This window comes from Betta splendens, chromosome 5 (genome assembly GCF_900634795.4).
Source record: "Betta splendens chromosome 5, fBetSpl5.4, whole genome shotgun sequence".
Taxonomy (NCBI): Eukaryota; Metazoa; Chordata; class Actinopteri; order Anabantiformes; family Osphronemidae; genus Betta; species Betta splendens.
In genome coordinates, this window is record NC_040885.2 from 14,988,576 (window position 1) to 15,240,272 (window position 251,697).

At 45.8% G+C, this 251,697-nt stretch overlaps 6 protein-coding genes and 1 long non-coding RNA gene across 19 annotated transcripts; 4 read left to right on the forward strand and 3 right to left on the reverse strand.

The window, feature by feature from the left end:
• Positions 1-7,518: 7,518 nt before the first annotated feature.
• cbfa2t2 (CBFA2/RUNX1 partner transcriptional co-repressor 2) lies at positions 7,519-21,829 on the forward strand. 2 transcript variants are annotated; one of them, XM_029151272.2, is made up of 11 exons: positions 7,519-7,976; positions 14,079-14,237; positions 14,334-14,575; positions 14,658-14,747; positions 16,173-16,357; positions 16,547-16,800; positions 18,161-18,246; positions 18,445-18,634; positions 19,603-19,671; positions 19,850-20,040; positions 20,320-21,829. In XM_029151272.2, the coding sequence occupies exons 2-11, from the start codon at positions 14,105-14,107 to the stop codon at positions 20,644-20,646; spliced, it is 1,767 nt and encodes a 588-aa protein (XP_029007105.1). In that variant the 5' UTR covers positions 7,519-7,976; positions 14,079-14,104; the 3' UTR covers positions 20,647-21,829. The 2 variants fall into 2 exon arrangements, with proteins under 2 accessions (XP_029007105.1, XP_029007104.1); XM_029151271.2 differs by lacking the exon at positions 7,519-7,976 and adding an exon at positions 11,477-12,099.
• A 3,659-nt stretch (positions 21,830-25,488) lies between these two features.
• On the reverse strand, positions 25,489-43,244 carry necab3 (N-terminal EF-hand calcium binding protein 3). The gene is made up of 13 exons (XM_029151011.3): positions 42,716-43,244; positions 40,806-40,830; positions 37,518-37,626; positions 36,663-36,688; positions 35,902-35,999; positions 34,778-34,914; positions 32,468-32,589; positions 32,121-32,200; positions 31,285-31,338; positions 29,192-29,304; positions 28,851-28,928; positions 28,300-28,391; positions 25,489-26,306 (listed from the first exon to the last, which is right to left on the reverse strand). Exons 1-13 carry the CDS (start codon positions 42,848-42,850, stop codon positions 26,278-26,280), a joined length of 1,098 nt encoding a protein of 365 aa, XP_029006844.1. The 5' UTR covers positions 42,851-43,244; the 3' UTR covers positions 25,489-26,277.
• Positions 43,245-43,524: 280 nt separating this feature from the next.
• rbck1 (RanBP-type and C3HC4-type zinc finger containing 1) lies at positions 43,525-47,456 on the forward strand. Of its 3 annotated transcripts, none has more exons than XM_029151007.3 (13): positions 43,529-43,791; positions 43,872-43,913; positions 44,216-44,360; positions 44,433-44,529; positions 44,624-44,822; positions 44,937-45,070; positions 45,217-45,390; positions 45,464-45,624; positions 45,707-45,803; positions 45,885-46,064; positions 46,145-46,243; positions 46,556-46,699; positions 46,787-47,456. In XM_029151007.3, exons 2-13 carry the CDS (start codon positions 43,880-43,882, stop codon positions 46,865-46,867), a joined length of 1,545 nt encoding a protein of 514 aa, XP_029006840.1. In that variant the 5' UTR covers positions 43,529-43,791; positions 43,872-43,879; the 3' UTR covers positions 46,868-47,456. The 3 variants fall into 3 exon arrangements, with proteins under 3 accessions (XP_055365284.1, XP_029006840.1, XP_029006841.1); XM_029151008.3 differs by having other exon boundaries at positions 43,529-43,784; XM_055509309.1 differs by lacking the exon at positions 43,872-43,913 and having other exon boundaries at positions 43,525-43,825.
• A 138-nt stretch (positions 47,457-47,594) lies between these two features.
• On the reverse strand, positions 47,595-52,557 carry tbc1d20 (TBC1 domain family, member 20). Its single transcript, XM_029151010.3, has 8 exons — positions 52,133-52,557; positions 51,712-51,897; positions 51,442-51,522; positions 50,614-50,800; positions 50,382-50,483; positions 49,957-50,098; positions 49,394-49,572; positions 47,595-49,263 (listed from the first exon to the last, which is right to left on the reverse strand). Exons 1-8 carry the CDS (start codon positions 52,182-52,184, stop codon positions 49,002-49,004), a joined length of 1,191 nt encoding a protein of 396 aa, XP_029006843.1. The 5' UTR covers positions 52,185-52,557; the 3' UTR covers positions 47,595-49,001.
• Positions 52,558-52,924: 367 nt separating this feature from the next.
• znfx1 (zinc finger, NFX1-type containing 1) lies at positions 52,925-64,842 on the forward strand. Its single transcript, XM_029150998.3, has 19 exons — positions 52,925-53,083; positions 53,622-53,706; positions 53,817-54,694; positions 55,455-55,689; positions 55,768-56,120; positions 56,238-56,417; positions 56,629-56,735; positions 57,059-57,291; positions 57,377-57,508; positions 57,603-57,772; positions 57,885-58,025; positions 58,151-58,277; positions 58,359-58,582; positions 58,885-59,024; positions 59,434-59,566; positions 59,741-59,908; positions 61,353-61,463; positions 61,577-61,672; positions 61,893-64,842. The coding sequence occupies exons 2-19, from the start codon at positions 53,667-53,669 to the stop codon at positions 64,329-64,331; spliced, it is 5,907 nt and encodes a 1,968-aa protein (XP_029006831.1). The 5' UTR covers positions 52,925-53,083; positions 53,622-53,666; the 3' UTR covers positions 64,332-64,842.
• A 130-nt stretch (positions 64,843-64,972) lies between these two features.
• LOC114855667 (uncharacterized) lies at positions 64,973-70,114 on the reverse strand. Its single transcript, XR_003785960.3, has 3 exons — positions 69,972-70,114; positions 66,898-66,994; positions 64,973-66,414 (listed from the first exon to the last, which is right to left on the reverse strand). It is a non-coding gene; the product is annotated as an uncharacterized LOC114855667 (long non-coding RNA).
• Positions 70,115-70,126: 12 nt separating this feature from the next.
• On the forward strand, positions 70,127-229,521 carry LOC114855663 (cadherin-22-like). 10 transcript variants are annotated; one of them, XM_029151002.3, is made up of 18 exons: positions 70,128-70,266; positions 101,006-101,111; positions 117,411-117,606; positions 119,457-119,732; positions 123,866-123,950; positions 148,995-149,111; positions 177,287-178,388; positions 185,491-185,785; positions 197,810-197,929; positions 200,247-200,414; positions 201,529-201,710; positions 202,491-202,747; positions 204,810-204,946; positions 211,742-211,863; positions 220,459-220,576; positions 223,138-223,287; positions 223,379-223,480; positions 227,716-229,521. In XM_029151002.3, exons 7-18 carry the CDS (start codon positions 178,158-178,160, stop codon positions 228,246-228,248), a joined length of 2,415 nt encoding a protein of 804 aa, XP_029006835.1. In that variant the 5' UTR covers positions 70,128-70,266; positions 101,006-101,111; positions 117,411-117,606; positions 119,457-119,732; positions 123,866-123,950; positions 148,995-149,111; positions 177,287-178,157; the 3' UTR covers positions 228,249-229,521. The 10 variants fall into 10 exon arrangements, with proteins under 10 accessions (XP_029006833.1, XP_029006835.1, XP_029006837.1 ...); XM_029151004.3 differs by lacking the exon at positions 123,866-123,950; XM_029151000.3 differs by lacking the exons at positions 101,006-101,111; positions 123,866-123,950 and having other exon boundaries at positions 70,127-70,266.
• Positions 229,522-251,697: the final 22,176 nt, after the last annotated feature.

Below are 251,697 nucleotides of genomic sequence, written 5' to 3' on the forward strand. Positions count from 1 at the left end.
GGATCGATGACCCCTAATTGTAATGAGACGTTTACTGCCCCGATGACAGGAAATGAAAACATAGCATTCCTGCGCCCGATTATCAAGTTCCCCTGCGCTGAGTCCCGACCCGCCGCAAACGGCATCATCCGTCCCTTCAAACAGATCGGATTTGTCGTGTATTGTGTTTCACGAGACGTCTGGGCTCTGTGTCCTCCTGTCTGTTTCCCATTCGGCACACTCGCTTCAGACTCTGTGGCAACCTGAAGCAGCGCTTGAAGAGACGAGAGCGAGGGGAGTGACTAAACAGTTAAAGGGGGGGGGGGGGGGGGGGGAGTAAACGGAGGAGAGTAGAAAGGGATTAACTGTCAGGGAGAATGTGAGGCTAATTGAAGCCAGTTTAGCACAGCTGTTTCTTGTTGCCGCGAGGCACTGCGCGAGCATCGGCTCCAGATGTGATCCTGCGCCGAGGCTGCGCGTCGTCCGGATCCGCGGGACCGGCAGCGGTGCGTTACGGGAGGTGATTGGTCCGCGCTCACCTGCCACCTGATCGACCGTTGCTACGGAGAGCTAGCCCGGCTAGCTCCTGGTTAGCCCGGTTAGCTCACCTTTAGCCCCCTGTTAGCTCCCGGTTAGCCCGGTTTAGCCCCCGGTGATACCGGTTAGCCCCCGGCTAGCCCGGTTAGCCCCGGTTAGCCCCCGGTGAGACCGGTTAGCCCCCGGCTAGCTCCCGGTTAGCCCCGGTTAGCCCCCTGCTGCAGGCCTCGCCGGTCAACGCAGGCCGCCGCCGCCGCATTCAGGTGTCAGCGGGCAGCGGAAACATCGCTCTGACACATTTGACTGTTCCAGAAAAGCGGCGGCTCGCGGGGTTCGAGCGCGGTTTTGCATATGTGTCATATGGCTTTTGAAACATTCCGTCCAAAGGGATTAAACCCTCCTTTGTGCTTTCTTCTGTTGTGTTTTATTTAAATCATCATGATATTAAAAAAAAAAACTACATGTGTCCCGTCTTTGGGGATCGTGGGATACGGGACCCGTGATGTTGTGCCGGCGTTTATTCGCTTTAGCCTTAAATACAAAGACATTGGACGGCCACAAAAGGGCCCAGTCACAGGTTAACGCAGAGAATGAGAGTGAAAGGAACATTATGCTCTTCTAATAGCCTCTCATGCCTTTCAGTCCTCCACCTTCCATCGTTTTCCAAAGGGGACTTAGCATTGGTTCCACCTTTTCTCCACGCTTTCCAGGGTTCCTCCGTCGCTTCTTCTCACCTCCCGCTCCCGACCCTCCTGCCTCCCCCCTTTGTCTCCTCTCGTTCCGACCCTCCCTATTCAACACTGCGTCTCCATTTATTTCACCTTATCTCCTTCCCCACGTCCTCATCTGCAGCTGCAGATGCAGAGAACAGCTGACGTCCAGCTGCACGCGCTCCCATTGAAGACTCAGGATGTGGACGGGCCCGTTTCATGAAACGGGATTATTATTTATGCACGTTTGGGCGACGCATGTTTAAGTTTAACAGTGATCAGCTGTAATGTGTAAAGCACATGCAACAGATAAATCCAGCAAGGTGTCCGACCCCGACAATCACAGCCTCGCGTCCTGACAAGCCGTGGAGGATGATGTGTGGCCTTGGCCCAGTCGCGCTTTATCAGACACATGCAGCGAGTCTGACAGGAACGCAGCCTGAGCCACTTCCACTCCTCCGCCCACATGTCACTACGAGTTTTATGACTTTTGTCAGGTCCACCTCATGTGTCCGGTCTCTGACTTGGCTGCTGCTGGGCATTGTTCTGTCAGCGAGCGGGACACGCACAGATAACCTCGCTCCTGCTCCCGGGGTGTGTGTGTGTGTGTGTGTGTGGGGGGGGGGGGTCCTAGCAGAGGCGTCATATATCTGCACAGCAACAACCCAACAGGTGCCATGTTGACGCGGATTTATTGTGCAAAAACTAAGCAGAACTAACTTATATTTGGGTTTGGTTGGTCTTGAAATTTAGCAAACAGCGTGTCTCTGTATTACAAATGAAGGATTGTGCTGCAACACTGACAAGTACTCCCCGAGGCCTAACCTTGGGAAATGCCAACACACGGATGTGTGTGTGTGTGTGTGTGTGTGTGTGTGTGTGTGTGTGTGTGTGTGTGTGTGTGTGTGTGTGTCTGTGTGTGTGTCTGTGTGTGTGCACGTGCATGCTATAGTTTAACTTGGATTTCTAGGGTTCAATTAAAGCTGGGGGAGGAAAACTCTTGCATTGGCTCACACACGCACGCACACACACACACACACACACACACTCGTGAGCCTGGAGGCTGTATCTCTGCCCGGCCAGGTGTTCCCGGCTCCGTTGCCAGATGAACCACCTGCAGATCACAGGTGTGGCCATCGCCAGGGAAGAGAACAACACAGCTGCTCCTGCAGCCTCTGGGAGAAAAAAAGAAAAGAGGTGGGAAGTTTATACGGAAGCAACGGCTGCAAGGAAGCTTCACACACCCATCAGGCGAAAACACAGCAACTATAAGTGACAGATTTTTTAATTTTGCATATGGGCTTCAGCACATTTCTTTACTATTAACTAAAACAGGCTTTTCTTTCTCAGTGTGCAGGACACACAGCTTCATTTCATGATAAACTGATTATTTCTTTCATCATTTTAATCTTTGAAACCTACATTAGAACACAGAGTTATGACAGACGATGCGTCTTAGATGCTTGTGGACCCTGTTGCATTGAAGCTGATGCCGTCCTGTGTCTGCGTGTGGGCTCGTCCACCTCTGATCAAGCGCAGCCTTTTAACACGACTTCTCCCAAACCTAGAATTGTTTATGGGAACGGGCCGTGTTTATGTGCAGACGACCGGGTGAGGCCTGCGACGCCGTGGACGAGTGGCCCCGACGGTCGAATCTGGTGCATGAGTTAAACGCGAGCGCGGTTGCCGGGTTCCGCTGAAGGGGAGTCGCTGGTGAGAAGCGCTTGGCGTCGCGCTGCACACTTGGCTTCAACGCGTGGAAACTTCAGGAAGACGCTGCCAAGCGAGCGTGTGACCCACCGCTCATAAATTTCAGCAGCCGCTCTCTTATTCACACACGCACGCACACACACACACACACACACACACACGCCTCGCATGCACCCCGTGTCCTTTTGCCTGTCTTGTATTTACGCACATAAGTTTGCACCCGAAAAGCAGCCGTGTGTCTCCCCTCTGTGTGTCGAGTGTAACAGGAGATCTGAGGGTTTTTCCGTGGGTGAGTAGGCGGGTCAGGCCTTACTTAAACTAATGGCTCCCAGCAGTGTTGAATAGCCAGACACACTGGAGCCGAGGGCTGAGGTTTTGGAATGCCACTGCCGGCTCAATGCCTGCCTTTCATCGGCACCGAGTGAGGCAGAGAAAGAGACAGAGAGAGTATGAGAGAGAGAGAAAATAAGAAAGGGGGGGGCGAGAGGAGAGAGAGAGGCAAATACGGGACCCATTTGTTATGGGTGATATGAGGATGGCTGAAAAGAGGCGGGGGGGACAATAGACCTGGAATGGGAGGACGGGAGGGGGTCATGGGCCGGGGGGAAAGGCGTGTTTGTACTGGTGGGATGTCAGGAGGGGGTAAAGTACCAGTCAGTGGCTGTTGTGTGTCAGAGCACCAGGGGAGCCTCCGCACCAGCCACACATTTCTTTTTAACATCGTAGGCCATTTTCACCAAGCACCGAGTGAGGGTGGCCTCCATTTACCAGTGAAGCCTAGGAAGGACACACTGGTGCAGTAATACCAGCACCAGTAGCGTTGTTGGGGCACAGCGGTCACCAGTCTCCACTGGGAAGCGAGCGTGCGACTGGTCAGTGCAACTTTTAACACAATGAGTTCTAGATTCAAACTGATTTCCATTGTGTTGATCCACCTGCTCATTAAAATTATTATTTTTTTAATTTAAATTTAAAAAAGTGTCTTTAACATAAGTAACTCAAATAATACAGCAAGCAACAATCGAAGACGTCTGAGATTTCTCTTCAGGAGCCTCTAAAACGGGCCTCTGCAAACAGAGACACACATCCTGACACAACACCTATAATTTGTTGTTCTGGGCCACAGACTAAGTGATAACAGAGAGAAGCACAGAATTAGAAACTTTGGTCTCGTTCATCAGGAATGTTTGTGAACTGGTTTATCCATCGGGCCACACTGCTCACCAGAACCGATCTGGTGGTCTGCCAACTGACATTTAACTAAAATTGGAAGCAGAAGAATAGAAGCTGTTATTTGTGTTTCTTTGGTACTTAAGGACTAGAAGATGGATGATGCTGCGGAAACCTCATCCTTCTCCCTCACCATCCGCCGCCCAGGACCCATGCACGCGTCTGCTTTGTGTGCGGGTCGTTTATCTGACCCAGCAGACAGAGAGAAAATAGCCTTCAGTTTATTCTTGATTACTACCGAGAAGCGTCTTATGTGATCTGTGTGTTGTTTAGGTTTTTTTTTTCTCCAGGCGGACGCGAAACTGGAAAATGGTCGCGTTCCTATTAGATAAATGGAGAAGATGTAATGGAAAATGTGGCCTTGTGAGATCAGTCAGGGAAATCTAAGGCTGCATCACATTAGGCAGCATCAGGAGTCGGAACAGTGATGAGATGGACAGAAGGAGGAGGAGGAGGAGGGTATGCTGGTAAAGAGAGGGGGCGATGGTGGGAAAACTGTAGCAACAAGACCAAGAACTAAGTGAGGGAGACATTTTTATCACAGAGGAACGATGGAGCAATTGGAGAAAAGATAGAGAAGGAGACACAAGAATCGATGTTTCTCGATTGGACATTGTTGGTTTTTACCATCATCACGTCCTCACAGCATCCTTTGATCACCCACATTCTGCAGGTTCTCAGAGTCAGAGAGAGACCCCCGTTCGACCAGGAGATCTTTGCTTCTCTACACGTCGGCGGTGCTCCGGTTCTGGCCCGGGTTGCTCGCCGTCGGGCCACAGATCCAGACCCAGTGTGAAAACAGGGCACCGGTGCTGCATGGAGCCCTGGCGCTGGGAAAGGAATGCCAGGCAGCCCGCCGGTGTTTTCCTAATGAAGATCCCTGTCGTGGTTCCACACTGATCTCCCATCACTCAGAGAACGCTCTCTCAGACTCAGAGCGGAGGCTGGGAACGAAGCGCTCCCGCCATGTGTGAGCTGCACTTCCTTATGAAAACAAATGCGATTCCAGTGGCACAGTGAGCGATGGAGCCTCCCGTTTTCCCAGCAGTGTTGATGAGGCCCGGTGCCCCAGGGACCTCGTTTCCCATTTCTCTTGGAAACCTGTTGATTAAAGTGTCACGCGTTGATTGGGAGCTTCTTAGAAAGACGCCACTATTGTTTCTGTGCCTTTTACATTTTTTATTATGGGTGTAAAAGGCCAGCTGCTAAATTAGCCTTTTAGTGAATCAGTGTCCTACAATCAGATGCATTATTCTCTACTTGCGTGTACCATTCACTGTCATGGTAATTAGATGCTAGAAAGCACTGATTTTACTGGAAACACACATGCAACCTGTGATTCTGGAACATGAAGTGAGTTACAGTATCAATTACAAAATCACACAAATTTATTACCCATTTGAAAGATATGTTGTAGATTCAGTTTGTCTGGAACGTTTATCTTTTTTTGACTCTGACACGAGAAACTGTGGTTTTCAATATGTTAAAATGTGATTTTAGTGAGAGTGTCTCGTTTACAGTCGCTGATTCCCTCGTCCCGCTTCCTCTCGTCTTCATCCCTCCTCCTCCCGTGCTCTTCTTGTTCTGAAAAAAAAAGAAGATGTTTACTTTTGCTAAAAGAGGAAGTTTGGCGAAGGAGCGTGTGAACAGAAACAGATGCCGCAAACCCTCTGGTTCTGTCGTTCCCTCTCACTTCATATCTCGCACACATGCACACAATGGCAAACAGCTGCACGGGCCGAGCGGCTGCAGAGAGGAAGCCGCGCTCCGGCTGCGTACCGACTCGCAGGCGCATTAATCACTTCGCCTCTAATCCCCCTGAAACAAATTCAATTGTCTTTTCTTTGGAGCAGAGCCGCGTTTGATGCTCTGACATGTTGGATGACAGCGTTGTGCCGTTTGTCAAATATTGGGATAAATTGCAAGAATTACATTTAATTTAATCCCAGACTCTAAATGAGCGAGTGAGCCAATCGGTGGGCTGGGACTCTCCTCCTGTGGAGAGACTTAGAGTCCGGCCCACGGAGGCCCGGCCGAACGCTGGGCTCCGTCCGGGTCCGAGCAGCAGACTCTACTGAGCGCGCTCACACGGCGCCACCTGCCCGTCGTCACACCTGAGCGTGGAGCTGCCTTGGCTCCATCCGTGCTGTCAGCTGCAGCTCCCCGGCAGCATGTGCGCGGCAGTATGCGGCTTCAGAGGCTCCCTCGCTCTCCTCACCCGCCTCCCTCCCTCCCTCGCTCGCTCGCTGCCACCTGGTCCTGCCTCTGAGCCTGCTGGCTGACCAGATGCACCCTGAATAGAGCAGGCGTACGCGGCGAGAGGATGGCAGGAAAGAGGTTATTTTGGGCGATTACTCAAATGCAGTTTTGACGACCCCCGGCGATGTAATAACCCCCAATAAACCCTCACAAAGGCACAAACAAACAGCATTAATCCACGTTAGGCTGGATTTACCTGTGCTTCACAGGAGCAGAGGAGTCAGAGTAGTAGCCTAGCGCTGCTCTCCCTCTCCATAGGCGCTGCCTATGAACTGTGCTGCTCACACCTTGGTCGCGTTCTCCTAATTATCAGTCGTCTAATTCAGAACAGATTAAGTTCCAGTTTACTTGAGGCAAACGTAGGAGTGAGCCAGCACTGGGGATAATGGCCCGGAGTAAATAAAGCGTGCCGACTGCCCAGTCGCAGCCAGGCTGCATTATCCTAACCCGCATTGTCTCTTTAGCACCACTTGTGCGCGAGCCTGGGCGTAAATCAGACAGCGATTTAAGTTTAACTCAGTGTGGATGGAGCGCGGTGGGTAAGAGAGCAGAAGAGGCGAGGAGAATAACTCATTCATGCTCCTCAAGTGTTCCCCAATGGGCGGGCTGGCGAGCCGGCGCCGGAGCGGCCGCGTTAAGGAGCTGAGACAAAAGAGGGCATCCGTGAAAAGCTGGGAGGGGGTGGTTGGTATAAAAACATTTTAAATGGAGATTCCCACTTGTTTTGAAGGAGCTGGGGAGAGGGGTTGGGAAAAGACCCCCCCCCCCCCCCCCCTCAGCCTGACACACATGCATGCAGATGCACACACGTTTTTCTCTCTTGGCATGGCCCCTTGTTTAGCCTTTAGGTGCCAAAGCAATTAGTTATGTTAATTGCAGAGTCTATTGATGGTGAATGCAGGTTGAATAGAGCCAGTCCGTAGTAGATTGGCTAGGATCCAGGAGGGAGGGGTGGGGGGGGGGGGGGGGGGGGCGTCGGGGGGGAAGGGGGACTGTGACGTCAGCAGCAGCTCTGGGCCCATGAAAACAGACGCGAGGACAGTGTGTGGGAAAAGAGAGGCGGAGCCAGAGCCGAAAAGAGAGACGGAGAGGGTGGGAGGCTCAGAGCTGGAGAGAGCGGGCGTGAGAGAGGACGCACATTCGCTGGGAGAAAGGGAGAGCTTAGGAAAATACACGCAACAGCAGAGGAGGACAGAGCAATAGGAGACAGAAGGAGAGAGAGAGCGAGCGAGAGCGAGAGCGAGAGAGAGAGAGGGCTTCATGAACGGAATACAAGCAGCAAAGACAGGAAAAGAAAGTAGGAGAGCGTGTGTGGTGCAGCGTTGCCCTGGTCTGCTCAGCGTTCTGCCTCCATCTGGGCGCCATCTGTGTCTCTGGCTCTGGCCTTCGCCACACTGGAGCTCACATATGTGGGAATGCAAACACATGCCTGACATATGAAGGCGTGGAGTCGCGGTGGAGACAAAAAGGAACGGATACGAGAGCAGAGCGCCGCCGCCGCCGCCGCCGGCCTCCTCAGAGTAGCCGAGAGTGGACTCTGCTAGAGTGGAGGTAAGGCAGCGCGTGTGTGTGTGTGTGTGCGTGTGTGTGTGTACGTGGCTGTGATTCCACAGAACTCTTATTTATCTCCACGTGCACAGCGCATGTGCGTGCGCTCGCTCGCTCCTAAGTCCCAGAGCTGCTGGGTACTGTGCAGATGGTGCCTCATCCTCTCCTCTTTATCTCTTCATCCTCGCCTAATGAGGCGGGGGGGGGGGGTTACCTGTGCACAGACAAACCGCAGATGTGGAGGATTCAACAGGACGCGCGGCAGATGTGCACCCGCCGCTGCCGTTGGCCGTTTCCCGGGCGCGAGAGTGAAACTCTGAGTGGAATTCTGCACGTGTGACGCGTTCACGTGAACTAAAGCTGCAACAATTCCCAGTCTCGCGCTCAGAAACGTCTCAGTAGCTCCTCCATCTTCCAGCCGGCCACTCGGCCCCACGTTCGCCTCTGGCTGCGTCGTCTCCATCTTGGACCAGGCGTTCTTTGCTTTGGAACGCCGGTCCCAAATGCCCCCCCCCCGTGACGGCGACTCCGGTTACAGGATCCGCCTCCAGGCAGGGACCTGGCCAGTGTCACACGGAGCCAGGCCACGGGGAGATAGGAGCCGCTGCTGCACAGCCTCAGCCCCCCCTCCCCCTCCCCCCGACACCCGGCGCTGCTCTGCGTCGGCGCCGTCACAGGCGTCCCGCTGACGTGCACTTCCTCTTCGCCTACAGGAAGCAGACGGTCGCGGACCCGGAGCCGGAGAGGGAGATCCCGAGACCCGGGCGCCTAATTAATTAAGGGTCGTCCCGTGCGAGAGCGCGTCCCGCGCGGACGCAGGTCACCGGCGCTGAGCGCAGGAGTCGGAGGTCTCGTGACCCCCCGGTGACCCCGGGAGACGCACACATTGACCCGAGGCCGGGCGTTTACTTACTGGGCGAGCGAGCGTGAGCGAAGGAGCTGCGATCACCTGCGTCTTTGAAGACGCCGAGGCTCCGATTTCCTCTTCCCTTCATCTTCTTTTGCAGAACGGCGGAACATAAGCTCGCGTTGCCGCTCACCCGCTGCTTCACAGCGCCGGCGCCGGCCCGCGCGGTCGCCGGCGCGCCTCGTCCTCCTCGCGTTCAGCACAGCTGGCCTCGTCGTTCGTTATCGGCCGCTCTGAGCGGCTGCTGAGCTCCGGGCGTCAACGGTCCCGTGAGCTCACGGACTGGGAGAAGCCCAACCTGAACACGTGTAGGTAAATACGACTGTAACAGAGTGCAGGAACTGGGGGTCGGAGCTCCGGCGCCCGGTCCGGGTCAGGGACCGCTGTGTGAATGTCTTTAGCAGAGCTGAGTTGATAGCAGCATCTGGTTGGAGCGGAGCCCAGGCCTCTTGGCTGCTGAGGCCTCTGACACCTGGGCTGAAACACGCCGGCTCAGCGCTCGCCTCGTTTTCCCATGTCTTCGGCTTGAGGTTTGCTTTTATGGACTCCTGTAACTCTGACGTAGGGAGTGTTTTGTCCGTCTGCGGTTTAGGTTCATCCAGCCTTAAGCCTCCACGCACAGCGATATAGATCTCCACCGGGTGCCAACTGTGCAATCGCTTCGAAACAGGCAGGAATCAGAGGATCGTCGGAGAAGTGAACTAAGAAGCAGGTGATTGTTTTCACTCGGTGGTTTAGACTGGAGGCTGCCGATGATTGATGGGCAGGCAAACCAATTAGTCACGGAGAGGTGAGAGGGCTGCAACCAGAGAGGCAGATAATCTCCTGGTCTCGAGAAGGGTGTGTGTGTGTGTGCGTGCGTGTGTGTGCCTGTGCGTGTGCGTGTGTGTGTGAGCGTCGCGGCTTTTCGGGTTTTAAATCCCCTGGCTGACAGATTCGAACCGTCCCCATTATGTCACAGCTGGGACTCGTGCGCACGCACGAGCGCGCGCGCCTCGAGCCGCTTCCCAGGTGCGGGCGCGTTTCTCTCGGAGCTGCGTCCGACGGCCAGTCGCAGACCCGGCACCTGGTAAACGAGGCCAGCGCGCACGCGACCCAGCTGTGCGCGACGCGCATTTACGCCCGACGCGGACCCGCGTGCGCGCGCGCGCGCGCCGTCGGGAGGTTCGCTCGGGTTCCCGTCGTCTACGTTACGGCCGCGGCGGACCGCTCCCCGCGGCCTGACCTCATGTACACGTGGACACGGTCTGTTGTGGGCGTCCAGCCTCTGCCAGAGCCCCCCCCCCCGCGCGCAGCATCACACCGCCGTGCCTCGTTTTACTGTTCATTCTTACTTTTATGGGCGATGTCTGTCTGCTCCGTTCTGCCTCTGAGTACATTTCCATCCCGCGCGCTGCTTTTTTCATTATGTGGCACAACGGCCGTGTTTTTGCGATTATCCCGCTGAGTGACGAGGGTTGCTCCTCTTCTCACTTGGGGAGCACATCTGCACTTCGTCCAGCGCTGCCTCCGTCTCTCCACCTTAATCTCTCTGTATACATATGTACACATATTTCTGCTCCCCCCCTCACTGTCAACCTTGCCACCCCCCTCCCGAGCAGAATGAGGAGCAGAGTGTTGACATTGGGCTTTGTCCAAATATGTAGTCTACGGGTCTGGAAGGTGGTAATGACAGCCAAGAATAACAGCCTGGCTCGGAGTTTGACAAGAGAGCTTGTCTTTCCGATGAAACCAAATGAAAACAGTGTTTTCTGTCCTTGTTGTTCGCTCCCATCCTCCATCCTCCTGTCCTCGCTCGCATCCCGTCTTCTCAAGTTTGTAGGTTAACGTTGCCTCCACTTTATCTAATTTGAAACCGGTTCACTGTGAAATAACAGAGAGAGTAACACATCTGTTTCAGGCTGTTATCAGTCCCAGGAGGGCAGTAATATGAATGGAGCTCATTGAAAGTAGCAGCTACGACATGTGTCTCCTGCTTTGCAGAAATGCGACCCCCGCCCTGAAAACGCTGTCATGTTCTGAACCGAGTCCTTGAAGCCGTTATCTGGCCACGGGGTCGGGCCGAGCTCCCGGGGCTCAGAGAGACCCGTCGGCTGTGGCGTTATCTGCTGGGGAGGCGCGTGCGCCGGCCTCGGTGCGCGGCGCGCCTGCGTGCGGGGGTGGAGGTCAGGAGGGAGCGCCGGGTGGAGGAACAGATGTGCGCTGTATTGTGGTGGTGTGCATGGACGGCCGGGGACCAGGTGCAGCCTTTGTCTCCTTTGCATTTAAGTCCACTCGCTCGCATTCAGTCGCCTCGTGCCTCCCCCTCCCCTCCTCCCGACGCCCCCCCCCCCCCCCCCCCCCCCCCCCCCCCTCCTTCCTCCTCTCCTTGGAGGGAGGGCAGAGATCTGTGTGTGTGTGTGTGTGTGTGTGTGTGTGTGTGTGGGTGGAGGAGGGGCTGACTTGGCTTAGAACCCCCCTCCCCCCCATCCTCCCTCACAGGTGACTGTTGGAGGTCCCAGCTGGCCAGCTCTTGGCCGATTAGATCCATATGGCACAGGAGGAGGAGGAGGAGGAGGAGGAGGAGGAGGGAGACGTGCCCATCAGTTGCCTGGGTGCTAAAGGGACGCTTAACTTATCCGGAGGTTCAGGACGCGTTGTCTGCTGAAGCATTGAGATCATTATTAATACGGCCCGCCCTGCTTTCGGCCTGTAGCTCTTCTTCTCTGCCCGCGGCGTTGCACAGGCTGCGAGCCGCCACCGGCCGCGCCTGCGCCGCGTCTCCTCTCACCTCATCTGCGCAGTGACAGGACACTGATATCAACGCGGCGTGGGAGCGCGGCGGCCCCGCGTCGCACGGAGGCCGCGCAGCTGCCGGAGAGAGAGAGAGGGGGGAGAGAGAGAGAGAGAGAGAGAGAGCGCTTCACCAGGCTTAACGTAAACACATTCACCCACGCGTCACACGCGCTGCGGCTCATTCGCCCGTTGTTCCCGCTTTCCCGTATCTCTTTCATTGTGCATCACCTGTGGAGGCGGGAGGCAATTAAAGGCCAGGGGATGTTTTAATGCAGACGAGCGACACCTGTGCTGAGCAAACAGGGAACACCTGGCTGGCAACAGCCGTCGTCGTCACCACAGATGCACTTTACCTATGACAACGGCCGTGGAAGGCAAATACGCCGGCACACGCCATGGATTCGCTTCCCATAAATCGCCATCGCCCCGGGAGGAGGCAGAAAGGTACGCTGGGAGTTTGGGGTTATTGTGGTTTCATCAGACGCGTCAGGTTGCTCGGCGCGTCGCCTGCGCATGGGGACATTTTCATTTCCTGCTGATGTGCGTCCCCTCGTTCCGTTCGAGCGGTGACAGGTGGCATCTGGAGCGCAGACACACGGCGCACATCCTCCTCTGAGGCGGCACTCACCTGGGTTAACGTTAGACCGCGTCGTCCTCCCCCGGCGGGGGACTCAGGTGCTGGAGGGCCAGATGAAGTCATCCGGCTGCGTCTCGCCGTCTAATTGATCCTCTGCGGGCCGGCGGCGCGGCACGCGCGCACGCACGCACGCCCACCTGATGTCTCCTGTTCGCTTCACCTCCAAACAGAGCGAGCAGCGTCTGGAGGAGGCGAGGGCGCAGCTGCAGCCTCGTTTCCCAGTTCAGGGTGAAACGGATGCACAGAGGATTTTACTGAAACGAATGTTGAGTTTGAATTGATTTAATGGGGGATTAGTGAGACTGTTCAATAACAGCAGTAACACTGACTTCATCAAGTTAAATCAGCAACTTTCTAATGTACAGCGTCTGTGCTGCTTGTTTATATCCTCACTGTTCTGCGGCCTGTCAGTCAAACACAATGGGCCGTCCTTAACGAGGTCGACGGCCGGTTCGGTCGTGAAGCTGCTTTTCGCTGCCAGTAAAGAGCCGTTGTCGTTTGTTGTCACGTCAACGAAGGGACTGCGGACGTATAATTTCACGCAGCTCGCGGAGCCCGGCCGCGCCGCGCGCCCCTGTATGACCTTGTTTACGCGCTAACAGTGTTGACACCGAGGCCATATGTCCCGCTGGTTGTGTTATTGAGACGTCAGGCTAATTTCCTGGGCACACGGACGGAGAGCGTGGAGCCGTGGAGCCGTGAGCCTGCGCTTCCTGGGGGGCGCTGGCAGGACGAGCGTGTGGCGGCGAGGCGCTCCAAATGCCTGCGTAGGCCCCTTCTTCCTGCCCCCCCCCCCGCGTTGGCGAACAGGTGGAGCGATGGCAGGCAGAAGGAAGCGGAGGGTGAAGAAAACAGAACATTTAGGAAGCGGAAGAGGAAAAAAGACAAGCTAACATGTTAAAATTTCTGTATGTCTGCACAGAATCTTAAATATTTTCTAATCATTCACTGATCACAATTTTACTTGAGTTCCTCTGAGGGGCCCGAACTTCCCAACCGGAGCCTTTATAAACTGAGCCCCTGTGACTCAAGGCCGCGCAGAGTTCATAGCTGTGAAAACGATATAAAGGCGGCCATTGAGGGAAACGCTCTAAAACCACATTTTAAAAAGCTGCTCTCGCTGACCCATGACCTTTGAGCCCACGCTCGTCTATTAATCGGCCATTCTCGCACCGGAGGAAAGTCTGATCCACTCTAAATGGAGACGAGACGCGGCCTTCATGGGTTTCCAGGACACAAAGGCGGCTTCTGATCCCACATCTCCTCACTTCTACGCCCCCCACCCCCGAATTCACTTTCTTCAAACCCCTTGTCTGGTGGTCTCATTCAGAGGCAATAGCATATTGAGAAGTTGCATTTAACATTCAAAAGCTTCTGCGATCTTGTTAGTAAAGCGTGAAATAGCCCCGTCCCCTCGCTCTTTGTCCCCCACCACATTTTTATTGGGTAGCTCAATGAGGGGGCTTTCTTCTGCCTCACAATGGGCTTCTTCAGCATTTCTTCTGTTATTGATCTGAATGGTTGAGGGTGAAGGCCTAAACCTTAGACATCTGGCTCTTTGATGGGGGTGGGGCTCCCTGGCACTGTGAGTTGTACCATTTAGAGCGGGTCGGAGGTTGGGCATTTGTGTCTATACAACCAGAGCGTTTGCATTTATTTACATCAGCAAACTGAAGAAAAGTTGAGGGTCTTTCTTTTTTTTTTTTTTTTTTTTTTAACATGTTTTGTCTTCAGGCAAACTGAGCAGTAGGCGTTGACCTCCTTCTCCCCGTGTGTGTTTGTGCAGACGGTAGAGAGAAGAAGAGCCCTGCCATGCCCGGTTCTCCTGTGGATGCTAAGACTCATTCCAGATCAGCCCCCAGCAGCAGCGCCAGCTCCACTATGCCTCCCCTGCCCTCCGTCAACCCCAGCGGCCCCCGTCCGGCCTCTTTCTCCACCACAGCATGTGAGCTCCCATCCAAACTCCAAACGCCTTCCTCACGTAATGATCCAGAACCGTCATATTAAGCTCTCCCACCTCTATCTCGCTCCATCCCGCCAGTGACCAATGGGAATCACCATTCCCCGCCGACCCTGAACGCAGTGCCGTCTCCGCCGCAGAGGTACAGCAACGGCCCTTCATCGTCCTCCTCCTCGTCGCTGGCCAACCAGCAGCTGCCGGCCACCTGCGGGGCCCGACAGCTGAGCAAGCTCAAGCGCTTCCTGACCACGCTGCAGCAGTTTGGCAACGACATCTCCCCCGAGATCGGGGACAGCGTCCGCAGCCTCGTCCTGGCCCTCGTGGTGAGTTCAAGCGCACTCCACCTCCTCCTGTTGGCTTTAGACTGCGCTTGTTGCATGGGATTCATTGGCTTTTGTCTTGTAGAACTCCACCGTCACCATAGAGGAGTTCCACTCGCGGCTTCAGGAGGCCACCAACTTCCCACTGCGGCCCTTTGTGATTCCTTTCCTCAAGGTAAAGGTCTTGGATCGCTTCCTCCCCGTATTTTTCTTTCCCCTCTGATGTAAAGTGTGTGAGTTTATGCCCTATGTTTAGCCTGTGGCCTGTCAGAATCATCAAACCCTGCTGAAGTCATCACCCTCGCTCGCGTCTCTTGGCCCTGGCTGTCAGACATGACACATTGTTGACCGCACAATAACCAGCGATAACTGTAGGTCCTTGACATCACCGTAACTTTAATTGAGGTTGATCTGAATAATCTGCGGGCCGTCGCATTACGGCTTTCGAGTCGGTTGGTGGAAAAGTCATAGACTCATTATACTTTATTGCAGCTTTTCCAGCGTCGGATGCATCGCGCTATAAATAGGCGCCTGTGGATGTTCTGAGCGAATAAACGGCTTCTCAGCACTTCAAAGTAACTGTTGGGATTTGCATGTTGACTTGACAAGCAACAGATGAGGGTGTGTGTTTAACGGCCTCCCGAGCCGTTTTGTAACCAGGGGAGCCTGCGAAGATCGACTTTTTAGGAGCGCCCCTCGGTGGAGCGCCGCATAAATCTTCAGCCGCTGCAACTTCAAGCACTTGAATGCGGCTCATTTTCCACACTTACCTCTTACTCACCTTTGGAGTCCTTCCATGTGTCTGAGAGTGCTGAGACAAGAAACCTCTGTTCCCCTGCCGCCAGTAATTTATTGCCAAGGGGTGGGGTCCTCACAACTTAATTCCAACTCCTTGGGAGCAGAAAGAGGGAGAGAGCGAAAAAGAAATAGACAGATGGGACAAAGTCAGAGGTGGTGAAAGTTGCAAACAGAGAGAGGCTGAGGTAGAGAGAGGGAAACGCTGGGACTCGGAAGTGTGAAACATGCCTATAAAGTATTCCCTTCCCTTTTTTTATGGGCTGCAGTGCACCATATGGAGCTGCTGTCCCGTTAAAAGAGCGTTCAGCTGCCAGGACGCTGCCAGTCCAGCATCCGCCCCACTGAACCTCACTGACGCACGGCACATGTGTCCGCTAGCTGGGCCCCAGGGAGAGAGGCCTTAGAGCAGGACGGGAGACGTACGGAGGCATCGGAGCGTCCGAGTAGAGCCCTAAACGGGACCATGAAGACGGTTTCATTTGGGTTTGCAGAATGTGCTCAACGGTGGAGGAAAAGGTCAGAGTCACAAAACGGCAACGGCTATTTAGCCTGTTCCTCGAGAAGAGGGAGTGAGGAAGTGGCGTAATTGCAAACACACCGAAGTCTGGTTCCAATTAGGGAAATACAGGGAACAAAAGCAAGATGGAGACATGACAAAGACCCATACGTGTTCAAAACACAGAGAGAAAAAAGACGTCTGTGTATCATTTGTCTTCAGCCTCTGTATCATCTGCATATTTGTGCTATGACCTGAGAGGCAGCTTCGGGAGCAGCTGATGTTTACTCGGCCCGTTCTTCACAGGCGAACCTTCCGCTGCTGCAGAGGGAGCTGCTCCACTGCGCGAGGGCGGCCAAGCAGACCCCGGCCCAGTACCTGTCGCAGCACGAGCACCTCCTGCTCAGCACCACCCTGGCCTCGTCCCCGGACTCCTCTGAGCTGCTGATGGAGCCTCCGGAGGCCGGGACCAAGAGGCACAGCCCGAGCAGGTGAGCCGAGCGCCTCGCCGCCGCTAGCGTCCGCTGCTAGCATCCGCTGCTAGCATCCGCTGTTAGCATCCGCTGCTAGCGTCCGCTGCTAGCATCCACTGCTAGCGTCCGCCGCCAGCGTCCGCTGCTAGCATGCTAAAGCTATGCGTTGGCGGAACCGTGCGTAAATCCAGTCCATTTGACTCGCAGGGCCAAGGAGAACGGGTTCCACGAGCGCCCGCCCGCGGCCATGGAGCCCGCTGCCAAGCGGATCTGCACCATCAGCCCGGCTCCCAGGCACAGCCCGGCCCACCCGCTGCCCCTCAGCGCCCAGCTCCACCCGACGCCTCCGCCCCTGCAGCACTACGCCCTGGACGACATCGCAGCGCCGCACATCCTGCACCGCGAGCACAGCCAGCGCATGCTGGAGATCCGCGAGCTCAAGGACCGGCCCAGAGTCCCCGGTACGCGGCGCAGACCCGTCCTCAGGCTTATGGAGCTGTTTACAGGGCTGCTTTTTAAATTTGGTCCAACAAGCAGCAGACATGTCAAATGTAATAGTACAATAACAGCCACGTGCACGCTTCACATTCTGTGCATGGTAACGGGTGGTCTGTGTGTTTGTGCGTCTCTGGAGTCCACGTGTGTGTATACACAGCACCATGCTGTCCAGGGACATCTGGTCTGGATCTCCTCCGCGTTCGGGACACAGTGGAAACAGCAGTAGCTCAAACGCCCTCGCGCACTCGCGCAGACGCACACCTTGATATGTTCATGGTGGAGGTGCTGTGTTTACGAGGCCTAAGTCCCTTGTCTGACAGCCTCCCGCCCGCCTGCCGCCACTTAACTCAAGACACACACACGCACACACACACAGATAAACACATCAGCCCACACACTCATGGCTTTGAACACTGATGAGAAGCAGGAGTAGAGAGGAGGTCGAGGGGAAGGCGTATGAGGGAACCATTATTCTCTCCAGCAGGCCTAGCGTGCATGTGGCGTCTTGTTCGTTGTTTCTTACTAGGTCTTAAGAGATTGTGTGTGTGTGTGTGTGTGTGTGTGTGTGTGTGTGTGTGTGTGTGTGTGTGTGTGTGTGTGTGTGTGTGTGTGTGTGTGTGTGTGTGTGTGTGTGTGTGTGTGTGTGAGTTGGCCTGTGTGTGTCAGCGGATATTCATCAAGATTGCAAGCCTTTCTGTGCAATCTATTATTACTGTTAAATGAACAATTGGCTAATGCTTAAGTCATAGTGTTTTGTAATGACCTAATTAAAAATCTGATCGTTTTGTGTATGTGTGTGCGTGTGTGTGTGTGTGTGTGTGTGTGTGTGTGTGTGTGTGCAACGGCCCTCAGTGAGTGTCAGAGCGGCTGGTTGTGTTTAGAAGTGGAGCCACTCCACTCAGTCTGAGTGTCTCCCTACTGGAATGCTGTGAGCTCCAGGAGGGGAGGTGCTAGGAGTGTGTGTGTGTGCGCGCGTGTGTGTGTGTGCGCGCGTGTGTGCGTGTGTGTGTGGTTGACAGCTGACTTCCAGATGTGTTCAGGCTCTCTGGGTGCTGGCAGTCTGTTTTGCATCACGCTCTTCCCCTTCTTCTCCTTCACCCCATCTCTCGCGCTCATTAATCCCCCGCTCCGTCATTACCCTGCAAACCCGGTCTTGATCTGCAGCGCCGCTCCGAAATATACAGCTTTTCATTTGGGCCTCGCAGCACAAGCAGTGATCTACACACACCTTTCACTCACTTACTGTCACTTGTGTATTCTATTCCATTAGGAAGAATGTTAATCACAGTGGCCTGTGGTCTGTCTGGTGTGTCTTTTAATCAGGCACTAACGGGGGCTACCGCGAGGAGCCAGTGGACCACAGACTGACAGACAGAGAGTGGGCTGATGAATGGAGGCATCTGGACCATGTAAGTCTGCTGACAGGAACCACTGTTGCCAACGGGTTGTGATTGAGGGAGAATTTAACATTTAATTGGTTTTGGTTTGTTTCTTTACAATGAATTCACGTGTTGATTGGAAGCAATTAAAACCGCTGTCTTGACTTTTTTCTTTAATATTGCTCATTCAGACGTGCACCTTACTATGGTAACGCGTTGTGTCTTCAGGTGCTGAACTGCATTGTGGACATGGTGGAAAAGACGCGGCGGTCGGTGAGCGTGCTGAGGCGCTGCCAGGAGTCGGATCGCGAGGAGCTCAACTACTGGAGACGGCGTTCGAGCGAGCAGGAGGACCCGCGCAAAGGCGGCTCGGCCGTCACCCCCTTCTCCAAGACCCACAGCCCCCACTCTGAGTCAGGTGGGGTTTAATTATTTTTACCTGGAACACTTAAAAAAGCAGATTGATTATGACTCCCACCATCTAGTGGCAGTTGGAGGAACTGCGCTCGAGTCACATGTCGCTGGGTTAGCGAGTCCTTTTACAGTTAGTCCCTCAGTCTGCTGTGTACTGGCAGTGCGCTCTCTGAGCGCCAGCCTCGACGTCCCCCTGCTGGTCCATAGTCACAGACAGGTGCCAGCACCGGCCTCGGCCATATCGGCCACAGACGGGCCGTCCTGCCGTCCTGCAGCCTCACAAACCCAGAGCTGGCTGACTCGGCACAGCACCATCTGGGCCCCCAGGCGGGCAGCCTGCCTGCCTGGGCTTGGGCTGAAGAAGACTGCAGGGGGGGGGGGTGATGGTATATGTAGGTTCGGTGGAAGAGAAGCTAATGTAAATGAAGGGAAGATGAAAGGAGGCGTTGGTGAGTCAGTCATATAAGAGCGGCGCTGGGAGGATGTGAGCCAGGCGGCCGTTGGTCGAGAGAGAGAGAGAGAGAGAGAGAGAGAGAGAGAGAGAGAGAGAGAGAGAGAGAGAGAGAGAGAGAGAGAGAGAGAGAGAGAGAGAGAGAGAGAGCACGAGCACCATTCGAGGGAACAGACAGAATGTTGACACAGCTTGCTGGTCTGCATTTCCCTCCAAGCCAAACACATTCCTTTCTAAAGCTGTCAGATCTCAGATCAGTCCAAGACTCTGATAAACAACAATTACTCTGGTTGTGTGGCCTAGATATGCAGACTTGTTTGCACTGATGTGAAAATGCAGAAAAGACGAGATGACAAAGATGATCTCACTGGCCACGTTTTGTTGTAAGCACCTGTTACCTTTAATGAAGCTGTCAGTCACAAAGTCTTTTATGATTTAAACCATTATTTCAACAATTAATCATCTTAATATCTTTCTAAGCCCTGGCAGGCGCTAATCCCTTCTGTCTCTGCTTCCCGCAGACTCCCAGCGAGACTTCGCTCCACGGCCAGGCTCAGCATACGTTACAGATGAGATCTGGAGGAAAGCTGGTGAGAACCTCGCAAAATAGGAATTAGCTGAATAAGAAGGTGCTCAGTTCTGCTGGACGCCGCGATAATCACAATTAAACTTATGTCACCGAGATGTGAGAACACAGAATAAAGGCTAGAGTGCAGAGTTTGGACACGATGAGCTGAAACGTAGACGCTTGTGTGGCTCCATGTGCAGAAGAAGCTGTGAACGAGGTGAAGCGCCAGGCCATGGACGAGGTCCAGAAGGCCGTGGCGGAGGCCGAGCAGAAGGCCTTCGAGATGATCGCCGCCGAGAGGGCCAAGATGGAGAAGACGCTGGCGGAGGCGAAGAGGAAGGCGCAGGAGGACGCGATCATGGTGATCAACGAGCAGGAGGACTCCAGCGAGGTGAGCAGCGCTCTGTGGTCTATTCAGCTCCATTTAGGTTGAAAATATACACTAAAAACACGAGCTCAGCTCTTTAACGAATAAGAAACTAGGTTCAAACACTTTCTGGAAGCAGGTTCTCTCTGACTTTGATAAAAGGTGCCTGAGTTGTCATCAGCTTGTTTTCACTGCCCCCTAGAGGCCAAAGCCAGTAATTGCAGCGTGAATGTTCTCACACTGGGAATGTGTCGCCCCGTTAAATCGACACTAACGCAGGCGCTGTCTCTGTCCTCCTCGCAGTGCTGCTGGAACTGCGGCCGCAAGGCCAGCGAGACGTGCAGCGGCTGCAACGCCGCCCGCTACTGCGGCTCCTTCTGCCAGCACAAAGACTGGGAGAGGCATCACCTCATCTGCAGCCCGGGACTTCAGGCTCAGCCCAAGTCGGGCAACAGGGCGGCCGCCATGGCGACGGCGGCGGCCGGCGTGGCCCCCGCGGGCCTGGCGGGCGTCAAGGCCCCCGACGGCGTGCCGTCGGCCTCCAGTCCCGGCGGGGAGAAGGCTCCGGCCGCGTCCCGCTCCTCCACGCCCTCCACGCCCGCCTCGGCCTCAGAGACCAACGGACACTAGGACGCTGGGACGCCGCCGTGTCACCCACACTTCCTTTATCGGGGAGGAATCCAAGGGAACTATTTGTGGGTTAAGTTGGGATAACAGACTTTCCATTGCAATACTTGGCAGATACAAAGGGACAGATTATGGATGACTGTTTGAGTGATATGGCAACTGGGACTTTGGCTTTGGCAGAGAACAGAAGGACTCGTCTCGAACGCGTTCATTGGATGAACAGATCTCCCCAACAGATGGAAACGCGTTTGTCTTCATCCAAACTCCCCGATTCTTGGATCTGAGAGAGATTTGGGGGGAGAAAAGAACTACAGACTGATCTCGGCTCATCTCGGGTGGACGCAATGAAAGGCCGAGGAGGCGCCTCCCCCTCACTCTGGTGTGTAGGCTGGTCCCAGATCTGTACAGCGCTCCTGTATACATGAATATTCCCCTCTTGTGCGAGTGCGTGTGTCAAGCGGTCGTGCCAGTCGTGTCGGTGGATAACGTATCGTTTCCCCTTTTTGTCAGAGCAATATTAAAGAGACATTCAGTGTTCAGCTGTTTGTAGCTGTGTCTGCATCACCAAAGTTCTCCGTCACTAAAGAGAGAGACGTCGTCGAAGCCTGTAAATGTCCTTGTGAACATATGAATATACACTAACCCCTCACATGACATATGTACTTTTATACTGAGTTTAACTAAGACTGAGCGTCCGGCAGAGAAGAGTGGTGCTGGTTGGATCCATCGATCGGACCCAGGAAGGCTCAGTTTGGGCCTCTTCCAAACCCAGAGGCTCCAGGTTTTCCAACACTGCGTTGAGTTCAGTGAAAAAAAGGAATAACTTGTATTACAGCAGTTCAACGAGCAGGCGTGAAAAGCGCCTTGTTGCCGTGGAGCAGGTTTGGAGCCGCGGAGAATCTCAGGAGCTAAACTCTGTCCGTATGTACAAATCACCCTGGTCTGTGCTTCTCACGTCACCGTTAGAATGAAATCAGATGTCGAGCGTGGATTTGTTCCGCTGTCGCAGCCGCTCCCGGTTCGTTCGACAATGTTCTTGTTTTTGTTCAATGTAAGATGACTAAAATGAGAGAATGCCTTTATTCTGTGAGCCACGAGTTTCCCTTTGTTTCTTTAAATACATTCTTTTGTTATAAGGGGTTAGGAAGTCATGACATAAGGTATGAAATAAAGAAATGGAATTACAGCCAGCGTCGGTTTGTTTCTCAGTGAGATGAAGCTAAATTGCACTTTTAAATTATAAATCAGAGCTGGGAAGCAGCATAGCGTTAAATAGAACATTAGATCATGAGATCAACAAAAGTTTAAAATCATTTACATGAATAATACACATTTATACCCGACTCAGATTCTATGTGTAGTGTGAGGAATCCTTCTAACTATTCCATGTGTAGGAGGTCGTGGTTCAAGCCACACTCACTGTGGCGTCTGGACCCTCTTTGTTTTCTTAACGTTGTAAATCATTCAGCAGCTCACTATTAAAAATGCAGAAAGCATCTTTGAAATCAGGTATGAAGTAATGAGGAGGCTCCTGAGTTTGACTCCACCATGTATAATGTATGGAGTTCTGCCTTCCACCTGAAATTAGTTTTCCATTTATTACAAACAATGGAGGTGAATGACTTCTACTGTTCTGTCAATATTTAGTTTTACGTCACAAAAATGAAAGCGAGGCAAATGATCATCTAACCACTAGGTGGCAGTACAACGTAGGTTTTAGAAAGGAAACGGTCTCCTTTAAAAAATTCAAACAGTGTGACTTGTTGCAATACAGAAATAACTTGTCATCACTGCATCCGCAGTCACAGCCTTGAATGTCTTAAAAACAAAACCACTTCACACCACGAGCCAAAAAGCATCTTCCTGCATCATGATGCTGTTATTCAATCCATTATGACTAAATGTGCTGTTGGACTAAATGCATTGTAACAGCTCTTCCCTGCTACACACATTCAGGCTGCTTTGCTCTATAGGCACTTATCTACTAGTCGCTGATCATTAGCTGATCTAAAAATGAACACATGACTCATCTGTCGCCTGCGTGTAAACGCATGCGTGAGCGTGTGCGCTGATGTTTGCTGAAGGTAACGCTCGGACGTGTCCGGTCCGTGATGGAAGCGGAGGCGTGGGAGGAGGAGCCTCGGCCGCAGCGTGAACTCCAGGTGGCCCGACTCCTCCTGCTGGACCACACTCTGAAGCCAGCATCTGACAGTCCACATTATTACCATTTATTATTTATTACTCACCATGCTGTGTTGTGGGAACCTATACCTCATAATATTTGTGCTCTCATCTCAAGCTGGGATCCAGCTTTTGTTTCTGACTGTGGATGCAGCCTTTAATTATGCGCCTGGTTTCTGGCCCAGTTTCTTGCCGGTGACCGCTTCGTTGTAGTCGCTTTAAATTCTGCCCTTGTTTCCGCGGCTCCTTTGCATCCGCAGCGTAGAGCGATGCAGAAAAGGCATTTGTCTTTTCCCTCACACCGCCGACTTTCATGACTCACTTTAACAACAAACACTGAAAAACAATATGGTTCCCGACGTGCTCATTAGCAGCTTCGTATCGTCTGTGCGACTTCTAATATGAGACATGAATCATACGTCCCCACGCGGAGGAGACTACATCTAGTTGTGCATTTATTTATGGCATAGCAACAGTAAACTGAATGTGAGCAACCTGACGTTGTCCCATCACGACTGAATATGAGGAGCAGCAACAGGGAACTGGTGATCAATGGAGTCATCTCATTTAAAACCATCTTCATCTTCTGGGGAACATGAACATCCGCATGGAACAGCATCACAGACGGAGCTGAAGGTAATCAAATCTGGCCTTCACAGCCTCCAAGGCGTCGAGGACAGTGAGTCAGTCTGTCGCAGGTCCGACACCTTCTGAACACGCCGTCGCCCACACGCGTGTGTTTCCACAGTGACAGACATGAAGACACTGAGTCGTGCGTTCCCACCTTTGGCCCCTGTGTTTGAAGAGAAGCGCGTAAATCATTTAAACCAGCTACGAGTTGAAAGTGAAGGAGGTCAAGGTGGGAAAACGGATTTAACAGCACACGCGGCTGCTGCTGCTCCTCTGTCGGGCCTCGCGTGTGCTTCACGTGACGCGGGTGAGCCTTTCTGTAGGATGTGACGCCGCCACCTTGTTCCTACGCTCTCTGCCATCCTGCATGCACAGAGGTGCATGCAGGATGGCGGACGCCTTCTGCACAATAAAGCAGCCAAGGCAGAGGAGGCGGCAGAGGGGAGGACTAGAAGAGGACAACAGATGCCTGCTGCTCACCTCAGCCCTGACCTGCAGCTCCGTGCAGCGATAAGCTGCTCCCGCACCATCAGAGCCAAGGTCAGCGGCCTGGAGGGTAGAACAGGGCTGCATCACACACACGCACATACGCACGCACGGACGCACGCAGGTACGCACATACACACACACACACACACGCATGCACACACACACATGCATGCACGCAGGTACGCACATACACACACACACGCACACACACACACACACACATGCATGCACGCAGGTACGCACACACACACACAAACACACATCAAGGTTTGGTCCTTGATGTTGGCCTCACTATTCCACTCCACAGCATATTTGACAATCAGTAAATGCATAATAGGCAAAATCACTCCACACATGCACCAAATCTGTCCACCTACTGGTTCATTTATTAAAATATATTTAAAAAGTATTCTTCTCCTGTTCAGTGATTGATGCTTCGCTTTTCTGGGACGTCTGCTCTATTGCAGCGACTAATATATTCCATCGTAGTTCCCTCGCAGAACTGGAACAGAGGCTGGGTGAGTGGGTCTGCACTGCCTCACTGTACCATAAATCAGGCAGAGCACTGTATGCACGCGTGGAGAGCATTTATAGCAGCAGCAGAACACTGTATGTGTGCTTCAGTGTGAGCTGCAGACGGGCTGAATATATTTAGTTACACATCCTTTGTTGGATCAGGTGCAATTCTCTGATTTGATTTGATTGGATTTGATTTTATTTGATGTAAGAAAGAAATATGATTAACTTTGTTCCTCTACGCCGTCTGTTATTAGAATTTTTTCCTTCTGGAATGTCCAAATATTCAGCTTCACACTGCATCAGGCTTTTTAAAATCATTTTCTATCCACTCGTCTTCAGTGCGAGTAACAGCCGTGACTTTTGCCCCTTGACATTTCACAGAGCACATGAGGAAAAGGCCGCTACGCGTCTATTCCCCGTTAACAGGGAGGACTTCAGTTTGCCCCCATCAATCATTTAATCAAATATTAGTGCCAACAATCAGTGCAGGAGCACGTGAACGCGTGTGCATTTGCTAATTTGTCTGAATTGTGCTGCTGCGGTCAGACACTGGCTGCGCTGAGGACGAGTCGTTGCTATTCAGGGCTCGTGAATGATTCTCTCTGCACAAAGAGGAGGCATAAACAGGGATTTGATGGGTTATGTATGTATATACCCTCCCCACGTCCAATTAAAATGCTGCTTTTGCCTTCGCAACATTTGTGCAGCCGCCTTTTCACTGAGACGTGAGCCTGAATTTGAATGACCGCTGTTTTCTTCCAACACGAGAAGACTCGGACTCTGGAACGACAAGGCGACCGCTTCCAAAGTCTGGAAGTAAAAGTGCTGCAGTGGAGCCGGTACTTACAGGGGTGAAATCACAGCTCACAAAAGATCCCAGTGATCCCAGTTTGCGGGCTTAATACCTCCTTTATTCTGCCATTAGGCTTGGTTTTCTTTTATAATGCTGATTATAGATGGTTTATTCATCCTGTGAGGAGAAACCAATTTGCAAAACACCATTGGAATAAAGTGCAGTCGTTCATCTCAAGCTTAAACCTTTTTATTAAAGCTGCTTGTCAGTTTGTTTTCAATTATTGGTCATTGCCCAAACAAAGCACAACAGATCCATATGTACAGAAGCATAAAGTACCAGGAGCAAAATAAATACATGATCACATTTAATATATATATAACTTCTCTCTCTCCTCTCACACTCGGAGCAGTGGTACGATGGCGTGCGCACTTTTAAAGTTTGAGGCAGAGAAATGGGAAATAACTGGCCACTGAATATCACGCCACAGACAGATGTTTCTGCAATAAGAGCTTGGTCGGCATTCTGTGCACATCACAGTAATCTACAGAGAAAGCAGTGCTGCAGTATCATACAGCCTATATACAGGGTGCGTTCAAATGCATGCATGTCCAGGCTGCAGTGACCCCTCGGTGACCTCACAGCGCGTGACGACTCATAGTCACGTTCCTCCATCTGCGTTTGCTCCAGTCGCCGCCCGCACAGTCCGCGGCTTCGCTCGTCGTCCGTCACCGGGATGTCAAATACGTGGAAACAACACACACACACTTTGAGAACAACCAGGCTGTTGCATGGCAGCGACTCGGGCGCTCTGGGACGATAGAGCGGCTGTAGGGCGCAGCGAACCCTCGCAAGCGGCACAATAACGAGCAGTCACACACAGAGGAAGGTTGAAGACGATGCTGGATGACGCCACAGATCCCGTCCCCCGTCGCTCCCAAACACATACAGTAGAAGCGTGTGTGTGTGTGTGTGTGTGTGTGTGTGTGTGTGTGTCTTTGCCCGTGTGTTGGACCTGGCCGTTAGTTGTTACTCATAATCCACCAGGAAGCTGAGGAAACACAGGCAGAACGAGAGTTAGCCACACGGAGCTCAGGGCGCTTTATGCTGAAAGGACACATTCAGCCACGCTTTCAGATTCGACTGTGTCCGTGACTGGATAATAATCAGGAGGAAAGCAGCTTGTCCAGTAATAACCAGTGGCACTATAATAGGAACAAGAGCAGTGGCCGGTGCTGGGCAGCCTGATATTTATTTCTCCCCATCGCTGATTAGCCGTCTTCGCCTCTGACGTGCACCTGGTGAACTGTGCACCTCTGGCGCTCCAATCAGCCCACCGCGGCCTCGCTCGCATCCTTCACAGCCCGCCGCACTCAGGCTCGGGGCACAGTAACCTACTAATGATGCCGTACTTTGAGAAAACAGGGAAGGTCTCGCTGTAAACAGACAAGGTGTTCTCTGAGAAGCCGCTTTTCTCAGAATACTGCATGAAGAAAGAGGCTGGAACTAATGAAAACTCAGCATGCAGGGAGGCAGAGGTCCTTCGCCATGGTTACCGGGCGCCGTCTCTCCTCACTTGTTGTGGGTAATCAAAGTTGGTCCGACAAATTTCATTTTCTCAGCTATGATTTCACGTGAACTTCAGTCCACTTCACCTAAATTAACAGCGACGTGCGTGTTGTGATTTCCACTTCAGAGACCTATTTTACTTTTGTCTTGGATTCATTATATTCACCCACACACAGACACCAACTAACAGTGAATTTGTGCAAGTCTCTGTGACGCACTTGTCGCCTAGGTCCAACTCTGACACTGTTTTCCATTAACAGATATTTTTTTTCAGCTTGTTTACACCAGCTTTTAAGAGTGACCCATATCTGATTCCTGTGGTAACTATTTCCTTCATTATTTGACCGGCAGGAACACGTGGACGTAAACAGCTGTGTACGGTAACCTAGCAACAACCAACTCCACACCTGCTTAAATCGCCATTTGTACTGGACGCACCGAGGCTGAAATGACAATAAGCGCCACAGTCAAGACCTGACAGCGTCCTGGCAGAGTTGTGTAGCGGTGATTCACGCCAATCTGCCATGTGTTGATGGTGGACGACACGAGGACGAGAAAACGAGGTGCGTGCGTCAGATGTTCAGTCATGTTGCCAAGAATAGTTTTGCTTATTTTCCACATGCAAATGGGTATGAGAAAAATCTAATATCCAGCGTTTCCAATAGTTTCCTTTGATCATACTTGTGTGTCAAAGTGTTTGGAATAAAATATTTGTTTTATTCTAATATTTGAATCGTCTAGTATTTACTCATGCCTGGTAATTTTTTACCACTTTAACTGTGAAAACAGTTTCTAACTTACAAATGCAAGCTGTTGTCGAGACGTCCAGTGGATGAAAGTCTGTACTGTAGCACATCTGAGCATGCGACACATACAGGTAGACGCTAATGCGTTTAGGAGCTGAATGCGATGCAGGGAGCGGCTAATCGATTAGCCGCTTTCACTCGTCATCTGGCCAGTTGCACAGCAGGAGAGCGCAATGAGAGGAGGCAATGATTCACACAGCTGCAAATACTGGGAACGCTCCGAATAACTTAATGGCAGCATTTGACTTCAGTACAGAAATAACTTGTGCACCGCAGACCTGCTTTGGCAGGAAGCGTATCGATGAGCTGAGAATCTGGACAGTGCATTCATCATTAGTGGCTGTGCTGGTGGTAGGATACATCGGGCTACTGTGCTCAAACTGACCGCATGGAACAAAACAATCTGTAGTGACGCCTGTTGCACTCACGGAAAAATATCAAGACATTTTCCCAGATGCACCTTGACAAGCGTGCCGGAGATTTCAAATGGCAGCCGCCTAAATAGTACAAAACATCCTGCCTCAAAGTAAATGTCACATCTGCTTCCTGCTGCAACCACGTTTCACAGACAGCCAGTAAATGCAAATTACAACTGAGGTTTTGTGTTTCTTTTCTCGTCAAGCAGAGTTTGCAGGATCAGTTAATGCACATACACGAGAATGCACTGACCTGGGATCAGCATGGTAGAAACCACCTCGGCGTCCTCCAACATGTCAATGACGCAGCGCTGGAAGTCTTTGCTGCCGTTTGACTGCAGGTAGCTACGAAGAGCGAAGGGAAAGAGAGAAATAGGTTAAAAGGTCAAAAAGCAAATGTAAAGCGATCTATAAATACAAAACAGGACGGTAAAATCTAATTTTACAACAAGCAAAATGAAGCTGCCCTTAGTTGTGATTCTATGGAAACAGAAAGGGCATTGGACATAGTGTATTGTGTATTTTAAGCCCAAAATCTATATTGTGCCATACAATACAACATAAAAAGCATAACAATCTGCATATTAATTAGCACTGGTGCGTTCTAAGCGTACAGTAAATATCATTAAAGATGCTGCAAGGAAGCATCTTGGTGTGTTTTCCTGTTTGTGTGCACAGAGAGCGGCCATCTGCTCGTTTTCACTGCTGGGGAACATTTCCATCAAAAAAAGTTGGGAGTGCCAAACGCTGTGCCAATAAGTGACACACACACACACACACACACACACACACACACACACTGACCTCATCCAGGAGATGCGGTCCTGCCAGAACTCATACATTATGTAACACGACTTTCCTGGGAGCTTCTGAACGGACACGCTGACAGGAGGAGAGAGCGGGGCGAGGGGAAGGAGGCAAAGTGAGACAGAAGACTTCAGACTTCAAACTTCAAACACGTGCATTCAACGTGTTGGAAATGGGCGGAAAAGCAGCGCAACAACAAGGCAATTAAAGAAAAAGAACGAGGTCGAGACTGGGTCACTGGGCGATGGGAAACTTCCTGCAAGAAGTTCGATCCAGCGTGATTGATGAGGACGCACGTGCGGCTCAGCGTTGATGAAAGCCGTGACGTCAGCACTCACTGCAGGTTGTCGGCCTGCGCCGAGGTGGCGTCCGTGTAGCTCCGCAGCACCTTCCGGAAGTTGTCCAGGCTCTCGTCGGTCACCGACATCTGCCGCTGCACGAGCAGGATGTTCTGTTGACAGAGGGGGGGGGGGCGCACTGAGCCACTGCCTGCGCGTGCGCGTGACCTCCTGAGATGCGTTAACGCCGTGGAGCTGGAGAAGTTGGATGGCTTCACATCTCTTCAGCAGCAGCAGCGACGTGCGACGCATGCATTAATAAACGCGATGCATCTGTGCGTTGCTCCCACTTAAGGTTCCTTCTTAGTACTTTACTGAGCGGAGGCAGCAACCAAGTTAGAAGCAGACGGTAATTGCAAAAAGCATGAAAGCGAATTCACGGACCTTTCCTGCATGACAATGAATGAAAACGTAACAAACTGAAGGGAGGCGGCGTAATAACGGCGTTGCCATGATACCTCGCGGCTTTATTTCCACGCAGCTCGTCACTTTCTTTACATAAAACAGCAACGGCAGCAGCTTGGAGGCTTTTTCCTTCACAACAAAATGTGCGCTGTTTTTTTATTTTTATTTTTTTATTCGAGTTGAGCGGTGAAAGAGTCAGAACGCCGCCTTTCCGCATCTCCACCAAATGTACCGTGAAGTTGTCTAATGAGCGCTCTCCATCATTAACCCCCCCCCCCCCTTTTTTTCCGGCTATAAATCAGCGGCGGAGCAAAATGGCAGCGATTCAACATCCGCGTCCGTGCGCGGCACCGCTCGACACAGCAGTGAGTCACCGCGAAGGGAAGTTGGGTTCACGCACTGTAGCTTGTGCTTCGACTCACCCGGCGATGAAATTTAACGATATGATGCCAATTTAACGGCTGTAAACTTTCTATGAAACCACTGTATTAAAAAAAATCCTATGTTTTACTGCAGACTGGAAACAAGGTTCCACCCGTTATGAACAGGAGAGCAGGCATTCATTTTGCTTTATTGTTATAAATACTTGCTACAACTGTCACCATGGTTACCAATTACTGTACAACTGGTCGTCCTGTTTGTGTGTTTTCACACGTTTTCTACCCATCAAGTAGATAATGAGCCACTAATTTGTTTTGTCCGTATGCGCGCACAACTAAAAGCTGCTGGAGTGTTTTGAACTCGCGAGGATGCACTGAACCTTGTCCGCTTTTGGCTTTAAGTCATGACGTGTGTCGATTTTCACAGCAGGAGTCTAATTCCTGGTACAGGTGCTCCTGGTGTCTGAGCAACGAACAGATGTGCTGCTTGACATTTAGAATGTGGACAGTGAAGAAACAGGATGGCGAAAAGAGAACTGTTGGCGAATTTTGGGCCGCGCACAAACATAAAGCGTTCGGAACCCGAGGTGACTCCGCCCCCCCCTCTTTCATCTTACCGCACCTCTGCGTTTTGGCCACGCCCACTCAACAGCCAATCAATTCCCCTCACCTGCGCCTTCCTGTCTGCTAAACACACGCGTTTGTTTGTACCTTTCATCCAGCATGGCGATAAGACCGAAAAGAAGTAAACATGAGTTGAGAACCGAAGCAGACTAGTAAAAGAAAAGACTCCGGTGGTGCAGAGACTGGTGAGTAAACCAAGCAGCGTTATCGACCTGTCTGTGAGGTGGACGCTACCTTTCAGGGACGGATTCAAGCTGTTAAATGAGCCCGGAGCCTTTTGCTGCGTTCAAGTGTGGTCGGACATTAAAGTGTTTAAGATAAGACGTACAAAACATGAAGTCTCTAGCTCCAAAAATGAATAAACTCCGCCTCTGGGCTATTTCCTTAGGTTATATGCACATAGAATAGGTTTGTTTTTAAATGCACTGCAATTTTAAGGTGACATTGTGCCACAAATAAGACATGCAAGGAAGTCAAACCATGTTAAAGGTAAACTAAGGTCACGCAGAGTCAACACTGTAAATACTATTCAAGTGCAAAGGTCTCTGTGTGTTAGTTGGTTGTTTAGTAATAAGTTTGTTTTGGACCTTGCATCACTGAAACAATCACTAACTGCTCACAGTGAGTGACAAAACCCTGTAAAAGGACAGTGGTGTAAAAGCGAACGGCTGCGCCTCCACTTACAGACTTGTATGTGCTGGCCAGCGTGTCCTCCTTCAGCGGCTCCAGCTTGGGTCCCTGAAACGAGACGCCAGCGTTACACGTTCCACCCCGACACTCAAACTGTACGTCACGTGAGACGTGTAAATATAGACACGCTGCAAAGCCTCGGGGCTGCAGTGTGTGTGATTTAATTATCACACAGACGGGAGACGAGGCAGACGCAGCGCGGCTGTGGACGGAAATGGAAGATGTGACCACGGATTCAAACGCGAATGAATGAATGGAGGAAATGGAGGACACACAATCAGGAATGAGGCGGCGTTCATATGAAAAAATACATATGAACGAGTTATTTGCCACACTTTTTTATTTTGTGTGTGATTATTGTAATAAAGTACATGAATCCTCCTTGTGCGTGTAGAAAGTGAATGTATGTGAGGAAGATTAAATGGAGTGAGGTGGATAAAAGGTCCGCGTGATGGCGGTGGCATGGAGGGGTGGAGATGGATATTGCACTCAGAACATCCTGCAGGTTATGAGTTTCTTTGATATTGCACTCTGAGTCCCTCTGGGTTGACAAAACCTAGAACCAGAGAGGGGAAAAAAGAATGCTTTGAGAGGCCGAACGGACGGGGCAGAATGAACATCAAACGGTGGGAATAGCGGGAGTTAATAAAGAGAAGAGAAGAGGCGGCGAGAGAGTGAGATGGAGCAGAAAGATGGTGCGGGAGAGCGTGAACGGAGCAGCGAGGCTGAGGGAGCGGGTCAGAGGAGCCTTCGCCGCTCGCCTCGAACTGAGCGGAACACCGGGACGACACCAGCGTGCAGGCATGAAAACGAGCAGGACCCTTTCGGACCTCGCACTCCAGTTTGTCCAGCAGCAGCTGCAGACGGTTGATTTGGGAGCACCAGGTCTCGCCGTCCTGCGGACTCACACCTGAGAGACAGGAAAACGTCACAGTTTAAAAGTAAAACATTCAGACTTTGATGGTTTAAGGAAAAATGTGAAGCTGAATGGGTCAGAACAATATATATTTATGTAACATACAGTGTAATGTAAAATGGAATTTAATTTAACTGAATTGTTATTTCCAGTTTGAGTATCACAAAAATAGACTTATGTGGCACACAGGGCTTTTATTTATTTTTTTTGTTGACCTCAATAGCCTCAAAAGCCAAACATCAGCGGTGACGTGTCTCCTACCGTTGGTCAGGACGCCGGAGCAGGGATCTGATGGAGACATGCACAAGTTGTTATGGATCCTGCGACCGCAGCGCCTGCCATTCCTCTGTAGCGCTGTCAGCTCGGGTTCCTTCACCTCCCTCCTGCCATGACAACAGCAGAGACCCAGGGAGACACACATCAGACAGAGAGACAGCAACTGTCAGGAGGGGAGGGGGGGGGGGGCATCGAAGATATGGCAGACAGAGAGTCACATGGGAAATGAAGGGGAGGATATGAGACTGAGGAGGAAAAGTCGATGGAGACAGATCTGGGAGGTGATGTTTTAAATCACTGATTAAAATCAGGACAGACACAAGTTGGCGTGAGACGAGATGTCCAGAATAGAGGTGAAAACACTCAGCGAAGGGGCCGACTGCACAGCGGAGCTGATTGACCCGCGGGCGCCGTCACACGGTCGACAGGCACACACACGCACACGCACGCACACGCGCAGCTCTGCGGGAGATGGAGGAGTGTTTGGTGTAAATGATGTCAAGGGCAGGACGTCAAAACCCTCCGCGTGCCTCAGAGAGCGTGAGACTGGAGACACATACTGATGAAGTGTGTGTGTGTGTGTGTGTGTGTGTGTGTGTGTGTGTGTGTGTGTGTGTGTGTGTGTGTGTGTGTGTGTGTCTAAAGGTCTGTGCATATTTGTTTTGGTCCTGTTAATGTTCTCGCCCCCTCCTTCTCTCTCGCTCTCTATTTCTCAGTCTGATTGTGTGTGTGTGTGTGTGTGTGTGTGTGTGTGTTTTTGATGCCTCTGTGTGCGTGTGTGTGTGTGTCTAAAGGCCGGTCCACGTTTGTTTTGGTCCTGTTAATGTGCTCGCCCCCTCCTCTCTCTCTTGTCAGTCCGATTGTTGTGTGTTATATTGTGTGTGTGTGTGTGTGTGTGTGTGTGTGTGTGTGTGTGTGTGTGTGTGTGTGTGTGTGTCGCGGTGGGAGAGCATTGCTTGGAGCTCCTCCTGCTGAGAACAGCCTGGAGCCCAAAGGCCACTGCAACCGTCGTCGAGCTGCTGAAGTGAAGCAAAGCAGGGAGGAATAAGCTGCTGCCTCTAATTTGGCCCCTCCCCACACTTAAACACTCCGAGTTTCTCTTCACTAAGTCTATTCCCAACAAAACAACTTGAAAGAGTTATTCGTGAGCAAAAGTCTCCACTTGGTGTCCTTCTTTTTTTAATCTACCTCAGACTTTCATTCACTTCCCTCTGCATTCATCTCCCTTCGCGCTCTGTTTCTGCGTGACTCACGCTCTCTGTGCGGCGTTTCAATGCCACCCTTCGTCGTCCTTTCTTCCTCACCTCCCTCTCCGCCTCCCTCGGTCCCCTCTCGGTAATTCACCTTGGCTATAATCGCTCCATTATTTCCAATAATATGTGCCGACGCGGCACCCGGAGGCTGCAAACTTGGCTTCAGACTGGGCTTCAGACTAATCGCAGCGGTGATGAAACGGGACCTTGGTGTTTGGAAAAACGTCAGATATGAAAGCGCTTGGAAATCTGTTGTCCTGCAGTGGGATAAATGTCATTAAATTAAATTGGGCGTATTTGATAAGCCGTGAATGAAAGCGTTGTTGTCAAAGCCTCTCCCGAGATCTGTGATGAGCCACAGTGCGAAGAGATGAACACGAGCCACAGCTTTTAAATCAAATCCCAAACTGGTGGCAGCGATTTCAAAGTGTTTTTGTTTTGCATTCGATGAAAGTGTTTAACAGATATATTGCATTTCAAACCGTCTGAGCGAGGTCTGTACGGTTCATGTTTACTGATTACTGATGATGACGGCCCGTTTGGTTAAAATCGCCACAGAGCGAGGTGTTAAACTGATTTACCGTCCAAAGAACCCATTTAACAGCGCATGGCTGGCTCGGGTTCACTGGACTTTGACCCCGACTTCCTTTCTCAGCCCGTTTCGCTGTGTTCTATTCTCTGCCGAGCTCATCACTTCCCCCACTGACGGCCCACAGGGGCGTCAGTGGGGGCAACAGAGAAGAGGGTTTGATTGGGCAGATCCTGCTCAGTCCTAATGCAGTCTAGGTGCAAATTAAGATATATAATTATGGATTCGAGACGTTTTATGAATGTGATGCAAAATACTGTAGATTCCATTTGATTGTGTTCTACTTAATCAGCCTGCTTGGCTGAGATAAGGCCAGGCTGTAAGTGCAACCAGAGAATTTGTTGGAAGGAGGCGTGAGCACAGCGGCGCGGTTCCGACAGGAGCGTGAGGCGGGAAGGGACGGGTTCCCGCTCACGGGTCGGGTTCCTACTCACGGGTCGGGTTCCTACTCACGGGTCGGGGCCGCTCTGCTCCTCCACGGCCTCCATGGCGCACTGCAGCGACCTCTGCAGAGACTGCAGCTGACTGGACGTCTCCCTCAGCATGAACCTGGTGACGAACTGGCCCAGCACACTGGAGCCCTGGTACTCCTGGGAGAGAGAGAGAGAGAGAGAGGGTGACACAGGGACGAACGAGGGGGGCTTAAAGACGGAGCGGCAAGGAAGTACAGCAGCTCAGGGACGAGACGGAAAAGGAAGCCCAATTCATTCTTTTAATACATCCATTATTCAGTGTTCCGTATTAAATTCCAAGGTGAAGAAGAAGAACTTCACTGGGAGACACAAATGTCCCCAACCAGCAACAATATGGTGCGTTTATGTAACACACTAATTAAGTGAGCGCGACAGCTCTTTGTCTAAAGTGGCCTCTGCTGAATTAACAGTCCACAGCACTTTGTGACACCCCACAGCTGCTAACTAGCGTTTACGGGGCCTCTGATGATTTGGCTGCTCTGACAGCCTTAACGAAGAGCCAGAACCTCCGAGCGCGTGGATCTAATCATGACAGGCTGTATAATTAATCTCCTCGTTAACCAAGCGCCGCGTGGCATTCGAAGGCTCGCGCCTTTTAAAACAGGCCTCAGGCCAGTTTGAAATGAGGATATGTAACCTTTGTGTTTGCATTATTTGCATTACACACACTGAGACTGATCGGATGAGTCGCTGGCTGCAGTAGGTGTTGAATGAGTAGATTGTTGGAGTTCAATCTACATTAGCTAGACTTCAAAGGGCAAAAAAAATGCCTCACAAGCCTCTCACATTCTGGCGCCGCTGTGACAGATGTTAATCTCCCTACAGAGTTTAACTGTTAACTCATCAGTTTTGGGCACAGCGTTGGCTCTGCCAGCGGATCCTTTGAGCCACCGCATCAGCACAATAGCTGTGTGTGTGTGTGTGTGTGTGTGTGTGTGTGTGTGTGTGTGTGTGTGTGTGTGTGTGTGTGTGTGTGTGTGTGTGTGTGTGTGTGTGTGTGTGTGTGTGTGTGTGTGTGTGTGTGTGTGCGTGTCCTTACCAAAATATGACTCACAACATCAATTTCAGAAGCCGTCATTAGGATTGGGCTGGCGGAGGCCTTACCTCTTTGGTTTTATCCATCGCTTTTAAAATGGCCACGTTGAGGCTCTCCAGAGCTGATAGGACGTTCAGATATGCCCCCAGGTGCTGAGAGAAATAATCTAACAGGAAAATAAAATAGAGAGCAGGCTGTCACACTAGCCGATGGGTAATTGGAGACGAACTCCTATTTGTTGCCCTGATTGATTCTAAAAAAGGAAGCCGGGTCCAAAACGTGAAGTAAATCTGACTGGGAAGCATTTATTTGCCGCATGCGTTAATGAAGCATAACATGACACAATAAATGGAAAACTGTTGTTGAGTCACTTTGAACTTCTTCTGATGCCGAATAGAAAAGATGCCGTTCCCGTTTCATAAATGATGCACCGGGTTTATTCTGGGTTCCACTGGTATTTACAGGTCGGCGCCCCATTTCGCTTTACTTTATTCAGGCCATCTGAGTCGCATGCATTTTTAAGACGGTGAAAATATAGGTCGATAAATCTGTGCCAGACTTCTGGCACACGGAATCGGAGTCGGCGCCGCATGTGGACGGTGCTGGTGTGAATAGCAACAAAGGAAAATTCACTTTCCTAATAATACTTGTAGTCCTCATATTAATGCCAGCAGACGACATGCAGGAGCCCTATCTGTCTATATGCACCACACAGGCAGCAGATGGATATCAGTCTCCTTCAGCAGCCAAAGCAGGAGCAGGCAGATAAGACAGCAAACACTGACGCCACCGCGGTGCATTAAAGCCGACATCACACACTTCCACTCACCTGACAGCTTGTCGGTGTCCAGATTACTGCAGGAGAGGAGACAGACAGGGAAAGGACTGCGTTATGGTGGAGACATGCACAGCTGAGGCGCTGCGTCATATCAGCGATTAGCTCGTCATTAAGTGCAGGAAACGCTGGCGTGTTTGTTCTGTTTGGGAGAATTAGCCCTCGGACGTTGGTGTCGTGTCATTCATTACGGTGATGACAGTGTGCGGACCTGGAGGTCGACGCAGCTGCGTTCAGACGACTCCGCTGTTGTGATTCATTAACGGCGCGTTGTGTACCCGTGGGCCGTGGCACAGTTTGACGCAGACTGAGCCGGCGGCATTTAACGGCAGCGGCCGCGGGAAATAATAGTGAACCCGCGCAACGAGCAGGCACGAGACGTGGATGTCATATAATTAGCAGCGAGGAAGGGGATCAACGAGAGCCAGACGGGCCTCTAGTCCTCGGTTCCGAAGCTTGGACTGTGGAACACAGGAACGTGGCAGAACATCTAAGAGCAGGACTGCGGCCAAAAAACAAGCGCACCGGTAAAACACTCTGTCTGCGAGGACACGTGTGAGGCGAAAGCAAGTCATTATTTCACCAGCGCTCAGAAAGTTACACTCACGTGCTGAGAAAATGTCAGGAGGATAAAGGCTGGAAAGCATCTGGCAGCTTCCACACACAATAAAGACAAATGGGCGAAAGGATGCTGTTACGCACTGGGTTTCCTCCGACTCTCTGCAGTGGCTCCAGCTGCTGCCGCGAGGCTGGTTTCTCTGATTGCAGTTGCACAGGAGTGTGTGGTGGAGAGTGTTTCAACAAATGAGCAAACGAGGATCTAAGCCCGCTGCAAACGGAGGCACCCACTTGTTCTGTCGGCCGTCTATGGAGAAGAAGAGCTCCTGCAGCTCCTCGGTGCTCAGGATCCCGTCGGCGAAGTACGCGTTGAACTCGTCGAACGACAGCTTGCCGTCATCTGAAACACAGGAAGCGTTGGAACGCGTTAAAGCGAGGCCGCGGGACCCCGGAGAGACCGTGACCTATTAGTGAGGTGGAAACACGGGGACAGCTCCATTAATTGTGCCCCAACACACGGTTTGAATTTACTGCACACAAATATGAAGTTGTCACTCTGTTTAATCAGTAGGAACACGTCCAATAGAGGCTGTCAGCGGACTGTAATTCCTCCCACTGGTTAACGGTGCGCACAGCTTGCCATGACGGATAATGCGCGGAAAAATCGATAGCAGGAGATGAATGTCCGCTGGCGTCTGTGAAGAAGTGCTGCTCGGTTACAGCACTTACACTACAGGTTACACAGATCAGTCAGCCGCGAGGAAGCGGCCCGCGTTTGAATCCTGACCGGCCGAGAGGACGTGACGTGTCGCGGGGAGTGAGTTATGATCAAAGTGATAACGCGGCGCCGCGGTGCGCGTGCGGACAGATGAGCGTGGCCGCGTGGAGGCGTGGCCGCGTGGAGGCGTCACCTCCGAAGCAACGAAGCAACCCGGCGGAACTCACTCCCACCGCCAGGCCTGGGCCGAACCCGACGGCTCAGAGACGGGGTGAACCGACACCAGTTTGATGCGCCGGTCGGTTCCGCTTGGCTGAAGGCTCGAGGGCGGGTGAGAGCCGTCTGTGGAGCTGGAGGCCGGTCGTCACCGCTCGTCGTTACATCTGAGCAGAACGTGTGAAGATAAAGACTTCGGGCCTAATTTCCCTCTTCTGCCGGTCGATCTCTTTTTAATCTTCCTCCAGCTCCTTCAGCTGCTCGTCTGCTTTATGCTCCGCCACAAAATCCAACGTAACAAGGCTTTGAAATCTCCTCAGAGATACAAGATAAAGGACAAATGGATCCACGCAAGAGATTTCAAACACTTAAAACTCGAGTTCCAGTTTTGTCCAACTGACTTGACTCAACACAGACATTCAGCAGTTACAGGTTTGGGTTGTAGTTTTACAAAGAAAATGCCATTCTTACGGCCACGTTCCTCTTTATAATGACCGATTTCATTAAAAGCAATTTTCACTTGATAGTTTAAAATGCTCCAACTCCATTTTGACCATCTGTAGTTTGTGCCTCTGAGGCTGCTGCTCCCTCCACACGTCTGCTTCCAGAGTGGTGCCAAGCTACAGTAGATGGGACTCGACCGTCCCTTTGATGGACGAATGAGTTCCTCCATTACAGTAGGTTTGGGTTCATCCAAGCACGACCACAACAAATACACTGATAACGAAAGCAGGGATGAGCTGAGCTGAACAGCTGACGAGCTCTGTGACGGCCCAGATCCAGTCTCCTACCGGAGAAAAGTCTGCGAAGAGTCAACAGAAGCAGCAGGACAACGACAGCTGTTCGCTGTGCACGCGTGACTGAACGCAAAGTCAGACTGGGAGCAGCTTAACCGCCATCTGTAACGCAGACATGAGCGGGAATGGAGCCGTAGGGGCCGCAAGAGTGGAGGTTGAGACCATGATATGATAGTATAACGTTAACATGCTCCACAACATGAAATATGAGAAAAACAGCCTGCATAGTATTGTATACGGCTCCATTATGATAGCGTGTTCACATCATGTGTCTGCCAACATCAGCTTACTGTGTAATGTATAATATATCATTTTGCATCAAACTGTAAAATGCACTGCTACAAACTCTCGGCGTGGCCCTAAAAAGCTCCACACTAAAACAGAGCATCCACAATTAAAAGCTCAATTTGTATAATTGCACATTTGCAGTGAGTTCCATCCATTAGCCCGTGTCCCGTTAGCTTTGAATAGAACACAATTAAAACAATGGAAGTCAAGGGGTCTCATTTTAGCACGCATTTATAAAACAGATTCCCAGCTCAGAGGTGCATCTTTGACTAATAGGAATAATAGCCCACATCCGACCATGCTCACAATCTATATATCAGCAATATGTTCACACCTGTGCTGGTGAACTCAACACATTCATCATGTTACAGCAGCAGTAGGAGGATGTGAATTAAATCTGCAGCTTGAGTCAAACGCACAGTGTAAAAGTTTCTCTCAAACACTGAGTGATGAATTTGCAGGAAACCTTTGCTCAGAAGCTGTGTGGCCTTTGACACCTTTTCTGGTTCATAGGAATTAGAAGAGTCCAAACGCTGCGTTCAGAGGCTCAGAGGTAAACAAGAGGCAAACGGGTCCCGTAAAGTGGGGCACAAAGTAGGCCGCGCTGGTTCCGTCCAAAGCTTGGTCCCACCGCATTCTCTCCAGTGGTTCAGAACGGCCCACGAATGCAGCGCCGCTTCAAACGCTACAGAGCGCGACGGTCGCGGCCCGCGCGGCGGCGGGAGGCGCCTGCGACGCGTTTGCCTCCTGCTTTTCCAAGCCGCTAATGGTCCGAAGAAGCCGGGTTCCTCCTGCACGCTGGAGACGACGCCGGGCGGGAACGCGCTTCATTCAAAGCTGAGCGGCAAAAGAAGAGCGGCGTCCGACCTCGTAGGAAGTCGGGCAATTACAGACGTTTCAGCAAACGCGCAAAAAGCAAAAAGGCGTGAAAATGAACATTTCAAAGAGCGCAAGCTGAGCTCAGCACATTTAGCCAATCGCGTTTGTCCTGTGGAGCTCGTGGTACAGGTCATTATCTGCTGGGCCCTCGCGGGTCTGACACCAGCACAGGGTCTGTTTGGAGGCGCCGTGACGACGGCTCCTCTGAATCCATGGCCTCCCATTAAGTTGGCTTAAAAGTCAACAAGCCTGCACCATTTCAGACTGAGAATCAGGACAAATGGCCCTGGTTGTGTTCATCCAGTCATTTCATGCTTTAAATGCAACAAATTACCAGAGCGTATTAATATGCAACAGCCACTAGTTTGACTGAATGTCATAAGTATTGTGTGCAGTTGTTATGACAGCTTCTGTCATCAATGCCTCATTGTGAGTACGGCCGTCTCGTTTTTTTGAGGCCGCTGACACATCAGTGGAAAACCGAACCAAAAACCCAAAGTGGAAAAAGGCCTAAGAGCGGTTCTCACGTTTCTCTAAGGTTCTGAGGTGTTAAAAGCCCAGAGCGTCTTCATGGGAATGGACCTTTGATAATATGATAATATGTGGAGCGACGCGAGGAAGCAACAGACAGCCACTGTGACAAATGATCCCTCAGCCGATGCATTCAGGCCGGTTACTCACCGTTTTTGTCCGCGCGGCGGAAAATCTGGAAAAAACAAAGGGAGGGGAAACAAAGAAGTATTATTGCTGTTTGTCAAAAACACAACAGCATGTTTAACGTCTGGGCTCATAAGCAGTGATTACAGCGGCAGCTTAAAGCCGCTTGAACAGGCGCGAACGTGGACACGCAGCGTGTTAATAACAACAGAGTCCGCGCCTCAGCTTCACTTCCTGTAGGTCAGCGAGTTCAAGGGCTGCGCTGTATTAAAGCTGCGGTCCTGAGTGATGACAGGAGCCACCGGTCGCTGTGATGAAGCAGCGTCGCCGCACTCCCAGTGGGTTCAGGGAGCGGAGACGGCCGCTGCGTCTGAGGCCTTTCTGAGCCGGGTCCTGGCCTTTGAAATGGACTCTGACTCTGGGAGTTATCGCCATCTCTGCCGTCTAATATTACTGGACACAAACCCTCGTCTGAGGTGTCTGCGCAGCAGGTTTTTCTCCATAAATACTCATGGTGTGAACATATTCATTATTATTTAAACGCTTTTTATATCGATTAATTTCTCTGTGTGCGCGTTTTAAAAATCGGTGTTGACTGCAATAATAAAGGTCACCCACCAGCATTATCGTTCCAACAGTGAGTTAGTATTGATCCGCTAAAGAACTTTCAGCCTGGAAAACGCCAAATACAGTATTTGTGCCAATCTGCCTGCTTTAGGCTGAGAGACAGCTGCGTCTGATTTCAATTCACGAATCAAATCTCTCTCTAATTAGGCAATCAACGTGGCAGCATTTCCGACGTACACATTGTTTCACACGCTGAACCGTGGAAGCACAAAAACGTCAAATGGATGAGTTGAAAAGAGGCGACGAGTGTGAGTTTTGATGAGGATGTTAATGGGAACCAAAACAACATGTTGGGCTGCTTCATGTTTCGAGGCCCCCTTTACCTCCTACACAGGCAGTTTGAGACAATTCAGACGTAATTATGCTTTTAAGAAGGGGAGAGGGAGAGCAGCTGTTAGTCTGCTTGTGTTGCATCAACACAGAAACTCAAGGCTGAAGATTATTGTGGAGCCACTCAGCTTCTGCACCATGCTCAGGGACAGAACGAGCACGGGTGCAGAGAGGTATCAGCAAAATGTGTTTTCATCTGGACGAAATAGATAGAACGAGCTCAGATTGGATGGATGGATGGATGGATGGATGGATGGATGGATGGATGGATGGATGGATGGATGGATGGATGGATGGATGGATGGATGGATGGATGGATGGATGGATTTGTATTGGATGGATGGATGGATGGACGGACGGACGGACGAATGGATGAATTTGTAATGGATGGATGGATGGATGGATGGATGGATGCATGGATGGGTGTGAGGGTTTGCTTGGTTTTGGGTGGGTGGATCGATGGATATTAACTGATTGCTGTTTGTAGGTTGTAGGTAAGTCCAGCAGCGGGTTCATGCCAAATGTTGAATAAAGCTTTGGAAAGGCCAAGTGTGTGTTTGTGTTTGTGGTGTGTGTGTGGGGGGGGGGGGGGGTGAAAAAAAAGAGAACCCCCATCAGTCCCTGAACCTGTCCGGCTGTGAGAGCTTAATTTATCATGCAGTGGCAGCAGCTGCAGCTCTTGGTACTTTCCTCTGACACACACACACACACACACACACACACACACACACACTGGCTGTGTGTGTCCGTGTGTCTCTGGGTGTGTGATAGGAGTATTCAAACTAATATTCTTTGTACCACTTTTTTCTACAACAAAAATGAACGCATTACATTAACATCCATTAACATCCTCCATAAATGCATGTAGTTTATAATTAATATCAAAAGCATTGCTCAGCGGAATATGGCAATAACACATATATTCAAATACACATATCTACACGCTGCGTCGTTGATAGATGAGTGGATCCACTTACATCATGAAAGATAGTGAGCCCTTGTCCGGCGCTGTGCAGCAGCTGCTGCTGCTGCTGCTGCTGCTGCTGAGCCCGCAGATGCTTCTGCTTGGCCGACTGCAGGCACATAGTGATCATCTCCGTGCACGCCAGCATCTTTGAGCGCGTCGTGAAGCACCTCGGTCGTGGCTTGGGGCTCGACGGCTGTCTGCTGAGGAGGCTGGAGCGGAGTGAGGAGGAGCGGCGCGGCTGCAGGTGAGAGAGATGTCAAGTGCGCGCGAGCGGGCGGGGACTCGGAGGCTGCTGCGCCGCCAGCCCCTCCTGCTGGAGCCGCTGGGACCGGCTCGGGGCGGACCCCGTGCCCATAAAACGCGTCCTGCCGCACAGCAGGGAGCCACGCGCACTTTGCTGAGTCCAGCGTTCACGGATATGAAACAATGTCACAGCAGGGATGCTTGTGCGGCCAACTTTTTGCGGCAGGAGTCCAGTTGTGGGCAGACACTGCCCTCTGGTGGACGCTGTGGGTCAGCGCCGGTGACGAATCAAATGAATCAAACTCACATATGTATTTTTAAGTCGTGTGCAGTTGAACTGATTGTTGAAGCGATGGCTTTGAGCTATGGCAGGTCTAACAAGTGACCTTAACTAGAGTGAGGAAAATAATCCATCAATTATTAGTATTATTGTTCTTCTTCTTCTTCTTCTTATTATTATTATTATTATTATTATTATTAGTGGTAGTAGTAGCAGTAGCGGTAGTAGTAGTGGTAGTAGTTTTGTCGTATTTTGCTATACTTCATGATCTCTCGGAAGTTGAGGGGCGGGTCACCAATCCCACAGCGACCCCTTTTTTTCTCTTCCTGGACTTGGCCCAGTTTCACTTTCCGTTCGACCTGACAGCTCCGAGAAGCGACGACTGGACGCGGCAGGATCAGAGGAGCAAAAACACGCCACCCAGCTTCTAGCGAACCACGTTTTTGTCGTTGTGCTCGGACCGAGGAGCACCTTATTCCCCTTGTCGGCACCACGTCGGCCGTAGAGGGAGCGCGCGCCGCATGCGTTCAGGACCGACTCGACGCGAGCCGAGGAGGTTGGACGTGAGCGCGGCTTCACAAACGGCTTCATCCGTCCGTAAGTGCGACCTGTGCGCGTGACAGTGCGTTACCTGTCGTTACAGGTGGAACTATGGAGTCTGCGCCGAGCGTCAATTTAAAAGAAGGTGAGTCGTTGGAAACAACCTAAGTTTCGGTTTTGATATTAAATTAGTAAATTCGCGGACTATTAAACTGCGTTGTTGTTGATGTGGACCATACGCGAGGCTTGTGTTGGGTCTTTAGTAATAACAACAATAACATTTACAGTCAGGCTCAAGTCCAATTAAACGTATGAGCGTCTCGTGACTCCTTGGAAGCGGTGCCTTTTCCACGCGTTACGCGCGCAGCCTGCGGCTGACGGCGGTAGCGGGGACGGTAAATCACGTGAGGGCGTTCGGTCTTAACCCTCCCCCGGCTCCTCCCGCAGCGGAGGAGCTCGCCCTGTCCCTGGGCCAAGCGCTGAGCCGCGGGAGCGGCGAGGAGGCGGCCGCGCTGTGCCAGCGGCTGGCGCAGCTGTGCGTCCCGGTGTCGGTGAGCGTCGGGAGCCAGGCCTACCCTGAGGACTCCATAAGGTGAGGAGGGGGGGAGGAGGGGGTGAGGGGGCGGCAGGTCAACAGGTGGGCTCAGCTGCTCTAACGCTGCAGGCTGCTGGTGGGAGTGGAGGACGCCCAGTCAGAGGACTACATCCCGGTGACGGTCGTGGTTTCTTCCAGCATGACCATCGCGCAGCTGAAGGACAAGGTAGTGACGTCATACCGCTCCACCGTCCATTCATTTTGCTCGGGTGGGAGAAAGCGTGAAAGCAGGCGTCCGACTGTTTCTCCGGCGTGCGCAGTTCAACCAGGACTTCGGGTTCCACCCGTCGCTGCAGCGCTGGGTCATCAGGAAGCGCCTGGCCCGGGACCAGGAGACGCTGTACAGCCACGGGGTCCGGCAGAACGGGGACTGGGTCTTCCTCTTCATCCGGTCGGCACAGACGGCTCAGCTCACGCGGCATCAGCACCACAAGGACCAGGAGGAGCAGCTGCTAGAGGGTGAGCGCCGGAGACGGACACACACACACACACACACACACACACACACACACACACACACACACACACACACACACACACCAAACGTTTTATTTTGTGACGCTCTATTCTTAGACATTGTGGATTCCATGGAAGTGAATCAGCTCTTGCCCAGAGGCGTGGGTGCAGGTGATGCTGAGACTCCTCCTCCTCCTCCTCTTCCCAAACGCCCGGCTGCTGCTAAACCTGCTGTGGCTCCCAAACCCCAGGTCAGACAGTAAACGCCTCACGCGCGAGCCCGTTCCCGGGCCGTAGCGACGCCGTAGCGACGCCGTAGCGACGCCGTAGCGACGCCGTAGCGACGCCGCAGCGACGCCGCACCGACGCCGCACCGACGCCGTGCCTGTGTTTGCAGCTGGGCTGGTCCTGCGCCATGTGCACCTACGTCAACAAGCCCACGCGACCCGGCTGCGAGATGTGCGGCTCGGAGCGGCCCGAGAGCTACGAGGTGCCCGACGTGTACCAGCCGGACCAGGAAGAGACGCAGCGGATGCAGCGGGAGAAGCTGGCCCTGCTGCAGTACGAGCAGGTGAGGGGTCGCGGCCCGCACGCGTGAACCCCCCCCCCCCCCCGGTTCTGACCGGCCAGTCCCTGTGATGCAGGCCCAGAAGGAGGAGCGAGAGAGGAACTACCTGTACCTGCTGGCGGCCGAGGAGCAGAGCCTCATCCCCAACGCCGCCCAGGCCGAGTGCCCCATCTGTATGAGCGGCGTGGAGCCGGGGGACGGCATCGTGCTCAGGGAGTGTCTGCACGTCTTCTGCAGGTCCGAACGGCTGATGAGCGCCCTGATCGCACGTCGACCGTGAGACCGGGAGCTCACGCACAGCTTTTGTGTCGTTGCTCAGGGACTGTCTGAAGGGGACCATCGTGAACAGCCAGGACGCCGAGGTCTCGTGTCCCGACGAATGTGACAGCAAACTCCTGGACCGGGAGATCCAAGCGGTGAGACGGGGAGACGATGGGGGGGGGGGTCTCCGCCCAAACCTCCACCCAAACGCCACCTTCCTCTCTCTCTCTCCACAGCTTCTCACGGAGGAGGAGCACCAGCGCTTCCTGGAGCGGCGGCTGAACATCGCCGAGAGCCGCTCGGAGCACAGCTTCCACTGCCAGACCCCCAACTGCCGAGGGTGGTGCATCTACGAGGACGAGGTCAACGAGTTCCGCTGTGAGCTCTGTGGCGAGACCAACTGCATCCTCTGCAGGGTAATAGCGCACTGGAGCGAGGGGGGGGGGGTCCCTCGCGTGTGATAGGACGGCTTCACCCTGTGCTCCTGTGGTTGCAGGCCATCCATAAGGACATGAACTGTAAGGACTACCAGGACGACCTGCGCCTCCGGGCCGAGAACGACCAGGCGGCTCAGAAGACGAAGCAAATGCTCGAGGTCGGTCCCTTCACTCGCGCTCACTGTCTGCTGTTCCATGTGTATGTGCTAAATGAATGACTCATCGGGAACCTTTGCATGTGCATCTCCTCGGCCTCTGAGTCACTGTTGTCGCTAAGGGGCATTTAAACAGAACAGTGGCGTCAATAGACTCTTATAATAGTTAATGTGAAACAATAGTAATAGTAATAGTTTTATTGTCGAGCTGAGATTTTGATGATTTTATATTTTCTAGTTTGTTCAATTATGAATGAGCTGCTGTTTTCTCCCATATGAATTAAAGTGCTCTGCTTTGACTGTACCCCCCCACAGAACATGCTTCAGAGCGGCGAGGCCATGAAGTGCCCGCGCTGCGACATCATCGTCCAGAAGAAGGACGGCTGCGACTGGCTCTGCTGCTTGATGTGCAAAACCGAAATCTGCTGGGTCACGAAGCAGGCGCGCTGGGGCCCGATGGTGGGTCGGACCCACGCACGGCAGCTGGAGCGGGAAAGCGAAGCCTCCCCTCGTGTTAATTAATACGTTGTTTCTCTCATCCTACAGGGCCGGGGCGACACGTCCGGTGGATGCAAGTGTCGGGTAAATCATCAGCCCTGTCATCCCAACTGCCAGAACTGCCACTGAGGCGAGCGCAGACAGATGTTTGGATACTGGACTCCAGCCACCGCCGTGTGTTCTGCTGACTCACGCCTCCTTTGAGCCTCGGGTGCCGTGGTTTCGCTGGTGGGACAGGGGTCAGTCGTCACCCGAGGGCGGAGGCGGCGGCAGGTAACTGGCTGTACACCAGCCGGCTGTCTTCTCTCATCATCTGGGACCTGCATGTAGAATATTACCCTCTTCCAATGAAGTATCAGAGAACCAAAACAACCAAAGGGCCGAAACAGAGACTTGGTCCAGGAGGTGCTTCTGCCGTCAATGCAGCAACTCCGATGTGACTATGTTGTTTTGGGAATCTTATGCGATAGGATTTCTGTCTGATGACTAATCAGACAAGTGTTTACACTTTATGAATGGGCTCATAAGTCAGCTGCACTTGATTGAACTTTCATGTATTAGATAGAAAATACCAAGCAAGTAAGATTGATGTTTTTATTCATAAATAATTGCATTAAGCAATGGATTAATATTTTCTTGGGTTTCAGCATTATTGAAAAATCTGTTTAAATAATTCTATTTTTCTTCAGGCTTTTCATTAAAGAAAATGCTACAACCAGTCTTTTGTCAGAACGTCATGACTACTGAGAGTAAAGATGACTCAGAGGTCAAAGTACAACTGAGGTCTATAGAGTCTGGCTGATTCAGATAAAGCACAACTGAGTGTTTGTTGATCCTTAGTCCAAATGAATACATGTAACGTTTTGACACCAGTTTATTAGATTGTACAATTTTACATATTTTTTGCAACAAAATAAACGTAAAAGGCAGATAAATCATTTAGTGCAATAAAAACAAATGAAGCCCAGTGAGTGCAGGTGCATGGTGCACTGAAACACTGCAGACCCTCACACTTACGCACCTCAACATCGCTGGACGTGATCCAGGCCGCCTTCACTTTGTTCAGTCTCTACATCTGTGTCCCGCTCAGTCAGTGGTTCACTGAAAAGGCAATAAATAGACCATAACAGGAATGGGATGCAAAGGTGTTGGGTTCCATTATGTACTATAGTAGCAACACATACTTAAGTCCTACAGTTGACATTCTCATCCTATATACTGCATGTACCGGTAACACAACTCTCAAGACACAGAAATCCAACCCTCTTGGAAGTTGAGACAAACCATTTGCTAGTTTTTGTTGACAGTGACCGGATCAATGGAAGGAGTTGGTCAACACTGTATACTGAACGTCATGCATTGATATGACACTAAAGTCTTGTCAAAAACAAAAATTGTGCATATTCATTTGGGGAAAAAATGCTATTAGTGCAAAATGTGAAGCCCAGTGGGCTAATCCCAACAAGAAATGCTCCCACAACACTTCATTTCTGTACCCTGTGAAATTCTGAACTGTGAACTCTGTAGTCTGGAGCCTATTCAGGCACAAACATGTGCAAAATTGAAGTGTATTTGAAAGATGAAACATGGTCAATATGAAGATAAACGCTACTGTTAAAAACCAATGTAATGAAAAGGGACACAGCAAACTAAAAAAATATAAAAATTGAAACTTTAAAGACTTCAAATAGTGCCAGGGTGACCTGACTAGGTCTCTTACAGCCACTTAGAAATCTATATATTAGGAAACAGTAAATATTACACAGAGTGTTTTAACAATTATCTATTTGGTCTCTATCCATGTATCAAATAGTAAATAACCCACACACACACACATTCATACAGACACTCAGCTTTCTTAGCCTTCAGCATAAATCTCTGTGAGCATAACTCAAAATCAGAATATTCTAATAGCAAATATAAATAAACTTAATAAATCACGCCATCATTAACAGTAATTAGAAATACACGCTCTTCATTTTACCAGGGTGGATTCTTCATTTCAGATCACCAGCACACAGTAGCAGTAGTTACACTGGCGCATGCTGTTCAGAATTCACTACGGCCCCTCCGCTGAGCCGTCACATGTCCTACATACACTAGTACGTGGTGAGAGCGGAGTGTTAGCCAGTACAGTTTACAGAGTACACTCCCGACAGTGTTACTGACTGCAGGGTTGGTGGGTCGGTTGTTGGAGAAGACCCACCAGCTAAATTCAGTGGAGAACAGTTGGGTGGGAGCGTAGAGGTCAGAGAGAAGCAGTTCAAGGAAAGATGTCCAGTTTGGGGGCCCATTCCAGGGCCGTGTTGACCACAGCAAGGGCTGCTGCCCCTAAAGCCACGGTCAGACCCATCACAGCCAGTCGAACAAACCGCCGCGCTACTGAGGGCTGAGCCACTGTCGAAGTTGTCGGCGGCGAAGTCTCCAACGCTGCCTGTTTTTGTCTGCGTCGGCGACGGAGAACGGAGTCTGGTCGCTGTTGAGTGGACGCAAGTTCAAAGTCTTTGAAGGTAGAGGCAGCCATGCTTAGGATGCAAAGAGACGAACGCAGAGAAAGAAGTCACGGAAAGCAGTTTTGTCATCAAAGAACAGCATGCGAATGTGTTAAACAGAACGTGAAAGGTACAGAGGCTGTAGAGATGAGGATGTAAGTACCTGTCATGTGAGGCAGCCTCTTTAGCCAGCTCAGAAGGAGGAAACTGTACAAAGAGGTCGCCAGCTCGGCTGATGAGCATTTCATACGGCAGATCCTGGGGGATCTGAGACAGCAGGTGATGAACCATGGCCATGTCACATTCACAGTCCAAAACCTCGTCCTCTCTGTACAGTACGATCTGCAACACACGTACAAAACACACAAAGGCTGCTGCTAAAATGGTTCAACTTGATCACCCACATGACAAATAAGATTAACGTGCGTGAGGAAATCAGATTAAACCAGCCAGTAAACCGAATCGCATATTTATACACCTGCGGGGTTCCAGAGTGTGAACATATTAAAGCTTATTATATTCAAGCTTCACTTGCTCTTTACACAAACCTAACTAAAGGTATGAAACACAGATAACAAGATAAGTCATCCAAGTAAAGATGACTCACACAAAACAGAAAGGATTGTTGTCTTTTGGAATTTAAACTGACTGAACGGGTTCAGTCAATTCTCTGTAAATGACAGCAGAGATTCTAGATAAAACCTAAAATGGATGTAGTTAACTCACCACTGCAGCAAAGTAAATAGGCATCAATGGATGACACGCCAAGAAGAAGTCATACAACCGGACAACATGTCGGAAGTCAGACAGGACGTGGCCGAACCAGGTGATCAGCCAACTGAGCGCAAACACTGTGCCAACCTCAGCCCTAAAACCACAGCATGACAGGAATCCTCAGACCAGAACAGAGCAGTGTTTCAAACATGATGTTCAGGTACAAGATGACACAAGCTCAGGCATGTTTAATCGGTTATACAGTCATCAAGCTGATATTAAATACAACAAAGTTTATTAATCCCCAAAGGGTAATTCAGGTTTAAGAGCTGGGTATGTCAGCATTGCATACTTTATATAAACCCATTTTTATTTAGTATGTGGTCAATATCTCATAACTCGTGTAGGTCACAGACTAAACCAAAAGACAGTCTTACTGCTGCATGAAGTCATGCACCTCAGGGTTGACTTTCTCAATAATTGGCATCAAATAGTTAAGAATGTGTTTTGTGTTGTCCATGGTGGGATCCATGAAGTCCCTGGGAAGAAGGACACAACTGTTAGAATGAGAGCATTACAACAGAGGTAGAGAGAATGAGAAAAAAGCAAATGCCTGATACATGTCACATGGATATGAATACTGCGTTACCTACAGTGCACGGTAAATACCTGAGGTGATGCGTGGAGAGCTTTTCCACAAGAGAAGTTGCAAGGCGCTCTCCGAGGACCAATAAGAAGGTGACGACGATGTCGTGGTAACCCTGGTAGTAGTGCAGCTGGGGATTACGTTTCAGGACTCTGAGGATGATGTCGATGAGCTCTTCTTGGAGGCCCTCTCTCTGCTCGTCTGGCATGCCTGGACAAAATGGATGCACTCATTATTAGAGCACTAGTGACCCTTTAACCTCTTACTGTGACCAGCCTAGTGGAGGATTAATTCTACACAGTTATTATTCAATTATTTTTTATCATTTTATTTTATTTTTAAACAGAAATTTGGGGCGCAGCGCCTTTATTTTCCTTGGTTTAAGAATCTAACCTTTAATACTAGTGAAATGAACTCAGATTTCAACATGCTGACTAGACAAAATGTCTGAAACCAAAGCGCACTGCTGGAAATTCAACCTGTGTGCCAAGCTGAGTAGGCAACAAGGCAGCATTTAACAAAACAGCTTCCACTGACCACTGATCAAGAGAATAAACTGAAACACCGTTGGTTAAAGCAAAATAACAATGTGCTTCGAAGTGGCTTCACATCTGCTGTGTTGTGTGTGTGTGTGTGTGTGTTTATACACGTTTTTCCTTTGACGTGGGGACCATAAACCATGTTTTTGCTATCAAGGTGAGGACACTGCGACAACGTGGGGACACTTGGCAGGTCCCCACCAGTCCAAAAGCTTTTTTGAGGGTCAAGATGTGATTTTAGGGCTGTGGTTAGAATTGAGTTTTGGTTCGGAAACACGAGTGTGTGTGTGATCATTTCTGGGTCCTACTCACCGGGTGGGAACCTCCTTAGTGAGCGCTGGACATCTAGCAGCACCTGGTTGTAGTCTTTGTTATTCTCACGCTCTACAGTTTCTGGACAAGACAGGTCACCATCAGCATGACTAGGAAGCAGGCAAAGACTGCAGGACAACGTGCACGTTTGGTCAAAGTTGAATTGGGGACAAGAAGAGGATGAGGGGAGGAGTGAGCGGGTGCTAAAACATAACTTGCATTATGCAGCGTGTTGCTCTGTTTGCATGTGCGGCCAAGACAGTACAGTACCTGGCTCCTGATCCAGCACATGAGGGGGGACGTTGAGCAGCTTAGGCCACACTTCACGGCGGATCTCATCTGTCAGCAGCCCCCCTTCACTGATCGCCATCCTCCTCAAAGCTGCCACATCAACTGGACTCACGCTTAGGGCCTGTGTGATCTCTGCCGTTTTTCTCCGCCGTCTGCTGTCCCAGTCTGAGACACACAGCAGAGCACGGTTAAAGGCTAGCTAGCCGGAGTGTCGGTTGCCCCCCCCCGACAGCTGCTTTTCACATACACACAGCATGATTAGGCAACTCTAGTAGACAATAATGCACATATATTAACATAACAGATTAGAATACACGAGTGGCTGTCGACACATCCACCACACTCGCTTTGACAGCCAGAATGGAGACGGTTAGCTTAGCAACGCGACACATTCAGTTACCTTGCCTCCCATTCACTGGTGACGAGGCGCCGGCACTTCTAGATGTATTCATAGTTCGTCTCTACTTCCTGGATCCTCCTTCTTAGATAACATTACTTGTCATCATCCTGTTGTTTGGCTAAACTGGAATTAGCCCTTCGCGCCTGCCAAGTGGACGCTAGCCGTGTAATTAGCAAGGCCAGCCTCACACAAACGGGTCCCGACAGTTAGCCGTTAGCTAAGGATCAAGCTGCGCGGTCGCCGTTCTGAAACCGCTCTTTCCAGTAACTCGGCCATCGCTGTTCACACGACCGACAACAAGAAAACGGGACTTAGCGGCAACGCGTTCACACCGACGACATGTTTACACTGTCTGAGGGGACCAATGGGATACATCGGCTTTCGCTAGCCTCCCTGCACAGACGGGACGATGACGTATGTCGAAGGGGGCGTGGTCTATGTGCCATCTGCGAGAGTAATAACGCACGTCGCAATTTTTGTCATTTTGCATATTTAGGAACAAATAAATTGTTCTGCATTTGATCAAGTAAAAACAACTCCCAAGTTTTATTTACGCACACAAATTCGAACACGCACAGAAATGACGTCATTAATGTGAAAAATGTCGTGCAAACTTGCCGCTCAAAAAAAAATGACTACAAAAAATGCTCAGACTTTGATGGATAATAAGAAATGTTACATGGTTTGGACGCTGGTATCAGGTCCTGCTCTCACGTGTAGGTAAACGAAACCGAAGAATCACAGACACTCGGGGCACTTTCTTCACGGAAAACGAAACGTAAATGATGGAGTATTTAAAGAGCCGCCTCCTGGAGAGAGCAGTCAGAGCAGCAAGAGGCTTGAGCTGAGACAACGTGAGCAAATAAATGAAATCAGTTGTGACAATGAATAATACCTCGTTGTTTTCTTTCATTTAGTTTCCTAATGAATGTTAGCTTGATTTGAGTCAAGGTAAGTTGCTTTCTTTCTGTTATTTTAGGAGTCGGGGGTGTGGGGCACCTGACTAAACAAAAAACCGTTTTAAATGTAAAATATATGGCAAGGAACAAGATAGACGTCAGACAGAAAATGAATGAATTATAAGAAAACATTGAATATAATTGTTGTAGGGCACAGAACACGAGTACACACTGTAAGAACGGATAAAAACACTGGGCGTTTACCAACACGCTGCGTAAGTACAACTGTGCGTATGCGCCCAAGGCTGCGTTTGGATCCCTCGTCCTTTTTCTAGTAAAAAGAAACCGACGGTCCCGCTTCAAACAGCCAGTAGAGCGGAGCACAACCCATTTACTAACAGAATAAATGCAATAATTTGATTTATATGCCGTCAGAGGATCATTTCTTATGTGACTCGAACTACTAGCGTGGTGCATATGTAATAACTGGTTTCGGTAGTGACACAGCACTTATTGGTTTGTACGTTACACTTTCCAGTATTTGGTTTTTGGGTAATTGTGTTGTTTTTTGTTTTACTTTCATCACACAGAAAACATCAATGTCACCCATTTAAGTTTTAACAGCATACAAAAGCATGGAAAAGCTGCCTTCAGAGAGAGGACAAACTATAAATGGTAATTATGTAGTTTAAAATATAAAAAATCCAAGAGCAACCAGCATATTCATATTATATTAGTTATATTACTCTTTCATATCTAATTTTACGAGGCTGTTCTTTCCCCAGATTCCGATACTGGCCAAAATGAGAATGCCCGTGGAGGCAGACAACGGCAAGGTGCACAGAGAAACGGACCAGAGGAACAAGAGGGCAGAAGAAGAGCAGAGCAAGCAAGAGAAGTGGCAGACGATGGAGGAAGAACAGGAGGTGAAGGGGTGTGGAGGGGAGACAGAGGAAGGGGAGGAAGAGCCAATACAGGAAGAGGAGGAGAAAGGAGTGGAGTAAGAGGAGGCAGAGGTGGGACTAACGGCAGAGGAGGTGGAGGTGGAGGTGAAGGGGTGCAAGGGAGAGGCCCACGGGAAGAAGCAGTCGCATGGAGAGGGGTTGTAGGAGGAGGAACTAGAGGCAGAAATGAAGGAAGAGGTGGTTGGTTAGCGAGAAACGGGGACCCCGGCACGGCTGAAAGAGGCAGAGGACGAATGGGTGGAAGGGGAGGAGGTCACAGTCTGGATAGAAGAGGGGGTGGCAGAGCAGACAGCACCGGAGACAGACGAGGCAGGAATGGATGGAGGTCACCGTCCGAGTGCAGAGGTGGTGCACCACAGGGCCCTCGCCTGGGCTACAAAGCACTGGAAGAACTCGCTCAAGAAGCGCCATCGATAGTGGCCATCAGTCTGTCCAGTCACCCCGCTCTACCAGGCCTCCTGAGCGAGTCACAGCTGAGGCAGGACCTCGTGGAACTCCTCTGTGTGGTGATGAGCAGAGCTTTCAAGTCAAGGGCGGAGAGGAGCACGCTGCAGCACCTGGCCAACATCATAAAGGAGTCTGAGTTCTTCCGCACCGCCCTGCTTCACTATGTGGGCAACATGGGGACGGAGTCCAACCCTCAGCGGAGGGCACGCTACCCACAGCAGCTGGAGAACATCCTGGCTATTCTCTCCAAGGTAAACACAGAGCACACTCATTAAAGGTAGTCAGCGCCTGCAGCTCGTGAGCATAAAAAAGCTCACAGGCCGCAGATCTATTCAAAACCTTGTGAAATTTGGTTACTTTATCAAGATAATAATTACTCACAACTGAAAAGGGAACATTTTGAGTTAATGTTTAAGAGGAAAACATATTTGTTGGAAAAATACTGCATTTAATCGTTGAAACATATTTTGCTGAAGCCTCGTTAGCTGCGCTATAGCCTTGAAGTTCTCTCCTTTCTGCTCTACAAGAAATAGGGAGTACCGGTGTGTAGCATCCTTATCTGATGAGCCCAATGCTTTGTGCAGAGAATATTTCCCACGTACTGTGTGACTATGCACCTCCCAGAATGCAATACATATTATGAGCTGAATCCTTGTCTTCTCTTCAGTGAGAGGAAGTTGCCTTTGCTGTAAACTGCTCACTCCTTGCAAGTAAAATCCTGAAGAAGGTCTCAACTGATTGTGTCTGCTTTATTTAAGATTTACAAAGGGAACTAACAATTTCCCTAACAATATTTAGTTGTAATTTATTATGTGATTAATTTTCAAACACTGTTGCATCATGTTTTTCTAGAGTAGCCACTTCAAACAACCGGGGAAAAAACACAGACGAAAGCAAATGCGGGAATCGCTCATAACCTCAGAAGTTACACATCAAGCGATGCATTTATGTGCAACTCTGTTGTAATTGCGATTTTCGAGAAATGAAGTCGTCCGCCTGTTTTCTCTGTAGGTGTTTAGCACCTTCCCTGCTAGCTCCGTTAAGTCGGTGGGTTTGCTGCTGACGCTGGTCCGAGCCTCCACCAACACCCTGAGGGCCTCAGGGCTGGACATCTCAGCCCAGGTGGAGCGGTCCATGGAGACGCTCCAGGACCAGGTCCAGCACCTGCAGGAGAGAGCCAGAGAAGGGACTCTGCGCTCAGACAAGGACACCTACGCGCTCCTGCAGGCAGCGGGTGCCAACCCGGGTAATGATGAGTCCAAGAATAACCGTTAGACACTTTTACAGGTTCACAGACATTAAGTAATCACTATTTCCAACCCAGGTGAGGAGGAGCAGCAGGATTTCAGGTCTATACCCATCTACCCAACTCCTGAGGAGTTCCAGCAGGACACCAGGCCCTTCCTTAGACCCAACCTCACCTCCCAGCGCTACACAAACACGCAACTCTACCTGGACACACACTTTCGTCTGCTGAGGGAGGACTTTGTGCGGCCACTTCGCGAGGGGATCCAGGAACTGCTGGACGCCCAGAAGGACGTGGGACGGAGCGATAAGCCGCTGAGGATGAGGCCTTTCAATGACATTTACATATATTTCAACACAAAAGTCATAGCACCTAACTGCACACGCAACGGCCTCGCCTACATCGTCCACTTTGACAAGAAGCCACTTAAGGTTTAAAGTCTAAATGATATTTAACCATGTACCCAGACACCTTCTTTTCCATATACCTGCACATGTTGGACGTTAATTCTAATAATTATTTTGCCGTTTTTTTCTTAATTCTTCTAGTTTGTGCGCTGGCAGAACTCCAAAAGACTGCTCTACGGTTCCCTGGTCCTCCTGTCCTGCGATAACTTTGCGAGCTTCCTGTTTGCCACCGTGTCGGATCGGGACCCCGCTGAGCTGCAGAAGGGGCAGGTCCAGCTCACCTTTACTCAGGAAAGCAGAGTGAGGCTGGCCAGAATCCAGGTGGGCGTTGAATTCTTAGCAAAAGCATTTATGAAGTCTACCAAGGACACTGAAGAGGCAGCACATCATGTGCGACTGAGAGGATGAAATATTTAAATTACTCATCGGTATTGTCCATTATGGTGACAGGAAGCCACGAACCAAGCACGTGTTGGTACGTGCTGTATACAGTAAGACAAGAGACAGGAACTAAACTAAGACTATTCCACAGCACGATCAGAAGTTCCTGATGGTAGAGAGCACAGCCTACTTCGAGGCTTATCACTACGTCCTGGAGGGACTACAGGAGCAGGAGGAGGACGACCTGCCTTTCCAGAGGTGGGTGTACAGTATGTGTTTGTGTGGTGACGAAAGGCAAGTGGAATTTGCTGTCGGGTTCACAAGGTCACAGTTGATACCGTCCCACGGCTCTTTCAAAGCGGGCTCGTAGATGATTCAAAGGGGCAGCAGTTGAAAGCAAGTTCAGCCATCATCAAAATCCTAATTGGCCTGAGTTAATTATGTTACCCGATGTTATCGTGGTGTTCCCAAAAAAGCTTTGATGCATGGGTTGAATTCTGCATTCTACTGTCCGTCTTTGGAGACCAATGTCTGGTTTCCTTGTGTGGTAGTTAACTTAAAGTCCTTTACACCTGCACTAGGTATATTGTGGAGTGCAACACCGACGTGCAGCCCCCAGCTTACCTAGGAGGACGTGCTGAGTACGACCTGGCGTCCATTGCTGAACCGAAGTGCGTGGTGCGGCCCTTTCACGCCCTCGATGACGCGGCCTGGCCGAGGATGGAGGAGCTGGGGCTGGACGAGTCCCAGATGAGGGCTCTGCAGCTGGCCCTCACCAAGGAGCTGGCCATCATACAGGGCCCCCCCGGCACTGGTACGTCACCCACAAGCTACTGGAAGTGCTCACTGTACAATACTCCAGTGATAATCGACCAGTTCATCTTCTGCTGTGTCCTCAGGGAAAACCTATGTAGGGCTTAAAATTGCTCAGGCTCTGCTGATGAATAAAGACCTTTGGATAGATGAGCTCGACAGGGCTCCCATGTTGGTTGTGTGCTACACTAATCATGCCCTGGATCAGTTCCTTGAGGGTAAGCTGTGACGTCGGCTCATAGTTCCGCACCGTGATGTCAGATTTCAGTGTCATGGGCAGTGATGTGCATCTTGTTTGCCTCTTTATCCAAGGCATTCACAGCTTCCTGGAAACGGGCATCGTGAGAGTGGGAGGCCGCAGCAACAGTGAGATCCTGAAGCCTTTCAATCTGAGGGAGCTGAGCCGCTCACATAACTACAGAGTCACACCTCGCAATCAACTGCGCCTCCCGCAGCGCTCTCTGCAGTCTGCATATGACCAGGTGAGCTCACCTGATGCGCCATCTTCATCTGGGTGACTCGTTTTAAGATCATATACCTTCATTTGTAAGCTTCATGTTGGGTCCTTTACATCCTTCTTCACCCTCTGACTAGATCTACAAGGAGCTGTGTGAGGAGGAGCAGAGGATGCAGTCTAAGAGCATGGAGCTGCAGTGTACATGGAAAGGCGTCCTGCGTGAGAACATCCTGACGAGGTTCATCTCTGACAGACACTGGACCAGTCTGCATCAGCCTGTGAGTCACACAACAACAAATAAAACTCCCCTCTGTTGGTAAAACAACAAATCTGAATATAATGCATATACCAAGACAGAGAAGGCTGCAGAGTATTTGGCTTTTCTGAATGAACTGATTTGCAGATGCAGCATGACTTTGACGTCTACAATGAGTGGCAGAAGAAGAAGCCGAGTGTGATGATGGAGTGGTTGGGTTTGGGTTCCACCGTTTCCCAGCAGAGGGAGACAGAGGACGCAAATGCACCCGAGGGTGAGGCCTTTGCTGAGATTGTGCTTCACCTTAGGGCCTGACAGCTGGTTACGCTTCACTGAGTTTCAAAATGTTTTACAGAAGACGACTCCTCGGACTCAGAGGTGGAAGACCTGATTGAAATAGCAGAGGAGGCAGATCTGATCCAGGCAGAGCGCATGATTGAGGACGGTTCCAGAGGTGAAGGAGGAGGCAGAAAGAAGGGAGGCGCGGAGGGGAGCATCAGAGCTGTAGAGGAACACATGCTGGCGATGACCCTGGATGCAGACGTGAAGCCCGCTGAGCAGAGCGCGGATGGATTTCAGGTGTGTTGCTCACTTTTCTGCCACCAACAGCCAATTAGTGGAATACTCTGAAAACGCTGACAACCATTTATCATGTGTTGCCTGTTTGCACCAGATGGAAGCAGCTGTAAAATCATCCATGTATCAAACTTCCCTACTATTACATTCACAGTCATTCAAAGTTTCTTCCGGTTTCTCCTGATTTTCTTGATACTCACCCACTAAGCTCCAGTCTACGGCTACTAGAATGTTATATCAATGCTGAGCATGAGATCTGCGAGAGAATAACCTGCTGCACTGACAAAATGTTCTCATTTACACAGATGCAAAAGAATCAGAAGAAGAAGATGAAGCGTAAAGTCAAAAATGAACTGAAAAAGAGCTCGGCCATGACTGAAGCAGAGGAAGGTTACGTCTACAGTGTCTGGACCCTCAGTCTGCCAGACAGATGGCAACTCTACCGGTACCGCTTCCTTTGTTTTCTTCACTGACTACAGTCTGTGCCAGGTTTTTAACCTCTTCTCAGCATCACCTAGTGCCCGTCTCACATTTCTGTCCTCCTTTACATCCTCCCTTCTCCTTCGTTCCACTCATCCCCCATGCAAACCTCAGTCTGGCACATATAGTCTATTCCCATTGTGCCTAATTAAGTAAAATAATCACTGTGAAGATGTACAGTATCCCAGAGGAGCCAACACGTAGCTTTACCATCACCGTGAAGGCAGGACTGTAAGAAAACATGTTTACTGAGTCTCAATTATCACTGGCACTGAAAAATAGGGTCATTTTTTACCAGTGTGCTGTATTTCCTACTTTTTTTTTCTTATTTTCTAGATTTTATAGATCGTTATTGACTCTTCGTTGTGCTGCAGGTTGTGGGTGGGACGATACAGAGACGAGTTACGCACAAAGATCCTGCAATGTGAAGACGCCTATCAGAATGCAGTGGACAGACTGGCTGATGTGAAACAAAGGGAAGACCTTTGTGTCCTTCAGGAAGCCACGGTACACTTTCACTCAAGTATTGGTATTAATTAGTCCCATTATCTTTTATATTAGACATTATTGCCACCCTAACCAGTGGAGGTTGATGGTCTTTACATCTACTGTACATTAAGTGAGGTTTTGCTGTGAACTGGTGCTGTAGCATTAACCTGCACTGAATTTCCCCTCCATAAGGTCATCGGCATGACGACCACCGGGGCAGCCAAGTTCCGGACGCTTCTGCAGGAAGTGCAGCCGCGGCTGGTGATCGTGGAGGAGGCCGCGGAGGTCCTCGAGGCTCACACCATCACCACGCTGAGCAAAGTGTGCCAACACCTCATCCTGATCGGCGACCACCAACAGGTACCGTGGGACCCAGACTGGGCTGCACGCTGTTGGAGCCGGCCTGACTCTCTGTTAGAAAACGCGCGTCTGCATATTTAGGTAACACGCTCAAAGAAACACTCACGAGGGATTCTGGGCGCTCGTGCAGCCGTTTGTATGTGCGTTGCCTTGAGGAAATGAATGCCGGTCAAAAGAACATCCCGTGGCAGCCTTTACGAAAGAAAAGGACGAGGCGCGATATCTGGATATCAGTAGACAGTGACAGCGACTTGTCAGGGCCTGCCAAGGACATATGGCTGAGCAGTCTGCAGCACAGACTCACAACTGTACACAATCTGCAGCACGACTTGATATTCTGTCCTGGCCTGTTCTCGCTGAGCTGTTTTTAGTTGTTTATTCATGACTGAACGCAGGCATTTGACTATACAAACAGCCCGACTTCCCTATAGATGCGCTAAAACCTTCGCAAGTATGAGAAAGGAATTGCAAACAGAGTCTGACTTGAAAATAGCTTTTGCTTTCTCTTTACATTGCTTCACCCAGTGGTGGAAATCAATGCCAGTTTTTATACCCCAGATACATCAGATTCATTTAAAACTAATTTACCTCTCCCTATAGTTCCCTTCACTTTTTTTATGCAAGTGGGTCCAATTTGTGTGCCAGACACCGGCAAACTAAATAAAGCATCTCCGATTTCAAAAACAGGATAACGTATCACGTTCTTGCAGAAATTGAAGTCAACCTGTTTATTAGTTTATAGTCATTTGATGAAATCTTTCTGACTCTTTTGGATTTTGCACAGGCCCAACTTTAATCTGTGCATGTAATGGAGGTGGATGGATCACACTTACCAAGTAAAATGGGCTTTGGCATTGTTGTGCCGTTCATTAATCACAGGTTTGGTGTTGAATTGAGCTCAACACAATGCTTCACATTTATTCTAGAAATTGTCTTGCCTCCCCCACACCCCTCCCACATACATGTGCAATCACACTCTGTCCTCTAGCTAAATGAGGTTTACACACACACACACACACACACACACACACACACACACACACACACACACACACACACACACACACACACACACACACACACACACACAGACACACACACACACTAACTGGCAAAACAACCAGAACCTTAGCAGGACAGCAAAGAAAAGTTTCATTATTTGCATGCTCTCTATATTCTCAGTCAGAATATGCTTTCATGTCCATAGGTTGTCCAGGAACTGTGTAACGTATTAATTAGCTTTTACATACCAGCAAATTGTCTAATCAATCAAAGCGTGTGACATTCAATCAATCAAAGGCAACAGTTGAAAATAACCAATTACAGGGTCACTTTCGTCTCCTCCTGAACATTTTCACAAAGTATACATCTCTTATAATGTTTTTTTTAAGATTTATTATTAAAGTGATTTATATGTTTAATACATATGTAATTTCTCTGATAGCTGCGTCCTAGTCCAAATGTATATGACCTGGCCAAGAACTTCAACCTGGAGATGTCCATGTTTGAGAGGCTGCTGAAGGTGGGACTTCCTTATGTCAGGCTCAACTACCAGGTTTGTGTTCATGTATATTCTATAGAATTCATAACAGAAGCCGCATGCGTTGTTTGTTTGTGTGTGTGCCTGTTTCTTGCCACTGTTTAAACGTGTGTTTGTTTGTTCTTCAGCATCGCATGAGGCCAGAAATTGCCTGTCTTCTGACCCCACACATCTACTCAGAGCTGCAGAATCATCCCTCCGTTCTGGACTTTGACAACATCAAGGTGTTGGTTGTATTCGCTCTTCTGCTGTGCCGCGTTCTTCTAGCGAAAGCTTGTTTTGTTTTTGCATTAATGAGAGATACCTGCCTAGTTTCTCTAGATGCTTAAATATATATCGAGTTTAAATACAGCACATACATGACTGAGATTACAACATTTAAAGCAATGCTAATAGCAAAAAAACAGAATAAGATCAGTATTGAAATGTTTTTTTTTATTACAGGGCCTTATTACCAACTTATTCTTTGTGGAGCACAATCATCTCGAAGAACAGATCAAAGATGGGAGAAGCCATCAGAACAAACATGAGGCCCTGTTTGTGGTTGCTCTTTGCCGCTATCTTCTCCTACAGGGCTACAAACCGCAGCAAATCACCATCCTCACCACCTATACGGGTCAGCTGTACTGCCTGCGCGGACTAATGCCTGCCAGCGAATTCTCAGGGGTTAAAGTGCACGTGGTGGATAAGTACCAGGGAGAAGAGAACGACATCGTCTTGTTGTCTCTGGTTCGCAGCAACGTGCAGGGGAAAGTGGGCTTCCTGAACATCCCCAACCGCGTCTGCGTAGCCTTGTCTCGTGCCAAGAAGGGCCTCTATTGCATTGGAAACAGCGCAATCCTGGGACACGTCAAACTGTGGAGCAACATCTTCCACACTTTGCGGGAGAAGAACCAGGTTGGACAGGCTCTAACGCTGTGCTGTCAGAACCACCCCGATCGCCTGGTAGAAGCGTTTTGTGCTGACGACTTCAAAAAAGCTCCAGAGGGCGGCTGCCAGGAGCCCTGCCAGTTCCGTTTGGACTGTGGCCACGTTTGCACCAGAGCCTGTCACCCCTACGACGCCGAGCACAAGGAGTTCAAATGCACCAAGACGTGCGACAAAGTGCTGTGTGACCTGGGGCACAAGTGCACCCTGGTGTGCCACAAGACGTGCCCAAAGCAATGTCCTGTGATGCTTCCGAAAGTCATCCCCAGGTGTCAGCACACGCAGATGGTCCCCTGTCACCAGGACCCACAGACCTTCTCGTGCCGGGAGCCCTGCCAGAAAACGCTCCCCTGTGGACATCCGTGCGACTCGCTCTGCGGGGGGCCGTGCACGCGGCGATGCATAGCGCTAGTCACGTTAGCGCTGAAGTGCGGCCACAGCCAGAGGGGGGCTTGCTTTTACCAGACAGGGACGGAGGAGCCTGAATGTCGCACGCCGTGCGCCCATCGGCTGAAGTGCGGCCACGGCTGCGCCGGCACCTGCGGCCGGTGTCATCAGGGCCGCTTCCACTCGCCGTGCGTCCGCCAGTGCGAGCGTCTCCTCATCTGCTCCCACGGGTGCAGGGAGCCCTGCACCGGCGACTGCCCGCCCTGCCAGAGGCCCTGCGAGAACTTCTGCATCCACAGTAAGTGCATGAAGCCGTGCGGGCAGCCCTGCGCGCCGTGCCGGGAGCCCTGCGCGTGGCAGTGTCCGCACCAGACCTGCAGCAAGCTGTGCCACGAGCCGTGCGACCGGCCGCCGTGCACGCAGCCCTGCGCCCGGACGCTGGCATGCAGCCACCCGTGCATAGGTCTGTGCGGAGACAAGTGTCCCAGCAAGTGTCGCGTCTGTGACCGCGAGGAGGTCACAGAGATCTTCTTCGGCACCGAGGACGAGCCTGACGCTCGCTTCATTCAGCTGGAGGACTGCGGACACATCATTGAATTCACAGCCATGGACAGGTACGTGGGAGAGGGCGATGCCGAGGAGGCCATAAAACTGAAGGAGTGTCCCAAGTGTCGAGCCCCGATCCGCAAGAACCTGCGCTACGGGTCCCACATCAACCGCAGTCTGGCTTCGATAGAGATGGTGAAAGCAAAGATAAATGGAAATCAGGCAGATATTGAAGAACAGAGGAGCGCTCTTGAGCAACAGTGGGAGAAAAACCTTGACTTTGACCTTAACTTTCAGTATGATAAACGAACCTATAAGGAAATCAGTGAGAATCTGAAGAAGAAACATCTTACTGCAAACGACCTGCGGATTCTGGAACACAGGATGGATTTTTTAGTAAGAGTTGAGAAGTTACGTCAGTTTGACAGAAGCCATTACTATGGGTGTGACTCTGAGTGTGACTTTGGGTTCACAAAGAGCATGGCCACGTTTGAGGACTGGATCAACAACCCCTACCTGAGATTCACAGAGCAGCAGGTGTTCGACCTGGAGAGGCAGATGGCCCGGCTCACCTGTCTGTGCCAGCTCCTCGCCCACGTCCGCTCAGCCGATAGGCGACAGAGCGAGGACATAAAACCTCAGCAAGACGCGCTGCGGAGCATCCTGGAAAAGTCGGGCCAGTTCACTGCCGAGGACGAACTCCTCGCGAAGCAAACCCTCAAGGAACTGGACGACAAGGTCCCGCTCAAAGGCCTGAGGATCAGCGAAGACGAGCGGAAGATGATTGTGTCGGCCATGAACATGCGTCCGGGACACTGGCACAAATGCCCCAACGGCCACATCTACATCATCACCGACTGCGGCGGAGCCATGGAGAGGCGGAAGTGCCCCGACTGCGACGCCACCATCGGCGGAAGCAATCACAGGTTGGATGAAGGGAATCAAGTGGCCTCGGAGATGGACGGAGCCACGCACCCGGCCTGGTCTGAAGCCAACAACATTCTGAACTTCGATGACCTGTAGAAGCCCCGTGTTCAGCAGGATGAGAGCTTAACGCAGGGCCGGTGGAGGCTCAGGGGGCTCACGCATGCACATCCACTATCCTTCCTTCATGTTTTTAGCATTAACTGCAGCTGTTTGACGTTTGCGAGGCTCCTTGCATAAAGTGTTAATCCCAAATCTTAACAACAGGTGGCAGTAAATCACTGTAAAATAGCATCCAGTGAAACAAACCCATTTTTGATCATGGCTGCAAAATCCTCGTCTAGTATTAAAGTGTATGGATCTATAAGCACATTCTAGTTTTATTTGATACATATATGCCTTTAAAGGTCACTTTTTCTGAAACTATTAACGAGTTTTTACTGAATGTATGTTTAGGGGCTTCTTATTGACTGATAGCATTAAGCTCAACACACGTGATCTGTACGTGCATCATCTACTGTATGCAAACACGATGTAACGGAACACAGCGACACTGTGTGATTCATGTATTACCTACAGCGACCAATGAAATAAAGACTGTGGCCTCGCGTTCCGAGTCGCCTCTCTCTCCAGCTCACTCCAGAACCTGTACCAGCAGAGTTAATCATTTGTGCGGCGCGTCCCTAACAGGCCAACGGCCAGCGTCGTCACAGAAACGCTCCCAAGAATAGCTGCGCTCGCCGTCCGCTACTGTACAGAACTCGCAGGCTTTGTATTTTGGCATCTTGTAACAGCTTGCATCACTTTATTACATGATGAATGTGTCCCTGTCGACAAAAAACGGCTCCAATGCAAACAGCGGGGTCTGCAGGGGAAAAAACCAACAACAAAAATGTGCTGTCAAGATAAGTGTTGGAATTGAGCAAACTTTAAAGGGGTGCCACTCTTTCAGTATTTATAGAATTCAAGCTCCTGGCTGAGAGCGAGCCGGGCGAAAGGATGCGCCACAGAAAAATGGTAATATCCTACAGGGTGGACCGTCTCATCTATCATGTCAGGTGGCCTAAAATATGTTATTGTCAGAGTTTCAGCTACTCTGCCCCTGCAATAAAAACCACCATGTTGCCCCCACCCTTCACTCCCTCCACATCCATACAATATGTGGTTTGATTACTGTCTCTAGCAGAGCTGATAAGACTGTGTGGGTGGAAATGCACTGAAAACAAGGAGGAGCTGACGAGCGGCACCGAACATCGATGTGCAAAGTGAAATCGCTGCAGAGATTGTACTGTAAACAGCTATTAAAAATAAAATCGCCTTAAAGGTGCCATCTGCAGCTCGCTGCAGAGGTTCGACGAACAGCGAGCAGATAACAGGAAGCAAACATAAGGACGCCTGATGGCAGGTGGAGAGGGAGGAATACAGTGGGTGTTAACTTAAGTGAACTGTTCAGAGGCTCTAAGCTTGAATCCAGCCTTCCAGAAGGACATAGTTATCTGGCGCTTTAATGTGTTAAATGTGCTGCACTGTTGAGTTTAAAAGAGAGAGAGAGACTGTTAGAAAGTGATCAAATTCAGTTTTTCTTCTTGGTTTTATGGGTTCACTGTGGATTCATTCCCACATTAAGGCAGACGACTTCAGCTCGTCTTATCACCACCTTTCATGTTAAAATCCAAATTCACAGACGAGCTCCAAGGCCACTGGCTTCGATGGGAATCAGAGACCCTGCAATCTTTGCAGTATTAGTTTGAACGTAAGAATGTGAGCATAATAAATAATAGGCAAAGCTCAGGCCAGACTAGTATTTCAACTATGCAGTAGTTTGTGCTAAATGAAAGTTTAGGAGAAACAGATTTGTTTATGAGATGCTCTTCTGTCCCTTCAGATTCTCTCTCTCATTCACACCTGTTTGCATTTAAAATGCAGGGAGCAAGAGATAAACTCTGTGTTCCATTACACTGTAAAAAAAATCAGCAACGTCCACATTCACGTAATGGACTGTTGGTTTTATGTTGGCTGTGAGGGTAATGGGTTTGTATTATCAGAAAATTGCTTATTAATTTTCCCTTGAGGCGTTCTCATCTGTGAAGCTGGTTGAGGTCCAGAGTTTCACCGCAACACGGATCCTGCACACGATGGAGCCCGGGTGCGACGCAACCGCTCTGCTCTTTCAGGCAAAGATCTGAAGCCGAGAAAGTCAAAGATTTGCTTTCAGTGTCGTGCGCTACCTTCAAGCCTCTTCGTGTGCAATGAACCATGTCTCTTGCTTAAATAATAAATGAGATGTTGTTTACATGATTGGGCTTCAGAGAAGTTCTTTTACTTTTTCACTGCAATGCATAATTGCGATACATTTCTGCATGTGAGTACAGATATAGAGGCAGTATTTTAATACTGGCGTGTGATGACACTTCTCTGGAGCCTAATAACTAATTTCATACAAAAAATCCACATTTAGACACATTAATTGTCATAATCTCCACTTGGAACCCCGTTTTGAAGCTGCTTCCATTCTTGTAAGTAAAAGCTTAACACAAAAAGTGACAGTCATCAAACTTTCATTGGCCTTAATTTCCGAATTTGTCAGCACATCAAGTGTGAGTTTCTGAGTGAGCGGCTCACTAAGCCTCTCCTTCCTCTAGTCGACAGCAGCAAGCTCACTTACCCTCACACGGCCTTTTATCCGAAGGCACGCTTCCCACTGATGCTCGGGGCTGTGTTAACATGCTGTTCACTTCCCACTGGATTTGACTGATCCTTATCTACTGGACCGGAGAGACAGAGAAAGCCACACAAAGTGACAGACAGAAGGATACTAATGCGCACACGCGTTCACACAGACAGTACAAGGGAGACACGAAGATAACTCCAAGAGTAAAGCAGCCACAGTCAATGGGAAGCAGGGTGAAGTCTGCTCAGCTGATTAAGCCTGCTGCAAAAAGTCCACCACTGGAAAAAGGAGAGGCCCAGAGACAGAAAGAGAAGATACGGGAGGAGAATAATCTCATTTTTATATGATGTGAATGGTCCGGTTTGACTGAGCCCGCTCTCTGCTGAATCAGTGAATGTGATAAGGAGAGAAATATACAGGCAGACAGGCAGGACGGGAAGAAATCAAGATACCAACAGTATAAAGTAAAAAGGTGAGGAAATGGGACCAGGGGTCAAAAAATGTGACGGGACTAAAAACTGAAAAGAATAAAAGTGAGTCTGATGGTCGAGATCCAGTGATGCTTTAAGGGAAAACATTTTCACAGTCCAGGGATCTTGAATTACACAGACAGCTTCCCAAAATCTGCATTCACTTAGCTGCTCTCTGTTGCTATTGCCTTGTCACCAGCCACTCCCTGGCATCCCAGCCTCCCTGCTAAGATCCTACAGCATCTCATTTCGCCTCCCCCCCAGCATTTCCACACTTCCCTCGTATTTCTCAGTCCCTCCTCTTGTGTAATCCTACTAAGAAAATGCCCCTCGTGTCCATTTCAATGAATTAACCACGCGTCCGTCTACTGCTCAGAATTCTGGCTCTGATTCGAACGTCCACATCTCTTACAGCACGTAGGGACGCAACTAATTTTAAGTAATGGGATTTATTCGACCCGCCCACCGCGCTTAATTTCTCCGAAAAAACATTCTTGCTATTACAATTTACAAAGCAGCTGCTGGATTTTGAGAAGCACAGGCTTACTCAGCAATACGCAGCGTTAAGCACAGGAGGAGATGGATGAGTTTCTAAAACGATCCTGCTGAGGGCGGTCTTTATTTAAATCTCATATATTTAATTTAAGTTAAATAAACCCAAATGTCCAGAGTAGATTGTGATTCATTTGATTCAATTTGAAATGTTAATATTGAACACATTACTATTAATATTAAAAATGAAAGATTTGTGTAACTATTTCTTACCTTTCAATCTAATGCAACATAATCAGGGAATGACAAGTACTTTGTAAAACTCGCTTAGAAGTGAGCTGGAAGCCAGGGAGAGGTTTAAAAGGTTTAGAGCCTGGTAATATGTCAGACACGCAACCTGTGGTTTTAATTGGTGCTTAATTGCAGTGTGGGCAGTACATTAATAACTTATTACCTTGGTCCTCTCCAGAGATGCTAGCCAGACAGCCTCTCATGGTGCATGTGTCATCACATCAAAACTTTGATTAAGGCTCTGGGAAAAGCGGGAACCCTGATCACATTTTTGTTCTGCTTCCAGCTTGATTTAAATGTAAATTCATTTTTATTTCAGCTCCTCCTCCATCCTGACAGAGCCCTGGTACCGTAGCAGGGTGGGAGTTTGGACGGAAGGAGGCCGATTCTGCCCAGGTAAGCGTATTTAGTTGGTGAGCATTTGATTCAAAACTAATTTGGAAAACTGTGTGAAAGCCAATTTGCTTTAATTGAGCTCTGCTCTTCTGAACACCTGCAACTAGATTAGTGTCTGACATTAAGTTGTTTTGCTGCACTGGGCCTCCAAGTGCTGCTCCTTCCGCTTCATAGCTTTGGATTTAGCTTAAAAACATTTAATACAAACCCATATGTGCAATGCAGAATATTCAGCCTGCTTGGACCAGTGTTTCATAAAGCACTAGTGAAATATGGAAGCGAAAGGGAAAATGATACCCAGGCTAATCCATTCTACTCTCCTGGGCCGGAGCGCTGTGACAAAGGTGGTTTATTATCATTACCATCAGTGTATGATTATCAATATGTATTAGGGCATCTCACCACTGAGCAAACCTCAACAGGCCACGACAGGACTAAAACAAACTACTTTCCCGCTTCATCGAGGAAAAACATTAAGCAAAGATGCACAACCCGCTGGCTCGGGCCCAGCTCGGCTGAACCTGCCAGCGCAGTTCAATGGCTATTTGTGTGGGAAGAATCCAGCACACACTCTGTCTTGGCCTCAGTCAGCTTTTTGTCTGTGTGTGTGTGTGTGTGTGTGGCTGTATGATTTGTGCACTGCCAAACTCATTGATCCTCTCCTGGTCGGATCTGCAGTAGTACAGCCGGTGAGCTGTCTGTGTTTTATTGGCCTTCATTAAAATGGTCATTACGCCTCTTTATGCCAGAATGAATCAAACGCAGAACTGATGGGACTTCAACGCGCACTTTTTTCAGCTCGAGCAAGAAGGCGGCGACAACTGGACACAAAGTCGAATGTTGCGACGATGTACAACTTCAAGGTCGAATATGTAAAAGTGTAGTATTTTGAGAACAATAATATATAAATTGAGACACCTAATGACTTAGGAATCATTCAGAGATGGTTAGAGCTGCTCCTTTCAGCTGGTGGAAACAACAATCTGCTTCCAACTGTGCGTCTGTTAGCATGGAGACGGCCTGCAGGGGGCGCTAACGGACCAGGCTGTCAGTAGGAGCGCTAGCGGCGTAGACGCTGACTCTGCTGGCAGTTGGCTACGCTTAAGGCTACACAATGGGCTGTTATGTTGGCTAAATACAGTAAAAGCGATAATAAAAACATAAAGGTATGTTGACCGCAGACAAAAGTTGTAATTTTAGATTTTAGCTAGCATGTCTGTGCTAGCTAGCTACAGCTCATGTAGCTAGCTAGCACAGACAGGTCATATAGTGTAGACCATAACAATGTTTTAATAGGCAGGAAAGATTTAGGTCCATGTACATGTATTTAACTTGTGCAGAAGACTAATAAAATGTTAACGTGTTATTTATGGATTAAAAGATAAGTAAATCTACACTGTATTTTAACATCGCTGCTACCTGTTCCATTCACAGTGATGAAGGCGAGAGCTCCCACACGGAACCAGCTGAAGAAACAAGCCCAAAGGCACTTACTGTACAAGTATAATAGACATATTTGGAAACACTGCCTTGAAGCCCCCGGAACACAAGCTAAGGGTTTGGACAGTTTCTAAGGTCGAGGAAAACATGCGGTTCCTAAATACAGCATCACCTGGGGCCGGTCTGCGGTTGATGGACGAGGTGGACTTCCTTCAGCTTCAGACTTCAACCAAGGTGGTGAAACTGGTGATGCACCCTCATTGCACATGTCCTGGTAAGACGTCATTTAATTGCTTATTAGTAAGTACCTACCACGGTTTTATTAAAAAATATTTATAGCTAACTAACCGAATATGACAAAACATTTACTATATGTGTTTATGTGAACTGTAGCTGTTTAGTGAGACAAGAGGTCTTGATATGATTATATGAGTCAGTGTTCAGTAATCCTTAGTGTGCCTGAACGCCCCCTCAGCAGGGAAGGACGGACCAGTGTCTTGGTCACACTTTAATGCTTCGCTGGGTTCCATGAAATGCTCATAGTGCCGTGTCGTCCCCATTCTGCTGGCTTATTATGACAAACATTACATATCAGATAACACTAAATCAAACGTTGCGTTTAACCGCAGTAATTGCACAGGAGCTGCACATGAGCATAATGCTGTTTGTTAATAATCCAAAGCGGCAGAGGTGTCATCCCCCCCCCACTGTGCGCTCGAGCTGCAACAGATAATGCCTCCTTTGCTTATGTGCACCAGAAACATTTGTCTGTGCAGTTCAAACCAACTCAAGTTAAAGTAGTAAGGTGCTGATGAAGCAGATCCGTTTACATTTTAAGGCATCTTAAAACTCAGCATTTTCCTTTGCCCTTTAATTGATTTAATAACTTTGTACGCTTTGCGGTTTCTGCACTCACATTTTTTTCTTTTATTTCTGTTGTAAACCATTGCATGATAAATGCTTTTTAAAAAGAGACCAGACGAGGGTGTCTGATAAATATGCACTTCACGGTTTGCCATTTGTGACTAATACAGTATAGGGCATCGTAAGAGTGACATGCTAACACCTGAGCATAGTTACACAGCAGTAGGGAGGAAGGGTGAAATAAAATGCATTCTATAAACGTATAATAGGAAAGACATTTAGGGAAGTTGAAGAGTTATACAATGACAAATTGTTGGATCCATTTCAGAGCATTTACACAGCAGCAAAGCCTCAGATAAAGGCTAAGATTTGTTTAAGCCCTGCCTTTACTTTCATACCTTAAAGTGGCAAAATAGTGTGAAGACGCCTAAAGCGGCATATTATTAAAGGCAATGGTTCTAGCATTTTCCAAAAGCTTGCTCGGTTTTCTTTTCCTTGGGAAAGTTGCAGCACTCTAAGCACTCAGAATGGAATTGGACAACTGTAAAAGCCCAGATGTCACATTGTGCCACAACAGCAACACAGGACCTGGGAAAGAAGCCATTCAAAAATATTTTGACAGTGACAGAACTGTTGAGAGAGACCAAGAATTCTGTTGATCAACGCTGATGTGTTCATGGGTGACATTTAATTCATTCTGCACAGACCGATAAATAAGCAAATTCATTGCTTAGTTTGGACTTTCTCATCCTCCCATTTTGATCAAGAAGAGAGAAACAGTTTAAAACATTTATCATATTTATTATTCATATGGTGCAAAATACAATAAACTGTGTCCAAAATATTTCTAAGTATAAAAGAAACATTATTACAATTATTTTGCATTTAACAAAAAGTGAATTCTCACAAGTCAAGTGAACCCAAATTCATAACAGCAGCTAGTCTTGCAAACACAGCATGTAATTATATCACTTTGTGATTCATATCAGTACAAATAGAGTAAAGAAGTGTTGCCCTCAAAAGGTCCGGTGGGTAGTCGGGCTGTTCTGACAGATGATTGGAAGGTTCCTGTGGTTGTTATGAGTATGCACAAGCGTGACCAGCACAGGCTTGGAGAAATGCAAACAACTCACCTGGAAAACAAGCAAACTGTGACAGCTGGTGAGAAATTGTGGCCTTTAGAAGATTTGCACAGTGTATTTCTTCTCTACACACATTTTGTGTCTTGCGTTTACTTTAATGTTTACTTGTATAACACAATTAAACTGCCTTGAGAATTTACACATGCTAAAAAATGTGTAATACTGCCGATACAAGCTTGGGGGACAAACAATTCAAGGCCGCAGCCAACCAACGATAAACACAAGCTCTGATTTTAACAGTGGTCTTTGTTCTTGATCATATACATCCTTGGAAGGAACATACCACTGGGCCGTGGTGGTGATTAGTACATTTTGCTTTCATACATTTCCTTCTTGCAATTACATTTGCTTGCCTAAGGCTGTATGAAAACTTTAATCTGGCTGCTGGCTGAACCAATCACAGTGAATTTTCCAGAAGAATTAGGGGCAGTGGCATCATCAGAGTTGTAGAAATAACTGAAAACGGCTGAAATGACTTCGTTGTGACCTGGTTGTGCTCGAGGTTAATTGTGATGTGCCAAGAAAAAAGGTAAAGGCTGTTTGACTCCAGAAGGAGCTGTAGATGAGGATGAAGTGCTTTGTGTACAACCTAGAAAGCGTTGCAATTTTCTTTAATCTTAATTTTTTACTCAAGAGGGAAAAGCCCTTTGTATCCTATGGTGCCGTTGAAACTGCTTTTACATCCTCACAAGAGTTTTAAATGTAAGGCTCCTCACAATTTTCTGTTGAGTAATTATCTGAAAAAATTGTGTAGCTACTGTAGCTTTTTTATATGAAAACAAAAAACTGTTAAAAGTAGATTTCCTAAACACAAACTGGAAATATTACAAAATGTTCTCCATGGATGCTAATGTTTTCTGTCACTGAGTGTCAGGCATGAGCTACATACAGTACAAAAGGTTACGAGCAGTGACTTGCTGCTGTCTTTCTATTGTGTTTTGGAAGTTACAGTATGTACATTAAAACACAAGATCAATAGTTTTAATACATAGCTTTAGGCATAGCATACTACATAGCTTTAATTAACAAAGCTGTTATGGAACATAACACAAACTATTAAACTATATAATACAAATAAGACTAAACTATTTAAAAATACTTTAACACAAATACACAAAAATACACATTAATAAGTGGATGCAACTGGAAAGCATGTGCTAGCATTGCTGTATAAACAGACCTGTCCTGTTTTAATCTCATTTAAACCGGCCATCTTGAAAAGCTCCACTGAGGTGTTTTCTCCTCAGTGCTCTGTCAGCTCCCGGGCAACTTTCTTTACTACTATAAACCACTATGCTCTTGCTTTTTCTCTTTGTGGCATTATATTTGAAGTGGGCCCTAATGCCAGCCATTTCAAAACAAGCCCCGCTGTTGCTGTTATGTTCTTCTCCCATCATATGTGGTCTGAGCTACAGCCATAGAGTTAACGTACGTACTGTATTATAGACAGGTTCATGTTGGTCTTGTCAGTGTTGCATCACTTGTGTGCTGCAACATTTGGAAGATTGCACTCATTTAACTAATGTCATTAACAAAAACATTGATCTGTCTATCTGGCATGTTTTTTTGCACCTGATGTCGTTTTCAATAAAAAAAAAATACAAAAAGTCTATTTATGTAACTAAGTCACGTCCACTATGACGTGAAATAATAAGACAGAGTATTATGCTGACCCAGCAAACGCCCACTGAGGCATTGAGGGGAAAAAAAAGTTGGGCAGTGCAACAGCTTTTAAAAAAATCCCGTGCCCAGTCTGAGAGGGGGAGTTTTCCATTTGACTTTTCATTTTCATTATCTGTCTGGCGAAAGTATAAATGCCAGGAGGATTAGAGAAATTACATGGGCTCTCGCCTTTCCTGGCCCGGTGCTTATCCTCCTCTCTGCTCATCTCTTTCTCCCCTTCTTTTTTCCGTCCTTACCTTTTTTAACTTGCTCTCTCTGTTTACCCACCAGCTTTCCCACTCCCGTGTCCGTTTCTCTCTTCTCTGCCTGTCTCTATTAATCTCTCAATGTCTTACTTGCCTTCTTCACCTCGCTCCCCTGTGACACACCCCCATTTCTATTCCTCCCATCCCTATCTTCATTTTTTAGCCATGGTGCTGCCTCTCTTCCTTTTTGTGTGTCACTCTCTCTCATCCCAATGGCACTCCCAATGCTGGATCAGCATGACTGGGCCTGGGCCCCATGGGTCCTGCTCACCGACCAGTTTTCAGCCAAGAGAAGTGTCTTAAGAAGCCCCCCCCTCCTAATCCTTAAGATCTATTACAGATAGCAGGCTGACACAGGCGACAGAGATTAGAGGGGGCAGATACTGACTGTATTGATTGGCCTTCTCATCTCGAGGCCAGCCCAGGAGCTTGCTCTTGTAATGGCACACTGTAATGAAATTCAGCCAGTATGTCAGAGCCAGCAGGTCTAAATGCATAAAGACTTGACTGAACCGAGGTAAACGGGTAATACTGTAGAGGTCAGGGGACAGAGCACAGGCAGGTGTGCCATTTTAATTGGAGGTTAGCAGCCCTGCTTCACCTGCCTAAACAGGTGCTGACCCACAGTGGCCTAGAATTACTAAGAGAAAAAAGACTCTGTATTTCAACCCGTGGGTGACGTTTTGTTTTCTTCAATCGCACTGCTTGCGTTTAACTTTGTGTTTATTAGGGAAATCACTTTTGGCAATCACACACAGACATGATTTTAGAGCCCAGAAACAAGAACTAGCTGGAACCCTTGCTTTGCAGAGGTGACGAGGCCAAATTAATTTTGTCTCCAGCTCGTAAAGATATGTGCCAACACAGCCAGGCATCTGAAGTGGCTCATTTAGGCGTGCACTTTAAAATTAGGATCAGTATGAAACACAAATTAAGCACAAGGTGTCAAGGGCTCCTGCCTACGCAACTACAAAGGCTAGAAATAATGATGATGACGATGTACAGTGTAATCAAACAGTCATAAAAAGTCTGATCAGTGGTCGACATTGCAGTGGTGACTCAAATGCCACTAATACTGTCACTTGTATTATATGCTATTTAAGCACAAGGATTTAAATTCTCTCCCATTAGTGGAACTCAAGTGAAAATTTGAACCCATTACCCTTAGGGGAGCTTGTCTGAAACAAGCTCACATCAACAGAGCTGTGTTTCATCGTGATTGCAGCACAATGAACAAACTATAGTCGAACACAGATTTGTTTTGATACATTCGAATTGAAAAAGAAACAAGAAAAACAAGGAATTTTAATAAACATTTTGTTTGACATACCAGGAAGTTATGTCTAAATCAGCATTGATATTCTACAACATTTTCATCTGAATGGTACATTGTAGCATTCTTCACTTGATTTGAGTTGCTGTTTTGTATTTGCCTTTGAAGGAGAAATGTAGACCAAAGCTGACAGTTCAATTCCTAAGAGAACAAATACAATTTTCCGTATTCAAATAGCTCACAATTGTCCCGTTTCCACCATCTGTCTGCCTTGTTTTATCACTTCTTCATCACTTGCTTTCTTCTTTGCATTGCATATCTCAGTTTCTATCAACACAGTGTACCTAGATTATGATAATGAAATTATTTTTCCTGATTTACTTTCAAACCATCAAATCAAAGTATTTTATGTTTTTGACACTGTCAGATATTGTTTTTTTTGTTTTAAAGTCTGCTAACATGTCATCCAGGAAAGATTCCCTTGTTCACACATGCTTTCCTTCGTCTTAGGCCTCCATGCTTGGAGAGAACAACAGCCTCCCTGTCCTCGGGGTTTAGCTTGATGCAATGGATTGTCAACAGCACGCTATCGCTACAAGGCCTCTGCTAATCACACTATTGATCCTGTATTTCCCCCCATTTGAAACTCTTTGCTTCGGTTGGCGGTATTAATGAGTAAAGTCCAAATTTCCGTTTCTTTTCTCGTTAGCAGAGGCACCTCGTGTCTCTGGGGAGGGGGCTGGGAAGTGTGCGCTTTCTTCACATCACAGCCTCGCTCGCTCGTTTGTATTCAGCTTCAACACACTCCACGGGAAAGTCTGCCATGTTGAGAGCAAACCCAAATGGCGAATGGCTGATTGACCTCCTTCTCTTTGAATGCTCCTCTGTGAAATCGTTGCGCTGTGCTCTGCGTTGTGTTTTTGTGCAAGTAAAGACTGTCACATCACAGGAATGGGGAGAAACCATAGAATGCGATCACTCAGAATATCAATAGGCTACGTAACGTCATGGGTATTGAGATGGCAGAGTAGGCTTTTGTACGTCTGGGCTGAAAACAACCCGCACCTTATTGTCACAGCAGCTAGCTGGTGATTACAACAACATCCCAAAGTAGTTAGTTTGTCTGTCATCTTGTCAGTGAATTAGATTAACTGTGACACACCTCCTCGACAATAATTATGCTTTACCACGACTCAGCAGTGCATGCCCTCCCTAGAAAAATCTGGCTGAATTTACGACATCACTCTGTGTGCGCACCCCGCAATAACGCAGATGGCGCGAGGCAGCTAATGGTGGGTTTTATTTTTCTCAGCACTTCGCATCGTATAATTGACCCTTTTACTGTAGATTTGTGAGGAGATGAGTTTGAAGTCCCAGAGTTATAATGTAATGTTTTGTACGCCTTTTAATCAGACAAGCAGCATTAAAGAGAGAGCGAAGGAGGAGAACTTGGAAGGAAACATATTGCAGGGAGAGATGCCAACTCACTTATTCTTGTTTACATATTGTCCTTGAGTGAATATAGGACTGAGGGCAGCCATTTTAGGATAAGAAGGGCATGAGGAGGAGGAGGTAGGGGAGAGCGAGCGGAACAAAATCAGAGAGGAAGCAGGATTAACATGGTGTCCAGATGTGAAGGGATGTATTTAGGAGAATGGAGATGTGAACATCCAGAATGTTGTGTATGTTGGGTGTGAAATGCTGATGTCACAATAAAGGCATTACAAGAAAAAGTCTATGGTTTTTATGAATTTTAAGATTTGTACAAGACAAATTTAAAGCCAGAGAAGGACAGTTACAGTAAGTGGAAAATAACTAATCTGTATCATGCTTTATAAAAATTTAGAATAAAGAAATGTGTGCCACAAAAAGAAAGAGATTTGACCTGTTTTAAAGCAGCTCATCAGATTTCTGCAGATTGACAGCGAGGCGGCGTGTTCACACCTGTTTTCCAAGGTCAGGGGAGTTTAGATCTTATTTTATGGATCTCTGCAAAGCCAACTGGAACAGCTCCTTCTGTTTTTTGACAGTTTGTTATTGACAGATTGGAATTCCGTGACATTTTCTCAGTACTTTATCCCAAGCCTTCAGCCGACATTTCATTCAGCTATTATTAGCTCCTGGAACACGGAGTGACCTCTGGGTGATGAGATCTTGTCATTGTACAGTCTCGCTCTGTAGGCATGTGCCGCTTACTTTTCATCGCGGTCCAAAGAGATAATACCACTCAACAATCTGCACTTCCCCTGATTTGCTCTCATCATTATCAAAAGTAGTGATTGTGCTCCCATTTGCTTCCTCCCGTTCTTGCGCGCTCCCTCTCATAAGAGGCGTTCTTTGCATTCAGCTATGGGCCATTAAAGTTGTCCCATGGCAATAAGCTTTTGTCTGTGTGACCAAACAGTTGATGCTTGATAAGCATAATCCTGGCCTGTGTTTGGTCCCCTGAATGGTGCTGTGTGGGCTGCGAGGCACTTCACAAAGCAGCTAGTGCTAAATTGCTCACTCTTGCTTGCCTTTTGTCTCTGGATTTGTGGAGCACTTTAAGCCGTTTTGCAGTTCTGAGGGCACTGGCCTCTGTGGGATGTAGTTTACAGACGGTCGTATTTTGCAGCTGTAGTATTTTGAATTGACCATTTCCTGTCGATTTTGTTAGATTGTATTTTTGGAAGTGATGTTTTGCTGCAGTTATCATTTAAAATTTTGATAACACAACAAAAGCAACAACAAAGAGCGTTGTCAACGTGTGAGTGCTTATTTAAACGTGAGCCTGCAGCTAAACTTTGTATGGCAAAAGATGAGTGGAGTCAGTGGAGTTTCAAAATGACAGATACTCACTCATTGTCTTGGCTGCTCCTTCCTTGTACAGTAAGGGTTGCAGACTCGCTGGAGCCTATCCCAGCTTACAATTAATTTAGACTCCACAATCATTCTAGTCTTTGGACTGGAGGAAACCAACGCCAACACGGGGAGAACATGCAAACTCCACAAGGAAACGTGCTGCCCATGAAAGTATCTAAAAGCCCAACTTTAGTTCCATCAATAATATAAATTTACCCTGGAATTGTTACTATGTTACCAATAAGACAATCATCATATTTTAACGTATAAGATTTCATTAGGATTCAAGGCGTAAACATGCACCTTTCTGTCATCTCTGTCGTCCCCTAGCAAGAGTATGGTCACACACGTCTAACTAGCTTTAGCCACAATCCCATTAATCGCATTAGCACTCAGAGGCGAAGCAGCCAAGTTGGATTAATTGGCTTGCACTATGCAAAGCAGGCACCATGTAACAGGAATTCAATACCAAGAAGGGCTGTTGAATGATTACAGAAACATTTCACTTGCAATTATCTTATTGTAAGTGTGCTACTACGCCTTTCTTTCATGTACAGTAGACGCTCTTCAGTTCCAGTGTGAGCCAGCTTTATGTTTGACAATGCTTGAAATACCGGTTTGTTTGTTTTTTTGCTCTGTGAGATGTCAATGGATGTCAACAGTCCCCACCATCACTCACTTCCCTATTTGTGTAGACCTGAACCCCGCTAATGCATCCCTCATGTCCCCTCTGGGTTCCCATACATCAGCCCTTGACCCACAAGAGAGGTTCAGAAAGGAGAGATCATTTATTATTTAAATGCATAAAGAGGTGGGGTAAGCCCACACGCCATGTTTTTATTCTGAACAGCACATCTAAAGTACAAGCAGGAGAAAACCTGACTCAATTCTACTGTGGAATATGAAACTCTGTGTGGGCTTTTTTTTGGTCAGAATATCATACTCTACAGTTGTTTTCAGGAACTATTGTACTTGGTAGAAAAATATCTTCGTTCTAAAATGGTAGCAATGTAAATGAATTAGAATTACTGGAAACATTTCTTCATTATAGTGCTACAGATGCTGCTGATGGTTTAAGGTCACGTGCCCTTGTGTGACACAGCACCACACTGTGACCAGGAAACACAATATGTTGTGTAATCAAGAAACTTCTGTTAAAAATCAAAGCACAGCTACACCCTGGACATTACACAAGTACCTTGTACAGTATATCTCACAAATGCCTGCAATCACTAAATGCAACGAATAATATACAGTATACAATAAATAACCAATGAGTTTCTTTTGACCAGTTTCATGTGCCTCACAACCAACCTTGGGTGTTTTAAAAGGTTGCACATTCATCAACGATGCTGGAACAACAAGAAAGGTCAGGTTTCTTTCTTTCTTTCTTTCTTTCTTTCTTTCTTTCTTTCTTTCTTTCTTTCTTTCTTTCTTTCTTTCTTTCTTTCTTTCTTTCTTTCTTTCTTTCTTTCTTTCTTTCTTTCTTTCTTTCTTTCTTTCTTTCTTTCTTTCTTTCTTTCTTTCTTTCTTTCTTTCTTTCTTTCTTTCTTTCTTTCTGTCTCTCTCTCTCTGTCTGTCTCTCTCTGTCTGTCTCTCTCTGTCTGTCTCTCTCTGTCTGTCTCTCTCTGTCTGTCTCTCTCTCTCTGTCTCTCTCTCTCTGTCTCTCTCTCTCTCTCTCGCTCTCTCTCTCTCTCTCTCAGTTTTTTTGAACCCATCAGACTCTTATTGGAAGACACATAACTGGGTACATATTGTATCATAGACAAACACCTGTCTTAAGCAGGAAATGGATAACAGATGTACTTGCCGAGTGAAAATGGATAACAGATGTATCATAGCATGCTTCCAAACAACATTAGGTTGCACACAGAAATAAGAAAACAAGTTATTGGCAGCACTCCATGAAAAAAAATGCAGAGAAAAAACCAAAAGCATTATTTGTATTTAAAACATTAAGATGTATTTATTTTTATTGCCGCAAAACCTGAGTTAAAACACAGATTTAGATCGAACTGGGGAAAAGCCAAATGGCAGTGAACACACCAGCCACATAGAGCAAATGAGATTATCACGTTCCAGTTAAAGCATGAACATTTATTCTGGGTTATGCAGACCAGTGTACATTTAACAAACAAACCTTAATAATTACTAAACTAAAACTAAGCTTGAACAGTGCGTGAAAGCCCTCTCCCGAAGAAACATGCCGGTGCATGATATTGCATGTACGGTACTGCAACTTAATCAACAGTGAAACATCTTTTATTCATTACACTGGCAATATAGCCTCACAGGTCTTAGGTGCCTGCTAGAGCAGCCCTGTAAGTCACTGGAAATGCAACTCACTGGATGCAACTCATATTTTCTGACTAATAATTGCATTGTCAGGCTCTCTGGTCCTCCTTATAGATACACAAGGACTTTAACCTCAAACTTACCAATGTGATTAGCATTATCCTTTCTCTCCAGAGGCTGTTGTCTTTAAGATGTTTCTGAAATAAAACCTCTTAAAATGTCCTGACAGCAGTGTCTTGGGGTGATAGGTCTCGGATGATTGCACTCAGGAGGGTTGCAAACTAAATCTGAAGCAGTCATTCAGACTCTCACATACAGTCATGCACACACTGGCTAAAACACAAATAGTGTCTTGTAAAGATGCATCCATATAAAGGATAATTAAAAGCTTTCTGTAGCTTCAGGGCATGCAGTAACTAGATTCACCCTTTTAACAACTGTAGGATCTTCTGTATGTATGTGTGTTTGTCAAACTCACAGAAAGGCAGACATTTATACAGTACAGATTACAAGTAGTTAAGTAATTAACACGCTTTTAGGTAAACTCATGTACATATTTCTATTAGTTACTATTGTTCTTTGCATGTAATCAGTGATACTGTGGCTGGGATGGTCTAGTTTACCATGAGAAGTACTTTTAAAGGGGCTGTATTTGCAGTTTTTTTAGCATTTGAACATGGGTAATGCAATAACTAGAACAAGCCACTGGAACATTACTTTGCTGGCCACTTGTCTTGGAGACCTTTAGTGTTTAACTCAACATTTCAACATTTTCAGCCTATCAGTGCATGAAGACTCGAACAAAGTGTTACAAAACATCTTCCACATAATGGAAGCTGCAATTCAGAATATATTTTTTAAAATGACTGGCTGCCATTACTCTCCCGCCGACCTTGGCATGGCACTGACATGCTTGGTACACTGAGCTAAATAGACCTGAACAGCCAGACTGCTTAACAACAGTTGGGTGCTTGCAAATCCAGCCACCTTTGGAGTTGCGTCCTGTAGGTTTTAAAGTCACTTGTAACATTAGAAATGTTTAGATTAATGAATTGTGCCTAGGCAGTATAATGCAGCTTTCTGCCAGAAAACGATGTGAAGCATTTGTTATTTGTGTAAGGCCTCACACGATACACGGCCCCGTCAATTAGATTAATAGCTATTTATGCCAGTTTTTCAATTCCACACCCTATCATTCAATGTGTTTCTGTTTAAGTGGAAATATTGTAAGATGGACTTAATGGACGTAATGGCTTTTGTTACAAATCTGAAGTCATATTTTAGATGTAAATGGGAAAGAGCAAGTAAAGCAGATGCCCTGTGAACAACTCCACTTCATATTCTCAGTCCACTCTCCCACAATTTCTATACTGATAGACATATGGAAAGCAAGGGTGTAGAACAAAGGGTAAATTCTTTAAAACTTGTTTGATCTCCTCTACATTTGATTTAGATTTGTGCTGCACAGTAGAGAAACAGTGAGAAAGACAGAGGAACATTGCCAATGGTGCATTTTGGAGGATGCAAATCTGATTTTGTGCAGGTGACACAAAACCAGCTTTTACATCTCCTGTAACTTTACAAAATCAGGGAGGCAGACCTGTCTGAACCTGTCTGATGCATTAGTATAGAGTAGTTGATAGTAGGAGGATAGTTCTTGTCTGTGTACCTCATGGGATGGAGCACGCCCCAAAAACACACTGCCGCATAGAACGTCTAAAAGTTAATTTTAATTTAAAAATGCTTTGTTGTTATCGCCCCCATAAAAAGAGGAAAATATAATTTCTTATTTGTTGGCAGTGTTCCTGCATACTGTAAGTTCTCCTCATCCATCACCTTGTTCTCTTTTACATAATGAGTACACACGCACACAGGCATCCACACAGTCTTTAGCACAGGTGGTCTGCGCCTCACCTTTTCAGGAGCCCACCTGACCCTCCCGTCTGCAGTGTCCCTTGAGCATCACAATTGAGTGAAACACGATAGAACTACAGTTCAAAACCTTATGTGCTCTGTTCAACCCCTCGGTGCCATCTGGCTGCCAGAAACTGTGTGGCACTGCATGGTGCCTGCAGATGTAGGGGGAATCTGTTTGCCTCCGATGCAGGTTGTTTAGTTTATATAAATGGCAGCCCGGCAGATGTTAATGCTATGCATGTACGCACACGGAGCGTAGTATAGGTAATGTTACTGTGTCTCCAGTGGTGTATTTTTCAAAAGGTGAAGGTCTTGTGTATGTGTGTGTGTGTGTGTGTTATGATTTATTGGTGAATGGCTGAGTGTTGTTGCTGAATCTGCAATTGTGCTACAGTGCCAGCATCTGATCTCCATAACATCATGTTGTTCTGTGGTAGTGATAGGGATAGAGGAGAGGAATGAGAGGAATACCAAAACTCGGACCAGAGGAATGTTTCTGTAGCTTAAGAATGATACGATGACTGCTTATGGCTCGGTGTGCCTGTGTGTACAAAGAGACAGCAGGAGGGAAAGCGTAAGCAGATGCTGTTGTCTGACCCTGACCTTGGTTAAACGCATTCTCTCTGGAGTTGCAGCAACAATATGTTTTTACTATAATTATAACTTCAATACTGCATTTGTGATGGTCTTTAGAAAAAGATGAAGGTTTTTTTTTTTAATTTTAATTAAACAAAATAAACCTTTTACTTGTACTCATCAAAAACTTGACGGCCATTTAAATCTGCAGTAATGTCGCTACCACTTTCATGACCTTTACTAGCTTAAATACTATCGCAAGATATTGTATGTCAAGGTTTTAATGCCTGAAATGTGAAACTTGTGTACATGGAGACTGGTCATATTTTCTTATAGAGTTCAGCCTGTCTGTCTAATACTGGATCTCTGTTTGGTTGTGAGGACAATGACCTCTGGTCCTTCCAACTAGGCCTTGCATACAGTACATCCCCAGACCCAACTTGGGGTGTTCAGCAGTTGTTCTCCCAAAGTTTGCCAGAAAGGTAAAATCTATGGTTCATAACTTACAACCAGCTCAGCTTTACTGACGACGTTGTCTATATTTCTGTTATTTCATTTGTGGCAATACTCTATCCATCTCTTTCTGCAGACGCTTGTCATTTGTCATCTTGATAACTGCTGTTAACTGCCCTACTAGCAGCAGCTATTCTAATTTTTGACCAGCCAAAAAGACTAAAAGTCACAACACGTTTTTATATCTGCACTGGCTCACAGCGACTGCCCACATCAGGTCCACAAACTCTGACACTCGCCTACTCAGCAGTCAACTCCACAGCACCTTCCCAAGGCCAAACCCTTCTCATTCTCCTTTATTTGCCAAAAAAACTGAACTTCAAACACCAAAAGTTCCCAGGAACAGCTTTATATCCTGGTTTAGTTTAGTATTGGATGAAGGTACATTTTTACATCTATCCTGACTACCCATGTTCTGCAGTAGTTAGCGTTTGTAAATAATTGTTTTAATTTGTCTGAGGATTTGCTTCTGTAAATGCAGGGTCAAATTTTCTGAGCTCTGATAAAAGATTTAATGGGCAGTTATGCTTTTACTCTGCATCATAGCCAAGGGCACAAGTAGAATTCACATGATGTTGCGTCTGCTGTAATCAATAGGCTGTAAACCAAGGATGGATGGTGAGCTGTTATGGCCATAAAACAAGGGGCCCGTTGTATTGACACAGCCATCCATACTTCTGTGATAACTCTCTGTTGACTGGAGAAAGAGATTTTTCTACCCTTTCTGCCTTTATTTGCGCTCCAGGCTTCAAAGGTATTTGAGTATTGTTGCTACTGACTTTCAAGAATCAGAAGGTTTCTTGAGTCTTTTTTTCAATTCTTTACTTGAAGGGCTTTTATGAATAGCTTTTACACAGCGTCGCTTGTAAAAGATGAATGCTGCTGTCTCTATAAGCAAAATGCAGCGGCATCGTCATGGGCTGTTTGATTTAATAACACTAGGTACACTGTAAGACATGTCACACAATGACTGGAATTATACTGCAGATTGTTGGCTGTACTGTACTGTACTGTACTGTACTGTACTGTACTGTACTGTACTGTAAAGTATATCTCAGCCTTGGGTGAATATGTGAATGAATGAGGAGTTTTCTACAATCAAAATAGTTTGGGATTAATGTGTAAAACTACAGATAATACATGTAAAGAAGTAGATACTCAAATCCCTGAAATATTAAATGACATGTAAGTAACAAGACATGTAGAAAATGAAATAACTTCATAGTTTTAACCTTGAATAAAAAGATGTTACTACCACAAGCGTCTTGCACACAGTTCTTTTGCCTTTCACTTCTCTCTCATCTTCTGATTCTATACTGCAAATGTGTGCCGCAATCATCTGAGGGGGAGTGATAGGTATTGATTTTTTATTAAGACTTTTGTAGCTTTTAAGATATTGCACAATTAGAGCATCAGCGTTGAGCCATTAAGCTGAGTGTTGCTTTACACCTACTGTGTTTTTATCATTTGGCATTTTGATGATAATGGAATAAATAATCTCAGGCTCTGTTTCAGTGCCTAAATAAGACTTTGCCTTCTCGTAATTTCAAACTCAGTCAGCAACTCGGACCAGTTGGTCTTTGTAGGAGTCGCATTTAGGTGTTAAAAAATAAAAATGGTTTCCTTTGCTATGGTTATAAACCATTAATGTTACCAACACATGATGGCTGAAAATGTTCCTAACCATTGATAAAAAGAAACCGGCCACCAGCACTAATGCTGACCTTTGCTTTTCCTGCCTGCTATTTTATTATTTGCAGCTATAGGTTTTCCCCGATGAGATAATGTTATTATTATTGCCCCTCTTAGTAAAATGTTGTTTATTCCATTAATTACCATTGCTTTTTTATACTCTGTTGCTGTGGGAGCTGTCCAATGCGTGCAGCCAAGCAGAGCCTCTAAAAGCCCTTCTGGAAGATACATAAAAGTATAAACCTCAGGCAACTCCTCCTGAGGGCCTCTTAATGGGCTGGTGTCTTTCAGGAAGAGTTAAAATGTAAATTATGGAGAATTTTACACTTCTAAATGACAGCCTGGGGAACAGTGAGAGGCAAACCCAGGGTGGGTCCCTATCTTGACAACATTGGTGCAATAATCTATTCCAGCAATTGCCAGTGGCCGGGATATGCCTATGGTATTGCAACATAAAAAGCCACTGGATTGCAATAAGGGAGATGCAAGAATTCAAGTACAGTATAAGTCCTGGTATGAAGGCGAAAACGATACTAATTCAGTCTCCAGAGCTTTTACAAAGCATCCACGACGTAGGGCAGTCATATTTCAAATCTTTACAATGACAGCTCCATAATGTCACAAGTGCCTTTATAGGCTTTAACAATGCTTAACACACAGTTAGATTACCTGACTGGCCAATAAATAAAATGGCAGACTTAGTTTAGACATTGCATTTCATGCGTCCCCCCGGGGACGCTTGGCATTTATCGAAGGATAGAGGAATTAAACAGGCAGCTGCTTTGACACTGTAAGGAGGAGGATTATTTGAGGAAAGTGTCTTATATAAAGCACTTTGACCAGATGTTATCTCTTGTGTTACTGAGTGCAATGTAAAATACACAGTACTATATATACAGTACAGCAGGGGCGGCCGACCCTGGTCCTCCAGAGCCACTGTCCTGCTGGTTTTCCAACTCTCCCTGCTGATTACCTTGATCAGGTGTCAGTTAGCAGCTGATTGACTGAACACACATGGTCAAGGTAATCATTATTATCCGGGACAGGGAGAGGTGGAAAACCAGCAGGACAGTGGCTCTGGAGGACCAGGGTTGGCGCCCCTGCAGTACAGCATATATATTATTGCTTAGTTTACCTGTTCTATGTTCCTTTTAAACTTGGGTTTAGGTTTGATTAATGAATGAAAGTGACTTCTTGGTCGAACCTTGTATTTCTAAGCAGTTAAAACTCACTGAAGTTGTTAAAAACTTCACTGTGTGAGTGTTACTTTAAGCGCTGTGAGGTGTGAAGTGCAGTGAGTAATAAGTCTTTTTCTCCTACATCTGTCCACATTTGTGTCTGAGACGAATGCCCTGACAGCTCATGGCCATGTGTTTTAGTCTTGTAACACCTTTGTGAATAAAAATGTAGTGAAGCAGAATTCACTGCTCGCTTTCTCTACTTATATTAATATAATGTCTACTTCTACTTATATACTTATATAAAAACATCTCAATAGTTCTCCTAATGGGAGTCATCAACTTGAAAAAAATAAATAAATGACATTTGAAGATCATGTGTGACATTTTTAGCTAATGTGGCTAATGTAAAGGAGCAGTGTGATTATGCAGATACTGCATGATTGGTTCAGAATAAAGGCTTGGAAATTCCCTTCGTTTTTCACCTTTAATCTTTGAGCAGTTCTGATCGATCCTCCGTGGGTGAAGGTAATGTGTAAGAAACCTATCCTTACTTTGATGAATTTTTCATTTCATGTCATCTTCTGATTGAACAACAACAACAACTACAACAACAAAAACAGTTCTTTAATGACCATCGTGAGGGTGGGAAGGAGAGATGGAGGCCTGGACAGAAGATTACAGGGGCGTAGCTGAAAACACACACACTTTGAACAGTGAGCCAGGAGTAGAGGAGAGGAAACCTCAAGGAGATTTCTAAAGCAAAATAAAAACAGCATAGCAGGCAAAGGCTTTTAAATTGACACTCAGGCCTTTTTTCGTCCAGCAGGAAAAGGCACTGTACTGTGATGGCCTTACAGTTTCACCTTTAAAGTAAACAGTATCACATAGCAGTATGACTACAGAGCAGATGTACTATGTGTGTCCTTCCAGAGAGCTAGAATTTTAAGTGTAAGTGGTTTGATTTAAAAGTTATCACTAAAACGCACATTGCTGCCAAGTGAAGGGGCATGAGGTCCACAGGAACATGCCAGGAATAATTTGCTGCTGCTCTTTTCTAAGCACATGAGCACACCAGTGCCAACACTGGGGAAGTTTTGGACTGTGTAATGATTGCATATCAAGCTAGTAAAGTAAAACACTCATTGACTGGCAGCTATTTTGTTTTGAATGCACACTGACTAGTAGGCAAATAAATCCCCCAGCACCTCATTTCTTCTCTTTTCTTTATTTAGATACTCCAACAATTAAAGTATCTTCCAAGTCATCCCTGACTAAGTCTTGTTTCACTTGGTTATTGATGCTGTTCCCATTAGCTTTAAGTTTAGTGATGGGGTGAAGTTACACAGAGCTGTGACACATTTGCAAAATGAGGTTCTCAGTAATTGTTCTGAACATTGTGTCCTCTACAGTACATCTACACAGCTCATTAGCCATGACCTTCTAATTACAGTTAAAGAGAGTCATAATATCAGACTAAGTGATTAGACTAATTATATTATTATTATTTTTTCCCATTTGGAGTAACTTATTCTTACTTGTCTTTCCAACCAGTCCTGCCCGGAAGGGGAAACCTATTTGTATCACTACAATCAGAATCAGAAAAGCTTTATTGCCAGGTCCTGTAGAGGGCACTTTACAGAACGAGGGATTTGACTTGGTGTTGGCAGGTGGTGCATCTCAGCATGAAAAAAAGTTTCTTAGGTATGATATGATAGTCATTAGTCTAACCATTGAAAATTATATACCAAATATTTTCCGTTGTAAGTGACTACAGGCAGAGAAGGTAATTTCTGCTTCAAGGATCCACCCAAATATATTCATTTTTTGTGGACTTAGAACCAAACAAACCTAACAAAATGTCTTTTTAAATGGCCACTTACAGTAAATGATGCTCTTTATCATTTTATTTAGTTTGCTAAAGGTACTTGGTAGTCGTCAATATTTGTTTAATATGTTCTCTTCATTTTTTTACTATTGACATGTGACACCTTTAGTGGAGGTGTACTTTAGCATTAGTCCCAAACTTTTGGATCAGTGTTTATATCATGTATTGCAGCATTTCCCCACAATATCAAGGTTAACTGTTACTTTAGTGGGATCTGACTTGCAGATCCTACCCATGTACCTCCTGTTTGCAAACAAAATGGTACTGTAATAATGGTAATATGATATAAATGATAATGGTTTGCGATAGCTTTTGAAAAGTACTAGATCATGTAAAGTTCGATACTGTAATAGTGTACTGTAACTAATGTTACTCTTCCCTTCATTATTTTTCTTAATAATCCTTAATTAGTGTTTTAAAGCAGCGTTATTAATATATCTTGAATGAATGAAAAACAAAGTCACTGATCTACCCATTATAGTTCTATCAATTAAAATGTAATTAATGAAAGAAAAGGACAAAAAATAAACAATTACATTTCAAAACACACTCTGGGGCCTGTGGCTGCACTATCCCATAACTTTCTATCAATGCGTCTACCATAAGAGCTAATGTTTATCTCCAGTGTATGCTGTAGTTTTGCAATATTGCTTCCAGCCATCTGTGTCATAACTGAGCAGAGCCCTGTAGCACTCCGTCAAGAAATGATGTGCTCCCACATGGAAGTGACATTGGTAGCTCTGACTTTAATGGAAACCACCTGCATTCTGTGCCGGTGCGTGTTTTATGTCGCGCCCCCCTCATATTTTCTTTTTTCCTCACGGGTCACTGAGGGGGCAACTCTCCCTTCGGTGAGTTCACATTTTCATCATTCTTTCATTAACATGCCGTAATCTCTCACTGTTTGGGTTTACGCGCACGAGGAATGTGCTTCTGGTTTATCGCAAAGTTCTACCATGAACCATGAACTTATATATAAATAGCAACACAATATGTACCTGTGTGCATTTTGCAGACTATAGAAATGATGTTACAACCTTTCATTCACAGGAGACTTTTGTTTCTGGCTTTCAATCTTCAGGGCATTGCCTCCTGACAGCAAATGATAAATCTGTACCAGGCTCAGGGAGGGGTGCTGTTAGAATGGCTCCCTTGTGTGTGACAAAGGTTACACTGATAACTAGAGAGTAACAGCAGGGTTGTTATCATTTACTGAAACATGCATGATAAAAAAGTCTATTGGTTTTAAAAAAAATTGTAAACAATTAAATTATTTATCAGGATTATAAAAAAATTTAAGAATGTGAGACCTTATATTTGGAAAAAGATAGAAGGAAACACACGCCTTAAAGCTTTTAATACAAAATAAAAGCTAAAAGTGAAAGTATTAGAATCTTGGGAAAAGAAGAATTTCCAGAAGGCTTTTCATGAAGTATTCAGATACTGCAAAACTGTAGCAGCGCTATGTATAAATTCACAATCACTGTAGCGGTACTGTTGATGTGCATTAAAATATTAAGCAGAAATTGCTTTAAGTTTGAGAGACAAGCAGGTTCCTCACACAAGTCCCCACATGGCTGTTATTCAATTATTAGTACTGAGACATTCATGTTTAAGCAGGATGTTGCTGTATTTGGGTGGAGCTGTTTTGTTGATCCATTTACATCAGTGCATTGTGTTTTGTCAAGGGATTTTTCCTTTCATGTGTTTCAAATGCTAACCTGCAAAACACATAATCTAATCATAACAGATATTGTGCCAATTACCTACTGTTTCCTCTTTGAATTGTGGGATAAAAACAGTAATTGACCAAGCGTGAAGCAGCCAGATAACGTAGATACCTTGAATATATTTTTGAAAACAGCAGCTGGTTTGCATTGGGTCAAAATAAGGAAAACAAACACAGCTGGATGACAGGAAAAATGAACTAATGTTGGTAAATATAGAGCTCAGAAGAGGAGGAAATGATGCTGAGGAGAGGTCACTAACCTGCTGGTCTTTGATTCCTTGCGTTTTTGAACTACTCAAATATAATTTCTGCCCAGTTTTGAAAGTCCTACTGCAAATGTTAGTTTTTTAGTCAAGTTAAGGTTATTTGGAAGTCATTGCAACTGACTTCTTTCATCTTTTTGAAATCCAGTTTACATGACTCAGCTTGCAAATAAATATGCACACTAAACATTTGGTGCTCCACATAGTGCAGTGCCTCATGTTCGATGCATGCCTTGTGTATTTTAAATCATTTACTACTAATGTTACACCAACAACACCTGGTTGTCATGCATTCATATTATTAACTAATAATTTTGGTGCTGTTCAAATATCTTTTTAATCTCACTTTATCTACGGATTTAATGCCCCAGCCAAGCAATAGCGTGCACTACAGTTAGGACTGAAATAATATTGTTAGTATTACCTTTAAGTATCCACATCCTTTGGGATAATATGCTCGGCCTAATAAGGGCCATAAAAGCTATAAAAGCAGAAGCAGACAGACAAACAAGGTTACCCTGTTGGGCAGCCATTAGAAACAGACATGCTTGCATTTCTCTCACATTTTAGTCCTCAGAGGGAGTAAATAGGCTGTACTGACAGTGTTTACCCACAGGCCACCCAGCGCTAATCAAGAGGTTAAAAACACAGAAGTAAATGAAAATGCCACAGATCTTGCACTGCATCAGTGCCTCGCCACTGCTGTTTTAAATAGATCAATTGCTTCAGCTCACATTGTCAGGCCCTTAATATCCTCCCCCTAGACTTGTGGTTTAGCTCTTTAGTCCCATAAAAACAGGCTTGATGGATGGCTTGGCTGCACTCTGACAGAGGCATGGGAATCCCTAAACTACTCCCCTGCTCCACAGGGAACCCCACCTGCCACTACCACCCATCCACCCACCTTCTGGAGCTACCTAGCAAGCTGTTGTTCAGCATTTTGCCAGCTCAGTTTCATTTTTATAAATTAAATCCCAAGCTCAGTATATTCAGGGTTCCTACATGGGTCAATCTGACTGAGGCACAATGTTTATCTTTTGCAGGTGAGCAGACTAGCCAGGGGGCATGAGGGAGAGCAACCTGGTTGCAGATAGAAGTGACAGACTGACTTTGGCAGGAAATTGTAGATATTAGCTGCAGGGTTTTAACCTTGGCATGAGATAGGCCTCAAAAATGGTAAGTTTAGATCAGTAGGGCCGAGAGGTTAGCAGTCAGTTAAGGTTAACAGTTCACCATTTTGTCATGTTTGTCTGGAGGCAAGTCCTTCTAACGGAGACGGAAAGCGGTAGCAAAAGAGACAGGGGGAGAGATACTTAGACATCAGGAAGAGAAAGCTTAAGAAAAAATCATTCTTGAATAATAGTTCTCATCATCAATGGCCTGGAGAGATATCGATCAGCCATCTGGTCTCCTCAAGTCAAAAGGTAATCAGCTTTTTATTCCATCTCCATCACTTCTTACATTCCAATGGGATAGCAAGAGCGTGAGGGAACTGGGGGAGGCGTAAATTTCATACAGAAAGCTTCATATCCTCCAGTGATCATACTAAACTGAGACATTTGTCTCTGTTGGTTCTGTCCTTCCTTGCTCGCTTTAACCACCAGGCCGTCCAGGAGCAGGTGGAACCTTTGTAATCCATGGTGTGAAAAATGATCAGCTGCAGAAGTGTTTGCTCATAGTTTTGGTTCGACATTCATCAGTGTACTATATGACACATTATTCTGCTCCCACCAGTCAGTGTGACATATTGAAACAATTGCACACCGGAAAATCTCTACAGACTTTGACTTTAAAGGAAACCACAAATATATCATTAATGATATTATATGTTGGTATGTCCTGACAAAATTGAGGTACAGTATATGACAGCAAATGGTGCCAGGATTAATTGAATTCTAAGTGTGATGTGTTGCTCTTAACCAAGGTCAGTAAGTGGTTCTATTTACCAACAACAGAGAAATGTACTTTATAAAAGTAGTTTGAATACAATGTATTTAAGGCCTGGTGCAAATAAGGCGGATTTTAAACTACAGACTTGTATTTGATGTAATCCCACATTCCTTGTTGTCCTGTGTAGGGTGTTTAAAGTTATTTTATTGACTGGCTTAATTTGTAGTCCAATTTCCAATGTGTAAAGGAAACCAAAAAGTCCCTCTAAAGCATTTGTGCCATTTCTCGCCTGTGGTACATAAATCAGCTGTGGGGTCAAGAGGAGCAAAATAACCCGCTGAGACTTGATGATTGCTTTACAAGATGTGTAAAAAGCAGCCTAAGGCAGAAGCCCACCTGGCTATGACTTCAGTGAGCATTCTGAATGCTACTGAATGTTAATGAAACCCGCTCAGATCTCCTTAGCTCGGTCGTCGCCCGCCTTATAAACAGTTCTTTTTAAACCTGCCCTTTGTGTGTTCTTGACCACTTTCAGATCTACTGCATCTTCTCTGAGACCCCCCCCTACTGTATGTACAGCATAACCACAATAATATTCACGTGTCACTCCTGCACTTCGAGTCCACCACAGGCTGCCAAAACAGTTCTAGTTACAGAAGGGAAGCTCTGTTTTGTGCAGACATGCAGTATGAGTTGTTGGATCTATTACACAGGTCTCTGCTGGTCTAAACTATGTCTAAGTGGGTACGTTTGTCACAGGTGGATTAAACCTACTTTTAAAACCATCCAAAGAAAATCACAGCAAACAAAATGCACGTGGATAGACTGACTGTTATACACAAAATAATATTTTTTTCATTTTATTGAAACTGAAATTTTCAAAGTAAAATGAACAAGAAGGGATAAAAACTTTTCAGTGTGCCTGTATTTCCAAACTGTCTAAACAAGCTCTATCTGTCATTTGCTGTTCAAGGTGTATAGAACTCATCAAAACGTGGGGCGTATTGATTATTTAAAAGCACCGCTGGATGAAATAGATGTGCCCGCAGTGAGAAGGAGCAGGGGGTGAGCAGCATAAAATAACCAATTATATCATTCTTCTCTCTCGCCTGCTGCTCTGGACTGGCAACCCAAATTATGGCTATTTAACACATTACACAAAAAGGTACCGGGCTCTGTGTAGAACCTAAAAGTGCATTCTGGTACATTTTGCTCATGAGTGTCCTTTTTCATTCTCCACAAAATTTGTCGCTTTTGAAAATGAATAGAAGGTCAGTGAACAGAACAATCCCAGAAATCCTTTTCCTGTTTGAGGTATTTTCTGAGCTGGAGACTTTGACTCTGAACTTTCCTGAAGTGTCTTGTGTTTTTTTACTCTAGAACTCTGGGTTATGTGATCTCCTAAAAGTCTTCGCCAGCACAAACTGGTGCAGCAGTGTCTGTGTTCTGCTTCCTGGACTGGTGCGAGCAGGGAGGAAGGTTAGGCATGTGCGGCTGCTGGACTATCAGGCAGCACACAGCAATGCCTTTCACAGCCTTGTGTGTTACTATTGGCATCACTACACAGGCACAGTACCGTCAGCAGACTTACACACAGACACACTACATGGCACAGCGCATGGTCACAGTGTAAAATCACTTTGTAGTCAGCGTGCAACACACCCTGGAGGCAAGTATGGGTGTGTATACGATGTGCTGTGTGCCCCTAGGCTCATTGGTGCTGAAGGGGAAGGTTAAGCTGTAGCCAGATGTTGCAAGACAGTGTTCCAGTGGAGTCCCCAGTGTGAGCAGTGAGGGTTAGGAAAAAGGGCTTTCATGATTGTTGCATGGTCAGATATACTGCATAAATGTTTATATTTATTTGTCTTAGCTCGTATACTTGTTTTCTTAACACAGGCAAACAAAGAAGTCATTAAGGCGAGTGTTTATCTTTTTGTAAAGATCAGTGGAACATGTGACATGCTGATTTGTTTCATAAAGATCTAAACAATAATACACAAGTAACACATAACCATCTTTTCATTTCTGTCCACAGTGATTATAAATAATTACTGTGGATTTCTTTGCTGTTGCACTGTTATATTTGTAGACATAGTTGAACAATGATGAATGTCAAGGATAATGAAAGCAAAGAAAGCGCCTAACGATGTGTTTATAGAATTTGTATAGGGTCGGTCTCCTGAATTACAAAGTCAAGTGGAAAGCTGCTAGGTAGAGAGTGGTAATGGTGGAGCTCATCTTGCTTTTTACCAACATGGGTTGTTTTATATCTTTAGTGTAGTTTCTATGCCTCCAGGCGGGATGATAAGTGGAACTTTGCCAGTGGGATCCACTGACCTTTCCACCTTTCCAGAGGATCTGAGGGAGAGCAGCCTAACTTCTGTGATAAAGGATGGCTTGGGATCAGGGAGGAAAGTTAGCAAGAAATGAGCTGCTACTGTGCTGTTGTTGCAAAGATAACGAGAATCTCTTGTGATTACGAAGTGTCAGATCAGAGGATTCCAAGAACCTGTGTTGGATTACAGCCTCTTTTCCTTGTTGAACTCGTGGGATATCCCTCTGGAATGTCGCCTAGGGAACGAGGATTATGCATACTGGGAATCATAAGGAATTATGGGCTTGGGCTCAGTAGTTCTGGCAAAATGCTTAGCAGAGATGGCTGCGGCGTCGCAAGACGGGATGTAAGAAGGTGCGGTGCAAATAACAGTGAACGCAGCGAGAGAGCGGAGCAGTGATATTTTTTACTGAACAGTGGTGTTTCTCATGCATTGCATTTGCAGCTTTTACACTTTCCAGTTCCAGGTAAAGTAACCAGTGGATCCAAGGCTTAAGTGGATAACAAAGATAAAGTCATGAGGTACAGGATGTTAGGTGTCTGTGCTGTTTGTTTGCCAGTAAATGAACAAAGAGAGTTTTTTTTACTATTAACAAAAACGGACCTTATCAGTGGTACTAATATTTGACATCAACATCAGATGCAGCTGTCAGTCCGCAGATGTCCTTCAGACAGTATATGTAGGTCAAGATTGGAACCTGTAGCCATCGTAACCATTAGCTCTTCTCTTAGCCCTTGATATTTCTCAAGCCAATAATGTTTTTCTCTGTTCCCCTCCTTAAGATTGCTGCATGTATTACTATGACCCTCCTTTCCTAGTCCATAACCACTGATGTCTCCTTTTAGTGTGTGTCTCTGTAACTACTCAGACTGCATTAACCTCATCCAGCTGCAAGCTGAGATATTCAGTCTGATGCGCTTTTATGGGCACAATTTTACCCTATTTTAAATTAAAGTGTTAGATTCACTGTGCAAGGACAATGTAATTTAAAAGTGCAAAATAAACTTTTAGCATCAAACAAACATATTTTCTTTAGGTGCTGGCATGATTTTTAAAAAACCATGCAAGTAATAGTCAGTAGTTCTATTATAACCCGGTCTAATCCAACTATTTACAATGGTACAGGTTAAGAAATCAAAGTACAGGAATGCAGTACCCTTATGGGGTACAAAAGTACAAACGTTCCCCATTCAGTATGGTACATAGACAGTGAATCAATGCTCATGATAGAGCTGTTTTGTTCGTAATAACCGATACTGACAGGACTAAACATAGAGATCTGGTTTACAGCATGTGGCCAGGGTGGTGTCTTAGTTGTTAGTCATGCTCACACAGTGTGACTGTGAATTTCAAGTGAAGCTGAGAGCAGGACCTTTGATCTTGCAGACCAAACCTTTAAACAGAATGTCAGAGTCACTCCTTGCTACTTGGCAAACCTGATATGGGTAAGTTTAGCATTTCTTTTATTTACTTTCCCTGAAAAAGGCCAGTCCTGGATATTCTTCTTGCTTGTTTGAGGTTGAGGTTTGAAATGTGTAGTAGAAAACTGGCACCTCTTTGAGTGATCTCCAGTCTGTGGTGTCAGTGTGTAGCTGACAGGTCAGACTAAAAGTGGCCTTAAATTCAATTTATACAGTAGTTAGTGTACTGGCAAAACACAGTTTTGCTAGGTCTACCTTTGTTTATTGACACATTTGTAGGCATGTTTCCTATTTTGGTTAAATACAAATGTGATAATTTATTAAATTGCATTCTGAATACCAATATGTTTTGTGTTATAGCGCTTCACAAATAATTGTAGGAAGAACAATTCACCCGCAAATAACCATTCTGATTCAATGCCACGGAAATTGTTTATTGTAACCCGCACTTAATCCTCATGCGGTTTGAGTGCCTCACCTATTTGGTCCCACAAGTTGCACACAGGCCAAAAAGGACTAGAGATACACAGACAATGAACGCCAGCCAGAATGGAGGTGATGATCAAAATGAGGTCTTTTTGCCTTCACCCTCCATCTGCAGTGTTCCACAAACCCTCCCATTTCCTAGCAAGCCATGATCCTCTGACAGTAGCAATCACGTTCCATTGAAAATGCCCCTCGCATCAGAAAATGGCAGAATGTATAAATCTATAAAAGGTTTTAATGTTGTGGGCCTGCCATGATTGCCCAGGCTTTTATCTGTTATTCACTAGATCACACTGTCCCAGTCCCTTCTGCTTGGTGTGCCAGGCTAAAGGCAGGCAGGGAGAATTATGTATAATGACAGCTCCATTGTTGCAGGTAGATAGCCCATATCTTATCAATACTAATTGTATCTGCTTGACAGAGATATTTTCTCCCTACCTCATAATTTGCCTGTTGCCTGCTTTCATCAAAGGAAATGAAAAAAACAAAACAAAGCAAAACAAAAAATGGAAATAGAAGACACGAATAAACAGATACAATTATCTTTCTTTTAAAATAAGGATAATTACAACAACCAAAACCACAACAACAACAATATTACGTTCATTTGTCTTAACATCAACAACTCTCGTCCACAGTGCAGTAACACGAGGGGCTGGGTATGGAAGCACATTACCAGTTGCTATTTTGCTATCTTTACCGTGGCACTGTTTAAAGCCATCACTCAGTCTATTCTGCAAATGTTGAAGGAAAGTAATAATTTACCTGGAAATGAATTAACTCCCCAAGAACCATGTCACCCATCTCAATTCAATCCAGAAATGACTTTTTCATAATAATGAGAGCAGACGGGTGTCAGTAATTTACCAATCGGACTTATCCACCATTTGGATAAATCCCCTCCAAAACATCCTTGTAGTACTGTGTATTGTAGCTTGTATGTTTTTACTACTACATTTTTGGTAGCTGAAGTCCTCTAAAGCTAGGAACTAAGAACTTTACTGTATTGACATCAACTTACCTCTTGTCTTTTGAACACCATGTCTGTCACATAAGGTAAAAAGACTACACTGTTGCTGCTTGGACACAGTAAAGCCTGCTGTCCGATGTAAAACCACACATGCTGTTGGTGCGTCCTTGAGAAATACACTTATTTCACCTTTGCCCACTTAACAAAAGCCACTCAAGTTGGCTCCTGTTTAAAGTCTACTCAAACATGTGGAAATGGAAATGACAAGCTCTTCCAAGTTGACCCTTGACCTCCATTGTCGCTAGTGATGCTGTGCATGTTTTTCAGATTTCCTTCTGGCAAACACATCAGAAGTGTTTCTGGAATACGGCGGCACTTACTAGTGTAGTAGTCAGCGGACACATACAAACATATGAACTGGTCATTGGGATCCACATTAATTAAATAAAGGCTGCTAGTCTGTGTGTTGCATATCATATACTGTATTTTATGACTTTCCCCAAACTGTTTTTCTGACTTTTCTGACTTTGGCATGACCATTTTAATTTTGCATTTACATATACAGTATGTGCGTCTGACTGTCAATGCATAATTGGCTCTCTTTTTGTGCAGGATGTTAGTTGTTCAGCTTTAAACCACATTTATTGTTTGCAATGCGTCAGAACATAACCTTGTGAGGATTTGGGAGTCTCTCTCAATCAGTGTATCAGGTTCCCTATGTTCACTAGTTATAACATCCAGCTCTACTGAACATACTGTATGATTAATGCTTCATTGGAGACATTATGTAATCAGTTTCTCTAAGGGTTAAATTTAGCCATATTTGAAAGATGGCACCTGTGCTTCTAGGAAGGTAAAGTTAATGTGACTTGTTCAGTAACTTTTAGTGTTCAGAAACAAGTGACTTGTTTCGATATTATAGATTTATATAGACTCTGGGATAATGTTAAACCATACTAAAGCTGCATTCTTTTAAATTGTGGTAAATATCTGTTAGGGATCCAGGAAAGTGCCTTCAATTAGTCTGAATCATAAGACCTTCTTCTTTTAGCACTGGAAAGTTTCCCTTTTCTATTGCTTCCTTCACCAGAGGAGTACCTCATCCTATGTAAGCATATGATCCGCGGTCCATAACCACTGCTTTCTGAATCTAATGCTAAAGAGATCTGTGGAAAACTTCATGTTCAACTAAATTATGTCACAGAATACTTCTTGGGATTACAGAGACCCTATTTTAAAGGTTTAAGGGTCTATTTTATGACAACTTTAAATATGCTAAGCTAAATCAAGAAGCACTGACAAGACACTGAATAAAGGTATTTATAAAAATGTTTAACTATTCCTTTGAGCACAAAAGGAACTTTCACAGGATTTTAACTCCAGGCTTGCTGTATATCTAATGGAAGTCATTGAGCCAGCCAGGGTCTGATAATCCATTCTATACCTGCCGTGCCACATATTCACATAGGTAATAATGCTGAACATCATTTTTTTTATTTTAGCAAAGGCTGCTCTCATCCTTATTGTTCAAAGTTTTACAACTTTTTCCAGCTGTAGGGCAGGTTTCAAACATAATCTACAATCTTCAATTTTGGGCAGATGCTATAGCTTACAGGAACGGTGGTGGAAGGCTTTGGAGCAAAGAAAGGGAGGAAAAGAAGCACAACCTCTGTCAAGCTGGCTGGGCACAAAAAATGGCAACCAGCTTAATTTCAACCCATGGTCTTTGGGCCTGAGTCACTTCCCTGCTGAGCTTTACGACGGCTGCTCTTTGAAGTGTGGAGTGTTGGAATGGTCAGACGAACTCAATTCAGGGTGACACATGTACAGAGCCACACAGATGCTCATTTCTCACAATCACATGTGCGTGCACGTGTAGGAAATACACTGTAGACGTGTGACAGCCAAACACTGCACAGTGAGACGGTAGAAAACGAGTCAATTCTGAAGGCTTCTGATGTGATTCTTAACCAGTATCATCATCTAATCTGAGGCTGCATGCAAAAAAACAAGATATCACCAGTTTGTTACTATTTGTTGGAAGCCAAAATTGTCATGTCCTCTAATACAGTCCCTCTCCTGAATGCTGAACCAGAAGCCAAGGTTCACAGCATGATACCACCATTGCGATGGCGATATTATCCTACCGCATCGCATATCTGTGGAAGAAATGAAAATTCAAGGGAGGGGACTCCAGTCCACGAAATGGGGTTCATCCTCAAATCAAGTCTGTATTCATCTGTAAATCTCCCCATGTAGCTTGAAGCCCCACTTTTCCTTTCCTCCCATCACCTACAGTAGCCCTTCCTGGTAATCTGAAAATTTAAATTGGTTCTGCATCAGTCATAGTCAGGCCCTCTTTCTGCTCGTCACTCACAGTAGTGTAATATATTACAGAGAGTGAAGATGGACTAGATTATGTTGGCAGCCTCACTGATACGGTATGTGTGCATGTGCTTTTAGTGTCACTGGCATTTATTGGGCATGCTCCTAAGGTTCATCTGTAAAGTAAAGGTCAACGCATGTGATTTTAACAGCTGCATGATAAATAACCTCTGTATTTGAGCCAGTGTTTTGCCCACAGCAAGAAGAGTCTTAGCAAATTGACCATCTGCTATAAATCTAAGCTAATAGTTATAATCCGTCAGGTGTTTCTCCTGTTTATACTTCAATGTCTTTTTGTATTGACACACAGGTATCAAGGAAAAAAAGCGACTAAGTTATAGTGATATTTGCTGCACACATTTGACGATGACAAGATAGGTAACGTTGACTCTTAAGTTCAGTAATTATCTAATAGTGTTTACACCTATAGTTTTATTGTAACCAAATACCGACAGACACTGCTATCTTTTCCTTTTGGTCTACTTTGTTCTCATTTTGTTGTTGTTATAAGCTTAAAGTCATACTTACTGATTGAACAGTGATGTTGACCTTGGCACAATTTGAGACATACTGTAATTGCTCCTTATGAGAATATTTACTGGTGTCACAGTTGGTATACAGTAAGTGATAATGATCATTTTCTGTAAACTCTGTTTTCTGAATTATGGTGAATAAGCAGAAACAGAAATGTGATCAGGGAAAATAATAGCCGACATGTAATTATTAAATCATCACATCCAGTTTACTGCTGCCTTGACTTCTGAGTTCTTACTTAAATCATTTATTTGTTTAAAACAAATCCCACTTTCTCAGCATGTTTCCCAACCAATTTAGTTTAATCTTGAGTAAATGAAATCTGTTTTTTTCACCCTCTTTAATACAATTAGTTTCAGAACATTTAACCACAGTCTTAGGGTTGCACCTAAATTAACTGCACTGATTTTGTTTAGTGGAAAGCCAGACCTGGATCTGACTCAAGTACAAGGTGTACTCTGCAAGCTGAAGCTACTGATCAGGTGCATTTTACATAATTAAGGTCTTTAAACACTAGAGGCAAATTTCCTAATAGATTTTCTTACACGACAATAAATGGCAGTTATCCACATTTAGGTGTGACCTGTTTTTCATTTAGTAGAATTCATTCACACAGATACTGCAGATGCAGTGTTTGATTAGGTAATCTGATCATGTTTGCGAGATGATACATATTTCACGTATGTGTAAAGTAAAACTTGTGATTTTCAGTGTGATTAGATACACATTCAAATGCCCAATTTCTCGCTTTACAAAGTCACTGCTGGCTATTTGTGGTACTACTGGCCCAGAGAAGTGGATCACAGAGCTCTGAACAGCTGAAGCGAGTACAAAGAAATTCAACACAACAACAAGTGTGAATAAATTGTAAATCACCATAATCGTGTTCCAGGAGGCCCCAAGAAATGGATGATGTCATTAGGGGCACTGCCGGTTCCTGGTCCCAGAACAACTTCTCAGCTGGAATGTACTCAGCTCCACTATTCCCCTGTCGAAAGGTAATGTAGAGTCCAATATCTACTTTTTTCTCAGAGGGGGAGGCTGCTTTCTTGTTGAATAATTGAGACCCAGAGAGGAAAACCAATGGTTTTGCATTAGATAACACCATGACCCCATTGCTTCTCCCTCTTTTAAAAACCTTCTTTACCTTTTTTTGTGCTACCTACATTTACTTCCTTTACAAAGCTCACCATGAGCCCGGCAGCGTTCTGTTTCATGAGATGTTGTTTTGTACCCTGAATATTGTAATGTGGCACGTACCTCATCTGACTCATGGGCCAAGCAATAATTCATAATAGCCTCTGAATAAGTGGAGTCACCTTTGTTGTCTGTTGTCTGTAGCTCCTTGCCGGATGACCATCCTGTTGTTTCCCAAGAGAATGGATTAATCTTGAAAATATCTCGAACTGTACATCAACGCTGAAGTACAGATGCTAGAAAAAGAGACGAGTGTATAGTGCTATCACAACAGCGGTGTTGGAGTGGTGTGCTGGGGAGCTGACAACAAAGTGAAGCAGACAGGTGGGATGAGGATAAAAGAGCTGGAATAAAGGCCAGCTACGCTGTAGGGCTGAGCTTTTACAGTGTTAGAGAGAAGCATGAGTACGATACTGAACTCCATTTGAGATAACACATTTCACCCAGTTCTGTGAAGCAGCCATGAAGCACATTCAGCCTCACATATTCAGATTGTGCAATGATTTATGCCCAGATGTCCCTAGCTGGCAGCCTGCCCGCTAGCGAGTCTGTATGAAATACCCTGGACTGTCTTCAGATTTAGAAGTGTTCTACTGTTCTTTGTGGCATTTTCTTGCACGCCTGACAAGTTTCAGAACACATTCATAAGTAGCATAATGTAAGGGACAGTGTATACTTATCAGGGCTGTAGATTTGACTATACACTAGACTTTAGTCCATTTTCAAAACTGAACCGGCTCCAAACATATTCCTCTGTGCGTCTCCAAAAGGAATAGGCTGCTTTGGTTGGTGTAATGATTCATTATGTCTTTTTCTGCTCCATTTCCCCCTGAATTGCAGCAGAGAATGTGGGAGTTCAACCCATTTACAGTATGTTAGTCTTTGGCGATGCCATCTACGTAACAACATGGCATGTATTTTATTAACTACACTCGTGTTTTCGAATGGCACAGATTGATGCTAATTTAACAAGTGTCTTAGATAGTAACTGAGTGTCAGGAATGTTTTAGTGCGGCCTTCTTGCTGGATACAAAAGTGCATCTCATGGATTTACTAGATAGCGCCGAGGCCTGTCTGAGCTTAGAAACATGAATTTAAACTCCAGTATTATAATGCACCAACTCAATGTCATAAAGACTGACATTTATGGGAGGTTGTGTCAGTCAAAAATATGATCAGCCAGATACCCTTGAGTTAAAACTTTTCAATATAAATGGAAGATTCACATTCTATTTCACACATCTTTGGGATATGTTTGAACTAAATTTCAGGGCACATTTTGTAAAGCCCGCACTGACTGTGTGTCTTTGTTGGATGAATTATAATTGCATTGTGTGAGCTTGTTATTCATAAAAATAACATCTAATAGAAGACCATGACTTCTGGCCAATTAGCTAAGAGTCTTATTCAACGTCATTTTTTAATTATTTGTTTTGCTGTGCTTTGTTTTTGCCATGTTTGATAATACACTGGCTGCAAGTGGTGCCCATAATGACAACTTGACATACGGTGCAATGTCATTTTGAAGTGAAAGTCTATGAACAAAGACTTGCATTGTGCAGTTTTATTGTGTGTTATCAATGCACTGGGGAAACTGCGCATTGAACAATGTAAACCACCTACGTCGCCTTTTCAAAGAGAGAAGCCATGGAAAGGCTTTTCAGCCTCGCTCTCTACTATTAGAAACCTGAAATAATTGGCAACAATTATGACTGCGTCCAGTGAGTTTGCTAAGTAGCCAAAAGGATTTTTATTTGTATGTAAGGGCAGTGAAAAATAGATTCTCTTTCAAATGTGACAGACTAATACCTGAATAAAACACTTGAAGTTTATAGCAACTCTTGAACAAACTTATAAAATAGAGTTCAACATTATCACATACATTCTAAAAAACAATCAATGTGGCAAGTAAAACCTCCAACAGAACACAGGTCAGTTTAGAATTTGAGAAATAGCAAAATACCAGAAGAATTAACAGCTTAATAATACTAAAATTCATCATGTTCAAGGGAGGGGGTAGACGGTTGCAGAGCTGAATAGACAGGTGCCTTCAAACTAAGAGACCAGGGCGTCAGTTATTAGGGTGAGTGAGGTTTGCTCTGAGTGGTGGAGACATCCAGTAGACGTCCGATGGCAGCAACGAGCCGGTTGTGTCTTAGGAACTCAAAGCTTCTAGTTAGAGCGAATCAGGACTGAGCCCGTTCAGCCATGTTTCTCGCCGGTCCGTCATCAGGGCAGATGATTTCAATCATTTTATCGGAGTGACATTGTCTCAGTGGGTTTTCTCAGGACTTCACCTCAGTTCTCACCTCAGTTCTCTCAATTGTTAAGCTAACCAGAGAAACTTACTGCCCTTGCACATATACACACATATACAAGAAAACTAAGTCTCACTAGTTACTACTTCAGTTTAAATCACTGTTCACTGTCTTTTCTATATTATACTATATCTTTGCTTTAACCTAGGCTGGTACAGTAGAGTATTAGCTATATGAACTCTTGGATTTTTATGTATCAGAACTTTAAAGAACTTTCAATAAAATGAATAAAGCAGTGCTGATATTGTGGTATAATAAAAACAAATTGTGTCTGAATTATCACAGCATTCTTTTGTAATACTTACGTAATACGTGAGGTGACACCACTTTGCCACAGATGTCTTACCGCTTTTTATTTAGAGTCATTACTCAGTCAGAACATAAATACACGTTACACACACACTATCATTATTGGAATACTGGCAGAGAGAGGTCTTTTACAGGTGACGTGCTCACCTCATTTACACATTTTTCACCATTTAAAAAAATCCCTGTGATTGTTGTCTTTACACTGGAAACTTCCAATGCTGGTATTTAAAGCAGCAGGTCTCCCCAGTGTGTACATGTTTTAAAAATATTTCTAAATAGCCTCATGGCGTTTAGTTTTTAATAACATGATATGTGGTTCACAGGTTCATGAGGCAGAGCACAGTTAAATTTTTACTGAATTACTGATGCTGAATTCATAATCATCAACACCTTTTTTTAATTAAATGTTTCTGCTATGTTTTGTTGTACTGTTTTTTGTATGTTAGTTTTAGAGTTTAGAATGTTCAATTCATGTTTTATTACCTGATTGCTGTTATTTTGTGTTCTTTTCTTTTAAGGTTCTCTTGTACTGTATGTATTGCCTGGTTTGTTTTCATTTGACTGGAGCGTGTCCCCTCATGTGCTGGCAGTAGCTTGATCACTAGTGCTGAATGATGCAACATTCACACAAAGCATGTCAGCTGATAGCAGGCAACGTAAAAGCAAAATTGATTAAACCATTATAAACTATACATCATGTAGCATAGAGCGGTAGGGGATAAAAGAAGCAATGTCTCGCACTGTGATGTGCAATGGACGAGACCGAGATGAGCCATTTTGATATGGTTCCATGTGCAACCACTTCATATTCCAAGCCTGATACATGACAAATAGCTTTAAGGATAAAGAGCAGAGTGTTTTATCTGAGCTGTAAGAGCAATAAAACAGTGAGTTTTTAACTGCCATTACATACCAATAAATGATGTACATGGAAAATCAGTGCTGGACAACAAATCTATTTATATATAAACCAGTCAGATTACATGTGAAAAGCTAGTACTGGAAAAGCTACAGTGGTATGTTCTTGTGATGATGTTTGTGTTTTCAGTTTTGCGCATGTAAAATAAGCTTTTTTTGTTTGTGCAGGACACATTCATTTATTTTATATGGAAACCGAAAAGGTCACAGATGTATCAGTGCCATTGCCCCAGTCAAAATGCCACCTGAGGCTTTCATGACACCACATGCTAAGTTCTGTATAAACCTCAGCTCAGCCTCCGTCTTCCTCTGTGAGTGTGCAGCGTTGCACGCACACTCACTGGAGGTTAATGTGTGTCATTGGTTAGCTGGTGGTATTATAAGGGTTAAGTGGGTTTGGAGCTAGTTGGGTCACAATAAAACGACCTCATCTCCCTCCGTATATGCTTGCTGTGGCAGCCATGTAAAACAGATTAGCAGCTACTTGACTTGGATCTGCACTTATTGGCGCATCAGGGATGGGAAATGATTTACATAGCTAGATAAAATGGACCTCGGGTCTCGAATCTTGAACCTACCTGTAGCACATGCAGTAAAACCTGGGCATCTTATAAAAACTTGCAAAAACCTCTCCCAGCATCACATCTTTTTTTAGTATATATAAAATATATATTATTATATTATTATTCCTCAGGTCGTGACCAGGTTCATGCTGGTCTCATTTTAGTCCCATATGCAGGGACACTTCTCAAGGACAATCCTTTAGGCCATCTGTCTTGTCTTCAGCCTTTCTTTGTTTAGAAGGATGAACATACCTACATACATACATGATCATACCTTATAAATATGACTTTCTTCATCTAACACAAAAAACTATGATTTCGGGCTGTTAGAAATTACATGCATTGCCCAAGGTTCAAAACAGAATGCTAAGTATTACACAGAATTCAATATGTTAGTACCATTCAAACATGAGTTGTTAAAATGTCTAGATAAACCAATGCAAACACACACCTAATATACAGCCCATTCAAACAGCCTTTCTTCATTCATCTTTGTGTACATAAAACTTCCACACATACATACACATACAGTACACACGTGCATTACAGTCACTTAAGAAACCTCTTGTTCTTCAGTCTTTCGAATATGAATTGCATCAACGTGTCTGCCTGTAGTCTTCAAACAGCAAAATCTAAAAATTACCTAAATGATTTTTAGTTGTATTCTTTCCTTCGGTGTTTGTGTAGAACAGACTTCCCAGCAGTTTACTGACCAGCACAGTGAAACACTGAAACCCATTTTGTGTTTATCTCTCACAGACCACTACACAAAGCCTGAAATGACTGAATAGCACACCTCAGCTGCAGCAAACAGGGCTAGACAGAGGGGCTGTGCGACCATTTATCACCACCAATAGGTCATAGTTTACAACTTGACGTTGGACATACATCATCAGCCAGACAGTGGGACTGGTGTAAAATGGAGTCTGTTGTGATTAGATTATGTTATGTCAGCCACGTTCAGAGGTAAACTCACTACAAGAGAATTTGGAAAATGGCACATTTATTTGAGAAGCTGTGTTACCGAGGATTAGTAAATAAACTGGACAGGTGTGGACAAAGTCCTGTGCAGCTGAAGTTCACGTCAGCTCTACAAGACAATCTGTTATAGGCTACTAATGATACGTGGTGCTTCAGGAAAGCCTAAATATAAGCGTCACACAGTCAGACTCCTCCTGAAGCCAACGCTGCTGGGTTTGGTTCCCTTTCCTTGTTTCACCCACAGGGACCTGCAGCTCTCTGCTGCTAAACCAGCTTAACAGCCTTTATTAAATTCATGCACTCCATCCTTTTTGTGCTTTTTGTCAAATATAGAATCTGCTCTTCATCTGGGCATCAAACAATGGGAAAACAAGTTACTGTAAGGTACTGTGAACCACAGAATGCACTGACTTTATTGACTTTACATTTGCCTGGCCCACTGCACACATACGGTGGAAGATCACAGAGGGATCCGTCCTGCCAAGGGACCTTTATCCACACTGTGGATTAGAGATTCTCTGTGTGGATGATTAGCCGAACCCAGCTCATATTGACATCGAGGCAGGTACCTGCCCGTCATTAAGTTTTAATAAGACTCACCACATAGTTCCTCATTAATAGCTGCCCACAGGGCACGCGTAGGACCTTTGCATAGAAAGGGGAGAGAGAGCGAGAGCTCAGAAAAGAGGGTGGGGTGACTTAAAAGAGGAGACAACAAATTCATATGGCTCCGCTGGTAGAATATTAATAAAGATGGACCTGTGGACCCATGTTTGTGCACATGCTACACATTTTCCAGCCCATGTAGACGTTCTCTGCACTTCAGTGTGCTGCGCAGCCTGTGAAATACGAATTCAAACACCAACCAATTACTTCAATTCAAAGGAAGGCGTTTGAGACTCTCCGTCTAAATATTTGAGCTCAGGGAGCAAGTGGAGTTTTGGGAGTAAACACATTCGGTGTGCAGGCCTGATCATGTGTGTGAGTGTGTCGTACTTAGACAAGACTGAGGACTTAGAAATAGCTCAAACAGCAAATCAAAGGAAAGAGTTGTAAATCTAGCCCCTAGATACTCACTAAGTGCTGAACTTTAAAAACATCAAGTGTGCTGTTCCCGAAGCTAGCGTTACCCAAGCTATCTGCAACGCTGAACGTTTCCAAACCCTCCCCAAAAATAAACAAGTAAATGGGATTGTTAACCAGTCTATGTGCTGGCTTTGTTGTTTCACCGTTGCCTTTCATTGCTCGGCGTTCCCCTTATGTAACCTTCAGTATAAAACTTTGCGATGGGAGCTTTTCGGTGATGTGCACTGAAAACCTGTCTTGGGTTGTGGGGTGAAGGGGAGCGTTTCAGGTGGAGACGCCGCGCAGACATTAGAGTTGAAGGGGAAGCACTTAAAAGCCTCTGTCAGAGTCTGAGACCCGTGAAGGGTACAAACATGTTAGGCAGCTGGAGTGTAATAAAGACAATTGAAGGTATGCACATGTCCTGCTGACATTCTGATGCAGGGGATGTAAGGTTTGAGTAACTCCTATGCATGACATGGGGAACATAGCGTCAGTGTAGGGGACTTTTGACTCTAGGAAGGATAGGGAGGTACTGTAAAGTACTATAGGTTATTTAGACACTAAATGCCACATATGAGCAACAGTGGGCTGAATGTCCAACTGATAGATTGATTAATTGATAAGATGCTATGTTAAAACCGAAGTCGTCTCTCTCTCTTTGAACATACGAGTTCATTCTATACAGTAGTTCAAATCTGTGACTGGCAACAGAAAAAAATGCTTTTGCAAACCTATAGAGCAATTTGACACACTCTACAGTATGTCCCTGACTTTTACAGCACGTGATGACTGTGACTGTTGTTGTTGAGCGGCAAAACACTTGGAAAAGGCTCCATGGACGGAGAATTTGACAAGAGGACGGCGTCGCTCCAGTCAGACTACAACACCTCAGCACGGCGTCTGCAGGCTCATCATGTTGTGCTTCTCTCCACCTCTCCAGCAGCTGCCTGTTCGTCCTCAAAGCCGAAGCTCCCTGTAAAAACTAAAACAACAATCCCCAGAAAGGGCATATTACACAATGCTTTAATAAAGGTCCCCAATAAGAACACAAACTCTCATGACACTTAACGCGTGGGACCTTTGTTTATTCAGCGGAAAAACAATAGGTGTAACATTGCCAATGTTGAGGCCGACAGAGAGTGTGGGTGTGTGTGAATGACAAACCAGAAAGTGCTTGTTTTTCTAAATGTCCTCTCCATCTCACAACCTGACTGAAACGTAGTGGGTCGCCAGTCCTGCTGGAAACATATGGATGTCACATTCTGAGCGCATACGAGAGAAATGTCACGCCCATAGCTCACCTGAAAAGGCCACCGCTGTTTCACTGCACTTACCTTCATATCACACCTTCATAAGAACGATGTTACGTCAACAAAAAGGCTTTTGACAATATAACACGTGTCCCTCTTTCATCTTACATTTTCAGTACCGCCACATCACGTCGGCTCATTAGGAGTCACAGTGTCTCGCTCTGCCTGGATCTGTTCTTCAGGTTTCGACCTGGCCTTGTTCATTCTATAATGTAAACCATTCTGTTATTGTATTTCTAATTAAACAGATGTTTGCATGAATAAAAAATGAAAACAAATTTAAATCTCTCCATTAAATCTGTAGCCACAGTGTGAGAAACCTTCAATCAATATTTTCTTCTTCCTATCAGTTCCAGGCGACTGAGCTTGGCAGTGGCATACTATTAGGTTATTACAAAAGCAAATCAGTCAGCAGAATTAATTTTCTTGAAAAATATGAGTCTGGCTAAAGGGATTAATAACTATTGCCGAGCATGTAGGTGCTGAATTTTTGTGGCTTTTACCCAGGCAACTCTGCATGCATGCTAATTCTGCCTGGTGTTCTATCACTGGACCTCACAGGGCAGTTAACTTTCTTCTGTACACTTTATTGTGTACTCCACCACAGAGGAAGTAGATATCAATATTCAAGATATCCTGCACTATCTCGTCCAGAATGGGCTTTGCTTCTTGCTGTTGTGTGGCCAATTACAATAAAAGGGCCCACATGTCTTCTGTAAATGGTTCATGCGCTTGATCAAGATGAATGTCTTTATCTGTTTTAGAAGTGATCACGCATGAAGTTGTGATGTGTAGGGAGATGAAAAGCATGTATGCTCTTTAGGGTGCGATTTTGAAAGCTGTGGGTTTGAAGTGACTGGGATGGCACACGCAGAGTCTGGCTTAGAAAACATCTTTAACATCTTAGCCATTCATAGAATCCTGTGTATTCCACATTTCACAGTGGCAGCGTGTTCTGAGATTGAGTTCAAAATCTTTATTTATTCATGACAAGCAGTAAAATTAGAACACTGGGAAGTTTGTTTGTCAGGTCCTGGTGCCAAACCGTACATTCATCATATGGTATCTGACAAACACAGACTTGCAATAATCATCAAAGAAGATCAAGAAATCGAGGAAGGGAGTTTTGTATTAGTTTACATCTGTATTCTTAAGAAAACCATCAAAGCGCTCATTCCCAGGTTTCTGACAGCCTGGTTACTGTATGAGTTTGTGTGTTCGTTTAATAAAATTCGCTTTTGCTTTTATATATTTGTGTCCCACTGATGGTATATTTAACCTACTGCAGCAGTCTAGTCTGTATTTATTGCTGTTACCGTAAATGATGAACTGAAATCCGACACCTTGAGGATCTCATCCATTAACATAAAACTAATTCATACAGTTGTGACTTGCGTGTTAAACGACCTCAAGTCTGAATACGACACAAAGACATAAACGACATTTTCAAGGTGAGATTTTGTTCTACATACAGTAGGTATGAAGGTCCATCTACGTCTTTGTGAGTGTAGTAGTAGTGGACACACCATGTTCTGAGGGCATTGCTGGTTGATCTGTTGAGATAATTATTTTTTGTGAGGTGAGAAACGGTGTAAAACGTTTGTTTCTGACGTGACTCAATGAACAGATACATACAAAATGTGCTAAAGAATGTTTATTAATAGAAACCAATTCAATTTGCCTGAAACAACTTCCTACAGAGATTCAGATGAAGTAGAAAAATCTAACTTTAATCTTATCAGTGGGGAAGTAATTGGGGTCAGATCGCATAATGCATTCAGCATTTTCTATGGCACACACAGAAAGAACTGTACCTGAGCTCCAGCACGTTATCTGAAATGCAAGGTTTAGGCTTCAGGGATACTAAAAGGCATTCTGATTAAATGTGCTCATGCATCAGCCCCTTTTTCCTTAATGCAGATGAGGACCCAGTAAAATGAAATTGCAATGCCGTGGACTCGCTGTTACTGTGAATAGTGTGAATGGTACAGAAGTATGTCTATTCAATAATGGCAGATATTAGCATATGCTTAGTTTCAAATAACCTGCTCTGCAGAGTCATACAAAAATATCCCTTTATGTCTAAATAACAAAATAATAAGAGTCATGGGCATTTTTAGCCATTCATAGTTTCATCCTCATGCATTTCATATTTACTCAAACCAGACAAAAGACTGGGCAAAGATTTAATGACTGGATTTACATACATGCAGTTTGTATTGATCTGCCTGAGGTTCTGTAGTGTCAGCAGATTCTGATTCACCACCATCAACCTTAATGTCAACACATGCTTCTCATATATGCTCCTACAGGTATACGGATCTCTATTTGTTTAGCTTAGTTAGCATTATGTAAAACATGCATAGTGATTATGGGAAGGAACATGTCCACTGGTATCAGTCAATGGGACATTTTTCTGCTTTTGAACTTGATTTTCCTTTTTTACCCCTATAAAGTTTAAATATGTTATGGAGCCTAGCTTCCCTTAAAGATTCGTAAAATCAAATTAATCACTAGTATGTGAGAATTACGGTTTATGGCTAAGCCAATAGAGGTGAACCATGTCTGTAATTGCCATATAATACTGAAGCATGAGTCGTTGGAAGTGAAATGTAAAAACTGCCTTGCCATCATTTTCTCTTGCATATATGTAATTTCATGCAAATGTTGAAAACCCTTGGAAAAAGGTAATAGCTCAGTTTGTGTAATGACTTTTTATGCCACATTTCACAATTACAGAAGGGTGGTGGCTAGTGGCTCTAAGGGCTTATTCCCAGTGAGGGCTCTACACTAGGACATTTTATGCACAAATGCAAACTATTTGATTCTGGTGGTGAATGTACTGTATGTTTTTTTTATATTGGGAGAAAAATATATTATGTATTTTACTATAGTGCTCCATTGTTGGGAAGTGACAGCAACAGACCTTAAAACCAATACCAAAAAATGATTTTATTACCAATGATTGGGAAACTACTTCTCTCTACACCTAAAGCTGAAACTTCAATATCTTTTCAATATCTCTATAAAACATCATCAGATTTAATACAAGTCCTAAACCAGACAGAAACCCAATAAAGTTACTCTCTTACCCATTTACTCCTCACCACAACAGTCAGATACATCAGGAATGCTGCAGAAGCTGCCTGTCAGTCTCTCGCTCCATCCATTTTACTGTACCTTCACTCGTCAGCCTGACCCTGAGATGCTTAAACTCTTTTAGCCGTGAGTCATTCCCAGCCCGAAGAGAACAGTCTACTGTTATCCAGCAGAGAACTGTGGATTCAGATTTACAGGCGCTGACTCTGATCCCAGCCACTGAAAACTCCACTGCCAACTGTCCCAGTGAATGCTTAAGGTCGCAGCAGGATGAAGCCTGCAGAGCCAAATAATCTGTACAAATCACTTCCAAGATCCCTAAACCGCAAAGTCTTTGACACGACACATTGAAATCCTGTCCATGAAAACCCAAAAGAGAGTTAATCCCAAGGGACAAACGTGTTGGAGGCCAAAACCACCACAGAATGTACTTGACCTATTAAACTGGATATCAGCAGCCCTCAGCACCTCGTGCTCTGCATTTATTCCTCACAACAACCCAACGGACATGATCATTAGCCTTCTGTGAAACCATTGCACAATAAACTAAAGAGGTTGACTGGACTGGGGAAAGCCCCTCACCCCTCAAGGAGTAAAATGAAGCCCCAGTTTATTTCAAAAGGAAAATCTGCATGTGTACGTACTGTAATGGAGGACGTTCATTCTTACCTTTAACCAGGAGTATTTGCCAATGGTTCATGACAAGAGCAAGGTGTGTCTGGGAGATGAGAAAAAGATCCAGACAGAAGAGCTGAATGCAGGAGCACTGTACTGTTGGAATGGCTGAGTCGACGTCTTGACCTTAATTGCGTAGAATTGCTGGCGCTTTAAGGAAGCAGTTGTCATGCAAGGAAGCCAACCCGCATCCAGGAGTTGAAGCTGGTTTTTGAGGATGAATTGTTAAAATGCCTCTAAGCTCATGTCCACAATGATAAACAGTTACTGTACCTCAAACGCCTGGCTGAAGTCACACCAGGTACTGCACTGTACAGTATGTACGCTTCCTCATTTCTCACACTAATGTTTGGGATTGAACATTAGTCCTCTAACAATAAATGGTAATTGTTTTGGTTCTTGGTCATAATTATTCAGAAGGCTGTACAAGCTTCATGTCCACATCGCTCCGTCTCATCTGTGGTAATCTATCAGGTTAGAAAGCAGCAGACTCGCCAATGACTGATTGCAGTCTGACAAAACAGTCCCCACTATGGCAAAGGCGGTGGTCGTGCACGTCAGTCAACGCTCCCCGTGACCTTGTGTCAAATCAGGCAGATCCACCCCTGTACAACAGATGACACTCAATGGAAGCCCTTTCACTAAAGTGGTCACCAAGGAGGAAGAACAAAAGGACGTTTCATACAGTAGATCACAAATAATAGCCCAGTATTCCACTTTTCAGACACACATTTGTCCATTTACTCAGTGGACAATTCACTTATATAATTATGCTTTAGGTTCTGGGCCTGATACAGTGAGAGTCATTTGCTGTCATCTCGTTCATCCCAGTCTGTGTTACTCTAACATACAGTACAGCTGGTTTCAGGCTCAGACAAAAGAGTGGCTCAGGTGATCAAGCAGTTGTCTTTGGACCCCAGCGTTTCTGAAGATTCTCGTCACATGCTGAAGCTTACCAATGTTATCATCTTATTATTGTATTATTATTCAATGTCGGTTATATCACATGAAAAGCGCACAAAACGCTTTTATCAATTTATAATTTTTACGAAACTGGGCCAGTTTTAATTAAAATAAGATCTAAATAAGCCCTCAGGTGAAACCAGGTAAGTAGAATTGATTGAAAATCATCTGGGGCTCATAGTATGTGATCCCAAAATTTGCAAATGACTTTCCTGCATGGTGAAACTTACAGTGGCAATAGTCCCACCGCGTACCAGGGAATGTCACGAGGAAGCAGCAACAGAAATTCAATCAGAATCTGCTTATGGCATTTGTGAGCATGACGTATAAATCCCTAAATGTGGGCATACAAACGCGAGTGTGGTGGAATATTGCTCTCCCTCCATTTGTGAGGTGTGGCTCTACAGTGGGATTGTGTTATAAACACGAAATGCTGAAATTTCCTCCTCTCACATTGCTACAATCTCAGCGTAATAGACTGGTGTGCAATAAATTGCCTCTGTGTTACGAACACGCCGTCCTATTCACACACACGTACACATTGTAATGCAAAGCCTTGGTAATGTAATATGACTAAAAAACTCTCTTTGGGAAAATAACTGGATTTTGCCCCCCAATAACATGTCTCTGAGGGGCATAGCCAAAGATTAATGTGGTAAATATAAGAGTCTATTTTTAGCTCCTCGACTGCTTAGCACTGACTCACACCTGGTTTCTCCTCCACAATGCACAGCAAACTGAATTAAATATGATGAGGAGAACTAAACTTCACTCCTCATATTTCTGTTGATGATGCAGCTTCTTGATTGGTTCCAACTTCCCTTCTCTCAGCTTTGGCCGTCAAAGCTTTGTTTCAAACGGTGGTTCTGCCTCTGCGTTGTTTAGGTGTATGAGTGGATGAGGAGGAGCTGCAGCGACTCAGATTATTCAGACCGTTTCAGCTGGCAGGGATTCTTTGAAAGAGATCCCACAGAAGAAGAAAAAAAACATCGGATCAAATCTACACTGATTATCAAGTGGCGGTACTTTACAACCCCTGCTGGGGGACTGTGATCTACCTGTGGGCTACGGGAGTCTCAGTGATATCAAAAGTCTTTTCTACCTACATGCTTCAGAGAGAAAGGTGCAGATAGACTTCAGATGTCTGTCAAGTGGATGAGATAGCTGGGTTTGCCTGAAGCCTGAACAAAACTCTGGCATAGTTACTGTATGCTTGATATGAATGCATTGCTTTGGTCAATAACATTTATTAATATCAGGCATGCACAAACATTTTATGGCTTCATCGCTGCTGAATGCATTTGTCAATGTTCTCTCTTTTATTGTAAAAGATAAAATACTAATGATTTATATTTATGTGCATCTTGATGCAGGTTCTGCTGTGAGTGTTGCCTGTAGGCTACAAAACCACAGGATTTATGGTGCTACGCAGGTACAGTATCTGTGACCAAAACAACTCAGTGATTAAAGCGTACGTAAGTTCGTGGTAAATGAGAATTCTGTGCTAATCGTTAATTTGAGCTAGCCATAGATCTTCAAGCTATGCGAAATGAAGAGCTGTGTCTCTTCTGAAACTTTACTGCTATAGTGGGACGAGTAGTGGCCACTCCACTTCACCCAGAACTGCCAAAGATTGAACCATTATGTTTAAATGCATCACAGAGAGTCAATGTGAGAAGAAGGCAGTGGCCTGAAATCCACATAGTAAAACACGGATGTTGCACTATTGATTGGACCCTCCAGTTGCTCCTCTCTGATCTCTCAAATCTGACGCGGGCACGTCTGGCAGGTGTGTTGATTTTAACCCAAGGCCTGCAGCTCGCTTTGGCATGGCTAAGACAATACTTCAGTACAACTATAGATAGATCTGATGGAGCGAGAGGCAGAAGAGATGCACCGAAGGTTGCATTTGCTCCACTTGGCACAGCATGAGCTCCGGTATATTAATGCATCACAATACCTTGGGTTTATATTCTAATGCTTGATACAAGGAGACTTATTTTTACCTGTCCTGAGAGGCTAAATAGCCCGAGTTCCCTTTTTTCTCAACATCCTATCCTTTTACTGTATCTCTTACTGTTGGAGCCACATTGACAAGTCATTTATATTTTAGCTAATATAAGCAGAAACACGTGGGTTTGGACATTGGGTGAATCTTTTCATATTCACGGCATGTGTTGTTTTAATATATTTTCAACCACCATAAAAACTTGCCTGCAGGGATAAATAAAGTTTATTGGATTGAATTAAATTGAATTGAAATGGCTCTGTGATGGTCAGCTTCAATGAGTCAAAGCCCCTAATTTGACATGAGCCACACAAGAAATTTGTATTAAATTAAAAAAAGGAAGGAATGTCTCTCGTTTCTGAGTCTTGGCAAGCTTTAAGTAAACATCCTAATTGTTTTTTTCTAAACTGATGCTTTTACTAAATTTATACAATTTATCTTTTTATAGCTTTTCCATTACATTTTTGGTAGACTTGCCTTTTAATCAGTTTCTTTGTCATATTATTGAATTTTCAATGCTGTGATTTGAAATTTGAGAAACATGATGCAGTTTTAAACACTGGTTCATTACTGTACTGTATATACAGTAGATTTGGGTCCCTGTAGAGGAATCTTTCTATTACCGTTGCCTGTTAAGAGAACCATCTTTAAGGTTGTTTACAAACTTAGCCGGCCTATGAAATGGGAACGAGTCCAGGCTGCTGGTTTGGCTGTGTTTTGCAACTGTCAAGCATTTCTTTCCAACACGCTGCTGCAGAAGTTGTCTAAGGTTTACTCTGAATGCACCTTGAAGTGCATTCTTCTTGAATTTGGGACGTTGTCTTTGGCGTACATTTGAAGCAACCCCTATAATCTTCACAGCCCAGAGCTTGAAACTGAGCAGAGAAAGGGAGAGAGTCGTCCATGGTGCTGATTTGGGATCAGATCTCAAGCAGCTTTTCTCACAGCCGGCTGTTTGCAACTGAGGAGCTGTCCAAGGTTCTGATTTTGGATCAGCTTTGAAGCAGGTCTCATTGAGAGTCTCTCAACAGCCTGCTGTGTTAAAATGAGCTGAGACTGTGTAGTCAGTGGGATGAGTGTTTGTCCAAGGTGCTGATTTGGGCAGAAGGCCATGAACAGCAGCTCACATTTTAAGTTACTGAACCTACTATTACAATACAATCTGACAGTAAAGTAGCTGTTCTACAGTATATTGCACATGTAGTTGTAATTTGAACATGCTAAATTGATTTACACCATTGCATTGTATAGGGCATCGTCCCAGTGGTTACAGCCTGGTTGGCTGTTGGTGGTTAAAGCAATATAGGAAGTGTGAGCTATGTAAGATATAATGTGAAGTGAGGACTAAAATACACAGCTGCACTGTGGCAGGAGAACATCTCTGTACCATGCAAAAAATAGACTGCTGCTCGTACGAGTTGTTCTATTATTTCTACATGAGAGCTACTGTAGGCAGAGTGTAGTTCTGGTGAAATATCCTGGTAACACTACCAAGATGTTTTACCCAGGCTCCCCAAATCTTCCAAACCCTGCTCCACCTTCCTCTGCCGCTGTATTGATCTGCTGCTGGTTGTGTCTTAGACCACTATATCCACAGATATTTATGTTTGTAGCTGCTGGTCTCCGGTTCCCATTATGGGCTTGAGCGATAGGCATGGGCAGTGTTTCAACAGCTCGCTGCTGTGGAAAAATGTAATATTCAGGAAACGTGTCCTTAGTCAGCACTTACACCCCCAGGAGCTGGCTATGTAAAATGACCAGAGACAGCAAGTATCCTGAAGCATAACTTAAAGCTTGAGCACCAAGGTAAAGATGTCTATGAGACAAAAGCGCTGTAAATCTACAGAATCGAAACCGAATTAAGCCAATATTTTTTTTCCCCTTTTAGGAAAAGTCGGAAGGGATTTCCCGACACTTTGAGCTAAAGTGGAGTTCAGCACTGTGACAAGTTGCATCAGCTTCAGTTCCAATCAGCTGTGAATGTATCTCAGCTACTACAGTGTGATTCAGGCCAGTTGGTTGGACTGTCTTAAAAGCCCAGACCTGAAAAAAAGAGAAAAACGCCCGTGCCACAAAGTGAGAAGGTGAGTGTCAACGCCAAAGCTTGTTTAAACTCCTGCACGCAGCACATTCCACCACTCCATACCGTCCCTGCGCGTGATCTGCTGCATGCGAATGTTCAACGTCCAACCCGCCGGTTACTGTGTGAGATCCATTCTTTCGGCATTAGCATTAGAACAAATACAACCCGCCCGAGTCTCCTGCTCCCTGTGATTCTCTGCTCCTCTCTGACTCCACCTGACGCCTCCTCCCTCACCTACTCAGCCTGTCGTTCTCTCTCCAGCGCCTCTGCTCGCCCGCTTTTAAACTCCTTGTTGGTGCATCAGCTCGCTCACCCCCCTGACCTCGCTGCCTGAGCCCGGGAGAGACTGGCTGGCTGTGATAGTGGGCAATCTGCAGTGAACCTTCCCTTCCTGTCGGCGTCGGGGCCTCTGTCACGTTCTGGTCCCCGTCGCCCGCTGCATATTTCCTGGCCACAGATGCACAGACACTGCGATAAGCAGGCGAGGCACTTCAAGGAAGGACTCATACTTGACATTTTCACCTTCGCAAATACCTAAAGAAAATTATCCTGAACGCCTCCCCCACACCTCGCCATGGTCCATTGTGCGCGGGTATTTCTTCACTTCCTATTACTGTTGTTTTCTACCGCTCATGCAGGTAATAAAGCGCGGCTGCGGTTGAAAACTCGCTTACGTCCTCGCGCTGATGAAAAGCAATCATTTACATACAACACTGGACAAAAATATCACAATTTCAAATATCACGTGTGAGTTAGAAGTTAAATGTAGGAGGTGCCTTTAGTAGGAAAATGTATGTTCCAAGACATCTGAGCGTGATTGACAAACTCAGAGTAACACTAATACGCAGCTGTCATTGACAGTTCCTCAGGTTTGACGTGTGTAATTTAGCCTGACAGACACGGATCTTTATGGCGCCCAGTAAATTTGCAGTGCGTCCAGACGCACTAGAGACGATGACACAGGTCAAAGCAAAATACGCCTCGCATTATTGTTTTTATTGGTGGCTCCACTGATGAGAAGATGGGCTCTCCACGGAGAGGGAGAGAGGGGAGACGAGAGAAAAGCGAAGAAAAAAAGAGAGAGAGAGAGAGAGAGCAGAGAAAGGAAAGAAGAGAGAGGAGAGAAAGAAAGAAGGATAGAGAGAAAGAAAGAAAGAGAGAGAGAGAGAAAGAAAAGAAGAAGGAGAGAAAGAAGAAAAGAGAGGAGGAGAGAGAGAAGAGAAAAAAAGAGCGAGAGGAGAGAAGAGAGAGAAGAGAGAGAAGAAGAGAGAAGAAAAAAAAAAAAGAAGAAGAAAAGAGAGAGAGGAGAGAAAGAGAAGAGAGAGAGAGAGAGAGAGAAGAAGAGAGAGAGAAAAAAAAAGGAGAGAGAGAAAAAAAAAGAAAAGGAGGAGAGAGAGAGAGAGAGAGGAAAAAAAAAGAGAGAGAGAGGAAAGAAAGGAGAAAAAAAGAAGGAGAGAGAGAGAAAAAAAAGAGAGAGAGAGAGAAAAGAAGAGAAAAAAGAGGAGGAGAAGAGAAGAGGAGAAGAGAGAAGGAAAAGGAGAAGAGAGAGAAGAGAAGAGAAGGAGAGAGAGAAAGAAAAAAAAGAGAGAGAGAAGAGAAGGAGAGAGAGAGAGAGAGAGAGAAAAGAAGAGAAAAGAGAGAGAGAGAAGAAGAGAAAGAAGAGATAAGAAAATATAGAAAGATAAATAAAAAAAAAGATTATCAAATAACGCCAATCCATCAAACACTACATATCTATCTATACTCTCTCTTCCGTTATCTCTCTCCCTTTCTCCTCTCTCCCCTGTCTCTCTCTCTCTCTCTCTCTCTCTCTCTCTCTCTCTCTCTCCCCTCTCGCTTTTGCCCGTGCAGGTTCGCTCCGTCTCCACCAGGGGCTTTCCACACCGCGCCGTTCCGAGAGGGGCTTGGATGGACGTCCCTCTCTCTGCGCTCGTCGGAACGGAGACTCCAGACGCGCGGCGCGGCTCACGCAGGGGGCACAGAGCGTCCGTCCCTCGGCTTCTCCGCACGCGGGGGGATCCTATACCTTACGTTCCAGGGAGAAGCGCCAAGTTTTGCACCTGTCACCTCGGTTCCTCCGCAACTTGTCACGGCAAAGACGTTTGTTTCCGGCACGCGAGGAGAAAGGTAGGACTTTGGGGGTGTTTTATTTCAGTGGGAAAGTTCAGTGTGCAGCGGTGACACGCAACTCCACCGCACCTGCGTATTGCTTTCATGCTTTTTCTATTGCGCCGATAGTTTCCTGTGCTCCGCACCGCGTGAAAATTGCACAAATCCATTGACAGCGATTTATTTGTGTTATTGCCCGAGTGTGAATTTGTCTCAAAGGGAGCTGCATGTAGCCTCGTGCGTTTTTTCATCTGCACTTAAAGGCTGAGCATCGCCGCCTAACTTGTTGCCACTTGTAACACAATTAACGCCGCGTCGGCGCCGCGGGTAATTAGCGCCGCGCGGGCACCCGGTCGTGATTCCGATTGGGTTCAACGACTTCGGCAGAAAACGGGCTAATTGAAACGACTGCACGGACGCTGTGACGTGACGTTGACACTACCTCGCATACATTTATGGTGAACAAAACCCGCAACCTCAACAATCAGACGTGGCAGCAGTAGTAGTGGTGCGTGCGTGTTCCCGTGCGGCGCTGGACATTTACGTGCGCCGGCGCGACTTTGCGCCTCTGTGCCGCGAACCGAGCTCGCGTCTGTCCGCGCAACTGTGCGGACAGACGCCGACGACTGTGGCGGATGAAGTGACAGGGGCGTAACAAGACGGCGCGAGCCTCCCGCACGCCAGGATGCGTCTCCGGGGACCGCAGCCACTTGATGCGCCAACAGGATGCGTTTGGGGAAGTTGGATGCGTGCCACTGGGCACTGAAGCCATGCTGTTGAATGCCTAAATGCAGAGCTGAGCGCGCACCGTCACCAGCGAGCCCTGTTTCACCACGCAGTAGTTGGCAATGAAAATTGATGAAGAAAAGATTCAGATCAGTCCTTTTTAAAATGATGTTCACTGTTGTTGTGCAAAATTGAATACAGCTGTTTTGAACGTATGATCAAATCAGCTCTAACGTGTTCAACTGCTACCGTGGATTTTTTCTCCGTTTCAGCAGCTTTTCATTCCACTTTGTTGCCTATCTGCCTGATGTTGATTCATGTAAGTGTACCACTCAAATTAGATGTGACATTTAGATGTAATCTAAATATCATCTGACAGCGGAGCTCATAAAACAGTCACCGTCAGACAGACAAATGATGTCTCATGTTCTCCGGCGTCACTGTGCCGTTATTTAACTGGCCTCAGTGGCAGACACTGCACTACCTTATCTACGTATCAGCTACAGGATCAAATCCTTTCCACCCCAGCTCATCCCAGTTGTGATGCGAGTCAGGCGTCACAGAAGCCATACCGTGTGTGCTAGGTTTTATGTTTTGTGACTTCACTAATGCTCAGATCTGCTCCTGTCGCCGGTCTTTGGACTCCATCGTGTAATTGGATGTAAATTCGTGTTTGCACGTGCGTGTTCGTGACTCCGCCGGCATCTCTCACTTTATTTTTTTTCTTCCTGAGCTGATAAGTGTTTGGCAAAGTGGGAGAAATGCGTCCTGTCCCGATCGGCGATCAATGACTTTAATTTTCAGATGGGATGCTGATCTGTTACGGAATCACTCAAGGCGCCAAGGCCACCGGGTGAAGCCCGTGACCTTTATTGATTTCACAGGTTACAATATGTGATGATAATTTGTTGGTGCAGCATTTGGCCACATTTAAATGCAATGAATGCTAGATCTAGATCTCTGTAGCTCAAATAGCGCGTTGTTGTGTGTGTTTTGCTGTTCTTCAGGTAAAAGCAAAGGTTTATAAGTCCAGTTTTCAGTCATGCTGAACTCAATGTTCCACTTCTAGTAACATTAGACACGGAAGCTTTTACATACAGTACAAGATAAAAACTAAAGGTATAAACTTGCCGCATAATTGTCAATTACAGACACATCTCTGGTTTGTGTACTGGACTCCTCATTTATTCAGCCGGTGGTCTAACCAGCGTGTACATTACAAGGGCCATGTAGCAGTAACCCAGATGGCAGAGTGGACTGATTGTGATTTATGTACCAAAAGTGAATGCATTACTCTGAGCTACTCTGAGCCAGCACCAATTTCAGGCATTTTCACACATTTTACCCACACGCGCACGCAGAGACAAAGCAGATAACACCGAAATAGCTCACGTGCAAAACTTAATTAATACTGATGTGCGTTCACACGGTGGAGTTTTTTTTTTTCGTCTTTTCCCCACCACCTTTCTGCCTTTGTCCTTTTTAAAATGGTTTAAACGAGGCAGTTCGCAGTTGTGGCCGGAGGCATTGATTATCGTTTACCAAGCTGGAGCATGAATGCGGTGTTAAAGGACAGATGGCCCGGATAGACGGACGAGGAAGGAGATGAAGGAGGAGATAAAGCAGACGGGGAGACAAAGGAGGCTGATAGGTGGCAGTGGTGCGGCAGTAAAGACCACACGTCCACGAGCAAGGCGGGGGAACACCAAGGGAAGTGATTGGGCCCACTAATTGATCTGGACCTGTGGATTGGTGCTCGGGTTATTTTCAGCAAGCCGCAAACACACTGCACTGCTCGCCGCTCGCACTCGCTGTCTTACAGCTGGTCAGGGCCGGCCGGCCCTTAGCCACTTCATTACCCCCTCTGGGCAGGGACTGCATCAACCATATTAACTCCTGGGCTGTGATGGAATCACTAGGTAGCCAGAGACAGAGAGCTGAGGGCTGTGGACGGGCTCCGTGGCGGATTTTCCGGCCCTGTTTTCACATGATTTCATGGACAGCGTTACAGGCAACACTTTGATCCAACAGCATTTTGGCTTTTCTAAGGAAAGCCAGGTACTTTTTATGCCTTTACTGGAGATGAAACATGCTGCTAATACATTGCTGCGTTTCAATTGTTGCAGCTGTGTTAGAGATTAAATTGCTGTGAAGCTGGATTGAAGGAGCTACAGTAGCTAGCGCCTGTCCTGGGGTCTGCTGTTCAGCGTTACCGCTGTTTATCATGTCATTCAAATAAATAGGACGTTTCTGTTTGACATTATCTGAATTGCTTGGGTTTACTTTCCCTTCTAGACAGAACTGAAAGCACCCTCATGCCTGGATGGGAAATAGAAAGCTACAGCATAGACAGCAGACAGAAGCCTTTGCTTAGTTTATTTCAAGACCAAGAGGAAAATGCTGGCTGTGTCACGAGCATACAAAGACACCAGCATCACTAATTTGTATTAATTAACATAATAATATTAATAAGATTTGCAGGAGCTGGTTACGATATTGTCAGGTTAGACCTCCATTAATAACGTTATCATTAGCATGCAGATATAACTGTTATTGAACTATTTTTAAAGGGTATTTCTATTTTAAGTCTAATTAAATGTAGTAACTTAAAAAACAAACTGAAAAACAGAAAAAACAAGAAAATGTAATAATTATATCCTGTCATAAATGAACACAGTCTAAACAAGCACAGTGACATTTTTTTGTCCGCTTACACAGTTCAAGCATAACCATGTCAACACTGTTGCATTCTCACCATGTTTTTCTTTGTTCATCTGCTCAGTCAGATGGGTGCTTTGATGATTTAGGATTTCCATCTGAAAGCAGCTCAAAGGTTTTCTCTTAATGATAATTTTTAATCACAAAAAAAAAAAATGGGAAGATGTTGCGCTTCTTAGACGTTTAAGGCTCCGGGCATTGTGCAAGAAACATAACAAAGGACTGAGCAACAAGAGGGAAAATGGACACGGAAAAGATTCAGACGGCTGCTGTGTTCATCTGTCCATGTTAATGTGGGATTGGTCTCTTCAGCTATTTAAATCCAAAGGAGCACTGTTGAATGGAGAGTTCAAACAAAATCTGAATACATGCTTTCAAATGTGCAGTACATGAAATCATCAAAGGACCTTTGGGCTGTGAATTGAAGATGAGACTTTTAGACAGACTAATGCAATTTCTGAGATGTGGAAGTACTTTTTGCATCTTAAGTAAGCGCTGCCCTGAAATGAAAGAAAAAAAAAAGTTATGTTCAGATTTAACATAAACATCACATGTTAATGTAAATGACGTGAGTTACCTGAAGTGTATAGCAGCAACAAAATATCTGAATATTGGACATTATTAATTTAATATCAAAGTGAGGATGCATTGATATGCAGCTTAAGGAGGTGTTTCCCGTTCAGCCGTTCTCTTTCACTTATGTGTAGTTTCACTGGAGGCGGATCCTACTGTATCTGTGCTGATGGGATCCGGATCGTGAAACGACCCTTTGCTGCTCATCTGCTGGACCAGGTTTGTGCCTTCTGCACTGAAGTGGGAAGAACAACTGCTTTGTAAACAGGTAGTTCTTCACCCGGATGTCATGGTTCACAAAGACTCTTCCGGGGAGTCTGGCGCAGCACCACTGGCAGAGCTTTCGCCGCGCTGTGTTTCTGCACCGGCGTCGGCTTTGCAGGGATGAAGGCTGCCAAGGTAGCGAGAGTCATGCACATTTCTCAGACTGAAATATTGGATGTGTATTGAGTCAGAGACACACGGTGAATCACCTCACACATACGTGCTCATGCACATGTGCGCCCACGGAAGCATTATTTTGTGTGCAACTGAACAAAGGATCGAAGGTGATATTGTGTTGTGTGCTCCTCTCAAATTTATGCATGCGACCAAGTGTGAGGAGAGGCTTTGGGGTCATTTTAATAAGTAAACAATCCACACTGAGTAGTGGCTAATTTGAATGTCTGCATGGGAAGTGAGTGTAATGCCCATAACCATGACTTTCATCGCGTTTGACAGGACATTTTTTGTCTCATCTCTGATTATGCACTGGCAGAGTACGGGGACATTTTTGCACGCTGAGGATGCCCATCAACAACGGGTGTCCCTGAAATGAGATTTATGATGGGCTGTCAGTTTCACACGCTTACAGAGTGACTCAGGTGCGGCCACAACGCTTTTCCTGTGTACTTTAGTTGACTCGAGTACGAGTGGATCAAAAGCCTCTTTAATGAGTTAATAGTGGAACAATTGTTGGATTGAAAGTGGCAGAAATGAAGGACAGCACTTTTACATTTGGGAAAAATAGTGCTTACAACAATTTTGTATGAAATCTGAGTAAAGTCTATGTACAGTGTTTGTCCACTTGTCTTGAATTCAACCTTGTAGCTATGTGTGCATCTAACAAATTGATATTTGGTACGTATCTTAGCCAGGGTTGGTTCATCTTATTGTCAAGGCGCCCTAGTAGCTTTTTCCTCTCTACCCTTTGCAGCTTTAAACATGGGAGGTGATGAATAGTACTGGTAACAGTATAATAAGTAAGTATTTGCATAATGTAGAACTCACAGAGTTCGACTATTATACTAACGCCTGCGCTGCTACAATCCATAACAGTTATATTGTATCTGGACTGACAGAGAACAGCAGGTGTGTGGTAAGTGGCAGCTTTAAGAAATGTGTCTGCGTCCTGCATAGATATCACTTCCTCTGGGCAAAGTAATAACTCTTATTACAGGCCTTTTAGGGACTCCTTGGGAGTGGAACTAAGTTGTTTTCCGATGTGATGCCGCTGGCACCTTGCAGAGGCATAATGGAAAAGACATCCTTAAATAATTGTGGTTAAAGTGATACTGAGCTGTTGGAGCAACCCCCCCCTCCTGTAAATGATGTGATGCAGGAATGACAAGTTTGATTGTGCGCCGACGTCTCCCGTCTGGGAAGGGGGCGGATGGTTGAATAGTTTGCATGCGACTGCGCGGCGTGGTTTTATAAAATAATCTCTTTAATATGTTTCCTCTCCCCACCGCCCATTAGCCCACATACAAACACCGAGACGGATGCACATTTTTATGTGTTCGCTGAATTATGCATTGAGAACACACTCTTGGGGATGGTTGTACATTCTTAGTAATGGTATTAGCTTTTGCTGAGGCCTGTTTACACATCCATGTAAAAAACAGTCACACACAAACACATCACGCATATTTAGACTAACACAACTTGCTCCCATGCTCAAAGGTTCATAAGTTCCAAGTCATGAAAAGAGTTTCTAAATAAACATATGTAAACGTGTAGTGTCTGCTGTCCAGTCTAGCTGTACTGTACTTTAAATTACTACTATTTGCTGCCTTTAAACACACACGTCTGGTCATCAATATGCATGGCCATTTTTTCAAACAGCAGCGTTGGAGTTGTGTTTGTTCTGCGGCGGCCCTCCATGCTTCTCTGTGTGATCGTGCCAGTATGAACCGAGGTCAGTGTGCTTGAGTAATCACCCTGCATCAGAGATTATGGTCAGGAATTCATCCATTGAGCTGTCTGTGCCGGACAACAAAGCCTCCAGCTCAGCGTCGCAGACAAATAGCTTGATAATTCGGAGTTATAGCTCATTCTTACTTTCAATAGCAAACGCATAATCTCGACAACGCTGAACAATGGAACAGAATTCAATAGTACAGTAACCCCCAGACATGCACCCAGGAGAGTACATAAAAAAAGAAGCTGTGTTGTTAAGAAGTCATGAAGCTTTGACATAATCCTCATGGCTCCTTTGGAAGCAGACAATGAGGAACTTGCATAAAACTCCAGCATCACTTATTCAGTGGTTCCTCAGTGCTGTAATTGTGCTGTGAACACTTTGTGTCTCGGGCGTCACCTAAATCAGCGCTGTATGTCACCACAATTAAGTACAATTAATGCAAGCAGATTGTAATTTTGACAGTTCTTGCATAATGTTGTGTACTCCGCTAATGTTACGCAGTCAAGGGCTTCGATATTAAGTGCTAGCACTGGTTAGTAGATGGAGTTGCTCTTTTTTCCCTCCCTAGTTCATCTGTGGTTCACAGTAATTCAGTGACTAGAATTTGGGATTTGAGTTCAAACACAGCGCAGTGTGACTGCGTCTGTGTGGAGAGTTTACCAGTTGGCATTCATGCTACTGTAAGTGAAGGGAGGTCTGAGTAGCTCAGTAGCCCTCCTGTATACATCTGCTACTGTAACTCAAGACTCACTGGGACGGGCACCAGCTCGACATCCCTCAACAATACTCCTTCTTTCCTCGCTTCTTTTTGTCTCCTGCAACAACCTGCAACATTTCCAACCACCTCTCTGCAGAGCCCAGACCATCATTTGTCTGCTTAATGACCACAGAGGTGCCACGTTGAGTCATAGTGATGACATATTAAAGTTTATTCCACTGTCCAATTTAAGCCCTGGTGAAAGAGCGTGGCCCATAATTTCTTGTTCCATTTAAGGCAGAAACTGCAGGTTTCTTCTTTTTTCTGACTTCCCAACCTTAAAAATGTCCTTTCAGCTTTATGTCTGTATCTGCTGCCTTGAATATATACATACTGGATATTATTTTTAAACTTTTATTGCTAATGTGGGGTCACACGTTGTATTTCTACTGCTACAGTAAAAAAAACAAAAAATATTTTGTTAACAATGTTTTCTATTCAGGATTGTTATAAAAGCATGCAACAAAGAGATGGGGAGAGTACAGTATTCAGCTAGTATTCTGTAGTATGAGGTCATAGGAATAATACAAGTGTATATAAGTAATGTGTTTTTTAATCTCACTTGAACATTCATAAACAAACTAAAGAAGCAGGGGAGGTGATGAAAGAAGAATGAGAAGTAAAGACATGAAACAATCGTGAGCTTGACTGTTTAATATATTCTTAATCTCTAATTAATGCTTGCTTTGGGACTTTTAGACTTTCGGGAGTATTAGACAAAAAGTATGCTAAGAACCACCGTTTCAATTTAAAGAACACTTAAAATTTGAATATAGATATAACTCTGGAGAAGTTCAGTCAGAAACACTCTGGGGAGTCATATGCATGAGTAAAAGCCTTCCCCTTGTTCTTATCGTGCCTTGTCTATAATGGTTTGCTTTTTACAAATAAAGAAAATGTGAATATTATTAAAGACAGTTGGAAAATGAACATCTAGATTTTGTGATAACAATAAATGGAGGTTACTGATGTTGGATAGTGACACGGACTAGTTGTATGAAACTATAGACCTGTAAAGAAAAGGAAAAAATGTCACATGCATGGTGTGCTTTGACTTCATAGCCACTCATTCTTTGCATCACTGCGCTGCTTCTATTATTAGAACCAGGAAAACAAACTAGAGAGGAGGGAAAGACAGACAACAAAATCAGTATCAGCTTGGATCATGTGCGGCATGACACCCTCAAGAGTGCGTTCCTTTCCAGATTTGCAATCCTACAAAAACCTTAAATCTCTCAGAGGCTCAGCCAACAAAGTTAGTAAGGTTACAAAGCGCCGCCGCCAAAACGGTTTGGAAAGTTCCCTCTCTGATGAGCCCGGGCGCTTGCTGCACAGCAGTGTTGACTAGACTCTAAAACATAGATAAATCGAGCTTTCAGATAAAGATTTACGGCAGTCTGATTTTGAAAAAGCTTTGAACGCTGTCATTTTGAGCAGGGATGAACGCTCTTATTGGGGGAAAACACAGCCTCAGTCAGCTTTAACCACCCATGTATTCGTGCTACATGGAAACCCTGAACCTGAGCGGGTGGAGTGGGACTGCCCAACGACCTCTGGGCGCCGGACGCTGGTCGGCAGCAGCCAATGAAGATAAATCGTAATTGCGCACCGGTCTGCAATTTTGTGCTCCGTGCATGTATTTATATTATAACACAAGTGCTCATTTAGCCGCGTTTTGGAAGACCTGCCTCACATCTCAATGAGCATGTGCATATGCCTCTGACAGCACCAGTGATTATGACTGCACTGACATAATTCACTGAACAGCCACAAGACATTACAGGCTTCAGCGGCTATGAGTGTTTGACTTTTTATGTATTGTTTACACATTGAGAATTTGTTGTGCTCACATTATCTGTCTTGGAGAATTTACGATATGAAGATGTCACATCTGTTTTTAATGGTGCACAGCTGCATGCACACGTATCAGTAATCCGGGGACACGCTGGGATTTGTACCGATAATATATATCTGTGCACAGATTAAACCACTGTGCATGTGTATGTCGGCGTGCACGCCAGAGTTGCTACAGTTCCGGGCCTCCTCTTTGTTTCTGTACCATAATGGGCTTTGTAAGATAATACACCACAATACTTCTGAGCGAGGGGATTGTGAAACTGTCCCAGTTTGCGCCGCCGCTTTCGGCTCCAAGCATCAAGTGTAATTGGAAATCCAAAGAAACCTGGATTTACCTGCAAATGATATCATTCACTCCTGTGGTCCTGCTCATTTGATCGCCTCCTACATTTTCAATCAATTTACCCAGTTCAGTTATTGTCATTGACTTTCAGTGTCAAAATAGATTCATCCTCCCCATTTCTTTTGTTTTACCCCAGCTGAATACAGAGACCATTGTCAGTGAACTAATCAATCTGTGCGATCTTTCCAATCACAGTTATATATTTATATGAAATAAAAGATCTCCTAGATTAAGCATAAGATGAGATAAGATAAACCTTAATTCGCCCCACAGTGGGGAAATTTCCACATTGCAGCAGTGCAGTATGGATAGAATTTAGCAAAGTGAGTTTGAGAAAGAAAATATAGGTTGTACAATTTAAGATTTTTTAAGAATAGTTGTGTATCACATATGTTCAAAACCATTCAGCTACTGTAGATTATATAGTATCTGGTTTTATTAAGTGAACGTATCAAATACATTTTTTTAGCTCAGTCTGAATCGTTATCCATTCTGACAAACACCATCGTGACTTTGTGTCTGCTGTTTTGCTATTGTTTATGTTGAAAATGTGCCAACTATAAAAAGCTTTTATAAATTATGCAAGCGTAACTGAGCAGCGTTGATGCGCATTCAAAGCCTGTTGAAGCTACGGGCTCTAGGAAGCGACACAGTAACCTGTAAATGTTGGGCCAGCTGCCAACCGCAGGAACCACACCTCACTTCGGTTCGACGAACACATGGTTGAGTGGGAGACAGCGGTCGGAATGATCGCAGGCGGACTCGGACTCCAAACCCGGGAGCTTCGAGCTTCATTTCTCACACGGCTCAGGACGCGGTCCACGTCGACGGCCAACTGGCCTCTAGCTGTTTGCTGACGACTTGGCTGTGTTCTGAGTGTTCCCCCAACAATATACAATCATTAGTGCACGAAGGAACAGAGAGAAAGCAGTGGGGTTTTTATTCAGGAAATAGCTTTGGGAGCTGACTTGTTTGTACTGGAAACCATTGATCAAAGTGGGGTGCATGGGCCGTCCTCATGTCTAAATTAATAAATAATTTGGTGTTTGGGAGGCATCACTGAGAGCACAGTCAGACTCATTTTCTATCTTTGTAATAATATTTTATTTGGAAACAGCAGCTTATCATTGCACTTCGTCATACATTTCTCAGATATATGAAAGTGAATAGGAGATTTTTTATTATAGGAAATTACCTTTCATGCCTCACGTATGTAATATTTTACTTTGAATTGTCTGTGTTATTCCAGTGTTTCGAGTGAAGGTAAAAGGTTGTCATTTATAAACAGTGGCATTAAATAAAACGCTGGAACTCACCTCAAAGAAGCAGAGGTGTAAATAATGGTCTTGGCAGTAGCATGTATCAGGCCCGTCTGGTAATTGCTGTGGTATAGAAGATGTTGCACTCTAGAAGACATTGAAATAGATAGTATAATTCTTTTTTGTGAGGGATGCGCTGTTTATTAGAGATCTATCAGGGGAGATGGGCTGCTGCACGGCACCTGCGTTTATTTATCACCCCGGCTTGAAGGCCTGTAATGGAACTGATCAACAGGACAATTATGCTCAAGCTCCTTTAGCTCGTATTGATAAGGACATTTGGTGCTAAGACATGAACCGTCCGACCATCATTTCTAATGACAGCCTAAAGTTTCACATTCCCCACTATCCTGTGGCAGCAATTTCGGACGTAGCTGTCATTTTCTCAGCCTGTTTTCTTTCCCGGTCAATTAAGGCCAGATTAGCCACTAGTTCAATCGTTGTTCAGTTCTCTGGCCATCTAGCATTTTGCTCTATATCCAGTGTCCACTAGTAGCTCATTGCCAAACATTGTCATCTCACAGTTTTGCTTTGTTTTGACTCAACACTTTCAAGTTTAAAGCATCTGTCAGACAGATAAGGACTCATTTTTTGCTTTTGAAGTCACAGGATTGAAAAAATAAACTGTTTTCATTTCTGATGTTATGTGTGTCTGTTTCAGTCCAGCGTTCGGCATCAAGTGAAAAAATGGAAAACAAAGAGTAAGGCTTCGACCTGACTGTCACAACATCACAGTTTACATTGGATGTTTACAGGGAAACTGCAGTGATGTGTATAAGGCGTCTGTTAGCACAGTTAGTGGTTGCTCTGAGTTCAGTCCAAGCTGACGCGTGTCCTTATTGAACTTCTCATAAGCCAACATGATTATGTTTTCTAAGGACCATAGTGCATTGGCTGCATAATGTGCCATAATGTGCGTTAATGTGGATGCATTTATTGCTGCGTTTGTTAACTGAAAGCCGGCTGCATGGTACAGAAAGCATGACAGTAAAGCTATTGAGGCGGCTCTGTGACGGAATGAATAGAGCTGTAAGAACCATCCTCCAAAGGAAATGGATGGTGTGATGGAAAATCAAACATTATGTAGAAAAAACAGATCCAAACTGTGAGGGAACAGTTTTTGCAACATGTCCAAAACTGAAACAAACATCTTTAATAGTGAACTGAATCTAGTTTCAACTACATTGAAGTTAATGTGGTTTGAATCTCATCGAATAAAACTAAGCTGCTGTCCAATCCTAAATGTGATAAACTGTAATTTGTCACTCACTCACTCGTCATTAAAATAGTGAATACTACGGTTGGCAATTAAAGTAAAAGATGTCTTTGACTCAAATGTCGTCTGTCGGTGCTGAAAGGAAAAGCCCCGTCTTTGTCAAGACACTCATTGAAATTAGAAATTAGAAAGTGCCTGAACGCACAGCTGCTCTGGCCCTTCCTCTGCCTTGCATGGACTTCAAAGTGCATTTGTCTGAAGGGTTCCCAAGCTCACAACTCTCAAGTGAAGCATCAGAAATTTGGCCTATTATCCCCCATACTCTTCAGTTGGGCTGTTACTCGTGGGGATGTGATTTGACAGACAGGTTCCAGCTATATGACTCTTTGCCCTCCTACCTGCATACTTATGAGGGATTATGTGTTATTGCAGGCTTTATATAAAGTCTCAGTAATGGATTCTCAAGTCTGTACGTGTGTGTCTGTGCATGCGTGTGTGCCTGTTTACTTGTTTGTGTGGTCGTGGGAGTGTTTGATGCAAAAACAATGACACTGGGAGTGTGTGTCTGTGTGTGCACCTGAGGCTTTGTGACGTGTGAAAGGTTTAGTGTCCACAGCGACCGGTTTGTCAGTGTGAATGACAACTGTGCATGCAGCTGCCATAGTCCTTTGAATATGCTCGCCACGCTAGCAGGGCACAGCCCCGAGTTACTAGGTCGCGTTTGTTTGTCTGTTTGTTGTGGTAATACTGCACTGGTGATACTTCAGGTGGGCTCTGACCTGCTCCTCTGGGAACGTGTGTGTGTGTGTGTGTGTGTGTGTGTGTGTGTGTGTGTGTGTGTGTGTCTGTGTGTGTGTGTGTGTGTGTGTGTGTGTGTGTGTGTGTGTGTGTGTGTGTGTGTGTGTGTGTGTGTGTGTGCACAGAGGACCATGCATCTCCATAAACATGCTTTCTCAGCTTTTCTGCATCATGTGTGAACTCTTAAGGTGCATTTGAGGAGAAAATCTAATCACATCTTGAAACTGCCTCAAATTGCTCGACACGGCAGTCGGCGAAATTAATGTCACCTATTTCCGATGTAGTCATATGGATTTTTTTGTTCCTTTTGGTTTTGCAGCTGCCGTGCGGGGAAAAGTAAAATTATCAACAGCAGTGTGATGGAGAATGTGTCCCCAGCTTCCTTCTGGTCATGTTTCAACATATAAGAAGTGGAGGTGGCAGATGGGGAGAAAAGCAAGACTGATGAAAAAGAGAATAAGGGAGTTGAAGGTGAAATGACAAAGTGGAGTGTACTGTAAATGTCACTGCAGGTCGGTGTGGCTTTAGAGGATTAGCAGAAGTCAATTTCAAACCACGGGAATAAACATTTATGTGTCTGATGGGGCTGGTAAAGTAGATTGTGTAATGTTGGGTCCACCAGCCTTGTTGTAGTCACAGTAGCTGTGGAAGTGGAGTCCTGTACATACTCATGGGCCGATGCAAACTACCATATATTAGCAAAAATGCTGTCTTCCTTTTCAAAGAGCCATTAAGTTATATCAGGGAAAACCTGTATTTTTCTCAAGATTGCACCTCAAGAAAAGGCTCAAACCAGAGAAGAAAAATGTGTGCAGATGATAATGTACTATATGTAAAAGCAATACCCGGTAAAGGCAGAGCTGCATTACTCTGTGGGACAAGATCAACAAAAGATTATGTAAACAAGCTACGGGGACGTTTGAAGCTTGAGGTGGAACTTTGAGTTTTATGACCAGGATAAGAGTGGAGGCTTAAAATCCTTCCCACAACCACTTCCTTGTTGCTTCTAGGGATCATAAGAGGTCTACATCAAACAGCTTTAAATGTACCCGCTCTTGGTTGTTCTGTTGGTTATTCTTTGAAGATCATTACCCAGATGTTACCGTAGGAGCATAAAACAAAGTTCCTTCCCTGCATCCTTCGAAAACTGCCATATGTTTTTTGGCCGTACTGTGCATATTTTTAGCTTTTAGTCCTGATGAACACGCAGATTTAAAAATATATATTTTCCTCCGTCATCTGTCTCCAATTAACAGCCTTTCTGTTACATTACTTCTTCCTTGCTAGTGGTGAGATCCGTTATGAATCATTGGTTGTTAATGGGACATTGACTATTCCAGTCACAGCAGGAATGAGGCGAGAGGGGGTGGCTGGGAGTCCCAGGGGGACTCAGACCTGTGGCAGATCCATTATTCATGGTTCACCATGGGCATGTAGCGAACACTGACATCCGACCTGCCTAAATCAAACAGGGCCAGTGAGTTTAATGCCCCTCGGGAAATGTGAGGCTCAGGTAAAGGTGGGGGTGAAGAGAGGGGAGGGAGCTAGTGAGGATGACGGTGTGGGTCAGATCACAGGGAGAAGGAAAGGAAGGAGGAGTGAAGGGAAGACAGCGAAAGGCCTCTCTTCTTACTCCACTGGCTCTATCTTGAAAGCTGTCAGCACAGTAGCTGCTACGCTACATATCTGCCTCCCCTTGCTTTAGTTTCCTTCTGTCGGTCTGCCTTGTTTGTCATCATACAGTAGCTGCCTCTCTTATTCTACCCTCATAATAGTAAAGTGAGCCCACAGAGCTCACACACAGTGGTAGCATCATTTACCATCCTGCAACAGCGTCTGTGTAATGCCTAGAAAAGTTCACCTGCACTCAGTGTGATGTTAAAGCAGTAAATGTCAGCAGAGTGTGCTGCTGCTGGCTCGCTTTGTTTAACTCTGCATCAGTAATATGAAGATGTATTGCAGTGCACTTTGTGTGTCCACAGTATGTACATTCACTAAGTTTGCAGGCGTTTAAATGGTGTGAAGGCAACCGGCGACCTCGCTGGTGTCCTCTGTGTCATTGCTATGCAGGAGAGTGGGCACTAAGGCTCCATTCAGGCCCTGGGCCAGAAGGTGACACCTCGTGCCAAGACCCAACAAGGGACTGATTGCCTCGCATACACCAGGAGTACGGCTTCATATCCCTGAAAGCTTGACAGCACTTTCAGCACTCTCAGACAAAGGCTGAAGATAGACACCGAACATGGTCATGAACATTGGCAAAAGCATTTGCATCATCGTCATCTGCAGTAAAGGAGATCAATGGCTTTGTGAAATGAAAACTATCTGTAAATCATTAGACAGCCCGTCCTCCTTGAATTAATTTCCCACTCTTGTTGTTAGTGAGCTGGAAAGATCTCATAGCAGCGAGCAGCCCTTAAGATGAATTTGGCCTTGATAACGTCTGCCCCAGTGTAACAGGTCATTACCACCTTGTTTGTGCCTGTCTGCTTTTCCTTGAATAATTATAGAATATCAGTGGAAAGCATAACCGTGACACAACTACATTAACATTCCTTCATTTATTCTCTGGTCGGAGTTGGAATCTAATGAATCCTGAACACTGCTTTGCTGCGTTTGTGTGTAACACACAACTCATTTCCCAGAGACAAAGATTCCCCCACGTCTCTTGTAATTACCCGCAGAGACGCGAGTCCTTCGCGTGCATGTTTATCTCCTCCGACTCGACGCGTCCCATGGGCAGCCCACCCCCCCCACCGCCAACTTCTCACTAATGTGTAGCGGCTGCTTTGATCTTCCAACTTTGCTAATCCAAGTCACATATCCTTGATTTGCTAATTAGATAATCATTAGCTTGTTTTCAGTTAAACTGACAAGAAAAGCACCGTGGCAGTTTGTTGGCGTGGCTGCTAATGTGCTATCGGTGCTGTTCTTAACATGTCACTCGGTTTAGTTGAGGTGTGATATTTCATGTCGGTCTATCGGGGGAACTTGTGGCTTCTGACGGTTCCTGCGCTGCCAAATGTGAGAGCTTTTTAGCATGCGTTTTCTGAGGCAATATTTGGGACGGTGGCCAAGGGCACTCTGGTTCGGTCAAATGTGCGCTGTCACTTCATGGCGCTTGTCAGTGCATTAACTATGTCGCATCTAATAAATATGCTTTTATTGAACATGCAGCAGTTTGTGGAGTTTTAGCGAAGCGCGGCCAAGTAAAGTCCCTGTAATTGAAACTTTCTTCTGCGTCCTGAAAGGCGCTCGCACTCCATGCAAATATGCAGCTGACACAAGGGGGGGGGGGGGGGCCAATCAGTGGAGCGATCAGAGTTGCAGGAAGGCGGGTTCTTTTGCAGATAGGGATCAGGTTTGATCTGGTAGGTTTACATATCCAGACAACTAACTGCCACAATAACGGAGAAATTATCTTACACGGAACCAGGGAAAGTCATTTTCAAGGAATGTTGGCTTTGTTGACTAGAACTCATGAAGGCATAAAGGACTGTGGCGGCAGGTGGCCGCAGATGGTTAATTATAAAAAACAGGTCATTAATTATAAAAACAGAAATGAGCATGATTTTTAGTTTCTTCCTGTTTATTTTTGCTTGTTTAGTTTGCCCTCCCCCTCTCCTCCGTCCTCCTCTCGCCTCGTTTTCCTTCCTCTGCCTCCTTCCAACCATTGCCAAGCCTTAGATTAATGCATTTGACAAACCACTGAACAAGAAAGGGCATTAATAGCTACTCAAAGCAGGGAGCTATCATGGGAACCCTTGTTGTGAGAAAATTACGCATCTTCAGACCCGCAAGGCGGTTTGCAGGGATAACAGAACACTTCTACACTGTTTTCTAAACACTCTCTTGGCCAAGCCTGAAAAGAAAGAGGCGGGGGAGATTGGGCTTCAACTGGCAAGACAAGGCAGGATGGGGGGGGGGGTCTGTCTGCTGAATGCAGTGCTATAGGCCCCGGCTTCTGAAACAGCCAGTCCACAAAGGCCTAATCGCCAAATGACACGATGATCCAGCTTACAGTAGCGAGCTGACAATGAAACCACTCCTTCAGAACCAGCACCGGTCCAAAGCAGAGTGTCACTGCGCCCACTATGTGTCTGTTCACACACTGTAGCACGTGTGTGTTCATGTCTCTATACATGTGGCTGAATCCAGTATAAACACTTATAATTCTCATTATTCTCACAAGGTTAATTTGCATAAACTCAGTGTATCTGCTGTTTGATGTTTTCTCTCTACACAACTGCTCTTGACAAATGGCCACAGAAAGTGTTTACTGGTGTCTGAATACACAGGGGTTCAACAACTCTGTGACCTTCAGTGTGTCCTCTGGTGTTTTAAGTGGCGCAGACACTAGCTAGTGGAGGTGAAAAGAACACACATTTAGTTCCAGCCTTTGAACAAAAATAATGATCTAAATAATTTATGGGACAAAAAAAAAGAAAAAGAAAACTATTTTCAAATGCATGACACATTCCAGAGAATGGTGTGAATACATTTTGCTAATTAGCTTTCAAAATAAGGACTACGCAAAACAAAACACTTTTCCCCCCTGCTACCCCCGAAGTGTTAAAAGGGGTTTGTAAGCTTTTCATTTTAAGAGATTATTGAATTTTCTCTTAATGCCAAACAGGAGGTGACCTACTGATGCGTGATGTAGGAATTTCAGGGTTGATTCTTCATCATCAAAGTTAAGCTCACAAGTGGAATTACCAGGTATTTATGCTTTTCTTTTAAGTGCGTGGCCAAGATAGTTTGAATTTGTGAGTATAATTAATATACTGTATGATTCATAAGTAACCATGAAGCTAAAGAGAAATCATATTATCGCTTAATTCTGCGATAACTAGTATAAACGTTTTGATTTCCAACCAGCACAGGAATAGATATGTTTCTCATACTGAACGTGCATTAAGCAGTCCATTTAGATTCTGCAGCACACAATTTATAGCCAATGCCAATGTTCCCTGCCAATGAAGGAAGCAGTGTGCCCTTTATGCAGCCAAGTGAGAAGTGAGGGTGTGAAGGTCGGTGTAGTGAATGAGCCTTCAGAGTATCAGACTGTCATGCTGGAGACAGACGATCGCCTCCCATCCCAGACCCTGCTTAACGATGGCTCTTTCTGAACCATCATCACTTCCTGGCTCTAACTCTGACCACTGGATTCAGTTAGTTATTCTTTGGTGCCCATTGTTGGACGTGACGTTAGTAATAACGGACTCGAGCTGCTCTGTTGTCCTGCAGCCCTGCATGCTACGTACAGTAACTGCATGACTCCGGTAAATGAAGTCTGCCCCCAGCGTCACCCTTAATATATGAATCCCACCACTGTAAATATTAATTACACATATGAGTACGCGGGGCTAAACCTGTTGAACACAAAGGCAAGGGTAAATGAGTTGAGAAAGGATGGAGGAATGCCGGGATGTTCTAATATAAACTTTACATGAGCTACGCTGCTGAAGATAAGGAGCGTTTAATATTCTGCCTCTGTTTGAGTTTTTGAGAGTGAGACTATTTAAATAAAACCTTACCTCAGTAATGAGTAACATTTCCATGCGCATTAATGCAGGAGCTATAGACAATGCTCTTAAAGTCTTTACCGTGGAGAAAGAGAGAGAGAGAGACAGAGAGAGACAGAGAGAGAGAGAGAGAGAGAGAGAGAGAGAGAGAGAGAGAGAGAGAGAAAAGCCTAGGAAGTTAAAATGTGCAGCTTCATTTGAATGGCTTTGGGCTGTTGACAGGCGCTGAGAAAAATGCTTTTCTCTTTGTATTAAAAAACACAATGCAAACACACACACACACGCACGCACGCACACATAACTAGTATGCACTAACATGTTAACTTGTGCAAATCCACACACACAGGCGCGCATCCAGTCAGCGATCTGACAGGTGAGAATGGCTTACAGCTAGGTTAAAGGGGGAAGCACACTACATAAGCAGGTCACCTCTCCTGGGACACTGCAATTTTTCAGAGTGTTGCAGAAGAAGAAGAAAGTGGGAAAAAAAGGAAAGGCCAAAAAAAAAGTGATAAATGGGTTCAACCTGGTGATCTTTTAGTTGACGCTTTGTTCCCCTCTCACCCCGCTCTTAATTTTCTCACAGTAGCTTCTTCATTAAATCCAGTTCTCCAGGACAGAAACCTCCGGCAGGCTCAAGAAAAATGGCAGTGAATAATTTAGAGAATTATGTAACAGCAGTAAGTTGCGTGACCTTTCTTTTTTAACACTTGCCTCATGCAAATGGTTTATTTCTGAGCATTTCTGGGAGTTTGCGGAGCTCGGTGAACTATCAGCGAGACACATCTTGACCTTGACCTTTTTCCTTTGGCGTGCGCTCGAAAGAGGGAGCGCGAGCGAGAGGGAAGCGTATGGAGCCGGTGTATTTTTAAAGTTATGGGGCCGAAGCATCTCCTGCCAAGCCACAGGAGATTGTTGGCATGAGTCACCTGCTGTTAAAAAAGCCTGAGATGCACAAACAAGTGTAGCACATTATAGTATGGTTGTGTTAGTATGTGTATTTGTGCATCTCTGGGTGGGGCTGCTGGGCTGTTGTGTAAATCTCGCCCCTTGAATTAACATGAAATACCAACATCTGCCGTAGCATCTATTATTCATTCATTTAACCAAATCTAAGGTGGTGCTATTGTTAGAAGAGCTCAACTATTGTAGTCGTTGGATCATCCATTCATGTCGCACAGATACAGTATTTTCATGAATTAATACCAAGCCTGATGTTGCTCAGAAGGTCAAGGGTTGCTTTTCTAATCGCTACGTATTATTTTTATTACAATATTAAACGGCATTTTGTTGCATGAAAAGGAGGATGTTCCCTCGAAAAGTACTTTTCAAGATGAGAGGACGCGTGAGTCAGACGCACAAGTGCACTCTCACCATGTTGCTAACAATGGCTTGTGTTTGCAGAGGCTAAATGGACCCTGCGCATCGAACATGTTTGACTCCCTTGTTTTATAGATCCTCAGTCAAGACTGTGTCTGCTAATGGGTACCACTCTGTTTGAACACGCTTGAACAGACGGGAAAGTCTGAAAGACCGCGTACAATGTGTCTGTCATCTTCCTCGTAATGTGGCGGCCTCACGCGCCACAGGCACTGGTGGAGTTTTCCCGGCGAACAATGGCTCCATCTGGGCGGGTCGATGAAAGGCGGGTCACGCAGGGTCACTGCGAACGCCGCCTTTTATTTTTTTTATTCTTATTCTCGGGGAAATGTCAGAGAGTTTGAGGTTGGGGCTTAAAAAGGAAAGAGAAGCGCAGACTCCCAGACCTGTCTCCATCACACCGCCAACATAAAAGCTTCATGACTGCGGAGCGATGCATTTTAATATCGGCCAGATTTTCCTGGAGAGTCGACACTTTTGACACCGAAGCAGCGCCTGTGTCCGCGTTGTGCTGCTTTGCTGCCCCGCGTGCCGGCGTCTGACTGGAGAGACAGGCACAGTAACCTTCAGATGTTGGCAGGCTGTGATTAGTCAGGCCTCTGCTCAGCGTGCCGCTTGCCCTCGTATTCATTTTTGCACGTGCTGGTTCTGACACATGTAATGTGGTAATGGAGCGCGATGATAACGGTAGAAGTACTTGTCATCTTGGAGGGAACTGTCTAGATCCGGTGCAGAACTTACTTAAATACTGATACCATGCGTGAGCATCTTTATTTATTTCACAGGAAGCAGCCTCTCACTGTTCCACACGTTCAAACCATGAAATCACAGCTGATTTGAATCGTTCGTTTTAAATCATCGTTTCTGTTATTGTTGACAGCTTTGGTTTTTAAAATTGTTTTTAATTTGTAGCACTCACGATTACAACATTCATGATGTTTCTTCACATTACACTTTGCTTTAAACTGGTCCATCTAGCTTGTTATTCGGCAATAAAGTAACATTACACATGCTGTGTCATAAGACCTTTATTCAAAAGTAGAGCTCATAATAAAAATGTCTTCAGCAATGTTTTCCTACATTTTATATGAATTCATTTTACTACTCTTCTCGTCTCTTCAGTGCTGCCGATTCCAGTTCATGTGCATCAATTTATGGCTCCACAGTGCATTTAATGCCGCGATGGGATGTGTTTGCACAATGCGTGTGACTGTTTTGATATGTGCATTCACAGGTTTCCTTTTCCCCCTCCGTCGTCAGTGTGGCTCTGTATGCATTAGGGGGCAACATGCTCTCAGGTAGATTTCGAGAGGAGCGCAGCTAATGGTGTTGGCTAACAAGTGACATTCCCTCATTAAGTGGGAAGATTTGTCTGAGTGGCCAGTTAGCTGGAGGACGCTACACAAGGTCAGAGCCTCTAGCTGCCACGGGAGAATAAGTGAAGTAGAAAAGAGAGCGAGCGGACAGGCTAAAAGGCAAGATACTGAAAGCTCCTCTCCTCTCTGACTGGCAAGGCTTGATGTGAGAGCGGTTTGAAGTTTGGACTTTGGTCACTGCTGCTTTTGAACATGGAGCTATTTTAGTCCTCGGAGGGTGTGCGTCTGCAGCAGGATGTGTACCGGCCCATGTATCTATTTAAACTGACTTTGCTGACCATCACCGAGGGGCGAGGTAGATCCTGTTCCCTGCACGGAGCCACGAGGGTTGCTAGCAGAATGGGAAATCAATAACGTCGATAGGATGAGCATTAGGATGGCCAAGTGGTTTTAACAGCCCCATTGTCATTCCACTATTTTTGTAAAGCAGTTTGTGGGCCATTCTTTCTACAGTCTTCAATTTTCAGAAAGCTGAGGAAGACAGACAGCTACAGAGACAGAGAAACAAAGGCAGAGGGAGAGAGGCAAAGAGAGGCAGCCCTCAGACAATCAAACTGGAAGCACATTTCTGACACATGTTCGACAGCCATTCACAGGAGCTTTCAAGATGTGATTTCTTTTTCTTTTTTTTCCAGACCATCAGCCCCTGAACTGAACCACAGTTGTTTTCTCATCAGCACTGAACACACCACACGGTCTGCCCTTCAACGAGGCGACTGGTCTTTGGGAGCAGGTCTCTCTCAAAATACATCATACAAAAATCTTCAGGAACCCACATTATTATAAAAATCTACTAGTTTGGCTTTTTCCTATTTAAATAATACACAGTAAAGGAAACGTGATTGGTCCTGAAAACCTTTAGATAGCATCAGATTAAGTCAACAACTCAAATTTGTCTACATTCTAGTAGATACACCATCGACAGTTCCAGTACCTTATGGTGAACACACTAGGGTCATACTGTATATTTTTGTGAGGAGTAATAAGCACCAGTTGCAAGAATATAACTGAATGACCTCTGTGTTTTGTGCTCCAGCCTCCCTATCAGTCCCAGACCAGAAAATGCGCCTCCATATCTAAACAATCACTTGGTTCTATCTGGATGGGAGCTGTACGCTGGTGTGAAATCACAGATAAGGCGTGTAGGGCAACCTTGTGCTATCTCTGGCTGTGGGATACAGTAATGGAAGCTTAGTAATGCAGAGCCGGCCTCCGAACGAAAGGTGTAAAAATGAGGTAAACCGCTGCCGAGTCGCATCATTGTCCACGGCTGAGTAATACAGCTTTAATTGTTAAACGATGGACTCATACTGTAGATCAGGTGCTCCTCAAAGAGAGTTCATATAAATCTTAATGTCGTTGCTCATTTCCGCACCGCTGCCTTGTACGCAGCCGGAGACGCTGTTATGCACATTTACTAACTTTAAATTCAGCAGCGTCTATTTCCCATCCTTAAAGTCTGGGTAATTATAACGGGTGACAGCGTGGCTAATTATGGGTCCTGGAGAAATGGGGGTTCTTTGTCACCACCAATTTCTTTTAGCAATACTACACTAAGTCTTTTAAAGGCCATCCTCACAATAATGGCTCATCATTTCTCCTCCTTTTGTTCTACACTCGCGCCGGCGTTCATAGGAATGTGAAGGACGGCTGCTTTTATCGTCAAGGAGGAGGAAATTTCAGAAGTTTACTAAGGGGCAGATGCACAGGTACAGTATGTCCAGAGGTGGCACAGAGATTGGTGGTAATGGAAGAAGGCTGCACATGACAAGGGGAAGCAGGCAGACAAAAGCAAGAATTAATAGAGGCTGAGTGAGACATTCTGTTACACCTTTTTCTCTTATTATTCCCCCGCGATTTACGTCACTTTGTATTATCAGGAGCGGCAGAGACTGACTTTGTACTGTCAGCTTGTTGTACAACAGTACTTGTGCTTCATCCTTGGGAGGAATATTTAAAGAACACGGTTTGTTTCTATGCAACAGCATCAAATTCAAGGGACCCTACCAGGAACCTTGTCTCAGCTTTCTTTGAAATAAAAGTTTTCGTGTACGTGGTCGGATTCACAACACGGCAAGGAATTCTTCATGGATGAACTGTATGAAATCATGGATGAACTGTAAGAAAATGTGTTTGTGTACAGTATGACTCACTGGATTCACAAATAAAACCTTGATATTTATCACATGCTACGGTTTAAGACCTTAAGTCAGTTAACATGTTTAATTTACACTTAATTTAGCCTCAAATTGAATTCTAAACCCTTTTGCGTCTTGGTTGTAAAGACGTGGCCACATCTCTCTCACCTTTCTTCCAAAGCTTGTCACATCCATGACACCCCAGCATCAATGTCTCCAACTCTACTGTATTGGACAGACCAATTTAACAGGGCTTCACTTCAGTCTGGCTCCACAAACAGATAAGGGCATCCCAGGGCAGCTAAGAGAACCTTTTCCTTCCCTTGATCGTGTTATCTTAAATGCATATTCTCATACTTTCACCAGATACTGTCATGTTTCCTCAGCCTGTTTCATTCCTCTGCTGTGCACAGGAAGCCCAGCGCTGGCTTAAAGAGGAAAGGCAAATTGCCCCTTCTCTCCCTGCCTTTTTTAACTTCTCTAGTCTCTTTTTCTCAGTAGTAAATAATGCTTTTTCATTGTCTGCATACTATAGCTCAACTGTGTGTTGAAAGTGATTTATGAAAATAAGGAGCTTTTTGAAGTTGAAGCTTATTTCAGACTTGGCCTTCTTCATCAGCCCCTCCCCTTTCCTCATTCTCTTTGATATGCAGGAAATGTGCACAGAGCTGATTGAATTTGTATCAATCTCGAGTTTTTTTTCTTATATATTTCTTCTCCAAGACCTAATTTCATCAAATTCTTCGGTATTACTGGATTTCTGGTGGCTGGTAACCATTTGCCCTTGATGTCTTATGGAAAAGATGGCTGGTTTGGAGAGAGACGGAGAAAAGGTGGCTGATTGGCTCAGATATTTGTTTTGCTTTGGCCCTGCTGTTTGAAGTGGTTTACACACGAGAGGGGAATGCTTACAAACTCTCGCGAATCTCTAAAGCTTCCAGTATTTACTAATTTGGCGCAATATGATTTTCAAAAATTCCACTCCCGTTTGCATTTGCGTTTGCACACGCGCTCTCCAGCTGCTAGCGCTTGTGCGTCGCCTCGTGTGAACTCACACAGCGCACAAACATCCGTCAAGCTTGTCAGACTCGGACGCATGTCCGTCATTAGCATAGGTTTGCCCCACAAATCAATGCCTCTTTGGCCTTTGGAGTCAGGAGTCGGACTTGGCGTCTGATCGAACGCGTGAGTGAGCGGAGTACGGAAACAGATTGAGACTTTTAGTCGCAGAGGAAGCTTTCGAGGCGCATGAGTGTGCGGCTGTGTTTAAATATGGATAAACAGATACAAACAGAGCTCGTCGAGGAAGAGGCAGTCACACATGCTGCCTTTATCCTGTATTTACACACACACACACACACACACACACACACACACACACACACACACACACACACACACACACACACACACACACACACATTTTCACTGAGTCATAACTTGCTGTGTTTATAGCCATAGGGAAGTCCTTTATCCACATAACTAGATTAACTCAGAGTGCGCTCTGATCAGCTTAATTTGGATTCAGCCTGCTTACCCCCCCGATCTGCTGTCAGTCTGTCTGCGTGTTCATCTGTCATTCTGTCTGCTTGAATGGCAAGATGTTTGCCTGCGCGCCTGTGTGTCTAGCAGCACTGCTGGCACATACACAGCTTTAGCTTCTCCCATCTCTTACTTTTATAATAAGCATGATAACGATCCCACAATAATTGTTGTATGAATGCAAATGATCTAAATAGTTTTCCCTTTGTAATGAACAGATCATTTTACAGTTCTAAACCGTTGTTTGACCCAGAAACATGTTTACTGTAGGCTTCTATTTTAGCTAATCCACATAAACTCGCTCCGCCTTCTTATATTTGCATTATTAGAATGACTGCTTTCTTTAGTGTTCCTCACAGGGACAACCTGAAAATAAAATGAAAGTGAAAGTATGGCACTTTTATTAGAATAAAAATCTACAATTATGCATCGTTGCTGTTAGATCACCTTGATGCACAGACAGACGTCTCCTAACAGACGCGGCAAAAGCACAGATGTCACACTTTCACTCTCCTATTTAGGTGTATTTGTGCTCGTAAGACTGACAAGTAATGATTAGGCACACGCACCGAGCCACATTAAAGGCCGGAACAAGGGACACAAAATGGGAGGGGAGATGGATAAAGAGGCTTGGAATGGAGCATTATATGAACGTCCAGAGGGAAGGTGGGTACAGATACTAGGACAGAAAGTGTGAGATGCTGAGGAATGGGGGGGGGGTAATGAGGGACAGAGGGAAGTAGGGATAAGTGAAGAATGGAGGAGAAGGAGGGGGCAGCATTGAGAGCTGAGTGAAGCTGAGGAGGCGCTGGGCCTGGGGGATTGCGCCGCGTTTATCCTCCTCTGCAGTCGGCTTCTGAAGGACTACCTCAGGAAAAGACTTTAAAGCAGGGTGGCTGCTGCTGTGTGCTGATCTGTTAATACCCGCAGATACACGAGGCTTCGCCATAGCACGCTGGGGGTGGGGTGGTACAGGACAGTGTGCATAAGTCTGCTTGTCAGTGTGTTATGTGTTCAAGGATGGTATCATATCTCTGCAGATGCTATCCCAGCCCCACCGCTAGCCTGGCCTAACTCACCCGCAGACATGGAGTTACCAGAGCGATTAAAAGATTAGATTGGACTATCGTGTGGCTGTGTGTCAGCGTTGTCACCTATAGCCGCTGCCATGGAGGAGGGGGCTATGTCTACCCTGTTTAGGAACCTGTATAAATAGACCTTTTCCTCCTGGGGTTTGGTGTAAAACTCCCTCAGAGACACAGGATGCCTCAAAAACATACACATTTGGTGCTGTGAAGGCTGAGAGTTGGCTGTTTCACAGAGGACCTGTTCTCTCAGGGGGGTTATGTGATTAATTCAGTGAAAGTAAAGGACCCGAGGGGGATAAATATGCAAGAGATGTTGCTTTGTGTTAAGGCCTTCTTTGGAAATCACAATCAGAATATGAACTTCCGAAAACACACACACACACACACACACACACACACACACACACACACACACACACACACACACACACACACACACACACACACACACACACACACCTGTGCAGCACCTTGCGCAGCGGGGAAGGAGGGTGCGGCGAGAACAACAACACTCCGGTGACATCATGACACTCCAGCTGCACGTTCTGATTATGAATTACAGTATCACATGCAGCAACGATAGAAAAAAAACCTGACCATGACCTCTACTAACTGACTCCTGATCTCAAGTCTCTGTAAGACTCCACAGACCTCACAACCCTGCATGAACTATGCATGAGCCTCCATCCTGAATCTGTGTGAGCTTCCAACTTAACTCCTTTTCATAAATGGAGCATAAGTACACTCTCAGTTCTCAGCCATGATTTGCAGCACTGTTTATTTAAATTGCCTGCGTGTCACTCTGTCACTCTGGTGCTTGAGAAACGGTGCCACACAAATGCTACAAGCATGACAGAGACACCTTCACTACGCATTTTACACTCTAGCTGATTTCTCCTGTTCTCAGATTTGAATAGGGTGACAAAGCTTCCACATGTCTAAATAGCATAGTAATCAGTTCCAACGCACCAACCTGCACCCATACCATGAATACAGTATTTGTTAGTGTTAAAAATGTGGGGACAGAAATCTCTGTTTTGTGTTGGTACTTACTTTCCATCAGGAGACTAGAATCTGATCCCTGCAAGGTGAACCAATAAATATTGACTCCTGGCTTTTGTTAATGATAGAATTATACTTAAGTTAAGGTTTAGGTTATAGTGCCAGTCTAAGTCAAAAAATCCACTGTCCTCAAGGTGAAAAGTGTCGTAGACGTGTGCATGCACAGTGTAAGGATGTGGTTTTGTGACTAGTCCCACAAGAATGAGTAATGTACCAAACTCACTGGAAAAATTCATATTCCTCATTCACAGTGTGAAACTATTGACAACATAAAAGTGACTTGCTCTTGGACTTTGTTATGTACCATTGTCGGCACAGAAAAATGTGAGCGTATAAGACACTTCACAGCATCTCAGAATAAAGGAGAGCAAGAGAGAATAAAGAGAAGGAGAGAAACGCCACAAAAAGTCAGAAATCTGAACCATGTTGGTGTTTGATCACAATAAGCTCAGAGCTTTAGCAAAATTCTCAAGGCCCCTCGTAACCGTTCAGCAATAATCTGCTGAAGAATCCTTTTGTTTTTCTACTGCAAACAGGTTGATTTGTCAAAATGTTTAAATGCCAGACTCACGTCCTTGGGAGCCCTGGTTACAGGTTTAAACGGTGCAGATGTGATTGTGACTGTGCTTGTCAAGGCAGAGGATGCTCTGGGCCGGTGACTGGACGCTCTTCTGTCAGCTGTGATTGGACGGCGGCCGTCGCACCGCTTTGCCGGTTACATCATGTCATTAAAAGGCGCCGCGTGTCCGTTCCTGTGCGCAGGTTCAGGTAGTTGCTTCCTATCGACCCCGGGCACTTATCCGCTTGATCAAAACCACCTGTGTTTTCAGATAACACGACAGGCTATTAGGAGACACGTCTAACCAGGCGTGCGATATCGCCTACAGTACTTTCTAATGATGCTGTAAACAGTATCGGTGTGGGGTCAACGCTGCGCGTCCCTGCTGTTGCTGTTTAATATGAGGTTTAGATTTCATTAGGTTAGATCTTAATCTCATGACCGCAGAAACTGCAGCACAGGGTTCACACTGTACCGGCACCAGTGCATTCCCCTCATTCGTGCACTGTCAATGTCAGCACCATGTGATTAGAATGACGCTCAAAGTGATTTTAGGAGAGTAAATGACTCATGGCATTTCAGTTGTAGCACAGAAGACGTACTGTTCCTTTAAACCTAAATTAACTGTGAAAGGAAAGGGGAATGTGTTTGAAACGTCTGAAAACAACAGTTTAAACGCACATGCACATATCTCATTGTTTGATGGGAGACCAATCAGCTGTTCGTCTTCAGTCTCTGTTCGCTCCTGCAGAAAAGCAGCAAAGATCCAGATGGAAGAAGTAACCATTACTTGGCTTCTTTTCTGATATGTTGCTAATATATGAACGTGAACAGTTTTTGTTCATTCTTCTCTGTCTCACCATATGGACACAGGCAGCTTGCACCTGCCTTTTAATTGTAATAATTACTGAAGCCACACCAGGCTTCAGGCTCCACAAAGTACATTGAACTAATGATTTGGAAATGGGCAATGTAAGTTTAATTTGATTTGAATAATGGTCCTAGAATCCAGAGCAAACACGTTTATTGAATACATGACCATGTTTTACTTATTTATAGGACCTTTCTATTGTTGAGATGATGAGAGACCGTGATGTGACATGAAGTAAATATCCTACAGGTGCAGGTAGGCTTTACTGTAGAGTGTTGTTTCAGACCCTGCAGGTTTTAAATGGAATCATTTGCATTCACCAGCGCTCTTTGGTTCAAACCTTAACCCCAACCGTGTGCTGTAAAGGCCCAAACATACAGTAACCGCTGGGGCTTATTCAGACACAAATGGAATCTGTTGGATACAGGACTGAATAATGGGAGTTCATGCCTTTGAGGTCGTAATTATGTTTGCGCTTGCATTTCACTCAGCTAAACATCCACACAGTTCAAATGACCTCCATTCCAGCCACTCGGGCGAGATTGTAAATAATGTTCCACTGAATTAAGAGGCCTAAATCCTGAAGCCTCATCTTGCTGACAGAGTCTGCGGCTTGTAATCTGGAGCCACAGTTGCAGTTTCCTCCAGTAGCTTTTGTCGCAATGCCATCGCTGGGACAAAGTTTGTGTGAATAGACTGGAGTTAGACTGTAATTAACAGTTAAATAGCTGCACCGCCGTCCTCGGGGACCCCTGCATCTTACGTTCAATGTAAAAGCAGAGAGGGGGCCACTGAGGGAGGAGGCGGTTCGAAGGCGTACAGGAGGTAATTAAATGAGGATTCCAAGCTATTGAGTGATCTCCAGGGCAAATACAGTACAGTAGCTCCTCCACTCCTCCCACCTCTGCCTCCCTCTTCTAACCCTTGCTCTCTGGCTTTGCACCTGAGATGAGGATGGCAGTTAATGATGATGTTTTTACATCTACTTTAGCTCCTGCCCTATAGCTCACTCCCACTGTCTCCAGATACACCAAGGTTATTCTTTCCAGCTGTTTTTTTCAGCCTGTGCTCGCCGCATTTTTCTTCCCGTTCCATTAGCAAATTGCCTCCCCCTCTTTCTCTTCTCCTCGTTTCCACCTCCCCACGTGCCCCCTAGCCCTCCCATTAGAGGTCTAACTGGGGCATTCAGTCATTTAAACTGGGGAAATAAAAACTGTGAAGTTCACGCCAGGGTCTGTTTTATCTTTCAGAAGTTGAAGAGGAGCCCTACATCTGGGAGAGGCTAATGCTGGACGGCCTGGTAAAGTCAACCCGAAGGACCTTCGAGCCGTCATTTGCACTCAGTGGCAGCGAGGTCACGAGGGATGGTTAGTACTGTATGTTGTTTGCATATGCCGTGGGTTATAAGGTAATAAGGGACCTTCCAACTCCATTTGAATACCAAACATAAGTAAACTGACCAGCAGACCATTTGATTCACCCAGCTATCATCATCTTGTTTGTATATACAGGCTTACCCCCAGATACTAGACCAAAACAGATGCTGTTGGTTTTTTTGTGAGGCTGTTTCGTTTTGTTAATGCTCAACATACAACTTTCATTTCTGTGCTGTGCGAAGCAATCAGCAATACAATTACAGATCTGTATTGAGAAGTTTAGGTTCAATAAGGAAAATACTTCCTCCAAAAGTGGGAACATTAACCCCTAAGAGCCCAGAATCCGTGAGAAACTGTATACTCACCATAGAATCTATAATAATGTTAAGTGAGCCATTATTACTAATGATCCTGGTTCATTCATGACACCAACTTAACAGCTGGATTACATTCAGGGTAATCAACTCTTGATTACTGTAATAAAATAAGTCAGTTAGTTAAAGCTGAGTCGATTAAACAGCGAGAGACACAGGGGAGAGAGTCAGCGTTTCCAATCTATGCGCGATTTGCTCAATATTCTCCCCTCATTTCAGTTTCGCTACAGCAGATGACACAATATGTATTCCAATGCGCTGGATTACCCCACATTCAAAAACCCGCTGAGTCAAGTCAGCTTAAAGCCCTTGCGTCTTAATATGTCTGGTCCTGTGTCAGGCCTTTGGGTATCAGGGTTAATATCTAACCCAAAGATCCAATATTTGAGATTATGTGTGTTTGATTTTGTTTACACCATCTGCCATCAGATGTAATTGAATGTAGTGCATGGTATAATCTGATACATCCGCCGGTGATGTTTTGCTGCTGCTGATGTTTCGTCTTTATGTGTTTCTGTGTGTGTGTGTGTGTGTGATACCCTGAGGAATTCAGAATAGCCTGTGGACATGCTGCAGTAATTAGTCCTGGTCTTATTGTGAATAATGTTCTTTTAGCTGAAGTCTTGATACATTAAAGTGATTTGCCCTGCATTGGATTAAGGTGGTGAAAAATGCACCACATCCTAATGAAAGAAGCGTATGTTGTTTTACACCAGTGCAGACGCAGGTGACCACAGGCACGAAGCTGCTCTTTGAATAACTTTTCAGCTGAGCGCTTTGAATGTGTGCATTTAACACTGCCGACCACATTTACAGTGAGACTTGACTCACCCATTAACATTTCATTCTGATGGCATGCGGAGTGTGATGAGCGAGTAGGTACAGTGGCGGCTGTGAGCCTCAAGGATACTTCACCAAGGTGCAAGGCCGCGTGTGGGACACATCCGCACTCAAAGTGAATAAATTACCACTATTACAAACAGATGTCTTCAACCGTGCATCTGTAGAACAGTAATACTGTACCAGCTGCTCATTTGCTTTTAGTAGCTGCATCACCTGCATTTGAAATACAGGCCCCTACATTCTTACAGTTAGAACTTACTTATCTATCTGCCGTATGTTGGCTACGGTATGCACACTCTCAAATTTCCCCAAATCCAACTTCAGTGTCATTCAGTCTAAGTTTCAGCCACAGCGTTTCTCATTTCGACAGCATAACAACAACACCTACAGCCGGCTGTAAAGCCGCACCTCCACAAATACAAAAAGCCATGTCGCATTTGATTTGCGGCGTCTGTTTTTTCACCCCACAGAGAATCCTCACTTCAAAGAAGTAGACTGGTGAAAAGTGTGTCACTGGTACCCGGCCAGGATAAGGTATTACTAGCTTTAAATCCTTCAGCGCTGATCAAAATCAGACAAACTGGTGCAGTACGTGCAGCAGCGGCGGCGGCAGCGCAGCCCCCTCACACGCGAACGCAAACCCACACGGACCCGTGCGATGAGGACAGAAACAAGAGCACGGACGCCGGTGACCTCCGTGGCCCGGTTTTCAGGCCATCTGACAGTCGCCGTGGATCCCACCGTGCAGCCAGGCACTCGCATCATCGCAGTCTTGTCCACATTGCATCAACAAACAGTCCCAAACTGTGGTTTTTGTCCAACTCTCTCGGTTGTACATGTGCAGTTGCTTCATTGCAGCTGCCTGGTGATTAATCCCCAGCACCGCTGCAGACTTATATCTCTATTGCACATTTCTATACTGTTACCATTGAACAAAAACTTCCAAATTCTGCCTTTAGGAACATTTTTGCTTGCAGGCGCTGTCATGACGGTATGGAAAGTGCTCTTTGGAGTATGTTGCTCCAGCCCCAGAGGTTTAACAACCACAGATTTGGATTAACTTCTTCAAATGAAAATATGACTGTTAAGTCTGCATATCTGAGCTGGAGGGCTGCTGGGTGGGTGGGGGGAAGGGGTGGTTGGAGGCTGTTCCAAATGTGGAATCCTCGCAGTTTAGTTTAGTCAAATTCAAAATATGCAAGTTTTTGAAAGCCCTGAATAGTTAGTGCGTGTGTGCGCGCGCTCTTGCCGCTCGTGCTATACATCCGCTGTAGAGTTACACTTCGTGCCTTCATTTGCTCATGCTTGTGTACCCGTATGTCTCCTAATCCAGCGGACTGGCACACGACATGGCGCTGGGAGCCGGAGAATTGGGAAGCATTCTGCCTCGTTCATCAGCGTAAAGGGACGGACAGAGGGAACTTACGTGCCTGTGTTTAGCGTGTTACGCGAAATAAGGAAAGATTTTGAGCGCGCGGGGAACGGCCGTCTCCCTCAATGAGGAATCCGCAGTGGAGAGGATTCAAAGGGGCAATTTTACACCAGCTTATGAGCAAGGGAGTGAATAGAGGGATGCACAGTGCCTGGAGACGGCCAGCTGCTACACAAGGGAATTCATCTGCAGCAAGACTGACCAAGGGTGGAATGATCCTAAATTGGTTCTGAAAAATTGGGTCCTCACACACAAACAGAGCAAGAAAATATTTAGGGAACAGGTTGTTTTATGAGAAATGCTGGACAGTTTAATTCAGCGCATTTTTTATTACCGCAGCCGAGGAGGTGACGTTCGTCGGCCTGTTGTCAGACACGCACAAAATGCTTTAGTGGCGTTTGGTAGGAAGTCCAGGCATGGGCCGGAGAATGCTGGCGTTTGCTGTGGATCCCGAAGAATTCCTTGACGTAAAAGCACGTTTAGCATCTGTGGTATGTTCCAACCAGCTACTGCACTTAATTGACAGGATAAGCCAGCAGGCTTCCTTTGCTCAGTGTATACGGTACATACAGTAGGTGGTGGAATTCGGTTGCACAACAAACATTGTGGGTGTTTCTATGGGCAGGAATATCAGTGCAGGACGTTCCCTCCGCGTGACTTCTAGCCGTGCACAACGTTCACTTGTAGAATCAGCAGAGAATGTGCTTTAATTTTGTAATGTAATAACACAAGCTACATGTTGATTACAGAATAATTATTTGCACTACAGTGTCTAACTACAGTAACCAAAGAGCTGAATACAAACAACAAACACTGCACATTGAGGTGCTGACACACGCAGTCGCTCATTAACTCCATCCTACTGTAACAGCTGGTCTTGCTTTTAGTTCTTTAAGACACTTCACCTTCCAGCCCGTTAAGTTCCCGTGCCTGGATGAATGAGAATCTTTACTCTATTCGCTTTATGCAACCGGACACTGGAAGGAACAAAGCAACTGTGCATACGACTCTTTGCAAGGAATAATGGTCAATGATCAAACCAGAAAAGTCCACTTGTGCAAACGTGGTCCAGGAAGCTACAACACTGTTAGGACAATCGAATGTGGTGCTGATGTTTGTTCCAGTGGGTTCTTAATTATGCGCTCATTACATTTTATTTGCTCATACATTCCTGATTTTCTAATTAATTGGCTTAATTATTCTTAGGCGCCGGCTAAAAACAAATAAAGTTTTATTACGCAGACAGTTAGTCATAGTAATGGCTGCATTTAATATTTTAGGTGGACTGACCTGAGGTGCACTCGGTTTTGTTGTTGCACTTTACAATACGCAGCCAAACTTTTTCTCGTTGCTGAGCTGGTGCCGAGAAACTACAGTAAATGATTTAAAGTTACTGCTTCAGATGGCTAATCTCATAAACACAATAAAAACATGCCCCAGTATGAGACTACTGTGTGTTCAAATCCTGTTATCCAGCATCTCCAGAGATGCTGTGATTCCACGGCAGATGGGAGAGGAGAGAGGCGACAGGATAATGTGCTGCGTGTGTGTGTGTGTGTGTGTGTGTGTGTGTGTGTGTGCGTGTGTGTGTGTGTGTGTGTGTGTGTGTGTGTGTGTGTGTGTGTGTGTGTGTGTGTGTGTGTGTGTGGGTCCTGCAGACTCAAGCAACCACTGGCCTAATCATTCCGTGTGTTAGCTATGGCAGGTGGCTGGCAGTCAGGCAGGCCCTGTGTTAAATCTAACTCCTGTTGTGTTCATTGATCTTTTATCTTTTCAGGAGCAACAGACAAGACTTTGTTTCTACATCTGTGAGCTGTGATGTCGGTTGTGGGCTGGCGTGTTGATGTAGACGTTGTGACTGATTGCAGCACGGCGTATGGCTACGCTCTGCATATAGATGCCAGGGAGATGCCATTTTAAACTCGCCGCGCAGCTGCCACTTTTCTTTTTTCCCTGAAGCCGAAGCATAAAATGAGCAGGAACCAATGGGGGCAGATGCTGGCAGGCCACACTGCGCCCCACCATCGCCGTTCACTGCGCTTTACAGTAGGTTGCGCTGCTTCCTGTATCCTCTCATGCAGCCCCTGTGAGATAAACAGCCAAGCTCGGACCGCTTCTGTGATTGTTGCATTCAAACTAATAGGTTCCCACAAGCCTCTTCTCTACCTTTCAAAGCCTTCCTTGCGTTCCGTGAGCTTCCAGGCATTGTTTGACTTCCTTCACTATCTTTCGCCTGCTAAAATAAAAAAGGAAAAACCCCCCAAAATCCCACAGACGTGAATCCAGAGTGCTGCCAGCTCCCTGGGTGCGCTGGTGATCCAAGCGAGGGGATGTTCGAAGGAGCAAAGGGACTTTTAATGAACAGGACCTGTATTGATCTATGGACAAAACAGTCGTTAATTATGTGTGGGTGGGTGTTTAATTGAGGGAGTGAAACAAGGTCCCCGCTTGCTAAGCCAACGCGTGGTCGAGAATGAGGAGGATTTGATTGAGTCCTGTGCCACTGGGGCAAAGGATGAGACACAAACAATCAGTCAACCAGCACCTCTGGATCTTCCTGTCTCCTCCCTCACTTGTGTTTTTACATCTTTTAGTTGTTTTTTTGTATTTTACTTAATGCCACATGCTGTGTTTTTTCCCTTTTGTTTCCCTCCAGCTTGTTATTTTCCTCAGTTCAGCCCAATGTGACGCACTTTTTCCCAACGTGCAGCGAGGGCATGTCCAGTATCGACATGCTGTGTGCATGTGTGTGCGTCTATGCATTGTCTCGCCAGCGTCGCTGCAGTCTGTGATCTAGTGCATCTCTTTGGTGTGTGCTTGTCAGTCATCATTAGGCAGCCAAACGCCTGACGCCTCTGCTCAGTGAGGCTTATTGCTTCGTGCGAGCGGCCGACTTTTTTTTTTTTTTTATTGTTTCTTTTGATCTTTTGGAACTGACGGTCATTTAATTTCTCAGCAGTAGCATTAGCCAGCGAGCCACTATTTTTCCCACAGAAACTGAGGAGGAAAATAAATTCGAGGCTAAACATAAATATATTCTAACAGCGGTGGATCAATAAAAATAAAGTAATAAAATATCGGTTGTCTTTGCTTTATTTCATTATCTGTCCGTGCAGTTTTGAATATCATAAATGGAGGATTTGCACATACAGTAGACACTCGCGTACGGAACCTGAACCCTGGCTCTAAAGTGCTATTTAGGTGCTTGTGCAGGGCGTCGAGATGAAGCCATCAGAGCCGGCGTCAGCCACGTAACCTCTGTCACTCTCACCGCAGACACTCCAGGGGATGAATAGTGATGTTTAACCAAAGAACTACACAAGGTGTAATCCCCACAGGGGATTGGTTGTGTTGCCGGAGCATGAGTGTATAAGCTCAGCATGACTTAGAATCTCATTAAAAGAGGCTTATTTATCTCTACACTACCTAAAGAATCAAGGCTGGCGTCTTCAAGCCGTTGTGCTGGCAGCAATTACCATACCTATCAAGTAGCTTTTACAACGCCTGTTCTGTGTCACGAGAAAGACGCGCCAAGCTATTACTCAGGCCGCCGACGGTTGCCGACGAGCGCCGAGTGCGTTTTCAAAATGAATTTATGTGCAGGGATCAGTTTCTGCGCTGGGAGAAATAACACACCTTTTAGAAGTTAAAAATACAGCTTTACTATTTTTGCTCGTCAGGAGACGGTAGATGTTGAGTTCTTTAAACCTGATTTTAACCAGAGCCACGCTTCACATTTGTCAACACTAAGTACCGGTACAGAAAATGCTGCTCTAAACATCAAAGAGAATTCAAATTTACCTTTAAAGATACTGGAAAAACAAGAGAGCAGTGTTGTATTACCTGTTTATTACATTGCAATCTGTATAATTGTTTTAGAGGCAGAGGCCACGCTTTTTGTCGTATTCAGCATCATTTCCTTCGTGTTCCTGTCCTTTATATCATTAGACCAGCTCTTATTTAGCTACAAGAAACGTTCCTCAGTCCATAATGTGCAGTGTTTTATGCTTATGTGTTTACATGGTGTACGGCCTGATAATGCTTTACGTGATAATGTAATTGCATTGGCTCTTTCCCCAGCTGCTAACACTGTGCGCCATGAATTCTGTGGACTTCCGAGGCGCTAATTGAAGGAAGTGGTGGATTCATGAAGCGTCTGTGTACTGTAATACCCCGAATCAGACCGTGTTGATTACACCTTCAACCGCTCTTTAATCATGGCAGTCCCTTTAAAAGAAAAAAAAAGAATGACTCGTCATTAGTCAACAGAACAACACAATCTTCATCGGACATAATTTACTGTGAATGAAAAGTCTGACCCTTTTTTTCATTATTGTTTAAACTCATCTCTCCCATGATACTAGTACAAAGATTATAAACGTGTTGAGTTTTACAGATATTATTATATATTCATCCTCAGCTGAAAACCTTTTTCATTGTCAGGAACCTGCCTGACCCGCCCTGATAAAGACTCTAAATGTGTTCTGTGGAGGTGCTATTAGTACTGGTTTAAATGTGGAATGTGTAACAAACATGAGCGCTGACCCTGCGTGTTTAAACACGTGGCACCCCCTGGAGCCCAGCGGTCCAGGGGTTGCCACAGTAAAACTAGTGTTTGCAGTGATGAATCAATCCATTAGTCCTTCATGAGCTTTACCGATTAATAATGCAGCCAGTCGTTCCAGTGTTCACTCAGTGTTGGGATCCAGTAAAATTCCTCTGTGAGTAGAACTGTGTGACTGGCTATAATATCCCAGTGCTGCTTAGAGGGCTATTACTGTCATACTAAGCCAACAGGGTGTCATTATATGGCTCACAGCTGTGTCTCTTTGTTTTTTCCTACGTTACGTGTGTGTGTGTGTGTGTGTGTGTGTGTGTGTGTGTGTGTGTGTGTGTAGCATGGATGAGAAGTACCTGTGTGTGTGTGTGTGTGTGTGTGTGTGTGTGTTTGTAATTTACCCTGCTCCCTCCTCCCAGGGTCCATAACCTCATATTGGTCTATGATAAATGTGTGATACTGTGGTGCATGTGTGGCCTGAAATGAAACGGTCGGCCGGCCCCTGCGGGAGCGGTACCTACTGTGTTCAGACACATCATTACTGCTATGGATCTATTGATTGTTTGTTGGTGCAGGCGTGTGTATGCGTGCGTGTGTGTGTTTCTCTGTTTCCCCTGTTTTTCTTTTCAATTAACTGCACTTTCAGACAAATTATACATACAGAGCATGCTATTATTATTTGTCTGTCCAGAGAACCATTTTAAGCTCTGTCATTTTGGACTGTTCTGACTGGGAAAAACAATATTACTGAGCAGTCGAGTGCCTGAAACTACATGTTATACTGTAGCATTTTTGCAGAAACAAACATTTGCACAAGTTTGAAAAATGATTGTATGGTTCAGGAAAAGTCGCTGTTACTGTAGTTTTAGCTGAAGCTGTAGTAACATGACACTGCAATGTTGTTTGGAAAGATGAGGTTATATTTTAGGATATTTCAAACTTGACTTAATCAACTTAATCATAGGAAGAAGCTAATATTGTAAAGTAATATATTATTTTGTGTTATTTTATTATATTATTCTTATTATTGAACAGTGATGAAGTATCGTGGTGTGTCTGAGTGGTTTCTTTAGTCTGGCACTCAGCCACAGCCTCAGACGGGGAAGTTCAACCCACACGCTCTGCTACTGTAACGCTTTCCACTGAACACCTTCAGGGCTTTACTGTCTCTGGCACAAAGCAGTTTGGAGTGGATCAATGATTTTGTCTTCCTCAGGACTGCAGGGGTCTCTGTCTCTTCTCTGGCTGTGATTTGAGAATCAACAGGTATTTATCCTGACTGTAGATGGTAACGTTACACTAAGTACTTCATCAGATGCTGCATATGCATCATGGCTCTGTGAATGATTGTCTTGAGCTTTAACGTGCAGACATGTTAAAGCTTAATCTGATTTGAGGTTTTCAGCTTTTATCCGTGACCTCTTCTACAGTAACGTCTCTGGCCTCCCATGATATAGAAAACCATTGCCATTCATAAGAACAACGAGAAACAAGACAGAGCAGAGGTCCCGTAACACTAACAGCCAATGCATGGTCTTGTCTTCTAGTATTAAATCAACATCATGCGATGCGATCCTTTGAAAAACACCTTTCTCTGTGTGTTTGTATGTGTTTCCTCTGAAGTTAGATCAGACGAGCCCTAATGATTTATTTTGGCAAGGTGGCACGGCAAACTTAGAGGACACTGATTGCTTGTGTCCTCCACTCTAATGCTCTTGTTAATTCTCCGATGAGGCTGATTGCCACATTCAGATGTACAGAGGGGGTTAGAAAGGAAAACTGTTAGCCGTGCAGGGGCCAGGTCCTGCAAGAGCCCTCCATTAATTCAGCCACTGAGTTGTTTCACCTCTTGTCTTTCCCCATCGCTCCCCTCCCTCCGTCGCTGTCTCTCTCCCCTTCCTCCCCTCCACCGCTTCGCATAACGCCATAAGAATTAAATTAGAGCTCGTGAATTCTTCAGACATGCTTATTACCGGCCTGGTATTGTTGTAATGTGTCTGACCTTGACCCGTTAAGGATTAATCCCGGCAGACGGGGCCGAGCAGGCACCGCGGCTGATTCCCATGCAGAGCACAGGCGCCGGGTGTGTTTACCAATCTGAGATAGAGGAGAACAAACAACAAGCACCACCTCCTCGCTGGAGAGGGAGCAGTTTGAACTGGACTCAGGGTGCCGCAGCGAATGGCAGGAGGGTAACGATGCGCGCGCGTGTGTGTGTGTGTGTGTGTGTGTGTGTGTGTGTGTGTGTGTGTGTGGGTGTGTACCTGCGTTCATTCATTCAGGGTCTTTACTTTAAAGAGATGCTCACAAACCAGCTGACGGCTCCATTAGATCAGAGACATTCAGTTTGGATGAGCTCCGCGTGATTTGGTCGATTTAGAATCTAAGTCGAGGCCACCAGCGTCTTTAGTTTGCTTGGCAGTTTGTCCTAAATGATCAGGTCAAAGCGTGTTGCCAGACGCTCGTGTGGAAATAGATACATTTAAGAAATCAAATCGAACCTAAGTTTTAGTGTTGCAAATCTTCAGGCTTTGCAAAACCTTTAATAATTGATCACTTCAGCTTTGAATTACATGTTAGCATCCTTGCTCTCCTGTAATTCCTTATACATTAAAAGCAGCTTTCCCAAGCTGGGAATTAAACTGCGAGAAGCCTGACCTGGGAGGTGAAGCAGACTGATCACGTAGAACACTGTGTACTTTGGCTGCTGGAGCCTCCGAACGCAGGAAACCAGTGCCGAGATTGGAAAAGTTGAGCGATGTGCTCAGCAGTCGCGCGGTTCCGTAAATCCTGGAGCATCCGTGTTTTGAGTCATCTGCAGCTGTCTGAGGGCTTTTTCAGAGACCTGTGCAAAGCCCATTACAGCCGTCTAAAGTAGCAGAGATGAAACACGGATTAGTTTTGCTAAATCCCTTTCTGGACGTGTATTCTCTAATTCTTACAATATTTTGAGTAGGTAATGGTTTGCTGTTTTTCTTGTCCTGACATGCTGCTCTAAATCCATCAGAGTTTGAAGCAGGGTCTTTACTGTCGGAGTCTTGACATCCGCAGCTTTCCTCGGCACCAGAATCCTCCCCAATGCACACATGCACTGTAGCAGCAGTCACTGATTTGCCCCGACCGCCTTTCTAACTACCCTTTTTACTGGCACCACTGTTTCCACATTATTATAAGGCAGCTTTTACACGGCCTCGGCCCCTTCGTTTAACACCCCAGTGCTCCATGCACTGCACATCAGAGTAAAAGGAAAGCATTTGAACCCATAGTTGTCCAGCCGTAATGTTATCACAACTGCCCTCAACACATACCCGCTCACCGTTTATTTCCTTGCGTCTTAAGTGAACATACCCGCCTTTGAAAACAGACACAGTGATGCAGGAATCGGCCGACGAATAGTTCAAAACACTCTGAGCAGGTGCTTAGATCCGACCTTCAGATTTCTTTACGCGAGTGCTAAAGCTTAGCCAAAGTTTCACACTTCCAGCAGCAGGCGTAGCACGAACAGCCGCGGCTCGGCGTGTTTTTCCGAAGAACTCAACTTTTTGGTTTTGGCAGGTGACAAAGCGTTTTCCCAGCAGCGCTGTGGAGTGTCAAGCTGCTCTTTGGCAAACTTCAGAGCCGCTTCTTCCTCCGTGATGTCCTGCTTTGCTTCACGAAACCACGCTCCGTGTTTGTTTAATGCAGATTCCCGAACAGATGTTAACCAGCTTCAATGACGTCTTTGAACCCGTCATTTAGTTTTCTGTGGTTTGTGGTGTTGCCTTAGTTGCGTGCCCACAAGACCGTCCACAGAAGTGGATTGTTTCTATTTGTGGGGAATTTGTCCGACTGTGGACTGATGAATTTAGACACATTTTACTTTGTAATCTTTTCCACTTTTATGCAAATCAGCAATTCTTGATCAAAAGCCGTCTGTGATGTCTTTTTTCTGTGTGAGGCTGTATAAAAAGCTAACTTACAACATGTCAGTGTTGTTGTGAGTCACAGGAAAGTAGACTCTAATTTGGTTTCATTTCTTGTCATTAAGCTGCAGGATCCCATACGTATTTTAACGGTCACTGCGACTGTATGTACAGTATGAAATCATCCCATCTTTGAGCCGCTTCTGCTTTTCCAAAGAGCGGCACTGCAGATCAAATATAGGCTTAGTTTTAATGTAACTCCTCAAATTTCCAGCTGAAGTCATAGTAAATGCATGCAGCAGTAGTGTGACGTGTCTGATCTTATTTAAATCAGTAGATGTTCATTAGTTGTATTGTTTTCTTCGTGTTGCTGTGGGTGTAGCTTATGGTTTTGACATGAAGTCAGATTGTTTACTGGATTCATAGCAATGCAGTCAATGCAATGTTATCTATTGTTTTGAAGGCTCCCTAATATAAACTTCACACGCTGCGTTAACCTACAGCTGAACAGTACTTTAGGTTCTTTTTGGTTCTGTTTGTTTGTTTTTTTTCTAATACAGAACCCGATGCTCTGCTCCAACAGTATGTAGGTCATTAGTTCTCAAAATCCTCTGCTCTCGACGCCGCTAATCGTTTGCCTAAATTTAGAAATCCTGTTGGCATCGAGGGCAGAGTTTAGCTGGTGCCACTGCAGCGACGTCGCGTTGCTGGAGTGGCTTCGTACCTACGCTGTCTTTAGGTGTGTGGACGGATTCAGGGGTCTCAGGATCATTTAGATGCGCCATTATTGTACCACTCACAGCAGCTGATTAGTGATTGCGATACTTGTCCATGTACATCGATGAGGTGTTAAAAGTCATTTGATTAATTCATTTTGAGGCTGTGTTTACAACCTTACAGCCCATTTCAGTAACACATGTACTGGATTAAAGTGGGCTTGGGCCAATGTGCTGCTCAGTAAACACAGTTTCATCTGCCCATTTCCATCTGTTAGAATGCATATTGAGCTTATTTGATTCTTTGTTACTTCTGCGTTGCATCTTATATAATGCTGTGTCTCTGTGCATTTGCATATTTAACATACCGTCATCGTTTTGGAGACAATAATATTATAAGCAGCCTTTTCAAATATATGCAGACATTTGCAGTATTGCATGTGAATGCACTGACTTCCACGGCGGACCTATTATGTCTGCATACAAACCACCTCCACATTGTTTTATTGTTTAAGTCTCCAACCCACTCTGAAACACTGCAGTCCCAGCATTTAGCCATCCTCCAATTAGTATAAAATATTAGCATTTCCAGCATGCTTAGTCTTATCTTCATCACAGAAATATGAGAAACAAAAAGGAAGGAGTTATCTGCATTCCCAGCTGTTTCCATAGCAGCCAGAAATTGTGAGTTCCTGACCCCTCATATGGACTTATGTTTGGCCCTATAGCCCCTATTAGCCCTAAAAGACTGTCACTGTTCTATATCATATTGTTCATTTCTTAATTTTCTGTCTAATTTGTCTGCCTCTATCTCTCTCTCCTTCTTTCTGTTTCTCTCTTGACCATATTTCTTTCTTTCTCCACGTCTTTGCCCCCCCCCCCCCTTTCCCCCTCCCCTTGTCTTTGTCTCTATTTCTCTTTTCTCCCTCAGCACTGTTTTGTGATTGGCAGCTGAAGCCTGACTGCAGTAGAGTTAATAGAGAATAGAGAGGAATACCTAGTGGATTTACAGCTGAGTGGAGACACACAAATAAGATAATGACTTGGGAATAACAATTTCGCCGCACCGTTTGGGAAGCCACTGAAGAGAGAGAAAAAGACGGAGGGAGGAAGGAGGGAGAAGAACGTCCTAAAGACAGTGAAGAGGGGAGGCAGACAGAGAGCCAGGCATAAGTGAACACATTCCAGCAGCAGTCGTGTTAACAGGATTTCTCTAAATTGGAGAAAATAGTCGGAATCCCTGTGGGTTTTGGGGAAAAAGATAAAGCTTTGTATTTTATGCAGCGCTGATTGACTAAAATCCTTCCTGATGGATGTTGTGATGCAAATCTGGTTGATTGCTGACTGTATCTTTTGTTTCCTAATGGGATACAATAGACAGCGTTAATATCACACTTACTGTACGGAGTGTGTGTGTGTGTGTGTGTGTGTGTGTGTGTGTGTGTGTGTGTGTGTGTGTGTGTGTGTGTGTGTGTGTGTGTGTGCGTGCGTGTGTGCGCGCGCGCGTGCGCGTGCGTGTGTGCATTTGTCTTATGTCTCGTCTTGTTTGCCGCTGTTTACATTCCTCATCTGAAACAATAGCTAAGCACCAATTTAAAAACATTTTTCCCACAACTAACGAGGCGCCTGGTGAGCAGAGATAACCCACTGAAATTCATAATGCCCGTACATCCTTTTAACTTTGCCAGACAGGAGTGGGTCACCCATCAAAACCCTAATCTATAGTCATTTGGTTGTCAGAGTTGTTGGTTGAGTTATGGAGGCTGGCGGCCCTCAGAAGGCCTTTATAACGGACCTAATCTCACACTAAAGACAAGGGCTCTTGGTGATATTGCCCCCCCCCCCACCCCCCTCCCCTCCACCCACCTCGCCTCACTGCCCCGTCCCTCCATCATCTCTTTGACATCACTCAACGCTCAACAAAGTAGCTAATGAAGCAGAAGAGGAGAGAATATTTGCCCAGTAATTAAGAAAAATGAAAGGAAGTGGAGTTTGAAAGCTGACACGGACACTGTAATTGTCCTCCCCTTGATGTGGGAGTATGGCGTATGCTATACTTTTCTACTACACTCATCCTAATTCGGGACTCATTAGCTCCTTGGACTTTGCAGTTCACACTCTATTTATCCCTCTTTCTCTGTCTTCCCCTTCACCTCCCAAGTCAAGCTGTTGTTTATTTTGAGCGCTTCCACTGCCGTTGAGAGGCAGACGGCCTTATTCTGTGGTGAATGTGCCACTCACTCTAATCACCTTCGCGTCACCATGAAAAGTGCCCACGCCGAACCTAAGTGATGTCGCCCAGGTCATCCGTGCTGTTTCACGTACCTGTAATGAGTATAATATAATACCAGAAATTCTCTGAAATATGAAACAGCACACTGAGTTCAAAGCTTTCACATCAAATTATTTCCTCAGACTAGTTCTGGAAAATTTGCAGTGAAGCCTTAAATGTCCAATTCGAATTATTAGTCATATGCTGCCACATGCAAAGGCCTGTGTTTGCTGAGCATCTGCACAATTTGCAGCAGCTGGAGGTCGTGGGAACCTGCTCAGCAGCCTACCAGCACTAAGCAGGCCCCAGGTAGCAGGCTCTCATTTTATATCCTGACAATATGGCTGCCTATTATGTGTGGATGCAGGCTCAGCTCAGTTAAATGCAAATGCTGAAAGAAGTGCCTCAAGTTGCCTGAGTTGATGCCTGTGACGTCTGTGGGTAAATATGCTCCGCTATAAGAAGCCAACCAAAGGCTAATTAGTGGATTCTTCAGCGTACCTGACATTTGTTAGAAATGCACCTCTTTGACAGCAGGCTCAGACGAGCTTCTGATATTAGTTGTGAGTCAGTTGAATGCTTATAATTATGCAGACTGTATATTTAGATGTGTAAAGTCATATTTCTTAATTTCTTTGGCTTACAAGAATATCGCTAATATTGGTGTTTGACTAATCAATGTTTGCACTATAAATCATAGTTATTTGAAATCTTGAGCACATCATTATATCCCGAAGAGAATAGATCAAGTGTGTAGGCTCCAGTTTAAATATCTTTTAAATGCTCTACTAATTCAGTGGCAACTCTAGCATTTGACCTTTACTTTTTACATTGATTAACAGTATATCCACATCTTAAATTAGCTGCATTTTGTCCATTTCGGGGAATTGCAAATTGCACTAGATACTCCCAGGGCCATTAATAATAAGACAAGTACACTTCTGTGTAATTTAAACAGTTTTCCTCTTCCATCCTCCATTCATAAATAATGCTAATCCTTAAAGTAGCTGCCGTGCTTTTATTCTTTAGCCTGTTAATATTACATCTGCTCCAGCCTCATGTTTGACGGAATCTGAAAGTTAGATATCACCAGAAGAGAAATCACTATCTATCATTGGCAACTCAGACAGCTCAGAACTAAATATGTTTTAAAGCTACAGTAATTTGGGAAAAGAAGTGCAGTGTATAAAACAAAGTTGTGCTTGGATCAAACTGGGAACAAATCTGGTATCATCTTAAGAAAGTCGAAAGAATCAAACTCACTCATCTGAATTTCACTCCACCTACCAACAAACGCGCTCTCCCTCCTCCTGCAGGTCCACTTCTGGCCACATGCCGTGATTCTGATTGACTTCTGATGGACATTATTCTCTTCATGATGGTAATAATAACTTTAGTGCAGTCCTAATGATAGTGATCATAATGCTGGGAATTCACTCTCCAAATAGTGTGTTGATAGCCGTGCGACAACCCCAGCGGGGAACGAGTGAGCTGACTTCAAAGGTGTGATTTAGCTCACAGTGGAGTGCAGGGCATGGTCGCACACGTGGGCGGTTGTCATTTTCTTGGTGAACTTCTCCCTTTTGATCTTTTTGTTCAATATTAGTGCTGCTCACCGGACGGGCACTTGAGACCAAAGAGAAAGGCTGCGGAGGTCTGCACTCCTTCTCTTGACTATGCCGACGATCCCACCCTCATATAGCGCCTGTGCGGATGCTCCATCCAGTCCGGATTAGACAGAGACGCCGTAAGACAGGGCTCGTCTTGACATTAATATTGATCGGCTCACCTGTAACTGCCACGGCTTTACTCAGCTGCAAATTAAACTCAGCGCTCATCCACTCTCCTCATCTCTCCTTGGAGTCCTTCCTGCACCGGCCCGGTCATTTTCATGGGAACGGCAGCTTCTTCCGCCTCGAGGTCCGCACAGTGAGTAAATTGATTAGCCAATATCATAATGTAGATGGAGCAACGAGCCCGTCAGTCACGCTGCCCTGCAGCAGGGTCATTTTGCTAATAGATGCTAGAAGCATGCGCCTTCATTGATTTCAAATCATCTATTGTTTACGTGTTGATTACAGAAACAAAGAGCATTTGTCCTGAACTTAAAATAAAATAATATATAAAAATAATGTTCTCATTTGAAAACCCACACTGCACATCAAAGCGTGGAGCTTTTGAATGAGTTACCACTGAAATTAAGAGCTTGGTAATCCTCTTATGAAAACAAAAGACTTCCCACTGACATGAGTAAACAGTAGCATCATTGTTTACTGTTAATAAACAGACAGATTGGAAAATTATAATGGTTTAATAGGCAGCATGTCACCCAGTGAGCTTCCCACTCCCTTTACTCCTGGCTTGTGAAGCCACTGCTCAGATGTACGTTATCACATTTCACCTGTACTCATTTCCATCATTTCCCCCTATAAATATCAATTATGAAAGGCAGTATGCCGCATGCGTACATGACCGTTATAAATGCTACACCCAGGGTCCAGTCACATCCAGTCATTCCTCGCGTGGAGCGGGTGCTTTATAGACCTAAAAGGAGAGAAACCTTCTCTATATCATCCCCTGTGTTTTGCTGCTACCGGGCATGGGGAGCAAATTCACTTGTATCTGAAGCTGAGGCAATTTGTTTTATTTGACTTCTCGCCCCATAAACTGTCAGCTCTGCTTCCTCTAACCTACAAGAGGTTTGCTACAGAAAACAAATGGGCTTCATAATGACCCTCTCCAGCAGAGTTCAGTTTTGGGGTGTGATCTATGTATTTATCCAAGAACACTTGCTGTTTATGTATCACCAGGTGGATAACCAGCGCGTGTACCACTCTTATATATATATGTTCTTATATCTATTTGTAATTAGATTTCATCCACAGAGAACGGCAACTTTTATTTCATATGTATTCAAAAAAGCGTCTCTAACAGTCAGAACTTTTCAGTCTTCCTCTTGGCGGGCACGTGTTCATGTGTTCTGCATGGAGACGAACGGAGGAGGAGGAGGAGATTTGTGTTCATGTGTGTATAACTGCGGAGACGTGAATGTTCAGCCAGCTATCGATTCTGGGAAAAGGCTCTCACTGAGATGATGAGGAGGTGTGCCTTGTGAAGAGGCTATTATGTGAAATCAGTGGCCGTTAGCTGATTCTGATGCTCCCTGTTCATCGCTTCCAGGTCTTCAAAACAGCTCAGGCTGAGGTTTCACTGAAATCCCCCTAAAGGAACCTTAAAGAACCCACTGGTGTCTGAACTCATCGATTGTTCCACCTCAAGAAGCTGCAGTTTATTAATTAATAAAATGCATGTTAAAATATTAAAACCAGTTTGGTTTACCATTTCAACAGGAGCACGACACAACAGTGTCCAAGAGTCAAACACAAACGAACTCTGCGATATTCCCTGCCAAAGTGTTTGCAAGAGCTTTGTTTTGTCACAAATAATGGTGGAAATGCATCAACCCCAGCTAAACAGGTGGAAATCCATTTTGTAGAATGTGAAGGCAAATATGTGCGAGACTGGGTCGTGCTCACTCAGTCTCTCAGATAAATTCTGAACAGGCAGGCGCAATCAATCATACTGTATTTAATGAATGACTTTTCTCAAGTAACTTCCTCAACAATGGCATTTGCAGAAGCCGTAGACGAGGACTGAAGCAGCCCATGTCCGGGCTGTTGACATTTGACATGAAGTTCCCTCTAATTCCTGAGCAGCTACATAATAATTACTGCAGTTACACAACCAGTCCCCGGGCTTGAAGACTTGACCTTTCTGCAAATTACATGTTCATTTGCCTTAATGTGAAAACACAGATGTCATTTCCTATTGTGTGCGCCGAACACAACACCGACGTCTTCTCTCATGAGCCGCCTGTGCTGCCTGCTAAGTTGTGTATTTGTGGTCATAGCATCATCGTACACAAGCATATATGAAGCGTACAGTGCATCCTTATGTTTGCTTTTCATTGTGAGGTCTGCTAATGTTAGACACTCAGCCGTCTCCTGCCCGCGGTTGTGGCAGCGATGCACCCGGGACCCAGAGGAGACACGCATTTCAGGAGGTCCCTGCACACTATTTCACAACCACAAACACTTATCCATCAGAGAGTTGTGCGGCGTGAGAAGAAACACAGCCAGGCCTGGTCCTTTTTGACCGCAATCTGGCCTAATGGGAGTTGTATGATTGAGTGCGCCACATAAGCACACGCAGTCAGGATCTATGGGCATCGAGCGAACGCTTCCAGCAGGAAAAATGAACTACACCGAGACAAAGCGCACAGTAGGGTCGTATTAGAGGGGGGTGAAAACAGGCCTGAGCTTCTCTTTGCTCCTACTTTTATACTGTGTAAAACTAAGTAAAAGGTCCTTTACCAGTTATATAATATAATGAGATGACGCTTAGGTATCTAATATGTACTGGCACACGCTCGTGTTCCTTCCTCTGGCAGAAGATGCCTCAGCAGACGAAGCCACGTGCCGTCTTTGCCGCCTTTTACTTTGCACATATTTGCTTCTTGCTTTGAGGTTTGAGAGCGGCTGTTGTCACAACATATTGATTCTCTTGATTTACACAGTGTATATATATATATATAAATATATAAAAGAAAAGTAAACAGTGTGCTGCGTCTGAAGTCCTCTCCATTTGTTTATTCATCTGAATGCATTACGGGATTAGAGGTTGCATGTAATACGAGTACGAACAAAGCAGCTGAAGTCTGATCAGACACAGAGATGGAGCAGTTCAGGACCGCACAAAAAATGATGAGGCACATTTAAATATCACAGGAGAAGAGATTTTCTTTATTACTAACCAAAGCATCTGAGCGGAAGACACTCTGGAGTAAAATAACACTTGCTCTTGATGTTTGGACACTTGATTTTATGTTATGAGAGCGGCGCCTAATAAATATCCACCCAGCTCTTAGTGACATGCTCTCACTCTCGTCCAGTTCAATGCCCAGAGCAGGCGTTTATTTAGGTGTCAAAGCACGATGTGCATCGCAAACCGCAATCAAGTGTCTTGTGTTTTTCACAGTTACTTCATATATTTGTGAGACAAACAGTTTAGACCAGGTTCAATGCTGAAGCTGCATAGTGAAGCTGTCTCGGGTACAATAAGCAAAGTCTAGAGTTAAATCTGAAATGTTCTGCTAATATTTCAGGTTTCACCTCTTTGGCTTGAGTTGAATGAGTGAACTGGCATTTTGTCATCAGTTTATGTGGAGCAGCTCAGTTCAAGTGCTGATCTGTTGCTCTGCACCGGTTCTGTCTCCTCGTGCGTTTGGCTCTGACCCGCGTTTACTCACTTGGTTTTTCCCGTTAATTGCTTGCATGCTTCCCAGTAATTAACGAAATGTAAGTGTGCTAGGTCAAGTCAATCCGTATCTTTTACCACTGGGTTCAAGTGCGTGTATTTACATTTAAAGTGTTATCATTTCCTCTGTGAGTGGTGTAATGTCAGAGATAAGGTCAGTTCTGTTTTGTTGCTTGCCAGGCTAACAATTATATATTCAGTGAAGTATTATTTAATTGAAAAATAAATAACCAGCGCATTGTTATGAGCTACAGTGGAGTGACTACTTTATATCTTGAAGAGAGGCCAAGAGTGCAGAGATTTGCATGAGTCGCATCAAAGCCAGATTCTGTTGCATAGAATCCTCATTTCACCTCTCAGTCGGGGCAGTAGTAACGCTCTACTTTAACCAGATCTTAATTTGCTTTTCTATAAAGCTTCTATCAAACCATGGTATTATCTTTTATCTCAGCTGTGAGACCTGACATCAAGTATTGGAAAAAAAAAGTAAAAAAGTGTAGCAGCCGTGCTAAAGCTCTCATCCTCCCCCCAGTTGCTCCCTTTGGCTCTTCAACACGCTGCCTTTGCCCCAACACACTGTTAAATATAACGTGTGCAGGTGACAAATGTGGTGAATCCTCTGCTTGGAGAACAGATAAGCAATGACAAATTGGGAAAACAGCAAATTGGATAATATAGTGTGTGAAGCTAAATGTTTATTTTTATCAATTCTTACAAGCAGCAAATATAGAACAAGATGCTTCCAGTTCCTGCACTTGCAGAATCTTCCCTTTGCATCGTAACACATTTCAACACACAGAGGATAAGTGGCCGAGGACATCGAAGCCCATGGTGCGAAACACCTGAACCTCCGTAAGCAGGTGTCGTCAGTGTAACCCAAGGCAAATCTGCGATGCAAATTCTTCTGTTCTGCTTCAGCCTCCGGATCCCTGACGCAACGAGCCTTTCACAAAACGAGCGGCGGAACCTGCCACACTCGCTCTGCACAACGCTTAACTTGTTGACATCACGGCAGTCCGTCCAACTCACTCAGTCCTGCGTTTGCATCGACTGGCAGCAGCTCTGAAAGGCACCAGTGGTCTCTGGTTGTCCTATAAAAGTCCTAAGCACAGAAAAGCTGGAGCTGAGGGCAGAGGCAGAGCAGACTGCTGACAGACACCAGTGCTCCTCCACCGTCCTGGGTCCATGTGCACTGACAGCTGTCAGCTACCTCGGCCGTCACCTGTCTGTCAAAGCGACACGCACGCACCTACATATATGCATGAACACACACACACGCACACACACACACACACACACACACACACACACACACACATATATGTGTAATATCTTTTGAACGCAGTCACAGAGCAGCAGTTTTTGACTCTCCCTTTAGTTTGCGTTGCCCTTTTCCTTCTAATTGTTTCGTCCATATGATCCTCCTCTCTCTCTCTCTCTCTCTCTCTCTCTCTCTCTGAGTCTCGCCCCTTGCTCTCTCCCCCTCCCGGCCAGAGCAGGGGATACTGTGCTCCAGCCACCCGTGAGATGAGCGATTTAGTAATTGTGCAGTTGGCAGCTCAGGCATGGGGCCCTGTGCAGCAGTAGTGGACATTGTGGTATGTACGGGCACACAGACTATAGAGCAGTGAGAGAGTAGAGAGGAGAGGCAGAAGCCCAGCGTCAGACCTCTGACCGTCTTGTGTGTTTCTGACTCTAAGATACTGAAAAGAATGGAATTAAACATTTATTTAAAAAAGAATTTCAAGGGAAAAAAAATGATGTGAAAAGGAAGCGAGAGGAAAAAAGAGAGTGGGTGCAGGCTCATCTTGATATGTGGGTGGAGTAGCAGCAGTATTGGCATGTGAGAGAGGGAACAAGGGAGGAGGAGAAAGAGGGGAGGGCTGAGATTCGAAGGGAAAGCGAGGGACGGGGGTGGAAAAGCAGCAATTAGTGTAATTAGGAGACCAGCTTTAGCAAAGCACTGACAATATGTCACCTCTCATTATAACCCATAAGCAAACATAGCAGCCTAATGCAAGGCAGCACCCATTCTCCAGACAGTTCCCTGTGTCAATGCAGATCCTGTTCTACCCAGTCATGCTCAGCTGCATATCATTGACTTGCCAATACAACGCAGGGTTTTGGATTTAAAACCTGGAGTCTGGTCAGCGACAGAGAGCGAGACAATGGTGGGGCGCCTCCATTCTGCTGCTGTCTATGGGATGTCTGGCAGCGTGGACTCTGGGTGAACCTCCCTGGACCTGCTGCATTCACGTGGACGCACTTCCATAGGTTTTGCTGCAGTGGTGACACAGGACTTGTGGAGTTTTGAGTGTAACGTGTTAGACAGCCAGCGATCGCTCCGTGCCGGTGCTGCACATCTGCAGCAAAGACGGCGTGTTTCCTGTGATGGAACGCCTGCATGGGAAGCAGGCTTATCGTTTCTGTTTACTGTATTTACACTCCTGTGAACCAGCGCACTTGTTTTCATGGCAACCCTCCTGCACCCCAAAGGAAACTGTGGGTTTTTGTGATTCCTTTATTTTTCTACTTTGTGAGATTCGCAGTAAATGGGCCATTAAAACCTCCCCATCGCTGCATAAACTCTTTACAGTAGCAGACATGTTTTGTGTTGTGCCGCTGGTATATGTTTTCTCACCCTTCTCTGACATGGCACGGGGCCGTCAAGCCAAGTGGCTGTGACAAATTGGGATTGGAAATGACAAAATAGGCTATTTAATAAGCACGGCGGAGGGGATTGGACTCCGGTGTCGGGTTCACGCGAATAAGCAGACTGTCTGAACTCCTTCTGGGCCTGGCTTTGATGGTAGCTTTCATCCATCTGATGAGGAGATTCTGGCAGTGGAAGATGGAACCGGGAATTTCTCGCTATCTACGCCGCGTGTGTGTGTGTGTGTGTGTGTGTGCGTGTGTGTGTGTGTGTGTGTGTGTGTGTGTGTGAGTGTGAGCGTGCACCGGGGCAGATTTGAGTGAATGCAAAATCAGAGCGCACATCAATCTCAGGCAGAGATATAGTGTGGTGAGCCAGTGGGCCCAGGGGGAGTGAATGTGGCCGTGTGTTAACCTCAGGCTGTTAACTCCCGAATATAAACCCCTTTCTTATATGAATCATTTGTGCTGTGTTTTTTGTCACAGTGGCCCCTGAAATGAGATTTTGTTATTGGAGGGGGATGTAGCAATGTTCCCTAATGATACAGACTCAAGTAAGTGAACACCATATAGTTATTGACATGTGGACGCAAAGAGAAATGAATATGTTTGGAAGGCAAAAGTGTAAAATGGGAAAAATACAGTTATACTTCATTAAAATATAAAAAAATAATAAAGGGTAGAGTTGGAAAAAAACAGTATGAGAGATACAAAGTACAAACAAGCCTGCAGAGGAGCACATGGAATAACAAGTAAAAGGGACAGCGGAGCGCAGAAGGGAAGCAGGTGAGAAAGCTGGTGTGGATTGGCACATCCACACCGCCGTACGGTGTGGAGTCCTGTGTAGCCTCGGAATGACAGAAAGGTGCAAAGGCAGGGTGGCAGAAAAAAGGGACGCCTCAACGCCAAAGGAAGGGAACGAAAACAGAGCCACAGAGGAAAGTGGAGAAGAAACAGTGAGTTAGAGACAGAGGGAGCCACGAGGTGCGAGGAATGCAGAGGATGACGGCCGAGGAAGATGATAGATGAAGGAGGAGGCCAGCGGCCGAGGGAGGAGGTGAGGGGGGGGGAGGAGGGGGCGTGCATGCGTTATCACAACAAAATGTTTGCCTACACAGTCTGTATGGACGCGTGTGCGCCTGCATACACTCATCTGATTAGAGCAGCCTCCCAGGAAGGAGCCCAGCAGGAGGGACACGCTGGTGACCTGCTCCAGCGCGCTGGTGTCTGTGAACGCATCAATTATGAATTAAAGCAGGACATATTTTACCAATTTGCAAATATTATAAGGAATTTTATATTTTCCAGCTTCAGAACGCTGCGTGGTTGAGAATGTGGAAATCCTGCCTACTAAGAAAAGGCTGCACTTCGGTGCTGTTGAAACAGTCATATCTCAGACTGAGGAGGGCAGATGCTGGATGGGGGGGGGCTGGAAATTGGTGTTATGAGCAGAAAAATCTGAGTTTGTGGAGTTCGGGTCACAACGAGAAAAATGTCCAGATGCAGTTTCAGGGAGCATCTGTCCGATAAGGTCCACGTCTGTCACACGTGGTGGAGTGCGATGGAGCGCGGCTTCCTCCTATCCGGTGTTCACTTTGTAAAATGTAATCTTCATGTCACTCTAATATAAGTTTGTATACAGTCATTAGTGTCCATAGCACCGGCTGTGATCGTCCCTTCTGCCTCCTCTTTATTTAATGGCTAAAGTGTCCTGGCAGTTCTCAGCCTATCAGCCTCTTAATACCTAGGAACATACACAACCAGCGGGAACCGGTTCTGGTTGGGCTCTCAGCTCGTATCTGCTGTCAGAGCCGACGATCTGATGAGGTGTTGTCAGTCGTCTGCCTTTGTCGCGACCATGTAGTGTGTGTTTGCAGTAGTTGTTAGTCAGTTAGTGTGCCAGCCTCATCCTCTGTCCTCTGAAATCACTGAGAAATGCTATAAAGCATCGCAGAGAAAGATTCATTATTTTTAACCCAAGGTGGAATGGCTTTCTATTAAAAAAAAAAAAAAAAGCTTTGTAATTTCCCCCCATTAAGTCATGTGCTCTCTGCACAGATCTCTAAAGTGGCGTCTAATCTTATTGTTCAGCAAAGGCGCAATGTTGAGGGGAGAGAGAGAGCACATACTAAGCTTATCACAGTGTGGAGAAAGGAGCTGGTTTTGGAGTCACATGCAGATGGACTCACCGTCCAGATGTCCGGTCAGACTACTGAGCCCTGTGGTACAATAACTTGGTGGAAACGCATCAACAAAATAAAATTTAATAAAGGCGCGCTGTCCACTAACGCCGTGAAAGGTGAACCATGAAAGCACCAAGCGCTTTATTAGGAACCCGATTTAAGAACCGCGGGTGCCGGAGGTTTATACCAGTTCATTAATAGGTTCTAATGCTTTGGCCCCGTCCCCCATTTTTAAATACGGAGGCCAAAACCTGACTAGTGATAAGCTTGTAAAAGTCGAACCACTGGCAGCGCCGCGTTGGACTGAATTAGACTGTGCAGCTGCTCCACCTGATGAACTGGCCAGTGGACATGTGCTTGTGGTTTGGTGCCACTCGCATCAGCTCCGATCAGGTGTCACCACTTCCTGTCACTGTCACAGGAAACCATGGAGATGGACACTGGTATTTGTAAGCGCCATTGCTTGCTAAAAATTATGTTACTATTTATTATTTCCATCAGGTACTGGTAATTACTTCAGGGAGTTCCACCTTCCAGAGAATAAAAGCTTGTTTCATTTCAAATGACAGATTTTTTCGGACACTGCTGCTTTCGGTTGCTCTAGTAATTTTCGTGGCCAAAGTGGCATTTGAGCCAAAGGGGGCACAAGGCCACTGACTTGAGCTACTGTGTGTACTGTGCATTGCGTGTCTCTGGCCAAATGCTTTGTAGCACACACACACACGCACACTGCGTCTGCGTATGAGTGAGAGTGCATTAGAGAGACAGAGGGGCCGTCTGCCGGCCGCTGGCCCCACGCCTATCAGTTCGCAGTGATCAGTCTTGCCTGGCTGTCGCGTGTCCGCTGCCAGCTGTCAAAGGGCCTGCTCTGGGCATGCCCACTGATGAGAGGCTGCAGCCATGCTCTAGAATCAATCCAGCTCTCTAATAGGTCACGAATGGTTGCACAATGCTTGCCAATAGCTTTGGATTGGAGAGCGAGTGGAGGAAGTGGAGGAGCGAGTCGGAGCGAGAGGAGAGACGCGGAGGGAGAGACAGACATGTCAGCAATATTTTTATCATCAGCAACAAGTTTCGCTGGCCGCTGCTAAACGGAGGGGCAGTAATTGACAAGCCTCTAATCTGCCTCCACTAGCGGAGGCAACTGTTGCGAGGCCCGTGTCTGAGTGAAACCAGAACCAACACACGTCTGTTTCTCTGTCTCCCTCCCTGACTCATTAGTTTCCTTCTTTTAGACCTAATTATGAGTAAATGTGTACACATTTAATGAAATCCCCAAAGTGGGGCGGGAGAGCAGGAGGGGAAAGAGGAGCACTGGAGGAGTGTGGATTTTGTTTTTAGATACCAAACAGTTGGCGCCGAGCAAATGTTTCCGTTTGCAAAGCAACTTCTGTGCTGTTGGTGCACGCACAAAAATATTTGATACAAATGCTTTCTAATTAAACATATTCAGACTGCCTGCCGCGCCGTTAAGTCATCCACTGTAAGGGAACAGGGAAAGTGGAGATAGGCAAAAACAAATTAATTCTATCCTCCCAGTGCTGTTTGCCTTTGAGGCACAAAGGAATAAACATTCAAATTTTTTTTATTTCTTTTTTTTTCTTTGAAGTTATCACTCCACACTGCAGACATATCTAATTGGAAACTTAAAAAGAAATGTTTTTGATCAATTTAACTCAAGTGAGGGGTTTAAGATGAGTTTCCTCCTGTCATTCAAAGTTTACAAATTTACTCATAGTTATTTCGTTTTTTTAATATTAGCTGTAATGATTGTTAATCATCCACATTGTTAATAAGTATTTAAAATATTCTCTTGTGTTTATTGAGCACTGTAGCTATGGCTGCCCGAATAACCCGAGACAAAAAGCAGGTAGAGGTGAGAAAATAAGACAGGATCCAAAAAAAACCCACCTCGATGAGGCAAGATTTACGGTTGTCATGGCAGCAGTGCCAATACGTCTTAAAGAATATGAGAGAGAGAGCATCTCTGGCCCCGCCGCTGTTTGTCCCCTCCCTGAGCAGATGGTGGAGGAGCAGGGTGTTGTTCATATCAGCGAGACGCTGTGCGTGGCTCCCCCAGTCAGTCACCGGCAACCTTGTCTCCGGCAGAACCGTTGGGTCCTGCTCCTTAACGTCACAGTGCGAGCGGCCCGGCTGCAGAGGGACACGGTTCTGCCTCGGCGGAGAATGATAATAGTGTGTCACCCCCACTGCCAGGCATCACGGGGTGTCCATCATCCTCTGTGGGGGCAAGTGGTGGATCTTAGAGAGGGGCACGGGGAGGCGTCAGAACAGCCCAGCAGCCCCACATTCTGCCTCGCTGCTGTCAGAGCTCGGCGCCGTCTGGAGCGAATGCTGGAAAATAGGCCCATCACTGCCAGCGAGCGCACTTTTACTGGTAGCGGACGAGGGCGGCGGCGTTCGCTGGCGCCGCCGCCGGTGCTGCTCTGTGATGCCAATGAGTCCGGGCCATGGAGCCAAGGCACAAAATTCCACCTGACCACACGGTTGTCGGTCATTTTGTGCCCTCGAGGGACGCTGGCGGCTCAGTGTTTATGTGGATTACATGGTTCCTGGTGTCCGGTGTGGTCAGAAGGTGGTTCCAAGGTCGCCTCACTGGACTGTCACCGGGGCACATTATGTTAGATTAGCTCGGCTTCACCTTTATTCTCAACTCTTCAGGAGCACTAGCTGTCTGGAAGCTGCACATCACGCACAGGTCGCTAATATGTTTAGCTGCCAAGTTAACGACGGGGAGCGGCGCGGCCCGAGCCGTGTAAGTCGCCGCAGCACCGTTCCCGGGAGCCCGGACGCCCCCGGAGCATTGGCTTTCCAATACCACGGACATTGCCCCGGCCGACAGTCTGAGAAGGAATTATTTCCGGAAGCTCCGAGCTCTCCGCTGGGCAGGAGGAGAGCGAGATTAGAAGTCCTCTCCTGGCCGGCAGAAACACAATAGGTTAAAGCGGCCGCCGGCCTGGAGCCGCGCTTCCACTGCTGTGGCAATATTCCCTCCTAGAGGTCGTGAGGCTGCAGACTCAGCTGATGCCGATGACTCTGTCATTTGCCTTTTAAAAGCTACAATTAACCCAATTAACCCCCCCCCCTCCCACCGCCTCACGCTGTCTTCTGTTACTCTCCCGCTTCATTGTGCTTTTTCCTACTTTTTATCGGTTTCTTCCTGTCCCTGCTCTGTCTGCCTTCTGTTTCACCTCTATGCACCTTTCACAATAACCAGAGACCGTTTTCGCTCCCTCCCCACTGCTCTCTAATGTTTGCCTGAAGTATTAGGGGCTTGTTGCCTCATTGGATAGAATTAATTGATTAATACTTTTATCCAATTAGTGCTCCCTCATGCAATTAATCAGCTGGCTGAGGTTGGGGCCGCTGAATCAGTCGGACTAAAGGCAGACAGATGCTTTAGGTCCGGTGTGTGATGAACAATGACCTCTCTCTCTCTCTCTCTCTCTCTCTCTCTCTCTCTCTCGCCTTCCTATTTTCCACACACCTGGTTTCCTGTCCTCTTTTCACTGTTCCTCCATCACTTTTCAGCTCACAGCACAGTGTTAGAAATCCTGCTGAACACAAGAATCACTGGTGGAAAGGGTCGGCCAAGCAACACATTATGTCTTTGGTGACTCAGAAGATGCAGAGGGAAATGGAAAAGGAAGGGGAACAGACGATTGGTGTTGGAAGCCTCATTTTGTTATGTCTATTTACTAATTGAATCTATTTTATAAAGCAGGGCATGAAAGGCATACAAAGCAGTATTTCTATTATTTTTAAAAACATGATGAAGGATGTTTTCACCACTTCAAACCCTGATTCTAATCATCTATTAGAGCAGACAGAACACTGAGCCTTGGTCCACATCACAATTGCGGTACCATAACAGCCATTCTTCTTTATGTCTTACAGGTTCGTCCATTCTCTGAACCACCGATGGAGTTGTCACGATGGCCACAAGAAACACCACAGTACTTTGAAGAATGAACTGTCCGAACCACAGGATTGTTGTGGGAGAAAAAAAGCCACTGAAGATCAAATAAAATCACCCACAATAAAATCAGCGGGCCTGTCTCTGTTCAAGGATTGTGCTTCGGGACGCAAACCCAGTCATGACTACAGACTACAGACAAGTTTTCTTTGTGAAAAAACTTCAATAGAATAACTTTTGAACAGCCAAGTATTAAAGCACCTGAGAACACACAGCAAATGTTTGAAGTGACACGGCTCCAAGTGAAATTGGAAACACTGCAAGCCAACGGCGGTGGAGAATGGACGGAAGGCACGAGTCCACGCGAGGCGCTGCATCAGCGCGACCCTTAGTTCACGCGCTGATCAGCGAGTCAGGCCAGTAAAGTCTGATGTTTTTGCTGCCTTGAAAATCATCTTGAAAGACATTTCCCAGTCTTTGCTTCACTACTTCAGGTCATACTCAGAGAAATATCAGAACGTCTATAAGGTGGGGCAGGTACCATAAAGGAATCACAATGACTGACCATGCTACAATACAAACAGGCTCTCCGCAGGTGGTAGGAATCCAATATGCTCCATGACCTGCCTTGTATTCAGCAGATAACTTCAAATTGATTTGTGATCCCATGGATTAACTTTCAAGTTTTCACACAAAGACCTTCTGAGTGTCCCCTGGTGAGTTTTGTTTGCTATCAAACTGTAACTGAGAAACTCATCCTGCATGTATCTTTGATATTTCATGTAGACCCAAGGTGGATATTTTTTTTTTTAAATTTTTGTTTTCTTCAGTTTTTTTTTTTTTTTTATCAAAATGGCTTCTTCTCGGACGACGGGAGCCTGGAGCCTGTTGGCGGCGTTGAGTCTCCTTGGCTGCTGTAGTTTTGGCCGGTGTGAGGCCTCAAGGACTAGTGGCTCAGCCTCTGCAGGACATAGACAGGATCAAGGACCTTCGTCCCTGGAGCGAGTGAAGAGGGGATGGGTGTGGAACCAGTTCTTCGTGGTGGAGGAGTACACGGGCACGGAGCCACTGTACGTCGGCAAGGTGAGACGCCAAATCGCACCGTCGCAGCATTTGGGTTTGGGTTCGGAAAAATGGAGTCACGAGACGAGCGCAAGACTGACAACGACAGACGATGTCCGGAGGAATTTTGCATGAGTAATGTGTAGTAGTAACGTGAGAACAGATGTCAGGATGCGAGTGGTGTCAGAATGATTAAATTATTAACAACGGCGCCGATCACGTCGGCTCCGAACAGCTGACATTTTTATAATGAGCCAAATCAAAGTCAACATCGGTGCAAAGCGTTTTTGAGTAATTATGGACCTAAGGCAACACAGATAAAGTTCCAAGGGCAAACATGCGTCTGTGTTTGCGTTTGTAGAATCCGCAGAGCTTCTTGTCAACAGGCTTTTCACTACACGTGTAATGTAGTTCTGTAGCTGGATGCAGTCGCTGTCATTTGTACTGTGTTCAAATGGGTCTTTATCATGTTTGTTTATGTATCTACTGCAGCAAAAGGTTACACAGAGTTAGTCATATCACAGTATATTATTCATGGGAAGTCACTGCAGTGTCACTGCTACACATGCTTCAAAGCCAGACTCTGCTCATTTGTGTCATTCCATAAATGAATGGTTCCCCATTAAAGGCATGATTTGATCCCTTTTACAAATAGACAGAGCTTTGATTTAAGTCAAAGTAAAAGTTCAGCTGCGTTATTGCAAAAGTCTAGTCATGCTCTGCCTCTAATAATAACCACATAAAGTGCTCACGCGCCAAAAGGGAAGAATTGTTGGGAAACCTTCGCGGACTGCGCGACCCGATGAGCTGCTCCACAGGGTTTGTTCGGAACCAGTGAATTACCAGACGTGCGTTAGCGCAGCAGACCTTGCATGTGAGCCTCCTGCATGACTCTGCAGGCTTCTCCTCCTCCCCCTCTGCGAAACAACACAGCGCCTGGGTTCATGAAGATACAGGGTTTGAAAAAGACGGAAGGGAGCGATAAACATCGGGTCCCAGCGGTGTTCTGACGGAGCCAAGAGTGGAAGCTGCTGCAACGTCTGTAAACAAGCTGCAAAACCACCGGCAGCACTCTCTACTGACAGACCATAAAAAACGGGGAGCGCTGAACGCGCTTTGGTTCATCGTCCACGTGTGCGTCACGCGGTTCTGCTGCGGTTCTGCTGCGGCTCTGCTGGACTCGGTTCTGGTAGTTTGGGACGAGCACACTGGTCAAACAGGGGCGAGTAGTTGTGTCCCGTACACGAACAAAGGCGCAGACAAATCTGATCATTTAATAAGTACCGGAGCGGCTTCAGAGCCAGAGCTCATGGTGTTCTGAGTTCTGAGCTTAGCTCCCGTTAGTTCCTGGAGCTCTGAGGTAATAAAGCAGCATTACTCAGCGATGACAGGCCGGCGCTGCCCTTCCCTCTGATGTCGAGGACAGTGTCTTGGCACCACAAATATGATTACTGAATGTTAGATTTTTCTAACCTAATTACAGATAATGAATATATGCCAAATCAAATCTTTTCGCTACCGTCTTGGTGCCATGTGTACAAGCGGGAATATTTTTACACCCCCACCCCCCCCCACCCCTTTCATTCACATCTCATTCATCAGCTGTTTCTCCACTGATGCTCGGCGCGCTGATGGAAGTGGACAACGTGTACGATTCAATCGCCTCGCGCGCGACGTGACATGAAAAGACGGAATATTAATGCAGACAGTGTGAGACTCAGCAATGAGTCACGCGCATCAATCATGCGATTCCTTTGTTTTTAATCATCCGGACGTGGCAATTGACCGGCTAATAATGCATCGGCATACATTCATCTGCCCGGTTTTTACAAATGAATGGAGATGTTCGCCTCATCAGGGCGCGGCGTTGGGATAATTACTCTTTTACTCCTTATTTGTGTTTGCCGCCGTGGCGGCGCTGCGTTTCCGCTGGCGAGACTAATAACACGGCCGACATGTTAGGGCCGTGCGCCTGCCTGCCGGGAGCCACGGAGGTAGACGGGGCCAAATTGGGTGATATATGAAGAGGGGAGCGAAGGTGGAGGGAGGGCTGCGTGCGGACACTGAGGGAGAGGAGGATTCATTATAGGACGGGGGACCAGGGAAGGCAGGGAAGTGATATAAAACAGTTGAAGTGAGCTCCAGGGACTGACAGCATGAGGGGAGCAGAGACATGACTTTATTAATAAAATTATCTAAAGTTATTGCGCTTCTCGTGACCAGGGCAGCGGCCGGCGCTGCAATATCAGCCACATAAACGCTCTCTCTCGCGCCCAGATGGACCCTGCTGGGTGTTTGCTGTGAACGTTCCCATCTGAGCAGCCGAGCAGCGTCCTCCTGCTCCGCATGCCTGCATCGAGCTTTTTTTTTTTTTTTTTTTTTTACTCCCCTTATTACTTCACTCCGGCTAAACGAACTTGCCAAGCTTGCTCCGTCTCACACTGTGGCTGCCACTACTCCGTTAATGAAATCAGATTCACCAATAAAATGGCCTCTCGCATGACATTAAACTGGCAACTTTGGATAGTACATTTAGATAATGAATCCTCGTGGACTAAATGGTCTGACAAATATATTTCTTCTTGCCAAGTACAGTACTTAGAAAAAAAGTGTGTGAGTGAAAGGGAACACACTGGAAGTACTTTTCTGACGGGCTGAGTTGCTGTTGAGGCCAGATAATCCTAAATGGCTGTTCTCAAAGGTGGTGAAAGAGGAAGAAATGACACATTTTATTCCATTGTGTGAGAGAGAGAAAGAAAAAGAGAGGCCCAGTCTGGAGGGTGTAACTTCTGCATGCTTTTGTATTTCAAAGGGTGTTGTGTGGGTTTTTCTTCTTCTCTCGTCTCTTAACCCGTGTAACGCTGTAACACGCTGTCGGAGGCGCTTTGTCCCGTTTTGACGCTTGGTGAAACAGATGAAACACGTGGCCTCGTCCGTTTTACCTCTCTAACCTCGCCGGCATCCTTCTGAAGACAAATAGGACCATTCATAATTCAGAACGCACATGCAGTAGTAAGACGTTGGAAATTCATTAAATCATTTCTACTTATAAAAGCAATAAAATCGACTGCACCGTGTGCATAAAAGCAGACATTTAAACGTCCGCACACTCAACATAAATCCTTCAGTGACTGTGTTACGACATCATATTTACCAGCGGCTGTTTCAGATCTTATTTTAATGGGACCAACGAGCTCGTGTTATGTTTTCTGAGGCCAGTTTAATAAAATGTTTCACAGGTCGCATGTTCACCGTTAACACTTGGTGCGTTTTTTCATGAATGAAAGACAAACGCGTTTGGCCACAGTCAATCAGACAGCACTCGACGCGCGCACTACGCCTGTTCAATCAATTCCCCTAGTCGTAATGATCCAAGCTATAATTAGACAAATCCAGGTCCAATTGTAGCAACAACAGAAGGCTGCCATCAAAGGGGAACAAAACGGCTTAAGATCGGAGGGCTGGAAATAAACAGAGCGCGTGGAGCTGTTGGCCACGGTGTTTTAGGAAGCACGGCTCCCATTTAGCGGAACCAGAGAGCCTTTTGTTTGCCCCGCCGCGCCAGCTTTTGAAACTCTGCTTTAATACTACTACATTTTTGTCAACTGTTATCATGAGGCGCGTTGTGTTGGGTTCCCACTCCTCTGACATGCCTCTTTCTCCTCCACTGCCATTTACCACCTCCCCTCCGCCGCCCACGGTTGGAGCCGTCTCCACCTCGGCTGTCTCTGATACAGTCACCTTGTTAACACTTTAAAGCTGTTAAGATCAGAGAGCTTGACAAGCTGCGGTGAGACGTGGCAGGCCGGCTCCTGATTACACAGACTTAAATATAAGACAGCCAATTTGCTCCCGCTTTGAAACCCTCAATAAATGAAGGATTCGGTGCAGTCCACGCCGCAAATGTAGAATGCAGATGCAGCTCCACACGCGCGGTGTCTCTCTGCTCTACTCTAACCTGAATATTCTATTCAGAGCGGACTGAGCGAGTTACTGTACATGTCGTGTCCCTCAGCAGGTGGCAGCTGGACACGTCGCTGCTGCTTGACCCACCGCCGACCAACCTCCTCGCTGTAGAACCAAGGCACATCCAGCCAACGCTCAAATGCATGGGGTTAAAATTCTCTGCCATAATGACGCGTTAGTCGGCCGCATGGATAAATAATGTGCCCCACAGGAACATGTGCTCTTCAAAGGCACTTACAGAGGTTGGAGCTTCCAGAAGCCGTGGTCAACTCGAATTCAGCCTTTAACTCTGGGTTTTAATGGTGATCCATTGTCACTGTGGGGGAAAGGGACCATAATACTCATACCGACTCTTTCCTGCAGCACGTTACACGTCCCCTCTGTCCGTCCATGTACTCAGTAGGTTCCAAAAGCTCCTGGTTTTGTTAGTAGCGTTTACTGATGGATGAGAACTATGTGGCTAAAATGGTTTCCCGCGGTGCTTTGTGCAGTTTGATGCTTCCTCCCTGTTGAGAATGAGAGAATTCGGAAAGATGCACGGAGGATTTGACCAAACAGTTATGACTCGTGTTTCCAGTTTGCGGTCGGTGATTTCTCCACCTTCTAATGATGTAAATGTGTGACGTTCTGGCCGCGACCTTTACTTTGCAGCGTTAAACAGTGTGAGCATTCTTGCTGCCAGCTTGAATCAGACCAATGAGGACGCTGCGAGGCTGATGGACGCGCGTGACCAGCCGGGGGGGGTCGGCATCGTCCCTGCTGAATAATAAACTGTGCACTGTGCAACTGTACATTTACATGTTTCTCAGCATCTGCAGGATGCGTGGTCAGTAAGTGCCTTTGACTGAGCGCACACGTGTGCAGTTGTGTAATTGAATGAACGGACGATGACAACACTTCACAGACTTTCCTCGGCAGAATCTAATTTAGAAACGCTGGGAGAGCTTACGAGGGGGCGTCTGCATGAGTTTGCACACTTTTATTGGGCGACTCTCACACTTTGGACCAATGAAACTTCTTTTATTATAACTGAAATATTGATAGCGCCAAAGCGTCTAGCGGGATATTTTCTCTGACTCGTCATGTATTTGTCTTCGGGATGATTCAGGAGCAAAAACATACCGAGGGTAAAGGGAGCGGAAATGGATGAAGGAAGCAATATGAGGGCAGCGTCCTGCATTATTCCACACTTTTACAACAAATACTTAATGAAAACCCCCGCAAGGCTTATAGAAGCCTGTATTTAATTAGGCCTTTATAAAATATTAACCAGGGACACCAGGGCGATTTCCACTCTCCTTTGGTCTGCTCTGTAGTTTGCAGTTACATTGCCTCAACACCTCTGAATTCTAATTTCAGTTGAAAGGTGAGAGAGAGCGAGAGCAGGTCAGTGAGGAGGTTGGAATGGGCCTGATCCTGCTCCTACTGCTGTCTCTGGAATGTCGTCTAATCACATTAGGGAAAAACCATACAGTAGCTCTGAATTATTATGGCTCTTTTAGGTTCACATTTCTGCCCAGATGCTTCTATGTCTCCACCTTTAACAAGCTTTGAAATGACTTTGAAGTCCTAATTTGGGCCTCACATCCTGTGAAGGGCACGATGTGCAAAAAAGATGTAAATCATCACCCGGTGTCTTTTTTTGCTCATAACAACCTACATGTCTGGTCCATAGGGAGCTCAAGGAGCCTTAACGTGCAGCCACTGCTGGAATGGGGAGATAATAGGTGGAAGAAGAGTAATGCTGCAGTTTTCCAACAGCTATCAACCGCAAAACCAATGGCACTGACAGAGGTTAAGAAAAGTTGCGGCAGACGCACTGAACTCAAAGTTTCATATTCCGTGGCTTTGGGGTTATCCCATGATCTACAGCACATGTGAAAATGCTGCTGATGCGATAACAGCGAGAGGAAGATCATAACCTCCGTCAGTCGGGAAAGTACTTTTAAATGGAAGATAGTCGTCATCAATGAAGCTTTTTTTCTTTTTAAAATCTAAAAGATGAACTACTTCCATAAAAGCAGAATTGAAGTCTCACATTTGTACTGGCACATCATCCAGTCGTGCTCTTGAAGCAGTCAGAATAATTTCTTTGGCTGTTTCCATTTTTTATTCTGTCTTTATGAGCTCCTCGTTGTGACTTTATGTGACAGTGGCAGGTCTTGGCTGTTTGACAAATGATCTGTCCCAGATCAGCTTGTGGAGTGAAAAGCGACTGTAGTAAAGCCTTTGGTAGATTTTGACAGAATTTTAATAAGAAATTTGTTTCATGAAACAGTATGAGTCACAATAACTATTATAATCATCTGGGCACCATAAACTCATTGCGGACTGTCCTGACCCTTAATTGGGCAAGAAACCACATCTGGTATCTTCAAAAAGATGTGGTCTGAAAATGGCAATTCTGTCCTAGATGCAAAAAATACCCAGTGTGTATTTGGTCCTGATTTTCCAGCCAACCCCCTTTAAACATCCACCTACTGAGGGTCTCTTCCACCATCTCGTAGTAGTTCTGACAGTCTGCGCTGTGAGGAGTGTTGTGTCTGTGTGCGTGTCTCTCATGCGCTGCCAGTCAGTTGTCAGCGCATGTAAACACAGTCCTGAGGGCCCTCGAGCAGGAAGCCTCACCATCTTAATAAGGACGGCAACACAAGCTGGAGAACCAGAAACTGGATAGTTCCTGTTAGAATAGTCCAACTTCATCATGCAGCATGAAATTTATCATCGATTATGAGCTTATTTTTAGTATTAGCTGTGTGAACACAGTGAAGTCCACCTTCTGGGTGACGAGGCCACCGGATCGACCCTCGCTCCAAGCGATAATCTGTCTCCATCCAATGCACTTCCATCACACCCCGGGCAGTTTGACAGTCATTCGCGCCTTGACTCAGGTGCTCTAGAAATACGTGAGCGCTGGATGGAACAACAAGCCTCACTGAACATCACAGTCTGCCTCTGAACAGCTCCACAGAGCTTTCAACCTGCTAACTACAAGCCAGTTGGATAGAACTGATGACAAATGTTCTGTGTGTGTGTGTTTGTGTGGTGACAAATGTTCAGTGTGTGTGTGTGGAACTATTGCTGTGTGTCCCGTTTGCTTCGTTCTTTGCTATTAGTGATGCCAATTTAATTTCGTTGCCTCTGCTTCAATCAACAGATCCACACAGACTCGGACGAGGGCGAGGGCAACATCAAGTACACCATCTCTGGTGAAGGGGCGGGCTCCATCTTCATCATCGATGAGCTAACCGGAGACATCCATGCCACAGAGAGACTAGACCGCGAGGAGAAAGCTTTCTACACGCTTCGAGCTCAGGCCCGGGACCGCCACTCAAACGATCCTTTGGAACCAGAGTCTGAATTTGTCATCAAAGTCCAAGACATCAATGACAGCGAGCCCAAGTTCTTGGAGGGGCCCTATATCGGCAGCGTGGCAGAGCTGTCTCCCATAGGTAAGGCAAGAAACATGTTGTGGAGCCAGGCAGGCACCATCTTAGTGTGCGTTTGAGGCTTTCAGCAGAGCATAGCCCAGAGGTGCACATTCCGCACAGAATCCCCGCTTCAATTACAGCTATTCCTATGATGCATAAGTGAGATCTATAACATAATTTTATTCCTGGGCTCAGGGGGAAAGTATTAAGTTCAAAAAAAGTAAAATATGCCAAAATCCTTCCTTATTGTAGAGATTGAAAGAGGAAAAAGTGGACAGGTGGTGCTTGAAAAAAAAGTGGAGTCAGTAAATTCACTGAGGATGGATTGTAAGAAGGAGGGTGACATGGTCGTTCAGGCTTCCCACACGGATTCCTCTGAGCCTGAGGTGCTGAAGGAGTGAAATTCAAGGCCGCGGCGTCGTGTAAAGACAGGAGAGGCGTGAGCCCCTGAATGGGCCTCGCGGCTGATTGTTAGGAGGCAAATGATGGAGGGGTGGAGTTTCAGAGGAGCAGATGAGGCCCAGGGGTCCACGGAGCCGTCATGGAGGCTGCTGGAATTGACAGCACAGTGCTTGTGGTCGTGACAAAACCTTGTTTTTTCTGTTTTTTTGTTTTGTTTTGGGGTTTTTTTTGTGGGCAGCGGCATTAGCGATGCCGCTCGGCTGCTTAACATTCTCGGTGAAGCAAAAGCGACAGGTGACTGAAGGTGTCGGGGGCTTAATTAGCATCGTATTACTGTCAAAGGCGAAGCTGATGTTTAATAAACACTATTCTGCTCAGTGTGTGTGTGTGTGTGTGTGTGTGTGTGTGTGTGTGTGTGTGTGTGTGTGTGTGTGTGTGTGCGCAGTAGCGCAGTAGCAGAGGAGAGGCCGCTTTTCGTTCGACAAACCTGAACGCTTCTTCCTCGTTGAAGCTTGATTGGAATTAATTCCTGCTTCGTCAGCGTTCCTCGGCGTGAACCGAACCGCAGGCGTTTGTGCCCGCGGTGCTCTCTGGAGCAGAATGGTGGTCGCGTGCGTGCGATAGCCGACGCCCGACTGACAGGTGGCCAGAAACAGGACGGAGGCAAAGAGAGGAGAAAGACGTAAAGGAAAATAATGCGAGAGCTTGAAAGGCAGCAAAAAGGATCCATTATCTCTTGAAGAGAGATGGAGCAGACCATTCAGACCATTAGCCCATGTTAGTTAATGTAATCTTAATCATCGCGACCCCTCCACTTAGGCTGCGACCCCTGATTTGACCCCGTCGCACCTCCAGTCAAATTACGCACTAGAGTGTGCAGTTCATGTTTTAAACATGGCGGAGCAGCGCTGGGCCCTAATGAGCTAACAGCTTCTGCTTAGTCAAGCGCTCTCCCGTCCCGCCCCGTCCCCGCTTCCTGTCTGTTGAACACCATCAGGGCTTGCAGTGTTTTGGGGGGGGGCTTGTCGGTGATAAGGTCACAAACACAACGGCAACACCTAAAGACGGGGAAAGAAAGGGGAAAGAAAGAGAGAATGTACTGTACATGCCGTCACCACGCACCCCCACACCAGCAACTACTACAGTAGCACTTTCAGTCCTGTTTGCAGTAGCTCTCTACGCTGGTTGACATGTTTTCTAATTAAGATAAACACGAGCCGGTCCTACACGCAGTCCGGCTGTTGTAAATATTCACAGCACCAAATGTGTTGGTGTGTGTAAACCTAGCGCTGCTCCTGCTAAAAGCCGGTGCCAGATGAATCCACCCAGCAGTCAGTCAAAGTGTTTGTGATCAGGTGTGTGAGATTGAAATGGGCCTTTACTCAGCGCTTCAGACACTATTCATAGCTACGTAAATCACACCGTAGGTCAGAGATCCTTCTTAACACACATTTGTTTATGTTTGTGAAATGTCCCTGGCTGCTTCAACAGTATTTTTAAAAGTTTCTTCTTCTTCTGCTCCTCTGTTTTACTGTGCACTGCTTCGCTGTATAAGTTGAGCAACAGAAGTGATGTAGCTCCTATAAGGACGCTGACTTCTTTAAGGCTGCACGCTTAATTCTGCCGCGTTTCCCGTGGATGTGGACGTTGAACATTGTTGGAATCAGCATTTTTTTTATGGAATCTGGATCCAAACCCTGACTGCATTTTATGCCAGATGGAAGCGGGTTACAAGCGGCGGCCACGCCACCGATACGCTCACTGTTCTGTTTTATGGCCGACTATACAGCAAACTGCTGCGGAAAACGTGAGGTCATAATAGTAAGAAAGTAATCAGCAGTCAGCTGCCTGAGGCGTTCTCCCTTTTACTTCTCACCCCGCTCATGGCTCCCGGTGCACGTCTCCGTCACAGCACCGACTCCCTGCTCAGCATCTGCCCAAAAACAACCCTGGTGCACGTAGTCTGTTTGTTCTGTAGCGTTGTTTAACCCTGAAGGGGAGAAGGGAAGGCAAATACAGCGGGAGTGGCCATGATGATGAAGTGCGAGGGTTTCAGCGCCGTGTTGTCCCGTGGAAAATGTGCGCCTAATGGAATTGCACTCTTAAATCAAGTTTGCAGTGCTTGGGTGATGGACTGCGGCTTTGAGAACCGCGTTGCCGTGTGTCGGGACATAGGAGGTGTCGCGATCTGAGTGGATCTGTAGAAGAGTCGCTGGGAGTCCTGATGGTAACGGCTGAGGAAGATGATTTCATTATGGCGTCAGGATACAGTAGAAGACATCCATGATTAAATACAGCCTGAAAGAAACATGAAGCCAAGTAGAAACATGCTCCTTAGCTCATTATTTAACTCTCAAATATTGCCTTGTGATGTGTCACTGAAAGCAAAGTTTAAAAAAAACACGTCCTCCTTTTCTCTGCTGTTCTGTCTTTAATATGAGTTCCATCCATTTTGTTATTGTAATTTATGAAAGCCGCTCCATGCACCATCAAACATGTGGAGGTGAAATATGAACCCTTTGGATTTCAATACTGCGGTGTCTGAGCACACATGCTTTGTAGTTCGATCACTGCACGCTGTGATGATTAGCCACAGTAGAAATGGGGCGTTCAGCCTGTTGGCGAAGGGAAAATTCAAGAACAAGTAGTTTGTTGTACTGTGGCTAATATGTGTGTTGCTTGGATGGTTGGATGGATGAAATGTGTGACACTTTCTTCCATCTATTCCATGTATTTTGGGAATTAGGGCAAAAAACATTAAATTATACATACAGCAGCCAGTATAGCGCAACAGATTCACATGATGAGTCAAACCAGCTCCTTCAAGTGATGGGACCCAGTAACAATCCCAGGAAAGGAGATGTTTGCTGGCTCACGTGTCTTTACAGGAGGACACGATGTTTTAATCAAGACAAAGACAAAGTGAGTTTGTTGTATTATACTTTGTACCTGTCTGACTCTTAGTGGACTCCTGATCTCCTGGCATCATTGTAAACTCAGCTAAAGAAAAGCTGCTGTATATTCTGCTCACACACGGTGGTGGTTCATTGAAGCAATGATGCTTTCATCTGCATTTATAATACAGGACAGCCATTTCATTGTTTCCCCATTCTTTCTCCAATACACAAGGAGCAGTAATGGACTTGAACAGTAATCTTTCAAAACGAAAAAAAAAGTAATTGCACACCACTATGAACCTGTGAGTGGAGTACAGACTAGCAGCACCGAACCTTGTTCTGAAAGCATGATGCACAGACACATTCTTTACTTTTACAGCCGTGCAGTCCCACGATGCCTAAAAACCTGCTCCATGTCTGTTTCTCAGCAACACACTTTCAATTTTTAGATGGTTTCTCTTCTGAGAGAAGTTTGGGCGGAATATCGGATACAGTCAAGGTCAACAAGCTTTGATATAAGGCAACAAGATAGAGTCTTTGCATATGAAATGTATGAAATATGTATTGCATGTTTATATGTGTTGATATTGAGCACAGATTTTATTCAAATAATAAGTGCAAGCTGCCAAACAGCTGTGTTACATGTTCAGTAAAGATAAGATAAAGGTTGTTTGTACTGTGAAAGCAAAAGCTGTGCATTTTAGGGCTATTAGATTAATGGACGCTCACTCATCATTCAGCAAGGCTTCAGATTCAGACTTACCGTCCCGTCTTTTGTGCGAATAGAAAAGAGTCCATTAATAAGGAAAATCAGCAGTAATGTTAAAAGCTTATGTGGCTTCAGTGTTCATTTGGAGTCACAGGTCTGTCCAGTTAAAACAACCATTATTCCATCATAAATATGTCTAACTCAATTATGCTGTTTACCTAGACTTCCTAAAGTTGTTGCAGCTGTATAAAGGTGGATATTTTGCTGTGTGATACTGTAGTTAATGCAGATTCAGACTTTGAGGCAATCGAGATTGTGGCAGCAGTCATACAGCACTGTAATGTTGTGGTTTATTATTATTTTTACTGTGTTTTTCCCAAAACAGACAGAACAAGCAGCACAGTAATTAATGAGGCATGTTTTGAATGTATTTATAAAGCATCTCCCTCCAGAGCTGATCAAATCAGGAAGAGGAAGTGAATGTGAATTGTTTTCAAATTCAAAAGGACAAATGACCCACAAATGGCCATAATCAGAAAGCTGTTGGTCTGTGTGTGCTTTAACGCTGCTTAACTACCCAGCATGCACCCTGGATCTTCCAAAGCAGCCCATTCATAAATCTAAATTAATGTCCTCCAGGTGTTTTTCACTGGGTGTTATATCGAGAGAGAGTTATGTGTACAGTTTGTCATGCTGTGAAACACAGTCCTGTCATTTGCTAAATGAGCTTTGGGATAAAGGAAGTGCTTAGTTTGATGCAGCTGAGCGTCTAGTTAATACAAATATGACAGAATTGTCAGGAATTGATTAGATCACATAGGGATGTGAAGCGTGATTGTTTTCTAAAAGCGATTCATCAAGCAGCCATAAAGTAGTGGCATCAGTGAGTTTAGTGTGTTGGCTTGTTCAGTGAGAGTTCTCAGTAAATGGATTTGACATTTTTTAATTAATCCTTGTTTGTGGGAATAAAAATAATAATTCACTGGGTCTGTTAGGGACTGGCTTTTCTTTTCTATATAATTTACTTCAAGTTTTTTTTTGTCTAATTATTTAGGTTTTTTTATTTCAAATTAATTATCTTTTTTAGGCTCATCTAAAAAGTTTTTATTATTTTATTTTTCCCAAAGGTATTTGGCCTTGAGTATAGTTTGCAACAAGGCTTGCAGATGCCTTAGAAATAACTGTGACAGGTTTATCTCTAAAAATGTTCTTTCATGATTACAAACCTGTTGAGCAAAAAAATGTTCTTTAATCAAAAAAACAGCTTTTATGTCTGACAAATTTCTGTGTCACTTGTTAATGACACATGGATTTAATTATTAATCAGTATTTAATTGTACTCAATCCAAAATTACAAACCACCGCCCAAAGAGCTCTAAAAACTGCATCATCCAAAATTCACAATCCAGGTTCAAAAGATGAGGGAATCCAGGGAGCATAAGGGCCGGAGGGCAGAGATCAGGTTTACTGGGCAGAGAACAGGGTTTAAAGCCAGAAATGTGCAATCAGACGTAAAGAGCAGAGGAGGCTGAGGATGAGACAGGAGGTCATTCTGGCATAGACACAGAGCTACTGGACCAGAGTACAGTGTGGTCATTGTCACAGGTCCACGCACTGAGACTAATTAGACGACGGCTGCTTAATCTGGGGCCTCCGGAACAACAGCCTTCCTGCTTTTCAACCAACTGTGCACTTCGAGTCTCCTTTCGGCCAAGCAGGTAATCCCGGCCGCCGGTGGATCAGGAATAGTTGAAAAACTCCGAACTGTGGCTGTTAAGGATGCGGGTTAGACACACCTGGAAGCAGGAGGCGAGGCAAAACGAAGAAGATGAGAGAATGAACTGCCATGGCTGAATTAGACAGAGATCACGGTGAAACGGTGACGAAGAAAACCCTTTCTAATGAAACGTTGCTTCAGCCAGCGAGTGTAATAACGCAAATAGATGGACAGTTGCACTGTAGCAATAATAACAGTTTGAGCTTGATTTTTTTTGGTTTCATATTCACGATGGCGCCCTGTGATGCCTTTGCTGTTTGTTTGTACCAGGTGGCTTAGGTGGGATAGCATGCTGGGCTCGCGCTCATATCAGGGAAGGTCTCATCATTAATATTTGAATTACATCCATCTCTTTTCCCTTTGGTTTTCCACAGCCATATGAAGTGGTTAAATATTTATATAGCTTTGAGCTAGACCTCAAAAGGTTTGGAAACCCAGAAACTAAAGTAATGTCAAGCTGGTAGGCTGCCAGTTACTGTAGGCAGACAATACTGGATAACTATAGGTGCTTCTACAGTTTGGCACTGGTTAGAAGCTTGATGCATTATTGGCACCCAGAGCTTATGCTGCACACGCCCAGCTAATATTAAAGTAATAAAGACGGGAATTTTCCCATTTGAAATCAGTATTACAGCGTTTTACAACGCGCATACTAAGACAGTCAGGGTTGTGTTTACGTGAGCCGCCTGATAAAGGACGCAATGTGTTGGATTTAAAGGTTTTTTTTTTTCTGTCACCTAAAGGTCGGATGAATTGCACGGGTGTGGCTGAGGGGGGACGGCCCCCGGTAGCAGAATCGCAACGGGGTAAAACGTCTCCACGGAGCTAATCCTGTGATTGATGCTGTTCCATTAGAGAGGACCTCAGGACCTCTGAGTGGCAGAGATGTGGCACAACACGACGTCTGTGTCAAAGCCTCTAACCTCAGGTAACACTGACTGACAAGCCAGTGTTTGCAAAGAACAACAGTTAAGCACATCTGCGTCTGATAGCAGACACTGAGCTGACCACTCAGCTATTGTCTATGCGCTGATAGGAATGCAGCGTTAAAGGCAGAGTCCACTACACTTTCGTCCAATCCACAATATACTGTACAGTATATATAAACCCACCTACTGTAACTACAGAACCATCAAACCAAAGCAACTTTCATCTTCCCCTCCTCCGTCCGTCTTAGCATGAGGCAAACATTAAACCCCCTTTTTCGGTGTGTAATACCACAACTCCAGGGCCTTAAAGTGCTAATCGCCCACCTTGTTGCCGTGGTCCAGAGAGGTTGCCCGCGAGGCAGCAAATCGCCGCCGTCACCGCCGGGACAGCCGGGGCCTGTCAAACTAACAGCGGATGAGACATTCGGAGCAGCGGGATCACAGGAGGGAGCAATGTGATGAGGCACGAGCGATCAATATTCACCGCCAAACACCTTTATGTATACGACCGGTAGCGTGCGCCATTATGCCCCCCGACCACAGAGCCCGACATAATTTATTCTGACAGATCTGTGTGTGGCCATGTGTATGAATGAGTGTGTTTGTGGAAACAGCGGAGTGTGTGTGGAGCAGCGCCACGCAGCAGCACTGGCGACGCTGAATAAAGCTCTGATGTGACTGTGTGACTGTGAAAGGAATTTAAAGTTGTTAAAATCCTCACACCTTCCGTGCAGGTCAATACAAGTGTAATTAGCGGAATGTATAAACGTGGTTGGATGTTTCTGTCAAAAAAAAAAAAAGGCACTGAACCGTAATACTTTTATTTGAGGTATTGACAGATTCATGTCATTATTTGTCTAGAGATAAATGCTTGAAAGGCTTAATCAACTTCAAGCGAAGATTTAAAGTTGACATGTTGCGCCGGCCACGACGCCGCATGCGAAACAAATCATGATCCGATCTATTAAAAGAAACAGGTTGAAAGACTAACAAAGATTAGATTTATAATATCTGTCAGGGCAGATGAAAAATATCCCTAAATCCTTGTAGAGATCTCAAAGAGGATCAATGTAAGCAGGCCATTGGCTTTTATGACATGGCAGGTTTTTCTTCCTTTTATACTTCATTCTGTCTCACCTCCTGCCTCTCCACACCTCGCTCTCCTGGGGCATTTATGTGGATGAGAGACGAATGAATCACCGTAGAAGTAGTGAAGAAATAACTTTTCATGTGAAAACACCTCAGCTTTTATGGCTTTACTAAATGATCCATAATGCGGGCGGGGAGCACTCAGTCCCGCAGATTAAGGTGGGTCAGAGCGGGTAAGAGACTCGGCGCTGCAGCCGTTAGACCCCTCCGCGCAGCTCGCGCCCGCACGGCGTCGGCTCAGATAGGCACAAATCTCTTTTACGAGGCCGCCTCTTAAATAGCTGTCAGTCTAGTGTATCACATGTGGCACACTCCTCCAGCTTTCCTCACAGTAATTGAACCGTCTCTCCCCGAGTGCTGGAATGCTTTGGGAGGCCATTCCGACAGCCTGTGTTGATACCATTAAACCAAACTCATGCATAAATCTAACTACAGTACAGTACATGGGCATCGTCACCCAAAAAACAAGCCTCCGCTCTGCTTCAGTTCATAGAGTCAGAATATTACTTTATCTCACAATGTTAAAGCGTCTTCAATTACTGGGCCCCTGATTAATACATCTGTTCTTCAGTCTTTACAATATTAGGTTCCCTTTAGAGAAATGCTGCTCCCTTGATGTGGATTCCCTGGATAATCACCTGCCGTAGTCACACATGGGCCAAATCAGACGTTGCTCACAGTTTGTACTGGAGCGTGCGGGGTAAACACAAGTACAAGCAGCTTCAAAGCGGCAATGTTCAAAGACGTTCAAACGCGAGTAGAGAAAATGTTGTATCTCCTAAACCGCTGAGCACAATTAGTTAAAAACAACAAATGCATAACATAAATCTGGAGCTGTGTTTTCGCTCCCCTGACATTTACTGCTGCTCCCTTAAAGCAGACAGTCATGCGTAAAAGCCCATTAAAAGATATGCAAGTATGGAAATTATGAGATCATGTTGCTCCTCACCAGTGCTCAGACCAAAGCCCAACATCGGAAATGTTGAAATACCGCCTGGTACATTAAATTGGAGAATAATGTGGGGCAAGCAGCTGCAGTTCAAGCCAAATGACTGTCCCATGCATTCTGTTCTGCCAGAGGATTCAATGAGTACCAACAATGAACAACATGCTCCCTGTGTAGTCGCTGCCTATGGTGAGGAACGTCACAGAGACAATGCTGCAGTCACAAATGCAAGAAAGAGGTAATAATTGTGTTTTTTGTGTTACGTCAGTGAATAAAGTTAGACTCGCAATATTAATACCTAAAGTTTGGATAAGTTAGCCTTGTGAGTTGACTAAATCTTTATTTAAATTAGTTTGAAGCTCGTACTGACTTGATCTGGGTTAAAGTAGCGGCTACTAGCAAATCAAAAGATGTTTTACTCAACTCTGCTGGTTGTGATTTGACCTTTTGACCCCACACAGGTTATCGACCAAACTAACGGACTCTTCCAAAAACACAGGTTTGTGGAATTAGTAGTTCTGCAGCAACCGCTGGGTGTCAGCAGAAGAATTAAGTTCTCCGTTAAAAAAACAAGCTGAGAAATCGCGTCTAGTTTAATTAAGTCTCATTCAATCCTTTCTTGTGTGAATATGCGGCGAATGTGAAGTTTTGCCGTGTAACGAAACAAAACAAACTCGGCCCGAACGGATGAGCCCGTGTGGGGGAATAAAGACAGACAAAACTCTGTGTTTTGTTCATTAAAATTATTATTGCTACAGTGCACGCTGCCTCATCGGAGAGCAATTTGTGATTGAGGTTTTAGTTGTTGAGAGAAAAACAACTCTTTAGATAATGAATGTGTGGCGCTTCTCTCCATTAGACATACTCCTCTCGTTACTGCTCCATGCATTACATTCCAGTCTACGAAAGTCAATAATTTTTTTATTGAATTCCCACGAGTCCATCAACGGCAGAATCTGCCTAAGTGAAACGCCCGCCATGCCAGCAGATAGTGTAAGTAATGACGTCTCCCACTGAAAACACTGATGCAAGCCAGGGCTTTATTAGGGGCCCAAGCGCCAAACTTACTGCCTCGCTTCTCTTTTTAATATAAACACAATGAATGAGCATTTGCATTTATATGGTTCCTCCAAGCCGGCTGACGCTGCTGCCAGCCAGTAGCCAGGAACAGCTGAGCGTCAAACTGATTGTCACCTGGGGAAAATTAAGATAAGGGTGTAATCCCGTGGACGAAAGTGGTTTTGTTGGACCCACAGCACTGGGGCCGACCGGTTAGGCAGAATTAACCCCCCCACCCCCGCCTCTTCCGGTAATGAAAAACCACTTGTCTGCATATACAGTACTGTAGACTTATATTTTCGATATGTTAAGAATTATACATCACTCGCCTCCAACTAGGATGCAGCGTATCAGGATCTACAGCTCCAAGGATCTGGATGGTGTGTACTTTTGCATATTCATAATAATATTTAATATATGACTCACAACATGAATCACAACAGGCTGTTCTAGTTACTGTAGCCCTGCTTTGACTCGCCTGACTTGGATGAAGGCAACGTGGTTGACAGCAAGCCGCTTGTTTGTCTTTATCTTTCCCCACTGGTTGAGTCTCAGGATTATGTGGTTTGATGTGATTTATCAGATGTAAAACACCCGGCCCGCGTGTTTCAGCAGCGGCGGCGGCGTCGCGTCCCTGCGACAATGGCCGCATCATGCGCTTTACACGCTCACGGGTTCAAGCCGAGCGTTTGGCAGCCGCGCGCCAAGAACAGGATGTGATAGGTGACAGCAGTGATCGGAGCTGTCTGATTTAATGGCTGGCTGGCTTTAATGGCGCCTCAACGCCCCCCCCCCTGCCTCCGCCCCCCTCAGGAGCTCCTCTGGATGACAGGAAACAAACAGTGCTCTGACACTTCCTGCTAATTAGCATCATTAGCATACGGCCATTATGTGGTTGGACAGTAGCATGACAGGGCTCCGAGAAAGGCTACAGCAGTGACCTTTGGTGGACAACACCAGCTGTCAGTAATTACCCACAGCACCGGCCACAGGGCTGAAGACAAAGACCGACTACTTGTCCTTGAGGACCTAGATTCCCTTTATATCATCCATTTTCTGTAAGTGAAATTATTTATAGAAAGTAACGAGAGGCGCGCACTGACGGCCATTATGAAATAATTTCCCAACCTGAAAATGAAGGAGCTTAAAGTTTTCCGAGCTTTAGGCTGAGCTTTAACTAAAATGTGTGACTAAATGTGGAGTCGCGCTTGCGTACTCGCTGCCAGAGGCCTGTGCATGCAAACATGCAGTCCTTCCCTGAGTGGAAAATAATGACTTAAACACTGTTGCACCACAATCCCAATTTTAAGGTTGCGTGTAGAAATAAGTCTATTCTCTGCCTAAGTGCCTGTAGTCCCAGTAATTGTTTCCTCTATATTTCCCCCAATACCCTGTAGATCATTTATGTCTCTATTCTGCGGTGTAAAAGGTCCTCACTTAGATTTCTGTAAATAATTTGCTCTCGCGCTAACATTTTTTCTGTTCAGGCTGATTTGATACTACGTGGACATCCATCTTTTACCCACAGCTTGCCTTGAACCCTGACCTGGCCAGCCGCCGTCCAAGCAACTCTAATATCTGTCTCTGTGAGTGCTGGTCTCTCGGCGCGGTGGGTCTACTGTATGTTGCTTTTTTGGGCCGTGGTTGCCTGGGACCCGTAAGTGAAGGTCTGGTGAGGTCTGACTTCGCAGAGGTGCCTCAGTGTCCCTGCTCTGCTCGGGGTAATACACTCCTGTATTGCCACTTTCATCACTGTTATGAATCTCGCTTAGACTGGCCCCTCCGCTGGGACCAGTTTGCTATTGGAGAGCCGAGCAGAGGTTGTTGCCTCTGACAACACAGCTCCCACGATAGCCTAAACACACAAACCCTCCAAGCTAAGGTGATGATTTTCAACTGAAATGAGTTTCCTCCGTGCGGTGGCAAAGCTCAGCCTTAGAGACGGGTTACAGGATCCTGACATCCCAAAGCAGCTCGAGGTGGAGCCGCCGCTCCTGCCAGTTAAAAAGAGCCAGTGGAGGTGGTTCACGTGTGATCAGGAGCCCTCCACTGAACTTTCTGCTGCATGTGGAGGTTCTTCAACGACTGGTTCGGTGAAACGGAAGCAACGAGTGTTTGCGTTGCATCATCTCAGAAGTCCCATTCCTTTTGTGATGCGAGGTTGTGTTTCTGCGCAGGAACGTCCGTCATGAAGGTGACCGCCTCAGACGCCGATGACCCCACGTACGGCAGCAGCGCCAGAGTGGTGTACAGCGTCCTGGACGGAGAGAGGTTCTTCACCGTTGATAAACACACAGGTGAGGCTGATGAGAACGTTCCTTTCCGTTCTCTTCGTGATCTTCAGCGGCTGCAGACTGAAGCTCAGAGCGCACACGTTGGAAATCTGTCACCAAATACATGAAAAACGAAATGAAATTTTATTCACCACTGAATCATCCACTAGATCTGTTGAACTGTGTTGGTTTAACTGTACATCATCTACACTGATCGGCTGAGAATTACAGCCCATCAACGACGATCGCATCAAACTCCTGCGGGTGCAATTCCACCAGATCTCACATTCAGCTACTGAAAACTTTCCCCAAGCTGTCCAGTGCAAACATCCCCCTCTGTTACGGAGCTCATTGGAGCGATGTGGCCTGACCCTCAGTCTTTCAGGAGCAGCTTAGCATTGTTGTTGCCTTTGAATTCTCCTCCAGGGAAAAGCACTAAAGTTTTAATCATTCCTCTTTTGGTCTCCTGGACTATGACTTGGTCGGCCCTGGTGCTTGGATGATAAATGGCTCTGCCTTGGTGGGACTAGTGAGGAGACTCGAGGTCCATTCCAGCTCCTATCTCACCATCCGTCCACCTTCTAGCCCCATTTTGTGGGCGAACAAGCCATTTTAATTAATGGGCATGAGGCGACAAGGTTGAAATGAAGATGAGGCAGCTGTGAATCACAATCAGCCGACAACAAACTCTAAACTCAGATTTTCCTCTTCATCATTCATCTAGTAGGTGTATGATAGAACCAGAAGTCAAAAATCGGTTTAACAATCACTGAATGATGATCTATCTAGAACACTTTAATATTAAATTTTTCTATTGCTCTTTTATTGATATAGACGAACAAATGATGCACCTGCACCCAATTGTCTGGTACCTTCAGTATCTTATGAAAAAGAACCCGATGTAACAGTTCACGCTGACCTTTGTGGGGTTTATTATGACCTTTTGCATAAGACTTCAAAGAAATTCAAAGAATAGACAGAGGCTTGCTGTGCAGTGTGGTGGCGCACGACAGCCCTGTGCTGAGTTTGCTTGTGGTTCAGGTGTGTGTTTCTGTGTGTGTGTGTGTTCTCGTACTGTACATGCACATCCTCAAACCTCCAGAGTTCCAGCATATCATTGCATCACGCACCAGTAACACGCTGTAGTAAAACTCCAAACAAAGGGATAATACGCAGCCTGGAGAACAGTGTTGTACATGTGAATGCGGCTCTCGGAGGACAGATGTGCAGCTCTGCCTGGATGTTTGAACAGTTGTCCACACATCTGCGACAGTAGGTGGCACCGGCGCCGTCCAGTGTGTTGCAGCGGCGGTGCTGGCCGTGCATTGCCGCTCGTATTTGGATGCATCCCCTCTGGCCCTTGGTGCATGAACCAGAGCCTTGCCATTTGCCTCCATGCTTAAGTCCAGGCCTGCACGCGCTGCGTTTTGGCTACCCATGAAACATGGCCGAGGGCTGAATGTGCCTGGAATCAGTGAGTTGTGTACCCAACACGGTTAAACCTTCGGGAGTGAGATAGCACACAAAGTCCAGGAAATGCATCAATAGATTCTGATGTGAAATATCCCAAGGGGGGAAGTGGAATTATATTACTGCTGCACAGTAAACCAGCCGGCTAGTGATGCGGCTGCTGCTGGGCCCACAAAGAGAATGTCTCTTTTAGACCAACACGGGCCACGTTGTAGTTTGGGAGAATGAGACTATTGGTGACTCTGACAATAAAGACATTACACATGTAACTCAGCCTTTTACCAGAGCCGCTCCGTTTGTCTGTATTATTGCTGAGCAGAAACGTCTTCTGATGATGGTGCGGCCTGCGTTTAACTGGAGTTTGATATCTGAACACGTGGCTTGAAATAAACAGTGGTTGCATTTGTTTTGCTGCTCTCTGTTCGCTTCCTGACTCCCTCTATCTGCGCTGTATCACTTCCTCAAAGTCGCTTCCTTTCTTTTGAAAATCCACTTCTCGGGTTTGATTGCAGTCCTACCCGCCGTGGGAGAGTTGTAATGCCGGCGAAGGCGGCTGAGGCATGCCTTCATTACACCTCGATATAATACTCATTTTAATACAGCTGAGCCAGAAAATGGTGTATGTGCAGGAGCGCAAATGTGACACAATCTCCTCCATCCAGCCCGTGGAGGGGAGATAGAATGTGCCGCTCTGCTGGCAGAATGCATTGCTTAGCAGAAGCTGAGATTCAAATGGAGGTGGGAACTTTAGCTGATTATTGCACATGTGCACTAAGTGCCCTCGCTCACGACAGCGACTCCCCACCACTCACTCCTTTCCCCCTCTCTGTCTCTTAACGTCAATCTCTCTCTCCCGTCCCTCCATCATTAGGAATCATCATGACAGCAGTGGCGGATTTGGACCGGGAGACACAGGATCGTTACGAGCTGGTCGTCAAGGCAACAGACATGGCAGGACAAATGGGCGGTCTCTCCGGCTCGACCACGGTGACCATAGTGATCACAGACGTTAATGACAACCCACCACGCTTCCCACAGAGTGAGTGTCTCCAGCAGAATCTCTTACTTTAGCAAAGAGAAAGAGACGGTGGGAGACGGGAGGGTGGAGGCACAAGAGGTGGAAATGACTGCGAGCGCAAAAGAAAGACGTGAGAATTAGGAGAGGGAAAAGTGAAAGGCGAGGCTTCAAGAAGATGATAAAAGACAGGTCCTGCAGTTTAAAAACCTGCAGCCTCCAGACAACAGTGCAGTAGACGAGAGCAAACATCCGCCACCACACTGTTCTCCAGAGGAGTCTGGGAAAATATCAGTCTACAGGCCGTCACATAGAAGTTTATCAGACGTGAGGAAGTGATGCCTTCAACGGAACGTTCGATTGCTCACTTAAAGTGAGGCTCAGGAGGACCTGGTCAGTGTGGCAGGTTGTAGCCTCATCCTAATGCTGTGGATCCAGCGTTGTGAGGCGGCCTTCAACTTGGATCTCATGTCATTTAAACCATTGTAGGTGAGGTCACACCTGAGTGTGCAAACGCACGTAATCCTGCTAAAAGACTTGAGATGTCGCTCAGAAGGAATAGACACAGGACTGCATGGGTTTTGTCCCCAAGCAGTAATTAATCAAAGACAAATGATCGTGTTGAAGCTCACCAGCGTTTGTCTTTTGCTTCCTCTGTAAATGCGTGTCCTGTTTTCTGAAGGTAAAACCCCGACACTATTACTTTTGTTACAGCTGGAGGAACAGCATCTGACAGTCTGCTTGATTGTGTTTGATATGTCGCCACACACCTTTTCTTATTTCTGTATAAATCATATTTACTCAGCCAGAGGGATAAACCCTGCAGGATTACATAGTTCCTGCATTGTGTGCTGCGATGGATGGATGGAACCGAGCCTCGTAAATAAGATGCGACGGAACATCGCGTACTGAATATGTAAAAACCTTGACGTTGTGTTTACATAATTCCCCTCTGGGGAACATTAATGTTTTACCTTGTTACTTGGTTGTACCTTGTCATAATGAACATAATGAGCAGATTATATAGATTTTTCCACACTCGTTTAATGTCATTTAAATGCAGCAAAGTAAAAACGATCTTACAACTCACGTTTCTTCTTTCATGTCTTCACATGGTTCTCCTCCATGTGTATTTCAGAGATGTATCAGTTCTCTGTGTCAGAGGGGGCGGCCGTGGGAACGCCGGTCGGACGCGTCATAGCCACCGATGCCGACATGGGAGAAAACACGGACATGAGTTATCTGATCAAAGAGGGAGGGGAGCTCTTCAAGGTCACTACTGACGCCGAGACACAGGAGGCTGTTGTTTCCATCAAGAAGGTACGATTTATTATCTATTAATGTCTATCTATTAACCCAGTCTAAATATTGACCTGTTTTATGTACAACATAGTGCTGTAAGCATTAACACTAAATAAAAACCTAGCAATTGATTGTGTCATTTAAAGTTAGACATGTTACTATTATCCAGGTATTAGATCCTCATTACCTGTCAGCATCTGTTGCTGACGTCGCTGGCTGAATGCTGTTATAGACTCGGTGGTTTAGAGTTCGCTAAATATGGTTTGGAGATGTGTCGGTAAACTGTTGTTTCTTGCAGCTAGTGCATAAGTTTTCCCTAAGTAAGTTCAGCAGCTCCTGCCCTGTTCACACAGAATGCGAGATTGCGCTGAACAGAGAGGGAAAGAGATGATTGGCCTTTGATGGTTGATGAGCGTTGGTTGGCAACTGGGGCCGCGCTGGTTCTGTCAGTCTCTTGAACTGTTTTTAACTTTTTTTTTTGCACCTTGCACCCACTGACAAAAGGAGGACGAAAATATATATAGAGATTGAAAAACAAAGATGTCAGAGTCTTTTGTGTCATCAGTGGAGCCTGACAGAATGACCCAAGTCACGACGTGGCAGCGCTAATCAGCGCAGCTATCAGCGATGACCCAGTGGTAACCTGCTCCTGCTGGCATCATGATAACGTGAAAGAACTTATTAACTCAAAATGGAGAGCTGTACAGCTGGCTTACATCATCACAGCTCTCAGGCGGCAAAAGGCTCTATTTCATGTAGATGATGGCCATTTAATTATAGCGTTCTTTTGCCTTTCAGCCACTCGACTTTGAAAGCAAGAACACACACAATGTAGTAGTGGAGGCAGTAAATAAGCACGTTGACCCGCGCTTCGTGGACCTGGGCACCTTCAGCGACCAGACCATCGTCCGGGTCAGCGTGTCAGACATAGACGAGCCCCCCATGTTCCACCCGGCAGAGGGCGCAATTATGGAAGTGCAGGAGGACGCCAAAGTGGGAGCGCTGGTTGGCATGGTTACCGCCAGAGACCCGGACGTGAAGAACAACCCTGTCAAGTATGACGTCATCTTCATGTTGTTAAAGATTCATCAGATTCAGCTCTCTGATGTTTTTATGTTTAACGATGAATAATATAGAACAAAATGCATCTGATGTTGTATGTAGTCAAGACAAGAACAAACAATCTGCTTCAAAGAAATGACCTATGCAAGAAATACATAGGTCGCTAATAAGCTGCAGTAAGTAGTCTCTGTGCATATGATGATCTCCTGTACTAAGGTGGGGATGTTTATGTCTCTGGATGTGAGGAGCGAATGTAGGAAACGGCCACGGCCGCCTCCCTGACTGTGGTGAACGGCAACACACACAGGGCCTGTGCAAATTACCTTGATTAAAAATTCATCAGGCTCAGAGTTCCAGGTGTAATAAAGTACAACACAGTGGCAGCGCCGTCGTTCGCCAGCGTCGTGGCCGCCCGGAGCTGAAGGCGCGCGCGTCCGAGTGAGCGCAGCCACAGATGAGTGTGTCCGTGAGTGGATCCGCGTGTGAGTGGGGGGTGGAGAGGGGAGACGGTGGCCGGGAGCCACCTACAGGGCAACGTTAGCGAGCCCATGGCCTCTGGCGCTAGGCAGCACAGCCTCTTGAGCCTCTGCGGAGTCATGCATCCTGAGTCATGAGGTTTTTTGCCTTATAATGTTAATGCACGGAGTAAACGATGATGAATATTAGCAGCGAGATGATTTTTGCCAGAAAACAAACAAGCTGCAAATGGAACTATATCCACAACCAAAACTGAATCTGACGTTAAGCCATTTAGATGAGCAAAAATAAAAGCAGCAGAGCTTCGATGAGCTTGTAGGAGGCGGCAGAAGTAAAGTCATTCTCGTGTAACCACATTAACAGTGTGTTTAGCACAGGTCCTCCATTAATTCCAGAGACGGCAGGTCAGGACTCAGATCCTCGTGTCCACATGTCCACGCTGAGCCCCATGATGAACCAGCAAGTGAAAAGACTGCAGCAACATCATCATTCGTGTCCTGAATCTCCCCGCAGAGATTTATAAAGCACTTCAGATGTAGTTCAAACCATGTGGACACGCTGCCTTTATAACAGCCGACTTTTTATTTTGCTGCCGTCGATGTATCAGTTTAGAGAAAGAGGTTTTTGTGAGTGTGGGAGTCTCAGTGTTTACTGTATATGGAGGACTGTCAAGGGACTAAGCACATGATGATGCTGTTCCCCCACTCACATTTCACAAAATCCTGGTACAGTATGTTAGTTAAAACAAGACGCCCATAACTTTACATAACACCAGCACTTTAGCCTGTGACCTCCTGGCCCTCCATATTACGATGCGAGTCGTCCTCGAGGTAATCATGAGAATCAGTTGACGTTCAGTAACATAAATAAAATGCAAATGGGATTCAACACCTCCACAATTTCATAAATGAATACATGATTAGAAATCCATTTAATCATGTTCTTCCTGCTGATGCTGGCGTGATGTTTTTATCTACATCAGACCATCAATCTCATGAGACCTGAAACGCTGGCCCTGTTTAGAGGGAGGAATCAGGAACTGATAATGCCCCTGGCACTTTGTTATGGTGTGTGTGTGTGTGTGTGTGTGTGTGTGTGTGTGTGTGTGTGTGTGTGTGTGTGTGTGTGTGTGTGTGTGTGTGTGCAACAAAGAAACCTTTCAGCAGATTTTTGTTGACTCACCAGTCTTCTGAGAGCACCGAGTACCCCAAAGAAGGAAAGGTGCATTTATTTGTGTTTTTTTGTTCTGCAGTGCACAATAAAAAATTTATGTTTATTTTTTTTACTCCGACAAAAAAAGAAGAGGCAACTATGCAGCTGCTCGAGCCTAAGGGATGCAGCATTATTAAGGTCACAGGTCCTAAATGCTCTAAATATATAAGTTAATTATATATAAATCAATCCCTGGTCTCACTTGTGGTAGTATATACAGTACAGTACAGTGATTCTTGACTTCGGGTTCACTTTAAGAATGAGGCAACATGCCTTGAAATGTGTAAAACTGTGAAATGATCTACTCTGTGTGCTTTCTGGCACTTACTGCTGCTCCGTGTTTTCTTATTTTCGCGGTTGGTAAAGGTTCTACATTGATCGGACCACAGACCAGGAGATGATTTTCCACATTGATCAAGATTCCGGAGGCATCACGCTGAGCAAGATTTTGGACCGAGAGACTGCTGGCTGGCACAATATAACTGTGAAGGCTGTGGAAGCAGGTACGTTTGCTTGTTGTTGTAAACTGAGCCTATCGCACACCTGCAAACACATGTACACATACATAGCATACAGTACATTCTAAACAAACAACAACACAGTTTGCTTAACGCACAACTGGATTTGCAGAGACCTGACTTGCATGTGGCTGCAAAATGTACTGTATGACTTCAAATGGCTCCGATGATTGACAGGCGTTGTCTTCACCCGACTAATAGAAGCTGTGCAAGTTGCATTAGATGTCCAACATTTGCCAGGGATGATAAGGGGTGACAGGCAACTTCAAACTGCTGTGATCATTAGCTACTAAAGCTTTTGGCTTGTCTTCAGCAGCCGAGTGTCATTTAGCTTTGAGGAAGTGAGAGAGGAGGAAAGTCGAGGATGCCACCAAGATGCACGTTTTGCTGCCATTAAATCCATCATCTGACAACAAATAAATGATTGATAACGCAAAAATGTTGCCATCAGCACCTCCGGTAAATGTCACCCATTTCTGGTGGAATGCCAAATCTTTCTGGTGCTTGTCTTCGGACTTTGGGACCCCATTGTTGCGTCTTTTCTGTTTACTGCTCAGCCGTTCAGGCTCAACAGTTGGTCAGCTCCAAACAACACTGTAGCAGCTTTCGCGTGCTCTGGAAGGAGGAAAAGCTGTCATGGTTTCACCACTCGCCTGAGCGCTGCCAAAGCGCGTGACTGGAAATTAAGCAGGAACTTGCCTGTTGTCTTTTGAAGAATGTATTAATATGGGGAAGCTTGGAAGTTATAATATTACTGCACCATTAAAGCGAACTCCTGGCGTTCCCCATGAATTCAATCGTATGTAGACGGAGTGACTTTAAGGTTGCTGGGAAAGTAGAGGAGATTAGGTCCTGCATCTAAACCCCACTGCACACAAAGGCAGGAGAAAACAAAGCTCATAAAACACTGATTTTAATATGTCTTGGTATTTGTCCCTCGCTCATACAGCCCCAGACTGTGATTACTCCAATAATCAATACATCCTAGGCTCAATGGGAAGCAGTCTCACCCAACACAAACATTAAGACAATATTAGAGTTTCTGAGGCATTTTTTTTCTCTCGCTCTAATTCCCAGAGCAATTTGTGCGCTTTTGTGCTCTGCCTCTTTGTGCCTGGCATTATGTCATAGGCGCATTTTAATGTTAATTGAACATTTAAAGCGGTCCTAGCCCTTCCGATAAACACGAGCCTGCACTTGATAGATAAAGCCTCTCGCGTTGCCTTCCAAGGAAATATCCAGACGGGCGGAGTCAGTGGTCAACAGCATCAGAATTCCCATCCAGAGTTTGTCTTTATCGCTTGTTAACCCGTGGAGTCCTGAGAGCTGTTGATGCACAGACACGAGGCAGAAAGCAAAAAAAATAAAAAACATGAAAGGTTGGAACAGAGGCGGAATGAAGACACATCCAGAGGAAGCACCTTGCTGCCGCGCTTTACTCCAGATTTCTGTATTTTGTTCCCTTTCTTTATGTTGTTGGGTCCCTCTGCTCATTATTGCTCGAGAGCCACAAGGTCAAGTTGTTTGAGGACATTGTTATAGCGAGACTTTTGCGGCACATCCCTTAATTATCCCCCCAGTCTCCCACTGACTTTTGAACTTTTTTTACTGCGAGAAGTGGATTTATTTGACGTCTAACCGTGTCTGCGCCCCAGAGTTAACCCCTCGCTGGAAGTGTCAACCACTCGGCATATCTGCAGAATAAGTAAGGAGGTTTGTGAGAGCATGAGCAGGCTGCGCTGAGGTGATACCCAGCAAATCAAACATATACACGCGTGCATACATGCAGCATCTGCCACCACTTCTGCCAATTAAAACTAGCAACCACCCGTCACTTGTTGTCACTACAGAAGAGGAAATGACCCCTCATCTCAAACGCAGAGCCACTGACTGTCACCAGACCTGCTGACAGTCTTCTCCACGGAAACAGCGGGTAAGTTTAAGTGACATATAATTTTCGAGAAGTGATAGCGAGTATGATATCGCCTCGCAAAACTGCTTAACCCAGACAGGTTGGTGGGAAAAAAGAGCATCACCCTTAGGGCAAAACGATAGCGAAGTCTTTATCTCTGGCACCGTTGCAGGCGGGAGGTATTTTCTGCTTCTCCCACTTGCTGTCTGGCAAACAAATGGACACTGTTTGATTTTCACGGCGTTTGAACATTATTCTCTCAGACAAATGAATCACACATTCGTTGCAACATTGTGAAGCGAGATAAGTGACTCTTTTCAATCAAAGTCAAAGACGGAGGGAAAACGGATCGAAATGGTGGAAGAAACACAAAAAAACAAGTCCCATTTGCAGAACGCGATAAATCCTCAATAAACTGGGAGTCGGAATGAGGTGAAATTTGGTAACAGAGCAAAGTCTGGAGGATGTTTTCATAAGCGCTGCACCATAGAGGGTTTAAAGGTTCCAGTTCTGATGGATGTAAAGATGCCAGTGTAATGCTAGACGCATCTGTCAAGAATCACAGGGAGACATGATAATGTGTAATCAGGGCCCAGAGGCTGTGACCGGGCTGTTGTGTCCTGTTTTTGTGTCCTGTTATATAATTGCCCACATGTCCGTACTGTCTGTAGACGTCGAGGAGGAGGAGATCCTGAATACGCAAACAGCTGTTTGATGTGTTTTGTTTTTCTTCAGTCGGTAGGTCGGCATAATTAATTTGTCAAACAGCAGTCATGCATACGATATCAAGTGCTTGTGGGGGATTTCTGGCAGTCAGGCCCACAGAGAGTTACTCAGCTGTATTGTATTAGTCTGAAATTATTGTAAATATGAATGGTGGCGTAGACGTGCCGCTGTCATCAGGGTTATTTAAATGTGGCTGTTTGCTGTGTTGGTGTGTTGAGTCCTGACTGGGAGAAAATGTGAAGTGAGCTGTTTGCTCAGTCGCTCTTTTCCATTTACTGCATGATTCAAACCCAATTCAGTGAATTTTGATGAAACACAGAGGCTCGGTGCATCTATCATTGGGTTACGGCATTTGCATAATCGTGTTATTGCACTGATTACACTTATTTGACTGTTATGAAACTTCGAATGCTGTTTTTCAGCAACGTGCTGCTGGGGAAGACTTTTATTTCACACAATTTCTAAGAAAGTTTGCGAAAAAGCAAATGTTTCTGTCAGTCCTTTTGATTCCGTACTCCGCCTCTGTTTCATGCCAGTGCGGCTGGAACATGTTGTTTTTGCTTGTTTCGTCCCTGCCATCCAGCATCTAGCAAAAGTGAGTTCCTGCTGCAAACAATCGTAGGACCCTGCTGCAGACACACCACACAGAGACACAAATGAGCTGCAGCGAGCGCTAACAGCTAATGGTAGCCTCCCGTACCAGCTTTGCAGCATAATAGGAAGTTGCTTCTATTTTGGTGACGTTCTTAGTTCCGTCCAAAAAACACCGGCGCCCCGATGAAAGCTGTTGTAGTGACAGATGAACTCGCTCCTTCAGAAGCCAACATTAGCATGGGTTTCGCAGAGCATCCTCCCACAGGTAGACCTTTGGCTAGCAGATGCCTGGAGTCAGCAGGAGATCAAAGCGGCATATGCTTCTAGCGGGACGTGTTCGCGGAGTTTGCTAAACTAGCGCCGTGCACCGCTGCCAAGATCCAAAAAGAGGGGCCGTCGCGAGGATCCGCGCTTCTCCGTCACCAGCAGGTGTGTTGGCGGAGACGCTGCAAGGTTGCGATCGCTGCCAGTTTCCTTTGAGGAAGTTGGGTTTCCTTCCTGCACCGGGCACCTCCGCTCCAGCAAGACTGACGTGAAGTGTCGGCTTTGAGACTGTGTGATGAGTCGCATCCATCCTGCTCCAGGATCAAGTCCTTGTTGTGGAACTGCGGGGATTTTGAGCTAATAGCATTGACAGACAGACGATTACATCACACACAGCTGGTAAAACAAGCAGCGCCAGTTATGAGGTCAGTCTCTGTACAACGTGTTGGGAAGTATTTCATCCTAGAAACGACTGTGAAGCAGCTGGCAGCGCAGCCTATGAACTAGGAGCGTGCCGCTACTCTCCCTGGCATATCGGAGACGTTTACGTGTTAATAGAGCTGTGAATGATTAGCCTTATTTGTTGGCGGCGCATTGTAATGCAGATGAGCGGCTCTCACTAGTTTCCTCACGGGTTCCTTCCGTGTTTGAGGGCCGGCCCCGATAAGAACGTACATCAGCGATTCAGCCTGAACATTTTACTCTTTGAAAAAGGGTAATTGTTGGATTGTGAAATGTTAATTTTTCATTAGGCATGCACAACATAATTTAGGCATTTTAATGAAGGTTTTCAATAATTCATCGAGCTCAGAAGACCTTGGAATAGTCCACGCTATTAACCAGGGAGACTTTTACATCTGATAGCGCTTAAATGCAACGAAATGAAACGGAATTGGCTTTTTGGTCAGACACTGGTGCGTCTGTATGAATCTGAATGTATGCAATTGAGGAAATATTATCGTATTACATCGTAGACTCAGCTCCTGCCCTGCAGAGAATGTGGCTCATACGAGACCACAGGCAGAGACAGTTGAATATATTTACAGTATATTTTCATTCCCCCTGACAAAAGTCACACTTTAGACCAAATACTTTTTCTTTAGCAAAGAAGATGGTCACGACCAGCGTGACACTGCTAACTCACACCCACACACACACACGTTTGCACCATAGGCACACACACGTATGCAGAGACATCCTCTCACATCCTCTGTGTTCCCTGAAGTTATGTCAGTGCAATTCAGCGCCTCAGAGCTCCACTATAAAGACGCTGGAAGATTTGCAACAGCTGGCGTGTGCCGCACAGATGCAGAGCATGTCAATAATCTGTTGAAATCCTTTTATTCTTCTTCTCTATCTGAAGACAGATTTAGAACAGCACCACTTGGTCCAGATGAATGAACCTGTCTCACTGAATAAGTCTTTTTTTTCCCATGAAGGGAGTTTAGCGGAGGGGAGGGGCTTTTTTCACATTGTTTCATCAGTTTTCATTTCTGGGAATTGAAATGTAAAATGGGTAGCATGTGATGATTGCTGGTTTTCATTCTGGCACCGGGTGAATAGCAGCATAATGTGAAGATGAAATTAGAAGAAGAAGAAGAAGAAGAAGAAGAGAGGAGATATCCAGCACTGGTGCAGCTCTCTGTGCGTTTATGTTCCTGCTGCTCTGGCAAAAAGGAGTTAATTTAAACCAGGCATTGATGTGAGGATTATGTTATTAGTCCAGACCAGCATTCTCATTAGCTGCTGTGCCGCTGAACAGTTTTGTGATATAAGGAGAAAGCTTGAGAATCTGTCTGCTGAAGTCAGTTAATTATTTTTTCACACAGCTGTGTTTGGTAAACCTGCCTCGTCCTCTGCTTCTCTCTGGCCTGAAGCCCACCTGTAAGTCGGCCTCCTGCCCTCCTGTCCTCTGCCCACAGCGCGGGGGGAGAAATCGGCACCCACACAGCGTCAACACTCGTTTCAGTGTTGACGCTGTGTGTGCTGGAAAATCCAGATGTGGACCACACAAAGCGAATGAGATGTGGCAGGAAAGGTGTCGCTTCAAACAGGCACCAGCCATTTTAAAAATGCTTCCAAGTCATTTTTTATCATTTATTTCATGCAACATTCCTGTAAATATTAAACATTTTTCATAAAATCGGGGCTATTTGTGGGCTATTGGATAAAATACAGCCTCCGCTCGCAGTCATGCAAAAAATTCATGACTGCAAAAGATGTGATTTTTTGTACGTGAGCAAACAACATCAGTGCACGAACAGATACCGTTTATGTACTTTGCCCACTGCCGAATGGAAAGTGAGTGAAACTTATTTGTCTGCTGCGTTAACCACTTAACACCGAGATAAGTTCTCTGTAATTCACACTCAAATACATGCACAGCAACACCCACACACACTGGAAGCCTCAGAGTCCCTTCTGTACTGTACAGTACGCAGCGTTTCATGAAAAAAAGAGCAGAAACCCATCATATATTATCATATGATTAGGAATGTGAATTAAGATTCAAGCAGAAGTTATTTAGAAGTGGGTTTTGATTGTAGTAATTACAAAATCTTCTCCAGTCCCACGTTTATTTTCTGGCCCATTAAGGGAAATGTCTTGAGAGCACATTGTTGTGTTGCTCCTCGCACTTTATCTCGTTGGAAATGGCATGAAAACTGAAATTACAGCGCCACATTTGCAATTTTGTCAAAGGCATTTACTTGTCATTATCGTTGCGCTGAGGTGCGCCTCCTGCACTCAGACTATTAAAGAGCTGTATTCCGCGCCGTCATTATCAGATAGTGAGGATCTGGAGACAAAAATGGAATTCCTGCCACCATTTTTATGTCACTCACTGGTGCCAGAGAGTGTTGCCCAGGTGATGGGTGCAATTTGAGGAGGCATTAGATTAAAACCCTTTCGCACTTAGCCACAGTGGCGCCTCCTTCCTTGTGGAAACGGCATCCATCACAGCATTGGACTCTTACTGTACGTCTGAGGGCTGTGATTTCAGCATGAAAATCAGCATGTCGCCACATTACAGTATATAGAATAAACAGTACCTCAGAGGGAAACAGGCAGATCTCGAGTTGGTGTCTCCCGGTTACAGCACTGTGCCGTACGTGTGGAGCGGCCGTGCAGCGCGGGCTGTTCAGAGCCTGTGCAGACGGCTGTGTCTTCTCACAACTTGTTAGAGCAGCGCCCTGTAGTAGAGGCTCGGTCATTTACTGTATTAGAGCCAGACATGAGGCTAATCTGTGCCATCTCTGACTCGGTGGGTCTGTTCTCCTCCGCAGATAACCGCACCATGGAGTCCCACGCGTCAGTGAGTATCCGAATTCTGGACGTGAACGACAACCCCCCGGAGCTGGCGACGCCCTACGAAGCCTCGATCTGTGAGGATGCCAAACCAGGCCAGGTGAGACGCCGTCCATGGTCTTACACATGGGGTTACTGTTTGACACAGACGTTACATGGTGAGCGCGGAAACCAGCATGAACCTCTCTTACAGTGAGTGCAGACCGGCTGCTCAGAAGTGATGAGTGGCTATTGTTTGCTGATCATCTGGTTGCTTCACTTACTGTATACTATCCTGTTATTATGTCTATGATCATGAGGCAGGGCACTCGAAAACAACGCTGTACCAAACGTGTCATCTGTTTATAAATCAGTTCAAGTGTCATTAATGCAAAGTCACAGCCAAACGGAGCACGACACATTTATTAGGCTCCAAAACTGGAGGTAATTACTGGTGTGAAGTGAGCTGATGTGAACTGAGGCATGGGCAAAAGTCTAGACTAAGAAAAGAACAGCAGACACGTAAATAGGCTCAATAACAGTTACAGTTCAACAGTGGCTTGAGTGTTTGTCTGCTGCCTGTATGTAAGTATGATGTTTCTGACACTTTAAATGCTCCACATCTGATGAGATGCAGAGTGTAATGGATTGATCTGCCAAACGTCTTTGTGCCTGACATTTAACAGGCATTTAATGAAACTTATGTCATCAATACTTGTCTGTGACACAAAATATACGTTGTTCTCATCAAGCAGAAGGTTTGTGAGTCAAATCCCTAAATGTCACACACAATGTGACAACATGAGGTTATTTACAGAGCAAACCAGGTCTTTCCACTGACCAATATTAAAACTTGACAAAGTCATTAGGGTGTTTTCAGTTCCTTACACAGTCAACAAGCCCTGGGCAGAGTTAGAGCCAATTATCATGTGCAGAGCAAAGGAATAATTAAAAAAAAGCATGGCTTTAAAGTGGGGGCTCCATGCTGGAAGCTGCATTTACATGTGTAATGAGGCTCAGGCCTCTCCTCCCCTTCATCCACAGACTCTTAAACACTCACGGCCCCCCTGTGCCTCTGCCACCGCCCGCCTGCGCCTTTCCTGAACATTGTCTGGTCTCATCTCCCTCGCTCCCACCCCGCTCCCGCTCCCATCTGCGAGAGCCCACATTAACCTTCAGCTCCTAATCACACCGAGATGATTAGTCTTCCAGTAAAAAGATCATTGCCGGCTCTCAGCGTTGTAAAAGAAAAGGTTTTTAATGCTCTCATTCGAGCGAAATGCGGGAAAATGTCTCACACTGGAATTATAAAGCGAAGGAAGACATTAGGAAGCGCATGCATGAGAATACGGCATTAGCGGCTCCGCTTGCTTTGTCTGCGCGTTCATCCATCCACTGGTTTGTTCTGTATTCACAGGCGTCTAGATGTGAACGAATGACACCAGCGTCTGACAATATCTGTTCATTTCCACTAATTTCTAGGTTTTTTATTTTTTAATACAGTTGTCGCCTCTTCCTCGTAGACTCACTTTGTGCGCGTGTTGTACGAAGCTCCAGTGGAAATGTGTTAGCTGTGGGTCAGAGGCTTCTGGTGCTCGTTTTCACCCCCGGGGGTGATCACTGGGGGGCACAGAGGAAACGCTTTTCTCCTCCAGCTTATCTTCAAAATTATACTACCAACTATGGTCCGCTACTTGTTGGAGGCCACTGAATGTTTCCGTTCGAGAAGTGAAGTGACTGGCGTTAAGAAAATGTTGCGGATCAGAAGGTTCGCTGTTTGTTTTGTAGCATTTTTCTTTGCCTAATGGAAAGAACGGCCTTTCTAATGTTGACCTTTCAACTAGAGATTGCATGAATATGACTATGAATGACTAATACTCCATATCATTTACAGTGTAAACTGCAGAAAAGACCACCAGAAAAGATTTCCAATAGCAATTATGATTCACAATAGATTCGCCAACAAGCGATTGTATCATAATTAAATTATCTATTTACCAGAGCAGCATAGTTACAGCTGACTCTGAAGCCAAGACTTGTTTCTTTTTTAATTTGTATCTTGTTTGCATCTTAGTATTTGATCTAATCTGGGCTGATAGAGTCAAATGAGGTTCATATGTTACACAGGCTCAAAAATAATATTTAAAGATTATAAAGCAATGGATCAAGGACATTTAAAAAGGTGATTGTTCCCTTGATGTCCACTTAGAATCGCAGTAAATCAAACTGTTATTAAACAAGCGTATTGAATATTGCCCATAATACCTGAATAAACCTACTAATCTGCTCCTAAGTGAAAGTTCTTTTTTATTTTTAGAACCCGGCTCGTCGTGTTTGTGTGGTTTCCTGGAGTTGTCTTATAAATATGAGTTAAAAGACAACATGCTAGGGATCCATTGAGGCGGAGGGCTGCTGCCTAATGTATCGAAGCACTTTGATGTCTGCTGCTTCCCAGGATGCACTTATTTATTCAGTAAAATAAGCTGCCAGAGGAGGAGCCTGGAGGTAGGAGCATCCGCCAGCAGATGTTTGCGTGTAAAACGAGCTTCAATTTTGTTCCTGCTCCCCCGAATGTTGTTAATCAATTTGGAAGTTTGGACAGAGCAACAGCTCTCGGAAATAGGCATAATTAAGTCCATTTTTCCTTGATGTGGAACAGACGTCAAACACTGGCGAGCTGCCCTCCTCTGCCGCATCCATTTGCCTCCAGACGCAGGGCGTGTGCACTTTGCTCACTCCACTTGGCCCACATGAAAAAGGAAAAGTGAACGCACAAAAGGGTCCCTGCGCCTTTGTTCGGCCTCTTTCACCTTCTCCATAGTCCTGCTGCACTTACAGAATTAATTACAGCCCGCACTCTGTGGCACCTGATTTTTTTTCTCTCGCTTCAGCCGTCAGACTGTTTGCCTCAAAATCGAATTCAAACTTTTCACAGTCCTTTAGTTCCACGTTACCACCGCAGACCGGTTCAAACCTTCTCATGACGCTAAATAGACATGTGATCGTGTGATTGATGGCAGAACCTCATTTTCACTAATTACAGGCAAAGCCTCATTTATTTTATATCTTCGAGCTGCCGATAGGACGAGGAGGCGTCTACGGAGCTGCACAGCTGCACAGCTCACCGTATTTGCTCTGTTTCCCACAAACGACATCATAAATGACGTTACGCACGGCCGTCCGTGCACGCACACGTGTTACGATAAGGGAGAGATAGACGTGCGCGCACACACCCATGCACTGCTGTTCGCACTCAGCCTTCGCTGTCACACTCCTAATATGTCAGATCAGCCCCCGTTTTACGGAGCTAATGAGGAGCACGGCGTTGTCTCCCGCCGCGCGCCGCGTTATCAGCCAGTCCTGCGCGCGGAGCTCAGGTCCGGCCTCCACCGGAACCACAGACAAAATCAGATTAACCCAAGCCCTTTAACCGTGGTTGGGTTTGATCCCATTTGAGAATTGGCAACGCCACCTGTTTTGTTTGTGTTTTGCGGGAGAGCGCGTGTGGAGGTGGAGGGGGTTACGGTGGAGGGAGGGGAGGAAACGGGGGCGACACCCGCCGAGCAGCTTTCGCTCAGGGACACAGTTCAAGCCGCGGCCGTGACACGAGGTGCAGAGCAGCTTCTCAACATTTATTCACAGTGAAACCATGTCTGCGCGTCCTTCGCCGCGACCGCTGTGATTAGTGGGGTCCAGTGGGGTGTGTCCTGTTTGCAGCGGTCATTAGCTGGCGAGAGCGGCCCCTGAATCCACAGACCAGTGCTGGTGACAGTCTGGGGACCCGCGGCTCAGTGACGCATGGTGCAGCCCCTCTGCTCCATTCGCACAGGGAGTCAGTGTAGCAGGAAATACCCAAGGTCTAATTACTGCTGATCAACAGGTCGTCATGGAGTCAGAGTGCACGGATTGGACCATGGGGCAGAGTTACAGTTAATTCATGTACAATAACAATACAATAGATCAGATTAGTGTCAGTTCGATCTGAGCCTCACAGTTTTAAGATGACGTGCACTCTAAATAGTGCAAATCTTAGCTTAGTGATACTACTTATTTTCTAAGCTGTAAATCCCCCGTTGGCTTTTATCATTTCAGATTCAAGTCCCACTTTGCCCATTTTCCAGCGGTGACACGTGACAGCGCCCGGCCCGGCCCGGCCCGGCCCGGCCCGGCCCGGCCGTCGCCCACCTCGTGGCATTTGTGTGAGTCGATGCGGTGGGGCACATATCACATGGTGTCGCGTGTGTGGCAGCGAGACAAATACTAAGCGTGTCCTGGGGCGAGCGAGGCCTGTCTCACCGCCACGCATCGCCTCCGCCCGGCCGCGACCCCCGACCCCCGGGGGGGGGGAACGCGAGCGCACACGTGAGCGCCGCTCGCGCTCGCTCACCTCACGCGCGCAGACGCACAACAGATGCGAGCGAAGGAGGAGGCAAAGCGGCGCCGACAAGGAGCGAACCCAGACAGACTCGCACTTTGGCCAGACAGTATTTCACGAGTAGGAGACTGAGTGAGTCATCTGCTCTACTCACCAAATGCCTCTTCCCTTTGTGTTGCAAATGCTAGCGCTGAATCAGACACACCGGCCGACTTGACAGACCGGGACGTTTGGTTTCCACCGATCATCTTTTAACTGGATGCCGCTCTCTGTCGCTGTTTACTGAGTGCATTCAGATGCAGCTTTTGTGCCGTTTGATGGAGTCCTCTGGGTCCTTCACTGTTCTTCTAGTCTACAAGCCTGAATAATGTTTATCTGTGCAGTCTTGAATGTCCCCGAGTTTTGTTCTAGCTGTGATTATGGGATCGATTTGAATTGAAGTCTGTGAGGAGAATTATTTAAACTCAATGAGTCCGTTTCATTTCCGTTTATTACGTTTCTCTAACTGTACAGGCTGTTTGTCGCTATTTATTTACAAATGAAGCAGAGGGGACTTGTTGTCGTGACTCCTTTTAAGCGCTCATGTCAACGTGACGTATTATTAATCAGATGTTCAGCCTGAATCCCGCCGGCTCCTGCTCCTTAGAACACTTTGTAGATGCTCTAACCTGCTCTAAAACGGCCTCTCTCCCCAACGTGGAGTTTAGAAAATCAAAAGCAAATTGCTCTTCAGAAAAATATCGGTGCTCAATCACATCTTGGCTTTTTGTTTGTTGACACCGCGGCCCCTAAAAACACTGACAGCAGCGTTGCTGGCATCTCCAGAATTGAATCAAGCTCAGAGCAATGCACTGAGACATTATAATTCTCTGCCGGACGCCGCCAGGATGCTTTTTACCACGGAAAATAATGGATATGTCTGAAAATACACCTCGGATGTTTATAGAGCATCGTCGGCTCCAGAGACGAACGTCCCCGTGCTCATCTTAAGCAGTCGCGTGTTTGTCTACTTATTTTTAACGTCATGAAATGGGTGATTTCTGGCGCGAGCGACGCCTCCCTCTCTCGACCTTGACCCTCCGTGCGCTTCCCTCTCGTGCACACGAGCCGCACTTTTGGGAGAGCCCACCCCCCCCCCCAGCTTTGCAGAGATGCGGGAGATTTAAGGGGGTCATGAAAGGGGACCGCCAGATAGAAATCTAATTAGGTGATTGTGCTTGAGGGAGCTTCACTATCGCTGCTCGATAAACTCCCACACACTTGCTCTCCTCCTCTCTCATTTCGCTCTCCTGCTCCAGACTCTCTCGCCTGGCGGTCGGCACTCACCCTGAGACGCCGTCTGAGAGTCCCCCCGCTGAGGGCACAGTCACCGAGCACGGATCACGGCTCACTTACCACATCTTCCACCGCTGATCATATTCTTCAAAGAAATGACTGGATTCAGTCCCACCCTCGTGATAAAGCTTTTACTTATACTGTCGTTTTTGGCTCATTATTCTTTTTTACCTTCAGACTGAAATAAACCCATAAAGGCTTCAAAGAACAGTGAAAAGTGTGCCTTTTTTGGCAAGCAGCACGTTGTTATATTTTTCCCTCAGATCACTGTGCATTGTCTGGATGCGGGCTCGTCTCCGCTTTATGGTAATACGTCTGCGTTTCGTCGGGGAACAAACGCGCATCGGAGAAACCTGGATGCAATTTAAAACAGCCGACTTGTACAAAGAGCTGACGTGATTCGCCGACGTTGTTGTCCCATCGACACACATCCTTATTACACCGTCGACCTCCGCGCCAGTATTTTTTCGCGGGGATTTGCTAGTTTTGCATGTGCGCCAGAATGTAAATAAAAGTATGTAAACAAGGAGATGTACTTACAGCGTGTGGTGCTGAGCCTGTTCTAGATGCCAAGCATTGATACTGTGGAACATTCAGCTGCTGCAGATACCTCGCTTTATATTATCAGTCAATAGGCCTGACGTTTTCTATGGAGTCTGATCTGTTTAGCAGATTATTTTAATGCAGCGTGATTCATGACGCTGCATTTTAACAAAATAAAATAAAAGCCATTGTAGCTTATGGAACAGCATCAGCCTGGACTAGGGCTAAATGAAATTTTTAAATTTGTAATCGTCTCTAATTCCTGATTCAAGCCACGTACTTGTTTCTCGAATGCACATCCTGCAGCAGAGGGAGACGATTTACCCTGAAATCGCGCCGTAGCATTTTCTAATTACGACGCGAGTCATGTTATCGGCTGCCGCCGCCCCGAGCGCCGCGTGTGACTAAGCCGGTTCCGTGCCTCTGATGCAACGTCCGCGCCGGGGAGCGCTTTATTGTGAAGGCACAATCGTGGCCCCGGAAGTGTGCGCGGCAGTAGCTTAGTCACAGCAACCCACAGCCGCCGCTCAGGCTCATAATTGGATGAATGAGGCTGTCTCACATACACAGGCAACACGGGCTTAAAAATCCCACAATAAACCAGATGTCTTTATGTGCAGGGAACGTTTGGAGTGTAGCTCCACCATTATTGTTTGAATAATCAATTTGCAGGTGGATGATGAATGAGGGACACACTTCTTTCTGAAAAGGACAAGAATGAGAGGGAGATACTTTGCAGGAGATAAATGCGGAGGACAGCGAATCAGAGGAAGAGGAACTCTCAGTGATGAATAGACGGAGCGCTGCAGCGGCAGAGGTGGAGCAGGAGAGAGGAAGAAAGAGGAGTTCAGCGCTCCCGTAAACACAACCGTGTTTAAGTAGCCGGCCCCTGCAACAGCTGAGTAATGGTTTGATGTATTCCCCTCGATCCTATCTGATGCCACGAGCCTTTGTGAGACCAGACTGAGGCATTACAGCCGCCGCGCAGCGCAGTTAATCATTGTGGGAAATGCTTCACTAAATATTAGACCTGGGGTCGTGTGCGTCTGATTCCTAAGTCTGACCATGAGCAGTGTGTGTGTGTGTGTGTGTGTGTCTGTGTGTGTGTGTGTGTGTGTGTGTGTGTGTGTGTGTGTGTGTGTGTGTGTGTGTGTGTGTGTGTGTGTGTGTGTGTGTGTGTGTGTGTGTGTGTGTGTGTGTGTGTGTGCGCGCGCGTCTCTCTCTCTCTTCCCACCCGTTCACGGCGCGTCTGGTCACAACATGTTTCAGTGTCTTTACAGAGCGATCGTTTAAGCGGATTATTAAACGCTCCATCTCGCGCTCAGGCTGAGAGCCAAACACGAGCACAAAGACCACAGACGGCTAAAAGCAGAGAGGACGGGCGCTCGGCGTCTGTAGAGCAAGTGACAGCATTGAGCCAGAATAACAAGAGTTATTGTGTTATTGACATAATGATGTTTGCCGTGTGATTGACAGCCGTACTCCTTAGTGCACAGTCGAGTTTCTGAGGAGCGCCTTCTTCTGATCTCCTCCTCAGCTGTTTTCCACTAGACAGTGAACGCACGTAAGTCGCCTTTAACTCTGATTCATCGCTGAAAGGAAGCGAAGAGCTCCTTTTTGTATGTTCCGACGCTGACCACCAGCAGCTCACAAAGCTCACTAATGAACTTGTACCTCTTTTGTGTGAACGCCTACTGAAGAACGCAGTGTGAAGAATACAATTTTTGGTTCCTTGGTCAGAAACAGAAATAACTGTACCGGTTGCCCGGCAACCGTTTGAAGACAAAACAATTTCCTTGTGCATAACCTCCCATGGAAAATTTGTATTTTTGCATTTTGCACAGCTTAAACAAGTTAGCAGGTTAATTAGGAAGGTGTTGAGGTGCTGGTTCAATATGGAAATAATACTATCAAAGTACTATTACTGTAGTGTGTAGTAAAAACAAGCAATGCTTAAGGAGGAATGACCTCCGAGGGCGGGTTGGCGTGTGTTTGCTCTCAGAATGGGATCACGGTTGAGCCTCGTCTTCCACCCGCTGCTTCTGCGTGCGACAGGAGGTCCACGCCCTCGCCTACGCGCCGCTCTTTAGTCTTTTTGTCTCCCTGCACATTAGCATTTTGCCTTTTGTCCCTGCAGCCAATACGGACCCTTAAGAAAATATCGTCTCTGTTCAAAAAGTGCGCGGTTGCAAAGCGGTTTGGTGGTTTTACATTTGCAACATTAGGATACTTTTTATCTCGCTGCGTCAACTGTTCAGAGAAAGACGATCTGATCTCTTTGTGGCCGCCGTCCCTTTGTGAAGCTTCCTGTGGCATCCGCTCGCTCCACCTCACTCACTCCTCCATGAAAGAAGCGCTTGCAACGCAAAGCACTTCCCAGTGCAGCTTCATTTTCTTGTTTCCACTGAGTAGATCCGAGTCCAGAGTTTAACCAGGTTCCTGTCATGTGATTCCGTTCCTCAGCTAATTCACACCATCAGTGTGGTGGACAGAGATGAGCCGCAGTCAGGACATCGCTTCTACTTTGCTTTGCCTCCGGAGGCGCCCAGCAACCAGCACTTCACCCTGTGGGACCTGAAAGGTGAGAGGGCAAAGGTTCCAGTTGGGCTTGTGGGCAGTCACTGTGTTATTGTGCACTCAATTATTTAGCGATCTAAACATTTTCTAAGGGGATTCTTATGAGAGGCTTTCAAGAATCTGTGCCAAAATATCAGCCATTATTTCAGTGTCTTAGTTGTCTCATTCAAGTGACAGATGGTTGACATTTTTACCACAGGACAATCCACACGCTGCCAGACGGGCTTTAAAAATGCACAAGACGAAGGGAAAATAGTGTTTTATTGATATGATTTCAGCATTTCTTGCCTTATAATCCTGCAGATAGTTTTTATGATCCTCTTTGGATAAACACCACCTGTTGATGTCCTCTAAGCGACGTATCGCTACACAACACTCTGAGGAACGGAGCTGCTCTTAGTTGGTGGAGGAGCTTTGCTCAGATGCTTTTTTATTGTTGTTTTATATGAATTGTACGTTGAAACAGATTCTATTGTTGACTTCTTATTAAATTCAAGCATCATCATGAAATAGTTTTCCATAAAAAACACATTTATACGTGTCTCCATGTAAGTAAATATTAGAATCACCACGTTCCTGGGTGATGACTAAGCTTCGTTCCTCTTTTTTTTTTTTTTCCACGCTCGTCTGTGTTTTTGCAAACACAGCTGCGGATCCCTCGTTTAGAGATGTGTACCTAAGCAAATGTGACATCTGACTAAATCAAGATTGATCTGACACCAGGAAAATGTCAGGGGAGCAGCCTGAGCCGGGGAAATGTCAGCGCGTGGAGGCGGCGAGGGCCCACGTGCGCCGAACGCACCCACTGTGTCGCACAGTACGCGCCGAGCGGCGGCGGCGGCGCTCGCTCCCCTTCGCGAACGCTGGAGACGCACACGCTGTATCACGAAGCCTGCGCAGCATTCTTCATACAGTACTGGGACGTGCCGGTCGATGTTGCATCCATTCACCGCCGCAGGAACAGTCCGTGTGTGTGCTGTACATGAACCGTACCATGTTCCCATCTAAACGCCCCTCGATCCACGCTGCATCCAAACCCCACAGAGACTCTGCGCTCCCGTCCCTCCCTCGGTGTCACATTTGTCAACGTGTCGCTTCCAATCCGTCATATCTTCATCATCGCGGCCTCACATCGCGCTCGGCGCCCGCGCCTCGACACCCAGTGATGTAAAGGATACTCACAACGCGGCGATGAATTATGCGCCGCCGCGTTGGACCGTATCTGTGGCCGTTGGTTTACAGAGATTAAAACATTACGAGCAGCTGCCTTTTCCTGCCACAGATGGGACTCGCGTCTTGTAGTAACGGAGCATCGATTTGTTCAAACCCGCAATAAAATTTTCAAACAGAACCCCTATGGCTGCCGGGGAATGAGTCGAGTCAGCATTGTGGTCCTCTTACCCTTTCTGCCACCGACAGAGAGCTATTTGGGTTTTAGTCAAATGTGTGAAGAGCTATTGTCATGCTCCGGATTGTATTGAAATGTGGTTCACAGTTTCACGCGCCCCTCAGGATGAATTGAAATAACTTTTGCGATCCCTTAACATTTCCTCCGGCGCCGTCGGGTACTTTCACTACTTTTATGACTGCAAACTGGATGTGCAGTACTAATGTCTGTGTGCCACATAACACCCACAGTTTGACTCCGTCCTGGGGGAACTTCCTTGAATGTCATATCCGTCTCTGTCCTCATGTTTTTTTTATCTCTTACACTCGCTGACACGTAAAAGTTCAAATTTAAGAAAACAGCGTTTAAAGCTTTAGGACCTGCTCCCGTGTTAAACGCACGGCATCGTCTTGACTTGTTTATACATTTATTTCTCAGACGGCTTTTCAGCTCCACGTTGCTTAATATTTATGTTTATTCATTAAGAACAGGAAACTATGTGGAAGTCAAAAGGACAAAGTCGGGCGGAGCGTTTCCTGTACATGTTCCCACATGAAGTGTTCACGCAGCAGTGATGTATGTTACGGCAGATGAATTGCTCCGTATCCTTCGTATCCGTAGCCTATTTGTCAAGTGCCTGTTGTCGCCTGTCGCGTGTATTACATCTACCTGCGTCGCTGGCAGAGAATACTTTAATTTCAAATAGTGGCTCTCACGCTTATTTCCTCCCCTGTTGTGTGGCTCTAGAAGGGGAAAAAAAACGAGATAAAGGTCAACAGCACGAAAACACTTCACACGTCCCGTGAAGTCGCTGAGCCCTCAGCGATCTTGACACAGTTTGGCGAGAGACCGTGAACCTCAGACGACGGACGCTTCATTCAGACGGACAACGCGGATGCTCTCGTGTGTTCGGTCTTTGAACGTCTCTTGAAGCACGTATTGTCCTTGTTATATTTTTAATGTAATGAAAAACACTTGCTCAGTCTCAACAACTAGAATGTTCTGATTTGTACTTGATCGGAGCTACAAACCACCGCTTCGCCTTTGATCAGCGCAGCCTCGGGTTCAAACGGGGCCTCAAACACGCGGCCTGATGAAAGCGCAGTTGCTGGGGTTCTGTCTGCGTCCGTGGCGCCTGGTAAACGCTCTGCTCCCCCCCCCCACCTCCACCCCCACAGACAACACGGCCGGCATCCGGACCCAGCGCTCCGGCTTCAACCGCCACGAGCAGAACGTCTACTTCCTGCCCATCCTGGTGGTGGACAGCGGGCCGCCGTCCCTCAGCTCCACGGGCACGCTCACCATTCACGTCTGCGGCTGCGACACAGGTGACGCATTTGCACTTTGCTTTTCTGACGCCACACGTGTGCGGATGACTGAGCGCACGGCTTGTGCCCCCTGTGCCTGTGTTTGTCGCAGAAGGAGCGATCCAGTCCTGCAACGCCACGGCCTACGTGATGAGCGCGGCTCTCAGCCCGGGGGCCCTCATAGCGCTGCTGGTCTGCATGCTCATCCTCATAGGTGAGCTCATGAATACATGCACGACCACACACACACGCACGGCTCATTATCATTGCTTTATTCTTGGAGATGATCGCTGACCCCCCCCCCCACGACGACCACTGGCAGCGCCGTTGAACAGCGCCATTAGGAGACGACTGGTCATAAACTCCTGAAACCAAGCCCTTTTAATGGATTCATGACTTTTATGTGTAATCTATATTTCATGAACAGAAGTGGACATGCAGTTGCCGCGGAGCTAAGACGAATGACATAAAAACAGCATCAATTTTTCATGGCTCACGAGCGACTTTTTCTCCGCTGGATATTGTTCTGGCTACTTTTATGAGCAGAGAGCTTTTGTTGGAGCAGCAGCACGGGCTGCATGGGTTCATGAATGACATCAGGCCTTTCTGATCCCTGAAACACAGACGTAGATTGAATGAATGGGAGGGAAGTGTGTGTGTGTGTGTGGGGGGGGGGTTCGGAGAGAGGAAAGTGCCAAAAGCGCCGCCTCAGCACTTGCATCCCTCTGGAACAGCAGGCTTTAAATAGACAAAGCTTTCCAGACATTCTTGGATTTTATTTTCATAGACATGAACATACACATGCACTTGCTCAGGTTCTGTATCATCCTGTTTGAAAATTTTATGAGTTTGCTTTCTGCCCATCGTACAACACGTCCTCGCATCCCGCTCCTCGCTGACAGCGAGCAGCGACAGCGCTGTCACACTGTTTTGTCTCCTGCTCGTGCCTCTACACGTTCCACATCGCACACGCGGCGAATGATGGATTGTGTGACAGTGCGCGGTTTTGCCCGCAACGCCGCTATCTATTACTTTTAAGAGTTTTCCTAATGGGAGTTGTTAAAAGCCTCAGTCTCCATTAACCAAACCATCCACTGAAGTAAAGTTCAAAAGCAGAGCATCATTTATTCATCAGGGTTCTAAAAGGCGCGGCAGAAAATGCTGTGTACAAATGCGAAGCAACCTCTGCAGCCGGTGAAAGAGCTGGATGTGCAGCGTAGTGTGTTCTCTGGCATCGGGAGTCAGACGACGTCCCCTCAAAGGCCCGAAAAGTCTTTAAACTTATAGAAAACTAGAATCTGCACAGTCCTCGAAACCAGCGTACTCATTAATGGTGAAACGTCTGTGATACTTCAGCTCATAGAATGGTGCCGGGTTCATTCCAGTATCGTCAGTGACTGGATGGAAGCTAAGTCCACGCCACGTGGAGCGAGTGCTCCTGTGGGAGGAAACTGACTGATCTGCCTTCATCCCTGCACTTCTTGGGTGAAACTCAGGCTGGAAGCAGTCTCCTCCCACCGAACGCGCTCTGCCCAGCACCTTCACTAATCACATCAACACACACACACACACACACACACACACACACACACACACACACACACACACACACACACACACACACACACACACACACACTGCTTGTGCAGTCCGAGCACACATCCGCACGCTTAAACAAATCACTCCTCACTTATTAACTGCGGTGCAATCCATTCTGTCCATGCGCCATTACGGCGTGCACCTCGACTCCTCTCTCACTCACGCACACACGCGCGGCGACTAACCAGCCAGCCGATACTCCCTCTCTCCAGAGGCTGGACCACCTCTATTACATCAATTGTTGCATGATGAGAAAAATGAAAACAAATTTCTGCCTAATTACCTTACAAACAAACAGTCCCTCCATAAGTTCATTTATAGGCCTGATGTGATGAATCCATTCCACCGCGTTGCAGCATCTGCACGCATCCATTCCAATTACCTCCCATCTGCTTGTGATGAACTCCTGGATGGAGGCAGCCAGAGCAGCCCAGGAGTGAATTAACCGTCTTGTCAGGAACGCTTACGGCAACATCTGCACGCGCGGGGACCGGGTTTGAGCGTACGGGCGGCCGGCGAACTGAGCGCTGAGCTGCGGCTGGAATGGGCTTTCAATGACGTACGCATTAAGCGCTGTACTTCAAAGGCGACAGGTTCGTCAGAAGCGATGGAGTCCGAGCGACTTCCCTTCGCATCGAGTTCCTCAGCTCTGTTTACCAGAGAAGCACGAGGGAGTTCATAACATCAAGTTCTCTTCTCCTATTACTCCTCCTCATTAGTGTGAGTTTAGAGTAATTGTCTTAGCGCTTACTTAGTATGCATGGCAGGGCAATTTACCACAAACCAAGGCTGTTTCCTCACCCTGTGGCAATTAATTCGCCCCATTCACTCAGAAGGAGGAAGAAAAAAAAAACCCACAATGGCTTCAGACACTGGTTTCCCAGTGGAGCCCAGCAAACAATGTGCGCGAGGAACGGTGTTATTATCAATCAGAGATGCTGCATGAAATGCCTATTCAAGTTCAGCAGAGGCTCCTCAGGCAGGGAACGCACGGGGCGTTTTCAATCTGCAGCGCATTTTTTAAGGCTATTTACGCCAAATGAAGACAATTACCAGGAGCAGCAACAAGTCATTTGTACAGATTATATGCTTGAAACAGGCTGTTTTTGTACTTCGCTTAGACGAAAGAGAAGCGGATGAAAGGCGGAGCTGGACAGAAATGTGTTTAAAGGCTCCCCCTGACTTCCAAGGTCACTTTTAAAGAAGCCTTCTGTCCGTAGGCGTCATGCATATGTGCTTTGACATGTGCATTTCCCATCCACAGAACATAAGTCCTGACATCGATCTGGCCCGGCTGCTGAAAAAACGCGGGCATATCTCATTTTCTCACTATATGGATGAGTTTACTGGTGGGTTCAGAGCATCAAACGATCCGCGCTGTCCTGCGCTGCACCGGGCCCATTATAATTGATGGTCTTTTTATCTCCCTGAGCGTGTAGGCATTTGTTTTAGGCAACAGGCTATCTGTAGTGGAAGATGCATGGCGTGTGCCGGTTAATGATCTATCTAAACGTCCCCTTCGCCGGTGTCCCCTCGGACACGGGGAGAAAGGAGGTAGGAGAAAGGAGAAAGGGACGCGTGCGGTTAAACAGCCCGCAGTCCACTGGCCCCCCGCGGGGAATCGCATTGCTGCCAATCAAAACTCAATAACTGAGGACAAATATTTTCACCTCTTCCTCTGAGTACTGGCCACTCGGCTCACTGGAATTCAATTATAGGAGCCCAGATTTCCTTTAAAGCCAATAAAATCGTACAAGCTCATGTTTGAGTTGTTTTACTTTTGTGTCCCCTGTAATTACGCCCTCCCCGTGTTTCTGTGTCATTATAGTTTTAGAAACATTCCCTAACAATAGTAGTCGTTCACTTTATTTGATGATGTCTGGGTCGGAGCCTAAAACAGCCTTGATTGCTGTTTGTAAATCGAGTTTTTCCTTCTGCCAGTGAGAGGTTTTGACCATTACTAAAATATGACATGTGATTCTGCTGCGAGTCTGACACCAGACTAATGCGGTGCAGGCTCCGGAGCGAAGGGCGCAGGACGGAGGGGGGGCTTTGTCTGAGCGATGCCAGACTTGTTTAATCACAAATGTAGGCAGTAATTAAAATAACTAAACTGAAATTAAACTTTCATTGATTTATCTGAGCAAACAGCCTTTGTTTTCCTCTTGTCTCATTAGTACATACAATGATCCATCTCAGTTGTTTTCCATTTTTAATCCAGGCTTAATTTTCTGACATATTTTTCCATTCACACACATGAGTTTGCCTCTGTTTTAAGTGTTGCTGGAATTTCAAAGTCTTAGATTCGTATTGATATACAGATCGGCCTCCATTAGGCGATTTGAATCATATTTCTAAGCAAAGCAATCAGGATTGTGAAAAATCAATACTCATGCATTTGAAATGTAAAACTGTATAATATATTATCTTCCCCTGCTGTGCTTCTTCTCCAAGAGGTGAAATCGAAGTTAAAATTGGTGGTAGTTAGAAACTTTGCCATGGATAATACATGTAAATGCATCATGCACAGCGCATGGCTGATGCGCGGCGCCATCCATCCATATTTACTGCAGCTACAGTTGTTTTCTTCAGTACAGAGATGCCCTGAGTCTGTGTTTGCTATATCGTTATCCCAGAGAGCGTCGAAGCCGCCGCTTCCACAACCGTTTAGCAATGACATCTAACTCTTTAAGAGGAGACCTGCTTTATTTTTATCTATTTATCCGTTCAGGGCTTTTATCTCACCCCACATATCAGGTTGATCTGACAAATTTATATCCAACCTGCATGTTATTGTTGAGTAGTGGGAGGCTCCAGTCTGAATCTCTCTCTCTCGTTCTTCTGCCTTAGTCCTGGTCTTGCTGATCCTGACCCTGAAGCGGCACAGGAAGGGCCAGAGGATGACGGAGGACGAGGAGGACATGCGGGACAACGTCATCAAGTACAACGACGAGGGCGGAGGGGAGCAGGACACGCAGGCGTACGACATGAGCGCCCTCAGGAACCTCTATGACTTCCCAGAGGCCAAGAGCAGTGACTCTGGGCCGGACATCCGCTCGCTGCCGCAGTGGATACAGGCCGGCAGGGGGGGCGGCGGCGCCGAGAGCGCGGCGGCGGCGGCCGCGGCCGACTTCTCCTTATTCAAAGGCTACATTAGGAAAAAGGTGGAGCAGGCTGACGCCGACCTGTCCGTTCCGCCGTACGACTCTTTCCAGACGTACGCCTTCGAGGGCACCAGCTCGCCGGCGCTCTCGCTGAGCTCCATCCACACGCTGTCCACCACCTCAGAGCAGGATTTCTCCTACCTCAGCGACTGGGGGCCGCGCTTCAGGCAACTGGCGGGTTACTACGCTCCAGGGAACCCGGAGGAGGAAGGGTCCTAGCACCGCTCCTCCTCCGCTCTGCAGAGACACACTTTAGCTTCCTCTTCTTTCTCCTTCGTCTCTGCCTCCTCTTCTCACCCTCTGACTCGCTGCTGAGATGATCAGAGCCAGCACTGTGTATCCTAAAAGACAGAGCATCACCTCTTTATCTCTTTGAAACAAACCTCCACATTTTTTTTAATGTCCTTCTGTTTGGGTTGTGTGAGTTTTCAGACGTGAAGATGGAGGCGTTGTATGGGAAAAGTGGAAAGAGTCCAGTCACCAAAATTTCCATTTAGACTTTTTTTAATATCTCCAATCAGAAATAGTCTTTTTTATTTTAAGCTCCATGACTGTTTTCCGTATCACACAGGTACAGTAAGGTTACATCGCGCCAAGGCAAACTGACACACATATTTATTTAAGGAGGAAATATTTATGTATTTATTTGTTTTTAAGTATTTATATATTTATTTACACCATGATCACTATGGTAACTGCAAGCATGGACTCTGCTGATGTGCTGAAGAAAAGTGAGGGGAGGAGGACATTACATAAGGAACGGGAGAAACGTGGAAGAAGGAACGACAGACTGACTGCAGTGACACTGGCACAGAGAAACATCTGGGTCATTTAAAAATTACATTCTGGAAAGTCTTTATATTTATTTTCTACGATCACTTTTTGTAAAATGACCAACTTAAGATGGATAGGGAAAAAATCAAAAGGCGAGGAGACCGATGGGAACAGATGGTGCGAGAGAACGGCAGGAGAAATGAGCTGCCAGTTCTGTCTGAACGCTCGACTTGGACGTACTTTTACTGTATTTTAGTGATAATCTACATAAAATGTTTTTTTTTTTTTTGAAGGTCACAGACTGAGGACTACTGAGCGACGACAGTTTCCTTTCTTATCCTTTCCACAGCCAGTTGTAAGGCAATAAGGCACAAACCGCAACAGTGATTTAAGACAAAATGACTGTTTCATGGAATTGGCTGTTGGCCAACTTTGTCCCAAAAGGATCCGGTCGTCAATCCTACAATTTGTGTGTCTGAATGTGTTCAATTCGCTTTTCCAACCCGAGACATTTGATTTTGCATTTGAATATTCTGTTTTGTTTTGTTCAGGACATGGGACGGGTGAAACCGGTGTCTGCTGAGGGGGGGGGGTCTAACGCGCGTCGAATGGACTGGTCAAACCCACCTGATAACCACGACCTATTAATGTTGACCTTTACTTGCAAATGTATGGAAAATAAAAAAAATAAATATTTAATTTTTTTGGTAAAAACCTACATGTCTTGTGTATAATGAACTATGACAGAGTCAGATAAGGTACTGTATATGTACTAATTATTGTTTGCTCAAGGTGTCTCCTGAATTGAGAATAACTGTGGACGTAGCTTGTGTTTACACCAGGGGTGGGTTTAGAGACGAACAGAGCATATGACAGGACGGAGCCAAACAAAGAGCCTGCTCTCAGCGTGGCTCCCTCTCGGCTGCTTTCTGCCAAACCACTGTAATTGCCACAGTCACCAGAGGACGCTGAGGCAAATAAAGTTGCTTTCATCTCTATGATCTGCTGCTGAAACGGGCAGTCAGGCGGCGGCGGCCGGCGTCTCTAAAGCCGACGTCAGCGTTTCCCGTCCTCCCGCCGCCGGAGGCTCTGCTGCGAAAACCTTATCTGCCGAGAGCCGATATCGAACTGTGTATCAGACGTGAATTATCCGTCGATGCCCGACGAAGGAGGCTTTCGACACACTTTTGCTGTTCGGTGGTGGAGCTGGAGCAGCAGCAGATTAGGAAAACAGTGCAGCGGTTCGTCCCCTGTTGCCACAATTAACAGTGCAAATGGACTTAATGCTTTTGCAGTCTCAGGATTTCAGCATTTCAGGGTTTTACTTATTATTAACAGTTATTTAAAAGACCATATTTAAGCTCCGTGACTCCTCAGAGACTAAGGAGCAATTAAGCCGGGTTAAAGTTTAAATTTAAATAGATTTTGCAATTTGGATCACATTTTACATTAGTGCCTTTATCAATATGCAGCGTACTCCGTTACACTGTATTGACCTATCCTGCTTCTGTGTATGTATTTATTCCTGTATCTGTGCCAAGGAGTGATTTGGCCATCCATTATTAATCATAGCCTTTAGCCCAAGCGCGTTCGCTAACTGACAAGCAAATGTCACGGTCTGGATGGATGTACATAAATGTAGGTCACCGTGAGCTCCGCTCGCAGTCCTTAAGGAAACTGCGGGAGGCGCCGCGCGGAGGCCGCGGCTCGCGTGACTGATGCCGCCGACGCCGGGGTTAAAGTGTGAGCTCATGTTGAGGGGAGGACAGCGGCCGGTGCCACTCGCTCCGTTTATCCTCCATCACCGTCGGACCTGACGCCTCCTAAGCGATGGCCTGCGCCTACGATGCGTTGGAGTGCGTTGTCATTAATCAGACCCCCCCCCCCCCCCCCTCCTCCACCCCCCAGCTCCAAGGGCAACGCGAGGCCCATCATTAGTTATGCAAATAGCTGCCTTGTGATTGACACGTCTCCAGGGGTAGAGCTGCGAGCACATAAATACCATCTTCTCTCTCCGCTTGGCTGGGTAATGACAATTGATTAAACGTTGGGGAGAAATATGAATTTGCACTGCTGAAAATTTCAATCATGTGCGGCCCAATAGCGGAATAGCATTTAGTTTTCAGACACTTAAAACGAAGGCTACACCTTCAACCGGGTAACAACAAACCCATTTATTTGAAATACACAAGCCTGACTTCTGCACAGCAAATGCAAATGAGCCGCCATGACGCGCTAAACTAATAAAACCAGATGACTGTTATGGTTAGATGGCAATTGACTCTGTACAAAAGCTTCTCTTGGGTAGAGAATTGTGTTTTATTCACAGAGTGACGTCCGTGTACTGGCAAGTACAGTACTTCACTCAGAGTTTGGAAAATAACAATGACCTTTATTGTTGTTTTTCCAAAGTACATTACCTGGACCTGGATCATTGATTTATAATGAACAAAGAAACATAATACTTTTACTAAAACATGCTGTACCCCTGTTGACCTTGGGATGCTTGAAAATCATTATAAACCAGCCATGAAAAAAGATTTCTGAAAATAATAATAAGACAAAATGAAGCTACGAATTCAGGGCTTGAAATAAAAACACACATGTTCATGTATCCTGAACCCTTTCTGCTGTTTGGGCTTGCAGCAGGTCAGGAGTCATCTGGGGACGACTCGGGTGAGATTCAGATGAGAGGAAGGCTGCTGTCTGTGGAGCCCTTGAGCAATCAAGACTTTCATGTTCATCTCTCAAAAGAAATCCAACAAAGGAAAATGGATACATGGAACGCTCTAGGGTTCAGGACATAAGTGCTGTCAACAAATTAAAAAAAAAACATCTACAAAAATAAGCTTTAGGACATTAGGGTGATATTGATTTTGCTATTGCATGAGCTCCTCAGGTCTGTTTGAACCCCCCTTGGTTTAATTAAAGGCTTTCAGTATGAACTGGGGCTGGATTAGCTCGTACAGTACAGTTTACTTACATCCATCAGTGTTTACAGAAATGGGGCGGAGCCTGGATGATGGGCGGTTCTCTAGAAGGTGTCTGCATTCACCAATCATAATGAGGTTTTAACTAATAATAAACTAATGTTGATTAACTACAGGGTTATTTTATTATCAAAAACTAACTTTTATTAATAGATCACTCTTTGTAATCCTGTTTGTTTTAATCCAATTTGGTGATGATGCCAGTAATTATTTATCTCATCTCAAGGTTCTCTTCAGCTCAGTATTACCAAACATCATTTTCAATAAAAGGAGAGGTCCCGGGTTCAAATAGAGGCTATTTGCTCTACCAGGTGCTGTCAATTTAGACTTTACTAAAAGGGACGTGTGGGGGGACGTGGCCATGAGTTCCTCTCCTTTTTCATTTAGACTTTCTTCCTTTTCGTCTGAGCAAAGTCTGAGTGTAAAGCTTTGAAGTAATTACGGATTCAGTCTGAAAGTGAAAAACATTATGGCGTTCACTGCTGCACAGTAATTGTTGTTTTCATACAGCCCCAATGCCCGGGTGGTTCGTTCCAAGAGGTATTTCAACCTGTTCTGAGCCTCTCTCTTTGATTCTCTTCTGTGTGTAAGCTTTACATTAGTGTGGAGTTGTACCAAGGTGTTAATTGGTCACAGGTAACAAACGCTGCCGTTAAACGTGGTCTTGGAGCCACTTGGGCCCAGCTTTTCCTCTGCTGCTCTGGGCTGCTGTGGTGCTCACCTGGTTTCCAGGTCTTCGCTGGTTCTTATAGCCCACGCGTTGGAGCAAACAATTGATTTGACACCACGCTCCCTGCGCCGCGACGTCTCAGTCGGCCGCTGCAGCTTCTCTGTCACTTTAAATAAAGGGAGACATTCCGCCGAGGCCCCGCTCCACAATATGGACGACGCGCGCCCCGTGTAGCCTCCTGACATGCATCCTGCATCCTGTGTGGGCGCTGTGAAGACGCTCCTTCACAGCTTTTAGATGCACGAGGGAGGAAGTACATGATGCTCCTGCACCGCTAACATGCAAGAATGGGAGCATTCCTTTCACTGCGTATTACAGCAGAAAGGCAGGAAATCATTCTGGGATTTTATCGTATATTGTTTTCTAAAAATACAGTCAGAATGTATTAAAATGTTTTGAAGATAAATTCTAATTATTATCAGTTTTAACAAACCACGCTAACGTAGGAGGAGATATATTTAGTTGCTCTTATATTCAATGATTACAATAATACAGTAACGTGGGTGAATAAATATAACATGGAGACATGTATCTCAGCTTTCTACTTCAGCCTGTAGCGTGAGTCTGGAGGTACCTTTAAAGACTTCTAATAGTAGTGGGACAAACCAGCTTCAACACTTCAACATAAATCACCCTCACACAAAAGATCTACTAATATAATTCAACCAGCTCTGATTCTTATAGTGCAATACAGTATGTCGAAAAATCCCACAGGGGTGTGACTGGGTGGAGTAGCCACCAGCAGCTAGCTGTAAATATGCAGTACAGACAGATTCCTGGTATAAAAGCTGAGTTTAAACAGCAGGAACGTGGCTCGATGCCCTTGAGACCTTCTGTCTGTGGCCTTGCGCTCCCTAAGGCTCTGCCACAAGTGTTGGATGAAGCCCCCCTCGCTAAGAGCATCACTCCGCCCGAGCTGACGTCGACTGTCATTGCGTCTATCTCCAAATGTTTTTTTTAAATTCTCATGTCATTTAACAGGAGTCCCCTCGAGGCGACAACTTCTAAAAGGGAAAATGAAGTAAAAAAACGCTGAAACCAAAGAGCGCTTTTGTTCGCCCTTCGAGCTCCATCCTGCGGATCCTCCGCTACGCAGCGCGCATGCTAACGCCGTTTAATCATGCGCTCAAAATGTATAGAGCCTAACTTACCCGTCACATGTTTTCATATTGAACGCGCCGTAACGTTCACGTTCAATCTATGGCTGAGTTAATGGGCGTCCGGGCAGATGATCTGTCCACTGGGAGTTATTTCAAGCGCCAGCATCTTCGCCTCCATCGAGGTGCGGCGACGTCCGTCACGCCTGGAGTCATCCTGGATGGGGCTCCACGTAATGACAGGGAGACAGAGAGCACATACTGCTGCACGGGGAAGTGTTCTCCTGCTGCACTCCGCAAGTTCTTAACCTGGTCAATTATCCCATGCAATGGAGGCCGCTCCCAGTTGAAGGCAGAGAGTCTGTGGTCGCGTGCAGAGACTCGGCCTCTGTGAATCACTCTGTAAAGCGTGAATCAGTTTCTAGGATATGATTTATTTTTTAGGTGTGAATACTAAGTGGGCTTTCTGCTCCATCTCCGTCTTGATTGCCTATTCAAACATTTGTAGTGGCCCTACTGACATGTGCTTTCAAACAACAATGACCAATCACTCCAGTAGTCGGTCCGCGCGCTGCAACGGTAAATGGCGACTGAAGAGCGACGAACAGACGATCACGGCGGGTCACATACACTCGCTGGCGCTCTGTTTTCACACTCACGCCGTAACTGTCCATCAAACGAGCTTTGGCTCTACAGATGGTGTGACAGTAAAGAAAGGTAACATACAAGGTACAGTATGTGGCACATGTGTGTAAATACAAAGCCCACAGATACTGTAGGAGGAGCCCGTAGAAACTCATGATGCGATGTGTTGGCATTAGGTGGTAAACTATGGGTCTAATGGAAATAGGATGTGCTGAATGCTGAAGGGTGACATGGGAGGTCAAAGGTCGGCGGCTGAGTTTCCTCATGCTTGAGGTTGTCCGGCTGTACAGAACGTGTCGGTCCGTGTTTCAGCTCACGTATTTTTCTTATAATGGTAACGGATTTTCTTCTGCTGCTGCCTGGTCCATTTTCACCCTAATGAATATTGATCGTTATTGATTATGTACATTATACGTGCCTCTCAGCGGGAATAAAGCCAGGGCATTTTTTTTTTTTTACCTTTCAGCTGCTGTTGGTTAAAATGAGCCGATGGTGTTTGAAATGTTTGTACTGTAGCACGTTAACGTGCGCTAATTGAAAATATGCACACATGTATGAACAGCATGAAACTCGCTGCGCTATAAGATGTTTGACACCTCCGCTGACCTTTGACCTTTCAGCAGCAGACATGAAGCTTCTGCCTTCATACATTATTAACTGCATAGAAGAATGAGAGAGAATCAGCACTAAGTCTCTAGATAGAAGCTCTATTAGATACTTTTTTTGTACTAATTTCTCATTGACTATAGCTGCACTTGCCAGTTTACTTACAGTAACACTGTGGGGGACTCTTGTCTGGAAGACCAGCAATATAACTTCTGTTTGCTTTATCGGTTTTCTATAAAAAGTTATCAGAAAGTGCATGTGATTATATCTTCTAAACAGAGAGTACAGTGAAACTAATTTAACTACTTCTGCCTGAGTTCTAAATCCCACTGCCCCCACGTCTGCTATATTTATGTCAACATTTGGGAGATCTCAGGCCCCGATGTATCGAAATGAAAAGCGAGCGCACACCTCCGAATGGTTCCCAGAACAGAGATATTACAAATAACCGAATAATTAGATGAGATTCTTTGTTGAAGGTTGCCAAGCACCGCCATGACAATAGAAATGTAATTAGTAACACCCAGAAAGTGGGGGCTGTCACGAGGGTTAGCAACATTTTAATTTCCTTTTTTTAACACCGCCGATTAGACAATTTGTGGTGTTGTACGGCTCGCTGTGGCTTTGAATGATCCTTTATAGCTTTGTCGAATGGAATAATGTGAACCGCCTATCTGGGTATTTTTGTATGTGCTGGAATTATGGGTTTATTGAAGCTGTATAATTGCATTTTATTGTTTCTTTCACCTCTCCCTCCCTCCGGTGGCTCGTGCCCCATCCACCCTCGGAGGAAAGTCCTCTTTATTTCTGTTTTACTTCTTTCCGTACAGTAAATTTGATCTCCATTCATTATGCAAATCAATTTAATTTCAGCTAAAACCTGGAGAGAGCCAGTGAGGGAGACTTGGCAAGAGAGGAAGATGAATTACAAAAAGATGAAAAGGAAATGCAACAAAATGCATTTGGAATGAAGCATTAGGCCGTCCACGGATCTAATTTCAATAGATTAAACCTCCCATTTTTTCCTGCCCGGCCTTTTAATCTGTGACACATTCCGAGTTGATTTAGGTTGACACCTGTTTTGCCCTAAAACGGCTGCGCTCCTTGCCCGGTGTCGGCGGGTGAGAGACAGATGGCGCTTTAGGATACTGTCACTGTCTCTGTGATTACCCTTTCTGTCTTGTACTGTAAGTCAACATTATAAATCTCAGCAGGGAGAGTGTAGCGGCATCAGCCAACTCTAAAAGCCAATTACTCTCTAAATGATCTGGCTCATGCAATATTTACAACAATATAGTGGCGTCTACTTACTTCAAATTGTGATGTGGAAATAATAAAATTATTATCTTGCGTTTTTAGCGGAGCTCTGCACCGAAACGCGGCCGCTGCCCAGTTTGACGAGCAGCAAAGATGAAAAACGAGTTTCTAAATCTTCTATTTAAAAAATACTTTTTCCCTTAATCACATTTTGTCCGTTTTGCTTTGATGCTCACTTAATCCTGGGCACGCGCGCTAAAGTGCTCTGACACATTTGCCACTGGAACGTCGTCTAAATTGTGCCTTTCCTCCCACACCTTTTGACAAATGTAATCACGATTACCAGGGCGCTTACAATCAAGCAGCTCGCTAAGTGATGTGAAGGCAACAGACCAGGCCCCGTGGTGAGAAGGTCTCAGCCCTGCTCCGCATGGAGCCGTCCAACGAGTGTCTCCCCGCTTTCATGTGGTGTGTGTGTGTGTGTGTGTGTGTGTGTGTGTGTGTGTGTGTCTGAAGCAGGCATTCGGTTGGCATGGGCAAGGACTATGCAGCTGAGACAGCTTGCACACACGCCAGCATCTGTCTGTTGCTACACACACACACACACACACACACACAATGAATGCTACCGGCAAGGTTATTTCCCAGCCTCATGTGTCCTCACGAGCTTCTCTCTCTCTTTTTTTTCTACTTTTTGATCTGTTCTATTTTTTTTGCATGAAAAATAATGAGGACGTCATTGCAGATACATCAGAGAGGTCCACTGTCGTCTGCATGAGCACGGGAGCATTCGTGTTCCTGTGCTTATTTAAATAACATAAAAACAGGGTAAGTGCATACTTACGTTTAACATTTGCCATTCGTCGCAGGGTTCTAACAAACACCAACCTCCCAAATTTCCACTGAACTGAACTGACCCGTGACACAAATTGCCAGAATGAGCTTCGCAAATATGTGAGCAGCAGTTTGTGCGACAATGGATGAACACGGGCCGCGGTTCCAAGCGTCCTGCGACATTTCTTTTCACCGAATGCCGATCGGAAACGCTGTTTGACCTGTGCGACGCCGAGCGCTTCGCCGCCGGGACATATTGTACATAAAGTGTGTTTATAGTATTTGTTGCCTCAGTTTCAGCCAAGAAGAAGCGCTGCCAAATCCTGTTTCCTGGCTTTGACTCGACAAGCTTTTCTGCTCAGGGCTTTTAAGTCATATTTTCAGAAGTACAATGTTTTGCTTCCTGAAAGAGCAGAAAGACTCTGTGACTCACAAGTCCAGCTTTACCTCCTCAGTGCCTTTACTTGACCTGCAGTGAACAGCACAGCATCAGACTGAGAGGAAAAGCAAGGTGACACTGAAAAACACGGAAAAGTAGTTATGACATCACATCATTGTGAACTTATTAAAAGAGGATATAATTCACAGCAACAGGATCAACCACAAGACTTTTTAGTGTAAAAGTTTGTAAATGTCAACAGGTCTGAATTAGAGACCTTCCGTGACATTTACTGTGGAATGCTGGGAAGCGAGCGAGCAGGTAAAAGACATGTTGAACGCGGGTACTGATCCAACCCGTCGACCCCGTCCCACTTTCTTTTAATTTTGAAGTCTATCAGGTGCCAAACTGGACTCGGCTGCGCGGCGCACGTGACTGATGAGACTGACGACGCAGCCGGAGCCTGGACGCGCTGCTGATGCAGCTGCTGGTGGAAACCAGGGCACTTTCATCGGTCCGCGTTTCCCCGCGTGATTTATTTGACTGGCGGCGAAGTGTTCTCCAGCCGCTGCGCGAGAGCGTCAGCGCGACCTCCAGAAGTGTGCGCTGCCACGCGCTGCGCTGGACGCGACGTTTTGTCGACACCAGCACTTCCGCTCTTGCGCTTTACAGGACCCCGCTTTGTCTTTGGCAGCGATCGGCTGTGTAAACGCTGTCGCACGCTGCAGCTGCTCAACTACATCTTTAATCCAGCATCAACTTAACAAAGCCTTTTCATGGTATGTACAAAATACTACACCATGACGCAATGAGCTCTAATCAGTGTCTTGTTTTTGTAAAGGCCTGAATTGTTCCGGATTGAGACGTAATGATGTGTGGAAACAGACTGTGACTCAGGCAATCGATAACACGCTTGTCAAAATGGACGGCTGCTTAAATTATGGACAAGCACCAATCATTACCATAAAGTGTGTGCTTCATTAGCCACTGTCCTCCGTGTCATTTCATTCATTTCCAATGCTGTCGGTTGCTCTGCTGGAGGTCCGTGCGGCCACAGGATTCCAGGTTTGTGACGTGGCACAAACACACTGTACACGCTGGGACTGCGTCATGATGCTTCTCGTGAGCTGCGAGAGCAGCCGTTGCGTCATAACGTGGACAGGTTTCTGATCGTGGCGATGATGAATCATCTGCTGCAGTGCAGGAATTCAGTGCATTATGAAAACGCTGATGTGCAGGCGAGAATTCATCACACATTCACCCGCATCCACCTCCACCGTTGGGTTTTGCTGTGTGTGTGTGTGTGTGTGTGTGTTTGTGTGTGTGTGTGTGTGTTTGTGCGTGTGTGTGTTGGCGTTCAGACTTTAGGGGCCTGTAATTGCAGTGATAAGTGCAAATAACTGCAATTAACAAAGCTGCGTCCCTCCTCCCTCTCGATCCCGCCTTGTTTTTCCCGTCCCCCTCTCGCCTTCACTTCCTTAATGATCCCCTCATCCTGGGAGACAGATCTGCCGCAGATTAGAATCTGGGACCAGGGCGACAGCAGAAATAAATAATGGTCATTAGCACGTGTTCAACGAACACAGCATGGGAAAGCCACTCGCTCATTCGCTCCCCGTGCGAAGTCTCTGCGACTCCCCGGATGCCTCGCGTTTTTTTCTTCTTCTTTTCTTTTTTTCAAATGAGATTTATAGAAGAATAAAAATAGGGCTGTGAGTCTGATTTATCACAACAAAGCTCTTTGGCTGGATCCGTCTGCCACCGTGCCCATGGTCCTCTCACCTGGCACCCAGCCACCAGCCACTCTGCCCCTCCCTCCCTCCCTCCCCCCCGCTCGCCCGCCGTTTTATGGTTCTGCGGTGCCGAGCTAATTCCAGTCAATTTCTGAAAAGCACTCTGTTATACTGTGAAATGGGTCCCCAAAGAGGTCACCAGGGAGAGCGTTTCTATCTGATGGGTTGTTATTATATGTTACGGCATTTTCTGAGATTTACAGTGTTTGGCAACAAATACTGTAATCTTCAAAAGTTATCAACACCGTTGACACATTACGCTGCTCCCCACAAGTAATTAATAAAGCATGAGATGGGAATCGTCTGCACGCGATTCACTGAACTTATCTGAAAAATATGTTTAACTGAAGTCGACAAAACAAAACACATCAAGTAAGACAAAGTTTTATAGTTTTTTTAAAGATATTTTGCTAATATTCAGTAGTGTAACTTATTTGTACTCTAACAAAACATCAGCTACGATCAGTTCAACTGTCTGAATTTGACTGTACAGGTGTAAAGAAGTGGACAATCAATAGATTCATAGTGTGAGATGCAGGTTTGTAAACATTTAGAGAAAAGTGTTTCCTGAACGTGCATCGGATCAGCTGGGTAAAATAAAAAAAGGCCCATCGCTATGGTAACCATGGCAACGCTTTCCTGCGTCCATGCGCCATCATTCAATTTGCACGGTGTTATAGTGCAAACCATCACGAAGGATTAGGGTGATGCACAAAACGCACACAAGATTACGCATGGTGAAAACAAACACCGTGACATAAATTATGATTTTAATGGAGACAGTCAGCACATGTGAAAAGGCTGAAAAATACCGCATGGCTGCCAAACCATATGAAGAATACACTTAACATTTATTACTGTCAAATGACTTTACAGGCCCTAACTAATGTAAACAGAATACCATAGGTGCACCTTATGCCAAAGAGCGTCACATAAGACCATATGCTCCATGGCTTAAGCCCTTTACTGACTCTCGCAGCTGCTGGAGCGAGATGTGGCACGATATTCACACGTTCACACTGGCATAATTGCACCATGTGTGCTGGCTGGGTGAGTGTCTCTCAACATTTGAAACATGGCTGTTTGTGCATGAGCCAAGTGCGCACGCAGCTGATTGTTGGTGACTGATTGTCAGCGTGCGCCAGGAACCTGCGGGACGTCTTACAGGTACTTATTTATTTTTGTTGTATTCATATTTTGTTTGTGAATAAACAATAGACCCTCACTGTGTGTACAGGGATGATTGACATGTGACTGCATAGACGCTAAATGTGCAGATAAAATGCAAACTTCTTTTTTTGGTATTTCATCTCTTTATGTGACAGCAGCCACAAAATAATAATGCAACACAATAAACTCTGTGCCTGTGGATGGTGCAGCCAGAATTGACAATGGACACGTTTCAGCCCGTGATTCTCTCCAATAGCTGCAGGTGAACGCTTGCTTCCTTAACATTTGGACGGATCCAAATGGCGGAAGTGATTTTCTCAAAGGCCTTTTTGCTTATTACACCATCTGCCGTCACAAGGTAATCTGGAAGCTCCGAGAGGAACGGGGAAAACAGTGTGAAGAACAGAGACAATGTGTTGGTGTGCCTGCACCAGTTCAGGCCTGTGAAACAAACAGCCCCAGTCCTCTGAAGGTTTGATTTTCCAGCGCTGGTGATGTATAGATAATAAAATACACGCGTCGTTAATATTTGTGCAGACCCAGCTTCAATCACTTCTTGCGTCGCCTCGACTTTTCCTGTTAACTTCTAAACACTATTTGTTGTGAAAGTAATTGTTTGGCTAATTTGGGACTTGAAAAGGACAAGCTGTAAGTCACTACACAACAAGCTGCGTGAACAGTACTCTAGTCACATACTGGCCCCAGAGAGCACAGCAAGGATGAATGACTGTGATAATACAACCGGTCTCCCAGCAACAAGGAGGCAGCTCTCCTCTCACCAGATAGAAGCCTGAGGATGAAAATATATGAAGTTAATTAATTAAAAGGCACCTTAAAATACAAGGGACTGAGATGTGAGAGTCCTCCTGTGGGTACATGTGTGCAGAAAACAAGGGACAGGGTTTTCTCTCAATTATGCATCTGCCTATTGTTCTGGGGACAGTTTCACATAACGTGGGGACCTGGGACTTACTTGTACGTGGAATCGCTTTAGATGAGGCCCATTTAGTTTTGTAATAACATTATTCTGCGTGTCCCTATAGTTCTACAGTACCACAAAGCAGCTTCTGTTTTAAGCTACGCATAGTTTAATATAAAGACTAAGTATATTTTATATTTGTTACTGTAGACGGTGTTTTGCATTGGCCGTTATTGCTGCATTACCATTTCAATGACAATACATGTATTAGGTTTATTAGAACATTAGTGTAGCTTGTGTTTCTGCAAACATACTGTAGACCCATTGTGTGGGTTCCTATTTACTTGAAAATGACTTAGGAATCGAAACATTTGTGGCATTTTCCAAGTTGCCAGTGTGTGTAGATACTGTACATTTGTATGTAAATGTGTATAAAGGTGCTGGACGTTTTCTAACCTCGATTCATTTCATTTGGCTTCTGAAGTGAAATGTCACATTTTTGATATCAGTGTTTTTTTTATGCTGTGGACTTTATATGTGATGTACATCCTTCTAGCTTCTAGCAGCTTTTGTATCATCATTTTTTCTCGCCACAGCTTTTGATGGACTGTTGGAGTTTGTTCTCTGGTAAACAATACGAGCTTTGTGTTGTGGTTTCAAAGCAGAGTAAAACTATTCTGAAGAAGCTGTGTAATGAAAGCACAGTGGTTTGGGCACAAATAAATAAGCAGCTCTGTCTAGTGCTTGACACAGATGTAATAAATCCAATTGTTTCTTCAGTATCACTTAATCACCATCAGGCCTTGTGCCTAGTCGTTGTTTATAAGTTCCACTTGTCTTACTTTCTCATTTTCTCCCTCGAAGAGTCGTCTGACATGAATCTCATTAAAGCAAAGGCAGAGCAGCACCGAGAGGTCAAAACATCAGCAGCAGCTCTATTGTTATAATTTTTCAATCACTGTGAAGATTGATATGCTTGCGTAGGGACCTGTGTCCTTCTGTGTCTCTCATCCTCTCTCTCCCTTTCTTCTACATCTGACTGACTCTATAGGCCCATGAAGAGGCTAGGTGGCCCCTCATTAAGCACATTCTGGATTACAGCTTCTGGCCAGGGCTATTTCCAACATCATGCGAGCGCATTGTAATGAGCTTCTCTGTGGGCTGTGCAAACATACTCAATCTCCCACTTTAATCACCGAGGAGGAGGTGGGTTACCCCCTGGCCCTCGACAGAAGCACTGGAAGGAAAAGGGGATTTGCAAGTTCTCCTATTCTGTGATGACACATAATCTGCTCGGGGGATCGCCGGTTCTGTCTCGGAGCGGTGATTGACATGTCCAGCATCATGATGGAGTGAGCTGGGAGCAGAAAGCTGCCAGAACTGCCACATGCAGCACAGGAAGCATGGGGCCGAGGAGGTTCATGGGGTGATGGTTCAGTCAATCTGTGTTCATCTGGACATCACGAAGCTTAGGTCCAGGACAACAACATGTTGGTATGGGGCCATCTTCTGTATGTGGGTATTTAAGTGCTAACATCATGACAGCTTGTCTCACTTAAATTAAATTGATGAAATGAAAAACTGACATTTAAATAAAAGTGCAATACAAAACAATCTGTGGATTTTAACGAGGCATTAACTGATCCTGCAGAGTTTGTTTGATGCTGTCGGTTTTAGAACCAGAGAAGGTGATGACGACAGCAGCTTAGCTAATTCACCGTAGCTGAGCTCAGCATGCGCCACAAATCAAATTTGTCTTGCTAATGGCATCCACCTTGGAAATGCCAAAAGAGGTTAGTATCGGACTCCGTCCAGCTCATGACCGGCCTTTAGCTTCTCTTTACGTAGCGTCCAGCTCTAGTTTAACACAAGAGCATGCATGAAACAGAGAACAGCTGAGCAAAATTACATATTGTCCAAGTTTCACTCATAGGGAGCTTGAAAACCTACAAATGTACATTGTACGTGTAACTGTGGAACAAAACAACCTGCAGGAACGGGATCTAAAAGCTGTCATGAGACAGGCAGCGAGTGCTTTCGAGGACCCGAGCAAATCAGCCCGCAGCAGCACTCAGCGCTCGATAAGCGGCAAGATGAGGAAAGTCTTCCAGCAAATGGGTCAAGTGACGATACGAAGCGGAGCGCAGCAGAGCTAACAGTTACTGGTAAGTAAATGGTTAATTGTCTGTACCGGTTCTTAAACTGGCAGGCAGTGGAAGATCAAACTAATGTTAGCGTAGCTTCAAGCCCAAACGAGGTGATTCTAGTTTTTATGCTGATCGGGATGTGTAAAACAATCAAGAAGATCAAAGTCACTGAAAAGTGACTGTTTCAGTCACTGAAACACAAACAGGTCTTTGAAAGTCTTTTCACTTTGTATTTTAATGCCTATAATTTAGCGCCTTGCTTTGAATGTTTTGGAAGGAACACAATGGGCTCCTGAAGCGAGCCTTTGTAAAAGCACCTGCAGCGGGCACTCGGTGCGATGGGAGATGTGCTACTGTCTGCAGAGGGAGGCGCAGCAGCCGTGACTGATGTCTGAGGCTACTGTATTATGTAGAGCAATAAGCAAACAGACCTTTCTCCGCCGCGCGCTGCATCGTCGGCCCCTCCTGACAGTCGGCGCGGCCATTTTTCATCACGCTACACCTGTGCCGCTGCGATATCCCCATAACTCTGGCGCTTCTCGCGCAACATTTGTTGGAATAATTTACACTACCATAAATATGTGCTGGTGGATGTGGAGGAGGAAGAATTATTGTACTTTTACACCCCACCAGCGTCCCCAAACACTTGAATAATGGAGAGGAGGGGGGGAAGAGGAAGTGGACGCGCGCGCGTCCATTACCCGTTAGCTCCTCGGTCGACGGCAGCGTTTCAGTTCATTTACAGCCTGTTATGATACAGCTGAGGGCTGTGCTTTGTGTGCCGAGAGGAGGCCCGAATAATCCGTCTTTCAAACAGGCCTTGACGCGGGGAGGAGAGCAGGTACGCAGGCTGTCTTGCGGGGGGGGGCTGTATTGCATTCCACGCAGGCGGCGCCGGTGATGAATTGACGGCGGCTGGAGAGAGGCAGTCCTGAATCAATTAAGGCGAGTTCATGAAAGCGAACAGTGTTAAAACCTTTGGGCTTGTCTTGAGTAATTTGACAGAACCCCCGTTCGCTCGCGACTGCCGCGGCTTAATGGGCGATAATGAAAAGCAATTGTAATATTTGTGGCGGCGCAAACAATGCGCCTGCCAAAGGTTACCATCGCGGCTCCCTGTGAAAGTCACGGGAGCTTTATTTACTTGTTAAACGTGGGAGTTGTGTAAAAGCGTGATGGTGTGCTGCCTGTCCTGCCCACTGCTCCTCTCTGTCCTCTGATCACACGATAACATTTTGATTGACATTTATGAAGGTCATTGGTTAATTATCAGCAACTCCTCACCTTCAATTACGCATCAGTGGCATTATGTACATGCTTATTTGCTCAAGACCTCTATCGGTGTGACAACATTTCTTATGCAAATTGGCCAACAATTATCTTCCCCATCTCTGATAGAGGAGACAGGCCTTGTTTGCTTCTAATGACATTGTTTTGTGATATTGAGCGTGTCATTAAGTCCTTCCCTGCAGACATGCTGCCGGGGCGACCACCTCCCCTTCGCCGGCGTAGCGCCGTGCCCTACGTGGAGAACTGAGCAAACGTTAACCTCCACCGCCTCGAGGCATTTGCTCACTCAACGATCAGGAAAAAGATACAAATCATTGGATAAATATCGGTATTTTATCCAGCTTTGCTCGTTCCCTTGGTTCATTAGGCTCTGCTCATCGTGAGTCGGGTCACATTGGGCGGAGGTTGCAGCAGCGGCTGGTAGTTGCTCCAGCAGCGCTACGTCAGGGAGGCACATCGCTCCGGCAGCATCTCCACTGGACCTCCTGCAAATTGGCCGTTGAAAACACCTCGGATGGAATGAGCGCGAGAGGCATCTCGATGAGCTGCACAAACCAGGGGTCTCGAAATGAGCTGCCTCTACATCCTTTTCTATGCTGCAATGACTGATACGTAGAGCGTAACCCCCCAAAAGTCAGTAGAATCAGCAACACAATTGACCCAGACCAGAAACAGCTGCTCACACTGTTCCAGCCAGTTGCATCACGCCTCCGGGGCAAACTTTATGATCACCGGATTATATTTGCCTACAGTACATCGTTTCTCCACTCGCGGGAGAAAGTCTCCTGAAGAGAACGCGCACAGGTGAAGCTTTTAATCGCACGGGGATCTTTGATGAAGGCTGGTTCCTACCCCCGAGTCAAAGACATTAACCTCAAATTAACTGACGCTAAGCACCCAGGGGAATTAGTACAAGCGCTGAGGTAAAGCATCACCTGAGCTCTGTCCGACCCGCTGCCGCCTCTGGATGAAGCAGTGGAGCAGCAGCGCTCATGACAAAATAGAAAAAGCTGTGATTAAGAATTTGGGGTTCAGTTTCCAGGAAAAGCGCCGAGCCTGGAATTTATGGACTGCTACAAACAGTGATATTCTGTTTCCCCCAAAGATGCCAAAAAATACCTACAAACAAAGCAGCTAACCCCACATAGCCTGGATCCAATCAGGACAGAAGACACAGTGGAACAACCCAGTCACACAAAGGAGATGTGAAATGCGAAACTTCACAAAATAAAAGCACGGATGTGTCAGTTAGATTCCTGCCATGCAGTCCAGCTTCCACAGGCTGTGTGTGGACAGCTAATTATGAATGCCAGTGTAAAAACCTACAGAGCTGCCAAATTTCTGAGAGTTCACTCAGCCCTTAGCAGAGCCACTCACATTCTGCTCTGAATATAAAATGTTAATTTGTACTGCAGGGAATCAAGAATTGGGCGAGAGAGCGATATGATTACCATCATCTCTCTCCTCTGTCTTTTTACATTCCTCTATTTTTCTGACTCTGTAACTCACTGCGTAGTTTGTGCTCTTTCTCCCCGTCTGATACATTTCCTGTTTACTCGGAGGCTCCCACTAACCCCGTCCACTCCTCGTTTCTCTGGCCGACGGCCAGGCTGACGAACCAGAGCCCCCCAAGCCCTTACAGTCAAGTTCCACAAAAATCTATATAATTTACAGAACAGATTCATATACTGCACTAACAAATGGCCTAACCTCTTGGCAGAGAAGAAAGTCCTGGAGCTTCGGGCAGTGGCTGTCAAAAGTCATTAACATGCATTGGGAAACATATCCTAATTGGAAATAAAAGACAAAGCAGAATACTTATGTGGACTTCTGTAGGACTTGTTATCACCACCACAGACTGTGCTCCTGCTGCTGCCGTGAGCTTTGCCACAAGCTCTCAAAAAAATTTATTCATTAGTCCTGTAAGATTTTTTTTTTTCATTTCATAAAGTCCTTAGCTGGTCAGCTGGGCTTTGGGCCAACGCTCCTATACTTCAATTACGGAAACATGTGTGCAAAAATAGCACATGTAAAATAGCTTTTGCATCCTTTAAGTCACAAGTAGAATATGTGCAATGTAAAAGATGCAAAGCAGTCCTTCTGTAAAATTAAGTGAAAGTAGATTTCATGCTTAACCATCTGCCAATCTCATGCCTCCTCCTTCTTCACAGAGCTTTCATAAGTGATTGATAGGATACAAGCCACCCTCCCCGGGACGATGTCTTTCCCGAGTTACATTAATCTTTGTAGGAATTACCTCATATTCTAAGGTCATGTGCATTTATTCAGACACACAAACCTACATTCTTCCATCATAGTCGTGTCTGTGTCTAAGGGTTAAATAAAAACTAGATGGATGGATGAATGACACCTTTATTGAGCCTTGGTAAAAGAAAATATGCACACAACTATAATAAAATTTATAAATAAATATATTAGTAATACAAGTGTCTTTGTGCAGTCTGTTTAATGGTTAAAAAGACAAAGGGGAATCTAGCAGTGAGGGAGTTTCGGGCTGCACCTGTAATATGGACTCAGAACCACAGCTCTCTCAAAGTATGACCACAAGCAAAGATGGTTCCATGATGTGGGAAAATTTCATGATGGGGGAAAATTTCTCAATATTTTAAAACAGCTGAAGCTGATGTCTATTGCGACTGGTGCTTAAAAGAGAATGTGACATTTACGTCATCGAAACACTTCCTGTGGTGCCTCTTTTCGTGTGTTCTATCTGACTTAACTGCTTTGCTCGCTTTGTTCTATAAGTTGCTTTAGGTAGAAACATCTGCCAAATGTCTGAATGTAAATTAAAATTTCCTGGCCACCGAGACGCTCTGTCATGGTAACAAAGCTAAGATTACACCATCTGTCACACAAGCGCTGCGATATTCGCCCCATTCTTCGCCTGCGGTGTCTGTCAGAACGTACCGTCTAAAAACTGGTGATGGCAGAGTTGGTGGAGGCGCCTGGGAAAATGTTCCCGTAGCAATGTCTCAGTAAATAATACAGCATTTCTGATATTCTCACCGGGTCTTCAACACACCAAGGCTGCTTTTTTTCCAGGCAGCTCACATTTACGATACTGATGGACAGGTTTTACATTTCTCTTTTTTGGGGCTGTGCCTCCAATGTGTATTTATATATCCCAATGTATCAAAATACACTGATAAACAGCATTTTCAATTGGTCGTTTTATATAGTATAATATAATATCTCATTGACATAACTTCAGACATGCTACCTCAGTATCGTGAGCATGAGCCTGCACAGCCACAGTCAAACTCCATTAGCTTGTTTCGTTACAGCGAGTGACTGAAGTGTATGATGCAAAATTGCGTGTGCTGTTACGAGAGACTACAATGCATCGGCGGCTGCAATGTGAAAAGGCTGTGAGTAATAAAGTTGATAATGGAAGGCCATGATTTGGAGCGAAATCAAGGCAGCGGAGAGCAAACGCTCGCCGCGGAGCCCTCGGAGCGTGAAGAACAGCCGCGAAAAAGAGGGGACGGAGATCAAAACCGAGGCCGTGTGGCAAAATGGAGGAAGGAGGGCAGGGGCTCAATAGGTGGAACCTGGGAGTGTGACATGGAAACAACGCTGGGCCTGAAACACACACACGGAGCGGCCACCGTGGAGTGAGACGGCGGGAGGATCTGGCAACCGATGGCCACTGATTACAACCCGGGAAACAAGAAGAGCTTCATTCCAGTTTCATTATGTGTTGGACAAAACAACAAATTCAGGTATTTATCAGAAGCGAATTGGTGGTTGAATCTCCTCAAGGCAGGAATACCTGCAGCATTTTAAGGCTGTCGAGCCGAAGTGCAGATCCAACCGCTGCCGGGGGAAGTGGTTAAGTGTCGTTAATATCATGACTGACCACTAGGACAGGAATACACGAGTGACCGGCCCTCTGGCATTTGTCTCCTCTGCTCAGCGTCTCCCTCCCCCTGCATCCTAGTTTTTTTGCTCTCCCCATCTTTCACAATCTTCTAAATAGCATGTTGCTTTAATCCTCGCTTCCTTTTGATATGTTCCATCTGCTTCCTTGCCCCCCCCTTTGCCTGCTCCTCTCTCCAGCTCCTTTGTCCTCTGTTGTCAACCTTCCCCTGAGACAGCGTTGTCACTTCTTTTTAGTCTGGCTACTTACTGAGGCTGCACAGCTGTAATAGTTTGAGATTCCAGCTAAACCTGTGGCCAACTACAGTCACGGGAGGAGGAGCGAGAGCGCGGGGAACAAATGGGAAACGAAGGGGAGGTGTGCGGTTGAAGGCTGCGGCCGTCCGCACGGGCAATTAATGACTTTGAGGACAAACCTCCGCCTTTTGTTTCTGCCTCAACACGGTTCCAGTCATTTCCTCCTCTTGTTTTGTATTTTCATCAGGTCATGCAGGGATGAAAATGTGTTCCGAGTTTGCCTATTTTGTCTTATCAAAGAAATGCAACGAGGGCACAATGATATTTCTCCCCTCTCTCCTTCTTCTGCTTCTATTCCCTTTGACAGCCCCCCCCTCTTCTTACAATGTTGCTTTTGGACATTGTGACTGATGAAACAGCCAAGTCTGAATCACTTGCTTTGAGCTCCGGGCTGTGGGTGGTGAGCTGCAGAAGGTTACCATGTCAGAGGCATTACAATACAAAGAAAGCTTCAGTTTTAATATGACTTGCCTCATGACATGTGCTCCTCACATGGCACTGCGAATCCATCAGCAGCCATATTTAATGAGGCCTTGATTTGCCATGACTGAATTTCTCAGAGCGGTTTTCCACAGAACACTGTTGGGTCCAAACAGGAGGATTCGTGCACCGACCAGGTCATCCGCTGCAACGCACAGACTGACGCAATGCAATTACTTGTTTACCCTTCAAATATTTTGAGCAGATAACAAAGCTGCAGAAAAATAGCGAAATCACAGATTTTACATTGCAAAAAGTCCCAGCTGGGGTCTGAGCGGGGCAACATGAGATGGGAGACTTGGTTACATGAAGGCAGATGCAGACATGAGTAATAGCAGTAGTATATAACAGAAGATAGAAACCAATTAACTGTCCTCTTAATACATTTGATGCTTTCCTTTTCTCTCTTGCTAACAGAACCATGCCCTTGAGGCCTCTTCCACCTCCAGCGACTTATTCTGACACTTGGTACAGATCCTCAAAAGGATCTTTTTCCCATCCCATCTACGCTACTCTGTGGTGCATATCGTTCATTAAACAGCGCAAAACTGCACTCAAAAGTCAGTCAATTTCAGCCTACAGATGTAAAAATAGGGTGAAGTGTGAAGGGGAGTGTTATTTTTTTCCCCTTGGTAATCCTCCGTGCTCTTGGAAAGGTTTGAGACCTCGCTAAGCCTGTAATCTCTGCCTACCCCAACTTCACAAAAGTCAATATAAAAGGCCAATTACAACTATAAATACAGCACATTCCCTATGTAAGTAAAACTAACCATTTGTAGTGTGGGGACTACTGTAGGTTGGGGTGGGCTGTGGCCTGAATTAGTCAGCTGAGATGTCAAAGGTCAGCACATTATGTGTCTCGTATCACTCATCAGCATGGAATATAAAATAATTAATATTATCCCTCCATGACACGCGATAGTCCTGACGTGAACCTGAACAGATTGTCATTTTATCCGGTGTTGTCTTCTCTCTGAGGAAACCCTGTTTAATTAAGTACCGTTACCCCCAGAACTCGACTGGGAGTCTTCATTAAACTCCCTCTATTATGCAATTTCTGCATCGCGTACTACAAGAGCTCCTTCAGCATCAGGAGCCCTGGGTGCTCCATTGAAGACGTGTGTGTAGAGGACGGGGGCCCAGAGGTAGAATCAAATCAATACCTTCAGGGAAGGGGAGCTAACAAGGTCTATCTGGTGTTGTGCTTCGCTTCTAAGCAATGTCAGGGGACAAACGTGCCGGTTCCTGAAGTTAACCTGTGTCACATGTCTAATGGAGTAGCACTCGCCGCCGCGAGCCCTCTGCGTGCACTCGTCTGTGCCTGTATTGAACCGTAACCTTCTGACTCACCAGCCAATATGTCACTGTACAATTAGAATATCCAAAACAGGAGGTGCAGATGGCGTTGACATAGGTGAATAAAATTGAATTATCTTCTGCAATGGAACACTGTATGTAAAAATAAAAACAGATAGGAACTCGAAACCATCAGTTGAACCTGACTAAATGTGTGAAACCTGCTCCACAGTGTTGAGTGGCATTGACAAAGCAAACAAAAGAACACAGAGCCAGATGAGTTGCCACCAGGTCAGATGGGCCATTGATCATGTTGATGAAAATACATCAGCGGTGTTGATTCGCTGATGGTCGACCCCGACCCCGGTTAGCATGCCCTGATTGAACGCTTTGCTTGTGGCTGTGCTCCTTAATTGGCCTGACTTGTGTTTGTGCTGTTGCAGAGAAGAGAAGTTATTTGGCCAGCGGGACTCTGGTCACCTCCTGATTCTTCTGTTTACTTGAGCGTCTGACTGTTGACGAAAAAGAAAGACATGAAATTTTGTTCAAGAAAAATGATTTAATAAATGAAGTCTAAATCTTCGCTTTGTTTCTCTTTACAGATTTGTGTCCTTTCATGTCCATATAACCCACTTTTTGTGGGATTTGCCTATATGCATTATATAATGTCAGAGTCTTTGTGACACATTCTTCCATCATCCATTTTAATTAGTGCCTGTTTCATGATTTTTCCAGTGGATGGTGTTATTTAAGTTATTTTTGCGTTCCACAGCAACAGCTCCTCTACTCTGCTGGCTAATTGCTTTGTTTAACAAAGTGGCAATCAATCACACCATTCACTAGTCACCTGTCACACTACCCAGCCGTGAAATAGATCAGGGACACTATTCCATCATTTCTTTCAACCAAACCACTTTTCTTTTGCCTTTAAAGTCAGTAAAATAGAAAAAATATGATGATGATGATGATGATGATGATGATGATGATGATGATGATGATGATGATGATGATGATGATGATTTTTCCTAATGTGATTTTATGATCTGTCAATCTTCATCATGTTT

Coding starts and splice junctions, on each gene's coding strand:
- cbfa2t2 (XM_029151271.2), top strand. CDS start 12,051: ATGGATTCGCTTCCCATAAATCGCCATCGCCCCGGGAGGAGGCAGAAA. Junction 14,748..16,172: donor TTGTGATTCCTTTCCTCAAG/GTAAAGGTCTTG, acceptor CGTTCTTCACAG/GCGAACCTTCCGCTGCTGCA. Junction 19,672..19,849: donor TGAGATCTGGAGGAAAGCTG/GTGAGAACCTCG, acceptor CTCCATGTGCAG/AAGAAGCTGTGAACGAGGTG.
- necab3 (XM_029151011.3), bottom strand. CDS start 42,850: ATGCTGGCGTGCACGGAGATGATCACTATGTGCCTGCAGTCGGCCAAG. Junction 37,627..40,805: donor CCGCCGCGCGGACAAAAACG/GTGAGTAACCGG, acceptor CCTGTGTTTCAG/ATGACGGCAAGCTGTCGTTC. Junction 28,929..29,191: donor GCGCAGGCCGACAACCTGCA/GTGAGTGCTGAC, acceptor TCCTCCTGTCAG/CGTGTCCGTTCAGAAGCTCC.
- rbck1 (XM_055509309.1), top strand. CDS start 43,750: ATGCGTTCAGGACCGACTCGACGCGAGCCGAGGAGGTTGGACGTGAGC. Junction 46,065..46,144: donor CCAACTGCATCCTCTGCAGG/GTAATAGCGCAC, acceptor CTGTGGTTGCAG/GCCATCCATAAGGACATGAA. Junction 46,244..46,555: donor AGACGAAGCAAATGCTCGAG/GTCGGTCCCTTC, acceptor ACCCCCCCACAG/AACATGCTTCAGAGCGGCGA.
- tbc1d20 (XM_029151010.3), bottom strand. CDS start 52,184: ATGAATACATCTAGAAGTGCCGGCGCCTCGTCACCAGTGAATGGGAGG. Junction 51,523..51,711: donor TGTGCTGGATCAGGAGCCAG/GTACTGTACTGT, acceptor TGTCTTGTCCAG/AAACTGTAGAGCGTGAGAAT. Junction 50,484..50,613: donor CTCTCCACGCATCACCTCAG/GTATTTACCGTG, acceptor CCTTCTTCCCAG/GGACTTCATGGATCCCACCA.
- znfx1 (XM_029150998.3), top strand. CDS start 53,667: ATGGAAAAGCTGCCTTCAGAGAGAGGACAAACTATAAATG. Junction 55,690..55,767: donor GGCAGCGGGTGCCAACCCGG/GTAATGATGAGT, acceptor TTTCCAACCCAG/GTGAGGAGGAGCAGCAGGAT. Junction 59,025..59,433: donor GACAGATGGCAACTCTACCG/GTACCGCTTCCT, acceptor GTTGTGCTGCAG/GTTGTGGGTGGGACGATACA.
- LOC114855663 (XM_029151000.3), top strand. CDS start 178,158: ATGGCTTCTTCTCGGACGACGGGAGCCTGGAGCCTGTTGGCGGCGTTG. Junction 178,389..185,490: donor AGCCACTGTACGTCGGCAAG/GTGAGACGCCAA, acceptor TTCAATCAACAG/ATCCACACAGACTCGGACGA. Junction 220,577..223,137: donor CACCCTGTGGGACCTGAAAG/GTGAGAGGGCAA, acceptor CCACCCCCACAG/ACAACACGGCCGGCATCCGG.